Source organism: Bos mutus, chromosome 11 (genome assembly GCF_027580195.1).
Source record: "Bos mutus isolate GX-2022 chromosome 11, NWIPB_WYAK_1.1, whole genome shotgun sequence".
Taxonomy (NCBI): domain Eukaryota; kingdom Metazoa; phylum Chordata; class Mammalia; order Artiodactyla; family Bovidae; genus Bos; species Bos mutus.
Window position 1 is genome coordinate 92,463,998 of NC_091627.1, and position 259,977 is coordinate 92,723,974.

Below are 259,977 nucleotides of genomic sequence, written 5' to 3' on the forward strand. Positions count from 1 at the left end.
GTCTATATGAATACTAGACAAAATAGACTTCAGAACAAGGACTGTTATCAGTTAAGGCGAGGTGAAGTCGCTCAGTCGTGTCCGACTCTTTGTGAACCCATGGACTGTAGCCCACCAGGCTCTTCCATCCATGGAATTTTCTAGGCAAGAGTACTGGAAGGGGTTGCCAAAAGAGGGATATTACATAGCAATAAAGGAGTGAGTTCATTAAGAAGACATAACAACTCTAAGGGGGTTCTCTGGTGGCTCAGACTGTAAAGAATCCCCCTGCTATGTAGGAGATCCAGGTTTGATCCCTGGGTCGGGAAGATCCCCTGGAGAAGAAAATGGCTACCCACTCCTTTATTCTTGCCTGGAGAATCCCATGGACATAGGAGCTGGGGGGCTACAGTCCATGGGGTTACAAGGAGTCAGGTATGACTGAGCAACTAACATTTTCACACTTTCACTTTCAACAGCTCTAAGGGTTTTCCAGGTGTCACTAGTAAAGAACACACTGTAAAAGATGCAGGTTCGATCCCTGGATCAGGAAGATCCGCCAAAGGAGGGAGGGCATGGCAACCCACTCCAGTATTCTTGCCTGGAGAATCCCATGGACAGAGGAGCCTGCTGGGCTATACTCCATAGGGTTGCAAAGAGTTGCACATGACTGAAGCAATTTAGTAGCAGCAGTAACAACTCTAAATGTACACACACTTAATGAAAGAGCTTCAAAACACATAAAGCAAATGCTGATGGAATGAAAAGAAGGAACAGACAAATCCACTCTATTGATTGGAAACATCAAACAAGTCCACCCTTAGCTCACCCAACATTGGGGGTTTCTTTGAGCTATATCCCCTCTTTCTAAAAATCACCTACAGGGAAGATTCAGATACCTTAGCATTATTTCCTCATTTCTGTCCTGAATCAGTAGGCATGGTCAAGTCTTACTTAGACTTTTAGAGCAAAGTCTATTATAAATGTCCATAATGGAGAAGAGACAGGTCAGAGGCTAGAGGAAATACAGACCAATGTCTATCTGGACCTCTTCATTTTACTATTTGGAACAATGAGGGCCAGAATCCTGAAATAGAAGACCTGAGGTCACACCACTGGTTAGCTGTAGAGCCAGGACTAGAACAAGGACACCTGCCCTCAGTCCAGTGCTGTTTCTGGCAAAGGAGGGGAAAGGTGTGGGGATCAGAGTGGAGGGAAGAAGAGGAGGGAAGGAGAGAAGACGTGAATTACGTGAAGTTCCTGAACGTCAGGCCCTGCAGTATTGTGGTGGAAGGAAGTTGGGAGTGGTACATACACAGGACATAGGGACACTTTTCAATACTGTTGAAGGGCTTTTAGAGCCACCATGAAGAGCCTCAGGGACTTGGGGGGCCATCACATGGGAAAATTCAGTGATGGATCAAGACGAGCAAGCCAAGGGAAAAGATTTCCTTTTGGAAATCGAGTGAAGGAGTTGTGCTGTTATCATTTTCCTTATGTCCCCAATAATAAATAGAGTTTCTGGAACACAGGGGACCAATCCTTCCACATATATCACCCACACACTCATCCCTGCCTGGCTATATCTATTTCAGTGTAGGTATGTTTTTCTCTGAAGGAACTCTTATGGGGCTGAAGACACTGCTCAAAGCAGAGTTTCTCAGTCCAAGCAGGGTACAGATACATCCAGGGTCCTGCCTGCTGGATCTCATCACCCTTCTCTCCTCCACCACAGGAGAATGGTTAGATATCAACTAAAGATGCTGCTCATTGTGGAGTGTCTAAAAGGCCAGGAACCCGTTGGAGGACCACCAGCTGGGAAGAGAGCTCTGAACCAAGGCCTATGAACAACGACGTTAGCTTTAGCTGATGCCTTAAAAGTAAGTGCCCATTGCTTTCCCATTTGTTGTTATTCAGTCGCTGAGTCATGTCTGACTCTTTGTAACCCCATGGACTGCAGCATGCCAGGCTTCCCTGTCTTTCACCATCTCCCAGAGTTTGCTCAAACTCATGTTCATTGAGTCAGTGATGCCATCCAACCATCTCATCCTCTGTCATCCCCTTCTCCTCCTGACGTCAATCTTTCCCAGTTATAAGATCTTTTCCAATGAGTCAAGTCTTCACATCAGGTGGCCAAAGTATTGGAGCTTCAGCGTCAGTCCTTTCAATGAATATTCAGGACCAATTTTCTTTAGGATTGAGTGGTTTGATCTCCTTGCAGTCCAAGGGACTCTCGAGAGTCTTCTCCACCACCACAGCTTGAAGGCATCAATTCTTCGGTGCTCAGCCTTTTTTATTGTTCAGCTCTCACATTCATACATGACTACTGGAAAAACCATAGCTTTGACTCTATCTGATCCCTTTCAACCCAACTACTCTTTGCAGTATTTATGATTTTCATTTTATAGCTGAGGAAACATGTTCAAATGCTTGAGTCAGTTCCCCAGGGACATCGGCTGGTAAGAGAAAAGCTTGGAGTGGGACCCAGTTAAGCAGATCTCTACTTACCTTTGGAGGATAAGAGAGACATATCAAGGGAGTAATTGATCTCATACTGGCATGGTCTCCCTTAGGCAGCCTGTGTGAAAAATGAGGGAAGGCCAAGATGTGTCCAGAGTCCAGTTCTGCCTGGGAGAATCAACGTTTCAGACAGGGAAACATTGGAGATGACTCTAAAACAGCTTCCTAAATTTGGCTGCTCATCAGGAACAACTGAAGATGTTAAAAACAAAACAACACTGATTCCTGAACTCTTTCTCAGACCGATCAATTTAGTACCGCAGTGGGGAAAACTGAGAATATGCCTGTATTTGTCCCAATAACTGTCCCTGTGACCAGATGGAGATCCCTGAAGGGCTGGCAATTGGGGCCAGCCCCAGGGGCCTTCAATCTCTTGCAGTGGAGGGCAGCCCCCTCCACTCCTCTTCCCTGAGTGGAGACAGGGGCTTCTGAATGGAAGGTCAGGATCCTGTCTGCTGCTCTGGCACCGACTGGGTCCAGAGACCAGGATCTCATGGACAGGATAGGAGCCTCTCCATTATGTGATCTGGGCCACAGGCTAGTTTACCGCCATCTGCCCCGGGACTGTGCTTACAGAAATTATTTCTTTGTCAACACACACAACAGTGAGCCTGCCTTGGCCCCAGGCTTCTGTTTCATAACTTTTTATTGGAGCAGAAAGAAGGAGCACATTATTACTCTTCTGCTCCATGTTTTCTCATGGCTCAAGACAGCAACAAGCACTTTGTGCAAACAGAAAAGCCGGCTTTGTTGTCTGAGGACAGGGAGGTGAGAGAGACAAGACGAAGGCCTTTCACAGACCATAAAAGAGACGCACCACACAAAGCAGGCTTGGGGCGAATGGGCGGGAGGCCTTGGGAATGGTGGAAAGAAATCATTTGCACACATTCACCGGCTCGTCCAAGTTTTACAGGTTTCAGTAGGAAAAGTGATCTGGGCAGGTATGTGTCAAATCTCTCTGGCAGAACCCTTTCTACTAAGAGGACCATTCTCAGATGATTTTATGCAATGATGATGTTTTTATAAAACCAAGGGAGTCAATCAAGTTGTTGAGGGAATTTTGATGTTTAAGAAATCATGGTACTAATATCTGACAATGAGTAGTGGGGCTTTCCATGTGTCACCTGCTCCTCCCTGTGACCTGAGGTGGCTGTTGTCATCATCAGCTACAGAGGCGGAACCGAGGCCCAGAGACTGAGTTCCTCAGCTTACATAGCAGAGCCAAGTTAAATTCCTAATGTGTGCATACGTTTTACTTTACTCTGGTGATGCTGGAAGCCATTCAGTAATTTCCCAGTGTTATTGGTGTCATGAATCTGAATTTTTAAAAACAATTTTTTTGAAGCATAGTTGCTGTACAATGTTGTGTTGATTTCTGCTGTACAGAGGAATCTGAATTTTTCCACGTTGGATTTTCTTCCAGTAGAGCACAGAAGTCGATTCAACTGATCAGTTAGCACAGCCTAGTAAGATGTGTACATGACTTTGAGGAGCCTTTTTTATGAACATAATTACATTTCTCAACAGTACAGAAGTGAATAAACAAGTAGAAATTTCCCCCTAAGCTAGGTCTCTTCTGTCTCCACCTCTGGATAAATGCTCTTTCTAGAACAGTGACTCTCAAATTTCACTGAGCATCAGAATCACCTGGAGGGCTTGTAAACCAGATGACTGGGCCTCACCCCTGGAGACTCTGACTCAGCTGGTCTGGGAAGGGGCCTGAGAATTAGCATTTCTAATAAATTCCCTAGTGATGCTGAGGCTGCTGGTACTTGGAACTCATTTTAAAAAACCACTTTTATAGTGTTTTCTTTCTACGTGTACACAAGTATATATCTCTATAGCTCTGCATATGCACAGATGATTAAAAATGGACCCATGCTTTCCTTACAATTTTAAAATTTGTTTGTTTTCATTTAACAGGCAGCATTCCAACTCTGTAGATTAGAATCATCATTCTTTTTTAAAAAATTTATTTTGTTGAAGTATAGGTGATTTACAGTGTTAATTTCTGCTTTGCAGCAAAGTGATTCAGTTATGCATATATATATATTCTTTTACATATTCTTTTCCATTATGGTTTAATCACAAGATATAAAATATAGCTCCTTGTGCTATACAGCAGGACCTTGTTGTTCATGCATTCTATATATAGGAGTTTGCATCTGCTAGTCCCAAACTCCCAATCCATCCTGGGATCATTCTTTTAAATGGCTGCATAGGAATCCATTGTATGTCTTATCATGACTTATTTAACCAGTTTCTATTACAAAGAAAGCTGAGCACCAAAGAATTGATGCTTTTGAACTGTGGTGTTGGAGAAGACTCTTGAGAGTCCCTTTGACTGCAAGGAGATCCAACCAGTCAATCCTAAAGGAAGTCAATCCTGAATATTCATTGGAAGGACTGATGTTGAAGCTGAAACTCCAATACTTTGGCCACCTGATGGGAAGAACTGACTCATTTGAAAAGACCCTGATGCTGGGAAAGATTGAAGGTGGGAGGAGAAGGGGACGACAGAGAATGAGATGACTGGATGGCATCCCCGACTCAATGAACATGAGTTTGAGTAAACTCTGGGAGTTGGTGACGGACAGGGAGGCCTGGCGTGCTGCAGTCCATGGTGTCCCAAAGAGTCGGACGCGACTGAGTGACTGAACTGAACTGATTACTGAATGTTCAGATTGTTTCCATTTTTTTCCTACTATGAACAATACTGCTGACTTTTTGTGGATCTTTATACATTAATGCTAACATTTCTGAAGGATAAATTTACAAAAGTGGGATTCAGATGGGTGATAGTGATTACTCTTAAAATTACATACAAGGGCTTCCCTGGTGGTCCAATGGTTAGGAATTTGCCTTTTGATACAGAAAACACTAGTTTGAGCCCTGGCCCAGGAAGACACCACATGCTGCAGAGCAACTAAGCCTGTGTGCCACAACTACCGGGCTCTTGAGTCTGCAGGCTGCAACTGCTGAACCCACATGCCTGAAGCCTGTGCTCCACAAGAAGAGAAACCACGTCCGAGTGCCGCAATTAGAGGGTGGTCCCGCTCTCTGCAACTGGAGAAAGCCGTCATGCAGCAACAGAGACCCAGCACAGCCAAATATAAAATAAATAAAACATTTTAAAACTGGCAAGTTATGCCCTACCCTCATGAAGTTTGTTCCAAATTACATTCCTATCAGTAGAATTTGAAAATTTTCTCAATACTGAATATTAAGAATAATTTTTATTCACTATCTGTCTTTTCTAGCAGCACCACACAGCATGCACTGTTCTCTGACAAGGGGTGGAATCTGTGCCCTCTTGCAGTGGAAGCGGAGAGTCTTAACCACTGGATGGCCAAGGAAGTTCCAAGAATCATTTTTATCTTTGCTTATCTGATAGGTGAAATCTGTTCTATATCTGTTCTATTTTGATTTGTATGTCTTTATTAATGAAGTTGGGCCTATGTTACTAACCACTTATATTTCATCTCAGCTGTGTGCCTGCTTATATCCTTTGCCTATTTTTCAGAAAAGAAATTCAGAATGGCAGAAAAATTCATGGCAGCTTCCTCATTGTACTGTGTGTGGCTTGGGCTCCTGACTCCCCACTGAAGCGATTTGGAGGTGCTACAGAGGAGGAACAGGAAACAAGCCACAGAAATGAGCAAAAATGATTAAAGGAGTGAGTTTAGAAAAGCAAAATAAATAAAGATTGTTTGGGGAAGAGAACAGAAATGGGAAGGGACAGTTGGAAGGACTCACCATTGCCTTTTTTCAATAATAATTTAATCAATTTATTTAATTTCGGCTGCACTGGGTCTTTGTTGCTGTATGGCTTTTTCTCTAGTGTGGTGAGCAGGTCTGCTCTCTATTAATAGTTGCGTGAGCTTCTCATTGCAGTGGCTCCTCTTGCTGTGGAGCACAGCCCTAGGGCACAGTCTCAGTGGTGGCGGCACCTGGGCTCAGCAGTTGTGGGCAGTGGGCTTTGTTGCTCCACAGCATGTGGGATCTTTCTGGACCAGGGATCGAACCCATGTCCCCTGTATCAGCAGTCAAGATGCTTTACCACTGAACCACCAGGGAAGCCCGGACTCCCCATTTCTGAATGGTAGGTCTGTCTTTTGGTGGCTGATATGTACTCCTTCTGCTGGGAACCAACTTCAGGTCTCAGAGGCAGGCTTTATTCGGTGTGAGGAAGGTCTTTCTGAATATTCTATTCTTAGAGACATTTCAACTCAATTGGAGATAATTTTGGTGCAGTCCCTCCTACACTCAAATCACAGAGCATGATCTTCCAAATAGCTCTGTGTTCCTTTTTTTAAGTTAGAGAAATTTAAGATACAGTGGTTAGGTCAATCTGATCTCATTTAATTAAAAGTTTGGGGCTCTTTTCAACCCACAGACTGCCATGGTATTTGAAAGTGTCCCTCCCTCCTCCCCAGCAGTGTGTGCTTTCAGCACTAAGATGGCTCATTTACGAGTTATGTCCTCTGCCTGGATTCTGACTCTGGCACCAGAGTCAGCATGGCAGTAGCCCAGCTCGGCAGCTGAGGGGTCCCTTTTTCCCACGGGACCTGAGCCAGTGTTATGCATTCAGGGAGTTTTCAGTGATCGAATACAACCCAGAGGTCAGCCTTCCCCTGTGCTCTCTCTCTGCTGCTGCCTCACTGCAGCGAGCTTGACTCCAATCTCATTACTGGGCTCCTTTCTCTGTTCCCCAGAAGGTATCCTCTTGTACCCAAAGCGTTAGTGAGCAATGCAGTAAGAGGAAGGTACAGTCAAGGCCCTGGGAGCCCCTGACTTCTCTTTCCTACGTATAGAATTACAGAGTCCAAGCTAGAAAACTGAGGCATCACCTACTCCTCCCAAACCTTCCCCTCCCCATTCCATTAGTGACTGGCTCTTATCAAATCTGTCTAAATTTTGCTCTATTTTCTCATCCTTATCATCCCTGGTTCAGTCCTTTCTCCCTTTCCTGAATGAATGCATTGGCCTGCTGGTTTCCTCCTGTCACACCACCCTCCAGACCACTTAACCATATAACCACTGATTCATTCGTTCACTCATCTGCCATTCTGTGAGAACTGACTGGTCTTTGTGCCATGCACATTCAATAAATGCCACAAAACTGAGTTATTAATTACAAAGAAGACATGGAGGCAATCAACCCTCTTAGTTTAAAGGAGCTGGGGTGCTTTGTGGGGTGGGGTTCGAGAGGCAGATGAACTTGAGGTGGGCCTTGAGGTATGAGTAGGTAGAAAATGCCATGAGTTGTTCATCCAGCAGTCATTCCTCATTCTTTCTTGCCACAGTGTTTCATAGTTTCATGTGCTCGGGCAAGCTACTTCTGACTCCAGCCACAGCAGGGAAATCCTGACTGGTTCATACAAGTCACGGTGATTCCCCTTTCAGCCATTAGCTCAGGCCATTAGGACCTGAGGAGAAGATGTCTGGGAAGGCTTCTGGTAAAGGTTTCCTTCCCTCATGAGAACAAATGTATGGGAAGAAAAGCTCCTCTTCCTCACAGTGGTTACCATACATGTATGTGATTCCTGAAACCACAGCAGCCAGCTTGCAACTGTGAGGAGAGAGATTGTCAACATGCTGAGGTTGGTGGAAAGGTGGAAAGCATTTGGATTCTTTAAGGTCGCAAGCATGTGAATTAACTAACTCTGGAAACTACCCACCCCAAACTCCCATGTTTATTTAAGTTTCCTTTAGTTGGATCTTCAGTTACTTGCAGCCCAAAGTATTATTCAGGTAAGACACAGTCCGATGGGATTTCCTGGTTTGGGTCCTGGGGTTACTGTGGGCACTGTTCATTTTCCTGATTTCCCCAAGGTCAGGCTTGCAGACTGCAGGATGTATTATTGAATACTGACTCTGTAGCCTGGCCTGATGGAGATGTGGGGGAACAGGGGCTAGAACAGGGGTCAGAGAGACCCCCATCTTTTTTTTTTTTAACATTTAAGCATTGTTTATTTATTCAGCAAACATTCTTAAGCACCTAGTACCTGTCTGGCACTATTCTAGGTGCTGTGGTGACCAGAGAAAAAGGCACAGTCTTTGTTGCAAGGAGGTGAATCCAGTACAGGGGTGACCATGTACTGATGTAATACAGGAACATCATGATATGCTATCCACAAGCATAAAGAAATGGCTACTGAGTGAACTATACACAAATTAGAATTTATAAGGCTTTAGTTTCTTTTTATTGGTATGTGTTCCTCCATGCTTTTTAAATTGAAGTTTTAGTTGGTTTACAATGTTGTGTTAATTTATGCTGTACAGCAAACTGATTCAGTTTTATAAATAAATAAATATACATACATATTATTTTTTAAAGTATTGTTTCCCGCTATGGCTTATAGAATATTGAATATAATTCTCTGTGCTATACAGTAGGACCTTGTTGTTTATCCATTCTGTATATAAAAGCTTGGGCTTCCCAGGTGGCGCAGTGGTAAAAAATCCACCTGCCAAGCAGGAGATGCAGGTTTGATCCCTGGGTTGGGAAGATTCCCAGAAGAGGAAATGGCAACCCACTCCAGTATTCTTGCCGGGGAAATCCCATGGACAGAGGAGCCTGGCAGGCTACAGTCCATGGGGTAGCAAAGAGTCGGATATGACAGAGCACTCATGCATGCATATAAAAGCTCACATCTGCTAACCCCAACCTTCTACTCCATTCTTCTGCCAACTGCCTCCCCCTCGGCACCACCAGTCTGTTAGAGAGGCTCTCTTATACTCTTATCTTATGCCAGTGCCCAGCACACCCAGAAACCATAGTCTGGAAAGGCATCTTGGCTATCATCTGGGTCAGAGGGCAGGCAATTTAAATGAATGCACAGGCTGGTGTTTGCTTATTAAACATGTAGAAATAGCCTTATTTCATGAATAAAGATGCCCTCTTTAATTTTTCTTAGTGCAGATGGATCTTTTGGTTTATCTTTCATTGTTTTTACGGGAATGGAAAAATGAAGACTTGTTCTATTGAAAAGTAAACTCAGCCTCCAGGTTGGTGGGGAGACATAGTCTGGGGAAATACAGTGGACTGGAGAGAGTGCCCATCTAAAGGTGAAATGTGTGGGTGGTATCAAGTGATTGCTGCCACATGAAAATCCTGGAGCAATATGATAGGTCTGCTGACCTCTCAAGAGAAACCTGAAATCTGATTTAAAAATGTGTGTGTGTTGCCGGGGGATATATCCTGTTGTGTGGTGAGCACGTGCATTCTAGGCAGAAACATCTTGAAGCAGAACCTAGGGACAGAGGCATTTGGGGTTAAGAGTGAAAAGTTGGTGGGAGAGATAGAGACAGGATCTTGGGCTTTTGAGGGAGAGATGCTGAATTCTTGTCTAGGTGGTAAACATGAAAATGAGCTTAAAAAGCACACTATAGGAAAGAAAAGCCTGAAGAAGAAAACCACTCACAACTCTGCTATATAAAGAAACACTACTTTTTAATTTTTTCTTTTATGGTTTTTTTTTTTTTCTTTTTCTCTTGCAGTCTTCTTTCCTGACTTTAGATTGTGAGCATCATTAAAGCTTTTGGCACACTTACTTTTGAATGGCAATAATTTAAATCTATTAAATGTACAATTTAAATCTATAAATAATTTAAATCTATGAATGGCAATAACTTAAATCTATGAAAAGTTATGACCAACCTAGACAGCATAATAAAGAGCAGAGACATTACTTTGCCGACAAAGGTCCATCTAGTCAAAGCTATGATTTTTCCAGTAATCATGTATGAATGTGAGAGTTGGACCATAAAGAAAGCCGAATGCCAAAGAATTGATGCTTTTGAACTGTGGTGTTGGAGAACATTTTTGTGAGTCCCTTGGACTGCGAAGAATTCAAACCAGTCAATCCTAAAGGAAATCAGTCCTGAATATTCATTGGAAGGACTGATGCTGAAGCTGAAACTCCAGTACTTTGGCCACCTGATGCAAAGAACTGACTCATTGGAAAAGACCCTGATGCTGGGAAAGATTGAAGGCAGGAGGAGAAAGGGATGACGGAGGATGACATGGTTGGATGGCATCACCAACTCGATGGACATGAGTTTGAGCAAGCTCCGGGAGTTGCTGATGGACAGGGAAGCCTGGCATGCTTCAGTCCATAGGGTCACAAAGAATTGGGCTGAACTAAACTGAATTTAAATCTAATACTAAGGCCATGTCTCATGTAACCCCAAATATTCTAATTCTGTCAGAAAAACAACAAAAAAAACTTCTTGAATCTTGGCTGGTTGCTGTGTTCACTACAAGTGTCACTGGTCAGTAGGATGCCTGCATCCCACGCTTGGGAGCAAAGAAGTGGGGTGATAGGAAAGAATAAAATCTGGCCGAGAAATCTAAGGAGAGGACCAAGACTAAGCCAGTCACCGGAGATCTTTAAGTGGAATTTAAATGCCAAAGTGGGATTCCCTCTATGAAAGTTTAACTAAATAAACATCCTGGTGTAAATTGCACAGGCTTCTGGGCTCCTTAGGGGCTCTGGGAGTGGGTGGGAAGTGTGTACATATTCATTCTGCTAATGTTACTCTCAGATCACCAGGTTAAGAGTGGAAGAAAGGGTACCAGCAAATCCATTCCTGGTCAACTGAAAGTACTCACAGATGGCCAACAGGCGCATGAAGAGATGCTCAATATCGTTAATGATTAGAGAAATGCAAACCAAGACTACAATGAGATATCAACTCATACCAGTCAGAATGGCCAGCATTTAAAAAGTCTGCAAATAATGAACGCTGGACAGGGTGTGTTCACCCTACATTGTGGGTGGGAATATAAATTGGTGCAGTCATTATGGAGAAAAATATGGAGGTTTCTTAAAAAATAAAAGCAGAATTACCATATGATCCAGAAATCTCACTCCTGGGCATATATTCAGAGAAAACTCTAATTTGAAAAGATACATGTACCCTAGTACCCCATAGTGTTCACACGACTCAGCGACTTGACTTTCACTTTTCACTTTCATGCACTGGAGAAGGAAATGGCAACCCACTCCAGTGTTCTTGCCTGGAGAATCCCAGGGACGAGGGAGCCCGATGGGCTGCCATCTATGGGGTCGCACAGAGTCGGACATGACAAGTGACTTAGCAGTAGTAGCAGTAGCAAGGCATAGAAGCAACCTAAATGTTCATCAACAGATGAATGGACAAAGGAAATACGGTACATATATACAATGGGATATTAACTCAGCCATAAAAAGAATGAAATAATGCTATTTGCAGCAATACAAATGGACCTAGAGATGATCATACTTAGTGAAATAAGTCAGAGAAAGACAAATATCACTTATAAGCGGAATCTAAAAAAATACAGATAGATGTATTTACAAAACAGAAATAGACTCACAGACACAGAAAACAAACTTATGGATACTAAAGGGGATAGTGTGGGTAAGGACAGGGAGAGATAAATTAGAAGTCTGGAATTAACATATACACAGTACTATATAGAAAATAGATAAACAACAAGGACCTACTATATAGCACAAGAAACTGTGTTCAATATCTTGTAAAAACCTATAATGGAAAAGAATCTGGAAAAAAATATATATATAACTGAGTCACTTTGCTGTACACTTGAAACTAACACAACATTGAGAATTAACTATACTGCAATTTTTAAAAATGGTTTAAAAAGTCTTGCTGAGGAGCAATTTCCCACAGTTAGTCAGCGAGTGAGGTCCTCTAGCTGTCCCCTCCCGGGCAGGTGCCCTGGGGCGGGCTGGAAGGGGTGCGAGCAAGGAGGGCCTACAGGAGTCCCTGAGGAATCAGGTGGTTACATGGCCTCTGAGTCTCGTCTTTGTGTCTGTCACCTCTCACTGCCCTCTGGTTCAGGGGTGGGGGGCCCTGGCAGACACACTATACCTGTTTGTTATTATGTGAGTCTCCCCGAGGGTATGTTCCTGTGCCTTGTGCAATGACGCTGAGTGGCTGGGCACAGGTCTGCATGCATTTCCCAGGCAGCTGGCGTGATGAAACCTGGCTGGGCCAGTTCCCCAGTGAACACTTGGCTCCCCTCGTCTCTACCATGTTCCCTTGACAGACACCTGACCTGGTAGAGGAAACCAGCTTCAAAGATCCTTCACAACACACCTACACTGAGATCTTGCTTTGTGTGCATGTAACACAATTCCCAGGGATCAGTGAGGGTGAAACCAACCAAACTGATGTGCAGGGCAGATTGTTTGTACTGCTAATAGTAATGAATACAATAGTTATTTATTGAGCATTTGCTATGTGCCAGTCTTTGGGCTAAGGGCTTTTATGTATTAACTCATTTAAGCTTCGTGAAACCGCTCTGAGTTTTAATAATGAGAAAACGGAGGCCCATGAGAGCATACAACAAACAACCAAAACAAAACACCTCCAGCAGGCCAGGAGGGCTGAAGGAGAGCTTCCCAAGCAAAGGACACGAGCTAAGAGCTGAAACGTTACCAGTTTTTGTAAAGCTTATATTTGGTCAACAAACTGAATTCTTTAAATTAATTGCAATAGAGTTTTTAGTTGCTTTGCTATGGTTTGCTAACTGTACAGTTTAACCACTTGTAATATTTCTTCTTTAAAAAATATTTATATTTCTAATTAAGGACAAGAAGCAACAGTTAGAACTGAACATGAAACAATGGACTGATTCAAAATTGGGAAAGGAGTATATCAAAGCTGTATATTGTCACCCTGCTTATTTAACTTATATTTTGTACATTATGCTTAATGGGGGGCTGGATGACTCAGAAGTCATGTCCGACTCTTCTGCGATCTCATGAACTGTAGCCTTCCAGGCTTCTCTGCCCATGGGATTTCCAGGAAAGAATAGTGGAGTGGGTTGTCATTTTCTTCCCCAGGAGATTTTCCCACCCCAGTGATTGAACCTGTGTCTCCTGCATTGGCACGTGTATTCTTTACTGCTGAGTCACCATGGACTATAGTCCGCCAGGCTTCTATGTCCATGGAATTTTCCAGACAAAGAATACTGGAGTGGATTGCCATTTCCTTGTCCAGGGGATCATCTCAACCCAGGGTTCACACCCACATTTCTTATGTTTTCTGCATTGACAGGTGGGTTATACACGGGAGAGATCTGGAAAACTAAGCAACTCACTGAAATGGCTGAAGCTCTCACCGTCTTCAGCTTAAGACATACCATCATACCATCTTCAGCTGAAGACAAAGGAGGTGGTGGTTTGGGGCTTCAAAAGCAAAGGCCATTCACATGGAGATGAAAAAGCAAGTGTTTGGTAAATAAATGGTTGATGGACCATGCAGAGACAATGGGACACAGAATTTTAATTAATAGACTTTGCTAGGTTCCTCCCTGCCTACACACCTGGTTCAAACTATAGTTTTCTATGGTGATGGCTTCCTTCCTAGAAAGCTCCTCTATCTATTTCAGGCAGTTAGAGGGAAGATCAAAGTTTCTTCTTGAGTTTTTTTGGCCTTGATTGTCTTCAGCTTGAAATAATCTGCATGACAAAGAGACATTTTGGGGTGGCAAATTTTGTTGCCCTACAACCCTATTGGTTGTGGTATTTTTTCTTTAAATGGACTTCAAGTTAAAAAATCTAAAATTTCATTTAGAATTTTTCAGTGTTCATCTATAAATGAGACTGAGCTATAGTTCTCTGTTTCTCCTTCCCTAAGTTGTTTTTGAACATCTTGTTATTTTTGCTTTGAATTTGAAATGAACAGTTCTCTAAGCTCTAGAATGATTCAAATTCATTGAAGGAGAAAAGGAAGACTTTCCTAAGCAAGACAAGAAACCCAGAAGCAATTAAGGAAAAAATAGACAAAATTGACTACATACATAACATTTTTAATGCAGTATGCGTGCATGCTCATTTGCTTTGTATCTGACTCTTTGCAACCTATAGCCCACCAGGTTCCTCTGTCCATGGGATTCTCTAGGCAAAAATAATGGAGTGGGTTGACATGCCCTCCTCCAGGGGATCTTCTCGATCCCGTGATCAAACCTGCATCTCCTGTATTGCAGGTGGATTCTTTACCCACTGAACCACCTGGGAAGCTCTACCACAGCACAATACACCATGAAGTCAAGAGATAAACATGTTGGGAAAACATTTATAATACAAATGACAGAAAAATAGTTACTATCACACAAAAAGTTTCAAATTATAAGGAAAAGAAAAACAGTTGATTAAAAATAAAGAATTTGAATAATAATTCAAAGAAGAGAAAATCTAAATGGCCAATTATCATATAACAAGATGTCCAATGTCATTAATTGTCAGAAAATGTAAGTTAAAACATCACTGATACACTTTTTCACATATTATGAGGCAGGAAATAGATGGGCCCCAGGGTAAGCAGCTGGAATTCGTTCCCAGTAGACAGAAACTCCAAAATAGCAGGAGCAAGAGAGGAGGCTGGACCCTCCCCAGGTAAAAGAGAAGAGATCACATATTTCTCATTCTCAAATTCAAGGAACACTTCCCTATGATAAAGCTCCTTGGAGGTCCAAAGTGGAGTGATGTCAAGCTAGCCATAGGTCTCTTGACTGGAATTCAGCTTGGCTAAGAGATGAGAGAGCACACACATGGGAGGTTCCTGATATACCAACTGCAGACTCAGGACCAGGCAAAGCAAGATGATTGGCCAAAGGGACTCAAAACTCCATAAAAGCTATTCAAATTACCACAAGGCTGTGGCTCTCTCTCTGAGCCTGCCTGTGTCTATCCACACGTACTCTTTTCCCTCCTAATAAACACTTGTTTCACTACTGTCCATTTCTTTGTGGATATTCATTTTCTGCAAAACTGTACAGGCCAAGGCCTTGTCACTGGCCACTTCTAGTGTCCAGAACTCAGCAGTCTCTCGGCTGTGGCCTGACTTCAATCCCTGGCCAGGAACCGAAATCCTGCTTCAAGCCACTGCAGGCCAAGGCCAACTTAGATCAATTAGATCAGTTAAAATGGGAAAGGTTTTTTTTTTTAAACAATATATAGAGGTTGCCGGAGAAGGCAATGGCACCCCACTCCAGTACTCTTGCCTGGAAAATCCATGGACAGAGGAGCCTGGTAGGCTGCAGTCCATGGGGTCGCTAAGAGTCGGGAACGACTGAGCAACTTCACTTTCACTTTTCACTTTCATGCATTGGAGAAGGAAATGGCAACCCACTCCAGTGTTCTTGCCTGGAGAATCCCAGGGACGGGGAAGCCTGGTGGGCTGCCATCTCTGGGGTCGCACAGAGTCGGACACGACTGAAGCGACTTAGCAGCAGCAGCATAGAGGTTGCAAAAAATAGGCACTCAATCTAAAGATAGATATGTGAATTATTATAATTTATTTAGAACCAATCCTAGCACGTGTGCTGTACTGCTAAGTTACTTAAGTTCTGACCGACTCTGCGTGACCCTATGGACTGTGGTCCGCCAAGTTCCTTTGGCCACCCAATGTGAAGAACTGATTCATTGGAAAAGACCCTGATGCTGGGAAAGATTGAACACAGGAGGAGGAGGGAATGACAGAGGATGAGATGGTTGGATGGCATCACCGACTCGACGGACATGAGCTTGAGCAAGCTCTGGGAGTTGGTGATGGCGTGCTGCAGTCCATGGGGTCGCAAAGAGTTGGACACGACTGAGTGACTGAACTGAACTGATGGCAGACACTGTTAGTTGTGTATCCAGCATCCACAGCTTTTTTCACGGAATGCTTTATCCTGTTTCCTCAATCCGGAATTTCCCTGAAGGCTCACTCTAGGTGGGCGACTACAGTGGGTTGCAACTTAAGCCTTTGTATAACTGGATAATGAGCAACACTCTGTTCTTTTTGTTCACACTAAGGATATCAGCAGAAAAACATATAAGAGCTTGGGTTTCTCAAGCAATACCTAATGTTACTTACCTCCAGACCCTTGTTATAGGAGGAAAAACAAATCCTTATTTGTTTAAGCCTTTGTTAGTAGGATTTCTGTTACTGGTAGCTAAATATACTTCTAAGCAGACACATGCAAAATTTTGACCTAGCCATTCCCATGTGAGATTCCATCCTAAAGAAATTAACATACCAGTATATAGAAATTTATGCGTAATATTGATTTTTGGAAGCAAAGTACTAAGAACAAATGGAATGTCTATCAAAAGCCATAAGCTCAATAAAATGTATTTAGTATATTCGTACAATAAAATGTATAACTATTAGAATGATTTGAACTGATATCTATTCACCTTGAGGGGTGTTCATAATGCATATTCTGTGAAAAAGAGCAAATTGAATAGTTAATACTTATAGTATAACCTATTATTTGTGAAAAAACTGTACAAGTGTATAAATGTTTGTGTATGTCTAAACAGCACAGAAAAGATAAAATGATAAAAAGATAAAGGGATAAAAATGCCTACAGGAATGAGGGAAGTAACACAATTGAGTGAAAAAAACCCAGTAGAAAAAATAATCTGCCTTAAGTTATCAAACTTTATTTTTATTGAACTGTGAAGAAAAACATCTAATGTGATATAAATATACATGAACAAATTAACGAATTTCAGATCATCACTTTTATTACTAGAAAGCTGATTTTTGTGTAGGAAAGTGAGCCATTATTTCTTTTTTTTCAAAGCTTTCTTGTCAAATAAATTTCCCAAAGACACACTTTGTCTAGAATGAAAAAATCAAATCACACATTTGAGGAACTACAGTACTTGTGAATGCCCTTCAAAGTCGTTTTGGAGATATTATCTTGACAAAGGAAAATGCCAAGGCTTAATCCTATTTTAATTAGTGAGCAGAGGTAGGCACCTTCCTTCAGATGACGTGCGCAGTGCAATTTTTCCCCCCTCACAGTTAAAAAAATTCCATTCATATTAAGACACTAGTTAGTTACATAACTTCTGTGTAGTGCTGCAGCCCGCCATATTGTGCTGCCAATTCATTGTGTATTGAAATGTCTGGGTTAAGCCAGAGTGGGAATCTAGTATACAGAGTTAATTACTGTAGTCATCAGTCATCAAAATTACTGATGACTACAGTAATTTTTTTAGCAAACAGTAATTTTTTTAGCAACAAAGAGATTCCTGGTGAATGACACAACAAACTTAAATTCTCTTTCCATACTGAATGAGGCCTCCATCAAATTGCTTCATACGAAATGCCAGCTTAACAGCAACATCGCAACAGCACTGTCTGTAGTTATGCTGACTAATTTTGACATTTGCACATCAAACTGTTCAAGAATGTTCTCAATGCAAAATAATTTATTTCTCAACTTTGTGCTAATATGGTGATATGTCCAAACACTCTTTGCTCATGCTAACTGCCCCCGCTCCCACCTAAAGACCAAAGCAAACGATACCTTTGGATTCCATGAATAGGTTCACTTAAATGTATATTAATTATATTTATGCTCTTATCAGTTACAAGAAAAAAAAAATCACAAATTATCAAATTGTTTTCACCCACTTGTCCTGAATGTTTTAAACCCTATCTTCATCATGCTGAGCAATAGTATTTTCAGTAAATGTGTATTTATGTATAGTTGAGACAAAAACAATGGAAATAGTGCATTTCTTCAGTTTGGTGATTTTTTTCATCTGTTTTTCCTTTTCTACACAATGGGGTTTTTAGTTATCTCTTTTGTTTAGTAATAGCTTTATTGAGATGTATTTGCTATACCCTGAATTTCCCCCCATTCTAAGTGTACCATTAGCAGTTTTTAGTATACTCACAAAATGTGCCAATGTACCATGACTGTTGCTTTAGTACCTACCTATCTACCTTCCTCCACAAAGAAGCCCTGTGCCCATGAGCAGACACTTTCCCCTCCTCAGATCCTGATAACCACTAATCTACAGTTATCTATTTTACATATTAAGCATTTCATGTATATAGAATCATACCAGCGTGTGTCTACTGTGACTGGCCTCTTAGTATTGTGTTTTTAGGATTCATTTATGTTGTAGAATATATCAGTCCTCTATTTCTTTTATGGTGGCTCAGGTGGTAAAAAATCTGCCTGCAGTACAGGAGGCCCTGGGCTTGATCCCTTGGTCAGGAAATTCCCCTAGAAAAGGAAATGGCAATCCACTCCAGTATTCTTGCCTGGAGAATTCCATGCTCAGAATTCCATGAGCAGCCTGGTGGGCTACAGTCCACAGGGTTGCCAACAGTAGGACATGACTGGGCAACTGACTAATACTTTCAGTATGAATATATCACTTTAAAAAAATCTATTCATTCGTTGATTGACATTGGGTTTTTCTACTTTTTAGCTGTTATGTATAATGCTTCTATGAATATTCATGCACAAGTTTTTATGCTGACATATATTTTCAGTTCTCTGAGTTTATACTTAGGAGCCAAATTTCTGAGCCATTTAGTAATTCCATGGTTAATCATTTCAGGAATTGCTAAACTGTTTCCAGAGTGGTTGTGTCGTTGTACATTTCCACCAGCTATGTATGTAGGTTTTAATTCCTCTACACCCTCATCAACACTTGTTATTATCTGACTTCTTGATAATAAAGTTTTGATTTGCATTTCTTTTTTTAATTTTTATTTTTTTTAATTACAAAAGTACGATAACACATTTACAGGAGACTTGAAAAATACAGAGCAAGATTACATATAGTTCCACTATATATTACATTTTTTTAAAGTAGATAAATTAAGACTTTAGTTGGAATTTCAATATCAAACTCTTGAAAATTAATAGAATGAATATACAGAGAAGTAAAAGGATATAATAGACCTGAAAAGCTCTGTGAACCAATTCAACATAATTAAGGTTTATACAATTTTCACACAACAGTAGGATACAAATTCTAATGATTAATGATGCTGAGCATATTTTCGTGTGTGTTGGCCATTTGTATATCTTTGGAGTGATGTCTATGCAAATCCTTTGCCTATTTTAAAATTGGGCTATTTTTTTGTTGAGTTGTAAGTTCTTCATATGTTACAGTATATTTGAAAATTCTTTCCTTCTGTGGACTGTCCTTTCACTCTCTGGATGGTGTCCTTTTAAACACAAAGATTTTAATTATGATAAAATCCAATTTATCTAATTTTTCCTTTATTGCTTGTGCTTTTGATGTCTTGTCTAAGAACTTTGCCTAGCCCAAGGTCAAAGATTTACTCCTATGTTTTCTTCTAAGAGTTTTATAGTTTTAGTTCTTATATTAGGGCCAAGAGGCAACAGTTAGAACCAGACATGGAACAACAGATTGGTTCCAAATTGGGAAAGGAGTACATTAATGCTGTATATTGTCATCCTGCTTATTTAACTTCTATACAGAGTACATAATGTAAAATGCTGGGCTGGATGAATCACAAACTGGAATCAAGATTGCCAGGAGAAATATCAACAACATCAGATATCCAGATAATACCACTCTAATGGCAGAAAGTGAAGAGGAACTAAAGACCCTCTTTGTGAGGGTGAAAGAGGAGGGTGAAAACGTTGGCTTACAACTCAAAATTTAAAAAAAACTAAGATCAAGACACCCACTCCCATCACTTCATGTGAAATAGAAGGGGAAAAAAATGGAAAGAGTAACAAATTTTATTTTCTTGGGCCCCAAATCACTGTGGCTGGTGACTGCAGCTATAAAATTAAAAGATGCTTGCTCCTTTGAAGAAAAGCTATGACCAACCTAGACAACATATTAAAAAGCAGAGACATCATTTTTCTAACAAAGTCTGTATAGCCAAAGCTGTAGTTTTTCCAGTAGTCATGTATGGATGTGAGAGTTGGACTATAAAGAAGGCTGAGTGCTGAAGAATTGGGACTTTTGAACTGTTGTGCTGGAGAAGACTCTTGAGAGTCCCTTGGACTGTAAGGAGATCAAACCAGTCTATCCTAAAGGAAATCAATCCTGAATATTCATTGGGAGGACTGATGCTGAAGCTGAAGCTTCAATACTTTGGCCACCTTTTAAGAGTCAACTTATTGGAAAAGACCCTGATGTAGGGAAAGACCGAAGGCAAAAGAACAAGGGGGTGGCAGAGGATGAGATGGTTGGATAGCATCATCAACTCAATGGACATGGATTTGAGCAAACTCTGGGAGATACCGAAGGAGAGGGAAGCCTAGTGTGTTGCAGTCCATGGGGTCACAAAGAGTCAGACATGGCTTAGTTGCTGAACAGCAACAACAAGCCACTGTTTTGAGTTAGTTGTCATACGTGGTGTGAGATAGGGTCCAATTTCATTTTTTGCTGGTGGACATCCATTTGTCCTAGCACCATTTGTCAAAAGACTGTTCTTTCTTCATTGAATTGTCTTGGCACCCTTGTCAAAAACCAGTTAGCCATAGATGTATGGTTTTATTTATGGACTTTCAATTATATTCCTTTAATCTATTTTTAGGTCAATTTTGTTCACCCTTGTGCCTATGCCACACTGCCTTGATTACCATTGCTTTGTTGTAAGTTTTGAAATCAGGAACAATGAGTTCTTTTTGTTCTCCTTTGTTTTAGCTATTCTAGATCACTTGCAATTTCATATGAATTTTATTTTTTAAATTTTGGCTGTGCTGGGGGATACATTAAATACATTTCTCAGAATTTTCCCTAAATAGAGTGATCTGCCTATTTAAATTTTCTGCTGGTGACTTACATTTTTAGCAAGAAATTGATCAATTTATGGAGGTTTAAAAGTCATTAGCATAATGATTAGCTTTCTTTGAAAATAAAATTATTCACTATCTATTATTATAATGCTTTATTACTTTAAATTTTGGAGTTATCTACCACTTTTTTCTTGTTTGAACTTGCTTGAGGTTTGTTCTAAGAAAACAGTCTTGAATTTATTCATTGAACTGAATGCTTTTTTCACTGTTGATTTATGTATTCCTGGTTTTATCTTTATTTTCTTCAGGCATTTAATCGACTCTTTTGTAAATTAATGAGGTGAGCATTTATTTTGTTTGTTCTTTGGTTAACTTAATAGAGATTATTTTACTTCTGAATCAATTGACTACAGCTTATACATTTTGATATGTAATGTTTTTCTGTTATTTTGTAGTTGGTTTTCAATTTTGTATTTATCCATCTGTCTCCTGGCCAAAATTATTTGAGGCTTTTTTTTTTTTTTTTCTTTTTTTATCTTTTGACTGCACTGCACAGCTTTGATCTTAGTTTTGACCAGGAATCAAACCTGTGCTCCCTGCATTGGAAGTGTGGAGTCTTAACCACTGGACTGCTGGGGAAGACCTTATTTGAGTCTTTTCTTAATGAAAAGAGTAAGTTGTTATTATTCTTGTAGATGTTCAAATTATATGATCAATTTATAATTTTAGCATATTGTCTTTAGAGAATGTAAATCATACACTTTCTGGGTCAACCTTAAAGTTTTCTCTAATTCAAAGTGCATGGCTTTATGAAAAAAAGATTGTTTCCAACTTACTTTATATATGCCCTTTACCCTATGTCAGTATTTCAAATACTCAAGTAAACACCCCAGTCACAGATTGAATGCTTTTGAGAGTGTTTATGACTTCTCAAAGTTCAACTTAAAAACCATACCATTGGCACTGGGTTCTCAGTACACTTTTACTAGAGTTACATCATCTGTACTTTCTTTTCCAGAATGAAAATAACATAGTGTTCACCTCTATAGAGTACTCATTAGTATGACTTATAGTGTGAAGCTGTTGCTACTGAATTATCTCACCTTTTGTTTGACTGCAAAACTATTTTGTCCTAATTGAAGATATTTTTAGTGGATATAGGATTTAGATGCAAATGTCCTTAAGATCAGTGAATAGACCCCTGCAATATAACAAAATAATAACTCACTATCTAGTTAATTTATCCATTCAATTTATCTAGGAATTTAGCCATCATCCACCTATTCATTCATCCCTTCAATTAATTTAGATAACTGCTATATGTCATATTAATAAGTCTGATGTTAAATATTTAGTGGTGAAGAAAACAGACATAATTCCTGGAGCTATTATCTAGTGGGGAGACAGACATTAATCTAGTCAAAAAATACATATATAATTAAAAACCGTGATGAGTGCAACTATTTTCCTAGTGGACATAATTCAATGATGAAGAATAATTGTAGTGAGAGGGCTAGTCAAGATAGATTGAGTGGAAAGTAAGGGCCTCTTTGTTGGGATGACATTTAACTGAGAATAAGGGATGAGAAGGAGCTGGCTACAGAAGAGTTGGAATGAGAAAGCTTTCTAGGAAAGCAAGGATGGTTCAATTTTGAGAACTATTAATATAGCTTATTATCTTACAAATAAAAGGAGAAAAACCGAGATAACAACCTCAAGAGATGCTAAAGAGGCATTTGATCTAGTCCAGGGTCTTTTGATTTTAGGAGATAAAAGTGTATTCAAACTGGCTCAAGTGAAAAGAGAATTATTGTAAAAGTTCAGGGGCTCAATATAGCAGAAACTGCTGTATAGCCAGGTACCATCGGAGACTAAATTAGACAGTGCTTAGGAATGGGAATGACTTTATCTCCCTCCATTAGATGTGGCATGCTTTTTTTTCTCTTCTATGAATTATTTTTGCAACCTTTTCCTCAGTTTTGTTATCAGTTTGCTCAAAACCCATCATAGATGGCCCCATTTCCCCAACCCCATTTTACCCACCATGGTCTTTCTCCTTCCTGGTAATTCATGGACTAAACAGCAACTTATCAAAATTATTTGGCTTCTCAGAGTACTCAGGGCTGTCACAGTCTGGGGCAATAAGATGTGCTATCTTATAAGAAAGGATGCTCTCTGACAGGCATCTTGAAATGTGTTAGAGGCATAATAGAGTACACATTTGGCTGAATGCTAAATGGCTGTTTTTAGACTCAGTAGTGTACTAAACTGGAATATCTTCAAAAGGCAAAATGGGAACTTCTGGTTACAAGAAAAAAATCCAAATTTCATGAAAAAACTTGATTTTTATTACCTCTATTAATTAAAAATATTTAATTAATTATAGCACATGCCTTTTTTTTGGTCACATCATATGCTGTTGAACCATGTAGTTTCAGCTGTAGCTTTGGAAGATTGTTCCACTGTTAGCACTACACAGGTCGCTAAGATTTGTGTGTGTGTGTCTGTGTCCAGATGATGGAGGGTAGAAATGAATGATCCTATGGCAACTTCCAACCAGAGGATGATGGGAGTTGATAGATAAGTGCCCCAGATCTTCAGAGGCTCAATTCGGAGGTGACATTATATTGTTCCTCAGTGGTGACATTATGTGGTTCTTCAGTGGGAGCCCAGTAAGACTGAACGCCAATTTCACACTGTGGTAACTAGTTCAAGGTACCTGTCATTGGCTTTTTCTCATTCTTTTCCTCACTCTTTTTGGCCCTTCGCTCCTGCTTCCTGGGATTACCTCCAAAACAAATTATTTATCTTCAAGTTTTCATCTCAGACCTTGCTTTTGGGGGAATCCACATTTTAAAGTGGACAAATTTTAAAGTTTGGCATTATGGAAGGGAGATATAATTTTTTAGTGGTCAGTTGCTAGATTGCTCCTGTACTTGCTCTGCTGCCTATTTCCAACATATAAAAAATGTTTCAATTGAAATAAGAGTGTAATTCACATCATTGCCTGTTTTGATTTGAGGTCTCCCTAGGAATATATAGGAATCCATAGAAATTATTACTGAATGCAAGTCTACATGCCCTACGCACAGTGAAGCAAATAATACCCAAGCGTCAGAGTTTGGAGCAGAGAAAGGTTTATTGCAGGGCTCATGCCTTAAAATCCCTGAACTCCCTCAAAAACTTTCAGCAAAGCACGTTTATAGGAAAGGTTTGGGGGCGGAGCATAGTTAGTTGTTGCAAACTTCTTTGTGTCAGATCCTTTATTCTTGAGTTCAGGTCAAGCTGAGGTTACAATGGTCCTGTAAACCTCACCAAAACAAATGTTATTCTGTGTTCTGACAAAAACGGGCAAGGTCCCAAGACTCGACTTTCACCCTCTGAGGTCCATGTCTTGGCTAAGAGGAGGGGTCCCTGCACAGGCTGGTTACCTTGCCCAAGAACATTCACCCAGCACCCAGTCTGGATCTTCCTGCCAGTGCTGAGGCCTGGCTGAGGAGGCAGATCTCAAGGCCAGGTTCCCCAGATACCCTCGGGCAATCTTCACTGAGGGAGCCAGGCGCCCAGGACTGAGCTGGCCCTCAGGCTCCTTAGGCAACCCAAACAGGGGCTGGATCCTGCAAACTGCCACTCCTGGATACTATCACCACCATCAGGTCGAAGTGGTGGGGATAAGGGAGAGATTCAGCTGCTTTGAGGTCTGGGCCCAGCCAATGGACAGCCATGGCCAGGGCTCTGGAGCTCTGCTGGACACAGCCCTCAGCCTGTCCCCGGGGCCCCCAGCTCACTCACTGGCCTGAGGCCGTGCAGCCTGGAGGGCCCTGGGGAGAAGGTTGAAACCCACCTCTCACTGAACCTTCTGTCAGGACCATGGTGAGGCTGACAACCGGCTGAGTGGCTAAGTGTCTCATACCATTCATTTCATGCTGCAAGCCTGCTCCATCCCTATTACAGACAAACTCAAGAATGACTAAAGCCCTAGGATAAAACCCCTCCCATCATTCTCCTCTCATCTATACATATCTTCTCATTCCCAGTCAGAAGATGCTCACAGGGCTCCGGGCCTAGTAGTTAATTTACTGGACTAAAGGAAGTTTACTGGATACGGACTATCAGTGAGAAAATAAATGGAGCCATGGAGAGAGTGAACATTCTCCAAAGGCTCTACTCTTTTGTATGGGACTAACCTAGAGAGTAGAATGGTACAGGATTAAAAAATTCCTGTCACATTAGGTAGACACATAGACCAACGGAACAGAATTTAGAGCTCAGAACTAAAGTCTGCCTATACAGTCAACTACTATTTCACAAGGGAACCATGAATACTCAATGGAGAAAGGATAGTTTCTTCAACAAATATTTTTTAGAAAACTGGATAAAAACATGTAGAAGAAGGAAATTGGACCCCTATCTTATTACACTCAAAAATTAACTTGAAATGGATTAACAGCTTAAATGTAAGATCTGAGACTGTAAAACTTTCAGAAGAAACCATAGGGAGAAAGGTCTTTGAATTGCTTTTGGCAATAATTTTTTGGATATGACCTGAAAGCAAAGCAACAAAACCAAAAGTAAATAAGTGGGAGTATATTAAACTAAAAAGCTTCCACACAGTAAAAGAAGAATAAAATGAAAAGGCAACCCATGGAACAGGAGGAAACATCTGCAGACCATCTATCTAATAAGGGGTAGATTCCCAAAACACATAAGGAACTCATGCCACGCAATGCGATCAGATTCAAAAATGGGCAGGGGATTTGAATAGATATTTTTTCCAAAGAAGACATGCAAACAGCCAATAGGTACCCGAAAAAACACTCGACATCCCTAATCATCAGGGAAATGCAAATTTAAAAAATTTTTTTTTCTAAAAAAATTAAAAGCAGAACACCCATTTATTTTAGCAATCCCATTTCTTGGTCTATAACTAAAGAAAATGAAGTCTGGTTGTCTTTCTTCTGCATTGCAGCATTATTCACAATAGCCAAGCTATGGAGACAACCCAAGTGTCCACCAATGAATGAATGAATGAATGAATAAAGAGGTACCCTGTACACACAATGGAATATTGTTCAGCCATGAGAAAGAAGGGAGCCCTGTCATTTGTGACAAGATGGATAAGCCTCGAGAGCATTATGCTAAGTGAAATAAGTCAGAGAAAGACAAAGACTGCATGCTCTCACTTCTATGTGGAATCTAAAAAAGTTAAATTCAGAGAAACAGAGCAGAGTAGGGCTGCCCAGGGCTTGGGGTGGAGTCGGGGGAGAAGAGGGAGAAGTTTGTCAAAGGATACAAACTCACAGTTGTAAGATGAATGAGTTCTGGGGATACAAATGTACACAGCATTGTGACTATAGTTAAAAATACTGTATTGTATACTTAAAACTTGCTAAGAGATTAGATATTGAATGTCTTCACTGCACACACAAAAAAATGGTATCCATGTGAGGGAGTGGAAGTGTTCATTTCTCTACTGTGGTAATCATTTTGCAATAGATACGTGTATCAAATCATTGCATTGTGTACCTTAAACTTATGTCATATCTCATTTCTATCTCTATAAACCTGGGGGGAAATATTTCTGTCAAATTCACCTGGATTGTGACAAAGTTCATAGTAAGATACTGGTCAGAAAATGTATTTCTGCCTGGAATCAAAGCTCTTATGATAGATAGGAAACCAGGGAGAATCCCAAAGACCTGTCTGACCTGTGAGGTGTCTAATGGTAGCATAGCATCCAGGTCTGGATAACCTAGCCCCACAGGACCCAGTGAGCCCACATGACATTGGTCTCCTGCCTCCAGAGACAGACATTGGTCCAACTAAAGCCCTGTATAGCTGAGGATCTTTCTTAACAAAAAGTTATTGCATCACCTTGCTTCAGCCATCAGGCTAAATGCTCAGGCTACAAAGACGTATAGGAAAGAGGTTGTTGACCTTGAGAAGCTCATGACCTGGGACACAAGATGATCCTGGGTACAGGACAACTTGTGGAGAATTTGCTAACAAACAGTGGCAGCAAAGTGAGAGGACTGTCTTAACATGAATATTAACACGTACAAAGTATTCTGGGTGCCTAGGGAAGGCGCTGCATGGCGGCTTCAAGAAGGCTCCAGAGAGAAAGTGAGGTGTGAGTTTGTTCTTGAAGGACCACAAGTTCGCTCAGGCCAAGAAGCAGAAAAAGCCATTCCTAGCAAAGAGAGCCGCAAATGAAGAGAGGTGCGAAGGGGCCTGGCAGACAAGCGAACAGCTTGAGAATGAAGGCTGCAAACGGATGGTGACCCGCAGACAGATTTCACTGGGGCCCCAGGGTGGTTTATGAATTTGAGCCATATTTAGAAATGGAAATATTTCATGAAAAATACAGATTTTCTGCTTCTTTTGAAAAAAAAAAAAATAGAAAATCAGACCACCTTGCTGGATACTCATCATGGGCTGGAACTGCAACATGATCACCCCCTTCAGAAGAGGCCTGTGCACCCCAGTTTATCCCAATGTCCACCTCCCACGCCAAGTTCAATCTACTCATGGGCATTTGTGCTGCCACCTAGCAATTGCCCTAATTCAGATTAACAGCGTCACTCCTGGTGGCATTTGAATTTTTAGCCTCTCGTTAAGCACTCCTAGAAATTACAGAGCAAGGTGGAGGTTGAGGGGACCAAGATTGGCAGAATTAAAACTAGCAACTGTGGGGAGCCATTACCACTCAAAGCCGAAGGGACAAGGGGAGGAAGTTGTGTAAATGAAGTGTGATGAGAGCTGGGAGGAGGAAGGGCCCTGGAAGCCCAGGGCTTGGGGTGTAATTATTGGAAACACAGCCTTGGAACTGGAAGGGGGGTGGTTGAGACACTCATGTCTGACTCTTTGTGACCCTGTGGACTGTAGTCCAGAGGCTCCTCTGTCCATACGATTTCCCAGGCAAGAATACTGGAGTGGGTTGCCATTTCCTTCGCCCGGGGATCTTCCCAACCCAGGGATTAAAACCAAGTCTCCTGGATTACAGGCAAATTCTTTACCCACTGAGCCACCAGGAAAGCCCTAGAAGGGAGTGGGGATAAAATACCTGTCTCAGATAAGCAATAAGAATATATTGTACAGCACAAGGAAATACAGCCATTATTTTGTAGGAGTTTTTTATAAGTTTTTTTTAATGTGGACTTTTAAAGGCTTTATTGAATTTGTTACAATATTGTTTCTGTTTTATGTTTCGGTTTTGGGTTTTTGGTTGTTTTGTTTTTTTTTTTTTTGCTGTGAGGCCTGTGGGATCTTAGCTCCCTGAGCAGGGATTAAACCCATACCCCTCTGCGTTGGAAGGCGAAGTCTCAACCACTGGACCACTGAGGAAGTCCCTGACAGTCAGTTCAGTCGCTCAGTCGTGTCCAACTCTTTGCGACCCCATGGACCACAGAGCACACCAGGTTTCCCTGGCCATCCCCAACTCCCGGAGCTTGCTCAAACTCACGTCCATCAAGTCGGTGATGCCATCCAACCATGTCATCCTCTGTCATCCCCTTCTCCTCCTGCCGTCAATCTTTCCCAGCATCAGGGTCTTTTCCAAGAGTCAGTTGTTCACATCAGGTGGCCAAAGTATTAGAGTTTCAGCTTCAGCATCAGTCCTTCCAATGAATGTTCAGGACTGATTTCCTTCAGGATGGACTGGTTGGATCTCCTTGTAGTCCAAGGGACTTTCAAGAGTCTTCTCCAACATCACAGTTCAAAAGCATCAATTCTTGGTGCTCAGCTTTCTTCATAGTCCAACTCTCACATCCATACATGACCACTGGAAAAACCATAGCCTTGACTAGACAGACCTTTGTTGGCCAAGTAATGTCTCTGCTTTTTAATATGCTATCTAGATTAAATGGAATATGATGTATAAAAATATTAAATCACTATGCTGTACACCTAAAACTAGTATAATGTTGTAAATCAACTATAGGCAAGTTTAATAAAACAGATGAGAATTGCACCATAAAAACAAGCAAATAACCTTGATCTCTCCTTCAGAGCCTCCCACAAGCTGAACCGGAAGCCAGAGGGCAAGAGAGCCCTACAAAGGCTGTCCACAGCCAGGCACAGGGAGAGAGGGGTGGAGAGTGGCTTGGGAAGGCACCAGTATATCTAGGCATGTGGGGATGGAGAAGAGCCAGGAAAGGCCCTCTCCTGTGATCCCTGCATAGGGGCCCTCCTGAATATGGTTAAGCCCCAGACTCTGAAGCCAGCAGGCAGAAGGGAAGAGGGCTGGACAGGGCCTGAGATGCCCCTCCATCACCAAGAAGCTCCTGGAGGCTACAAGACGCACAGCAAAACAGGGGGAAGACAGAGGCTTAGGTCTGGATTCCCAAAGACTATTCTAGACGGGTGCTGTGGGTCAAACCTGTGTCTCTTTACCACTAGCGCCACTTGGGAAACCCAATATCTCGCGGTTTTCTAAATGTCTTTGTTACTGAGTTTTAATTTAACTCCATTGTAGTCAAAGAACATGTTTTGTTATAATTTGAATCTTTTTCAGTTAACTGGGATTTGTTCTGTTATCTGATCTATATCATTGCTAGGTCTTTTTCTATGATTCATTTTTCTCCTAACGATAAGTAATATTTTTCTCCCTCACATGCCTGGTAATATTGAACTGGAGGTTAGACATTGTAAGTTTTATTTTGTTGAGAGTCTAAGCCTTGTTCTGGGATAGAGTTATGAAGAAATGTTCACTCTTTCCAGATCTGCCGTTCATCTTTATCAGGTGAGACCAGCACAGGCGAAATGGTCCTTCTGAGGACCAAGGCAGTACTCTTCTGAGTGCTCAAGCCCTGTTATCCCAATGTTTCTCAGCTCTGGTTGTGGAGAAAGGAAACTGTCCCCAGCCCTCTGTGAGGCTTGGGAATTATTCCTCCTGCTCTTTCCCAGTGTTTCTTTTCCTTGCCCTCGGGAATTTTCTTCACATGCCTATTGGTAATCAACTAAGCTAACAGGGAAATTGCTGCAGCCCTCACCTCTCGGATTCTCTGCTTTGCACTTTCTTCCTACCTTGACTTCCCTAAATTCTCAACTCTCTCCTCACATCTCAAGGTGACTACTGTGCTCTGTTTAGGTTTCTCCTCCCTGAACTTCTGCCTGAAGATGCAACTGTAGATTTCCTTTATCTCCTTCTCATCTATAAGAGCATCATTCTCCTGTATTGCATTGCTGTTTAGTGTCTGAAAACCAGTCTTATTTTTTTCTATTTTTTTTTATTGGAGTATAACTGCTTTACAAAGTTGTGTTAGTTTCTGCTGTACTACGAAGGGAATCTGGAGAAGGAAATAGCAACCCACTCCAGTATTCTTGCCTGGAGAATCCCATGGACAGAGGTGCCTGGCGGGCTTACAGTCCCTGGGATTCCAAGAGTCAGACATAACTTAGTGACTAAACCACCACCACCTCCACCTGAAGTCAGCAGGTGGGAGGGAAGGGGACCGGGCAGGGCCTGAGATGCCCCTCCATCACCAAGAAGCTCCAGGACGCTACAAGACCCACAGAAAAACAAGGGGAAAACAGAGGCTTAGGTCTGGGTTCCCAAAGATTATTCTAGAAGGGTGCTGTGGTAGGTGAAGGTTTGGAGTGCTGGGATAACACAGGAACTCTTGGGCTGGAGATGGTGGTCAGGATGCTGGAGGAAGATGGCCCCCAGAGGTCTTCTGGCTCACGTTGTAGCTCACCAGGGCACCCACTATGTCCCTGCTGGTGACCCAGTCTCTGCTTGATCACTTAGGTGTTAGGGAGCACAGTAGTCCAGGGGATGGCTCTAACCATGAGAAAGACCCGCTGCTGAGCTGAAGTCAACCTCTTTGTCTCTGGCCCGGCAACTTGAGGGCACATTGAATACCTTCCTATGTCCAAGGACACTCTTTCTCACTCCTCTGGGTCCTTAACCATCTCTCAAGGTGCTGCCCTGGGACCACGACCCTCTGAATGTGGCCCCTTTCGCCATCGGCTCTCTGGAAATATTTCTCCTACGCTCCTCCCCTATGCCTGCTTTTACCTTGAATTGAATGTCACTAGAGAATGGAGGAGGCCTCCCTTGAGCTGGACAGTTTATCAATGGCATTAGTTTTATTTCAAGAATCAGGCTGAGCAAGTGGGTGTTTATAAGTTTTATCTCAACAGCTCCCTGAGCTAAACAGGCAGGGACTGGAGGCTCAGAAAGACTCAACACCACCCCAGGTGACACAGCCCAGAAGTGAGGCTGTAACCATGCCCCGGTCTGCAGCTCCAGGCCTCCTTCCACCACAGGGACCCAAAGCCCCTGGGCTCTGTCTGGGGAGCTTCTTGTACAAAGGCAGGGGGAGACCACGCTGGAGGGCTGGGGCACCACTGTTTGTTCTGTTCTGATGGGACAAGGTTTAAATGATGCCAGCTTGTCACAGCACAGTCCTTCTGGGACGTCACATTTCTAGACCTGGGGAGAGTCCTTCCCTGGAATATGCAGGGCAGTTAAGCCCCGGAGTGGAGCTCTTCTCCTGCCCAGTTCTCAACCCCACTCCCCTGACCCTGAGAGGGGCTCCAGTGGCAGGCTTGGACTTGCCCTAGAGGGCCTCATGGCAGCGGGGCTCCTCCTGTCCTGGGGCACTTCGTGCTGCTGCGCCTCAGGGCCTGAAGCTTCCATTGAGTAAATGTGCCTGGAGAGAGGTTTTGTTTTTTTTTCCTTCTCCCCAATCTCCTTTTTATTTTCAGGATAAATGTCACCACATTTTAATCTCACATCTGAAATCTGGCTCCTGAAAAGCCATTGTCCAGGCTTGCATGACCTCAAGTACCCTGCAGTACTCCTCAGGGGCCCCTGTTCCCACAGGTGTTCTCTCTGTTGCTTGCTTTAGATCATCTCCCTTGAAAGGAGGGCCCAGCCTCCATGTTTCCCCAGGGCTAACATCTGCTGGGTATTAAGGGATTCTTAAGCAGGGACTAGGGTGGCAAGCCCTGGGAGGATATCTCAGCTCTGGGCATCAACGCTCTCTTATGCTAAAGGCTCCCTGGGGCTTGGTGTATTCCAGAAGTCAGTAGGGATAGGATTAGAATCATGGGGAGAGATTTTAAAAGATGTTCAAGCTCCACCCCAACAGATTCTAGGATTCAATTGATTTGGGGAGAGAGATGCTAGCCTAGTAGAACAGGCATTGCTAGACCCAAAGTTGTGTGACCATGGGCATGTCATTTCCTATTTCTGAGGATAAAAGGCAGAGGCATAAGGCTCAAGACCTTGGAACCTAGTCCTGGGGAGAGCAAACTGGAAGACGGAATTTCAAGAGATGGGGAAAGAGAGTTGGGGTTAGAATTCCAGGCTGCTGCTGGGCAGGGAGCTCCAAGCTAGGGAGGGCAAGGCTAGGCCACACTTCAGCACCCAAAACTGGCCAGGCAGGAGGCAGGACACAGAGCAACCAGGCAAAGCAGGGGTCTGAAGTGTGGGCCGACAGCATCCACAAAGACCAGGCCCCAACTATGCACAGCATGGATGCGAGTGGGCATCCGCACATCACCTAGATAAATGAGGGAAGGTCTGGTTGATTCCAAGTTCAAGGGAGCTTTTTCCTGGGATAGGTCCTTCCCCACCACCCTAGATAGTCCAGCATACCAGACACCAGAAATGGAAGAGGGAGCCTTGGCAGGAAGGCTTGGAAATCAGGGAGAAGAAAGGGGCCAACTAGAAAATTCAGTGGTTTAGAAAGAGGGCCTGGAGATGTCCCCGAAGACTGATTAAGGTCATGAGGGGGACACCGAGTTCAGGTAGAGGTCTGTCCCTCCCTCCCCTCAGAGGTGGGTAAAGGCTCTCCTGAGGGACAGATACCAGACAGGACACTCAGAACAAGGAGTTGCCTGGGTGGCTGTCTTCCCATGAAGCCAATGCTAAGACCTTTGAGGCCTGGACAGTGGGCTCCGCAGGCACCTCCTTCACTTCAGAGAGCTGGATTTGCCTTGCGACCTAGCTCTTGCTTCTCACAGCGACGGTTTCACTTTCCCCTGCTTCACCTTGCACACCAGCGGCCCATGCATGGGTTAGAATGGCAGAGGCTTGTATGGGAATTTAAGTGCAGTGAGGCTTGTAAGAACTGGGTTGACAGTTTTAGAACAAGTGCTTACAGTCAGAAACTGAGCAGAGGGGAGTGGGGGTGGGTGTGAGCAGTGGTGTGGAAGGAGATGGACAGGCCTGTTTTTTTTTTTCAACTAGGCTGAGAAGATCCAAATAAATGCAAGCCTTACCTCAAGACTGTACTACCTGATGGCCGTTAACCTTGAACGCTACGGGGTAAATTGTGTTAAGTTTCACTTCCCCTGAACATCCTCTAGAAAACCGTTCCTAAAAACTCTAGGCCCACATGAATTTGCCCTTCCTGGAATCCTATAGCACCATGGTTCTCAAACTCGAGTATGTATCAGACTCATCTGGAAGGTAGAGAGTGCATGGCATCTTGAGAGTTTAATAGGTCTGGGGTGGGTCCTGAAAATGTGCCTTTCTTAGAAGCTCCCAGGTGATGCGATGGTGCTGGTCTGGGGACCACATGTGGAGAATTACAGCTATTAACACACACACTCCTCTACATCACAATTTCAGGCTTTATTTGTATTTTGTCTGGAATGAGTCTGGAATTATTTTCTGCACGTCAGTTGATCTCAGGCAGATTCTGATTCCTTGGGGCAGGGGTTGTCTGTTTCGTCTTCCACACTAGTTAGCGTATTGTTGGACATACAGTAAATGAAATATATATTGAGAAGAACTTCAGAGAATTTGGTTTTTACAAGCATATAGGGATCAACTAAAGTTAATTTTAGGATTCCCACATTTTGCAAAAGAGCATCTATTTTTTTTTTTCGCACCATTCACATTTGCAGAGAAAAATCTTAATGTACTTCAGCCATCTCCCAACCTCATGAAAGAAAAGCTTCAGTCTTGATTTAGGAAAAAAAAAAGAGTTCATTCCTTCATCCTTCCAAACAAGGTACAGTACAACTGACAACAATACACATTACTGAAAAACACAACGGCATTTTATATTGCTCACTACTCTTTAAATAAGTATAATCCAGATATTAAAGAAAGGAACTGCTAATCACATTAATGCATTACAGAAATCAAAATTAACTTACCACACAAAATAAATTAAAACATTAAATATTAACCTTTTCAGTGCAACATATACAGAAGTCAGAGTAACAAGTTCTAAAAAAAAAAAAAGCATCAGGTTTGTTATAATAAGATAGTGAAAAGTTGAACACTTCAGTATTATTACACTAGGAAGAGGCGTTGTGTTCAGTACTGTGTGTGTTTACCATGAGACCTTTTAGAAAGCCTGATAAAATCAGTGGCTAGAGAACAGGTCTTCTATTGGAACATTAAGAACAAACATACGTGTTCTTCTTGTTTTTGTGATGTCCTCCTTTGTCCTGGGCTTTTGAATCACCCCCCTGCCCCTTCCTCAGCTGAGCAGGTTGGGAGAAATCAAAGCCCAGATCCCACTATGGGATCAGGATCTCCCGAACAGTGTTGGAGCCTCTTTGAACTGTTCCTGTCAAAATGGCCTGGAAGACCAGCCAGCGGTCCACGTGCACTGAAGCAGCCTGGACCCGGTGGAAGAGCAGCCAGAGGTACATGTGCACTGAAGCAGCCTGGACCCGGGAAACCTGGAGATGCAGACACGTGCTCCACCTGCATAGACCAGGCTCCCCAAAGCTCTGGAGGTGCACCTCCTCCCTCACCAATGCGGGTGGGGGTAATGTCAATTCTACCATCTCCTTTCATGGGAAAATAGAGTCTGGGGACATTCTGCCCCTCTCCTCTGCTGGCACACAAGTCTTGCTTGTTTACCACGTGTTCAGATGTGTCTTCCCAATCAGGATTGGCTGCTGTATATCCTTCCATCTAGAAGAAGATGTTTCCTGCCAGCATGCTTAAAGAAGTCACAGCCTGTACAGCAGTGGGAAAATCCAGGCTCCACTGAAGATTTGGAAGCAGTCTCTCTCTTCCCCTGCCCCTTTTAAATGGGGGTTTTGCATTTCTCCTGAGACAGATATTGGAAACAGCTGTGTTCCCCATCCCCTGGTTTGCAGCTGCTCACCAGGTCAGATCTTGGGAACAAGTCCCTAATCATAATGAACTTGGCTTTGTAAAAAGCAAGGAAACACAGGGAACCTACAGAGTTGGATTAGAAGACGATTTTTAACCTGAAAAGGGGGCATTTTTATATCTAACCAAAGAAGTACCAATGCCACAAATGGCATAGGAATCCAATGCTTAGTGGCCATTCTGATTTCTGAGAGAGAAATCACTAAAGAAGCAAGGTTCTCATAACCTGGACATGGACAAAGGTCTGCCTTGATCCCAGCCTCTGCCTCCAACTCTCCCAGGGTGGCACACATTTGGGCCTGTGCACTGCATGGCTATATCAGCACTGGAAGCGGGGGGCACCGGCAGCTGTGACTGGAGCATTCACAGACACTAAGTATGAAGTCCCCACGGGAAATCAAGAAGGTTCTTGGTTCTCACCTCCTCACCCTTCTGCAAAGGCCCTTAGGTGCCTACAGACTGGACACTGATCCTTCCTCAGTAGGTGGAGAAAACCCCACAAGACATTCCCAATATCAGTTCTTGCTCTTTAAAGGCAACCAGACCTCAAACAGTCTCTAAAAGACTGAGGAAAGACTGTTCTAAAGTAAATATGTGATTTCAAGGTAAAAACCAATGATGCCACTCCACTTCTATTAGTCTCTCTATACCGGAATCAGACTTTCAGGAGAGCCCGATGAAAAAGGGGGGGGCCAAGCTGGGGTCCACAAACCAGTGTCAACTGCATCTCTGGGGGTGAAGCCCCAGCCCGCAGATCCGCTGCTGTAGGACCTGTGTAAGGAATGCGAACTTAAGCGTATGTTCTCTCATGACCAGACCCCAGAAGCTATGTCAGTTACGCTGCTGGCGAACAGATCCCATTTCTAATCTCGGTGCTTTGGGTGCAGCGTCATTCAATACAAGTGCCAGAATTGCAACACAGGTCATATAATTTTCTTAACTGTGAGAAACACAGAGAAAATGCATTGAAATAGACGTGCTGGGCAGAAGAATTCCAGCAGGACAAAATGACCTGGTAGGAATTTCAAGCTCACTTGACATATTTTAAAAGTCCCTTTCATGAAGTGAGGAGCTACAGGCACTGAAGGGTTAATAGGTAGAGATCTCCCATTTTTCAAATATTGGTGAATAAGAGTTCCCTCACATAAGGAGTTTACAAATTATTTCATTGTTTCCCTGTTTGCAAATTTTAATAACAATTCCTAGGGATGAGCTCCACCATGAAGTTGGAGTGAACTGGGGTTTCCCACAAGCAGGCCCATTGGGTTGGAGAGTACCCAGGAGAACAACTTCTCCTTCTCTGAGGGAAAAGCAAGACCCACGTGATGGAGGCAGCTTATTAAGAGTTTTTGTTTTAAAACAAAAAACAAAAACCTAGCATCCTGAATGGAAAAGAAAAATAAAATTACTGGAATATTTCTCCTAGTGCTTAAAAATAAATAGGAAAGTTCAGTTTGTCCTTTTCAAAATAAAGCAACAAATCAACCAAGTAGCAACATGGAAAATAAGTGACTGGTCCCCTTTCATGGGTGCAACTCCAAATGCCTGTTGCTCTCTGCTAAAGCTCTATGTCTAAACAGATTCTCGGACGGCCCACCAGAAGGTTAACAGGTTTAATAAGAGCAGTGTAGTCACTGTCGTGTTTCCTCCTTGTAGATACACACACAGACTCTCTTCCTCTTCCTCAATAAGGTGCCAGGCCTCCACTGTAAGCTCTGCTAACTTTTCAGCAGGAATGTATCGTAGGGCATTTACCAGTTTTGTGTATTAAATGGCATGATCTCTGAACCCCAATCTTTGCTCCCATCAGTAACTCCTCCTCTTCTTCCATCTCCACCCATCCTGGTGCTTCCCCCACCACCGCCCCAAGTTTTAGCTGTCCCAAAGAGACCAGGCATTTCGAATCAGTCTAGTTTTTTGGCAAGCAATACATGGATCATTGATGTAGATGTCTGAAAGGCTTTTACACTTTTTACACTGACTTAAGAGATTAAAATAAATCATCATCCATCTAATAAATAAGAAATTATCTCTGAGGACGGCAACAGCTCAGGAAGGTCTTCAACGTCATGTGTCCATGGAAGACACTGGGCTGCTTGAGGGTTTCATGACAGAGGACTGGCATGACTCCTCCTCCACTGGCATCTTCATGTAGCAAAAAGCAGTGATGCTTTTTTCCACCATTTTCCCCAAGAAGCAGATAAGAAAAAAAAACCTGTAACAATTATAGGAACTCCAGTGTCGGGCACGATGGAGACTATTCTGGGGAGACGGGTCTGGTATCCGTAACTGGCAGAACACACCTACACACACCTGGATGCAGATGACGAAGCACATAGGTCATTAGGTAAATAGGAGGTCCACCCCGTGCCATTCATTTCTGACCAGTCTTTAAACTGTGGTCCACCGATTTCTTCTCCAGGTCACACTGGATAACCCCAAGCAGACAGAGTTCTGGACAGAATTTTGAAGGAAGGCCCACGTAAGACAAAAAGCCTGCACAGGTGATGGCAGGCAGAGAAGGAAAGGCCTGCTGGCCCAAGCCTGGCAGCCCTTGCTGTGCCGAACTCAAGAAGCCCTTTTTCCCTCTGGCTGCTCCAGGCCACCTGGCAGAACTCCTCCTCTGGGCTCTTCAGACCACTGGAAGGAAGGAAAAACAGGTTAAGCTCTGCAGGCCACACTCCAGCCAGGCTGGGAAAACTGGCATGGGACAGAAACTTGGGGATGCACCAGCCCAAGTCACTGGGTTCTCTCGGGCAGTCAAGTCCACATTCTGCTGGTTCGACCACAGGGGCAGTAGCTCCTGAATCTGTGCTTTCAGCACCAAAGGAAAGAAGGGAACGGGGACACACACTGTTGAAGGCCTTCATTCAACTGGAGGTGATTCAGCCCATCTGCTGCCAGTTTCCTCATCAGCAGTGGCTTAGTGGGCAGCTCATGAGCTAGTCAAGGGCTCTGGCAGCAGAATGGCTTCCTCTAAGGCCATGGAAGAATAGACCCCCTTATTTCTCAATGGGTGGGCCCTGAGGGTCACCCCACTCCAGTACTTTTGCCTAGAAAATCCCATGGACGGAGGAGCCTGGTAAGCTGCAGTCCATGGGGTTGCTAAGAGTCAGACATGACTGAGCGACTTCAGTTTCACTTTTCACTTTCATGCATTGGAGAAGGAAATGGCAACCCACTCCAGTGTTCTTGCCTGGAGAATCCCAGGGACGGGAAGCCTGGTGGGCTGCCGTCTATGGGTCGCACGGAGTCGGACACGACTGAAGCGACTTAGCAGCAGCAGCAGCAGGGTCCTGAGGGTATCCTCTGTGCCTGTCATGGGGAAGCAGGGTGCACCCAGTCCCCAGCAGCTCCGGAGTCCAGTCCAGCCTGGACATCTTCCTGCACTGGTCTCTCCCGGGTTCCCTGGAGGTGGAGCGTACCCATTGTCTTAAGAAGAGGGGCTTTAGCCTTGGCCATCTCTGCAAGGTCAGACCCATTGCTGGGTTTAAAGCCAACATTCTCTCAAAATGTAGGTAGAGAAGAAGTGACATTAACAAGAAATTTACTCCACCCTAAATGACTCTGCCAAGGTGCAGACTGAGGGTACAAAAATACTATCAATTTTCTTAAAAAGCCATACACAATTTTTTTCTATTGGTGTTAAAAGACCAAACAAAAATGTTTATCTTCATTAGCTCAATGCATGGTACCGCGAGGTAGTGGAGGAAACGGGAGTGGGGACTTCAGAGGCCCTGGGTCTCATCCTAGCTCCCCCAGGGACTCAGACCTTCCACACAGGTCTTTGGCAGACTCAGTTTACCCACACCCTCTTCAAGACTACTTCGAGGATCAATGAATTAGCACATTCCTAAACCAAACGAACCGCTCATGCACAATTACTATGGCTCTTGAAATGAAGATCAAGTAACAGCGGCCCCTTGCCTTCAGTTCCCTCCAGGTCAGACCACCAGGAGGCCTAAGGAGCGCAGCAGGCACTTTCTCCCTGCCCTTTCCACACAACCTTGAGCTGACTATTTAGTAGAGAAGCCACCCTCAGGTGGATGAGGCTGGGGTGACTGTCTCTTGACGAACCACTTCCTAAAAAGGAACGCTAAGTTTATGACAGTCTTTTTGGTCAAACAAGCATTCCAGAAACTCACTCATGTGTGACTTTTCAGAGCCTGTCTGGATTAATTTGCTATTTGACTCCAGGAGCCCGGAGCTAGGGATGCTTGGAGAAGGCTCTGGAGATGTGAGTCTGGCATCCTAGCCAGATGTCCAATCTTTTTCACGGATGTTGGAGAAAATATTCATGGAACAATGGTAAGCTGAATGATGATCACAAGATTCTAAGAGTTCAGAGTCCTTCAAGACCTTTTGGAAGCCGCATCTATCATTTCACTGCTGGGAAAGGGAAGATGATTTCTCAAGAGAAAGAGAAAGAACATCTGTTGTGTGTCTCCAGTCTGTGATACACCAGGTTCTTCATCTCAGTACTTATTTAATTTGCACGACATCTTTTTAATGAGAAAACCAAGGCTCAGAGATGTTAAGTTACTTGTTAAAGGTCACACAGTCACAGGTAAGGATAACAGAGCCACCTTCTGAGGAAAAGACACATTGGAATAAACTGAATCTGACTTGGTAGGATAAATGTCCTCTTCTTTTTCTCCCTTCTTTCTGCTTCACCCTCCAAGAACTTCTGCCCTGACTTGAAACAGGCGGTCCTTTCCTCTACCCAACAGTGTCTCCCGAGGGAAAAGTCCTCCCTCGAGGCAGCCTCCTTACCTGTTTCTGAGTGGCAGCAAGCAGTCCTTCCCTTCAGGAGGGCACTGGGCTTCTCATGCCGGCAGATGAGCGCCCGGCACCACTCACAGTGTTTTCGGACCTCGCAGCAGCTGCAAAGGTGCAGAGAACATGGGCTGGGTAGGAGCCTGGCAGGAGTGCCCAGCTGGGGCAGTGGCTGCCGGAGGGGCCTGCTGGGCAGCTCCGGGCTCTACCTATCCTTCCCCTGGAGCTTCCAGAGGGACAATCACAGCACAGGGCTGAGGGCTTTGCAAGGAGGTAGCCTTTGGGGCCACTTGCGGAAGGATCTGTTGGCCACCCCCAAAAGACCAGCTCTATGTGGCCGCTCCTCTCTGGGTTGGCCAAATAGGCTCCAGTTGACAGAGGGGACCAGTCATTCCGCAGCCCCCATCCCCACCCCGGTGGCCCAGCTGTTTGCTCCATAAAGCAGCAGTTGGGTCACTTAGAACCACTGTCAGGACTGGGCCAAAACAACCACTTCAGGCTGGCAGGGCTGCGTGGGTTCAGGACGGGGTCATCCATCAGGAGCAGCCAGCAAGCAGTAAAGCAGGGACTGTAGGTACACTGTATGGACCCACGGAAGGAATGAAAGAATAAGCCAAGCAACTCCATGGCTTCAGATCTTTTTCTTAAGACTAACACTCTCTGGTCATGGCAAACTCATCCTCTCAGAGCACCTGCTACCCATATTTCCAGGGAATATTGGGCCAGTATTCTGGCCCAATACTGGAAATACAACCCTCGGGTCTGTCCCTTTGCAGAGCAATCCAATTGGGAGATATAGGCAAGCAAATGAGGCTAAGAACACCCGGAAAGGGGCTCAGGAAGGCTTCCTGGAAGATGCCAGGCAGCAACTGAGGTCTGGAGGAAGAGCAGAGGGAGTAACAGCAACAGTGGCTTTAGGATTTGCAGAGGGGAAGTGTGGCTGTTAACTGCACACAGGAGGCTTGGAGCCTTTCCAGTTCCCTCTGGAACCCCTGCACACCCCTACCACAATGGTGAAGACTCCAAGCCTTTGGCTCTGCTTCCAGTCAAGGCCCACTTGCTGGAGATCTCCCAGGCTGTGTGCCCTTCATACCGCTCAGCTTTCACCAAAATCCTTCTTCGCTTTGTTAACACCAATCAGACATCACAGTGGTAAACTGCCGAGGTGGCCCTGCTATCTGGGAGCGCTGCAGATAGCCCCGGGAAGGCAGGCAGGTGGGGGACCCGGCCTTGGGGGCAGTGAAGACTTACTGTATCAGCACACATGTGATGATGAGGACAGCCAGGGCCACGATGGAGACCACCACCAAGGCGGTGATGGCCTGCTTCTTCTGGCTGGCAGCCACCACGGCCAGGAGGTCTGCGTGTTCACAGCGTGCACCGACGTACCCAGAGTGGCAGCTGAGGAAGACAGGGACATCAGCACGCTCTCCGGGCAGAGGTCTCATTCGCCGTACTCCCCAGGAGGACTGGACTGGAGAGACCCAAGCCCTACAAAAAAGCCCAAAGGGGCCCCTCCAGCCCTGGCTATTGGAGGCAAAGGTGTCGGTAAAATCGCCCCGACTCCCCTGCATAGGCTTCTCTTGCTTGGAGAACGAGGTAACTCATCAGCTTATCTGCGGAGGCAAGGTGCTGCTGAAGCACTCTGTTATCATGGTTACTATGCCAGATCCTGGGGGAGTGAGGAAGGCAGCAAATGTGTCTAGGACGTGAAGCTCATTTTGGCAGTTCATAAAAAACCAGGTTATTTTTAAACTAAATGTGTGTATTCAGAATTCCCAGTGATGAGAGTGTCTCCATCAGGAGACAAAGACTGGCTTGATTTTTATATTCTTTGTCAGGGTTAATTAGTCCTGCAAGCATTTACCAGGTGATCCAGCGCACAGGGGCATGTACTGGAGTAGAACCAGCAGCACTGTCTCGTAATTGTAGGGCCTGAAAAGCCCCAGGGGTCTTACATTTGTGATTCCCTTAATCTGGGGGCTTCCAGACCCCAGATGCCAGGAGTCACAGGATAAATACAGGGTATTTCCTGGAGGATAGCTTTTGCTCCATGTTAACAAAATCTTAATCATTTTAATGTTAAAAGAACAAGTACTGTATGGGTTTAAAATTAAGGCAAACAGGAGATGTTGCAAAAATGGCTGCCTAAGGCCACAGCCTGGGATACTGGAGCATACAGCTTCAGTCTCTAAGACTGCTTAATGGTAAAGTTTCCCACTGGTGCTCTTTATTCCAAAGCTCAATCGTTATGTACCTCATTTAAAGGCATTTTTAGTTTGAATTCAGGTACTTGCTTTCAGTTAAAGATTAATTTACATTTGACCCATGTTTTCTCATTTAGTTTGCACAGAAAAGTCAAGTCATTTGCTTGTGACCACCATGCCAGGGAGGCTCAGGAGGTAAAGAATCTGCCTGCAATGTGGGAGATCCTGGTTCAATCCTTGGGTCAAAGAGATCTCCTGGAGAAGGGAATGGCCACTCACTCCAGTATTCTTGCCTGGAGAATTCCTTGGACAGAGGAACCTAGTGGGCTACATAGGGTTGCAAAGAGCCAGACTCTGCCAAGGAAGAGAGAGAAACATATTCCCAGATCTGTGGACCCCAGGGTCTGGGTTCCGGCTCACTCAGCAGCTGCTGCCCCTGTATACTATCCAGGATTGGGATAAAAACACTGCAGATTAAGCTCTTGATCTTAAAACAGTAAAGGAGACTTGAGGTTCTAGGGCCAACAATGCAGGGTTCTCCGCAGACCTAAGGAGGGAGCAGGCTCTGGGGAGGAGGAAGATGCGGGAGCTCTGGCAAGAAGTCTTTGCTTGAAAAAGGATCTGGACCATGGGTGTGTGAATAACAGCACAGACTCTCACAGGCTCAGGCTAGGAGGGAGATGACTGGGGGGTGGGGATTATGAAACAGGGGCAAGTTTTTTTTTTTTTTTTTTGGTTTTTAATAACAGGATCACGTGAAGGCCAAAGTCAGGAAACAGCTCACCCTGTACACAGGGGAGAAAACAAAGGCACTGGTCCCTTCCCACCAGGAGAAAGCTAAAGTGTGGACTGAACTTGAGACTGAGAGGCGATAAACAGCAGGCACAGGTAATGCACAAATGAAGCTGTGAGTGTCTACAGAGAATCTTGCAAAGGGTGCCACCTCCAGCTATTGTGAGTTTTCACTCTGCACCCTGATGGCTCTCACCCGGGTTGTGGGCTTCCTCCTCCTTTCATTTAGCATCCAACACCCCATATCTGCAGGACCCTGATCTACCCCCTCTACTTTATCTTCTGTCACTTAGATTTCAGCCAACCCATCAGTCCTCCACCCCCCAGTGTCAACTAAACTAGTGCCAGCACATAGACACTCAGGACACACACCTGTTTGTGAATGAATGAGTGAATGAATGATTACCTTCCCCTTGTCCATCTCAGCTACTGCTACCTTCTCTGCCTGCAACATTATTCCTCACTTCCTTCCTCAAACTCCATCTCAAAGACCACATTCTCCAAGAAGATATAATTTGAAGACTCATTCATTCATCCATCCATCCATTTTCCAAAGCTCTTTCCATGGATCTCTATAGCCTGTCTTTCCCTAAAGGCCCTCAGGACTATGCCCACCTCTGTGACTGCCCTTCCTGCCAGCTTCACTGGAAGCCAGCATCTAGGCTCCTACAGGCAAGACCGAGCTCTACAAAATTTCTGGTGAACCACTGAACAGAAGAGGGTTGGGGAGCCTGGGCTTTGTTAGATGTCTAACCAGGAATTGTGGCCAAGTCAATGAGACGTCTCTGTAGTTGGGTGTTGGTGTTGTTTCCTCCTAGGGAGGAGAGTGTGATGACAATTTGCACAGCCATTATAAAGATCCAGGCCATAGGAGAGGCAATTTCACCCAGCTTAAACTCCTTTAATCCACAGGCTGTGGAAAGGAGGATTCAAACATCTCCTCAATTGCCTCAACTGCTTAGTTCTGGAAACCCTGCTGCTGCTGCTGCTGCTGCTGCTGCTGCTAAGTCACTCCAGTCGTGTCTGACTCTGTGCGACCCCATAGATGGCAGCCCACCAGGCTCCCCCGTCCCTGGGATTCTCCAGGCAAGAACACTGGAGTGGGTTGCCATCTCCTTCTCCAATGCATGAAAGTGAAAAGTGAAAGTGAAGTCACTCAGTCGTGTCTGACTCCTAGTGACCCCATGGACTGCAGCCCACCAGGCTCCTCCATCCATGGGATTTTCCAGGCAAGAGTACTGGAGTGGGTTGCCACTGCCTTCTCTGCTGGAAACCCTATGAACTAACAAATCAATGCTGGGGACTCCAAGAAATCCTATTTAAATAAAAGAGTGGGAGCCTAGTGCTAATTACAACATTAGCTTATTGAAGGCTATGCTAAACTCCTACATGAATCATCTCTGTTAATCCCAACAATAACAACTGCATGGGGAAAGAGGGTGGGGAGTGGATTCTAGAGTTTAAAAACTAAGGATCTTAACTGTGAAGGAGACCTTTCTGGTGTAATGCAAATTGATTTGGAAGATACTCTGGGATATTGATTCAATGGCAAACTCACAAACCACATAGCAAAAGGGAAGATGGGCTGCTGACTGCCCTGTAAAGAGGTCTTTCTGCTGTGGGTATAGCAAATTGCAAAGATGCCCCCAAACAATGCCATCTTAACTCATCAGGAAAGACAGCCCCCAGACTGAGTCACACTTTGCTGACTTTCTTGTTCTTCCTAACATGTGAGTGCTGGGCCCTTCACAACCAGCCTTGCTTCAGAACTGCTCCAGTGGAGGTCTGAGCCTCTTTGTCCCCTTAGGGTCACAGCTGCAAACATTCAAACCCCAGTCTCATTGAAATAGGGTGCTCAGCGTGTTTATGAATGAAACCTTCCCTGGTGAGGCACAAGAATTACATGAGTTGTTGCCAAATATTGGGTTGGCAAAAAAGTTCATTTGGATTTTTCTGTAAGACCTTTTGGCCAACCCAGTACATGAGACTCTAGGTCACGGCCTAGGTGAGCTCTTAGAGTGGCGAGTCTTAGCACCAAGCAGCCCAACTGCAGTGGGAGGCAGAATAGCCTGTGGCCTAGATACTCGAGCTCTTCCCAGGACCTCAAAGATCAAAGCCTCTGAAAACAGGGCCTGGGTGTCTTAAAGAAAAGGCTGAAGGTATTCTGATGAAGCCAAAGTTGAAAGCCACCATGAAGGCTGACCAGTGAAATCAACTCTAGCTGCACATTGGAATGGCCTGGGGAGCTTGGAAAAAAAAAAAATCTTGATGTCCAGGCCACACCCCAGACCAACTAAGTCAGAGTCCCTGGGAGTAAGGACTGGCATCAGTATTTTTAAAGCTCCCAGATGATTCCATTGGGCAGCCAGGGTTAGACTTTCTAAGGCAATTTAGACTTGCTGGTTTGGGGATGGACAGAGGTCCTTTTTTTTCCCCATCACTCATTTGGAATATAGGCAGCCTTCTCAGTTGCTCTTTACTGGGGAGGGGGGGGCAAGAAAAGGTTTGGTGACAAACATTTTTTTAAAATTTCCTAAGCTTCTACTAATATTAGGCTTAATTATGCCAATTATTGTAGCATAAATCACACAGTGAGGGGAAGCATCACCTCACCTGGTCACAAATGACTCACGCTTGACTCAGCTGCTGTCTCGACCTCAGGTAGGCACCAGATCCCACCTGGCTGCACATCAGAATCACCTGGGAAGCTTTGAAAAATGCCAAGGCCATGGCCACACCCTTGGAGATGCCCCTGACCAATTGGTCTGGGCACCCAAGTGACTCTAATGTGTGGCCAGGCCTGAGAACCACTGAGGCAGAACGGTCATTTAAGCTATAGACTCGAGAGCAACACTCCAAAGTCTGCCCCTTTCCCCCTCTCCCCTCTTCCTCTCTCTCTGGGCATTTCCTCAGGGTGGGAGCTGTACAATGGGTCTTCTCATTCAGGTGCAGGAGAAACCCAAGATGCGGCACCTCTGTTTAAGAAAGGAATCTGAATAAAATAGGAATTATTCTGTCACCACGGGGAATGGCAAATGTGTAAGCCTGAACATTTTTTTATACCATTTGATTATTCAATTTCATCTGTTGAGAGTGGGTATTGTCAAACACAAGGAATGCTGAGTTTGTCTTCATAATTTTGAAAATGAGCCTCTGGAATCATATACAGGCTGTTTTCCCCAAATAAGAACCGAAAAGAAAGTAATGCCCCAAAAAAGACAGGGCAAAGTGCAGCACAGGAGGGGCAAGGATCCTGTCTGAGCTGAGAAGCCATGGTGGCTGAAGATGAGGGGCAATGTGCTCCAACCAGGGGGTCCCTGGGACCTTCTCTGCTGTGTGCTGATTCAGTCTGGAGGTGGCTTTGGTGCTTTCTTAGGAGCAAACGACAATAATTAAATGATGAACAATATGCCTCTCTTTCTCCTCTGCTCAAGGCTTTCAGATCTTCTGCTAAGTCGCTTCAGTCGTGTCTGACTCCGTGCGACCCCATAGATGGCAGCCCACCAGGCTCCCCCGTCCCTGGGATTCTCCAGGCAAGAACACTGGAGTGGGTTGCCATTTCCTTCTCCAATGCATTAAAGTGAAAAGTGAAAGTCAAGTCGCTCAGTCGTGTCCAACTCTTAGCGACCCCATGGACTGCAGCCTACCAGGCTCCTCCATCCATGGGATTTTCCAGGCAGGAGTACTGGAGTGGGGTGCCATTTCTAGCCCTGTCCAGTTGCCCAGTTTTTCCCCCTAAGTCCCCTTTGCACCTGGTTCACAATGCCTTTCAAAATTTTAAAGAAATGGTGATAATGCATGTAAGCTGTGTTCTTACAATTTTTTTTCTTCTTAAGGAAAATATCCTCTAATTAGAAAAATAATGGTTCTAAGCAAATTGGAAGGTACATAAATTATAAGAGAGTGGAGAGAAAAAGAAAGTCCATATTACTGCACATCCGACCACCTCAAAGTCTGACAAGTAAGTACTTTTTCTATATAGTTTTCTTAACATAGTTAAGATTTTTTAAAAATATTATTTTGTATCAATTTTTCATTTGACATCTCTTTACCATTTTACTATGTCATTAGAAACATGCAGGAGTTGTTTGAAATGGTTGTAAAGTAATTTATACAGAGTTTGCTTCACTGAACCCTTACCATTTAGACTGCATCCAATTTTGATTTCATAATGCCAATGGCTTATCTTTGTGTACACACTTTGCTTGCGTTTGAGATTACTTCCTCAGGATAGGATCCCATAAGTGGGCACAGCATGGTATATAGACTTGGAGCCAAATTGTCATGGGTTTGAATCCCATTCCCCACTTAATGCCTGTGTGACCTTGAGCAAGTTACTTAACCTCTCTGTGCCACTGATTCTGTGTCAGTAAAACACAGAGTAACAAAACTTACCTCATAGAGTTATGAGCATTAAACGAGTTAACATCTTGTGAAGTGCCTGACACAAAGGAAGGGCTGTATGAGTGCTAAAAATGTAAATAAAAGAAAGAGAGCATTTTAAAGGCTCTTGAGAGACACTGTCTTCATAAACAATGATGTACTCTCTGGCTGGAGGCTAGTGTTCTGAATTTCAGTCAAGGCTTTTGGCATGGACCCTAAGATAAAGTCTTTAATATGGGGGCCAAGGACAAAGTTGACCAACAGTTAGGGACTAAGGTTTTAGAAAAATATTTATACCAACTTGCCTTAACCGTGGAGAAAATCCACAGGGTTGCGGTAGGAGTGGGGACACTGAGCCGCAGGACACTTGTACTGGGTTTACCCATCCTTGGCCTTGGGGTTTCCCTGCTAGCTCAGCTGGTAAAGAATCCTCTTGCAATGCAGGAGACCCTGGTTTGATTATTGGGTTGGGAAGATCCCCTGGAGAAGGGATAGGCTACCCACTCCAGTATTCATGGGCTTCCCTGGTGTCTCAGATGGCAAAGAATCCACCTGCAATGTAGGAGACCTGGGTTCCATCCCTGGGTTGGGAAGATCCCCTGGAGGAGGGCATGGCAAACCACTCCAGTGTTCTTGCCTGGAGAATCCCCATGGACAGAGAAGCCTGGCGGGCTACAGTCCAAGGGGTCGCAAACAGTTGGACACGGCTGAGTGACTAAGCACACATTCTTGGCCTCAAGAACAAGATTTGCCATGACCTATAGCCTCTCTGCTTGGGGCACTTGGGGAGGAGTGTACTGGAGGGGTAGGGGCTTCCTCATGGCACATGGTCTACTTGACTTTCACTGTCCCTTCAGCAGGACCTGAATCCTTCAGCTGTGGTCATGGTTAACAATGTACTGATCACAATGGTGATGGTGCTGATGAAGGCTGCTCTTATACTCTGCTGGGAACTGGGCTTGAATGTTCTCCGATGCTCTAACAGCATCTTATGTAGTAATTCAACAGATGAACAGATGAAGATGTGGCACATATATACAACAGAACACTACTCAGCCATAACAAAGAAATAAATAAGTCATTTGCAGGAACATGGATGCAACTAGAGGTTATCATACTAAGTGAAGTAAGTCAGAAGGAGAAAAGGCAAATACCATATGATATCCCTTATATGTGGAATCTAAAATACGACACAAATGAATTTATCTACAAAACAGTAACAGACTCAGAGACAGAACAGACTTGTCTGTTGCCAAAGATCAGCGGGTGGGAGAGGGATGGACTGGGAGTTTGGGGTTAGTAGAGGCAAACTATTACACAAAGAATAGACAGACAAGTCCTACTGTATAGCACAGGGAGCTCTATCCAATATCCTGGGATAAACCATAATGGAAAAGAATATAAAAAGAATACAAACATGTATATAACTGCTACTCTGCTGTATAGCAGAAATTAACACAATACTATAAGTCAACTCTACTTCAATAAACAATAAATTTAAAAATAACTTTCTGTGATGATGCAAATAGTGTCTGTATGTGTGGCATCTAATATAGTAGCCACTCGCTGCCCAGAAGTACTAAGTTCCTGAAATGTGGCTAGCGAGACTGAAAGATGAAATTTTAATTAAATAAGTTAAATAGCCTCACATGGCTAGTGGCTCCTATCTTGGACAGCAAAAACTCTACATGTGTTATGGTCACTGGGGCCTCCTTACAATCCTGAGAAATACTCATCTCCCCATTTTTTTTTTTTTAATTTTAAATTTTATTTTATTTTTAAACTTTACAAAATTGTATTAGTTTTGCCAAATATCAAAATGAATCCGCCACAGGTATACACAAAGAAACCGAGGCTTAATGGTGCTAGGTCACTTGGGTCTGTCTGACCTTGAAATTTATGCCTTTAACTGCTGTGTGACCCTCAGTATCTGCTTCCGGTGAGGGCAGAGAGAAGGCGTGCACTTCCTCAAGATCTGTGGTTGGGTGATGTCCTAACTTCTCCACCAAACCCCACCGAACCCCACCACCTGCTGGTTGTTGAGGTGAAAGATCTACATGAAGTGGCTTAAGCACCAGCAGGAAAACCGCCCCCAACCCCGGTCTCTCGGGAGGCATGTTCCCGTTTGCACGGGCAGCCTGCAGGCTTACTGAAGGCGGTCACCCCTCTCTGGGTGTTCGACTGTTCAGATCCCAGTGGATGGCTCTGTGGCCAGAGCCAGGTGGAATATTTTCCTTGGCCGACAGCAATGTGCTTTCACACTTTGCTGTGGGAAAGTCAGGGAGTTCAGTCACCGAGGGGCAATTTGGGCTGTGAGACACTTCAGCAAATTGCCACGGGCTCCCAACACTGGAACCCTGAAAACCTGTCACCTGGGTGGCTTTCTTCAACTGTTTTCCTTTGTTTGAAGGTTCCTGCAAGCAGCAGACCAACACTTTGCAGAAATTGCCTCAGGGGAAAAAAATGGTGCTTGAGTCCTAACCTTGCATTTCTCTGGTTTTACTAACTGCCTTTGGAAATTCTTCGCGTATTTGTTTTCTAAAGTGGTTGGTGCCTAGCAGGGATTTATTAAAGAGAGACCAAAAAATGCAATCTAGGGTTCATGTGGAGCATAAATATTTCAGGATGATGTTCACTACCTTTGGCAATTTCTGACTAGTTATTTAACTTTTTTTCTTAATTTCATATTTTAGTGTGAGATGCCATTTTAACTCTGGAGACCCAAAGACTAGTGTTCTTATGGAAAACAAAGCTTAAGAGCCTACAGTATTTTAGAAAGAACTCCCTCTTTTCAGACTATAATCTTTGGCCCCTGTGGGTTTTCCTTGTAAATCCATGACTGACATGCCCTTAACCTCAAGGTTTGTGAGTTTTACTGATAGGATGAGTGTGTCAGTTCCCCCAGAGCTAGGGCAGTTCTTAAGAGCAGGAACAGCAGGCTTTGCTTTCTCTGCACAGACACAGAATTTCTGATCTAGTGGCAATGAATGAATTAGAACACTCTTCTAAGTACTGAAAGTACAAAAAGGTATAAGGTATGGTCCTGCCCTCACCGAGCTTAGAGGCTCATGTCGCGACAGAAATGATCAAAGCTGGCAGTTATGAGCAGAAAAGAAGGGCGACAGGATGATGGACTGGCCGCAGCTTCCGTGTCAGGGAGCAGTGGGCAGAGGTAGAAACTGGGGAACTGGAGAGGGCAGGCTGTGCTCCAGAGAAGCTGGGTATCTGCTTGGAGTTGTAAACCTGACTTCCAAAATGCAAGCAATTAATTAAAACCACCAAAGAATAATTCAGGTTCATCTACCGCTACATGAAACACGTCTGCGCGCCAAGACCCAATGGGGAAACTGAGGTAAAGACGAGGTAAAATCTTGCATGGCCATGCCTCCCCAGAGACGGTCAGCTTCCCCAAACTGCAAAAGTGGATTCTATAGACTCTGCCCTTGACCCAGAGGAAGGAATCCTTGAGAGTCTGTGCTCAGGGCAACAAGGTTGGGAATGACCCTGACGTTCCCCTGGAGGAAGGTTTGCCTGCAAAGGGGCAGTGCCAATACCTTTCCTGGAAACAAAAGCTTAGCTTTTTGAGGCGAACTCTGTGAGGCTGAGGCAGAAAGAGTGCCCTCCGGGGCAACAAAACAGAACATGGGTTTGGGGGGCTAGAACTGATGGGACTGAATCCCAGCTCCACTGTATATGGGCTCCGGGACTCTGGGCAAGTTGCCTAATTTCTCTGAGCTTTAGTCTTCTGATTTACACAATAAGGGCGAGAATCTCTACTTGAGAGGAAGGATGAGAGAACGGCATGCGTCACTGTATGCGGAGCTGGGGCTGGCACACAGCCACAGTTTTTACCCAGAGCTCACTATTATCATTTATAGTAATAGTTACAGTGTGAGTGGGGAGAGAGGCGGCCAGCTGTCCAGAAAACCAACATTGATGGCGTGTAAATGTGATGGACAATGATCTCCTTGAGCCAAAAGCAGAGCTTGGCACCCAGACTGAGGAGAACAAGAGCGCCCCCCACGCCCCACTCTCAGAAGGCTTCCACCAGCCAATGGGGCTCAGCCACAGGTCGGGTTATCGCTCTGGGTCTCTGCTGACCCAGGCTTAAGGCTGCCAGCTCTCAACCTTTAGAACAGCCCCTGATCTGCTGGAAACACTAACCTTCTGACACAATTTTGGCCAGAACTGTCCTCTCTCTCCAAAGAAGACCCTCATCGCATAGCCGGGGGTAGCCTGAGGTCTTGTCACTAGACGTGACTGGAAGGAAGAAGACCCTCCACCTGCTGCACTGGAGACTTCCTGAGATCTGGGCTAAAAAGTCGCGCTTCCTTCAGGGCCAGTGTTTTTCCACAATGATCAGGCAAGTAACAAAAACAATCCTATCAGTCCCCAAGGTTCCCATGTGTATTTTCATAAGAGTGGTAATCATGAATGACAGTGACTCTTGTCATCAGTGTGCTTTGTATTTATGGGGTGGGCAGGAGGGCTCTTGGCTCTGCAGATGTGACCTGGGGCTTTATCCAGTTCTCCTGGAGGAAGGTGGCCAGTGTGCCCCTCCAAGTGAGGCCCAGAGGCACCCCCAGGGGCCACTGCACAGTCTCACATAGCTGCACCTCAGGAAAAGGAGAGTCCTACCCACCACCCCTTACTGTGGCAGGCTCTCCGAGTCCCCTTGGCTACTCCTGATATCCTTCAGCATCGTGGATAAGAAAGCAGCTTTAGGAGTCAGACCAGCCAGGTCTGAATGTGCACTCTCCTCTGTGATCAGGGCACAACCTCTCCATGCCCTCGGGTCATCATGAGAATTATATGAGTTAACATGTGGATCGTGCTTAGAACAGTGACTGGCATGAAGCAAAGCTCAATAAACACTGGCTTTTTATTAACATTTAGTATTATTTACCAGTACCAGTGGCTTCCCAGGCGGCACTGGTGGTAAAGAACCCACCTGCCAATGCCAGAGATGTGTGTTTGATCCCCCAGGTTGGGAAGATCCCCTGGAGGAGGGCATGACAAGCTACTCCAGTATTCTTGCCTGGAGAATCCCCATGGACAGAGGAGCCTGGCAGGCCATGGTCCATAGGGTCACAAAGAGTTGGACATGACTAAAGTGACTTAGCACACACACTGGTACTATTAGGTTGGATCATATGAAATTGCTGACTTCCATTTTCCACCTATAAAAATGGCATTTTCGTAGAGATGGATGGTTCTTAAAGGGGTGAAGGACAATTTTGCCTCCTCCACAAAGCCCCCCACCCCAGGGTACATTTGGTAATGGCTGGAGACATTTTTGATTGCCACGACTGTTGGGGGAAGTTGTACTGGCACCTGGGGGGTAGAGGCCAGGGATGCTAACATCCTTCAGCCACACAGGCATGCCCACACAACAAAGGGTTACCCAGCCCCAAATGTCCACAGTGCCAAGGCTGAGTACAGGGCCAACTTACAGTATTCCCCCATGTACAGGTTAACTTTCTTGAAACATCCCTTTCCCAAACTGATGGCTCCCACTGGCTAGAGAATAAAGGCTCACTTCCAACAGGCCCTGGCCTCCAACTCACCTGCAGGTTTGTCTCCTCCCTACTGTGGCCACACTGACCCATAACAGTATAGTACAGCTAATAAAATAAGCTGGAAGTGCATGCAAAGGGTTGGGATGCATGAGTGTCCAGGCCTGGAGTAACTTCTCTGCTTTCCCCGTCAGCCTAAGTCCAACACCTGCTCTAGAAGCCTTTACTTATGTGCCTTTCTTGCCCAGTTGGGCTGACCACTGCAATCACTGCTGCTGCTGCTAAGTCACTTCAGTCATGTCTGACTCTGTGTGACCCCATAGAAGGCAGCCCACCAGGCTCCCCCGTCCCTGGGATTCTCCAGGCAAGAACACTGGAGTGGGCTGCCATTTCCTTCTCCAATGCATGAAAGTGAAAAGTGAAAGTGAAGTCGCTCATGTCCGACCCTCAGAGACCCCATGGACTGCAGCCTTCCAGGCTCCTCCATCCATGCGATTTTCCAGGCAAGAGTACTGGAGTGGGGTGCCATTGCCTTCTCTGATTGCAATCACTGGTGGCTTTTAACTAATGTGACTCCTGGGTCCCATTCCTAGAGATTCTGATTCAGTGGGTGTGGGTGGGCTCAGCTATATTTTAAGAAGCAAGCCTCCCTGCACCCCGCCCCCCACCCCTCCACCCCCGCCCCGCCTCATGCTGGGCCTGCTATGCCCATCTTTGTTCCCAAGTTGTTCTGTCCTGTTGCCAATCAGGCATACCAACCCTTTGTGTGCCCTTCTGGCTTACTTTATTAGCTGTGCGGTAAAGATGCTGGAGGACACAGACTTCATCTCAGAGATACTGGCCACTCAGAGGGATCCAACCCAGTGTCTTGCTCTCCAAAAATTCTAAGTAGTGAATTAAACTTGAATTCAAGATTAGGAGTTTGGGATTAACAGATATATACTACTATATATAAAATGGGTAAATAATAGGGACGTACTGAATAGCCCAGGGAACAATATTAAATATCTTATAATAACCTATCATGGAAAAGAATCTCAAGAAGAATACATGTATTATATATATAAGTATATAACTGAATTGCTTTGCTACACGCCTGATACTAACACAACACTGTGAATCAACTATTCAGGTGCACTCAGTCATATCTGACTCTTCTGCAACCCCACGGACTGTAGCCTACCAGGCTCCTTTGTCCCTGGGATTTTTCAGGTAAGAATACTAGAATGGGTTGCCATTCCCTCCTTCAGGGGATCTTCCCCACCCAGAAATGGAACCCTCATCTCTGGTGTCTCCTGCATTAGCAGGCAGGTTCTTTACCACTGAGCCACCTGGGAAGCCCAAGTCAACTTTACTTCAATTAAAAAAAAAAAAGGAAAAACCTCACTTGAATCCAGGAAGTTTTAGACTTTGCTGAACCCAGGAGCCACCTGAGATGCTTGTTAAAAATGCAGACCCCCAGGCTCCACGTCCTAGGAATCCAGCCTCAGTGCCTCTGGGCCGGGGCCAGCAGGGTTGAAGCAAGGTGTCCCTCAGCCCACTGTTCTGATTCTCCATTATGTTTGGGTCCAGGGTTCTCAGGCGGCTCTGGCATGGCTTGTGGAGGTAAATGCTGTTTTAAGTGGTGGCTGGGATGCCTGCAGCCCCAGCACTGCAGACCGTAGGGGACACTTACACACACGCTGGCTTCTCCTCCTGCACCAAAAACCTGCAGGTTCCATGGAAGCAGAACTGACTGTGGGAATCTGGGCAGTCATTAAAATGGGACACCACAGCTGCAGCCACGGGCGGGTCTGCTGGGGAGAGAGAAGACATTCGGCTCAGATTCAAGGCACAGCAAGACATCCCACAGGTCCCACCCCCCTGGAGAAGGAGCCCGGATGGCTGGGGTTTCTAGTCCCTACCAGCATCTCCTCCTCAGCTCTCATGAATTATCTAACGGCCAGTCCAGAACCTGCTTGTGAGCTTTCCAGGGGGCTTTACTTACTTAGCTTTGTATGAAACAAAACAGTCTCCCCCAAAGCCTCAGTGTAATTCAGATATATCACAGCAATTTTACTATTTAAAGCCTATTCCCCAAGAATGACCTAATTTTACTTTTGGAAAATGACAGAGATCGTTTTTTTAAAAGACAGCCTCCATAAAAATCTGTTTTAAAGGCAAGAAACTGAAGAAAGTTACAAAAGAGTACTATTTAACCATTCAGTTGATGCTAAGAATTATGATGCAAAAAGATGTTCATGATATATAACTGTAAGAGAAGCAGTGCATTTCCAGTGTGGTCTATATAGTATGAGTCTATGCAAACACACAGAAACACACTGAAGAAGTCTGGGAAGGATTTACAGAAACATGGTGGCCGGGTCTCTCTGGGGTGGTGGGATCAGTTGTGATCATGACATGAAGATGACTTAATGCATCCAAGTCCACCTGGGAGTAGCACAGGCAGGGCTGGGAAAGCCAGGGTGGCGGTAGGGAGAGGTAACAGAGTCAGGTCCACTCGGAGCTCTGTCACTCTCAGGAGCTTGGGCCATCATGAGACTTCTCAGGCTGCTCAGAAGCACTGTAAGGAACCACACGTCACCTACTGACCAGCCCAAAGGGATTTATTAGGCTCCAGTAGCCCTGTTTTGTCCAAATAACCCTTCAGACACAGTAGGTAGCTATTTCAAGATGGCATGACAGATGTTTTTGTTGCATCTTTCAAAAGGTTCTCTTATATTTATGTTTGGGCATTTAGGGAGTAGGTCGTTTTCATATATTTTGGGGGGGTGGAATATATGTGCATGAGCTCTTGTGTTTTTGAGTGAATTAAACTCCAATTTCATATTGTAAGATTTTCAACCATCATGAAATAGTAAACTCATGTTGCTATCTATTTATGATTTGCTTCTAGAAGTATCACAATTTTGGAAAACTCGTAATTCTAATGGAAAAAACAGAGCCTAAAAAGCACAGCTTTGATGCTTTCAAATTATGGTGCTGAAGGAGATTCTTGAGAATCTCTTGGACTACAAGGAGAATAAACCAGTCAATCCTAAAGAAAATCAACCCTGAATATTCATTGGAAGGACTGACGCTGAAGCTCCAATACTTTGGCCACCTGATGTGAAGAGCTGATTCAATGGAAAAGAGCCTGATGCTGGGAAAGATGAAAGGCAAAAGGAGAACGGGGAGGCAGAGGATGAGATGGTTAGATAGCGTCACCACCTCAATGGACATGAAATTGAACAAACTCCAGGAGATAGTGAAGGACAGGTAAGCCTGGCGTGCTGCAGTCCATGGCGTCACAAAGAGTTGGACATGACTTAGCGATTGAACAACAACAACAAAAAAAACATCAGAATCCTTGATGCAGAGCCCTTAGAGGTCATGACCTTGGGCTGAGGAGGCAGAAAGACATGGATTAGGGTCCTACCTCTGCTGCCTGGATGCCGTTCTGAGCTTCCACCTCTGTGAGACGGCGAGTCCTCTGCCTCATGGTGGCTCTGAGGTTGAGCGAGGCCAAGCGTATTAAGTACTGTGCTCACTGTTAGCTCTTCTGCTATCAGCATCCACAATCCCATGATGCTAATGAGTCCCACATGTGACCAGACCACTCTAGTATATAATCTCCTCCTCTCCCCATAAGTTCACTGCAGTGCAACTAAAAGTCCAGGGGTGCCTTTCATTCACTGAAGATAGTGATTTTCACATGTGAAGACCAGCAGAGAAGCCCAAAGCCAGGTGAAGGTGGCAACCCAGGACAGGTGGCCAGCCCTGCTCCTGCCCGCAGCACGTCCCTGCCCAGCAGTCACCTCTAGGACACGAGGGCTGATTACAGTTACCTGCAAGTCCTGGGCCCAGGTGGTTCATGAGTGGCTTGGCCACTTGCTGACAGCAGACACTGGGATGATAAGTTGAGGCTGAAAGTGTCTGCTGCAGGTCACATAACCAGCACTTCTGTGCTCACTAAACTCGTCAAGGGGCAAATATAGAGAGAAGAAGGGACTGGAGACCAGTGGATCTAATTTGATTAGATGTCGAAAAAGGCTTTTGATAAGCTCTATAAAAGGCCTTTTAGACAACCCTCTCCAAGTGGCTATTGCGAGTCCCTTGTCAGGGCTCACAGCCAGGCTCCTTCACGTGTGATCTGTGGGCCGACAGCTTCATATCCCTGCAGCTTGTCAGAAAGCCAAGTTGCTGGGCCCCACCCTAGACTACGGGATTAGGATCCTTGGGGTGGGGCCTAGGAATTTGTGTGACAAGCTGCCCAGCCCAAGTGATTTTTTTTTAAAGTCAGGTTTATTGAGACAGAATTGACATACAGTACCTTTTGCCCTCCAGGTGATTCTGATGGGCACTCATCACCAGAACCAAGCTAGTATCACAGGAAACAATGGAGAGAGACAAGAGGCCTCTCAGAAGAGTAAAACAACAGGGCTCCTGAAAGGGACACTTGTTGGAGCCGATCATCTTCCAGCTCTCCAAGCTCCTCTGTGATACTAAAGCCTAGAATCCGCTGACGGTCTTGGTGGTGAAGTGTCAGGTCAACAGAAACATATTAAAAGGAACACTTGGAATCTGTCTGTGGGAACACTACTCCCCAGAGCTGATGGGGCAGGAGGAGACTCGGTGTGGCGATCTTGTTTAACCTGTATTTATGGATATTTTGCCTCATCTCTTAAATGACTTGAGGCTTTATAAAAATAGGTACCACAGAAAGGAGATGCAAGTGGGAAAGGTGTGTGTATGTATGAGAGAGAAAGAGAGAGAGAGAGATGGAGAGGGAGGGAGGGACTATTGGGTGGGTCGGGGGGAGGAGAGAAGATACACGGAAAGGACAGAGGGAAGGAGAGACAGAGATGGAGATGGGGGGCGGAGGAGGGAGGTGGGGGAAAGAGGAAGAAACAGAAAGAGACAGAGACTGGCAGTGAGAATGGGAAGGGCAGAGCAGACAAAGGAATACAAGGGCAGGGGTCTAAAAGAACCAGGAAGTCAGGCATCAGGTTACACATGAAGACACATCAGAGTCCTGAGCAAGTGCTGATGTTCCATGCCTCCAGGCCATCTAAGCAAGGATGCATACAGTCCATTAGATAGAAATGCACCCATTTTGCTGGAGAAGGAAATGGCAACCCACTCCAGTACTCTTGCCTGGAAAATCCCATGGATGGAGGAGCCTGGTAGGCTACAGTCCATAGCGTCTCGAAGAGTAGGACACGACTGAGCTACTTCACTTTCACTTTTCACTTTCATGCACTGGAGAAGGAAATGGCAACCCACTCCAGTATTCTTGCCTGGAGAATCCCAGGGACAGAGGAGCCTGGTGAGCTGCCGTCTATGGGGCTGCACAGAGTCGGACACAACTGAAGCGACTTAGCAGCAGCAGCAGCAGCACCCATTTTGCATACGCAGGACAGGGTCAGCTTTGCCCAAGTCTATGGTCAGAGGATAATTTCTACAGCTGCTTTCGAAGGGGACTTCAGGTGTTATGGGGAACGACATCTTCCAGGAAGACAGGGCAGAGACACTTGCCAATGTCACCGTCTGCTGTTCAACAGCTAAGAGCCAAAGAGCCCAGGCGATGGGGAAACTCTCTGCCCTTGTCACAGTGATGAAGACGAACACCTGCTGGTTTGCTCCCTGCAGTCAGAGAGCAGGATGAGGTGGGGAATCTGATGCTTAGAAGGTAGCCTCCTGGTCTTCCACAACCCACTGTTCTGACTCAACCCCCAGTGCTGAGGGGATCAAGGGATGCTAGGTGATGATCATGATCACTAAAATATTGTTTATTTTAAACCCCCTTTTCCTGACTACAAAAATGATACATCACTGTGGAAACCTTTTGTAAGTGCCAATGTAAAATAAAAAACATTTTCGAGAATAAAACTCATCCTTAATCCACCACTTTGGGAGAACTGGGCTTGCCTGGTGGCGTCGTTGTTAAAGAATCTGCCTGCAATGCAGGAGACCCCGGGTTGATCCCTGGGTTGGGAAGATCCCCTGGAGAAGGAAATGACAATCCACTCCAGTATTCTTGCTTGGAGAATTCCATGGACAGAGGAGCCTGGTGGGCTACAGTCCCACATTGCCTGTGCGCCTGCACACACACACACACACACACACAGACATACTCATGAAAACTTTTTATTTCTATTCTGTCACATGAGCTTGACCTCACGTGACATCCCAAACATTTTAAGAGTGAGCATTTAGTTCAAGGTCTGCATCGGGTGCCATCCTGGTGCTTAACCCCGAGCAGCTCAATGTGTGCAGTGAGGGTGGGTCCTGTTTCCAGTCCAATGGTTCTGGGGGTGTGTGACCTGTGCTGGGGAAATGGATGGAGAGGACGAGACCAGACATGGTCCGAGGCTGGGCCACCTCCTGGCCCTCTGCACTTGCAGCAACCTCAGGGGGCAGCCTGGCTAAGCCTCCTGGGCTGAGAAACCTAAAAGCCCTATGCAGCATGCGAAGTTCCCTACAGGTCAGGGGGAGATTTTATTCCTGTTTTGGGGCTTTTATAGGTATTTGCCTCAGGTACCACTAGAATCTGCACTGAAAACCCCAACACCGCAGCATGGTATGCTCACAGACGAGACCTGTCCTACTGATGCGAACACAAGCTCCAGGGATGCTGTGGAGAAAAGGGGCTCTGGGCGCGGCTGGGAGGGGAGAAGATGGCTTTGCTTTCTGAGTGTGCCTTACATGCTGGTTGCTGGCCAGGCCAGGCAGGGTGGGCGGTCACATCAGGTGGAGGATTTGCTGGTGACTTACATAACTATGGGACTTCCCTGGTGGCTCAGATGGTAAAGCATCTGTCTACAATGTGAGAGACCTGGGTTCGATCCCTGGGTTGGGAAGATTCCCTGGAGAAGGAAATGGCAACCCACTCCAGTCCTCTTGCCTTGAAAACTCCATGGACGGAGAAGCTTGGTGCAGACTACTATCCATGGGGTCGCAGAGAGTGGGGCACGACTGAGCGACTTCACTTTCTTTCTTTCACTTACATAACTATGAGGGGCTTCCCTGATAGCTCAGTTGGTAAACAATCCACCTGCAATGCAGGAGACCCCGGTTTGATTCCTGGGTCGGGAAGATCCACTGGAGAAGGGATAGGCTGCCCACTCCAGTATTCCTGGGCTTCCCTTGTGGCTCAGCTGGTAAAGAAACCGCCTGCAATGAGGGAGACCTGGGTTTGATCCCTGGGTTGGGAAGATCCCCTGGAGAAGGGAACAGCTACCCACTCCAGTATTCTGGCCTGGAGAATTCCATGGCCCATGGGGTTGCAAAGAGTCGGACACGACTGAGCAACTTCATTTTCACACATAACTATGAGCCATACAAGGAAACTCCCCGACTCCCAGCATCTTCCCAGAGAAGGAGTCTTTCAGCCTGCCTCTGTCCCTCTGTTTCCCTTCCCCCTCTTCTCTGTCCTTGTTTTTGCTCTACCCTCCTCTACTTTCTCCCTCTTAGTTTTTCTTTCTCTTCTTTCTGGAAACTCCAGTAAATATCAAAGTGAAGGAAGGAAAGGTCTAGACACTTAAAACAGAAAACCCCACCTCACTTGGAAAAGAAAGGTGAGGCCAATAGAAACTCCAAGGAGCCCCTGGGGGGTCCAGGCAGGGAGGAGTGAGTAGGCTGCCCCTCCCTTGGGCTCCAGACCCTGCCCTCCTCTCCTCCATGCATTGGGTCTGATGCACATGTGATTGTGCTGATTGGAAAATCAAATGCTCTGGTTTGCGGAACAGACCTCATACCAAGCCCATCTGCAGTTGGAGTTTTGAAGCCCTTCAGTTCCTGTTGCTCTGAAATTTATGAGAGGCCTCTGCAGCTTGTTAACCAAACGCATATCTCACAGACACCGCTGTTCTCTCATGAAGCTATGAAAGCTTTGCCTAGAGACCACAGACCCACTAATAGGGCCTGGAACCCTTGCCCCACTCACAGGAAGAAGGTCTGGAATAGCAATCTAGGGGGTGTGGAAACCGCAGATTCAACTCAAGCAGGGGTCTCTGCAGTCAGAAGGGTCGGAGGCAGCCGTCTGAACACCGCCTTCTAACACCGCTGCTCCCCGAGGGGTGTGGGGAGGGGGCGTCCACACCGCTGAGGACAATCACCCCCTTGAAAAGCAGCCCTAATTGGACTTTCTGCGGGGCTGGTCCCTCGAAGCTGACTCCTCAACTCTCTTCTCCAGACATCAGCAGTTGCAAACACGTTTGCCTGTTGTGAAGCTTACATCATTTACAGCCATTTCATTACTTCCTCAAATATGGCTAACTTTCTGACAGTTTAAGAATGACACCTGTTTTTTTAGTAGGAACTTTCAGACAGGTTTTTCACCTGGGGCTGAGTATTTTCTCTTCAGACACTAAAGTGTCTAAAGCCAAGTAATGCTTCTGGAATGTCTAGGAGAAAAGGCAATAGATGAATTTTATGAAGATGGGAGTTGGTCAGCAGCCCCTGTAAAGTTAGGGGAGCGGATGGAGCTGAGTGCATCTGAGATCAGCTTGCTGGTGCTCCCAGGGCCAAGGCCAGCGGCACAAACTCCTCTGGGGCTCTGTTCCTGGGTGGAGAAGGGTCGCTTTAGGCTCCCAGTGAGCCCATTTTACAGGGATGGAACTCCAGGCTTACATGAGCCAACACATGAACCTGCAGAATTAGCCAGCATGTGAAGGGAAGGCTGGTACAGAGGCTTACACCTGGGCGGCAGAAGTGCTAAGCCAGGGCTTAGAGAAAGGGGTGGTGCAGATAGAGACTGGTGAGCAGGGACCCTGGTTCCCCCAGGCATTAGGGGAGTGAGAAAAAGAACTATCACAAATTTTAGAAGTGATCCTGACGAGGAAGAGCACTGTCAGCACTGAGTGTGCTAATGCTTCTGACCTTTACCACAGAGAGGAAGGCAATCAGTGAGGGCATTTCCTGTGCCAGTGTGAGGGGCAGCTGAACAGGGCGTGGTTTCAAGCCAACAGTGGGCGTCAGCAGAGTACAGGAGAGTAGTCTCAGTTACATTCACAGGAGTAAGAAGATACATCTCATTCCTAAGGGCTACTAGTCATCACTTCATGGGAAATAGATGGGGAAACAGTGGAAATAGTGACAGACTTTATTTTTTTGGGCTCCAAAATCACTGCAGATGGTGACTGCAGCCATGAAATTAAAAGACACTTACTCCTTGGAAGGAAAGTTATGACCAACCTAGATAGCATATGCAAAAGCAGAGACATTACTTTGCCAACAAAGGTCTGTCTAGTCAAGGCTATGGTTTTTCCAGTGGTCATGTATGGATGTGAGAGTTGGACTATGAAGAAAGCTGAGCACTGAAGAATTGATGCTTTTAACTGTGGTGTTGGAGAAGACTCTTGAGAGTCCCTTGGACTGCAATGAGATCCAACTAGTCCATTCTAAAGGAGATCAGCCCTGGGTGTTCTTTGGAAGGAATGATGCCAAGCTGAAACTCCAGTACTTTGGCCACCTCATGCGAAGAGTTGACTCATTGGAAAAGACTCTGATGCCGGGAGGGACTGGGGGCAGGAAAAGAAGGGGACGACAGAGGATGAGATGGCTGGATGGATCACTGACTCGATGGACGTGAGTCTGAGTGAACTCCGGGAGTTGGTGATGGACAGGGAGGCCTGGCGTGCTGCGATTCATGGGGTCGCAAAGAGTCGGACACGACTGAGCGACTGAACTGAACGGAACTAGTCAATTGAGGGGAGCTCAATTCTGCTGAGTTTGGGATGTGTGTGGTGGTGGTGTGATATACTCACTCAACTCATTCACAAACCAAGGGCAGTGAACACTTTAAAAAGGACAGATATAAAGCAATCTGAACGTAGTCTGGCTTCACAGGACCATCATTTAAGGGGCGATGATCCTTTGTCACTGTTAAGCAATGGGAGAAAAGTAACTCTAGAAGCTCTGCCACCTCCTGCCATCCCGCTGATGTCACTGATTCACCGTTTTTGTCACTACCACCCCTACACTAAGACTCGCAATTTTCTGAGAGCAAATCTTATACATCAAAGATAATATACTTTTCCTATTACATGATCCCCGAATACAGATTTACTCAGTTTTAAGCAATTTTTTTCCAACACTGGCTAATTTTGACCCTAGTTGATCTTTACTTTCCCCTGGTCTTAATCTGACTTTTACACCCTGCCCACTGCTCCACCCCCATTTAAGAGCATGGAGACCATGTTATCTCCTTAGACCTCAAACCACCTGTGGGGTCAACATCACTATTCTCTATTTTTCAGATGAGGAAACAGAACTAAAGCTTAGGTAAACTTGCCAGTGCAGCTAGAAAGTACTGGAACTAGACTTTTATCTCAGTTCTCTTTGATTTTAAGAGAGTTAAGGGCTATAGAAGATTAGAACACTATTCAGTCCAGGAGACAGATGCTGAGAAGGCACATAATCAAACTCAATCAGACTCTGCAAGTCATGTGGCTGTGAGGAAGGGGAATACTTAGTTTCTTAGGCAGTCAGGAAACTAGATGACTTTCTAGTAATCAGAAAGGGGCACTTTTACGAGAAGCAAGAGGAAGTATTTCTTTATCTGGGGGAGGAGTGGGGGATGGTACATGTGAAACTTATTATTCCCATGAGGGAGCAGTGACTGCAAAACATAGATGAAAAAGAGATTTCTGTCCACAGATGATGGTTAATTGAGGAGTAGTTGCAAAGAGGGTGGGGGCTGGCCCACAGGATACTACCAAGGATCTCACAAAGCCTGCCCTCCCCAGAGCCCAACCTCTGGGCTACATGATGCTCATGTCCAAGAAATTGGGAGCTTCTGGCTCAGAGCAGGGCTAAACTGGACTCTGAATTGCTTTTGCAGCTTTAAACAAGATGCTGGGTGGGGGTGGGAGGGGAACCTAAGGGAGCATCTGAGCTCATTTAATCCCCTCTGAGCATTTCTCTCTTTAGGATAAGACTCAAGGGGAATCAGATGTGATGGAACCAAATTTAAAGAAAGGTATCGGTGAAGAAACAGACAACATATTTCCTACAAAGATATTGGCTTTAAATAACACAACACCTGTGTGCATGTGAAAGAGACAGAGAGAGAGGGAGGGGAGAGGAAAGACAGAAAACAGATACATATTCAGAGAAAAAATCACTCATTGGTGGTATTTGACACCAATGGGGTTCATCCTGCTTGTGGTTATTTCTAAGGCAAAGGCAGAACTTGCATTACTTTCGGTACCTTTTTCTAATGCAACAGAAGAGAATCAGATAACATGAATATAAAAACAATTTGACTGCTTCATGTCCCATCTAAGGCAGGGCTCCCCAACCTCCAGCATCTAACCTCAGCTCATCTAATGAGCTGGTATAATAATAATAGAGATAAACGAAACAATAAATGTAACACCTTGAATCATCCCCAAACCACCACCCCCACTCCCCACCCCCCCAACCAATCCCGGTCCATGGAAAAGCTGTCTTCCACGAAACTGGTCCCTGGTGCCAAAAAGATTGGGGACTACTGATCTAAAGTACCTGGGTTTATGATGTAAAATGATTCTGAAAAAGGGACATGTAGATAAAAAAGATTTTTGACCATTGTCCTTAGGTAAAATATAAGGAGATGAGGTCCAGTGTATATGAGGTTGGTTGCCTTAGAATAGAAGCTCAGATAATGTATTTATAAGAGTCAAGAGGAAGGTAGCATATAATTGAATGGGTGCTGGCAAATTGGTAGATAGAGTTGTAGGAGTCTGGAGGAGTTCTCTTCTGATGGCTTAAATTTTCTGAGTGAAATAGGAAGCAAGTTCATCTAAAGTTTCCCAGTAAGTTTGGTGTTTGCAGCAATTTTTTTTTGACCAATACTCTCCTTGAAATTAAAGCACCATTCTATTCCTAAAAAACAAAGTACTTGGACTTAAATTTTTTAACCCAATATGGGTTTTCTGAAGTTGGACTGTGGTGATGCTAATAATGATGATTACTGTTATTATTAATAGTAGTTATAGTAGTAGTTGTCCCTCGGACAGCAAAGAAATCAAACTAGTCCATCCTAAAGGAAATCACCCTGAATATTCATTGGAAGGACTGATGCTGAAGCTGAAGCTCCAACACTTTGGCCACCTGATGTGACAAGCCAACTCACTGGAAAAGACCCTGATGCTGGGAAAGATTGAAGGCAGGAGAAGGAGACGACAGAGGATGAGATGGTCGGATGGCATCACCTACTCAACGGACATGAGTTTGAGCAAACTCTGGGAGATGGTGAAGGACAGGGAAGCCTGGTGTGCTGCAGTCCATGGGGTTGCAGAGTCGGACACGACTGAGTGACTGAACAACAATACCAGTAATACACTGTCTACTAAATGCAAGCACAATACCCAGCATTTTATACAGAGAATTCTGTTTAATCCCCACCAAAGTCCTGTGAGGTGCTCATTACTACCCCAGTCTACAGATGAGGAAAGTAAAGCCAAGGGAGGTTAAGGATGTTCAATGTTGCTAAGTTAGCAAATGGTAGAGCTAAAACTAGAACTCATGGGTTGGCAGAATCTAAAGCTCCTGAGGGTGTGTCACTTCAGAGAGGGTGTGTGTGTGTGAGAGAGAGAGAAAGGGAGAAAAAAGAGGGAGACAGAGAGACGGGGTTGGGGAGAGGGAGAAAGAGCCAAAGAGTGAGGTGAGGGTTAAACCCTCATGGGCACCTTCTGCAGTTAAGACAACGCTTTCATTTGACGAGTAAACTAATTAGGAATTACCATGAAATTCTCAGGGCTATTTTAGAATTAAAAGAGCTAAAAGTCCCAAGGCAAAATGGTTTTAATTAGCAAAGAGGCTTTAGGAATCTAAAATACAATTTCATTGACATCATGTGAAGTGTGGGCTACTCATCTAAAGATGCGCAGCATTATGAATTTCAACTTGGCCTCTTACATGTGTCCAGCTTCCACCAGTAATACCACCTCCTCCCCTAAAGTTCATGGGGAAGGGAGCGAGAGGCATGCGTGAGATGCCCCCAAGTAGCCCCCAAACTGCATTTTAAGTCCATGAGTTGGAAAAAGAATGGAAATACACAGGACACAGAAGATCACCCATCCCCAGTCATCTCTTCTTTCTCTTGCAGACCCCGTTCTCTAGCCCCCTGATTGCTTCTTCTCTACCTTGGCCTTCATGATTTAAAGCAAAAAACCAAACTAAGAAAATTGCCAGTCATGACTCTGCTTTGAAGACTGAAAGTCAAACCTCCCACCTCTGTTACAATTTAATAATTTGATTTCAAAGAGACAGATCATTTCTTTATTCTACATCTCCAAACCAGAAAGCCCCTTGTTCTAATTACATCCTCTTGGGTGTCAACCAGCATTTTGAAAAGATTTCATTTCAAACTTCCGTTTACAAAGTAAACAAGGATGTCTACCTTTGGCTCTCATCAGCCAGCTCTGAATCCAGATGTGAACGGCTCTGGGAACCACAGCTGAGCCCTGCTAGATGGGGAATTCTCTTTTGACTTTGTTGAAGGAGCAGCCCCGTTGGAGCCTGGGGCTACCTGGGTTTGCAGTCTCTGTGTGTTTCTGTTCTCTTTATTAATATCAAAATTGTTAGGTGAAGAGGTTGGCAGGAAACCCTCAATTCCCCCTTAGGAAAAAATGCTTCCTCTTGTTGAGTCTTTGAAGCATAATCCCTTCAAACCCTCCACATTGAGTATATGTAAGCACTATTGGGATGACTGTTTTTCTAGAACATTCTATGCCCTCAGAACTTTTGACAGATGCCTTTTTCTTTTACAGTCTGCAGATGCAGTCTGGGTAGATGAAGGACACTCCTCATTGTAAAGTGAGGAAACAGAGGTATCCAGAGATAAATTTAAGGCAAAGCTCAACAGCTTTAAAAACTCAGATGTGATTTTTGTGGCTGGGACTTTGTCCCATAACAAATACATTACTTGTCCTTTTCAACCTGGGTGTTATATTGATGGTTTTTAGCTGTCCTTAGATAAGAGTCCTTTAATCAAGATTATATTCCAGAAGGAAAACCATGAGATGTTCAGAGAGTGGTGGGATTATGGGCAATCATTTTTTTTAAATAATTTTTCAAATTTTATAAAGTGAACATTTAGAGTTTGAAAATAAACATAATTTAACATTAAAATTGCACAATATTAAAAAGGTAAAGTTTAAACAATTTTTATATAGAAGACCAACCTTTAGAAATTTAGATTTGAATCTGCACGGCATGTTCCTGCCTTGTGTTTTATCATTATAAAGGACGAGGAGGAGGGAGACACAAAATAAATGTTTAGAGAAGACAGATGATGCTCAGATGAAAGACGTTTAATAAAAGCTGACCTCAGGCTTGGCCTCTTAGGCACGTAAACCTCACATGCTTCCACCATCTACTCCACTTCCAACTCCTACACTCATGTCTTTTTTTTTTTTAACTGAAAGAGGACAGTAAGGAAACCATTCTGTGAAGGAGCCCGGGAATGAGAAGGAAAAAATCTGCAGCAGAAACTCCCACGAGTTCCTCCAAACCTGTGTTACTTTCCTTCCTAGACACACAGACTACACTTCTTGGACTCCCTTGCAGGTAAGTGTGACCACGTTATGGCCAATGGATGTGAGCAGAAGTTATATGCACCACTTTGGTCCACAGAAGCCTCTGCAGGGGGATCTCCCTTTTTCTTTTTCCAGCTGCTGGCTAGATGTCCTTCCAGGGGCACAGAGCCTGGGTCTTTGGATGACTGCAAGGGAAGAAGTTTGAAGGGCCAGGAACACCTGCACAGACTTTGAAATACGCAGGAAGTAAACAGCTTGGAGAATCCCAAGGATGGAGGAGCCTGGTAGGCTGCCGTCTATGGGGTCGCACAGAGTCGGACACGACTGAAGCAACTTAGCAGCAGCAGCAAACAGCATTCAGGGCTTGTCTGTTGCAGCAGGGAGTGTAACTCAAGTGCTAAGTCTGAAGTATGGACAGTGTTTGGGGGTTAGTGAATTTCTGATGAGGGAAAAATCCTCTTAATAAATCACTTCCTTTTCTCCTTTTTTCCCATAGTCCTTTCTGGGAACCTCATTCAAATACTAACATATCTTACACTTAGAATCTCAAGTCCACCTGACTCTTATTGGAAGCCTCCAGTTTGAACCCTTTGCTCCTCACCTTAAGGTATGTTCTGTCCCCTCTTCAACCTACAAGGGTCAGATCAATGCTCACACCCCTTTGCAGGGTTGGTGATAGTCTTTGGGGGGCCAGGAAGGACCTGTCCTTACAGAATGTTTATGAGACCAGCATTTGTAACTGAGCAAAGGCTACTCCTTCAAGTGGAAGTCTGAGAACACGACAAAATATAAAGCACTGCTGCCACAACTTTACAGCAGCCAAGGTCCAGCTGTTTTGACTGAAATGACACAAATGATATGTGTCAATACCAGGTTATCAAATCTCTCTGGACAAAAAATCACCAAGGCAGGATAGCACCGTGTCTACCATATCTTCAGTCCTCCTGATACAGAAGGTGGTGCCCTACAATTTCTCCAAATTGCTACCTCTTGTATCTCACCAGTCATAAAATCTTAAATCACCAGAAAAAAAAAAAAAACATGACCATCTACATCAAAGGATCTCGATAATATCAATATCACTGGGGGCTTTCCACGCAGCCTTTAGTTTTACTGGTAGTGTGTTACTATAAGACAACTTTTATAACAGTGCTAGAAAGAGCTTTATAATTTGTTATTTAAAAAGTAACACATGTTCATTGTAGAAATTTTAGAAAATCTAAAAGTGCTAAGAAAATTAATTGCCTTTGCTGAGAAATAACCACTACTTTCTAAAATATTTTACAAATGCTTATTTTTTCTAGTAGTTTTCTTTTTTCTGTTGTTGCTGTCCTTTTCAGAGAAGGCAATGGCACCCCACTCCAGTACTCTTGCCTGGAAAATCCAATGGATGGAAGAGCCTGGTAGGCTGCAGTCCAAGGGGTCGCTATGAGCCGGTCACCACTGAGCGACTTCACTTTCATGCATTGGAGAAGGAAATGGCAACCCACTCCAGTATTCTTGCCTGGAGAATCCCAGGGACAGGGGAGCCTGGTGGGCTGCCATCTATGGGGTCGCACAGAGTCGGACATGACTGAAGTGACTTAGCAGCGGCAGCAGCAGCAGCTATCCTTTTGCATCAAGAACTATGTTTCTTTGACTGTTCTCTTTTAATGATCTAGAATATACATATTCTCTTTTAATCTATTGATGGTCATCTTTAAATTTAAAATATTTATTTTCCCTAATTATCAAAGTTAAGAATGAAACTAGACATTCTTTTAGATAAGAAATGTAGTGTGCTTTTACTTCCCCCTTTCTCTTGTCCCCAGTTACCAGTTACTACAGTCCCTGGTGGCTCAGAGGTTAAAGCATCTGCCTGCAATGTGGGAGACCTGGGTCCGATCCCTGGGTCGGGAAGATCCCCTGGAGAAAGAAATGGCAGCCCACTCCGGTATTCTTGCCTGGTGAATCCCATGGACGGAGGAGCCTGGTGGGCTACAGTCCACGGGGTCGCAAAGAGTCGGACATGACTGAGTGACCTCACTTCACTTCACAGTCTGATTTCATGTCCCTTTTAATTATTTACATATGTAACTTTAAGAATTAATTTTGACATCTGTAGTAGGGTAACTAAATCAACAACCGTTACTTGGACACACATCATCACTGCTTTTTCTACACCACATCGTCCCCATTTGGGGGCTTTTAATCCTGATACACGTGCTATCTAGCCGTAGAGGATATTTGAACATTTTCAGGAAAAGCCTGTGAGGGTATGTCTACATTGTGAAATATTATGTGTCAGAGAACATCTTTCTGTTTACTAACCCATGTTTATGGCTTTGTATGTGAATAACACTTGGGTCACAATCTGTAGCCCCTGTAAGGCCGCCTACCACTGACTTGTGGCTTGTAGTTGATGAGGGGCCTGGAAGCTGGCTTCATTGTAGTATTCTTTCTAAGAAACCTGTTTTTTGTTTTCACCTGGATGCTTATGAGACTTTTTCCTTTGTAACGAAAACTTGTCAAGTTACATTGAAAGTTAATGCTTTCATTCTTAAAGACACATCTTTTTCAGCTTGAGTGAGTGAAAGTTGCTCAGTCGTGTCCGACTCTCTGCGACCCCATGGACTATACAGTCCATGCAATTCTCCAGGCCAGAATACTGGAGTGGATAGCCATTCCCTTCTCCAGAGGATCTTCCCAACCCAGGTCTCCTGCGTTGCAGGCGGATTCTTTACCAGCTGAGCCACAAGAGAAGCCCAAGAATACTGGAGTGGGTAAGTGGGTAGCCTATCCCTTCTCCAGTGGATCTTCCCGACCCAGGAATCAAACTGGGGTCTCCTGAGTTGCAGGCGGATTCTTTACCAACTGAGCTATCAGGGGAAAAGTTCTCTTTAATTAATTCATCCATGACTGTGTCAACCTTAGTTTGCTCTTTTCTTTCTTCATTTGGAAATATTATTATCTGTATATTGGATCACTTAGTTCTGTTTTTCACATTTTTCTCCTCAGTAATTTTATCTTTGTGTCCCTGAACGCCTAGTGCTATTTCTCAGGTTATTAAAAAAAAAAAAATCCAGTGATTTGATTTACAGTCATATCCAACCTGTTGCTCATTGGTCCATTGTGGATTCAAAATTGGTTGCCATGTTTTTTCATCTCCTTGCAGTTGTGTGTATGTGTGTGTGTGTGTGTGTGTGTGTTTACTAATAGCTCCCTGCTGTGGTTTCATAGATGCAATGTCAGCTGCAGTCTCAAAGACACAAATTAGAGGTAATTCAACATCTTCTCCATGAAAAAGAATCTCCTGCAGGTTCGATCCCTGGGTCAGGAAGATCCCCTGGAAAAGGGAATGGCAACCCACTCCAGTATTCCTGCCTGGAGAATCCCATGGACAGAGGAGCCTGGCAGGCTACAGTCCACAGGGTCACAGAGAGTCGGACACGACTGAAGTGACTTAGCATAGCCCTAGCATAGAGACACTTACTGAAATTCCTCAAGAATATTCTTCTCATATAATAAATCTTTTCATGCGGCCAGTAAAGTCTTGCATCATCATCTTTACAGACAAAGGCCTACCTTGTAGAGTGTGATGGAGAGTTAAGATAGGTTCCATTAGAGACTGTGTGGCCCTGTTCAACACTTTGGGCCCAGATAAAGATAGAAAAGGCAAAGTTTAAGTACTGGTATTAAATATCTGAGGAATCTGTTCAGTAGGAGGCAGAGCAAGTACAGCAGAGGGTTTTATCTTTGTGCCAGTTTTTTCTTCTCTTGGTTACTAGGCACCCATGCCATGGCAAGAGTAAGAGCTGACCAAGCTCATCACTCAGACTAGTGTCCTTTCTTGAGGTTTAGAGAGGATCCAGACAGACGGACCTCCCCTCAACCCACTGCACATAGCCAGCTCTCACCCACATACCCGGGTCTTCCAAGGTGTTGATTCTGCTCCTGATAATCCCCTCACCTCCTGGAGCGGGGGTTGGGGGGGGGATGCTGCTCTGGGGCAGGATGGATCCCATCTGTACATTCACTGGCAGAAATTTTTCAGAGCTTCTAGTACTGCTGAAAGTTTAGAAATAATTTCATGTTCTGTTGATCACTCATTTCAGTGAGCGTCCAAGGGCAGATGGGAGGAAGAAGGAATGAAAATGGTATGCTCAAGCCTCCCTTCCTGTAGGAAACGGCATTTCCTACATTATGTGCACACAGGGTGACCAGTGTAACACTGTCTCACCACCCCCATCAACTACTTAAGTTTTTCCAGGAAGCTATTTTTACCATGAGTGCATTCTCAGTTCTCCCTATGGAATCCCCAGTGAAGTGTCAGCGAGTACTTTCCGCAGGCTCAGAGTGGATTGGTTTCCCCCTGGTAGATGTCTGAACCAGCCAGTACCCCCAGAACTGTATCCTCACCCCTCTCTCCAAGGTCTGCTAGGATTCCCAAAGAGAAAAACTCAGTCCTGCCCCTTCCAAGATCTAAAGCCTTTGTCTCATAAAAAGTTGAGAATTCCTGGTTTAAACCCCACAGTTCAGTTCAGTCGCTCAGCTGTGTCCAACTCTTTGCAACCCCATGGACTGCAGCACGCCAGGCTTCCCTGTCCATCACCAACTCCTGGAGCTTGCTCAAACTCATGTCCATCAGGCTGGTGATGCCATCCAACCATCTCATCCTCTGCCTTCCCCTTCTCCTCCTGCCTTCAATCTTTCCCAGCATCAGGGTCTTTTCCAATGAGTCAGGTCTTCAGATCAGGTGGCCAAAGTATTGGAGCTTCAGCTTCAGCATCAGTCCTTCCAATGAATATTCAGGACTCATTTCCTTTAGGATTGACTGGCTTGATCTCCTTGCAGTCCAACAGACTCTCAAGAGTCTTCTCAACACCACAGACTAAGTGTAAACCAACCACATCAGAACTCTGTTCTTAAAAGGAGAAATGTTAGGGGATTCCAGAAATACCAAGGTAATTTTACCTGTTAGTAGTTTTTCTAAGCCACACTGGTTCAGAAACAAAGATCTTATCTTTTGATGAAAGTTCTTTTCCACCAAAAGCAAAATAATAGAAATAAGGCTGTAAAGGGTCCCATGTCCCCAGATTCTCCCCTAACCCAGAAATGAAATATTACAGAGATGGAGGTGCTCATATCTAAATTTATGGCTAGCCCAGAGCCCATCCCTCCATATGGCTTCCCTGAGGGGGGCATCCAGCTGTGCTTGACTCTTCTTATACACACTCACTACCCTCTAAGGCAACTCCTTCTACTTGGGTCAGCTTATTGCAATGAGGTTCTGCCTCAAACCAAGTTGACTTATGCCTCCCTGAAAACTCTCTGATTATCAGTTTGACTCTGTCCTCGGAAGCCACACAAAATGTCTCCCTCTTCCAGAAAACAGTCCTTTCATGTATTTGCAGTCAGCTTCCAAATGTCTGAGACTCTGAGGTGATAACTCTCAGCAAAGCTGGCCTTCAAGATGGGTCCCAGTGATCCCCAGCTCCTGGTATCCATGGCCTTGTGAATTTGCCTCCCATACTATGTCAGGGGTGACCAATAGAATACAGATGGTATGGGACTTCAAAGGCTAGGTCACAAAAGGCACCGTAACTTCTGCCTTGCTTTCTCTCTGATCATTTACCCTGGGGGAAGCTAGTTGCCAAGTCATCAGGACACTCAATGGAGAGGTCCACATGGCAAGAAACTGAAGTCTTCACCCAAGAGTTATGTAAAGGAGCCATTTCTCAGCCCCCAGTCAAGCCGCCAGATGACAGTTCAGCCCCAGTTGACATCTTGAAAGCAACCTCTGTAAGAGACCCTGAGCCAAAACCTCTCAGGTAAGCTGTTTCATAATTCCTGAGTCTCAGAATCTGTGTGGGATAAATGTTTACTGATTAAGCTGCTAAACTTTGGGGTAATTTGTTATACAGCAATACATAACTGCTGCTGCTGCTGCTGCTAAGTCGCTTCAGTCGTGTCTGACTCTGTGCGACCCACCAGGCTCCCCTGTCCCTGGGATTCTCCAGGCAAGAACACTGGAGTGGGTTGCCATTTCCTTTTCCAAAGCATGAAAGTGAAAAGTGAAAGTGAAGTCGCTCAGACGTGTCCAACTCTTAGTGACCCCATGGACTACAGCCCACCAGGCCCCTCCGTCCATGGGATTTTCCAGGCAAGAGTACTGGAAAGAAAGGGAAGTCACTCAGTCGTGTCCAACTCTTAGTGACGCCATGGACTGCAGCCCACCAGGCTCCTCCGTCCATGGGACTTTCCAGGCAAGAGTACTGGAGTGGGGTGCAATTGCATAACTAATCACTCCAATTCCTATCAATGTTCTTTAAGTGGGAAAGTCTGTAAACTTTTTACCTCAGGACAGATCCTGACTTTTTTTAGTGCCCTTCTTAAAATAGGCCTGCATGATAACAACAAAAACTACTATTACAAAAACGACTTCACCAAATACTTTGGGTTTCCATGCATCATCTGAGCTAATTCTTAAAAAGCCCTGGGACACAGTTCTAGGACTCTAACCATTTAAACTCAGCAGAGGCCACAGGCCTGGAAAAGGTCAGTTTTCATTCCAATCCCAAAGAAAGGCAATGCCAAAGAATGTTCAAACTACTGTACTATTCCACTCATTACACATGCTAGCAAGGTTATGCTCAAAATCCTTCAAGTTAGGCTTCAACAGTACATGAAATGAGAACTTCCAGAAGTACAAACTGGATTTAGAAAAGATAGAGCAACCAGAGATCAAATTTCCAACAGCCGTTGGATCGTAGAGAAACCAAGGGAATTCCAGAAAAACTTCCTCATTGACTACACTAAAGCCTCTGACTGTGTGGATCACAACAAACTGCAAAATTTTTCAAGAGATGAGAATACCCAGACCACCTTACCCTGCCTCCTGTGAAACTTGTATGCAGGCCAAGAAGCAACAATTAGAACTGGACATGGAACAAAGGACTGGTTTAAAATTGGCAAGGAGTATGTCAAGGCTGTATATTGTCACCTGCTTATTTAACTTATATGCAGAGTACATCATGTGAAATGCTGGGCTGGATGAATTATAAGCTGGAATCAAGATTTCCAGAAAAAAATATCAAAAACCTCATATATGCAGATGATACCACCCTAAAGGCAGAAAGCAAAGAGGAACTAAGAAGCCTTTTGATGAAAGTGAAAGAGAAAAGTGAAAAAGCTGGCTTAAAACTCAACATTGAAAAAACTAAGATCATGGCATCCAATCCCACCACTTTATGACAAACAGATGGGGGAAAAATGGAAACAGTGGCAGATTTTATTTTCTTGGGCTCCAAAAATCACTGTGAATGGTAACTGCAGCCATGAAATGAAAAGATGCTTGCTCCTTGGAAGAAAAGCTATGACAAACCTAGACAGCCTATTAAAAAGCAGATACATTGCTTTGCAAACAAATGCCCATATAGCGAAAGCTATGGTTTGACTATAGCCATGTATGAATGTGAGAGTTGGACCATAAAGAAGGCTGAGTGCCAAAAAATTGATGCTTTTGAACTGTGGTGCTGAAGAAGACTCTTCAGAGTCCCTTGGACAGCGAGGAGATCAAACCAGTCAGTCCTAAAGGAAATCAACCCTGAATATTCACAGGAAGGACTGATGCTAAAGCTCTAATATTTTGGCCCCCTGATGCCAAGATCAGACTCATTGGAAAAGACTCTGATGCTGGAAAAGATTGAGGGTAAGAGGAGAAGGGGGCGACAGAAAATGAGATGGTTGGATAGTATCACTAAATCAGTAGATATGAGTCTGAGCAAAATCCGGGAGATAGTAGAGGACAGGGAAGCCTGGTGTGCTGCAGTCCATGAGGTCACAAAGAGTTGGACATGACTTAGTGACTGAACAACAACAGTAACTACTTCTTAAAAGTCTACTACTTAAAAATCCCCAACAGGGATGGAATGATTTTTCTACAAGTTTCCTTAGTACACTGAGATGTAATTCACTTGTAACCCTGAACATAAAGTCATTTACGGCACTAGGTGGTCTTTTACTAGGATCCTCTCTAGACTATTTCTTATTTGTGAAGTTTGTTTTATCTTCTCTAGTTTGAAGAGCTCTCTCCTTGACAGAAAAGAGGAAAACAAAATTACAGTCAGTAGTAGTTTTTTCTTGGTTCTGCACTAACCTCATTCCAACTGCCCCAAGGAATGGATACATTCCTTCCTTTTTTACCTGTCTGCTCCAAAACAGAGCTTTAAAATCCCTTTTTTCATGTGGCCAACAGCCATGTGCTGCTGCTGCTAAGTCACTTCAGTCGTGTCCGACTCTGTGCGACCCCATAGACAGCAGCCCACCAGGCTCCCCCATCCCTGGGATTCTCCAGGCAAGAACACTGGAGTGGGTTGCCATTTCCTTCCCCAATGCATGAAAGTGAAAAGTGAACGTGAAGTCGCTCAAGTCGTGTCCGACCCTCAGCGACCCCATGGACTGCAGCCTACAAGGCTCCTCTGTCCATGGGATTTTCCAGGCAGGTGGGCAGGCCTCTATTTCTCACATCTTTCAGTTTTCCTGACATTCTTGTAGTCACCTGCCAGCACCCAGGGTAACACCTGCCACCCAGGAGGCACCAATGTGCTTGTTCACTCAACAAAGTGCCATTTAGTACTGTTCTTTGTCATATGTCTTGGGACATGTCTTTCTTTTTATCTTCTCTCCACAACTTATTACAGAGCTCACCCTCGGCAGATACACTCAGGTCTTCTTTAAATGTTTATTCCTTGTTTTTCTCATGTACCCTCTGACTATGAACTCAGAATTATCACAAGCCTTCCAACCTCCCCAGGCCACATTCCCTTCTAGAATCCTAGTCATTGGATCACTTTTGGTTTTTCTCTGAATTTTTGGAGACTCTGCCTTTCTGAAGCTGCACTATACCTAGTGTTTCCTTGTTTCCTGTTGGAAACTTTGAACTGACACAGAGACATGCTAGCCTGTTATGCTTTCTGGTCAAGGCTGCATCCAAAGAAGCAGGTGTTTCTGTCTTCTCCAGCTTCTGAGTAATCCAACAGGTATGCAAAGAATCTTCCGGGTGTTCCATTTGTGGCATACAGAGATTTCCAGAAAATGCATCAATCTGACATTTGCTGTCAAACCACATTCTATCCCTATGACTACTTTGTAATCAGGATCCATGCAATATTAATTATTTGGATAAACCATCTATCTGTAGAATTGATCCATGATGATATTACTCTTGATATTCCTTTAAAAAAAAACACACGTGAATCAAACATCCACGCCTCTGTTAAGCTTATGGTCAACAAATTTAGGGCTGACTGACAAATATTTCTCCACTTTCAAGCAGCACCCAGATTTTCTTTTCCATGATGGGCTTAAACAGGTTTATGGAAACACCCAGGCACCTACCCTCCCTTATGGAATTTGCATCTTGAGAAGACACAGAGATAATGCAGGTAGAGTTCATATAACACAACTGCAGCGTGTTGAACACAGTTCTGTCCTGAGATGCCTGGCTTCCTGGAGGCATCTATTTCCAAGTATGATTCTCTAGCTTTCTTGCTGTTTTGGGGGCTTAACAGCCTTCCAACAAGGTTGCATTTGTTTACAGTAGCCAGAACTGATCACTGCAACCATAAAAACCCTAGTTGATATACTCCAGGACAAGGCATATTCTCCAATGACTTATTCCCATGATGTTCTTTCCACCCAGTCTCTAATGCCCACAGCATCTTGGAATCACCCATTCAATTCACTGGACTCATCCATCTATTTGTGTTTCAGAAACATTTCCCTACTGAGCCCAAATGGCATAAACTGGATTAAAATGTGAAGTTTAATTTATTCATTGCCCCCAAGCAAACTCTAAGACTATAGTTACCCAAGATTTTAGGTATTGTTTATATAGTGCTGTGTTCTGCATTATTCCTGTCCTTTGTTAAGCTTTCCCTTTCTAAATTGATAAATATAACTTCACGGTCTCCTTTAATGTGTTGAGAAATTTAAAAATAAATACAATATTATAACAGAACTGAGAATCAACTCAAAGGGGCTTAGTGCAGCTTAATTTTCAAACTATACCTGCCACCCCCTCCATAGCATCTGGCTTTATATTTTTATTTGAATCTTCATCTTTCTTACCCCAAAATTTCTGTTTAAGGACATACTGACTAGCTGGGGGCCTCTTTTGCCAAACACTTGCTTATTTCCCTGTTTATACATGCTACAGTCCATCTCTTGACAAATCTTTATAGGCTATGGTCATATAGATATATAAAGTCTATACAGGCAACAATCTAATTTTGCTGGTTGTGTTGGCCCTTCTCTATCATGTCTCAGATGGATGGTCAAGAAAGACCAGATACCTACCAATTAGCTACACGAGGGTCAGCTACACTGCACTCTTCAACAGGAAGTAACACCTCACATCTGTACCGCCTTTCCTGGAACTGAGGACTCTGAGGGTCTTCTACTCTTCCAGGTGGTGTGGAGGTGACGGTTGGTATTGGAAAGACAAAAGCCCACGTAAGTCTCCATTAACCTGTCCTGAGGATATTTTTCCTCACCCTCCAAGTCAAGAAGTCATTGCTTTCTACTACCCGCTGGAGTGCAGGTGTCCTGCATGCAGCCACTTGCAAGACACTTTTTGTGAATGGGGAAGGCCTATGTTTGCCTCTGGCAACGCAGCAGAAATGCCTTCTGTAGACCTAGATGGTGAAACCACGAACATCCTGATCTATTCCACAGCGCCCTTATGGGAAGGAGGGCCTGGGAAACAAGGGCAGGACGTTTTAAGTCCCCTGATCCTGGTTTGGGCAGCTCTAGGGAGCACTCCTCCCAGTGCACTAGAGGCCACGTACATGGACTCTCAAAGACAGCTGAGCAAAGCCCACCCAGATTCTTACAACTCTACCTCCTGCCCTTCTTTTTTCCTTTGTTGTGATAACTTTTGAAATTTCCAAAAGCAACATATGTTCAAGGCAGAAAACTTGAGAGAATATAAAAAGCCCAAAGAAAGGAAAAAAACCAAGTCACCTTTAAGCCCATCACTCATAAATAACCACTACTAGCCCATCACTCAGGGATAACCCGTATCAGCACTTTGGAGGATATCCTTTGTCTTCGTTCTGTCCCCAACAGGAATCAAACAATGCTCTCATGAACATTTCTCCAACCCAGTAATATTTTATTTCAATCTTTAAATTTTTTATTTTGTATTGGGGTATAGCCAATTAACAATGTTGTGGTAGTTTCAGCTGAACAGTGAAGGGACTCAGCCATACATATATCCATTATCCACTATCCCTGAAACCCTCCTCCCATCCAGGCTGGCACATAATATTGAGTAGAGTTTCATGTGCTATTCAATTGGTTCTTGTTGGTTATCCATTTTGAACATTGCAGTCCAACCCAGTAATATTATTGTACAGGGTAATCTTTAATGGCTGAATTCTTTGACACATTTTCTTTAACCAATCTCCTCTTGTTGGACATTTTGATAGCTTCCTAGTAACTCACTCTTGTAAATAATACAGAACTGAATATCCTTCTACATAGATCTTTGTTTATGCACACTTATGATTATTTTCCTGGGAGCAAAATTAGCATGACAAAGGAGTTCTCATTTCTAAGACGTGAGACATTCTGTCAAGCTGCATTCCAGGACATTTGTAACAACTTAGGCTTCTTAAGAAGCCATTGGAGAAGGCAATGGCACCCCACTCCAGTACTCTTGTTGGAAAATCCCATGGACGAAGGAGCCTGGTAGGCTGCAGTCCATGGGGTCTCGAAGAGTCAGACACGACTGAGCAACTTCACTTTCACTTTTCACTTTCATGCACTGGAGAAGGAAATGGCAACCCACCCCAGTGTTCTTGCCTGGAGAATCCCAGGGACGGGGGAGCCTGGTGGGCTGCCGTCTATGGGGTCACACAGAGTCAGACATGACTGAATCGACTTAGCAGTAGCAGCAGCAGCAGACTTCTTAAGAAGGAGATGAATATTTCTATTCCTTCCCAACACTGAATATTATTTTCCCTTTCCCTCTTTGTCAATTTCATGGAGGCATATTGGAATCTCATAAAAATTTGCATTTTCTTGATTACTTAGGATGCTGAATGTTTTTCTCATATGATTAGTAGCATTTGTATTTCAACTTTGGTGAATAAGCTGCTTTTATCTTTCATCCATTTTTGTGCTGATATGTTCTTTCCTGTTCATTTGTAAAAGTTACTTAAAATAATAGGAATAATAACTCAGAATCCTGTTATATACACATATTGCCAATAATCTGTGTTTTGTGTCTTCATCTTGTCAATGCAGAAATAACCTCAGCATTGTGATGAGATGCCTTCCCTTTCTTAAGATTATAAAAATATTTACCTAAATTTCTTTCTACTGTTTCATTGTTTACATTTAATTCTAAACAATCTATCATTTATTTTATAGTATGTACTTTATTATTTTCTAAACAGTTTTCCCAATGCCATTTATTGAATAGTTCATAATTTTCCTATTGATCTGAAATGTTACCTTTATCATAACTATACTTATTTTTTGGTCTTTCTATTTAGTTCCACTGAGATTCCATTTCTATATCAGTACCAAATCACTTTACTTATTGTAATGGTGTAATATGGTTTAATATGTGACAGTACAAATTTACCACTCTCTCTTGCCCCCATCACTCATTTTTAAAAAACAGATATTTTCATCTGTTTATTTATTCCAGTTGAACTTCAGAATCATTGACAAGTTCCCTTCCTAAAATATCCAAATCTTTTAGAGACTGACATTAGAAATTAGAGATAACTGGCCCATTTAAATATGAAAATTTCCTAGTCACAAACATGCTGTGATTTTCCATTTATTCAAATTTTCTTCATGCATCCTGCAATCAAGTTCCAAGGAACTCTGCACTCAACAACCATCGCTGTTGTGTAATGCCCTTGGCTTGGTGTGAACCATCCCTGATACGATCTGCAAAGGCCTCCAGCCTCACTGGCCTGCAGCAGCACTGTGCACAAGAGGCTGGAAGGATGGCAACACAAAACACTGAGTTGGCAGCCTGGGTCCCACTGGTGACTAGGACACTCACTAGACTTTGGCCAAGCCACTCCCTTCCCTGGGTCTCAGTTTGTGGTTTGTGTGTGCGTGCTAAGTCACTTCAGTTGTGCCCAACTCTGTGCACCCCTATGGACTGTAGCCTGTCAGTCTCCTTTGTCCATGGGACTCTCCAGGCAAGAATACTGGAGTGGGCTGCCACGCCTCCTCCAGGGGATCTTTCTGACCCAGGATTGAAACCACATCTCTTGCATCTCCTGCATTGGCAGACAGGCTCTTTACCACTAGCACCACTTGGGAGGCCCACAGGTCTCAGTTTACTCCTCTGTAAAAGTGATTTCCAAGGTTCCTTTCATATTAAAATTCTGATTCTATCAAAAGTGAGGTGGTGGATGAGGGAGCCCTTTAAGGATCATGGACTCTCATAGAAATGTCTATTATTAATGGTAAGCTTAGGTGCTGAAGCAGAGATGGCAATGGCAACCCACTCCAGTACTCTTGCCTGGAAAATCCCATGGACAGGAGAGCCTGGTAGGCTGCAGTCCATGGGGTCACAAAGAGTCGGACACAACTGAGCAACTTCACTTTCACTTTTCACTTTCATGCATTGGAGAAGGAAATGGCAACCCACTCCAGTGTTCTTGCCTGGAGAATCCCAGGGATGGCGGAGCCTGGTGGACTGCCGTCTATGGGGTCACACAGAGTCGGACACAACTGAAGCACCTTAGCAGCAGCAGCAGCAGCAGTAGGTGCTGAAGGAGTAACAAATAAAGGATGATTATCTTAAAATGCAGCTAGTTTAATCTGAGAAAGCTTTCTGGAGAAAAGTGAGCTTGAACACGGGATCTCCATAAGGGCACAGCAAATATGTGCAGTCAGTCCCCCAGTGTGGAGCGATGTGCAAATGTGCAGAGGCAAGAGGTCGAGGAAGCGGGCAGGGGAGGCAGAGTTGACTTGATCTGATGTGACCATCACTTCATGGGAAATAGATGGAGAAACAGTGTAAACAGTGGCTGACCTTATTTTTCTGGGCTCCAAAAGCACTGCAGATGGTGACTGCAGCCATGAAATTAAAAGATACTTGCTCCTTGGAAGGAAAGTTATGACCAAAACCTAGACAGAATATTAAAAGGCAGAGACATTACTTTGCCAACAAAGGTCCATCTAGTCAAGGCTATGGTTTTTCCAGTAGTCATGTATGGATGTGAGAGTTGGACTATAAAGAAAGCTGAGCACAGAAGAATTGATGCTTTTGAACTGTGGTGTTGGAGAAGACTCTTGAGAGTCCCTTGGACTGCAAGGAGATCCAACCAGTCCATCCTAAAGGAGATCAGTCCTGGGTGTTCATTGGAAGGACTGATGCTAAAGCTGAAACTCCAATACTTTGGCCACCTCATGCAAAGACTTGACTCATTGGAAAAGACCCTGATGCTGGGAGGGATTGGGGGCAGGAGGAGAAGGGGATGACAGAGGATGAGATGGTTGGATGGCATCACTGACACAATGGACATAGGTTTGGGTGGACTCCGGGAGTTGGTGACGGACAGGGAGGCCTGGCGTGCTGCAGTTCATGGGGTCGAAAAGAGTTGGACATGACTGAGCGACTGAACTGAACTGAACTGATGTGACCAGAGAGTGGGAACCACAGTGGACTGAGTTTTCATATGTCTGTTACTTTTAGCTCAGTCTTGAGCAGCTGTTCTACAGAACTCACCCACTCTACAGAGAAGGCCTAGTCCAGAAATTCCAGTTCGTTACTAAGATTTCCTTGGTCCAAAGATGGCCAAAACATCCAGGTAAATTAGTTTAGGGGTCTTGGCCTTGAATCAGACCTTTCTAGGCACTGAGAGGGCATGGGGAACACAGAACACAATGACCTTTCATAGGAGACAGGACGGGGCCAGGGGACCGTTGATGGGGTCCCCAGCATGGGAGGCCAGGGCAGGAGCTGCCCCTCTAGCCCACAGCTGGGCCCTAGAGTGAAGCACAGACAGGCCATCCCGCAGAGCTCGGCTGGGGCCCTGCACCATGCTGCTTCACACTGCCTGCCTCCCCGGGCAGGTGAGCATCTTCTCCCACCAGCTGCTGGGGAGGTGGGCGTTGGAATGCTGCTCTGAGGCACCCCGGCCTCACTCAACCTGGCATTTCACACACCCATCCCTTAGCCTCATTCTCAGCCCATTTCATTCCTCTTCCCACGCAGTGTTTACCAAGATCTCTCCTCCCCACTGACGAAGCACGAGACCAGGGTTCCCGGGCTGCATAGGGAATGTTCCCACAGCCAGGCGAGCCGCCAGAGTGCAGACACAGGTCGCCACCCCGTCGACAGAGGCCCTCAGCCACCCACTCAGGGGAGATGGACCCCAATCTCCACCTTGGAGTGACTCACGTTCTCACGGACAAACCGTCAAGCAAGGTCTGAGAAAGAAGGGCTTTTCCTTTGGGGTTTGCAAACAATCATTAAAAAACCTCAGAGGAAAAGGAAGATGAATTCTGGTAGCTTTGCTGTTTGTTTACATGGCGGGGGACAGCAGTCAGGGGAGCAGCGAGAACCTGGGCAGCATGTCATCATGACTGTGTCTGCCATCCGGCATCTAGCTGTAGGGTCTCTTCTATAGTCTGGGACCTCACTGTTCAGTGTGGTCCATAGACCAGCAGCATTGGCACTGCCCAGGAGCTTGTTAGAATGCAGAGTGCCGGTCCCACCTGGAGCTGCTGAAACAGAACCTGCATTTTAACCAGACTCCCCGCCCACTACATCCCCCATGGAGGGAGCATTGTATACACACTGCAGTTTGCTAAGTGCTGCTCTGGACCAGCACTTCTCAATCTTGGCCACACACTGGAATCACCTTGCAAAAGTACCTATGCCTGGGTCCACCCCCAGAGAGGACCATTTAATTGTTCTTGGGTGCTGCTGGGACCATGGGATTTTTTTTAAGACTCTCCTAGTGGTTCTAATATGCAGCAAAGATTTAAAACCACTGGTCTCATATATATAAGTAATTTAAAAGAAAAAAATTAAGAAATTCCTTTTGGCATTCCTAGACTATATACAGAACCATAGAAATCTTTGCAAACAACTAAACAAAATTCACTGAAAAGAAATTGGACATATAGCCACTGATGTGATGTGCCTTGCTATATGGTGCCAATCAGTGATGTCCTTAAGCAGAGAAAAATAAAAACAAAGTTGAATCCTACTCTTTGCCTCTCTCTCATCTCCTAGTAAAATCAAACCTTCTTCATATAACAATTTTCAAACCATGGGAAGTGGGACTATTTTTGTGCTCCAGTCTTATTAAAACAATTTTACTTCTGTGTCACAAATTTTGGGTCTGATAACACGCTCTGCACTTCGGTCCCATAAGCACAGTGGAAGTTCTTGTGTTCACTTGTAGAATACAGAGTTTCCTTTTACTCACATACTCCTTTAATGTAGTTGGACATCAATCTTTCTAGCCTAGAAAGGAGGTTTTATTTCATTGCCAGGGAACAGAACTTCCAAAAAACACAAATGTCTTTCAGCATCATGTTGGGTAAATAATCAAGGAGGGATGAATTGGTCTCTCTCTGACTTCCTGCCTTATTTTGCTTTAAACTCATATGTGAGCTATGAAAAGACATCTGCCCTTGCGTTCCAGCCACCTAGGCAGGACATCAGCCTCAAAGCCAAGTCTCGGCTTACAGGGCTTCCTGCACTTCACACGTTTACCTGGCCCAGGAGCCAACATGACACGGCGTGGACATATCTGTGTACCAGTGAGCGCCTTTCCCTTCAATTCAAGCCATTCATAAAAGTGACTCAGGAAAATAAAAAGTGACTCCTGGCTCGGGTTTCTCCAACCATGGCAGGTTTGACATATGACATGACCATATTCAGTGGGAACCGACAGTGGAAAAAATGGCCAGTATTCAGTATGTCAAGCCCAGGGGCCACACAGAGTTCACCACCTACCCACCCATCTTTAATTTAACTCCTAAAGAAGGTACTGTTAGCTCCCACGCCCCGTCAGAAGCCCAGCATGTTCTCTGAGAGTTGGGCTGAGGACAAGGGCCGGAGCTGCTGGATGGTGCTTCTCTTGGGCTGTTCAGCCCCAGGTGTGCAGCGTCAGCACTGGCGCTGCAATGGGGACCCAAGGACACACCCATGTTGAGGCAGGGAACAATGAGGTGTCGGCAGGTTGGTCAGGAGCGGCGGCTTACGGTGTGTGGGGGAGCCAATAACCTTCCAGGCCAAATCAGACTTTTCAGCGTGGCACAGTCCAGAAGTCACACCACCATGCAGAGGAACACTGCTCTACTCAAGAGGGCCCACTTGCACTTCCGTGAGTCTCCCTGGCCTGCGGAATGACCTATAAGACAGCTGGTTTTTAAAGACATTCATTTCCTTCATCGTCTTGAGAATTCATAAGGAACATGTGTATACTGTGAGATGTCTCCCTTTCACCAGGCCCCAGCCAGCCAGGCCTCCTTCCTGGAGACAGTGGCCTAACAGCGTTTTATGCACAGGACTGTTCCTTCCCAGAAGGGCTCTATTCTGACAAGTGAAAGGCTTTCTTTACTCCCCTCTTGTCCCCTGAGTTGGACTATAAAGAAGGCTGAGTGCTGAAGAACTGATGCTCTTGAACTGTGGTGCTGGAGAAGACTCTTGAGAGTCCCTTGGACTGCAAGAAGATCAAACCAGTCAATCCTAAAGGAAATCAGTCCTGAATATTCATTGGAAGGACTGATGCTGAAGCTGAAGCTCTAATACTTTGGCCACCTGATGCGAAGAACTGACTTCACTGGAAAAGACCCTGATGCTGGGAAAGATTGAGGGCAGAGGAGAAGGGGACGACAGAGGATAAGATGGTTGGATGGCATCACCAACTCAATAAACATGAATCTGAGCAAACTCCGTGAGACAGTGGAGGACAGGGAAGCCTGTTGTGCTGCAGTCCATGGGATCACAAAGAGTTGGACATGACTGAGCGACTGAACAACAACAACAATGTCCCCTGCGAAAAGGCTCATATTTAGCTTCCTTGCCATGTGGAAGATACCATGACTCTGTCTGTATCTGACCCTTAGGGACTCCTGGGGCACCAATCCACATAACCTGGACTAAGAGCTTACACAGCCCAGGAAATGAGTTGCACAAAGGTATATCTCCAGTGTCCTGGAGGTGACACTGCCAATTCTACAATTTTTTTTAAAGAAACAAATATTAACTGAGCTATTTATCTGTGCAGAAAACTCACTACAGAAGAGAAAAACCTGGCCTACTTTCAAGGATCTTATGCTCAGTTGAGGTTACCACCCTCACTCCCAATTTGTGCTGATACAAAGCAAACAAAAATAAAGGTATATAGAGGGCTGAGAGGAAAGGAGGAAAGCCTACAGAAAAAACCTGGGCCTCAACTCAGTAAGGGATAGAAGAAAGGCAAGAAGAGCGCCAGAGGTTCTCATACTGAGGGAGCCTTCCACAGCCACCTTGGGCCTTGACAGGTACTCAAATGTGGCACTTCCTTCTCCACAGCTGGCCAAGGTAGGGCTAAGGGGAGAGGACTCTAGAGCAGATATTAATGAGCTCCATCTTGGACTGCAGTCAGTTGAGCATGGCTCTGGCATCTTCTTAGCTGAACTGTACATCTGCTGAGGTCAGGCACAAATAAGGTGAGTGGGTGCATGTGTAAGCCATCATCCCTATTTCTCACTCCCCACCAGACAAGCAAGTATTTTTCCCCATTTAACAGACAAGGAAACAGACCCAAGAGGTTAAGTGACTCGCCCAAGGTTGCTCTGCTGGTTGGCCCCAGAGCCATGACTGGTTAATCAAGCCCTGAATTTTTTCTTCCTTTCTCACTATGCAAGGGTGTTTTGTTCACCTCAGTGTTCGTTGATATCCCTTTTGATTATCGAACTGACTCTGTGTAAAGTAGGGGTTTTCCATATCCCCATGTTTAACTTCAAAACCTCAGCTCCATTTCACAATGTTTCCACACGTTGGGATAACAAGTTGTAACGACGACCCCCTGGCATGCCTCTCAATCACCAATTGTGCTTCCAATGTGCTCTGAAAAACAAGGGTGTCTTTCATGTCATTCCCTGAAAAACACGACTTTACTTTTGGTGTGAATGTGCCCAATGGCAATAAGATGAATTCATTCCCATTTTAAAATGTAGCACTGATTTCTTAGAGGCACAAACTTCAATTTGAAAACTGCTGCTGCTGCTGCTGCTAAGTCGCTTCAGTCATGTCCGACTCTGTGCGACCCCATAGACGGCAGCCTACCAGGCTCCTCCGTCCGTGGGATTTTCCAGGCAAGAGTACTGGAGTGGGGTGCCATTGCCTTCCAATTTGAAAACTACATGTATATATTTATCTTTAACACAGTCAAACTTAAATATAAATAGATATTGCTTGTGGTTCTTGTGCTTATATGCAGAGGAAATAATGTATGTGATAAAACCCCAAAATACCCATGTGGTGGTGGTGGTGGTGTTAGCCGCTCAGTCGTGTCCGACTCTTTGTGACCCGACCCCATGGACTGTAGCCTGTCAAGCTCCTCTGTCCTTGGAATTCTCCAGGCAAGAATAGTGAAGTAGGTAGCCTTTCCCTTCTCCAGGGGATATTCCTGACCCAGGGATCAAACCCAGGTCTCCTGCATTGCAGGCAGATTCTTTACCATCTGAGCCACCAGGGAAGCCCCAAAGGCCCATGTACCACATTATTAAACATGCATACACTCTGTGGTATCAAGTGACAACTCTCACTGCTAAGGTTTTGAACTGTTTTCTTCAGCAACATTTACTGTGCACCTTCTGGGAGCCAAAATGCAGACCCACTCTCCCTCCTTGGCAGGTCCCATGGGTCTGCTGGACAAGTAACTATGGACACTTGGGCTGCTCTATGGCAGGACTTTGATGTGACATTATAATCTCAAACTTCTCATTCTGTATGTGCAAAACTTTGCCGCAATTTGGAATAGGGGGTCTGAGCAGGAGAGATATAGAAAATCCTTCTAGAAAGATCTCAGATCACCACAGGAGAGTCCATCAGGCCTGCATGCCCCATCTTTGACATTTTGCAATCCGTTTGTTGTAGTTCTAATGGCCTCTGACCCACTTGACTCTCAGCACTTACTGTGATATCCCAAGATCTGCACATGAGGACGCACCACACACCCAGGCACACACCCCAAAAAGCACAATGCTAACAACAGTGTAACCAGCCTCCAAAACAAATCAACTGGAATCTACTCACTAGCCTCACCCAACTTACCAGTGTCAACACATTCGTTACCTAATGACGGTAAACAAATGCTGAAGGAGGACCAGGACTTTAGAGCAAGAAGTGAACCTTAAGGATGAAGAACCAGAGGCCTAGAGAGGCGACTTCCCAAGTTCATGACCAGAATCTACATCTCTGAACTCACCCATAGCATAACTAATGTATAACGTAGTAAAGCTAATGTATAACTACGGCTCAAGTAAAAGTTTGATATTTCCTCCTTTTCTAAATGTATTTTTTTCTACTGCTGCTATGCCAAATTACCACAAACCACATGGCTCTTAAAACAACACAAATTTATCATTTTATTGTTTTGTGGGTCAGAAGTCTGCAATTAGTCTTACGGAGCTACGATCCAGGTGTCACCAGGACTGGTTCCTTCTAAAGACTCTAAGGAGATCTGTTTCCTTGCCTTTCCCAGCTTCTAGAGTCAGCCAGAGGAGAAGGCAATGGCAACCCACTCCAGCACTTTTGCCTGGAAAATCCCATGGACAGAGGAGCCTGGTAGGCTGCAGTTCATGGGGTCGCGAAGAGTCGGACACGACTGAGTGACTTCCCTTTCACTTTCCACTTTCCTGCATTAGAGGAGGAAATGGCAACCCACTCCAGTGTTCTTGCCTGGAGAATCCCAGGGACGGGGGAGCCTGCTGGGCTGCCGTCTATGGGGTCGCACAGAGTCGGACATGACTGAAGCGACTTAGCAGCAACAGCAGCAGCAGCAGAGTCAGCCAGAACCAGTCTTTGACTGGAGACAGCATCACTTCAATATCTGCTTCCTTCATCTCCTCTCCTGCTCTAACTTGGGGCTCATACCTTCCTCTTGTAAGGGCTCTTTTGATGACACTGGGTTTACCCAGGTAGTCCAAGATAATCTCCCCATTTCAAGGCCCTTAATTTAGTTAATTTGCAAAGTCCCTTTTTCCATGCAAGGTCGAATATTCACAAGTTCTGGGGTTCAGGATGTGGACGTCCTCGGGGGACCATTATTCAGCCTACCACACCTAACAAAAGAATTCTATCTTCCCAGTAATCTATTGTCTGCAGAAAAATATTTGCAAGTTTGATGGGCTTCGCTGGTAGCTCAGCAGTTAAAGCATCTGCCTGCAATGCTGGAGACCCAGGTTCGATCCCTGGGTTGGGAAGATCCCCTGGAGAAGGAAATGGCAATCCACTCCAGTATTCTTGCCTGGAGAATCCCGTAGACGGAGGAGCCTGGTGGACTACAGTCCACGAGGTCACAAAGAGTCCGAAACGACTGAGTGACTTCACTTTAAAATGTAAAAATGGGTAGAGCAGGAGGAAAGGGAAACCTATACTTTTTGTTTTTACAATCATAATCTGAGAGCCAACATAGTTAGAAATTCAATCAAATGACTATGTCCACATGTACTGAACTAACGTAAGCAAGTGTTCAACAGTTCAAAACCGTAAATGAGAAATTTGGACCCTAATTCACAGTAACCTGAAAGATACAAGCCTGAAACACTTCCATCAAAACAGAAAAATAAAACTCTAAACATAGGCCATCGAATGTACCACTGCATTACCTGTCTGCTTCGTTGGCCGCTCAGATGGTGACCTAAGCACTAACTTTTCCGTATCGTCCAGCAAAACAGACACAGGCTCTCCCCATGCACTTCAAACAACCTGAAATCCTCCCCAGCACCTCCTACCATCTCGACATTTGCAGTTCTCCTGATAAATATCTTGCTGCAGTGAACCGCATCATAGCTAGGTCACACAAATCAACTCATGCTTATTTCCTTAGGATAAATTTTTAGAAGTGGTATTTCTGGATCAATGGGTAAGCAGGCCATTTAAAAATTTTATGATAAGTATTTCCAAAGTATTCTTGTGCAGGTGAGAGAACTTACACACCCAACAGTACAAGTGTCCAACCTTATCTACTTTGCACACAATACTTATTTTTATCTTAGCTAATTTGACCAATGAAAATGCTATCTTGAGTTAATCTGCATTTCTTTGATTACTAGCAAGGCTGGATATCTTTTCTATGTTTATTGGCCATAGGTACTGATTATTTTGTGACTTCTCTATTCAAATAATTTGCTTGTGTTCTTACTGGCATATCAAAATTTCTGTTAATTTTGTAAGAGTGCTTTATGTATTAAAGACATGACTTCTTTTTAGGATTCAAATATTGGTAAATATCTATGACTTTTCTTTACAATGTTCTTTCTATGATATTCAGAAAATTATAGTTTTTATATATCTATTTTACTTTATGGTTTCAGTCCTCAATGTTCTGATTAGTTTTCCTTTTATATAAATTATATATTCACCTTTATTAATATTTTTTAGATAAACTCTGTTTCCGTTTAAAAATATTCCAATCAGCTAGAACTTACTTTAGAATATCATTAAGTTTTCATATCCAGTTGTGTTTCTTTTTCAGTGTTTAGCCTAAGATCCCAGAATCATTTGTGACATCATCCTCTCTTTCCTTAGGGCTATGAAATGCCACTTTGCATCACATCAACCTGTTACATGTAATTGGCTCTCTTCTGGAGCTTTCCAGGCTGGCTCATGAATGTATCTATTCGTGTGCCAGGATCATAACGTTTTAATTAGTGCAGCTTTATATTAATTGTTAACATTTGATGGTACAAATCCCTCCACCTTTTAAATCAACATTTTCTCATGCTTTATTCTTAAAGCTAAACTTTAGAATCATTTACTCAAATTCCCCGTTCCCCATTCTGATCCCGTGTAAAGACTAACTAGGGCCTTCCCCTGGTGGCCCAGAGGACAGGAATCTGCCAGTGCAGGGGACACAGGTTCGATCCCTGCTCCAGGAAACAGCCACATGCCTTTAGGCAACTAAGCCCATGTGCCACAGCTACTGAGCCCACACACTCCAGAGCCCTTGCTCTGCAACAAGAGAAGCCACAGCAATGAGAAGCCCATGAGCCATGACTAGAGTAGCTCCCACTTGCCGCAACTAGAGAAAGCCTGTGAGCAGCAATGAAAACCCAGCACAGCCAAAAAAAAAGTGACTAACTAGGACTACTTGGGTTTATAAAGTAATAACGAGCAGAACTTACAGTTCATATCATCGTGCTTTGCTATGGAGACATGGTTCTCTTTAGTCAAATCAATTACCTCAAAATGAAAGCTTTGCAGTATTCTTCAGACTGAGCACAGCTTTTAGAGTTTATTCCTACACAGTCTATAGTTTATGTTTTGTAACTATTTTGAAAGTGGCCTTCCTCAGTACACTTTTAATTGGATATTAGGAAACCACTGATTATTTCCTTGCAGAGCTGTGTGCTGTGCTCAGTCACTTTAGTCGTGTCCGATTATTTGCTACCCTATGGACTGTAGCCCTCCAGGCTCCTCTGGAGGGATTCAGTTCATGGGATTCTCCAGACAAGAATACTGGAGTGGGTTCCCATGCCCTCCTCAGATGGATCTTCCTAATCCAGGAATCGAACCCAAGTCTCCTGCGTCTCCTGTGTCTCCTGTATTGCAACCAGATTCTTGACCACTGAGCCACCGGGAAAACCTCTGATTATTTTCTTATTTCTAAAAATTAGCCTTTAAGATGTGTGTTACATCTCAAAAAAGACTCACCCACAATCCTCAGGCTCAGGCGAATGTCTGTAACTCCCTCCAAAATATGCTTCTGCTGCAACACTTCCTGGTTGCCACCAGGTTCTTTTGCACAAAAGGATGGGAAATGATCTATTTCAAGGACCATGGACAAGAAGTTTTGAGCCACAGGAACAAACAAAATACTTCCTATTCATAAACCCATGAAAGAAGAGAATAAGGCAAAAAATTGAACCATAACATCAGCAGGCAGGCAAACTGAGATCAAATCTCAGCTCTCTGTTACTAATTTTGACCTTGAGCAAGTCCCAAAAACACTCTGGGGACTCTGGGCCTGAGGTTCCCCGAGCATCAATAATGAGTGTTGTAAAGATGCAGTGGTGATGTAAAGGGCAGATTCATTCATTTCTTCATTCGCTCACTCATATAAATATCAAGTGCCTTTTATGTGCCAAGCAGATTTCTCTGGTGGATCTGTCATAAAGAATCGACCTGCCAATGCAGGAGACGCAAGAGATGCGGGTTCCAACCCTGGGTTGGGAAGATCCCCTGGAGAAGGGATGGCTACCCACTCTACTGTTCTTGCCTGAAAAATGCCATGGACATAGGAGCCTGGCAGGCCACAGTCCATGGAGTCGCAAAAGAGTCAGACACAGCCTGGCGACTAAACAACAACGAATGTGCCAAGCATTGTGCTGGGCACAGGGAACCATTACTGAACTAGCCAGACAAGATCCCTGCCCTCAGGGAACTTAGGGAGGCTGGGGGAGGCAGGCAAAGGACAAGCAAATAAAAACATGAAATCATTACAGGCAGCGGTGAGTGCTATGAAGAAAAGGAACAGAGGTGTGATGGAGAGCTGCTGTTGGAGGTCACCGTCCAGGGAAGAGCGCATGGAGAAGGGGAAGAAGATTTGAGACCCAAAGGACAGAGACAAGAGTTATGGGAAAACTGTGGAAAGAGCACTGCAGGCAAAAGGAAGAGCAAGTGCAAAAGCCTAGCAATGAAGAAGGGTCCGACATATCTAAGAAAATGAAAGGAGGCCAGAGATTGAAGCACAGGGGTTAAGGAGGAAAGGGGTATGATCTGCAGCTGGAGAGGGAGGTGGGGGACTGCCCCCTGGATTTGTGCAGCAGGGCCTCGAAGGGTAGGAGTGATCTGGGTCTATTGCTGCTGCTACTGTGGCTGCTGTTCTTGCAGCTGATGGTGACACGGGAGATGCTGCATTGGGTTGCAGTTCAAACCAGAGCTCAAATAGTTATTCAACTATCTTCGTTTGCAAGAAAGCATACCAAGGAGATCTGATTGAAGGAGGCTTATCTTCAGTTTGCTAAGTGTTTCTGTTTAATTCAGCGAATCTCTGAGCGACTTCACTTTCACTTTTCACTTTCATGCATTGGAGAAGGAAATGGCAACCCACCCCAGTGTTCTTGCCTGGAGAATCCCAGGGACGGGGGAGCCTGGTGGGCTGCCGTCTATGGGGTCGCACAGAGTCGGACACGACTGAAGCAACTTAGCAGCAGCAGTAGCAGCAGCTGATGTCTGTAGGAGACCTAACACCATGCACATATCAAGGGAAAATACCAACTGCACCTACCACGTGGGAGATGCTGGAAATAAGGAGAAGCTGCACGCACAGACCCTGCCGACAAGGAGATGAGTCCTGGAGCTCTTTCCCTTTGGGAACGTCTCACTCCAGCCCGGCTGACCTCAGAAAGAACTAAGGTGAAGAGAACGTTCTGGCAGATAAGCAGGACAGAAGTGGGCTCCAACTTTTGGGAAGGTTGGGGTGGCCTACAATCTGATGCCTGACATAAAACCTCCATTGCCAAGTTCCTCAGCTGTATTTGCTGGACCAGTAAGAATAATTTCAAAGGATCTGTTCACAGCTGTCTAGGCTGATGGATGCTTTCAATCCTTCTACAAAGCCAACAATTCATATAAAAGCACAGGTCTATATTTTCATACGTAGTATGGCATTTATTTCCTGCAAGGTACTCCAAAGAATTGATGCTTTCAAACTGCGGTGCTGGAGAAGACTCTTGAGAGTCCCTTGGACAGCAAGGAGATCAAACCAGTCAATTATAAAAGAAATCAATCCTGAATATTCATTGGAAGGACTGATGCTGAAGCTGAAGCTCCAGTACTTTGGCCACCTGATGCAGAGTGGACTCACTGGAAAAGAGCCTGATGCTGGGAAAGATTGAGGGAAGAAGGGGAAGAGGGCAAGAGAGAATGAGATGGCTGGATGGCATCACCGATTCAATGGACATGAACTTGGGTAAACTCCAGGAGATGGTGAGGGACAAGGAAGGCTGGTGTGCTGCAGTCCATGAGGTTGCAAAGAGTCAGACACGACTTGGCGACTGAACAACAACCAAAGGTACCCTTGGCATTGTTCTGCTTTGGAAGTTGTTAGACATGAGAGGAAAAATAATTAAAAACAGCTTATTCCAGCCTAAACGCTCAACTCTGTCAGTGGAAGAAAGCCAATGTGGTACTTCTGAAACTAAAGAAAACTGACTTTGGAGACCAATCCCAGGTTACAGAACAGTAGCATTACAAGAGGTTGTTTGCAAACTCAGGATCTAACATGAAACAAAATATTAAACCACAGGAAACAAGATATTCTAAAGAGTGGGTGAGAGTGCTAGGCCCGTTGGCCTAACCAATAGCACATCTCATCTCTCAGAGTGCGGCTGAGTCAGCCAGTCCTAACAATACGGCTATGTGACAATGCCTTGAATTTGAATATCCTCAGAGTATAGATGTCTAATGCTGCTCAACTCATCAGAAAGCAGGGAAGGGGCCTCCCCAGAGCCAGGGTGCTTGCTGCATGCCCTGGCACGGGACTAGGGTGTCAGAGGGAAGAGCTTTAGGGAGAGGTTGGAGATAGGGTTGTAGGAGATTAGAGGCATAAGGTACGGAGTGACGGGTCAGTGAAGGGAGGGGCCTGGGAAAGGTGAAGGCACAACTGGCCTAGGCTAAGGGTTCTGGAACAGAGAGGGAGAGGAAAAAGAAGTGGGGAAGCATTTTTTCCCTCCTTTCTCTTCCTTTTATCATGAAGATAAGCAGAAGGGGCCTTGCCACCCCCAGGTTACTGACTGAAAAGCTGGCAGAGGCAAAGGTGTGGAGGATGCTTTCCTTCCCCTCCTGGCTTTGGGGGTGCCGGGGGCAGGGGACGAGGAGGGACAGAAACCACGTGTGCACGTAGGAATGTGCCCGACTCCAGCTTATAAAAAGTCCGCACCTGCCAGTGAATAAATATAGCTGATATTTGTTCAATACTGCAGCCGACAAATACTTTCACATTTGTTTGATCTTGACTGCTGCCGACAGGCATGCAAACCAAGGTTCAGTCTGCGCTAGAGTCAGGATCCAAAGGCCCTTGCTCTTTTCCCTGCACCTGTGGTTTTCTACTCTGGCCCCATAGGAGAATCCCCCAGGAAGACTAAATAAATGCTAACGCTTGCACCTCTCCCCCGGCCTCTGCGAATGAGGATCTCTGAGGGTAGGCCCAGGGCACTGGTGTTTTTGAAACTCCCCAGGTAATTTCAATGTGCAGCCAAAGTTGAAAAGTTCTGTCCTACCCAATGGCCCCCTAATGTCAGTGTGAATACAGACCAGCAAGGAGCTAAAAATGTGGATTACCTGGCACACACATTCTGGGCACACAGGCTTGGTTTCTCCACGCCCTTGTACAAGGTGCCATATGAATTACTTCAGGCAATGAAATGGGGCACTGAAAATTGACCCATATGTGGTGAGAGCATTCAACTGGAGGGAACAGACCTCACATTGCACTGCAGGTTTAACCTGAACCACCCAGGAGAGTCATCCAAGGGCCCACAGTGGACTTCAAATTCATGAGAGAATTTTTCTATGAAGGTAATGAAATTTTGTTACTGCAACATGACGTAACTTCTCCTGACCGAACCTGCTAGTTAAGAGTGAAGCCTAGGAATATTATATTTTTATAAGCATCTGGTTGATTCTTATGTTAGCAGCCTGTAGTCTCTACTTTTAGAAGTGAACACAATGCTATGCTAATTTTCTGTGTTTCATGTCTTTATAGGGACACTGGTGTTCTAGAGCTAGTGTTCGTTACTCATTCAACCTCTACTGCGCTCCCATTGTGTCAGGCATGGAATAAAGCGTTCCTCTTATACAGAGATGAACAAGACACAGTCCCTTAACTCTGCTCAATGTTCTGTGGCAGCCTGGATGGGAGGGGAGCTTGGGGGAGAATGGATACACGTATGACTGAGTCCCTTTTCTGTTCGCCTGAAACTACTGTAAATTCTTAATTGGCTACACTCTGATATAAAATAAGAAGTTTTAACAAAATACACAGTCCCTTGTCCCCAAGGAACTACCAGAAGAGAGGAGGCAGCAGGGGGGGAAAATATTTCCCCCCAAACCCCAAGTATTTCAAAACAAAGGAATGGGACAGAGGAAGGACAAATTAATTTTCTTCAAAGATGGTAGGGGAGCTCTAAAGGAAGAGATGTAAGACCTAGAGCTTAAAGGGCAAGTCACCATTCCCTAAGCAGATCACTGTCACACGTTCAGGTACACGAGAAAGCACTAGACATGTGGGCTGGAGCAAGATCTTGGGATGAGGTTGACGAGAGATGTTCTAAGGGGCTGGCTTTTAGGGGAAGATCCAGGATGGGAGAAGTGATGTGAGCGGGAACAAATGTGCTGTTAGGCCCTGGGGGCGTGCTGTCCAGTAGCAAGTATGGTGAGCCAATGAGGTGATTTGACATTTTCTAAAAAAACTAACCAAAAAAAAAACTTCATTGCCACTTCATGGCAAATGGATGGAGAAACAATGGAAACAGTGACAGACTTTATTTTGGGGGGCTCCAAAATCACTGCACATGGTGACTGCAGCCATGAAATTAAAAGACGCTTGCTCCTTAGAAGAAAAGCTATGAGCAACCTAGACAGCATACTAAAAAGCAGAGACATTACTTTGCCAACAAAGGTCCGCCTAGTCAAGACTGAAGTGACTTAGCAGCAGCAGCAGCAGTCAAGGCTGTTTTTTCCAGTAGTCATGTATAGATGTGAGAATTGGACTATAAAGGAAGCTGAGCACTGAATAATTGATACTTTTGAACTGTGGTGTTGGAGAAGACTCTTGAGAGTCCCTTGAACTGCAAGGAGATCCAACCACTCTCTTCTAAAGGAAATCGGTCCTGAATATTCATTGGAAGGACTGATGCTGAAGCTGAAACTGCAATATTTTGTCCACCTGATGCAAAGAACTGACTCATTGGAAAAGACCCTGATGCTGAGAAAGGGTGAAGGCAGGAGGAGAAGGGGACGACAGAGGATGAGATGGTTGGATGGGATCACTGACTCGATGGACATGAGTTTGAGTAAACTCCAGGAGTTGGTGATGGACCGGGAGGCCTGGTGTGCTGCAGTCCATGGGGTTGCAAAGAGTCGGACATGACTAAGTGACTGAACTGAAAAAAAAAAATCACCTTTTGGAAAAAAAAAGTGAAATTGATTTGAATATTTTATTTTACCCAATATAATCAAAAGAGTGTCATTTCAATAAATGACAAGTATTAACATGCAGTTATAAGATAGTACATAAAAGGAATAAGAAGTCTTCAAAATCTGGTGTTTGTATTTTAACACATCTCAACTTGGCTCCGTAGCCACTGGTGGCTGTTGCATTGGACAGTGAAGTTCTCAATAACTGCCAGAGGCTTCTAAAGACACACTCTCTTCAAGGGGGATACACTGAGCATTGATCACTCATCCACTTAAAGGCAAACCATGAACTGAGCATGCTCCATAAGCCAGAGTTTTGATTACATAAGCCTTTGAAGACCAATACAAATACACTGATATTTAAAAATACTGACATTGTCAAAGCCTCTCCCCAAACAACATCCTGGCTCAGGGGATTATATTTACTCACAAAGTTATACTACTTAAACCAATTTTAAGAAAGAAGTCAACTTTCTGTAGCATTAGTGGTAAAAATGTACCTTTGAAGAATTCCTTTGACTTAATTAGCCAATGTGAGTTTTTACCAGAGTGACGATTTGGATAGCTCTGTAGTACCAACACTCTTTGGGCTTCTCTGATGTGGGTAAAAAAAAAAGCTGCCTGCAATGCAAGAGAAACGGGTTCGATCCCTGGGTTGGGAAGATCCTCTGGAGGAAGGCATGGCAACCCATTCCAGTATTCCTGCCTGAAAAATCCCATGGTCTACAGTCCAGACAGTCTCGAAGAGTTGGACACGCCTAAGCACACAGCACATCAACACTCATTACCAAGATTGATATTTTAATTAGAAATTGACCAGAAGGAAACAAGGCCAGCTCAGCTGACCTCCTGCCTCATGTACAGTGAAGACAGGCTGTGTATGACTCCTCCACTGTGTACTAATCGAAGGTGCCCCTTTCTAAAGGAGCCAACGGCGGGCATGACCAGCACAAGGCACACCATGGTGCACACGGGGAACAGAAGGCCTAGACTGCACCTTATTTCAGAATTCCTAACAAATAATACATTGCATTTGCTGAAAAATGGTCTGGAGGCCATATCCTTTTCCATGGTTCACAGAAAAGAGATTCTGGACTCAGAAACCTTTCAGGATCCTCCAGACACACATTTTCAAGCCTCCTGTTGTAACTGAAGCTGATTCCAAGCTGAGAAGGCTGTCCATGGAATTCACTCCTTTAAGGCACCTTCTTCAGTCCCTTAGGCAGAGGACAGTCTGCACCTGGCCCTTCCTGACATGGATTTATTTATAATTCTGGTGGGCAAAGTCATTTAACTCCAAGAAGATTTGAAGCTTTACTCCTCACTTTTCCCAGTAAAAGGGCCCGGAGGGCAGGGACTATCCCTTGCCCATCTCTGATGCTCAGCACAACTGTCTGTAGTAAACCCTCACAGTCAATCCTAAGAATCTTTTTTTAGAAACAAATTAATAACAGGGGGATTCCCTCATAGCTCAGTGGTGAAGAATCCACCTGCCAATGCAGGAGACATTGGCTCGACCCCTGGTCCAGGAAAATCCCAAATGCCATGGCACAACTAAGCCTGTGGCTACAACTATTGAGCCTGTGCTCTAATGCCTGGGAAATGCAGTTATTGAAGCCTGAGTGCCTAGAGCCTGTACTCCGCAACAAGAGAAGCCACCGCAACTAGAGAGTGGCCCCCGCTCACCACAACTACAGAAAACCTCGTGCAGCAACAAAGACCCAGAACAGCCAAAAACAATAACTAATGAAATCAAGAATTTTAAAAAACTAACAAAAGAAATAAAGTCAACTCAAATTGGGCTAAAGATCCTGTCCGTATCATATCCTCTTTCTCAAGGGTACCAAAGAACTTTTTTTTAATTTTGAAATATTATTTTCTTCCATGTTGTTACCTGGATGGTTAATCCAAAAGTCATTTAATCCCAGTAGCTCTTGTTCCTTAATTAGGTATGCTCTCTGTTTAACCATCTAATTATTTCTCCATCCTCATACATTTTTAACCTGGGCTTCCGGAGAAGGCAATGGCACCCTACTCCAGTACTCTTCCCTGGAAAATCTCATGGACGGAGGAGCCTGGTAGGCTGCAGTCCATGGGGTCGATAAGAGTCGGACACAGCTAAGCGACTTCACTTTCACTTTTCACTTTCATGTGCAGGAGAAGGAAATGGCAACCCACTCCAGTGTTCTTGCCTGGAGAATCCCAGGGACGGGGGAGCCTGGTGGGCTGCCCTCTCTGGGGTTGCACAGAGCCAGACATGACTGAAGCAACTTAGCAGCAGCAGTAGCAGCAACAGCAACCTGGGCTTCCACTCAGATTCTAAAATCATTCAAATCTAAAGAGGAATTAGGAGTGAATGCTTCTCTTAAAATCACTACAAATAGCTCCCACGTGGGATCACCAGCCTCTTCCTGAGGCCTTCACAAGAAGGGAGGGCAGCCCATTCTCACTTTATTTTAAACAACAGTGTCAAAGGCTGTCCATGTGACTCCCTCAAGCATGTGACTGAGCGTTTCCAACTCTGTGCTCCTGGGGTCTGTGCCAGGCACCCCAAACAGGGAGGTGAGAATTTCACCTCACTTTTCAGCCCACTTGTGCCTCAACTTCTTGTGGTGGTTCAGTTTCTTGAGCTTTACTACTACTACTACTACTACTACTACTACTACTATGTCCCTCCTAAATCTCATGGCTCAGGATAGAGCACAACATCCCACGCCTCCCATCACTGCCACTGAAGGGTCAGGCTGTGTTTCCTCTGTGTTGGGTACCACAATTCTAAAAGGAGAATTTCACGGTGGGGCATCCTCGAGTGGCAGGTTCTATAGTACCACTTCCCAACAAGCCAAGGGGGGGCTTCCCTCTGACCTGTCCTCTGAGTTTCAAGGGCAAGCCCCTGGGTGTGGAATATGTGGCTCACCCCCAGCGTGGTCCTTTACAACTTTAAACTCAACTCACATCCTGGCTACTGCTGTTACTGCTAAGTCACTTCAGTCATGTCTGACTCTGTGCGACCCCATAGACGGAAGCCCACCAGGCTCCCCCGTCCCTGGGATTCTCCAGGCAACAACACTGGAGTGGGTTGCCATTTCCTTCTCCTGCACATGAAAGTGAAAAGTGAAAGTGAAGTCGCTCAGTCGTGTCCAACTCTTAGCAACCCCATGCACTGCAGCCTACCAGGCTCCTCCATCCATGGGATTTTCCAGGCAAGAGTACTAGAGTGGGGTGCCATTGCCTTCTCTGCACATCCTGGCTACCAACTGGCTAAGGGCATCTTGGTATTTCAGGTATCATTTCTCACATGTATATCACTGCTTTCTCAATGTTTTTGAAAAGATCTATGTGACTAATACACAGGCCTTACTATGCACTGTTTGAACATGTTACATGCCAACTCTTTAATCCTCACAATGACCTTATGAAGGACACTCTGCTGTTACCTCTACTTTACAGATGGGGAAACTGAGGCACAGAGCAATTAAGTAACTTGCCTAAGGTCAGAGTTCCCAAGGGGCGCAGTTCAGTCTTGAACCCAGGCTGACTCTAGAGACTACTGTAATTACTGTGTTATCAGCCTTATGATCTTTATTTTTAGGCACCTTTGCATCAAGCCACACTTAAACAGGTGAAAAGGCATAATTCTCTCACCTGCAAATGAGAAGCTAAAATCAAGTAAAACTGAAGCTCCAAGAATAACTGAGAATGTCTAGCCTAGAAACCTCTCCCACTGCATATACACCCAAGGCAGCGAGCAGACAGGGCCACCACTTGTGCTAAAGCTGAAGGGTGGGAGGGCTGTGTTATTATCCCCATGGACTTTGTGACCTTGGAGCCCTAAAGATTTAATCCTTTGTGTTGCAAAAGCCTACTGACAGCCATCTTAGGTAAATCCGTGAAAAGCTTCCTTTAGGAAGCACCTCTCTGTGATTAGATCCAGGCGAAACACTGACAGTACTAATAATCTATACACCTGAGAACAAAGTCCACGTGCGGTTTTGCTTAACTAGCTACCACTTTCTCCCAGCCTCACCTCCACACACCTGCAAGCACGTCCTCACCCCAAAGTCTGCCTGCCTAACTCCATCTCTTCCTTCAAAACTCAGTTCAAAAATCACTTCTTGTGAGAAGCCTTCCCTGATGCCTCCCAAAGAGCATGCTGGGGTTCCCTCTCCCCCTCCGTTCCTGGATTCAAAGCTCAGCCCTGCCACTTTCTGTGTGACCTTGGGTAAGTTACTTCTCTCTGCCTCAGTTTTGCCAACTGTAAAATGGGACTAAGAGTAGTACCTTTTCCCTAGAGTTGTAGGTATTAAATGAGGATAGGCAGAACAGTATCCAGCATATGCTGAGAATTCTGAAAGTGCTAGGTCAGGTCATGTTACTACATGAATTCTATCGTGATCAATGAAATACAAATTTAAAGAGTTCCTGAGTTCTCATAGCAACTTGTATATACGAATTTAATATTAAAGGAACAACTACTGTCTGTGGTGCATCACAGATTTTTGACGTTCAGATTGGATCTTTATTCTGAAAAAGGTTGTGAAGCACTGACCTAGGGTTAAATCCTTAGGAAACTGCCTATAACGACAATGATGAAGTGATTATCTTTTGGTTAGATGTACATCTAGATTTCCAGAGCCTCTCACTGCGCTGGGCTGTGGTTATTTAAGGGAATATTGGTGGACAGTCTGCTACATCCAGATTGTTATAGAGGCTCCTGTTGACGGTCATGTGATTCATAATTATATTTCCATTTGTCATGCCCCAGAGCACCTGAGAGACTCATTAGTGGCAGATTTCTGAATAAGATCTAACATTTTTCACTTTCAAGATTCCAAAAGTGCCTTTCTAGGTCTACTGTATAAGGCAGGGAGAGATGTTTATTATATCCCAAGCCCCCAGTGCGTGCTTAGTCACTCAGTCGTGTCCGACTCTTTGCAACCCCAGGGACTGCAACACATCAGGCTCCTCTGTCCATGGGGATTCTTCAGGCAAGGATACTGGAGTGAACTGTCTCCTCCAGGGGCTCTTCCCAACCCAGGGATCGAACCCAAGGGATTGAACCTTGGGTTCAATCCTCCCGCACGGCAGGGGGATTCTTTACCGTCTGAATGACCAGGGAAGTCCAAGAATACCGGAGTGGGTAGCCCATCCCTTCTCTAGGGGATCTTTCCGACTCAGGAATCGACCTGGGGTTTCCTGCATTGCAGGTGGATTCTTTACCAGTTGAGCTCCCAGGGAAGCCGCAAGCCCCCAGTAGTTGGGACAAAAAAGGCCTAGAAAGAGAGCTTCCCAGCCAGGCTGCTAAATGACAACTGGGAAGAAAAGCATCCCTCTTTGAACCCCAGCTCTATGGCATCGATGTGAGTGAAACTGAGCCCCCCCATTCTATTTTGTTTATCCATTTTCCCCCTTGATTTGTACTAGCACGTTTCGGTATTTAAGAAACACTTTAGTCAATGCAGCCTAACAATACAATGATCAGACATGTGAAATCACCTTCTGTTATACTTAGAGAGAAAAGAGATTCAGAACGAACAGTTACTGCACTGCTAAGGAGGACATCTGAACCTGGCTCCATCAAAACAGCTAAAAAAAAAAGTGAAGTCGCTCAGTCCTGTCCGACTCTCTGCGACCCTGTGGACTGTAGCCCGCCAGGCTCCTCTGTCCATGGGATTCTCCAGGCAAGAATACTGGAGTGGGTTGCCATTTCCTTCTCCAGGGGATCTTCCCAACCCAGGGATTGAACCCGGGTCTCCTGCATTGCAGGCAGATGCTTTATCCTCTGAGCCACCAGGGAAGGCCACCAGGGAAACCCACCAGGAAGAGAGGTTGACTCCTGCATAAATGAATCCTACATGATAGGAAAGGTGGAGAAAGGGGTGTGAAACAGCTAAAGGTCCTCCATTAGTAAATAACTAGACACTCAAGGCTGTTACCCAAACTCAGAAGCAGGCAGTTTGGGTCAGGCTCTCAGAAAACAAAGCTGAAGCCTTACCCCACAGCCACTGTGTTCATCATTTCATCACAGCAAGGATAAAGAGAAAGGGGAAGCTTAGGATAAAGAGAAAGGGGATGCTTTGAGGTGATGGCCCAAGTTCTGAGGTGTTGGATCATCTTACCAAGCTTCTGGGTGGATGCTAGAAAGTTAGTCCTGGAACACAAACATTTCACAGACTCCCATAAACCAGCTCTGTCCAGCAAAGTGGATTAAGAATTCCAGGGATGGGATGAGGTTGCTGCCTTAAGGAGAAAGCCTCTCAGCCTACAAGGGCATGTATCTACCACTCAGCTTCTTTCCCTTGGGCCTTAACCACATTTTGCTGAAAATCAGAAGTGCCGATTTCTGGGCCACAGGCTGATGAAAGTCCAGGAATCTGCATTTTAACAATCAGCAGGATGACTCTTCTGCTCATTGGAACATGAGAACCACTGCCTGACAACCAGATTGCCGGGGATAAAAGCACCATGAAGACACAGACATGCGTCGGGATCCATGCATCACCAATGATACAATAAGAGGAGCAGCACAGTACCCAAGTGTGTGTGCACACAGCTGCAGGTGTTTAACATGTCACCTTTTAATGCTCACAACAACCCTAAGAGCAGGTCCCATCATTATTCCTCTTTCATAGATAAGGAAGCTGAGGTACACAGAGGTTAGGCAATTTGCTTAAGGTCTCACAGCTAGTAAGGGGCAGGGGGAGAGTCTGAACTCTGTCCAATTCCACAGTGCTCACATTCTATCTGGAGACTTGACTCTAGGGCCGGGGGCCCAGAAAAGCCCAACCTCTCCACTGAAACCCAGAGATAAAAGTGAACGGAATTGCAAGAGCAGCACTGACATATATAAACTATCATGTGTAAAACACAGAGCTAGTGGGAAGCTGCTGTTTAGCACAGGGAGTTCAGCTCAGGGCTCTGTGATGACCTAGAGGGGAGGTATTTTGGGGGGCATGAGACTGAGGCTCAAGAGGGAGGGGATATATGTATACTTAGAGCTGATTCACATTGTTGTACAGTAGAAACCAACACAACATTGTAAAGCAATTATACTTCAATTAAAGATAAAAAAGTAAAAATAAATAAAATTAACAGCTTAAAAAAAAAAAAAAGAATGGATCAGCATTTAGGAGCCAAAGGGCCACCAAAGGAGAGTTTGGATGAGTATCCCTAGAACTTGGAGGTGAACTGGCAAGTATTCTGTTGGGGTCAACCTCCGCAGACAGCAAGGTCCCTGGAGGTGGGCGCCAAGCATGCAGGCCAGAGTGGCAGGTCCCTCTGCTCCACAAACAGCAGCACTGCCTGCGCCTCGTGACGGCCTGCAGTCAGCTCACACGGGCCAACAGACCTGCAGGGCAGGACGTCAGCCACGGCCTTTTCTGTCTTTTTAAAAAGGTAGCTCCTTTTATTTCTGACTATAGTATTAAAAATGCTCACTGTAGACAGGATAGGAAAAAACAGGAAAGTACAGAGGAAATTACAATCAGCTATATTCCCATGCAGTTCAGTTCAGCTGCTCACTCGTATCCGACTCTGCGACCCCATGGACTGCAGCATGTCAGGCTTCTCTTTATATCACCAACTCCCGGAGCTTGCTCAAACTCATGTTCATCGAGTCAGTGATGCCACCCAACCATCTCATCCTCTGTTGTCCCCTCCTCCTGCCCTCAATTTTTCCCAGCATCCAGGGTCTTTTCCAATGAGTTAGTTCTTGCCTGGAGAATCCCAGGGACGGGGGAGCCTGGTGGGCTGCCGTCTATGGGGTCACACAGAATCGGACACAACTGAAGCGACTTAGTAGTAATAGTAGTAGTTCTTCGCATCAAGTGGCCAAAGTATTGCAGTTTCAGCTTCAGCATCACTCCTTCTGATGAACACCCAGGACTGATTTCCTTTAGGATGGACTGGTTGGATCTCCTTGCAGTCCAAGGGACTCTCAAGAGTCTTCTCCAATACCACAGTTCAAAAGCAGCAATTCTTTGGCGCTCAGCTTTATTTATACTCCAACTCTCACATCCATACATGGATACTGGAAAAAACATAGCTTTGACTAGATGGACCTTTGTTGGCAAAGTAATATGTCTGCTTTTTAATATGCTGTCTAGGTTGGTCATAGCTTTTCTTCCAAGGAGCAAGAGTCTTTTAATTTCATGGCTGCAGTCACCATGTGCAGTGATTTTGGAGCCCAAGAAAATAAAGTCTGTCACTGTTTCCATTGCTTCCCCATCTATTTGCCATGAAGTGATGGGACCAGATGCCATGATCTTCATTTTCTGAATGTTGAGTTTTAAGCCAGCTTTTTCATTCTCCTCTTTCACTTTCATGAAGAGGCATCAGAGATAATTAATGTTAATACTATATGATGCTTGCCTTTTATTTTTGCATCTGTGTGTACAGTGTATAAAATTGAGATGTTCTATTCAATTTTATATACACCTTTTTCTATTTATTTACATGAGATATTATATTCAATTTTATATAGAACCTTTTCTCCCATATCATTAAATATTCTTCATCAGCATGATTTTAAAGGGCTTTTATTTAAAATCTAATCACCTGTCCCATAACTATTTCCCTCTTGCTGACATTTAAACTGGCTGTATTTTACTACAGTGGATAATAACCTAACATCCTTGGTTATTTCTGTAAAACAGATGGCTAAAAGTGTAATTGTTGGATCACATGGCATGGACAATTATAAGGTTCTTACAAATACTAAGGAATCAAGTTCCCAATTAATATTAAACTCTTTCCCAGAAAGCCAACAGGCATACCCATAAGCAATATACATAGTTGTCTCACCTCACACACACCAGCACTCAGAGTTGCCATGCTCAAAAATATGCCAATTTGGTAGATTAAAATATAATAGTATGTCTATCTTTCCCAGTAGAGTATAAGGTCTTGAGAACAGAGATTTTGTTCTCATCAAGGTCTGGCACATAGTAAGTGCTCAATAAACCTTTGCTGACTGAATGAATGACTCAAAGAATTGGTCTGGACCAGGAATGCTGGTCTTTGCCCCCTCCAGGTCCCCTGAGGGACTCTGCCCTGTACAAGGCCTACCCTGCTCTTTGGCATCTTGTTACCTGCAGCCTTCCCCCCACCCCCACCCCCAACCCTGCCACAGCTGCTGGGCGACCACTCGGACCAAAGGGGACACACCGGTGCAATTCTCTCTCTTGAGACTCTGAGTTAAGAGGTACAGAGATGGAACGAGCTGGTGTTAGGATAATCTTCACTGTAGGTACAGAGTAAATGGCCACAGACCACGGGCCCGACTACTACTGCTACTGTGGTTCTCTGCAGGCTGACTCTTTTGGCTGAGGTGTGGTTAGATTCTGCTCCTGCTATATAAGGTGCCTGCCAGAAGATGCCCTTTATGCCAGCTTCATAGAGGACAACCATAGCCCAGAAGAGTGATCAATCAGATGGAAAACCAGCTCGGCATCACAAGCCAAACTCAGCAAGAAGCAATTTATTGAAGAAAAGAAAAAGTACACAGTTTGGCACTTGGATTAAAACTGGGAAGTCTGAATATAGTAGAGGCGGGTGTTTTCTTCAAAGAAATCCATATGGTGGATCACCTGTTCTGTGTTCATGATTTTCTTTGAGATGTAAAAATCATCAACATCACTGGCCTGACTCTATGCCCTCTGATGGCAGGGCTCATATTGACTTCTCATGTATATCTCCAGGGCCCAGCACAATGCCTGGTAGAAGGTAGTACTTAATAAGTGGGTGCTAAGTAAAAGTCAAGAGCTAAAGAGTAGGAGAACAGTAAGCTCCTACAGGCCTTGATTTTTAGAAATCCAGGAGTTGTGTCACTCACTCTGGTTTTTCAAAGCTGGTAGATGTTCACTTATCTGAGCTCAGCTTAAACCATGGCCTTGATTTACCCCATCCATCCTCTCCATTCCTTTGTTAAAACATCTATACCAGTGTCCTCAGCACACAAAAGCTCAATCAGTTGGCTACACTAGTTTACCACCCTTTTCTGTTTTTAACAGTGAAGATATTTATTTACCAAGACAACACATGTGTTTGTTCCCAAACCTGCTCATGTCAATCACACTCATTACTGTATTTACATAACTACATATTACATATACTAATGAAATATCTATGCATAAGGAAAGAGCTGTTGTTTTTATTTCAAGTGCAGTGTTTTGGAAACAGTTGATAAAGGTGAAAAGTATTGCTGTCAATTTAGGGGTGAATAAGATAGCTATGAAAGACTAGGTGTGGAGGGGAATGTACAGGTCTGCAAAGTTTTAAGGTGCTTACTCTGCAAGTATCTGAATTATTACACTGAAGAAACCAAATATGGAAATTATAAAGGATGCAATATGGGTGCGGCTTACACAAGTAAACAAATGCAGAATGCCAATATATAAATCCATGACTAACTGAGAGTATTATGAGACATTATCTGACTTTCCTTCACGTAATGCACTCTGAAATTCTCTAGTCTAATTTCTTCAATCGCATTTTAAAAAAATGTTGGTTGTGACCCACTAGAGCGATTTTGTGACTCACGGTTTGAAAAGACACTGCCTTAATCCAAGTCCTTAACTTTATCCAGGGGGGAACTGGGGTTAAGAGCACTACAAATGTCACCCAGCTAGTGAGTCAGAATTATGATCCTGGATTCCACATTCTGTGGTGTGTCTACTACTCTGAGCAACCTGCCTTCTGACCCAGCACAGTTTCCTCTGCAAAAAGTAGAAGGTAAAATGAGGAATTGTGTGACAAGCAGAAATCCTAGAAAGGAAAGGAGAAACACACCCTCTTTCTCTCCTGAGGCTCCATGCTCCTCTAAGCGTCCTCCACAGTGAGCTAGTCCCCACACCGGCTGTCTGTGTTTTTAGCCCCTAATGAAATCATACCAAGTCTCTTGTGCTACAGGCACATATTTGGAACTGTGAACCTTGTACCTGGGCAGAACACGTGAGCTTGCTAATTTTAGAATGACTTCAGCCCCACGTGGGAAAACTCCAGACAATGGAACGGGGAAGCAGGTTGCAGTTCTGAAAAGCTTTTGTTAGGCGAGGTGAGCAATAACCAGATCCCTGGCTTGCTGGCTGACCTGTGTTCTACCTGTTTTCCAAACAAAGTAGTGTCTTCAAAGACTGCTCCCTATAATCTGATTTGCCCTCCCTCCACACCCCCAGCCCAAACTTGCCCTTAACAGTTAAACCCAAAGCCCCCACCAAATCCGACCACCGTCTCCCCATGCAAGCTGATAAGAGGGACCATCCCTCTGAATGACGCCACCATGAATGTTCCATGGTCTTTCATCATCACCTTTGAAAAGTCTCCCAGATGCTAAATTAAGTAAGGTTTCCAACATTGCCTGGTTCCAAGTGGGTGTCAGTAGACACAGGCTAGAGGAAGGAGCAGAAATTCAGAGGTTTAGAGAACCACCCTGAATCAACCAGGAATTAGGCAAAGAACAGTAGGAGCTTGGCTCCCAGGTGTCTGAGCAAGGCCCTCACCACACCCCTGAATCATTAGAATGAGTCTCATGAAAATATGAGAACCAGATGGGCAGCCTGGGAACGAGGCAACATGGTGCAGGGTTAAGCAAGCAGCCACCCAACAACTTAACCAGGGTGCATTCTGTCCCCAGTGAGGGGCATGAAAAGCTGCCTTTGAAGACAGGCCGTGACTCTTTCCTCACGAAGGTGTGAGGTTCTAAGCTGCAGGTGCTGGCATCCTCACCTCGCCTCCAGCTAATGTTCCTCTGCAAGCTTTACAAACTGACAACCAACCAGATACAAATTTTCTGTCCTGGCCCGCAGACCACCGACTTCTTAGAGCAATGATTTTCTAAATCACACACTAAGCAGTCAGCTGTGGTTGCCGTCTGTCACTGCGAGGCTCTCACTGTGGGGTCACCTTTGTGCTGGAGACAAGGACAGAGAAGTTGTCCAGCAACTACAACGTAGCCTGTGTGTGTGTGTATGCATGCGTGCACACACACTCAGTTACTCAGTCACATCTGACTCTTTGCAACCCCACGGACTGAGGCTCACCAGACTCCTCTGTCTGTGGAATTTTCCAGGTGACAGTACTGGAGTAGGTTGCCATTTCCTACTCCAGAGGATCTTCCCAATCCAGGGACTGAACACAAGTTTCTTGCGTCTCCTGCATTAGCAGGTGGATTTTTTTACCACCGCACCACCTGAAAAGCCCGTAATGTTAGAACCTGAAATGTAAAGTAGCATCTGGCTCCAAGAGAACGAGACACAGGGCAGTCACACCACCACCAGCGTATCTGAGGGTCATGGCAAGTTTGACCACCGCCATACATTCCGAACATTACTTTGCCAACAAAGGTCCGTCTAGTCAAGGCTATGGTTTTTCCAGTGGTCATGTATGGATGTGAGAGTTGGACTATAAAGAAAGCTGAGCGCCAAAGAATTGATGCTTTTGAACTGTGGTGTTGGAGAAGACTCTTGAGAGTCCCTTGGACTGCAAGGAGAGCCAACCAGTCAATCCTAAAGGAAATCAATCCTGAATATTCATTGGAAGGACTGATGCCAAAGCTGAAACTCCAATACTTTGGCCACCTGATGCAAAGAACTGACTCATTGGAAAAGACCCTGATGCTGGGAAAGACTGAAGGCAGGAGGAGAAGGGGACAACAGAGGATGAGATGGTTGGATAGGATCACCGACTTGATGGACATGAGTTTGAGTAAGCTCCGAGAGTTGGTGATGGACAGGGAAGCCTTGTGTGCTGCAGCCCATGAGGTCACAAAGAATCGGACACGACTGAGCAACTGAACTGAAATGATACTTTGAAGGCTGCCTTCAAAATCCTCATCAAAGCTTTCTAAGCAGTCTCCATCAGTCCATCAGAGTGGTCATGTGAAAAACTTCACAGGTCATTCCTAAGTCAAGGCCAACATCCAAACAGGAACCAGATGATAACTTGCCTGAGGACACGGCAGAACTGAGACCAGATGGGTCTAACACGCAGGGCTCCCAACCTCCAGCCTGAGGCATGTATCCCTCCAATGTCCCACCCGAAGCAAATGTCTGAGAAGCATTTCTGATGATAATAATGCCAGTTTCCATGCCTCTGGCATCATCTACCCTCCACATTTGGGGGGTTATAAAAAGGAGGATTGAAAGAAGCCAATGAAATCTCAAACAAGAAAGCCAAGAGCAACTATGAAGTCATGAGACCACGGGACTTTTTTGGGGGGAAAGCACAAGAATGCCACATGGGATCAGCCCCTGTTCCTTCAAGTTCATATTCCACTTTTGATTGGCATATGGAGTTTGCAATTTTCTGTCTATGCTGCTCCATCAAAATGTTAGAGCTTAATTCTGAGTAAGTCTGCAGTCCTTTGTTCCAGCACCATCAATCAGGAATGTACGAAAACCTTCTTGTGTTCATTACTATTTCTCATTGCAATTAACTCTCAGAGTGAAGAGATCTGCATGTGGTGAAGCTCTCGTAGCTTCTATCCTAAAATTACCCATCTTCACACCTAGATAGTTTCAGTAAATGAGCCCACCAACCTCCAGAGCATAAGGGTTAGGAGGGACTCCCTTCACTGCCTTCACTCCTAGATGTGAAAGTCAGTCACCCAGTATACAAATGAGTACATTTTATAAAAGCAGTGTTGACCTGAAAGGAAATATAACTAGAAAGCAAAATATGAAAACATCAAAGGCAATGTGAATTAAATAAAATGCCACAAATTTGAGTTCAGCATCATCTACCCTCCATATTTAAGAATCTAATAAAAAAGAATTACTATTGCTTTTGTTGGTGTAACTGAACTATGGTTCCATTTTAAAAGTTCTTATCTGTTAGACACAAGTAATAGTCACAAGAGAAATGGATTATGTTGTTTTTTTGTTGTTGTTATGCATGTAAAAGTTTATTTTAACACAAAGATTTATTTAACTTGTTAATGAAAGTATGTATTAATGCTAGCTCAAAGAAGGATCTGAGAGACTAGTATGTACTGTCACTGAAAGGAAGAATGCTGAAATAAGATCGCTAAATTGCTGAAATATAAAACAGGTGAATGTCTTACAAGAGAATAAAACTATTGAAATTATCTTTTTCATGGGACAGCAATTATTTGTATTTCTACTGACAGAAATCACTGGCAACTTCTACAAGTTAACTTGCAACTGTGCAGAATCCTCACCTTAATAAATAGTAAATCAGGCAATGGCATGTTACTCTATTTTTTTATTTTTAAAAATTTTTATTAAAGAAAAATAATCCTTCTTTTTAAAATACTCTTCTTCTCTTTATTTTTCAAACCATTGTGTCCAGGGCTGACTTTCACTAGTATGAAACGCCACCCAGAAGCAGGTCATCTATCAATGGTTTAGCACCACGTTCCCCACGAATGTGTGGTGCGTGACCCGTGAGGGGGCGGCCGCCTTTCAGGCCGTGCCCATGTCCTACGAAGAAGGGCACTCTGCACCCAGTCCCAACTCGTGGCAGGGCGCAGGTATGTTACTCTAGAGCAATGATTCTAGTGTGCTCCCCAGACCAACAGCACCAGCATCACTGGGATCCTGTTAGACATACAATTACTTAAGCCACACTCAAGACCTACTGAATCAGAAACTCTGGGATAAGATGCAGCATTATGGGTTTAAAAGCCCTCCAGGGCATTCTGATGCTTAATGAAAGTTTGAGAACCACTGACCTAAAGAATTAGTAATAAATAAGTAAATAAATTAATTTTAAAAAGAATTGACCTTCAGGCAATAAGTATATTGCCAATATCCCAGTATGACTTTGCAAAGATATGTAGTCATCCTTTTGTCTATTTCTAAATTTTGAATAAATTTTTTAGCCTGTTTTTCAGTGTCACAGTTTGCAAGGGAGTCTTCAGAACATAGATTTTAATATCCCAGCCTCTGTAGCACAGGACAGGACATGAGATCAGTGTTCTTCATACTGCAGGTCATAGCACATTAGTGGATTGTAAAATTAATTTAAGGAGTTATGACTCATATTTCTCAATGAAATGGAATGAGATGGTACAGATTAGAAAACATAACAGTTTTCTAATCTAAGAAAACATCACAGTAACCTATATTCAGGGTTACTATTGTTTCATGGAAATTTGGTTGCAGTCATATAAATAGAGAGAATGTAATATGGATGGTAGTGGGATACTGTTTTAAATGCATTTATCACTACAGGTTCCAATCCAAAAAAAATTTAAATTATAGTAGCACAGTGGTTCTCAAACTTTAGCCTGCATGAGAATCCATACACATATATGTGTGTGTGGGTGCGTGTGTGTGTGTGGAGAGAGAGAGATCTCGCTATTTAGTTAGACCAAACTACACCAACAAAGAGCAAACTCAAAAAGGTGAGAAAATAGATGAAGGAAAAATGGCAGAGAGATGCTAGTTGTTGAAGTTGGGTGATGGATACATGGGGATTGATGTTGCTATTATTTCTTCTTTTCTATGTATGAAGATTTATATTATAAACATTAACAAATAGTTTTGCTTGCTGAATTAGCCAAGAGGTAAACACACATATATTTCAATGCTAGTGTAGTGGGTGTGACTGGTGGGGTCTCCAGTTTGAGCTGTACCCACAACAAGATTTCAGCCATGTCCGGAGAGGACAGAGTTCGGGTAGGGTGGGCAAGGCCTACAAGGGCCTGGGGAGTCTTCCAGAAAATGGGAAGGTCACCCTAAAGGGAAAGAAAGTTGAGCAAACAAGCCTGATTTAGTCACAAAGCCCTAGCTCCTGGACAAGTGGCTCTGACATGGCCATCACCATTTGGACTTGTCTACTAACTAACCCAGCTCTCTCTGGATTCATATCTTGGTCCAGCAGGGCAGGGCAGAGAGCAAGCGAACATGGAAAGAACTATTCCATTAACCTCTCTGGGGCACAAGTACCACAGCTAAGTGACCCATCAGAGAGCAGTGCAAGAGGCCAGACTGGCGGGCCCCCTGCCCGCTCCCACATGTCACCAACCAATACCAAGATCTCAATGCCCCTTGCACACTAGAAGGTGTGGCTCTACCCCAGCTCTCACCCACCACATTGGGCCACAGAGCAGCACTCAGCCAGTTACAGGGTTGTGTGCAAACGGGCAGGCCCACCTACTGTTTTCTGAACCTAAGTCCTCAGGGGGAGAGTATGTCCGATATCAACCTGAGACCGTCTCACAGAAGCAAGGCCAGAAAAGAAACACGGAGCAGAGGTCGGTCATGACCGCAGCAAGCATTTTCTGGATAAATATCATTTTCTGGATAAACATCACAGGTTTCCCACGTCTGCCCAGAAGAGCCTAGGGAACCCTAAGGGGCCTCAGCAGGAGCCATGGCAGGCCCCTAAGGGGACTGGCTCAGGTACAACATCCCCTAGCTTTCCTGTGTGATGGATGGAATGGGAGTAGGGGGTAAGATAACCGTCTCCCTGGGGGCAGCATCAGCCTCTGCATCACCACAAACTGTCACCTACAAGTGACTCAGAGGAGAACCCGGCTGTTGGCCCACCAGGTCCTACAGTGAGGACCACGATGGGCTGGGGGTGCACCCGGAGGGTAAATGCATCCCAGGATGAGGGCTGGGTCAATTGTGAAACTAGCAAGGGTCACAAAGCTATCCCCTCCCCCCTGTATATGCACATCTGAGCCGTTTGTGATGGGGGAAGTAGTTAAAAAGTGAAAGAACTACTTCATGGAAACTCGAGTAGACCCTGGACTGCCAACGCACTGCTTTGGAACGGACGGGCGCTTCCACCCCCAGTCCCAACGAAGTATAACACACAGGGCAAGAGGCAGTTTCTTCTGTGGCATCAGACACCTTAAGGGTTCAAGTGCATCAAGGAGAACAGCTCCGGGCGGAGACTGTGGGGTTGCAGAAGCGCTAGTATCCAGTGGGAGCAGCAGCAGCATCTACTATGTTTGGATGGAAAGCTTTGGAGAAGAGCTAAGTACCAGGAACACTGTGTGGTGGTCTGAGGATGTATGAATACAGAGCACCACCTCCTGCCCTGGCACCTCCCTGAAATAACTAGGGAGACGCAGTGGGGGCCACTGCAGTAACAGATGGGAACATTATAGCAACGAGCGAACAGAGAAACTGGCAGACTGGTACACTGCTGACATAAAAACCAGCTCAATTCATTTGGAAAGCTACTTAGCAGTTTGTTACAAGAGACGTAAATATACACTCTTGCTCCTAGAGCTATGTCCCAAGGAAAGAATCCAAAAGAAGGAAATAGTTTCTAGGCATCAAGAAGGAGCATTATAATTTAAACTGAAGACAACAAAAATATCCCATGGGAAAAGCCTAATTGTAACACGTGTCCACTTGAATGAAACATTATGACATTTTAAAAGGATACATTTCAAGACATTCTAGCCACATGGAAAAAAGCACAACTCCAAACCCTGAATTTAAAAAGCAGGCACCCAAATCACTTCTTCACCACAACTAATTGTATAAAAAAGTGCACATGGACAAATGCTAAGAGCTGTGAGCAAACGTCGCAGGGGACGCTTTTGTCAGCCTCTGCCCACGAGTAGTTTGCCACCAACGTTTCCCAACTTTCCAATCTGTTGACCCAGGATCTCAAAATGCAAAAAAAGAAATGCAACTACAAATGTCCAAGGAGAAACTAGAAAGTATTAATAACTAAACAAAGATTCCCAGGCAGAAGGAGACAAGAGGGTTTAGGATTCTGGGTTCTTCTTTAGATGGATTATGAGGCTCAGCTTGCCAGCACCCTTGCCTACAGGGACTGTGCTGGGATCAGAGCTGGGAGAGGGCGCACCCTCGGCGAGCAGGGAACGGTCGCTGTGGACCGGCGGTTAAGACCTCCCAGGAGCACTCCCCAGGCCCTGGGACAACGTGCAGGAGGCAGATGCATGGGAGCTCAGCAGGCAGGAGGCCGGGGGGAAGCTTGTAGCAGAGGCTCCACAAAGCAGCCAGGGGCTGCTCCCATCCGTTCTCCATACACCACCCCACGTGGAGGGGATGGGATGGGACTCACCACTCAGGGCGGATGTGCTGTTCTCCAGGGCCTGGCACACGGCCAAGAAAATACCTGTGAAGAGGAAGAAAAGAAGACAGGTGAGAGTCTGGCCAGCAGCCAACTTCTCAGCCTTCAAGGATGGGTCCTTCTCAAGGGAAAGAGTTGATAGTTTTACAAAGTGGCCAACAGGCAGTCGAAGCAACATAATACAGAGTGGTGGTGGTTTAGTCACTAAATTGTGTCCAGCTCTTTGCAACCCCATGGATTGTAGACCACCAGGCTCCTCTGTCCATGAGGATTCTCCAGGCAAGTGGGTTGCCATTCCCTTCTCCGGGGGATCTTCCTAACCCAGGGATAAAACCCTAGTCTACCACATTGCAGGCAGATTCTTCACCATCTTGAGCCACCAGGGAAGCTCAGTACAAAATGAGTAAGTGGGACCCTTTGTGCAAAAAGCAGGAAAAAAGTGCCTATTAGCATTACTAAAATCTCAAGCTTTTTCTTTCCTGGTCTCTCTCTCTCCACTTGTCATGATGTTTCTTGTTTTAAAACACCTTATAGATATGTTTTATTGTGATAAAATATACACAGAAGTTACTATCTTAACTCTCTTTAAGCGCATAGTTCAGTGGCTTTAAGTATGTACATGATGTTGAGCATGTCATGATACTTGTTACGTGTTCTTTCTGGTCTTGCTCTCTCTGGGGTGTGAGGAGACTTGCAGGGTGAGCCCAGCTCCCCAGAGGCACCCTGGGCCCCAGCAACAGTACCCAGGCGTGCACGGGATCCCAGACAGCTGGGTCCGCCAAAAGAGGGATGGATGTGCGGATGTAAGAGACCCAGCTGGGGGCAGGGAAGCCAGGCAGAGGTTTCTTCTTCCCAGAAACCAGTTGCCCCAACCCACCGTGGGCAGGTGACCTTGAGGGTGTCACAACATCTACCCGGGGGTACGTGGATTAGGGGAGAGGAGAGGCTCGCCCATGTCCGTCTTCCACAGAGACGCAGCTGGGCTACCAGCCTCGATGCGGCAGCTGCCACCATGCCCTACCCAGGAGGGGCACACATCTCATTCCAGCCTTTCTGGTGTCCAGGTCCCAGGTGGCAGGGGTGAGAACCCACCCAGGGGAGGCAGGGAGGTGGCAGTAGGTGGGATCACAGGAGCCAAGGCCCCAGGGCCCTGCACACACCCCACTGTCCCATTGAACTTCATTTTCCTTTCACATTTATAATGTGAAAGGAAAACCATTAAGTATGTCCAGACTGCGACTGTGTGGGCATGAGCCCCCAAGCCCAGGGCCCACTTGAGCAGGAGGCTCTGGGACCACAGGGGTCGCATATTTCCAAAGCCACCCCCGGCCAGCAGATGACCTTCTGCGCCCGCACGTTACAGCCCCAGAGGAAGCAGAGCAGCACAATTCTGTCGAAGAAGGAACCTCTAGGAGTTATGCAATCAGCATGAACTAAGAATGATTCCCTAAAACTGAACTGCAAAAACATGCCGTGGTGGTCACGCAATGAGGCCGGGCTGCCTGCAGGCTAGCCCAGAGGCAGCACAGAAAGAGGCAAACCTCTGTGCTGTGACCCCACCCCAAGGCTCAGGAACAGTACACCCCTTGCCATGCAGGCTGTGAGAGCTCCTTTCCCCCATCTCTCAGGGTGTAGACACACCAGCCCTTGACTCTCAAGGGAGAAACATGCTTAGAACAGATAAGGCAATCTGCTCAGGACTTCCTTTTAAGCCTTTGACCTGAGAAATATCTAAAAGCTTCAGGCTGCTCTCACTGCTGGCCTGGCATGAATTTCCCAAATACTCCTACAGAGTCCCGAACCTGACACTTGGTGCTGGAGTTGGGTGGGGGGAGACCAGGAGGCAGTGGCAGACGAGGACGAGGACAGAAAGTGAAATCACATGTTGGCCTGTGTAATTCCTTCTTGCTGCCCAATAGACACTACCTTTGGAAGCAAGGTCTCAGGGCCCCCCTGGGCATTACCTAAAAGGCCGAGTGTGTAATCGACACACCAAGCACTAAACTAAGGGTTTCCTACCAAAGCAAGGAAAAGTCTCAGAGGTTTCTCCCAGTCAGCTGGGGACCTGTCACAAGCTGATTTTACTGGCATCACCACAAACCACTCGGGGCCAAAGGTGGCCAGTGACCTGTGGAACCGAAAGGAAAGACTCACAGATGCTCTGTAAACAAACCTCTTGAAAGGAAGCGCCACTGGCCTGTCACAAACAGTGTATGAACAAATGCATCTCCTTCCCCTTTCCGTCCCAGCCCCGTATCCATCCGTCCGTCCGTCAGTCAGTACAGTTCCTGGGCTGCACGCTGACCTCTGCTTAAGCAAAACCTGGACTAGACAGCAAACACTGTCCAACCTCAGCCAGGAGAGAGCGGAGGTGCTCCCCAGCATCCAGGGCGTGTGGAGAGGTGTTCCCTCAGCCTTGGGGCGAGTCCATTTGCCATCCCACCCCCTGGGTTCCTTACCTGGGAGCTCTCAGCTGCTGAACTTGCAAAGATGTTTCGGGAACTAATTAGGGGTTACAAAACCACCATGTTCCACAGAGGAAGGACACTGGGTTTTTAATCATAAGTTGAGCAGTACAAGAACAGTTCCTTTCTGTTACCCGCCACGGTCCCATGGAAAAACTCTTCGGTGCCCTGGGCTCTCTCTGCAATTTCTGTTTAGACACAACTGCAGCAGGGGCCCTGTGATGGGAGATGAGCCCTTTGCTTCTCCTTCACCATGTGGTGGGCTCCCTAGGAGGGTCCCAGATCCAAAAGACAGGGTCTGACCTCTGTCACGTCTCACGGGGGCACAGGTGCCACTTACTGGGCAGGTGGCAGTCCCAGGCCCACCACTTGGCTTTTACATGCTTTATCTTATTTAGCCCTCACCATACCCATGACACTTATTACTTATTGGAGAAGGTAATGGCAACCCACTCCAGTACTTTTGCCTGGAAAATCCCATGGACCGAGGAGCCTGATAGGCTGCACTCCATGGGGTCGCTAGGAGTCGGACACGACTGAGCGACTTCTCTTTCACTTTTCACTTTCATGCATTGGAGAAGCAAATGGCAACCCACTCCAGTGTTCTTTCCTGGAGAATCCCAGGGACAGGGGAGCCTGGTGGGCTGCCATCTCCAGGGCCGCACAGAGTCGGACACAACTGAAGTGACTTAGCAGCAGCATACCCATGACACAGGGCTCCTCCCAGCCTCCCTGCCTTCTGGTCCAGTCTATGGAAACACCCCCATTTTACAGATGAGGAAACTGAGGCTTAGACAGGTTGAGAAATCTGCCCAAGTCCCTGCAGCCCAATTCAGACTCAAGTCTATCCAACTCCTATGCCTGAGACAGTGTTTAATGACCACCCACACACCAGTCCTTCTGTCATGGGCTGTCATGACACACTGAAAGGTACCAGCTATGACCACCAAAAGAGTCCAGACAACAGATTCAGGGGGCCTAGGCACCAGGTTGATCCATCTCTTCCAGAGGCTCCATCTGTTGCCTCTTGTGATATTTCCACTGCCTCCAATCCCCCCACTATGAGCAAGGTCTACCGAGAAGGAGCAAGGGTGTGAACGTCCAGACTCCCCACAGCATAACCTCCATAAGCCCAGCTGCCCAGACTTCCAGGCCCCTGGGCTTTGCTTGGAACAGCTGGACCATGTGAAGGCCAGAAACACATGGCCTTGGCAGGCTCTGAGACTCATCAGAGGCACAGGAATCCTCCCTGGAGCACCTGCTTGGGTTCAGACATAGGCATGACCGCCGCCAGTGGCCCTGGGGAGACAACGCACAGTTCAGACGGAGACTCAGAGGCTACAGGTGCCTCTCACCTGAGGTTCAAAGCCGGGCCTTGCCTGCCCCGAGGCCATCCAGCCAGCCTCCCTCCAGGCAGGAATCCCTTCTGGGTTGCTCCTGCCATCCCATTTTGTCTAAATAGCTCCAACGAGGGAACTCTCAAGATTGTGAACTCAGTAAAGGGAGGTGGCGGCGAGGGGAAAATCTACACGTAATGGAAGAAAGACCTTGTGAAAGACGGACCCCAGCCTCGAGGTAGAGGGAACCCAGGCGGCCCTCCAGGAAGGACAAGGTCCACAGAGCTTTCGCTTCAGCTTTCGGGATGCAGATGGCTGCTTCCAACAGGAAGAATGGCCAGAGAGAGGACATCCTACTTACCTGGGAGCTCACAGGTCAGGGCCAAGGGGAAATGTTGCCGATGGATGCTGGACACCCGACCACAGAGCAGGATGCCCCGTCTGTGCAGCTCCACGTGCATGCACGGGGTTGGGACCTGGCTGTACCTTGAGCACGGGACACCCTCCATCCTCTTCTACCTGTCGGCCTGGTGACCACTTCACCTCCTCTGCAGACACTCAGCTCTAAGGCCCTGACCTGGAAGAGGCATCGTCAGGCCCCCGGCCACCCCGGCAGAGGTGACCATGCCCTGCTCTCACCTCCACTACAGCTGGTATTTGCTTCCAGGCTCCCACCTACTCTACTGTGTAGATCAGCTGCTTGCCCTAGAAAAATCAAGGCTCCACAGCTCATCCACTTTCAAATCCCCTAAGCCAGGCTTCCTGAGCAAAGGAATGAGGGTGAGGTTTTGGCATCAGGGAGATGTGGGGAGGGTGGAGAGAGGTTGCAGCAGGTCCTTTTGGATGAAAGATATCTTAGCTTTAGTGGAGCTGGTGAGGAAAGGCCCGCGGGGAATGACCTAATGCAGGCGGAGGGGCAGGAACCAGTGGAGAGACAGGCAAAAGCGAGTGTGGCCATGTGGAGGGCAGCCAGGATCTCACTTCCTCTCCTGCCATGCTTGGGACTGCGGGGCCATGAGGCTCAAAGCAGAAGCTCAGGAAGTGAGGATGGTACCTACAGCTCGAGGTCTTCAGGTGACACCCATGAACAGCCATGTACGGGACAAAAATATGTGGAAATGGGTCACAGGGAACCCAGGGTCTGCTGGTACTAAGGTAACTTTTGGTACCAGGTTCTAGGGTATTTTCTCTTATGAATTATATTCCAACACCTGAAATTTATCTACAAATATGGCAGGATTTTTAACTGCAAAACCTGCAATATTGTGTGACTTAGTATTTTTCAACGCAAGAGGTTTGATAGCCAGGTACAGATGCTAGCTTCAGGGTCAGAAGTGATTAGGATGAAAAAGGGAACACACAGCAGGCAGGGGCAAGGAGGGAAGCTGGCAGGACCAGTAAGACCAGGAGACCCGTGCCTGACCCTCCTGCGAGAACGGCCATAAATGTCACATCGAAAGCAGCCACGCGGCATCCTCAATCACCCCAGTGCAGAGTTTCTCCCCAAGGAAAAGGTGACAGTTCACAAGTGCCCCTGCTTACAGAGACACCGGTGACACAGGCTTCAGAGGACGGCAGGCAAAGCAGCAGAGGAATGTGTGGAGTAACTGGCCGGACGGGATCAGGAGAGCTCAGGGGAAGGCGAGGAGGGTTTAGAAATATGTGACACAGAATGAATCACTTTGGGCCGAACAGCTCACGGGACAGAGGGCTCTTTCTCTCTCCATCCCAGCATCTGGAACTCTGCCTTCAAAACACGGACTAAACTTTGCTACCCCAGGAGAGTCTTATCGAGAAATTACTTGAAATGGTTAGTGCTGGGTTTCAGGTGGTAACTCTGCAGGGAAGTGGGTAGCTCTTGTGACAAACCCATCCAAGTGAGGTTCTGACCCTGCACCCAAACAGCTCCACAGACATGTGAACCAGTATGTGAACCAGTACACACCTGTACGCAGCAGTGGGCGGGAAGACCACAGGCGTCTGACTAGTGGCCAAGAGCGTTATTAACAGTAATAGCAGCAACATTTCAGCACTTACGACATGCCCTGCATCGTCTCATTCAGTACGCAAAGCCAGTCCTAGGAGCAGGTACTGTTCAAGCTCCCAGTTTGGAGATGAGAAAGTCCAGATGTAGGAGATTAAGTCACTTGCCCAAGGTCACCCAGCTTGTAAGTGACAGACATGGCAGCTCATGTTACAGGGCCCAGCCAGCCACCCTCTGCTTCCCCCTATCCTGTGGAGCACAGCCAAAGGACACAGACACTCTAGAAAAGTCTTCTCCTGGATCTAAGCCAGATGTGCTGTGATACGGAGATAAGTCCAGAGGCTAGGGTCGTCCGTGAGTGGTGTCACCTTTAGCAAGTCCCTTCACGGCTCTCAATCTCAGGTTCTTTATGTTTAAATGACAGAGTTGCGTCAGCCCTGTCCCTAACTTCTGGGATGATATGGGGCTGGCATCTTTCTAAACCATCTGTCTGGGGAAGAGGGGTATGGACATACTTGGCCTCATTCTGATGCTCTGTGTGCAGGTGGATCGCTTGCCTTGAACCAGGATCAGGCAAAAGGCTGTGCGTGCTTGCCTCAGCGAGTGTGCGCAGTTTGTTATAATTTTGTCTTTCGATTTAGCATGTCCATCGAATATCAGAAGATGGGAGAGATCCGAAACTAGAACCTAAAAGGGCACTTTCCATTTCTACATTTTCAATGCAGTCTTGACGTGGGCTTGAAGATATATTCGAAGCTTACAGTCCAGGAGCTTGGGACCCTCAGCTGCCCTTCCTAATGACTCGTGGGTAGCCAGAAGCAGCAAAGTCTAACTTGATGAGTCTAAGGCAATACTTTATGACTACGACCTCCTAGAAAATAAGCCAGTGTTACTTGCATGCTCATGGTATTTTCCATGTCTGTTTGTATATCTGTGGGTGGGAAAACCCAAAGTGTTCAGGTTGAACCTTCAGGATCAGGGAGGTAGAAGAGACAGGCAGATGGGTGTCTGCACTGAAACCCTGTACCACTTTCTAATCCCAACTTAGGGTCTATTATGGCGGAGAAAAAAGGAGCCCTGCTGTCAGGACTGGGTTCGAACCCTAGCTCTGCCGCTCCTTAACTGTGAGACCTTAGCTGTGTTATCTAACCTCACTTTGCCTCTGTGTCCTCATCCATAAACAAGGACAACACTTCCTCGCATGACTTGAAAGGATTAAATAAAATGAAATAAAGTATGCAAAGTCAGAGGAAAATGGACTCTCCCATACTACATGGAAGGCAGATGAGTATGGGCTGCTAAAGCCAGCCCACAATCCCACATTCCCATTGACACTTTCCCACTTCCAGGCCCTAAGCACTGTTTCCAACCCTGACCTTCTCCAAAGGCTTGGACCTCAGACCTCATGTCTCCTGCCCTTCTCCACTCCTCCTCTCTGGTTCTAGGTGGGGCTGAAGACCAGATACCATCATTGGCCCCTCCCTCTTCTTTGCCCCATCACCAAGCCACAAAACCTCCCACAAGTCTTGCCTCCATCTCACCCATCTTATCCATCCCTCTACATCCCTACTGCCATTGCCAAAACTCAGGCCTCATCATCTCTTCTGGGTCTTCACAATAGTTGCCTGACTGGTTTTTCTGACCAAAGCATTTTCACCTCTGCTCCTCTGCCAGTGAGCTTCTAGAGCACTTGGACCACCAGACCCCTTCCCTCTAAACTCTGTTCACAGAGGCCCATCTGAAGTCCTGCCCAGAGACTTTAGGCGCATAACCTAGTCCTAAACCCCCTTTCTATTTGGCTCCGCCCACCCATTCCTGGCAGGCACCAGCCACCTTCCCTGCACACGACTTGTCCTCACTCAGCTCAGTGTCTCAGACTCACGCCACTAAGGTCCTAACTTGAGTCCTTGCAGTTATGCAACCTTGGCCTGTTGCCAGCATCTCGGTCTCCTTCACTATGAAAAAGAGAGAAAGATATCCATCTCCCACACGGGATTATTGTAAAGAATGACTGCAGGGACTCAGGATAAACAGGTAGTACATGGGGTGGCTCTTGATGAGGGTGAAAGAGGAGAGTGAAAAAGCTGGCTTAAAACTCAACATTCAAAAAACTAAGATCATGACATCCAGTCCCATCACTTCAGGGCAGATAGATGGGGAAACAGTGGAAACAGTGGCTGACTTTATTTTCTTAGGCTCCAGAATCACAGTAGACTGTCACTGCAGCCATGAAATTAAAAGACGCTTGATCCTTGGAAGAAAAGCTATGACAAACCTAGACAGTGTAATAAAAAGCAGAGACATCACTTTGCTGACAAAGGTCCATCTAGTCAAAGCTATGGTTTTTCCAGTAATTGTGTACGGATGTGAGAGCTGGACCATAAAGAAGGCTGAGCACTGAAGAACTGATGCTTTCGAACTGTGGTGCTGGAGGAGACTCTTGAGAGTCCCTTGGACTGCAAGGAGATCAAACCAGTCAATCCTAAAGGAAATCAACCCTGAATATTCATTAGAAGGACTGAAGCTGAAGCTCCCATACTTTGGCCACCTGATGCAAAGAACTGACTCATTAGAAAAGACCTTGCTGCTGGGAAAGATTGAAGGCAGGAGGAGACGGGGATGACACAGGATGAGATGGTTGGATGCCATCACCGACTCAATGGACATGAGTCTGAGCAAGCTCCAGGAGATGGTGATGGACAGGGAAGCCTGAGGTGCTGCAGTCCATGGGGTCACAAAGAGTCGGACACCACTGAGTGACTGAACTGAACTGAGATGGGTGGGATGGGCTAGGAGGTGGGAAGGACGCTCAAGATGGAGGGGACGTATGTATACCTATGGCTGATTCATGTTGATGTATAGCAGAAACCAACACAATATTATAATTATCCTTCAATTAAAGATAAATAAATTAAAAAGAAAAAGAAATGACTAAACGAGAAAGCCGTAGAGACCACGGTAGGACCAGGTGGGTGCTGCATTGTTGAGAAACCTTTGTTTCTTAAGGCCCGGTAGGTGTGATGCAATGCCTCACACTGCTACACACACATCTTCCTCTCTGCTCCCCACAACCCGCACCCAGGTCAAAGCCTTACAGCACAGGGCTACCTGCTAATATGGTGGTCTGAGAGGACCCCCACCCCCACACCCTGCAAAGCAGACAGCACACAGGAGCAAAATATCTCTGTAAAACAGTTAACCAGGATGCACCAAGCATCTCCTCTGGGTGAAACAGGCCCTGTGCCCACTCCCATCCATGCCCCGCTCTTTCTTATTAGGAGGAAGCAGAGTGGAAGGTTCATCAATGATCCTGGACCAGGGCTGGGGACTGAGGCAAACTTCCTCTTGCACAGGCCCTGTTCCAGTCCTAGCAGGCCAAGGGCCTCGACGGGGACTGCAGAGCAGCTGGGCAAGTATGACTGAGCTCTCCTGGAGTTTCCTGGCTGCTGAATCACCAACTCACTCTCCCAGCGCTGAGCTCTGAGGCTGCAGGAAGCTGTGACAAGCTGAGGTGCTCACACCCTGTTCCAGCCGACTGACCCTCATGTGAGGCATCAAGATGTCAGTGCAGAGGGCCATGCTTGACTTTCCCAGAGTCCCTGAGGAAAGAAGGGATGGGAGAGTGGACCAGACACAGGGCTGGGATCCTGTGGGAGGCGCAGTGACACTCCCTGCAGGGCCAGGGTCCCACAGCTGCCAGCAAATTCAGGAATCAAACACCAAGCCCCGCCCCCTCCACGGAGGCCCACTGGCCCTGTCCCAGCTTCCCCTGGCCTTGTGGTGGCGCCCAAATGGCCATCCTCGGGGCCCAGGGTCAGCAGAGGCTCTGCCTGTGCAGACCTCAGCCCAGCAGAGGTAGCCTGTTGGCAGCCCCAACAAAGGCGGACCCATCCCTCAGCTCTGTCAAGGCCATGAGTGCACACCACTCATCACCAGTGGCTTAGAAGTAGGCTACGAGAGGGGAGGAGGTGAAAACATAAGCAATCCTTGAACTCTGCCCTATTTCCTCCACGTGATGATGACAAACTCATCCTTCCCACCACTCGGCTCGAACACCCTCAGAACCACCCTGCAGGAGGCACGGCGAGGCTGGGGTTTGAGCCAAGATAAACACCAGTGGGACTTGGCCACATTTCAGATCAGTGTAGCGTTGGCCTTGGGGGCTGGGGGAGGGCTGGACAGAGGGGACAGCCCTGCACCAATGCTCATTGCCACCATCAGGCCTCTGTCACCTTCTGGGTTCTCGGGGCTGACTCCAGAAAACCCCTTAGGAGAACTCACCTGACTGCATAAAGACCGCTGATTGAGAAGCAAAGCTCAAATGAGGACACAAATCCCCAGAAGATGCATTTTCAAGAATTAAAGGGGAAACACCCTGAAGTTCTTGGAGCCCTGCATCATAAAGCAGGCTGGGGAGAAGTCTAAGTCCTCCTCCCCTGAAAGTGAGGGGGAGGAGGAGGAAGAGAAGAGAGGAGATGAAGAAGGGCACGGAGGAGAAGAGCAGGTGCTAGCTGTGAGAAGGGCCCAGATGAGAAGTGGGTAAGAGGCACTCAGGGAATCCTCTTTCACTAGGAGAGCCTGACCAGCCCACCCCTAGCCCAGGGCTTCTGCCCACCGGCAGTGCGTCCTGGGGGCAGTTGGTAACTGGTGGGGTAGGTTTTGACTGTCAACAATGACATGGGGGCTCTCCTGGTATTTAGTGGTTAAGAGCAGGGATGGTAAATTGCTGTGATGCACAGGAGCTTGTCCTCCTTAAGAGGCTAACAGTGCACCCTGTCGAGAAATTATGGACCCAGGCATGGAAAGTCTCTCAACTATAGGTCATTCAGCCTCCAACTGCATGTGCGCAGAAGCACCCAAAACTCAAGGGAGACAGAACAAGCCGGCGGTACATGAATGGACAGGGTGGCTCAGGAAAGCCTTGCCAGCGGCCTGGGGGAGCTCTCAGCGGACTGCAGGATCAGCCTACCTTTAGGTAACTGGGCTGCTTCCTTCCCTGACATTCAGTAATTCCCTCCATTCTGTGTTCATCTGTATGCTTCTCTATAATAACCCAGAGCATCTGGGTTGCACAATAGGAAGCCAGGCTATAAAGTAACAAGACCAACGAGCTGCCAACAAGCGTGCACCCAGTGATTTATAGTCTCAGGGCTCCAGACTGACTCCTGGGGGCCTGGAGAGGGAAGGAGGGGAGGTGTGGCGAGGAGGGCAACTGCCTCTCAGTCCACTGCCTGACTTCAGAGCCCCTGAAGTATTTCCCTCTGGCCAATGGATGTTCTTTCGGCCACACAATACAAAGCTGCTCGGTGAATGCCCCCAGTGCACTTAGTCTTATAGGAAGAGTTTCTTTTGCTGATTGGAGACACATCAGTGAGGAACAAGGCACGCCTGACCCCACAGTTTCGGGGTGAAGAGCACCATGTACCTCTCAGTGGTGTCAACTTAAATCATTTTAAAGAAAGAAAAAAAAAACACCCTGGGGAAGCATGGTAGCATTCCCCTACCAAGCCTGCTCCTGCCTGTCCCCATCTACCTTGTTAACTTTGGGGTGGGAGGATGGTAGAGATAGGAAGCAAAAGAAAAGAGGGAGGGAAGAGGAAGTTTTCTGCTCAGATGGTTTAGCTCTAGCAAGAAGAGGAAAATGACAGGAAGAAGAAGGTGGACAGCATCCCTGGAATATTCAGTGTGTTTCCAAAGCACTGCCCAGAAAAATCACTCGTCCAAGTCAAAGTAGGGCAGGAACCAGAACCAGCTGATAGAATGGTATAGCCACTCTGGAGGACAGCTTGGTGGTTTCTTGCAAAACCAGACATAGTCTTACCATTTGGTTTGACAATCAAGCTCGTTGGTATTTACCCAAATGATTGAAAATTTATGTGTACACACACACACAGAAAGCTGCACACACAAATATTTATAGCAGCTTTATTCACAATTACTCAATCATGCTGCTGCTGCTGCTAAGTCACTTCAGTCGTGTCTGACTTTGTGCGACCCCATAGACGGCAGCCCACCAGGCTCCCCCGGGGTTCTCCAGGCAAGAACACTGGAGTGGGTTGCCATTTCCTTCTCCAATGCATGAAAGTGAAAAGTGAAAGTGACGTCGCTCAGTCGTGTCCAACTCTTCGTGACCCCATGGACTGCAGCCTACCAGGCTCCTCCATCCATGGGATTTTCCAGGCAAGAGTACTGGAGTGGGGAAGTAACCAAAATATCCTTCAGCAGGCAAATGGATAAACTATGGTATATTCAGACAATGGAATATTATGCAACAATGAAAAATGAACTCTCAAACTGGAAAAAGGCATGAAGTAACCTTAAATGCATGTTCCTAAGTGAAATGAGCCAATCAGAAAGGACTATGTACTGTGACTGTGTGATTCCAACTACATGACATTCCGGAAAAGACCTAACTATGGAGACAGTGGAAAAAGATCACTCGCTGTCAGGGGTTTGGGATGAGAGAGAGAGAAGAAGGGAGGAACAAGGGAGCACAGAGCATCTGAGCGAAGTGAAACTGTCGTGTGTGATACAATGGTGGATACACAGCATCACACATTTGTCACCATTCATAGAATGCATAACACAAAGAATACACCCTATTGTAAATGAGGGACTTTAGTCTGTACTCTAGTTAAAAAAACATTAACTTTCATTAAAAATAATGTTCCAATATCAGCTCATTGATTACAACCAATGTGCCACACTCAAGCAAGATGTTAGTAACAGGGGAAGTAGATGAGAACTCTGTACTTTATGCTCAACTTTTCTGCAAGCCTGAAACTGCTCTAAAAAACACAGTCTAGGGACTTCTCTGGTGGTCCAATGGCTAAGACCCCATGCTCCCAAGGCAGGGGGCCCGGGTTCTATCCCTGGTTAGGAAACTATATCCCACTCACCACAGTGAAGGTCAGAGACCCTGTATGCTGCAACATAACTAAGACCTGGCACAGCCAATACGCCTGTTAGACAACTGTGTATTGATAGTGGCTGCCAGGGAGCAGCTTTGCTCAGCAGCTGATCTGACTAGGCTGAGCCACCTGGACCCCGCGTCTCACTCTCGTACTGGGGGGCATGTCAGGATGGGAGGAAGAGGGAGAAACCCTCTGGAAATAGGCCATGGATAAGGCAGATAGCAACCTGGAGGGGAGGAAAGGGAGGAACAATGGGTGAAGAGTCTTCAGAGAAGTCTTTCAGTAGAGAGGCTGACAGGCACTGCCAGGAATCCGAGCAGCTTTTGAAACAACCAAGGAAATCCAGTGCCCCGGCTTCCAGCAGCCGGCCTTGCTTCTGTGGTTTCTGACGTAAACCAGATGCATTCTAGATGTTCCCTCAGATGACGACAAGTGACAAATACAGCTTTCAATCTGTTGCCAGCCAGCAGTCAGCTCCAAGATGGAGGGGGCAGAATTCAAGAGTTGTTGAAGGATGGTTTAATTCTGCTTCTGGACCCTCCAGCTACATCCAAGATGGGGGTTCCCATGCGGGTACCAAGAGCAGCCTTCGTCATAACGAAACTCAGCTACCACCACAGAGAGCTGGTCCATTCTCCCCTTCCTCATACTTCCTTTCTCACACTTCAGGCAGGAAAGGAATAAGAGAAATGGAGGCATTTCCACAGCCTGAAAGCATCCTTCTGTGATGACGACCTGCAAGGTAACGGAGCTCCCCAACCATCCCCTCCGCTGCCACAGCCTGACATCTTCCTGCAGGCTTGTTTGCCTATTTTGGCACCAAGCGGGGGTGGGCGAGAGATGATTTTTTTGGTTCACTGTATTTCCAGTGCCTAGAACAGTGCCTGACATATAGACGGCTCTGAACCTCCGGAATGAACTCAGGTCTTTTTTAAGCCAAACCTGGGAGACAGTGCAACAGAGATCTCTGGCAATCGTGAATCAAAGGAGGTGAGACTTGAACTCCTATTTGAGCAGAAGCACTTTCGAAGGACTTTGTGGAATTTAGGTTCTTTCATTCCAGAATAAGAAGACACCATCAGAACTTTGCTGTGATGACAGTTCTGCAAGAAATGATGCAGACACTGGGGCATTTTCTTCACCACAGGTGTGTGCATAGAAGGATAAAGTCATCACAGATGTCCTTTCTGAACAGGTGACATCTAACAAACACCTAAATTAAGTGAGGGAAGCAGTCCTGCAAGTATGTGGAAGAAGAGCAGTCAAAGTGAAGGAAGGCAAGTGCACAGCTCCTGAGGCAGGACTGAACTTTGTATGTTCAAGAAACGGCAAGAAGGCTGGTGCGGCTAAAAGAAGACAGGGGTGGGAAACAAGGCTGGAGGGTGCTGTCTCTCAGGGGAGCGCAGGAACCTGAATTTTACTCCAAGCTGGGCAGCCTCTGCAAGGTTTTGAGAAGAGGAGCCACAGCGTCTGATTAGAGACATCACACGGGGTGCTGAGAACGGAAGAACTTATAGAGGCAAGGCCGGAAGCTAGCGGAGTGGGGACAAGGCTACCGCAGAGTCCTGATGGGAGAGGGCGTGAGGAGTGGTCAGGTGGAGAGCAGAAGCAGCCAGCAGGACTTGGGAACGCAGGAAGGCTGAGTGTGGGACCTCCTCTCCCCACCTCATCTCTGCCTCCACTATTTCCCTTCCTTCTTTACCTTCAAGGCCAGCTCAAACACCAGTGTCTTCACAAACCTTTCCTGACCACCTCAGAGGGAGTATCCCACCTCCAACCCCACCCCACCCCTGCCCCAAAATTAAAATACCAAGTCAATGAGTCAACAAGGACAGAGGTCTGAAGAAACCCATTAGCAAGCTCAGTGCTCACAAGCACCAAAGCCACACAAGTCAGTCTCATTTTGGTCGTGATGTTCTCGCATTTCTCTAAAGAGTGTTCATTAACGGTTCCTGTCTGGGGTCTGCCCACTACCCCCAAGATCCTCCAGGATGCTACAGGCTGGCATGAAGGTTCTGGCCCTGCTCATCCCCAGACAGGGCCTAGGAATCCCAGTCCATGGCTTTCCTGTGAGATTCACATTCAACATCCAGGATAAGTTAGCACACAGACAACAACAGTGTGCCCTAGGTAGGCTTTCTAGAGGCTCACACAGCATCTAATCCTGCTCACCACACTCCCCTCTGATGCCACCATGGGCTGGCCTATAGCATCCCAGACTCAGGAGTGAAGGACACACAAGGAGCAAAGTGAACAGACCAGGGCATGTCCAGCTGCAAAGTTACAGACCCAGAGACTGTTGTCTGCTCTGGGCTTCTCTGCCTACACATCCTGCCTCTGCCGCAACCTCTATGCCCATTGTGAACACAGCCCTTCTCTCTACTTTCCTTCTTATCTGTGGGGGACAACTGAACAGGGATGGCTGTCCCCACTGATGTGGGTCTAAGGATACTGATGGCTACTGGGCGGGAGTGTCACAACGTGCTACACACACACACACACACACAAATATATATATATATCTTCTAGGGAAAGGAGTCCTTTGTTCCAGGAAAGCGAGATGTCAGTGTTCCCTTCTTACTAGCAGGCAGCCAGAACATTCCTGCTAATAACCCAACAAGCCAAGATGGGCAGATGTGAACATCAACACAGAGTTTTGCTATCCAGCAATACCTATGGTTTTCTGCTGCTTATTCTGAAAGAAGGCAAATAACCCCATGTTCTGGAGGACGTACCAGCCCACATGCCCATAGGCTCTCTGCCTCGCTGGATGCTAATTCTGCCTAACAGGACTCAGTAGTACTTTTGCATGGTTATGATATGAGGTTTATGGAACACCTTTTAAAACTTGGAGTACTGTATTTTTTAAAAGGCAGGAAAGGGACTCCACTAGCGGTCTAATGGTTAAGAATCCGCCTGCCAATGCAGGAGTCATGGGTTCGATCCCTGGTCCAGGAAGATCCCACCTGTTGTGGGGCCACTTAGCCCATGTGCCGCAACTACTGAGCCTGAGTTCTAGAGCCCACAAGTTGCAACTGCTTAGTCCCAACACCTAGAGCCCATGCTCTGAAATGAGAGAAGCCACTGCAATGAGAAGCCCACGCACCACAAAGAAGCGTAGCCTCTGCTCACTACAACTAGAGAAAGAAAGCCCGCTCACAGCAACAAAGACCACAATGCAGCCAAAAATAAATAATTACTTAAAAGGCAGGAAATATAAGCAACAGAAGTGAGAACATCTTCAAGTAATTCCTTAGAGATGCATGTCTTTTTATCATTCTTAAGAAAAAATGACCCACCATCTCAAGCAGGAATGGAAATACCTGCATATGTCAGACCACCTCCAGCCTGTACCCAGAGCAGACATTACTAATTGATCACAGCATTATTTCCAACTGGACTCAGATGCAACCTCCAAATCCTTAGAAACAAACACTTTCAAATGATCGTGGTTAGCCCAGAAGATGGAACTACTTCCCACTTCAGCTCAAAAAAAAACCTGCTGCTTTGTCAATGATGTTTTGAAAGTGACAGGTGGAGAGGGGAAGGGAGGAAGAGAAGAGAGAAATGAAGAGAGAGTCTGGGCATAGATTATTCGTCATCAATAAAAACGTAAGGATCAGCCATTAAATGTTAGGATTATGTGAGGCACTGCAGAAGCTGAGGATAGGGGCAAGAGGAAATCTGAAAAAAAAGCTCAAGAAGTAGGAAATGAAACCTCTAGATGAAACACATGCACACATTCTCATACCCCTGCACACAATTATTGTCAATGGAGTAAGCTGCCATTTGTTGGTATAAGGGGCAGCACCTGAGAACATCAATAGCTATTCATACCAATGTATCCACCTTCTCAAAGGAAAACGTTTTAATATAAATCAAAGCCCGTTGTTGTTGTTCAGTCACTCAGTTGTGTCCGACTCTTTGCAACCCCATGGACTGCAGCATGCCAGGCTTCCTCGTCCTTCACTATCTCCTGGAGTTTGCTCAAACTCATGTTCAATGAGTTGATGATGTCATCCAACCAGCTCATCCTGTTGCTCACTTCTCTTCATGCTTTCAGTCTTTCCCAGCAACAGGGTCTTTTCCAAAGAGTCGGCTCTTTGCATCAGGTGACCAAAGTACTGGAACGTCAGCTTCCACATCAGTCCTCCAATAAATATTCAGGCTTGATTTTCTTTAGGATTGACTGGTTTGATCTCCTTGCTGTCCAAAGGATACTCAAGAGTCTTCTCCACCACAACAGTAAGAAAGTAACATTCTTCAGCGCTCAGCCTTCTTTATGGTCCAACTCTCACATTCATTACATGACTGCTGGAAAAACCACTGCTTTGACTATACAGACCTTTGCAGATTTTCAGAAAATTTCTGCCTGTGAAGCCTCTGAAAACATCCCAGGTGAAAACAATGACTGAACCATTCATAAAAGAGGTTAAGGTGGAGACAACCAAGAAAAGCACAGAGCTAGGTAGTTAGAACAATGCAGATCTAACTTTGTAATTCACTTCCTAGGAACCAAAACATGCTTATTCATAAAAGTTGACTACTTTATCTTGAAGGCCAAACAGTGAGACCATTTGCCCATTTTTGCTCTGCTTGTAGTAGAGTCAGATGACGTCACAGCCCCCAGGGGAGACTGAGGTTGAACCAAGACTAACCTCTGGGGTTACAACATGTTCAGGAATGAGACCTGGTTGGCGGGGGGTGGTCTCTCCTTAAGCCTGACCCTCTCCCCTATTCAGCAGGGCAGCCAATACTTGCCTCGTTTAAGGAAGTATGTGTTTTGCAAGGAAAGCTGCATATCATAGCCTCTTTTCTGGGATTAAAAACACGCCTCCCCACACAATCCAGTGGTTCACTTCTCAAGCCTGGGAGCTCAGATAAACTCCATCCACAGGGCGGGCTTGCGGGAGCTCCCAGCAGTGGAGGCTGCTTCTCCATCCTTGGCCCATGAATAGCCACCCACTGGAGCAGAACCCTCTCCCTGCTTCAGGCCACAACGTGTTGCTCCCTGATTAGTCAGCGAAGCACATGTGTAAATGGTAAAGCAGATTTATTTTCTTCCTGCTAGAAAACAGTTAGGCTTATTTCACCAAAGTCTTTGCCTTGTTATCACACACCAGCCCTGCGCAGTTTTGGTTCCTTGGATTCTGAACTGCAAGCTGAAAAGATGAAGGCATTTTGTGCCTGAAGGATTGCTCTGTTCCAAAAATGTTAAATCTTTTTTCTTTCCTATTGAATGTCACAACTAAAGAGCAGCAACCGGAGGAAGAAATGTTAGATGACGGGTCACTAAGAGATTAGATGACACAAACAAAGATCAAGAAAGTCTGTAGCTGAGTGTGGAGACCTATGGAAAATTTAAGCAGGGCTTCTGCTCTGAGAACAGCAGGAGTTTTATAAGGAGTGACTATCCGTGCAGGTAACTCTCAGGAGAGAGTTTAGTTCCCTGACTCAGTTCAAAAATCAGCTTTTTCTCCCCCGTGACCAGCTTGGATGGGCTTTTACACAATTCCCAAGTAGTCAATGTTGTTTTGAGGGGTGCCACCACAGCAGAAGCAACCTACTTTGAACACTTTGGATTTACAAACCAATTAAGAAGAAATGTTTCTAGAAAAAGAGTATCAAATAAGGTCCTTCAAACAAGATACAGATATGTATACATATTTTTCCCCAGAAGTTCACTCACTGCAAAAGTGGTGTGTCTTACTGGCTGCTTTGTGTCTTAGTAATACACTGATTGCCAATGAGTCTGACCGCATTACTTTTACCTAATGGGGAAAAAAAAATCCCCTTTAATCAACCTTTGTAGACAGTCCACACCTGAGCATCTGATACTCAACCACCTATTCAGAGGTATAAAGGCCATCGAAAATGCTGCCAGCTGAATAAAGCGAAGTGAAGTGGCTCAGTCGCGCCCGACTCTTTGCAACCCCATGGACAGTAGCCTGCACCAAGTCCCTCCATCCATGGGAATTTCTAGGCAAGAGTACTAGAGTGGGTTGCCATTTCCTTCTCCAGGGAATCTTCCCGACCCAGGGATCGAACCCAGGTCTCCCTCATTGTAGACAGACACTTTACTGTCTGAGCCACCAGGGAAGTCCAGCTGAAATGAAAGAAGTTCCTATACACAACTGAAACAGTAAATGCTCTTTGTGTTCTGATCTGAGATTCCATCAGGTCCATGGAGATGCCTGTGTTGTCTGTGGGCACATGTCATCACCGCAGTTGGGAGGAAGAGTCTGAAAGTGGAGCCAGCTATTAGCAAACCTGCTAACACAGATTCTATCTTTGGTTGGACTGAGAGGAACTAAAAATATAAAGTAAAAGTGTTAAAGACTCTTCCACCTTCTGCTCTTTCTTTGGGAGAAATGTCGACTGGGGAGGCGTGAAAGGAGGGTGAGGAGGGTGAAGCCAGCCCCCCAGCAGAGGCCTTCAGGCTGCAGTGCCCAGGCACTGCGACTTTCAGGCACACCACCCATTGGAGACAGGCTGCCTGCAGAAACAAGAGAGATCGCCCTTTAAAACAAACACCTTTTAAAAAATGTATGGCAGAGATGCAATCAGGCCTCTATTAGCGAATTTATTATTAGAGGCTCCGTGGTCGCAACACAATGTGTCACACACACCTCCTGTCTTCTGAACAACTGAACTTCTGATTAAAGAAGGGGAGAACAACTACCACACTTGTTTCTTTCTATTTCATGCTTTTGGAAGTAGAATGTTTCTTTTTGGCCTTCATGGCAATGACTGTCAACACGGTAAATATTTAGAGGAGCAGCTGTCTGAAAGCCTGATTACATCTAATGTCTGCTACAAAATGGCGCCCTCACAGGAGTGAAGCCAGGCCCCTCAGGAGTCACAGCCTTCCATGGATGACACGGAGAAGCAGAACAGGGAGATGGCCAGGATAACAGGCAAGGGTCCTGGGTTCAAATCCTTGTTCTGCCCTTTGCTGGCTATAGGAGCCTCAGCAATTCACTTAACATTTTTGTGTATCAGTTTTCTCATCTATAAAATGGAGATAATCACAATATCTCATAGGATTAGTAGATGGGTTAAAGGAATTTGTATAATAATAGGCACTTAAAGAAATTACCCATCACTGTTCTAAGTGATGGCCATTAGCTTCTTGAAGACTGCCATGCCCTGTCATACAAAGAACTTTCCTTTGGTGGGGGGTGGGGGTAGGGGTGTGGGGGGTGGGCAGGGATTGCACTGCACAGCGTGTGGGATTTTAGTTCCCTGACCAGCGATTGAATCCAGGCCCTGGGCAATGAGAGTGCAGAGACCTAACCACTGGTCAGCCAGGGAATTCCTTCAAGAGCCCAAGATGTTCACTGTGTATCTCATGTCATATTATGAAAACCTGTGTTTGCTTCTGCTGCAATCTACAAAGAATTCAGGGGCTGGGGCGAGGCCAGTCATGGCTTTCTTCTGAATTAATACCACCAAACTCAGCACAAGGTTTGATACACAGTTAAATGTTTGCTGAAGTGAACAATCCAAGTATAATATAACCTAACCAAACACACAGCATCCCTCACTTTGAGCTATCAGATCTTTTTTTGTTACTCATCCTTTGGCTTTGTAAGTGAATAAAGTAGCTTCCTTGGGTGAATTAAGAATAAACGTTATGTCAGGCCCAGTTCACAAAAATCACAACTCTTTGATCACTTGGATGTATTACATGAGATGACAGATGAGATACTCCAACTGCTCCTGTTATCACTGTTAAAAGGAAAGTGTTCTGCCTTTTATCTGAAATCCAAAAAAAAATCCAATTGAGTCAGAAGAGCTTTTATTTTCCCCTTTATTCCACAGTAAGGGAAAGGGGCATTTCACAAGAGCATAAGCTCATATTACATAGTGAGATGATGCTACTTTGCTAAGTGTAAATTTCTAACTCTCACAGGATGTCTCAAAGGGACATAAGCAATTCACTGAAACCTTCTACATCCTACATTCAAAATAAGAACTGATTTGAAAGGATGCCCTCAATCAAAGAAGGCCCCACTATCTGGATCCTAACAGAGCCTTAGTTCAGGAATTTGGAGCGATGCCTTTTATGTTTTTTTCTCCCCACAAGGAAAGTTAAAATTGAGACCAGCTTATCTAAGCCAGGAATAAAACTTTCCTCATTTCACAGGTAGTAATGCAAGTTTTGTACCATAGGCACCACGTGGGAAGAAAGAGTTTACTAGTGAAGATCTTTAGCTGCTGGGAGATCCTGAATCATGAAAAAAGCATTAATGAATGATGAAGTTATGTAACAATATAGAACCTATATGCACCTACCAATAAAATGCCAAAATACATGAGGCAAAAACGAACAGAACTGAATCCACTATTATAGCTGGAGGTTTCAACACCCTTCTTTCAGAAATGGACAAATCCAGCAGGCAGAAAATAAGTAAGGACAAAATTGCACTCAACACCACCATCAACCAGCTGGATATAATGACACCGATGAGCTACTTCATTCAACAACAGCAGAATACACACATTCTTCTCAAGTTCACATGAACATTCACCAAGACAGACGACATTCTGGGCTGTAAAACATACTTGGACACATTGAAGGGCTTCCTAGATGGCTCAGTGATAAAGAATCCACCTGCTAATGCAGGAGAGGGAGGGTTCAGTCCCTGGGTCAGGAAGATCCCCTGGAGGAGGTAATGGTAACCCACTCCAGTATTCTTGGCTGGAGAATCTAATGGACAGACAAGCCTGGAGGGCTACAGCCCATGGGGTCATAAAGAGTCAGACATGACTGAGCGCACATTGAAAAGAACAGAAATCATACCATGTCTGCTCCCAGACAATAAAGAAGGTAAACTAGGTAACAGAAATATAGCCAGAAAATCCCCACACACTGCAGATTAAACAACATTTCTAAATAAAACATGGGTCAAGAAGAAATCTTGAGAGAAGTCAAAAGTATCTTGAAGTAAAAAAACTGAAACACAACCAACTCATCAGAATTTGTGGGATGAGGTAAAAGCAGAGTCTACAGGGAAATTTTTAGCATCGAATGACTATGTTGGGAAAGAAAAAAGATCTAAAATCAATAATTAAGTTTTTACCTTAGGAAAACTTAGAAAAAGAAAGGGAAATTATATCCAACAGAAGCAGAAGAATGGTGAAGTTATTCATTTTAGTTACTATTCTGCCCTACTCTAAGTATCTGAAAATTAGTCATCCACTTGGGACAGTACTTCTCAAATTTCTCCATTAAAACCCCCAAAATGGCAAAGAGAAGGAACTCATATCTGTTCCTCTAGAGTATGGGGGCACAGCTTGAAACAATCAAAATTTTTAAAAAAATCACAATTTATTTGAAGACTTATACCTGGATAACTAATTTTGATATTTCAATCTTGCATTCTATTCACTAATATATTTGATTTGTTTTAATATAGAAAACAATGTTATGCCTGTCTAGTGAAGCTCTTTTCTGATTCTTTAATTATTTCTTTTACTATATCCTAGGAGATGTGCCAGGTTTGTCTGTGGCTCTAGGTATGCCATGGCAGGCCCCCTGGTACTCTTGTTTGAGAAGTGGACCTGAAAATATATGGTTTTTATTAACCTGAATGTCACATGGAGGACCACAGGCCTGCCTCGTGACCCCAAATTCCTGCAAAGCACAAAGTTCCAGAAAGAACAGGAGGGCAGAGGCAAGTTCACCACACCTTTCAGGATAGTGAGACCCAAGGTCCACCCAATGCCTGCCTACTTCTCACGATTTTTCTGCCCCAGCTTCCTAGGGCAATGACACGTTCCCAGCCCCAGTGAATGGTTCATTACAGGACAAGTCTCAGATTAATGGAACTGAACAGAAACTCTAAAAACAGATTCAAGTACTCCTAAGAAAGTCTCAAGTGGCAAAAATTCAAAATCTGTGAGTAGAGAATAAATTATTCAACAAATGGTGTTTGAGGAACCAGATCATTTTGACAAAAAGGCAAGTTAGATTCCTATCTCACATCTGAAACCAAAATGCACTCCCAAAGAAGTGAAATTTAAATCCCCAAAGCAACAACATGAAAGTACACAGGAAATGAGAGATCAGAGAGTTATAGAAAATCTCTTCCTACTCCAAGACAAAAGTAGAAGTCACAGAGAAATAATGAAATGATTTTAAGTCCTTAGAAATCAAAAACATAACAGAACCATATATACATGTAAATTTAATAGCAAAATGACACAAGGAAAATATTTCATATATCTTTTTTAAAAAGCTGCTTATGAATCAATGAGAAAATAACTCACCTACCCAAAACCTGAACTAAGGACAGAAATGGGTAAGTCTCAAGAAAATAAATTCAAATACTCAACATGAAAAAGCATGCAATTGTAGCAAACTTTGGTTTTAGCCAAAGAAGTACAAATTAAAATGAGATATCATAAGGCAGTTCTATTTCCAGTTTTTTAAGGAATCTCCACACTGTTCTCCATAGTGGCTGTACTAGTTTGCATTCCCACCAACAGTGTAAGAGGGTTCCCTTTTCTCCACACCCTCTCCAGCATTTATTATTTGTAGACTTTTGGATCGCAGCCATTCTGACTGGTGTGAAATGGTACCTCATAGTGGTTTTGATTTGCATTTCTCTGATAATGAGTGATGTTGAGCATCTTTTCATGTGTTTGTTAGCCATCTGTATGTCTTCTTTGGAGAAATGTCTATTTAGTTCTTTGGCCCATTTTTTGATTGGGTCGTTTATTTTTTTTTTCTGGACTTGAGCTGTAGGAGTTGCTTGTATATTTTTGAGATTAGTTGTTTGTCAGTTGCTTCATTTGCTATTATTTTCTCCCATTCTGAAGGCTGTCTTTTCACCTTGCTAATAGTTTCCTTTGATGTGCAGAAGCTTTTAAGGTTAATTAGGTCCCATTTGTTTATTTTTGATTTTATTTCCAATATTCTGGGAGGTGGGTCATAGAGGATCCTGCTGTGATGTATGTCAGAGAGTGTTTTGCCTATGTTCTCCTCTAGGAGTTTTATAGTTTCCGGTCTTACGTTTAGATCTTTAATCCATTTTGAGTTTATTTTTGTGTATGGTGTTAGAAAGTGGTCTAGTTTCAATCTTTTACAAGTGGTTGACCAGATTTCCCAGCACCACTTGTTAAAGAGATTGTTTTTAATCCATTGTATATTCTTGCCTCCTTTGTCAAAGATACGGTGTCCATATGTGCATGGATTTATCTCTGGGCTTTCTATTTTATTCCATTGATCAATATTTCTGTCTTTGTGCCAGTACCATACTTTTTTGATAACTGTGGCTTTGTAGTAGAGCCTGAAGTCAGGTAGGTTGATTCCTCCAGTTCCATTCTTCTTTCTCAAGATCACTTTGGCTATTCGAGGTTTTTTGTATTTCCATACAAACTGTGAAATTATTTGTTCTAGCTCTGTGAAGAATACTGTTGGTAGCTTGATAGGGATTGCGTTGAATCTATAAATTGCTTTGGGTAGTATACTCATTTTCACTATATTGATTCTTCCAATCCATGAACATGGTATATTTCTCCATCTATTAGTGTCCTCTTTGATTTCTTTCACCAGTGTTTTATAGTTTTCTATATATAGGTCTGCCTTATGATCCAGCAATCCCACTGCTGGGCATACACACTGAGGAAACCAGAAGGGAAAGAGACACGTGTACCGCAATGTTCATCGCAGCACTGTTTATAATAGCCAGGACATGGAAGCAACCTAGATGTCCATCAGCAGATGAATGGATAAGAAAGCTACATATACACAATGGAGTATTACTCAGCCATTAAAAAGAATACATTTGAATCAGTTCTAATGAGGTGGATGAAACTGGAGCCTATTATACAGAGTGAAGTAAGCCAGAAGGAAAAACATAAATACAGTATACTAATGCATATATATGGAATTTAGAAAGATGGTAACAATAACCTGGTGTACGAGACAGCAAAAGAGACACTGATGTATAGAACAGTCTTATGGACTCTGTGGGAGAGGGAGAGGGTGGGAAGATTTGGGAGAATGACATTGAAACATGTAAAATATCATGTAAGAAACGAGTTGCCAGTCCAGGTTCGATGCACGATGCTGGATGCTTGGGGCTGGTGCACTGGGACGGCCCAGAGGGATGGTATGGGGAGGGAGGAGGGAGGAGGGTTTAGGATGGGGAACACATGTATACCTGTGGCGGATTCATTTTGATATTTGGCAAAACTAATACAATTATGTAAAGTTTAAAAATAAAATAAAATTTAAAAAATAATAAAAAAATAAAAATAAAATAAAATATAAAAAAACCTTCACTCTTAAGAATAAAAAAATAAATTAAAAATAATGAGATATCATTTAATCAACATGATTCGCAAAGTCTTGAAAATCATAATGTTCATCAAAGGCAAGTTTGCTGATAAATAGGCACTCATACCCAGGATAGAAGTATGAATTTGTCAGCCTTTTCTCAAAGGCAGATTGTCAAAACATATTAAGAGGTGGAAAAGTGTGTACCTTTTGACCTAGCAATCCATTTCTGGGGATTTGATCATAGTAAATAATTCAAAGATGCTGGTAATAATTTAGCTATAAACATTTTAATTTCAGGTTTGAGTATTTAAAAGGTTGAAACAGCATACATCTCTATCAAAACAGGTGAACAAATAACAATGCCAGAGCTGTTTAATGGAATGTGTTACTCATTAAAAATAGATGAATAGACATATTTGTATCCTTGCCACAAAAACATTTTCCCTATATACTGTTAAGTGAAAAGCAGATTTTAAAATACCCAATGCCATTTTTTAAGGAAAAAGAGTGAATATACAAATAAATCTGTAACCACACACAGAAAGCGATATGGTAAGAGCCCTGACAGTTAAGCCTCGAAAAAGAATGTGTCTGGTGAATTGAATGTGAGGGTATTTTCCAGACTCTTGTTTGTAGATTCTGATTTTCTATTTCACTGTGGAAAAAGAATGAGTAGGATTTAGCAAGGTTGACAGAGAAGGAGGGTGTCCTGAGTGGCCCACATGGGGAGGTAGCAACCAGAGGCTGTACGTGTTCCGGTAACAGTAAGTGGTCTGCTTGGGTCAGCACAAAAGGTGTGTTTGTTTGGGGGGTTTTCTTTGTGGGGGGCAGAGGGACACAGGAGTGGTTGATGAGGTTTAGGGAGTGTCCAGATCCAGAAGGATTCCCCACCTACATGATCTCCCTAAAAGAAATGCTCAGGTCCAGGGCTTGCTTTCATTCTAGTTCAGGGACCTGTGAGTCATCACCCAAAACCTTAATTATAACACCCAAGGTCTGCTATGTGCAAAAACCCACCTGTCATTGTTCAAATGTGCTGGCAGGGAGTGTGTACAGCATGCAAACCAGCCTGTTGAGGTGCTCCTTCAACGCAGCAGTGGTAACCCAGAAACCCGCCCAAGGTGACAGGTTCCTGAGCCCAGAGCTTCACGCTGGGCTCAGTGACAAAGTGACCAGGTGACGTTCCTCCACAGCTCCCGTGCCAATTCCTCAGAGCCACGGCCTCGGTGAAAGTTACAGGTCTTATGTGGTTTCTTTCAACCAAGAAAAGTATCTGAAGTTTGTCTTTTCCCTGTTGCCAAGGCCTGGCAGAGGGAAGCAGAGTGTGTAATTGCAAACCTCTCGTTTATCAGCTTCAGCCGCTTTTGTGTCACCGCATTATGTGTGCCATTTGGCCAGTTAATCTCCCAGACCTCTTGGAAATATAATAATTACACGGAGAGGGCCTCAGCCCTGGAGAGGGATGACGAAAAAGCCGTCAAGGTACACCTAGTCTCCAAGTACCCAGGAGAATTGTTTACTAACCTCGTTCAAACTCAGATTAAAGACCTAAAATCCAAGATGAAGACATGGTCTCTTTGTAAGAACACAACATTTTTCAACTAGAAGTACTGATCTTAAAGGCAAATCAATCAATCAATCATCAATCAATCAACAAAAAGCAAATGAGCAAGCAATAGAAATCTCCTATCTTGTTCCAAACACTACAATAGCATCTAATGAACACAACAGTGTTTTTGGAGGTTTTGAAACTTTTTAAAACTTTTAAAAACATAGTCAAAGCTATGGTTTTTCCAGTAGACAGGTATGGATGTGACAGTTGGACCACAAAGAAGGCTGAACACCAAAGAATTTATGCTTTTGAACTGTGGTGTTCGAGAAGACTCTTGACAGTCCCTTGGCCTGCAAGGAGATCAAACCACTCAATCCTAAAGGAAATCAATCCTGAATATTCATTGGAAGGACTGATGTTGAAGCTGAAGCTCCAATACTTTGGCCACCTGGTGCAAAGAGTTGACTCATTAGAAAAGACCCTGATGCTGGGAAAGACTGAAGGCAGGAGGAGAAGGGAACGACAGAGGATGAGATGGTTGGATGGCATCACCGACTCAATGCACACAAGTTTGAGCAAGCTCCAGGAGATGGTGAAGGACAAGGAAGCTTGGCGTGCTACAGTCCGTGGGGTCGCAAAGAGTCAGACATAACTGAGCAACTGAACAACAACAAAAAAATTTTTAAGCTTAAGAAACCATCAGGAAGCTAGTTAGCAGCCTCTGCTAGAAATTACAGTGCCATTCATCATCCAAATCAGAAATGACATCATTATAACAACACTGGACGTGCCTTTATGCAAATAAACTATCAGATATGAAACTTTGACTTGAACTTGGTTAATGACTAAAATGAAGTTTTTATAATTATTAAGAAAAACAAATTAACAATGTATGTTGGGGGCCAAAGTGCTTATTTTTGTTTCATATTTGGTAAAGCCATATTAACTGAGGTTGCAGGTATAAAAAAAAATTTTAATTAAAAGGAGATCATTTATTAATCTATGCTAAAGCTTTAGAAATCTGAATTGAATAGATTGTGAGGAAAATAAATAATTACCAAAAATGATTCAAGAAGTAGAAAACTTGAACTGACCACTAAAAACAGACCAGACTCAGAAGTTTCATAAGCAATTTCTTTCAAACCTTCAGACCAACATTTGATTTCCATGATAATTCATCTACTCCAAGAATAAAACAGATGGAATAATTTAATATTTATTTTACAAAGCTGACATAACACTGATATCAAAACCTAAAAAAAGAAAAAAAGGGTTCAAATAGATCAAATCTAGCAGTAGATACAGAGAATAATACACATGGCCAAGAAGGGTTCGTTCCAAGAATTTAAAAGAATGGCTTTAATTTAATTGAGTCAAATATCCTCAAAACATTTCAGGAAAAAAAAAAAAAACCAACACATTATCTCCCCTGCCTTAAAAAACAAATCAAAATACTAAATCTTTTAGTAACTTATGAAGAGAAGCATATTTTATTAAAATGAAAGTTTATATGTATGTATACACATAGAAAAATATACATAATATACATGTGTATATTATATATAAATAACTGAAAAATCAGTCTATTATTTGATTGCTAAAAGCAATCATTACAAACATTACAGTACGTCAGGAAAAATACAAGGATAGCCAACTGCTTAAAAAAAAAGTGTTGTTCTTAGAAGTTTTAGCCAGCATGATAAGAAAAAGTAATGAGATGAAAGGGCTTCTCAGGTGGCTCAGTGGTAAAGAAACCGCCTGTCAATGCAGGACCCATGGATTCGATCTCTGAGTTGAGAAGATCCCTGGAGGAGGAAATGGCAACGCATTCTAGTATCCTTGCCAGGATAATCCCATGGACAGAGGAGCCTGGCAGGCTACAGTACATGGGGTTTCAAAGAGTCGGATGGACTGAGCACTCACATGTGCAGTGAGATGAAAATATAAAAGGAAAGAGGCAAAGTTATCTCTATTGAAGATAACGTGATGCAAGGAACCTCAGAGAATCAGCTGAAGGAATATTAAAATTAACAAAGCCTATTACAAATTACATTTGATCCTTGAATAACACACCTTTGAACTGTGTGGGTCCATTTACATGTGTGAATTCTTGACAGTAAATACCGAAGAACTCGGAGAAGGCAATGGCACCCCACTCCAGTACTCTTGCCTGGAAATTCCCATGGATGGAGGAGCCTGGTGGGCTACAGTCCATGGGGTCGCTAAGAGTAACTACACGGTCAGCGTTGATTGAGTCTGCCAGTGGGGAACCCTGGATATAGAGAAACCTGTGATGTGAGGGCCAATCATGAATTAAAGGTGGATTTTTGGAGTGTTGGCCCCCTAACCTTTGTGTTGTTCAGGGATCAACTGTAAATATAATTTACAGATATCTAAAAAGCTTTTAGATATCATCAATAACCAAAGCAGGGGAAAAAGTCTCACCCACTAGATCCATGAAAACAGGAATCATTCTTGGCCGATTTCCTAGTACCTAGAAGCAGTTACAGTGCAGAATAGGTACTCAATGAAAATTTGTAGACTACATGAATGAGCAAGTTCAGAATAACGACAAAAATATAAAATAAAGGAACCAAACTGAAATTCCACAAATTCAAGTACTTAGAAGGATTTAGCATATGATAAAAAATGGAATTTCAAACCACAGTAGGAAGGAATAGATTATTCCACAAATGACAACTGAGAATATTAATTGGTTAACTGTTTTAAAAAAGTAAAACATGAGTTGACCTCACACTACACATTAGAACAAATTCTAGGTAGAATAGTTCAACATAATGAGACCACAAAAGAATTAGAAGATAGGGAAGGTTTTACTAATTACATAAGCAAAGGTAAAAAGCTTAAGGGGAAAGATATATAGTTTCTGCTACATAAAAACAAAAACAATAGGCATGTCAAAAATACCACAAACAAAACAGTAAAAGACAATAAATGGGGACTACTTGCCAAGTATTAATAACCTTTTTTATATACAGTGTGTTATAAAGCTCTAAGAAAAGGATGAGCCATCAATAGGAAAAATTTTGAAAAGATGAAGATGCAAATAACAAGATGATGTACAACCTACTCTAACAAATATTAAAGATGAAACTGGGCTGAGATTTTTTTCCCCCAGTCAAGTTGGCAAATGTTAGAACTAATGTCTGCTTATAGAAGGGCCCAAAAAGTGAGCATTCACACACTGCTAGTGGGAAAGAAGGGTAATTTCTAGAAACTTACCCTTAAACAAAGATGAGCCAAACATTTATGTACAAGAATTTCTGTTGTATCATTTATGTTCCTTGACTTTAGCCTTACAAATTTAATATATAATTGTTATAAAAAATTAATCAATTCAAACTGTAGCCCTATACTATATATCTAGAACCTGCCTTTTTGAATTTAAAATTTTGAAGAAATCTTTATTTTTTGAAAATAGTTACATAGGCAGAAAGTGAAAAAGAACTAAAGAGCCTCTTGATGAAAGTGAAAGAGGAGAGTAAAAAAGTTGGCTTAAAGATCAACATTCAGAAAACTAAGATCATGGCATCTGGTTCTATCACTTCATGGCAGATAGATGGGGAAACAGTGGAAACAGTGGCTGACTTTCCTTTTGGGGGCTCCAAAATCACTGTGGATGGTGATTGCAGCCATGAAATTAAAAGACGCTTACTCCTTGGAAGGAAAGTTATGACCAACCTAGACAGCATATTAAAAAGCAGCAATATTACTTTGTCAACAAAGGTCCATCTAGTCAAGGCTATGGTTTTTCCAGTGGTCATGTATGGATGTGAGAGTTGGACTATAAAAGCTGAGTGCAGAAGAATTGGTGCTTTTGAACTGTGGTGTTGGAGAAGACTCTTAAGAGTCCCTTGGACTGCAAGGAGATCCAATCTGTCCATCCTAAAGATCAGTCCTGGGTGTTCATTGGAAGGACTGATGTTGAAGCTCCAACTCCAATACTTTGGCCACCTGATGCAAAAAGTGGACTCATTTGAAAAGACCCTGATGCTGGGAAAGATTGAGGGCGGGAGGAGAAAGGGATGACAGAGGATGAGATGGCTGGATGGCATCACTGACTCGATGGACGTGAGTCTGAGTGAACTCCAGGAGTTGGTGATGGACAGGGAGGCCTGGTGTGCTGCGGTTCATGGGGTCGCAAAGAGTCAGAGACGACTGAGAGACTGAACTGAACTGAACATAGGAAATCATTGTATTCATATATAAAAATACCTATGTAAGGAATCTCCTTAAAAAAAATAACTGGTACTGCCAACTTGTCACTGTTATAAACAAGTCAACAACCACCATCATTTACATTTTTCTCTGTACCTTCAGGTAAGTATTTATATAAGTATAATATAAATATATATATCAAAAAGTGAAATCAATGACCCAAATTATACCCACTTAAAATTGATAGCAATTGCCACGTTGACTTCCAAGAAAAGTTGTATCAATTTATATTCCCAATAACAGTGTGTGGATTATTCATAACAGTGAGAAATAAAAATCTATATGGTCAAAGGATTTCAAAATTATAGTAAACACAATCAAGGGATTATTTTTCCCAGCTACTATGGATGATGTTATGGAAGAATATTTAATAACATAAAAGCTTTATTATGAAAGATTTTTAAGTTAAAAGGCAAATAAATTAAACAGTGTGAGTCCCTCAGAATTCATACTAGCTTTTACAGAATATTTATTGATCTATACATTCATCTGAAGGCTTCTCAGGTGGCCCAGTGGTAAAAATCTCCCGGCCAATGCAAGGAGACACAGGAGATGCCAGTTCGGTCCCTGGGTAGGGAAGATCTCCTGGAGGAGGAAATGGCAACCCACTCCAGTATTCTTGCCTGGAAAATCCCATGGACAGAGGAGCCTGGTGGGCTGCAGTCCATGGGGTAGCAGAGTCAGACACGACTAAGCATGCGTGCACACACGCACACTTTCATCCATCAGACTGTGCAACAGAATGTTAATCATAGTTATCTTTGGGTGGTGGAATTACAGGCCATTAAAATACATTTTCTTTTATGCTTTCCTAGATTTTCTATGTTCTAGAGAAAAAAAATTGCCTTTGCAGTCTAAAACAAATCATCATCTGCTGCTGCTGCTAAGTCGCTTCGGTCGTGTCCAACTCTGTGCGACCCCAGAGACGGCAGCCCACCAGGCTCCCCCGTCCCTGGGATTCTCCAGGCAAGAACACTGGAGTGGGTTGCCATTTCCTCCTCCAATGCATGAAAGTGAAAAGTGAAAGGGAAGTCACTCAGTCGTGTCCGACTCAGCGACCCCATGAACTGCAGCCCACCAGGCTCCTCCGTCTATGGGATTTTCCAGGCAAGAGTACTGGAGTGGGGTACCATTGCCTTCTCAGCATCATCTACTAAAAAACAATAAAACACTATCTGAAAGCAAGTTGCATACAAGCATTTATATGCAACCCAACCTTGATGATCATAATAAAGAGCTTTTCAGGATGAATGTTACCTGCCCAGCCAAGTGTTTGCCAACTGAGTCTACACTTGGAGTATTCAGCACAGGGCATCCCAAGGAATCATCAAGTGCTCACTGGTCTCCCTGGAAGGTCAGCCTGTGCTCTGGGTGCCAAGGGCAAAGATGAAGACCAAGGGTTCTGCCTTCCAGAAGCCCTCAAACCAGCAGGGAAGAGGGGGCAAGCACCAACCCACATGAGTTCAAGACAGGACATGGAGGTGTATCAGGGTTCCCTGCCAGAAAAGTCAACAGGTCAAAAATTAAAACCAAAAGAGGAGAGGCAATAGCAGGTTTGAGTTCCACAAAGTTATACAAGCTTGTTACACAAAGGAGTTATGTGTCAAATCCCTCCTTGAGGAAGCCCTAACCAGCTACAAGTACTTCAGAAATGTAAGTGGGGAAAACGGAAAGATTTTCAAGGTAAGAGGACAGCAAACTATTAAAGGCAAAAGCACTGGGTATATAATACAGCAGGCTAGTGTGTGTTAGTTGCTCAGTCGTGTCTGACTCTTTGCGACCCCAGGGACTGTAGCCTGCCAGGCTCCTCCATCCATGAGATTTCCCAGGCAAGAATACTGGAATGGATTGCCATTTCCATCTCCTGGGGATCTTCCTGACTCAGGGACTGAACCCAGGTCTCCCATCTTGCAGGCAGACTCTTTACTGTCTGAGCCATCAGGGAATCCAGTGAAGAAAAAGTTTGTTTCCTCTGACTTAAGAGAAAGTACTAGCAAATCTATACAATTCGATTTCAATGAACTTCCAACTTTTTCTAAGCCCAGATAACTATTTAAGTCATATTTATCCCAACTAATTCATTATGCTTCAAAAGACTTTACCCACATTTTTAGAATTGGTCTGAAGGGAAACATGCATTTATGTTTGAAATGAAGAGTTCCTAAGAAATGGTTCTAGTAGTCTAGATTTCTGGCTCCTTTCCTGATTCTACAAAAGGATTTTTATATTTAACATTTCACAGATAAAAAAAAAAGCAAAACAAAAGTCACCATAAAAGTGCCCCAATCCTCTATCTAGATGCAATCTGAAACATATTAGCTTTAGCATAGAATTAAGTTTATACTTTAAATGAGATGATGAAAAACATTTGAAATGGCAGGAAAACAATGGTCAATTTTTGGTGATCAACCAAAAAAAAAGCATGGCATGATTAGCGTTGGTCTGCTGGAGTTTAATACTGAGTTGATCATTACATTTTCCATAGGTAAAGTACAAGAACATGTAGGACAGTTAAGAGTTCTCAGCATGACTTCTAACTCTGCTCTGGTCAACAGGACAGGCAGAAGTGCCTTCAATAACGCTCATAAACACACAGCAGCATTTATAACACCAAACGTACTTCAGACAAAACATAACTGGTGAAGTGAGAAGTTTCCCTAACCGTACTGATTGCACAGCTATGGCTCTCAAAGGGTCCTTTTCCTCTCTTCCCCACCAGCAGCAGTCACAAGCCACACGGGGGGAACTCTCATTAGACGGGCACACTTGCCCGCCTCCTACCCAGCCAACAGGGTACCAAGTCCTCCAAGTGGTTGTGATTTGAGGGCACTGCTGTGGAAGAGACTACAGAGGTTTTGAGGGAGAAGCAGGCACAAGACGCCCAGTTCGTTAGGCCAGTTCCATTCTGGCTGGCCCAATCTCCACTTCCCATTGCCTGTCCCTTTTAGCCAGCAGCCCAAAGAGCAGGACCCTGTTCAAAGTATACTTTCAAAAGGTCTTTAGAGATAGGTCTAATGGAAAAACCATCTATTTTTCATATGTTACCACGGAACATGAAGCATCATTTACTCCTATAAGAAAGGTCCTCTTTGCAGGGGACACTGAGTATTTGCAGAAAGATTTTCACTTTATCCTAGGAAACCAAATTTTGGAAAAGTAAATACAGGAAACTCAGCCTCTAAGTCTTCCATATACACCTTTACAGCCCTTGTTCAAAGTGAACTTTCCCTAATTATGACTGTCCAATAAGGAAAACATGTGTCCTGGGCAAAGCTCCACTGTTCACTCTGAAAGACATCATTTCTATGTAATGGAGAAGAGAACCAGCTTACTTCATGCCCCCTGCTGGTCCCTCTACCCCAAATCCACTGGGAAGCTGACTCGCTTCCTCTCTCCCCATCCTTCATGGCATTTTGTGTCCAGGAACATGCTTCTTTAGTCTACATCTAGTCTTACTTCTGGGAGCTGCCATAAAAGTAATGATGTTTATTTCTGGATTATAAGATATATTACAAAATCAATGTTATTTTGTGTGTAGCCCTTTATTTTTAAAGTTTATAAGTAGCTTCCATATTTACCATCTCATTTGATTCTCATAACAACCCACTGTGTAGAGGTGTGTAGAGCAGATAAGGAAACTAGAACTTAGTGCTAACTTCAATAAACAACCGACCACTGAACAGTAAGGAGGAAATACAAATGTTTTGCATCAAAAACTAAAGAATTCACTAGATTCAAGAGAACTCCCAAACTTTCTTGAATTTGTCATCTGCCAAAAGAGATTTGCCAAAATCTCTAAGGTTTTTAGTTTAGGTAGTATTTTCTGTCTTAGGAAGGGTGAGGAACTGGGAGATAAGTAAGACAAACTCTCAGTTATGGGATGGACATATCTGGAATGCTATGAAGTTCAAAGTGACAACAATAATGATTGATTAAACGCTTACTATGTGCCAGGCACCATTCGAGGTTCATTAATTATATTCAATGATCCTATTAATATCACTATTCTTTAGATGAGGAAAACAAGGTACAAGCTAAGTAACTTGCCCAAAATTACACATCTTGCTCCCTTAAGGATGACCTGGGATTGGAGGAGCCAAGACCCTAAGTAGTTTGCCCAGCTAATGAGGGGAGCCTGACATGAGAGGGTAGCCACCACAGGAACCCAGATCAAGTTCCCAATGTTGCACTGAATTAAGTCTCCACACTCTCACCACCAAAACACCAATCAAGTAATCAGAAGAATCAACAGGGAATCCTAATAGTTCCTTCTTAGACTGTCCCCACTGACATGGGGGAAGAAGGGGAAAGACCTCATTTTTCTAGATCTTGATTACTGACAGAACACTGGCTGATTCGCCTAGAACTGCCTTCAACTAATTTAAGAAAAATTAGAGAGGAAAGCAACTCTGGAGGAAATGTGCAGAATAAAGATGCATGTGGCATTGATGGGTATTCAGCAATCTATTGGAAAGTGAGGTGGGAGGCAGAAATTGTGGTCAATGCACAGAACTAATAGCCTATATACATATATATATATATATATATATATATATATATATATATATGAAGGAATCCTTACTGGTGTAAATTACTCTTGCCTTCTTTCTCCTCTACTTTTTTCATTTGCTCATTGCTTGGAACTGTATAGGCCAGTTGATAAATCTTTGTTAAGTTTATACACTCTTTTGTTAAGGAAAGAAACAAAGATTAAGTTGAACTGGGGCAAAGAGAAAAATTCCATGATGAATGAATGCAGTCTTCATGGGCAAGTCCTATGCTGAAGGGCAGGAGCAGCTTTACAAAGCTTCCTCGAATTTGCTTACTTTCATTGTTTCTTGTTTCATTGTTCACTGAATAACCTGAGATTGCCCTGAGATCCGGTGAATCCAAAAGAAAACCCTGTTTAAAGCAAGTTCCAGGGTATTCATCCATCTCTACTGGAGAAAAAGTCCCAAATCCAGGAGATGGGACTACAGTGACCACAGTAAGTTGACTTTTAATATCAACATTCCTTCTACACTCATAATTCTGACCCAGCTACCTACTGAGGGCCTATATGCTTCACTTCCCCCTTCCATAAACTGGGGATGGTAATACCGTCTTCATCATCAGGTTGGTGTGAAAATTAAATGAGCTGATACATATACAGTACTCTGAACAGTGCCTGGCACAGAGTAGGTGCTCAAATAGTGTTAGGTTATTATTATTACTTTCAGCATTTGCAAACAACATCATAACAGGGACCCGAATACAGGAGACTTCTACTGTATTGGTAATGTAACTGCTTTTAAAAAAATCTAAAATTAGAACTATTAACACAAAAATATAAAAAGGCTTGGGAAAAGGAAAAAAAAAAAAAGCCACTCGGAGTCATGCCACCTGTTGGTGAGTTTCAGGTGAGGGTACACCTCAGAGCTGCTATGGAATCCGGTTCCACGGCTGCCCCGTATTTCCCTTAGATGATGCCTCCACTTCTTAATCAGCGTTTCATGGGCAGGATTACGGGCGGGTCTGTGAACCCCCTGAAACTGTACACGGAACTGGGTGGGGCTGAGGCTCTGGGCATTTAGAGGGGGAGGGGAAGGGTTCCATAGCTTTTCTTGAGCTCTAATAAATCATCCTGTAGCAAGCAACTTGCTTTACAGAGGAGACAGTGACTGAACAATTCACTTCACGGAAGCTAGGCAATGACCAGGACACCTGGGCTGTTAATCTGTTCTCTCAACACCAGAGAGACCCGGCGCCGCAAGGGGCAAGAGCTGGCCGGGCAGTGACCTTCACCTTTGAAAAACTCACCGGCTCCCCAGACCCGGCCCAGGTTTGCCGGGCTTAACTTCCCCTCCCTTCCCCCATCCCTCGTTCTCTTCCAAGAACAAACTCAAAGGAAACTGGCAGCACTTCGTCTAGGGTTTCACTCCTGCCCTCGGCTGACACTTAAACCACTTCTCCCTAAATTAATCAAAAGAACAATTAATCCGCACAAAAATCCAAAACCCACCCCAAAGCTTCAGAACTCGCAAAGTTAGAAGATCGAGGCGCCGCTGCTGATGATGAATATCTGCGGGTCGCTGGGGCTCAGGGGTAGGCAGAGAGTACGAAAAGGAAGCAGCCAAGGTCTGGCCGGAGGGTCGAACCCCGGCCACCCTCTCCGAATCTACGCGCTCCGTACGCTGGTGAAGACTGGCTTGGAAGCAGCCAGGTAAGCAGGTAGGTGTTGGCAAGTCTACGAGCCGCGGCGGATTAAAGTTCAAGCGCGTTCACACACCGCTCCCCCTTCCCTGGCGGGCGTTCTCACGCACGGCCCGCCGGCCACTTCCCGGGGAACGGCTGAGCGCTCGACCGTCCCCCTCTTTGGAACAGGCTCCCCAAATCCCTAGTAGGCACAAGTGATTCCCCTTGCCTCCTCGCTTGCAAGCCTCGAAAAGCATTCGCCTCCCTTTCCTCTCCTACGCGAGCGCAGAACACCCCCAAGACAGAAATGGAGGGGACGAGGGGAAAGCAGGGTGTCCCGGAGGGCAGGTGGCGCCGGGCGCGCCACAGGCAGCGTACGTACCCAGCGCGAAGAGGGCGAGCTGTCCAGCCGAGGTGACCATTTTACGGGCGGCGGGCGGCAGGCGCTCCAGCCTCCTGCCCTACCTGCGGTGCCCGAGTGGCGAAGCGGCGCCGCGGTGCGGGGGAAAAAGGCGCCGGCGAGGCAGGGCCAGCCCCCGGCGCGGGCGGGCGGAGGGAGGACCGCGCGCCTCTGCTGGCACTAGCCGCGCCGCGCCGCCGGCCGGGCGGAAATGGGAAGGCGGTTACCGTCACCTCCGCCACTCGGCGACCGGGCGCGGCAGACCACCCTCCCGCCCCGGTGGGGGTGCCCCCCTGAGGGCACGGGGTGGGGTGGGGCTGGGGCGGGGACGCGGCGCGCACCGTGCGGGGCGCGGGCGGCGGGGCGGGGCGGCGCGGGAATCTCGGAGCCCGCCGAGCCAGCCGGGCATCCAGGCCGAAGGAAAGGCAGGAAGAGCCCGATTTCAGACACCACCCTCAGACTAGCCGCTCAGATCCGAGCCCGAGCGGCCGGGCGCAGCGGCCGTTTCCAGGATCTCCGCGCTGGAGAGGAGCCGCCCCGGCGTCTGTCATTTGCGCCGACGGCCGCTGCCGAGGGCTCTCCCTGGCAAGAACTGGGACGCGGCCCGGAAGGGGACCTGCGAGCTTCGCCTGCCCTTGCCAAGACGTGCCTCAGGGAAAGTGCGCCCCACAATCGAACAAATTCAACCAGATTCCCCACCTGCGCCCCCATCCGAGAGAACACTGGATTCTCCGGATGCCTCCCGCCTGGAGCGCGGCCACCCCAAGTTCTCAGGCCGACACGTTGTGAAGATCAGTAGACCTTCTTGCACCTGGTCTGGTGCTGATGATGAAGATGGGTCACCTGGTATTCCATCACCACCAGTACCCCAGACCACCCCACCCCATCCTGCCACAGTCAGCTGAAGCCAAGAGCAAGGTGGCATGCAGCCCCGTGTCTGAGAGAGGGGTGAATGGGCGGGAGCTACCTGGATGGTTTTTTCAAGGATTTGTGGCCTTTAGCTGGCCCCAGGTGCTGGAATTTGGAGAAGTTAGAGAGGCAGAGGGAAGACTTTCTGGGTAGAGAAAGGAAGACTCATAGGTTCCCTGAGGACCATGGATAGGCGACAGTGTGCTCCAGAGAGGCAGTGATCAGTGTATTCTCCAGATGCCCCCAGCTCAGGGATTACTTCAGTTCAGTCGCTCAGTCATGTCTGACTCTGGGATTCCATGGACTGCAGCACGCCAGGCCTCCCTGTCCATCACCAACTCCCAGAGTTTACTCAAACTCATGTCCATCGAGTCAGTGATGCCATCCAACCACCTCATCCTCTGTTGTCCCCTTCTCCTCCTGCCCTCAATCTTTCCCAGCATCAGGGTCTTTTCACATGAGTCAGCTCTTCGCATCAGGTGGCCAAAGTATTGGAGTTGTAGCTTCAACATCAGTCCTTCTGATGAACACCCAGGACTGATCTCCTTTAGGATGGACAGGTTGGATCTCCTTGCAGTCCAAGGGACTCTCAAGTATCTTCTCCAACACCACAGTTCAAAAGCATCAATTCTTTGGTGCTCAACTTTCTTTATAGTCCAACTCTCACATCTGTACATCACTACTGGAAAAAACATAACCTTGACTAGATGGACCTTTGTTGGCAAAGTAATGTCTCTGCTTTTTAATGTGCTGTCTAGGTTGGTCATAACTTTCCTTCCAAGGAGTAAGCATCTTTTAATTTCATGGCTGCAGTCACAATCTGCAGTGATTTTGGAGCCCCCAAAAATAAAGTCTGCCACTGTTTCCACTGTTTTCCCATCTATTTGCCATGAAGTGATGGGACTGGATGCCATGATCTTAGTTTTCTGAACGTTGATCTTTAAGCCAACTTTTTTACTCTCCTCTTTCACTTTCATCAAGAGGCTCTTTCTTCGCTTTCTGCCATAAGGGTGATGTTATCTGCATATCCAATCCCTCTACCCTACCTCCTCAGGGTAGACCCACTCTCCTTGAAGGGGAAGAGGGCAAAATCGCTTGCTGTTCCCTTGGCCCAAGGCTCAGAAACTCAGAGTTGATGTTTAAGTTTATTTCATAGGAGATAGGAGAAGGCAATGGCAACCCACTCTAGTACTCTTGCCTGGAAAATCCCGTGGATGGAGGGGCCTGGTAGGCTGCAGTCCGTGGGGTCGTTAAGAGTAGGACACAACTGAGTGACTTCACTTTCACTTTTCACTTTCATGCTTTGGAGAAGGAAATGGCAACCCACTCCAGTGTTCTTGCCTGGAGAATCCCAGAGACAGGGCAGCCTGGTGGGCTGCCATCTATGGGGTTGCACAGAGTTGGACACGACTGAAGCGACTTAGCAGCAGCAGCAGCATAGGAGATAAGGGGCCTAGTTTCAAATAGGAAGCATCAGGCCACTGGCCTTGACGTTTGAGCAGAAAATACCAGTGTAGAAAAGGATCTGGGGAAACAATGTAAATTTAATTTGAGAAACCATTCCTTGTAATACATTTGTCAAAGGCTGCTTTGCTGCATTTTCAACTCAGTGACGGGAGGTGAGGGTTTAAGTCCTGGGGTACATCTTTTCCTAAGTGCACATCTCTGCATGCACAGGGCACACACTCTGCCTTTGGTGAGCAGTCCCTGACTCCCTTCAGCATCTGTGTCTTCACCCTTCAGACTGTTCTTACCTGTGCCTGTGGCTCTTCTGTCTCCTTCCTAGGCTAGCCTGCCTTGGCTACAGGAGGAAAGAAATCAAGTGTTGTCCACATCCTTCTCCTGTTCCTCAGGACCCTCAGCTAGGGCTGGAGAATTGACCTGGCCCCTTGTTTCCTGCTGGGACACACACTTCAAGTTCAGAGTCAGGTTCAGCAGTTTCCCCTCCTCTGCCCCCTGCCTGCACATAAAGTCATGGCTTGAGGGAAGTAGCAGCAGAATCAAGACAATGAGCTTGTCCCCTTCATGGCAGTAAAATTTATAAGTCAAGAGATAATTTGATACCTTGCAGCCTAAAGAGTACCCAAATCAAAGGACATTCCAATGCTTGGAAATCATTGATTCTTCCCCAATATTTTCAATAGCCAGTTCATGTCTGTAGTTTTATCAACCTTTCAACTCACACAAGTCAAACAGATAATCAAGTGTTGAAGTTTTTTTCTAAATATCCACACCATTTTTTGTAAACTGAAAAATGATTTTTGAACATTTATAGGGCTAGGAGGAAACCCAACATACTAAAATATTAACACTCTGACTTGGGCATCTTATATCTCATTTAATCTTTACAACAACCCTATGAGGTAAGAGTCCATCCTCCTTTTGTATGAAAACAATTGAGCTAGTTCCAGGGCCTCTGTACTGGGCTCTGTGCTATGCTGCCTCAGTTCCAATGTTTTTAACAAGGATAATACTGAACTCATTGGGTTGATACAAGGACAAAATGGAAGACTTTACTTGCATGCTTAGCACATTATTTAATATCAACGAATATCACTATTGTTTAAAGAAAAACTCTTAGTGAACATAAATTTCCCCTCTCTCAATGTTCTACCATTACCTTTTTTAAAAAACCAAAACAAAACATTTCCATATCAGTTCCTTTGCTGGTGCACATGTATACCTTCCTAGAGAGGATAGTTTCAAAATCAGAAGCTATGACTTTGTTTCTCAACCTGTGGTGTGAGAGGAATGAGAAAAAAAATTACAGAATATGATTTAGAGGGAGGGTGTCATTTTTCCTAGAGGATGCTGTGATGTTTTTGTATTTTAGCAGTATGGAATACATGGCAGTCCAAGTTGATTGGAATTCCAGCAGTATCCCCTGGAATCTTCGTAGATAGGCCACTGCGGTCCTTTACCTACAGGTGCTATAGCTGTCTCCCATGGCCATTGAAGGTCCCATTTCTGTGTGTGTGGAGCCTGACCAGTGTGTGGCCTTCCTGCTAGGATGATGTCTGGGCTGCCTCTGAACACTTGATTCGGCTGGCCTTGGGCTCAAGGACGATCCCTCTGTAATGAGCCAGTCACAGCCTCTCCTCCCCACGCAAACAGGAGAACCACAGCGCGTTCTACTCAGAGGCTAGTACCACCCCACTGTCAGTTTCCCCTGTCCTTTCTTCTACCTGCTTATTACAGACAGTTTAAAGAGCCTCCTTCTTCACTGTAATCAGCCTCCCCCTCCTTCCGGATTCATTTGTGGAAGTGATTGTGGGGCCACAAGCACTGGAGTCTTCCCTGAATGATTCAGGCCAGCAGAGCCCACTGTTCAGATTGGCAATTACCCAGATATTAGTGAGTAAACAGCCCGGACATTCTCAGGGAGGAAGCACAGTCATGGGCCACTGCCTTGAAGGAATTACAGTTCCTGCAGACAAGCCTCAGAAAGCAGTGAGCAGAGACGGCTTCGGGTGGCTGCAGGACCTGCCTTGGTGGCAGCAGTAGACAGGGGGACTCAAAGCGGAAAAGGAAGGGGTGCCTGACTCAGTACGATGTCAAAGATCTGACGTCATCTGTGTATGAGAGAGAGAGAGGTTTTGTAAAGGACTCTGGAGAGCTGTGTTTGGGCAGAATGAGACTTTAATGTGTTAAGGGATTTAGGAAAAGAAATCTAATCCAAAGTAAGGTATTGTTCCAGTACCAGCCCCCTGTGAAACCTCAGCTATTAGTGTATTCCTTATCTCCAGCCAAAAGAAAAAGCTGGAAACCTTATGCTGAGTCCATTTTTACAGTTTTCATCACCAGTGTAATGGGGGAGGTAATAAGCCATCAGAGACGTTTGCTTTGTTCTCAACTACCTGAGTGGTTTTCATGCCGGTGTTGTCTGAAGATTGGTCTGACCTTCTGCTTAACATCTTCCACTCCCCTGCTCTCAGATCTACGTTGGGAATTCACATTCAAGTTGTATATTCAGCTTGAATCCTTCCTTCCCAAAGGATATGACAGGATGGCTCTAAAACCCAATATTGAAGTCTGGAGGTCGATGCTTCCATGGGTAGTCCAAGCAGCTCCAAGATGTCAAGGTACTAGTTAGAGTATCTAAGACTCAGAGTTACTGGATGGCTGCTACAACTAAAATAATCTCCTCATACAGTTCACAAGCTGTGTAGCTGACCAGCATTCAGGAGAGGTACCCAGAGTATCAACCCAGCTGATGTCAAACCATTCCATTAATCACAGTTGAAGGGAGAAGAGCTACACGTTTATAGCCAGAACATGCTAAAGGCTGGGAAGATTGGCCCCCAAATCCTCAGGAGTGCCAGGGGGGAAGTTCTAAATCAAATGACCAGAAATCCTTAGGCAGGTGAAACTAATGGTGATGGGAAAAGATAGTGATGACCAAGAGATGCAGAAGAGAGACAGGAAAAAGAAATGTACAGAATTGAAGAAAGAAAAGTCAAAGAGAACTGCAAAGGGGGCTTACTATTTTTAGTGATGCATCAGTCTGCCTGATAAACTCAAGAAATTCTCCCCACACTCAGAGGAAAAGGGAAAAAAATATGAGAGATAAGATATGAGGCAGAGAAACACAAAGCCAGGATATCCAAAATATTTTTAATAGAGAGCCTAAAAAGGGAGCATATTGCTGATAGAGGAGAAACTGTTCTGTGCCCCAGGACAGGAGGGGTCAGTGGTAAGAGGAGGGGGTATACATCCCATAGATCTATAAGGAGGGGCGCAGATTTTGAGATAAGAAGAGCAAGGACAGTGTTCTATGCTGTGACATACATTTGAACCATCACACTGAACTTCTTGGCCTGCCTGTCTTCCAAACCCCACTGAAACGGGCAAAGGCAAATAATAATGGGGGAGATCTGTCATTGTTCAAAACTGAAAAAGGATTCCACCCACATACCAGACATTTCAAGGAATTTCTCTAAGACAGCGCAGATGAGACCAGTTTGAGTGAAGGCTTTGACAACCTTCAATTCACCTCACAGAAAAGAAAGGCATCTCTAGGGAGGCCCCCCGCTGGAACCCAACAATGCTTCCAAGGTTGGTTGTGACAAAGGCTGTAGAAAGAAAAAAAAAAGAATCACAGGAAAGTCAGGATGGGCAAATCTCCATCCTCTTGAAGCATCCAGGAAGTGTCCTCGTACTGGGGCGCACACAGGGCAGGGACCCATCCAAATGGGGGGCTCACATTTGGTGCCTGGCACAGAGAGAGCATCGCCGAGTGGGAGCAGTGGTCAGGGCAGCCCACAGGCTCCCAGCTAGTGTTACGTGGTCACACACACTCTTCAACCTGCAGGTGAAATGCAGGGGCTCTTTCAGGAGTCCGCAGACAACTGGTTCTTTTTTTCTTTCACCCATTCATTCCACACACATGTCCATGACAAGCCTGTTATGTTCCAGGCTCTGGGTTAAGCACTAAGGATTCAACAATGGACAAATTAAGTGGTCTCTTCATTGTGAAGCCATGCAGGCAGAAGAATCAGGTAACCTCTGAAGGAAATACATCATCGTCATGTTTGCTACATAAATGCCAAAATCAACAAAGCAGTTGGCCTGGAAAATACATTGGGGGCAGGGAATGATTGTAACACAAAATTCTGTTTCTTATCCAGCTATTTCAGACAAGAAGCTATTTAAAAAAAGTAAACCATTCATGTTCCACCCTAATGGAAAAAATAAATAGACTGTACAGAAAATATTCAGTCAAGCAAATAAACTCAGTTATGTATAAGAAATAATGTAAAAGAATGATAAAGCAGTGACTGATAAAGCTGTATCAAAACTTATTGTTGAGACTTACTCCTGATTTTTAATATATTGTGGACTCACTGTTAGATCCCAATAGAATGAACATTTTTCTTTTCTTCCTACTAACAGAATCCCAATTTTGTGTGATTGACAGCAGGCTATGACCCAGAGGATGAAGCAAGACAATTCCTTGTCTGTTGATGGTTGCCTTAGGGCTGGGCATGTAACTAAGTTCTGGCCAATAAAATGTTAGGGAGAGTCTCCTATTAGGCTTCTTGGGAAGACATTTGCTGCTGCTTCTTTTTCTTTTTAATTGAAGTAGAGTTGATTTATAATATTATATTAGTTTCAGGTGTACAACTTAGTGATTCAGTAGTTTTGCAGATTATACTCCATTATAGGTTTATAATTCCCTGTGCTATGGCTTCCCAGGTGGCACTAGTGGGAACCCACCTACCCATGCAGGAGACATAAGACGTGCGGGGTGATTCCTGGCTCCGGAAGGTCCCCTGGAGAGGGCGTGGCAACTCACTTCAGTATTCTTGCCTGGAGAATCCCACGGAGAGGAGTCTGGCAGGCTAAGGTCCATAGGGTCACAAAGAGTTGGACTCGACTGAAGCAACTTAACACACATGGATGTAGCATGTTCTTGTTGCTTATCTACTTTACACATAGGAATCTGTTAATCCTATGTGTATCTGTTAATCTGTTATCTGTGTATCTGTTAATCCTATACCCCTAATTTGTCCTTCCCCTCTTCCCTTTCCTCTTTGGTAACCACAAGTTTATTTTCTGTATCTATGAATTTGTTTCTATTTTGCATATACATTCATTTGTATTTTTTTAAAGATTCTACATATAAGTGATATCACAGTATTTTCTTTCTCTGACTTATTTCACTAAGCGTAATATTCTCTAGGTCCATCCTCATTGCTACAAGTGGAAAAGTTTCATTCTTTTTATAGATGAATAATATTCAATTCTATGTGTTTATATATATCAGATCAGTCGCTCAGTCGTGTCCGACACTCTGTGACCCCATGAATCGCAGCACACCAGGCCTCCCTGTCCATCACCAACTCCCGGAGTTCACTCAGACTCACGTCCATCGAGTCAGTGATGTCATCCAGCCATCTCATCCTCTGTCATCCCCTTCTCCTCCTACCCCCAATCCCTCCCAGCATCAGAGTCTTTTCCAATGAGTCAACTCTTTGCATGAGGTGGCCAAAGTACTGGAGTTTCAGCCTTAGCATCATTCCTTCCAAAGAAATCCCAGGGTTGATCTCCTTCAGAATGGACTGGTTGGATCTCCTTGCAGTCCAAGGGACTCTCAAGAGTCTTCTCCAACACCACAGTTCAAAAGCATCAATTCTTCAGCGCTCAGCCTTCTTCACAGTCCAACTCTCACATCCATACATGACCACAGGAAAAACCATAGCCTTGACTAGACGAACCTTTGTTGGCAAAGTAATGTCTCTGCTTTTCAATATGCTATCTAGGTTGGTCATAACTTTCCTTCCAAGGAGTAAGCGTCTTTTAATTTCATGGCTGCAGTTACCATCTGTAGTGATTTTGGAGCCCAGAAAAATAAAGGCTGACACTGTTTCCACTGTTTCCCCATCTATTTCCCATGAAGTGGTGGGACTGGATGCCATGATCTTCGTTTTCTGAATGTTGAGTTTTAAGCCAACTTTTTCACTCTCCACTTTCACTTTCATCAAGAGGCTTTTGAGTTCCTCTTCACTTTCTGCCATAAGGGTGGTGTCATCTGCATATCTGAGGTTATTGATATTTCTCCTGGCAATCTTGATTCCAGTTTGTGTTTCTTCCAGTCCAGCGTTTCTCATGATGTACTCTGCATAGAAGTTAAATAAACAGGGTGACAATATACAGCCTTGACGAACTCCTTTTCCTATTTGGAACCAGTCTGTTGTTCCATGTCCAGTTCTAACTGTTGCTTCCTGACCTGCATACAAATTTCTCAAGAGGCAGGTCAGGTGGTCTGGTATTCCCATCTCTTTCAGAATTTTCCACAGTTTATTGTGATCCACACAGTCAAAGGCTTTGGCATACTCAATAAAGCAGAAATAGATGTTTTTCTGGAACTCTCTTGCTTTTTCTATGATCCAGCGGATGTTGGCAATTTGACCTGTGGTTCCTCTGCCTTTTCTAAAATCAGCTTGAACATCAGGAAGTTCACGGTTCATGTATTGCTGAAGCCTGGCTTGGAGAATTTTGAGCATTACTTGACTAGCGTGTGAGATGAGTGCAATTGTGTGGTAGTTTGAGCATTCTTTGGCATTGCCTTTCTTTGGGATTGGAATGAAAACTGACCTTTTCCAGTCCTGTTGCCACTGCTGAGTTTTCCAAACTTGCTGGCATATTGAGTGCAGCACTTTCACAGCATCATCTTTCAGGCTTTGGAATAGCTCAACTGGAATTCCATCACCTCCACTAGCTTTGTTCATAGTGATGCTTTCTAAGGCCCACTTGACTTCACTTGGCTCTAGGTGAGTGATCACACCATTGTGATTATCTGGGTCATGAAGATCTTTTTTGTACAGTTCTTCTGTGTATCCTTGCCATCTCTTCTTAATATCTTCTGCTTCTGTTAGGTCCATACCATTTCTGTCCTTTATCGAGCTCATCTTTGCACGAAATGTTCCTTTGGTATCTCTGATTTTCTTGAAGAGATCCCTAGTCTTTCCCATTCTGTTGTTTTCCTCTATTTCTTTGCATTGATCGCTGAAGAAGGCTTTCTTATCTCTTCTTGCTATTCTTTGGAACTTGCATTCAGATGTTTATATCTTTCCTTTTCTCCTTTGCTTTTCGCTTCTCCTCTTTTCAAAGCTATTTGTAAGGCCTCCCCAGATAGCCATTTTGCTTTTTTGCATTTCTTTTCTATGGGAATGGTCTTGATCCCTGTCTCCTGTACAATGTCATGAACCTCCGTCCATAGTTCATCAGGCACTCTATCTATCAGATCTAGGCCCTTAAATCTATTTCTCACTTCCATTGTATAATCATAAGAGATTTGATTTAGGTCATACCTGAATGGTCTAGTGGTTTTCCCTACTTTCTTCAATTTAAGTCTGAATTTGGCAATAAGGAGTTCATGGTCTGAGCCACAGTCAGCTCCTGGTCTTGTTTTTGCTGACTGTGTATACAAGATATGGTATGTATGTGTATGTGTGCATATATATATATACATACATACTATATATATATACACATGGAAACCATTTTACACTGTTGGTGGAAATGTAAATTGGTGCAGCCATTATGGAAAACATATATATCTACGCATGCACACACACACACACACACACACACGTATGTACACCACTTCTTAATCCAATCTGAACACTGCAGAGCAGGTATCTTTTCAAACTAGTGTTTTAGGTTTTTTTGCATATAAACACTCAGGAGTGGAATTGCTGGATCACATGGTAGTTCTATTTTTAGTTTTCTGAGAAACCTCCATGCTGTTTTCCATAGTGGCTGCACCAATTTACATTTCTACCAATAGTGTAGGAGGGTTCCCATTTTTCCACATCCTCTCCAACATTTGTTATTTGCAGTCATTTTAATGATAACCATTCAAACAGGTGTGAAGTGATATATTATTGTTGTTTTGAGTTGCATTCTCTAATAATTAGTGATATTGTGCATCTTTTCATGTGTCTATTGACCATCTATATGTCTTCTTTGGAAAAATGTCTATTCAGGTCTTCTGCATATTTTTTTTGGATTGTGTTGTTTGTTTTTTCGCATTGAATTGTATGAACGCCTCTGTATTTTGGATATTAACCCTTTGTCAGAGACATCATTTGCAAATATTTTCTCCCATTCCATAGATTTTCTTTTCGTTTTGTTTTTGGTTCCCTTTGCTGTGCAAAAACTTTTTAAGTTTGATTCGGTCCCATTTGTTTATTTTATTTCTTTTACCTTAGGAGGCCAATTCAACAAAATATTGCTATGGTTTATGTCAAAGAGTATTTTTGCCTGTATTCTCTTCTAGGAGTTTTATGGCTTCCATTTTAGGTCTTTGAACCATTTCGAGTTTATTTTTGTATATGATAAGAGGAAATGTTTTATGTGTGGTTGTCCAACTTTCCCAACACCACTTGTTGAAGAGACTTTCTTTTCTCCATTGTATATTCTTGCCTTCTTTACGGTAGACTAATTGACCGTAGACGTGTGGGTTTGTTTCTGGGCTTTCTAGCCTGTTCCATTGGTCTATGTGTCTGTTTTTGTGCCAGCACCATGCTGTTTTCATTATTGTAGCTTTTTAGTATAGTCTGAAGTCTGGAAGGTATAACCTCCAGACTTTGTTCTTTTATCTCAAGATTGTTTTGGCAGTTTGGGGCCTTTTGTGTTTCTGTATGGATTTTGAGATTATTTATTCTAGTTCTGTGAAAAATGTCATGGGTATTTTGATAGTTCAGTTCAGTTGCTCAGTCATGTCTGATTCTTTGTGATCCCATGGACTGCAGCTCACCAGTTTTTTATTTTATAATAAAATAAATCCAGGAGATTTTCCCTGTCCCTCACCAACTCCTGGAGCTTTCTCAAACTCATGTCCATCAAGTCAGTGATCCCATCTAACCATCTCATCCTCTGCCGTCCCCTTCTTCTCCTGCCTTCAATCTTTCCCAACATCAGAGTCTTTTCCAGTGAGTCAGTTCTTCAAATCAGGTAGCCAAAGTATTGGAGCTTCAGCTTCAGCATCAGTCCTTCCAATGAATATTCAGGACTGATTTCCTTTAGGATTAACTGGTTTGATCACCTTGCTGTCCAAGGGACTCTCAAGAGTTTTCTCCAACACCACAGTTCAAAACCATCAATTGTTCAGTGCTCAGCTTTCTTTATGGTCCAACTCACATCCATACTGGAAAAGCCTAGCTTTGACTATACAGACCTTTGTCGGTAAAGTAGTGTCTCTGTTTTTTAACATGCTGTCTAGGTTTGTCATTTTGATAGAGATTATAGTAAATCTATAGATTGCTTTGGGTAGTATGGCCATTTTAACATTAACTCTTCCAGTCCGAGAGGATGGGATATCTTTTGATTTCTTTGTATCATCTTCAATTTCCTTCATCAGTGTTTTGTAGTTTTCAGAGTATAGGTCTTTTGCCTTCTTGGTTAAGTTTATTAGGAATTTGCTTTTTTATTAAGACAGACAATGGCATAACCTGACCTCCTTCTTGTCTTGAAGATGGTTGTCTAAGGATGAAGTATCTGGAGTGCGATATCCATTTTGTGACCCTGAGGAGATGACCAAGAGAATCTGAGAGATACCCACATAGGACCTTGAGATTTTAGAGCTACTGCACCAACCATCAGAGAAGGCAATGGTACCCCACTCCAGTACTCTTGCCTGGAAAATCCCATAGACGGAGGAGCCTGGTGGGCTGCAGTCCATGGAGTCGTTAAGAGTCGGACATGACTGAGCAACTTCACTTTCACTTTTCACTTTCATGAATTGGAGAAGGAAATGGCAACCCACTCCAGTGTTCTTGCCTGGAGAATCCCAGGGACAGGGGAGCCTGGTGGGCTGCCATCTGTGGGGTTGCACAGAGTCAGACACGACTGAAGCAACTTAGCAGCAGCAGCAGCACCAACCATAGACCTGCCTCCATTCACTTGCCTTTCTATATGGTGTAATTAAATGTCCTTAACGTCTAAGCCACTGTCAGATAAAGCTAGTATGGTTGGAAATTTAATAAAACTACTGAAGATAATTCTTGAAAAAAACATATATACATGGATTAGGAATAGGGATCAAACTGTAATAATCTAGATCCAAAGTGAAAGTGAAGTGAAGTCGCTCAGTCGTGTCCAACTCTTTGCGACCCCATGGACTGTAGCCTACCAGGCTCCTCCCTCCATGGGATGCTCCAGGCAAGAGTACTGGAGTGGGTTGCCATTTCCTTTTCCAGGGGATCTTCCCCACCCAGGGATTGAACCCAGGTCTCCTGCATTCCAGGCAGACACTTTAACCTCTGAGCCACCAGGGAAGCCCCAGATTATTGTTATAGAAACTGGGAGGACAGGATGGCATAGAAGGGAAAGTAAATATGTGCTTATTTTGTTATTGCTCATTGAAGAGAATTAACAACTAGTATAAGATCATTTTCTTAGACATATAAATTCTTTCAAAATTTTAAAGATAACTAGTAATAGAATTAAAATATAATGTTTAACATCCAAATTTCTAGTGGAAAACCAGGAGCAGAGAGAGAGGTACTGAGTTAGAAGGAAAAGAGAACAATCAGATGACAGAAGTAATCACAAATCTCTATATTCCAGTTTAAAAGGAATAGTTTTAATTGCACTTTTAAAATATAAAATTCAACTAGAGCTGAGAAACTCACCTATCAGTGATATAAAATAAAAAACTGTTAAGTACAAACCACAAGAAAACTAGTGACATAGTAATGAGAAAACTAAAATTTGTAGCAAAACAATGAATTCATATATAAACAAGATTATTTTGGTCAAAACTATTAGAAATTGAAGGAGAACTGCAAAGACAAATTGTCATCCTTTTGTGTGGGAGATTGTCACCTGATGGTCACCAACAATGCATACTTCCCGATGCCATGCTCTTGGGTTGTCCCTGCCCGCACTAAGTCCAGGTTTGGCCATGTGTCTTTCTTAGTTCAATGGAACTTTAGTTAATAGGAGGTTACAAGCAGAGACTTGAAACACCCTTGTACATTAGAGCTGGCTGTCTTAGAATCGTTCTACCACCGAGGGCAGAAGCCCAGTCTAGTCTCCTGGAGAATGAGAGGCCACGTGGAGCAGAAACAAGCCCTAAGTCCTAACCCAGTCCCTATCTGATCCACCTGTTGAATTCAGCTTTAAGAGTGAGCCTCGCCAACTCAGAGTCCTAAGAAATAGTTACATGTCATGGTTTTGAAACATAAATTTTGGGATGGTTTGCTATGCAACAGTAGATAAGGAATATCCTTTTGAAATTGGAGCATCTCTGTCTGCGGCACCTCAAAAGTAAAAGAAACCTAGCAGGCTTACTTCACTTTCACTTTTCACTTTCCTGCATTGGAGAAGGAAATGGCAACCCACTCCAGTGTTCTTGCCTGGAGAATCCCAGGGACGGGGGAGCCTGGTGGGCTGCCGTCTATGGGGTCACACAGAGTTGGACACAACTGAAGTGACTTAGCAGCAGCAGCAGCAGCAGGCTTACAATGAATTTGGATAATCTATCTAATATATGACTAGATTAATTAATTAGCTTGATTAATATTAATTTAATGAAATTAATATCTTAATATAATTAATTTAATTTGCACAAAGCAAGATTTTTTATTCTATAAGTCTAAATACATTCCTTTAAAAAAATCCTTAGAAGAGCTTTAAGAAATTGACATAATGCTGATTTTCAAGTGAAACATTAATAAACTGCATGAAGAAAAACTTTTTAGGCTAAGTCATTAAATATAATTCAATTAAATTAGAACTTAACGACAAAGAACAACTTAAGCATACAATGAAGACATTTTTTTCCTAAATTTCTCTTGGATCTAAGAGAAAGTTAAAATTATACTTCAAAATAGTGATAAGCACAAAGTCAAAATATTTGGAATTTAGCCAAAGCTGAAATTTTTAGACACAAATTCTTTTATTATTAAGAAATAAATGAAATGAAGCAACAACTGAAATAGAAATTAAAAAATAAAAATAAATCTAAGGAAAGCAGAAATGTGGTGTCACAATTGAAGCAGAAACTAATGAATCAGAAAAGGCAAAAATCAGGGAGCTCCCTGGAGGCTCTATGGTTAGGACTTGGAACTTGCGCTGCAGTTGCCTAGATTCAATCCCTCCTTAGAGAACTAAGATCTGCTTGGCATGGCCCCCCTCCCCCACCATCCCTTCCCCCTCTACTCCATCCCCCCCACCCTCAACCCTGCTTCTTTTTGGCCTCGCCACACAGCTTGTGGGGGATTAGTTCTCCAACCAGGTATTGAACCCAGGCCCTCAGCAGCAAAAACTTGGAGCTTTAACCACTGGACAAAAATCAGAGGATAAATGAAAGAGAATCTTTTAAAAGAATAATAAAAGCATGGCAAGACTAACCAGGCAAGAATAATGGAGTGGGTTGCCTTGGCCTTCTCCAGGGGATCTCTCCAACCCAGGGATCAAACCCACATCTCTTATGTCTCCTCCACTGGCAGATGGAGTCTTTACCACTAGTGCCACCGGGGAAGCCCAAATCATGAGTGAAGAGAAAATAAAAAAATTTATTCTTTTGGGAATGAGATGTGAAATAGAACACATGTAGAAAAGATTTTTTTAATTATAAGAAAATAGTATGTATAACTCAATAAATTTGAAAAATCTCATTAAAATGAATAAATTTTCTGGGAAAAATAATTGCCAAATCAACCCAAGAAGAAGTTGAAATTGGAAAAGACTAATAATCAGAAAAAGAAATGGAAAAGTTTTAAAATAATTACTCCATAAAAGATGCCGTTTCCACAAAGTTATAAAGTATTATATTTCTTTTAGACTTCAAAGAATTGTTTATGCCTTTGCTGTTTAAGTGTTCCAGAACATGAAGGAGACTGAGAAGTGTCCCAATTCAGTTTTTCAAACTAAAGCAACCCTAATACCCCCAAACTAACAAAAGAAGCAAGCACAAACAAAAAAGAAAAAAAAAAAATCTGTAAAGACCAATCTGACTTAAGAGCAAAGATGAAAAAAGTAAATAAAATAAATAAATCCAAAATGTCATTTAAAACTATGTATTACCAAGTAGGATTTGTTCTGGTAATTCAGGTAGTATTTTTTAATAAATAATTACATTTAAGGTTGACGTATAATTGACATATAACATATTAGTTTCTGGTGTACAACATAATGATTAGATATTTATGTATATTGTGAATTATCACTACAATACATTTAGCTCACATCCATCCTATACATAAATTCTTTTCTTTATATTTTCAAATCAAAGATAAAACATAATAATTTCTATAGTTGCAGGAAAAATCTTAGATATAGGCAACCTCATTAACATAAAGAGTATCTATGTCAAATCAGCATGAGTAAAATTCTTCATATGAAAACATTAGAGGCAGGAATCAAACAAGGATCCTAAACTAACTGCTATTCTGTAACATTCTCCACATAATTTGATCTGATGAGGAATCTTAAGGTTTTTGATGCTTATTAACTTTATCCATCCTTTCCCTATTGAAATAATACATTTATCATACCACTAATTTATAATATTCCTGACTCCAGCCACCCCAGGTTTTATATTCTGCATTAATAATTTTCTATCTCTGCTCTTCAAGTTGGGCTTCCATGGTGACTCAGAAGATAAAGAATCTGCCTGCAATGCGGGAGAGCTGGGTTTAATCCCTGAGTCTGGAAAATCCCCTGGAGAAGGGAATGGCTACCCACTCCAGTATTCTAGCCTGGAGAATTCCATGGACAGAGGAGACTGGCAGGCTCTTCAATTTATACTCTTTGCATTATTTTAACTTATTATGTTTTTATGGATATTTTAAATCACAGACGCACACACACACACAAACACACATACACAGGATTACCCAAATTGCCCTACAGAAGCATTTAACCAATTCATGTTTCTACCAGCTGTGGTAGATGGTTTCCTACATGGAATTTTTCCCCAAGCTAAGTTAACATAAATTATTGATTTTTGGAGCCCATATATCTTGCAGAATCTGATGAAAACTATGAATCATCACCCCTGCTCCCCTCCATAACTATGTCTTTATCTATGTCTTTATCTGGACAAGGTCAGTTTTCATTCCAATGCCAAAGAAGGGCAATGCCAAAAAAAGTTCAAATTACCACACAATTGCACTCATTTCACATGCTAGCAAGGTCATGCTCAAAATCCTCCAAGCTAGGCTTCAACAGTACGTGAACCAAGAACTTCCAGATGTACAAGCTGGATTTTGAAAAGGCAGAAGAACTAGAGATCAAATTGCCAACATCTGTTGGGTCATAGAAAAAGCAAGAGAATTCCAGAAAAACATCTATTTCTGCTTCACTGACTACGCTAAAGCCTTTGACTGTGTAGATCACAACAAACCATGGAAAATTCTTCAAGAGATGGGAATACCAGACCACCTTACCTGCCTCCTGAGAAATCTGTATGGAGGTCAAGAAGCAACAGTTAGAACCGCACATGGAACAACAGACTGGTTTAAAATTGGGAAAGGAGTACATCAAGGCTATATATTGTCACCCTGCTTATTTAACTTCTATGCAGAGTACATCATGCGAAATGCCAGGCTGGATGAAGCAGAAGCTGGAATCAAGATTGCAGGGAGAAATATCAGTAGCCTCAGATATGCAGATGATACCATCCTTATGGCAGAAAGCAAATAGGAACTAAAAAGCCTTTTGATGAAGGTGAAAGAAGAGAGTGAAAAAACTGGCTTAAAACTCAACATTCAAAAAATGAAGATCATGGCATCCGGTCCCATTACTTCACAGCAAATAGATGGGGAAACAATAGAAACAACGAAAGACTATTTTCTTGGACTCCAAAATTACTGCAGTTGGTGACTGCAGCCATGAAATTAAAAAACACTTGCTCCTTGAAAGAAAAGCTATGACCAACCTAGACAACATATTAAAGCAGAGACATTACTTTGCCAACAGGTCTGTCTAGTCAAATCTATGTTTTTTCCAGTAGTCATGTATGGATGTGAGAGTTGGACCATAAAGAAAACTGAGCACTGAATAATTGATGCTTTTGAGCTGTGGTGTTGGAGAAGACTCTTGAGGGTCCCTTGGACTGCAAGGAGATCAAACCTAAATTTGATCCTAAAGGAAATCAGTCCTGAATATTCATTGGAAGGACCGATACTGAAGCTGAAGTTCCAATACTTTGGCTACCTGTTGCGAAGAGCTGACTCATTGGAAAAGACCCTGATACTGGGCAGGAGGAGAAGGGGATGACAGAGGACAAGACAGTTAGGTGGCATCACAGACTCAATGGATATGAGTTTGAGCAAGCTCTGGGAGATGGTGAAGGACAGGAAAGCCTGACATGCTGCAGTCCATGGGGTCGCAAAGAGTTGAACATGACTGAGCGACTGAACAACAACATGTCCTTATCTGTATCTCTATTTGTATACCAAATTGTGCATAATGAAGCTTATGCATGCAATCCAGGTTAAGAATTGAAACAAATATTCATCTATATTTACTCTACCACCTTTTACATTTAATTCTTTAATCCAGTTGACATTTTTTTGGTAAAAATTTACAATACATCTGTAAGCAATGTAAGGTGTGGTCCAAATGTTGCCCCTGCCCCATAAACATATTACTATACATGCATAGAGAAACAGATAATGGCTATAGATATACTAAATGTTTCACACTTATGTCTGGGTGTTTAAATTGAGTGATTTTTTTTTTTTGTCTATTCCTCTGTCTTCTCCTGACTTAAACATTCCACAGCGAATTTATTTCACTTTTGTAATAAGAAAACAAACTGATTTATCTTAGAAAGAAAGGCAGTGAGCACAGTTTGACGGGTTTCAGAGCGGCCTAGAGTGAGTGATAAGAGGGTGTCTCTCTTTTTTCTTGAGGGGAGATGATTACGGGGGTCGGGGAGAGATGAAGTTTGAGCATCAACTGTTTGCACTGCTGTAGCATGTGGTGGAATGGAGGGCCTATCCCGCGGGCCCAGACACAGGGCCCTCAGTGTGCACTGGGGCTTGTGATGGGCAGATACCGCACTCCTGAACAAGGGCCCTGTGTCTGCCACCGTCCAACACAAAGGACAGAGGTCCCCTGTTTACTTTGGATTAGAAACGTTCAAATGAGAGACAGCAAAAACATTTGAGTTTTCCCTCTTTTCAGTTTCTTACAAAAAAACAAATTGTAGTGAGTCGGGGATTTTTTGGCATCTTCTCTGAATAAAAATCAATCAGACTAGATTGCTGAGGGAGTCTTAAAGAGCTTCCCTTGTTTATTATTTGTTTTAGATTTATGGCTTAAAGGCTGGGAAGTAGCAGTGACCGACGAGGACCCTGAATTGTCCATTCATTTCCCAGGAAATGGGGCATTCCCAGTGCCTCAGTCAGCTGGAACAGGTGGCCTTTGACCTTTTGCAATAAGCTCATTCTAGGCTGGAAGCGCCCACATATTCATGGCCATGCCTCCTCCTCCTTTCCTTCCGCCCAACCCCTTACACAGTGAAATCCTCTTTCCTTTCAGATACTCATTCAAACCCCCACCTCTTAGAAGATTAGACCTATGGAGGGATAGAAATTTTATCAAAGGAGTCTTTAAATCATAAAAGTCAGGGTGGCTCTATATTGAAAGACTGTGGCTGGGACTGTATGGCATGGGCTCTCGAAGGCCGCAGAGGTATGGTGGGAATCGTATAGACTTTCATAGTTTCTGAGTTCAAATCCTAGCTCCAGCACTAATGTCCCAAGGACGACTTTCTGAACATTCCAATTGGCAGGTTTCTTACCTATAATATGGGGATGATCCTAACACTCAGCACATACAGTCATTAAGGAAGATTAAATGAGATGACCTGTGTTAAAGGTGTAATCAGAGCCAGTTGCATGGAAACCGCTCAGTGCGTGGTGGATGTCACTGCTATGACTGACAACTGTTATCACCTCGTATGGGATAGAAAGGTGCAGTGTCTGCCCGATTTTGGAAGATGAGGTTAAAATGCTACATGTGCAGGACTAGCAAAGTACCATTTGCAGTCACAGTGACTTTCTGTTCGATGCTGGCTTGTTCTCGAGTAACTACCAATGATATCAGTAAAGGAGGTGAATATAGAAAAAAATCCCCTTGGGGATGGGCTTTTACATTCATATCTGATCTGCTCTGAGTTGGACTTGCTCTTCTAGCAGTAAGAACAGATTGAGAATAGCCACCCATGATGAGAGATGTCCCCAGCAGGGGAGTGGTATGCAGATAAATGGTATGGAAAAGGGAAAGGTGAGTCATGCACGTGTACCATTAGATCCATGTTGTCCTCCTCTGACCTGTCAAATCTGTTACAAACATCACCAGGGGTAAACATCTGAACTGACATGTACTTGTCACATTTCAGATCCTAAGGATTCCTTAGTCAGCTCTTCTAGGGATGCTACTCTGAGCTGAATCTCTGAAGATTTGACACAAAACCATGGAATAGCTGTCCAGTAGGGCAGGACATGCCCACTTCTTTCTCTCTGATGAGTTTTTATTGGCCATCAACAGGAACATAGAAAAAAAGTAAGGCAACAGATTCGAAGTTACAGCTGTGTTGTGCTGTGCTTAGTCGCTCAGTCCTGTCTGACTCTTTGTGACCCGATGGACTGTAGCGCACCAGGCGCCTCTGTCCGTGGGATTCTCCAGGCAAGAATACTGAAGTGGGCTGCCATGCACTCTTCCAGGGGATCTTCCAACAAAGGGATCAAACCCAGGTCTCCCACATTGCAGGCAGATTCTTTACCATCTGAGCCACCTGGAAAGCCCAAGAATACTGTAGTGGATAGCCTATCCCTTCTCCAGGGGATCTTCCAACCCAGGAATCAAACTGGGCTCTCCTGCATTGCAGGAGGATTCTTTACCGGCTGAGCTACCAGGGAAGCCTGAAGCTACAACTACCATCACCCAAAGAAAATACCTAAAAGTTGAGCCATTGCTTCTCATATCACAGTTTTCAAGAGTTCCAGTGGAAACAAACATTTCTCCCTAATACAGATAGATGAGCCATTTCTAGACTCTGAAAAATAATCAGAAAACCAAAGTCAGTAATAACTTATTTGGAGGTCCATGCTTCAAGTAACAAGAGCAATTTCTATGGCTCTATTTCCGCTTACCCTCCTTGCTCCCCTTTCGTGCCCCGTACCCTGCCTCCCTTCCCAGCCAGCTTTTCCTGTTCTTTTCCTTATTCTGCCCATCTCTCACTGTCCATTTCTCCTTTTCTTTACTGGCAGTAAAAGAAACTGAGCATTCAAATTATTTTTTAAAAATGTATTTTATTGAAATATAGTTGATATATAATGTTGTGTCAATTTCTACTGTATAGAAAAGTGATTCAGTTATACATACGATATGTAGTCTTTTTCATATTCTTTTCCATTATGGTTTATCCCAGGATATTGAATATAGTTCCCTCCACTATATAGCAGAAGCTTGTTATTCTTCCATTCTATGTGTAATAGTTTGTATCTGCTGATTCTGAAGTCCCATTCCATCCCTCTTCCGCCTCGCACTTAACCACAAGTCTGTTCCCTGTGTCTGAGTCTGTATGTGTTTCGTGGATAAGCTCACTTGTGTCATATATTCAGTTCCACACGTAAGTGATATCATATGGGTGTCAAATGATTTTTTATTTAATTTTAATGAAAGAGCGTATGTTGATCTTTTATCTTTTCTAATTTGAAAAATCTAAATTTAGTTGGCCTTTATTCAGTGATTCGCATGATTCACATCTTTTGCCCTTTTAGTCTGAATGTCATTCTAAATTAACAACAGCAACAAAAATCCTTTGCCTTCTATCCTGGTCTGAAAGATCCTGTCATTCTATTTCTTACCGTCTGGATCTCTGGATCTTACTCTCTGAAACTTTTTATTATTATTTTTTTTTTCCTGTGAGGATTTGTATAAACGTTCGAGCTCATGTTTGCAAATATAGTAAGAAGTAGCTCATCATAGTCTGGTTCCTGCCCACAGCCCAGCCTTCTCTTGTGCCTGAAATGGCACCCCAGCTCTAAAAGCAGCCATGCCTGCCCACGGTGTCTCTTCCCCAGTCCTTTACTTACGTATCACTAGAGATCTGGCTTGCCAGCTATCATGGGTCTCCAGATACCAGACGGGGATCTGCCAAGTGACCTGCTTCTCCAGTTGGGCGAGACCTTGGAATTCCCCCAGACAGGACCTCCAGGTGGAGCAGGTTCTATGATGCTGTGGTTGGATCACACTGAATAAGATAACCAGCCATTCCTTCTCATTGGTACCACTTACAAGGTGCTTCTGAATCATTATCTCATTTGATCCTTCCATCAGCCTTGTGTAATGAAGCTACCAATGCATCCCCGTTTTCAGTTCAGTTCAGTCGCTCAGTCGTGTCCGACTCTTTGTGACCCCATGAATCGCAGCACACCAGGCCTCCCTGTCCATCACCAACTCCCGGAGTTCACTCAAACTCACACCCATCGAGTCGGTGATGCCATCCAGCCATTTCATCCTCTGTCGTCCCCTTCTCCTCCGGCCCCCAATACCTCCCAGCATCAGAGTCTTTTCCAAAGAGTCAACTCTTCGCATCTTTTTACAGATGTATAAACTGAGACCAGATAAATTAAGTGATTTGTATAGGGTCAGAGCAAGAATTTGAACTCTGGCCAGTCAACTTCAAATCCAGGGCCTGGCACAGAGTTGACTCAGTAAACATTCGGCCCTCTCATTATACCCGCCACAAGCTAAACAAAGGTCATTGCTTCTCTCTGGCAGGGCCATCTCTCCAAGAAAGAGTGCATGTTTGCAAATTTAGCAATAAATAGTTCACCATAATCTGGTTCCTGCCCACAGCCTAGCCTTTTCCTGTGCCTGAAATGGCTGGTTATCTTATTCAGTGTGATCCAACCACAATATCATAGAACCTTACCACCACCAGGACCCTTGGCAAAGGGGCATTGAAGACACCGTCCTGCTATAAAAATAACTATTCAGATCTCAGAGCTCTCTTGGCCTCTTTGGAGTCTCTCTTCCAGCTCAGCTGATGACACCACTGTTTTATGCACTAGCTGCATGAAAAAGAAAGGAATTCCCCCATTTCTCTCAGAAAAAAAAACAGTCAGTAGTTACTGTCATGATATAATAGAAATGTTAACAATCAGATTTATGGAAGGACTAAGAGATCCCGGTGAATCGCCTCCGCCTCTGTCTCGCCCACATTCCACTCTGTCCTTCTGTAGTTTGCTGGGTGTTGGTGTGGGTAGGCTACATAGCAGTTTCTGAAAATAACCAAGAAGGCTTTTTCTTTTTGAGTAACAGGAGAATTGGCATAATTGGAAATGAGAATAGAACTTGAACCAAGTCAAAGAAGATGGATTGTATGTCGAGAGCTGTTGAAAATATAAGAGCTGGTTGTATTATTTTTGTATATTCAAGCTTGGGAAGGTTAAATTCCATTATTTTTCCATTTGTTCTGCATTTTGATTCTGAAAAGAAATCTGACTTTGCCCCTTTTTATTTTTTAAAACTTGTGAAAAGAAGAGAGAAAGAATGATTTTTTAAAATTGTTTGAGAACACTGCAATCAAAAGAAGCTATAAAGGCGCTAGATAGAGAACCCAGTGACTAAGAGGATGAGGAATGATGAGTATGCCTCCCTTTGGGAGGGGTTCTACCTGTGTAGATTTCCACACACAGAAATCAGCACTAAGCGTGTTGTCACATGTGTGGTGGTGCTGAGTGATTTGAAAGAAATCATAGTCAGAACAAAGGAGATTCTGGAACATGTTTCATGTGTAGATCATTCTACACAACCTAAAATTTGGGAAACATATGCAAATTCCCTGGAAAGTAAAAACCAATACCTGTTGCTCTGGGGGTATCCGGGCTAGAGGAGAAGGTTGCTGATTCTGTGAGCCTGACCACATAACACCATCTTCTCTGGAGGGCTAAGACCTCCAGGAGACCATTGCTAAGGTGCTATGTAATCCAGGCACTGAGTTTGCACACCTGAACCCTTGGTGGAAGCGCTCATGGGTCAAGCTTGCGTAGAAAGAATGGATTCTCCAGAAGGACGCATCACTATTGCAGGACAATGTCAGTCAAAGTGGGAGCCACTGAGCCTGAGGAATGGGCCCTGTGCTATTTTCCTGCTCTGCTTGTTATCAGGGGTCATCAGGCTGAACTTCATCAACCTGGGCAATCTCTCCAGTAGGATTTAATTTGATTTAGGAGAAGTAAAAGATCTCTTCCTTCATCTAAATTCCTAACAATAAATATTATACCCATACCACAATTACAACATACAAGGACTTCCAAAATTGTTGGGTTTATGTCTCTTTCCCCAGTAGAAGTTTATGTACCTAGTTCAGTCTCAAACATAGTTGATTATCAATAAATATTCATTTAATGAATGAGTGAATTAATCTTTGAAAAATTCTTAAATCTTTCAATAATCCCCAAATCCCTTTTTGGAAAATTTTACCAAAATGAAATTGTAAAACTATCACCACACAATTTATTTTTGAGATCTTTATGTTAGCCCTGCAAGTTTGAAATCACAGTTTTCGAAAAACAAGTTTTTTTTAAGATAAGAATAAAAGTAAGAATGGGCTTCCCTGATGGCTCAGTGGTAAAGAACCTGCTTGCCAATGCAGGATGAGTGGGTTTGTAATCCCTGGGATGGGAAGATGCCCTGGAGAAGGAAATGGCAACCCACTCTAGTATTCTTGCCTGGAAAATCCCATGGACAGAGGTGCCTAGTGGGCTACAGTTCATGGGGTCACACAAGAGTCGGACACAACTTAACAATGAAAGAGCAACAACAAAAGTAAGAATAACTTTCACCAGGGTGGACCTCAAGCTTCTGTGGATGAGGTACAAAACCTTAATTAACTCATCACCTTCTGCTTCTGATGGGTCCTACCAGACCACCCTTCTCTCTTGCATTTCTCCAGCCTTAATTGCCTGATCAAATGTTTTGAAAGAATAAACCCAGGAAGAAGACTTGAGAAACAAGCAGCCAAGACTGGAGTTTTCACTTTGCAGAGAACTTATTGAGTGGACATTTCAACTGATGGGAAAGACGGTGGCCCAATGGTTAGGAAATGTGACTTGTTGAGAGGGAACCAGGAAAGGAGAGACAGGGAAGAGGATCTCTTTGTGCTGAAATCAATGCAGTGACATCTAATGTGTGTGCAGAAAAACAGGTCTTGTGTAAACAGCTCACTACAGGTCACAAGATAGAACTTTCTGAGGCCTGGATTCTATTTCTTTACACCATTTATGCCCAACCCAAGCCAGACAGTCCTATTTCAAGGATTGCTGACCCCTCTCCCCTCTCCCTAGTGACAGATCTAAATACATAGCTAAAAAATAAGGTAACCACAAAGAAATAACTTATGGCTTTAATGCCATTTGGCTAGAAGTGTATGAGCCAGCCTCTCCCAACTTTCCTTATGTTATTTATGAAAACAAAGAAAAAGACAAGAACTTAAAAGAACACTAGAAACTTCAACCCAGTCAATGGCTTGACCAGATTCTGGGAGGCATTTTCACTAATCATAAAGTGGGACACAGTGGAAAGAAAAGGGTGGTCTGATAGGACCCACCAGAGGCAGCAGGTGACGTCAGATGACAGACACAGACTTTATGTGTCCTACTCAGACTTTACACACACGTAACGGATCCAGGTTACGGCTCAAATAATTGAGCTCAATAGGAAGTCAGCTGCCCCTACGTTTTGTTTCAGGCCCAGAGATCCAAGGTCTGAACCAACTACAACACAAAGTAGGTACCATGTGCCATGGAAGTGCTGCTTTTTGAGGATGCTAACGCTGCTGTCTATTTGCTGCCAGCACCTCCTAGGAAATAACTGGGTAGGAAGTGTATGTGTATGTGGGGGAGGGCAGGAGGCAGGAGAACCAGCAATTTTGTACTATATCCTGGGAGGTGCAATATTTACAAGGCAAACACTAGAGGCAAGGGTGGAGACAGGAAGATCTCTAATAGCAGTACACAGTATCAATTGCAGTGTTGCAGGTGAGCAGTGGGTCAGGGGAACAGAGAAACGGGTGGAGGAATGTGCTATCTCAGTAGAATGAAACCGTGGTAGGTGATGCCTGCTAGAAACAGAAAATTGCTCTGGACATTCTGCATGTCAAATTGTACTCCAGGTCTGAAAGAAAGATGCTCATCATGCAGTAGATTGGCAGTGTGGCCTAAGGTACCACAGTTACACTCACTGATAACCAACATCTAGTCTGGAAAGACTTCATCTTAGTTGGAGGTGAGAACAAAACCAAATCCTACTGTTTATACCTCGAAACTAGGCTTGTATGAAAAATCCTACAGAACAAAGAAAAGGGAATATAATTCAGAAGACTGTTCAAAATAACCTGTTATAGAAACAGAAGAAAAACTCAGGAAGGTTACAATTTAATAATAAAATGTAAATAATAAAATAAAATCATATACATAATAAAATGAAAGAAGATATACTATTTCCTAGGGTGATCATTTAATTTGACTTATTCAGAGTGAAAGGAAGCACTATTAATAATTATCCCAGTTATGAGCCAATATTCCTCATAAAAATAAAAAATTCTAAATAAAAATTTGCAAACAGAACCCAGAGAGGGTATTTTAAAAGATAATACATCCTGAACAAATGGGATTTAATCCAAGGATGTAAGTTTGTTTTAACATAGCAAATGTCGACGTGTTTCATGTACGGTTAACAGAATAGAGAAAAAATACATTTCAATAAATGAAGAAAAATAATTTGATAAAATTGAACATAGATTCATGGTAAATCTCTCAGAAATAGAAATTTCTCTTAGAAATAGAAGGGAACTTCATTAATCGAATTAAAGTGTATTTCAGAAAACCTACAGCTTATAAAACTGATGAAATAATGAATGTTTTCCCTCTGACATTGAGAACAAGGCCATGATGGCCACTGTCACCATTTCTATTCAGCATAGCACTGAAAGTCTCAGGAGGAGGGGTGGCGTTTAAAGCTTGGAGTAAAACTTCCATTATTTGTAGATGACACGATTGTATACATATAAAATTCAATAAAGTGTACAAACAACTAGAATTAATAAGTGACTTTAGCAAGGGAAATATAAAAATCAGTTAATTTCTATGTACTGGCAATAAACAATTTTAAATGAAGCAAAAAGTGAATCAAAATCATCAAATACATAGAAATAAATATAACAAGATATTCAAGCTATTGAAAACTATAAAATATTGAACAATAATATCTGAAGACCAAATTAAATGGAGAAACATACCATATTCATGGGTCAAAACACATAACATTGTTTAGATATCAATTCTCTCCAAATTGGGTGGTGTTCCCAATCCAAATCTCACATGCTCTTCTACAATGTGACTTTGCCACTTCCCTATCAATACATGGAGTCTAATTCTCTTTTCTTTGAAATTAGATTGGCTGTATGACTTCCTCAGTTCAGTTTAGTTTAGTTGCTCAATTGTGTCCGAGTCTTTGCAACCCCATGAATTGCAGCACGCCAGGCCTCCCTGTCCATCACCAACTCCCAGAGTTCACCCAAACTCATGTCCATTGAGTCTGTGATGCCATCCAGCCATCTCATCCTCTGTCGTCCCCTTCTCCTCCTACCCCCAATCCCTACCAGCATCAGAGTCTTTTCCAATGAGTCAACTCTTTGCATGAGGTGGCCAAAGTATTGGAGTTTCAGCTTTAGCATCAGTCCTTCCAAAGAACATCCAGGACTGATCTCCTTTAGAATGGACTGGTTGGATCTCCTTGCAGTCCAAGGGACTCTCAAGAGTCTTCTCCAACACGACAGTTCAAAAGCATCAATTCTTCAGCACTCAGCTTTCTTCACAGTCCAACTTTCATATCCATACATGACCACTGGAAAAACCATAGCCTTGACTAGATGGACCTTTGTTGGCAAAGTAATGTCTCTGCTTTTGAATATGCTATCTAGCTTGGTCATAACTTTCCTTCCAAGGAGTAAGTGTCTTTTAATTTCATGGCTGCAATCACCATCTGCAGTGATTTTGGAGCCCAAAAAGATAAAGTCTGACACTGTTTCCACTGTTTCCCCATCTATTTGCCATGAAATGATGGGACCAGATGCCATCATCTTCGTTTTCTGAATGTTGAGCTTTAAGCCAACTTTTTCACTCTCCACTTTCACTTTCATCAAGAGGCTTTTGAGTTCCTCTTCACTTTCTGCCATAAGGGTGGTGTCATCTGCATATCTGAGGTTATTGATATTTCTCCCAGAAATCTTGATTCCAGCTTGTGCTTCTTCCAGCCCAGCGTTTCTCATGATGTACTCTGCATAGAAGTTAAATAAGCAGGGTGACGACATACAGCCTTGATGATGTACTCCTTTTCCTATTTGGAACCAGTCTGTTGTTCCATGTCCAGTTCTAACTGTTGCTTCCTGACCTGCATATAGGTTTCTCAAGAGGCAGGTGAGGTGGCCTGGTATTCCCATCTCTTTCAGAATTTTCCAAAGTTTATTGTGATCCACACATTCAAAAGGCTTTGGCATAGTCAATACAGCAGAAATAGATGTTTTTCTGGAACTCTCTTGCTTTTTCCATGATCCAGCGGATGTTGGCAATTTGATTTCTGGTTCCTCTGCCTTTCCTAAAACCGGCTTGAACATCTGGAAGTTCGCGGTTCACATATTGCTGAAGCCTGACTTGGAGAATTTTGAGCATTACTTTACTAGCATGTGAGATGAGTGCAATTGTGCGGTAGTTTGAGCATTCTTTGGCATTGCCTTTCTTTGGGACTGGAGTGAAAACTGACCTTTTCTAGTCCTGTTGCCACTGCTGAGTTTTCCAAATTTGCTGGCATTGAGTGCAGCCCTTTCACAGCATCATCTTTTAGGATTTGAAATAGCTCAATTGGAATTCCATCACCTCCACTAGCTTTGTTCGTGTGATGCTTTCTAAGGCCCACTTGACTTCACATTCCAGGATGTCTGGCTCTAGATGAGTGATCACACCATCGTGATTATCCAGGTCATGAAGATCTTTTTTGTACAGTTCTTCTGTGTATTCTTGCCATGTCTTCTTAATATCTTCTGCTTCTATTAGGTCCATGCCATTTCTGTCCTTTGTCAAACCCATCTTTGCATGAAATGTTCCCTTGGTATCTCTAATTTTCTTGAAGAGATCTCTAGTCTTTCCCATTCTGTTGTTGTCCTCTATTTCTTTGCATTGATCGCTGAGGAAGGCTTTCTTATCTCTCCTTGCTATTCTTTGGAACTCTGCATTCAGATGCTTATATCTTTCCTTTTCTCCTTTGCTTTTCGCTTCACTTTTCACAGCTATTTGTGAGACCTCCCCAGATAGCCGTTTTGCTTTTTTGCATTTCTTTTCCATGGGAATGGTCTTGATCCCTGTCTCCTGTACAATGTCACAAACCTCCGTCCATAGTTCATCAGGCACTCTGTCTATCAGCTCTAGTCCCTTAAATCTATTTCTCACTTCCACTGTGTAATCATATGACTTCCTAGGCAGGGGTAAATGACAATGCAACGTCAATATTTGCATTGCATTTCCAGTATTTACTGGAATAATGAGTCTTCTAGACTTTAGTTGCCACAGGAAGTCATGCTGTGAGGAAGCCCAAACTGGCCTATGTGGAGAGATCACATAGACAGACCCCAAATCTGTATGAAGATATAACTATATGGATGCCAGGCTAGCCCCAGCTACCTTAGTTCCCTGCTGTTCCAGCTCCAGCCATCATCCAATTACAATTGAATGAGACCCCAGAAACTGGGTTAAGCCCTCTCTGCTTTTCTAACCCACAGGAACCAAGGGAGATAATGAAATTATTGTTGTTATTCTAAGTCACTACATTGTTTTTAATTTTTTATTGAGGTATTACTGACTTATAGAATGCTATACATAATTTAATATACACAACTCAAGTTTGAGGATTAGTATACACCTGTGAAAGCACCCTACCATCAAGGCCATTGACATGTTCATTACCTCCTAAAGTTTCCTCCGTTTATCTCGTGTGTGTGCATGTGGTAAGAACACTTAACATAACATCTATTCTTTTAGCAAATTTTAAGTATACAATACAATATTGTTAGTAATAGGCACATGCTGTGTAGTAAATCTCTAGAACTTATTTATCTGTTGACTGAAATAAAATGCTCATTGTAAAAGTTGAGATTTTTTGTTTGTTTGATCGTGCCAATGGCTTATGTGGTTTTAGTTTCCTGATGAGGAATTGAATCCAGGCCCTCAGCAGTGAGAGTGTAGAGTCCTAACCACTGGAGTATAGGGGAATTCCCAAGCATCATTTTTTATTTGAGGCATTACTGAGGACTTTAGTTCATGATACAGCCTCTCAAGTAGCTCTGAGGGACTGTTCCAAAGAGATATGGGAGGAGCCAGTATCCTGGAGTTTTTGCAAAAAATAAATAAATAAATAATGAAGCAGGTAATCGAACATGAAAATATTGCTGCTAATTAAAGGGGGGAAAAAAAAGCCCAGACATCTAAAGTTAATGAATTTATTGCTTTTTCTTAGTGTATGGGAAGGTGCAAGATTCTGGGTTTATTGAAATTATTCCTTTGATATGTACCTTGGATATCTAGGGCCAGTTTACCTCCATCCTGAGTTTCCCTCAGGGTGCACCATTGTGAGTGGCTGCTGTGGCTGAAGGCTTGATGGCCACAACACCGTTTATTTACTGAAATACAGGTGATATTCTTTGTCCCTTGTTTTTTCTGTGATCCAACAAATGTTGGCAATTTGATCTCTGGTTCCTCTGCCTTTTCTAAATCCAGCTTGTACATCTGGAAGTCCTTAGTTAACACACTGTCGAAGCCTAGCTTGAAGGATTTTGAGCATGACCTTGCTAGCATGTGAAATGAGTGCAATTGTGTGGTAGTTTGAACATTCTTTGCCCTTCTTTGCTATTGGAATGAAAACTGACCTTTTCCAGTCCTGTGGCCACTGCTGGGTTTTCCAAATTTGCTGGTATATTGAGTACAGCACTTTAGCAGCAGCATCTTTTAGTACAACTAAAGTTTTGTCCCCCTTGACCCTCACTTCCTCATTTCCTCCACCCCTAGCCTCTGGAAACCACCATCCTACTTTCTTCTTCTATGAGATTGATCATGCCACATATAAGTGAGATCATTCAGTATCTGTCTTTCTATGTCTGGCTTATTTCACTTAGCATAATGTCCTCCAGGGCCACTCTTGTTGTCATGAATGCAAGATTTCCCTTTTTTAAAAAACAAAGCTGAATTATACTCCTCTGTATGTGTATTAGTCTGTTTGGCCCACGATAACAAAATATCAGAGAGTGGGTATCATATAAACACCAGAGATTTATTTCTCAGATTATGGAGGCTGGGAAGTCTATGATCAAGATGCTGGCAGATCCAGTGTCTCCTTAAGATCCACTTTTTGGTATAGTTGGTGCATTTTCACTGGGTCCTCACATGGAAGAAGGGGAAAGGGAGATTTCTTGGGTCTCTTTTATAAGGACACTAAACTCATCTATGAGGACTCAGCCCTCATAACCTAATTACCTCCCAAAGACTATATTTCCTAATACCATCACCTTGGGAGTTACAGTTTCCACATATGAGTGGAGGTGGGGCACAAACATTCAATCTATGGCAATATGCATATATCACTTTCCTTTACTATTCATCTTTCAATGGACCTTTAGGTTGTTTCCATATCCTGATAATTGTAAATAATGCTGCAATGAACATGAGAGTACAGATATCTCTGCAAGATTTTTATTCCAATTCCTTTGGATAAATACTCAGAACTGGGATTGCTAGATCATATGGTAGCTCTACTTTTAATTTTTTCAGGAACCTCCAAATGTTTTCCATAATGTCTATAGCAATTTGCAGTCCTACCCTCAGTGTATAAGGATTCCCTTTCTCCATATCCTGAACAACATTTAGCTTTTAAAAAAAAATAATTAAAGCCATCATAGTGGAGTGAGGTGATATCTCATGATAGCCCTAATTTGCATTTCTCTGATGATTAGGTATGTTGAGCACCTTTGTATATACTTGTTGGTCATTTGTAGATCTTCTCTAGAAATGTCTGTTGAGGTCCCTAGCCCGTTTTAAAATCTGGTGTTTTGTTAAGGAGTTGCAGAAGTTTGTTATACATTTTGAATGATACATGATTGGCAAATATTTTCTTCCATTGTGTGTGTTGCCTTTTCATTTTGTTGATGGCTTCCTTTGCTCTGCAGTAGCATTTTAGTTTCATGTAATCCCACTTGTTTACTTTTGCTTTTGTTTCTTGTGCATCTGATGTCGTATCCAAAAAAAAAAAAGTTGTTGCAAATTGTCAACTGAAAAATAATGTACAATCTAAAAGTTGAGAATTATGTTTTATTTGGGCTATTTCTGAGGACTTAAGTCTGGGATATCATCTCTCAGATAGTTCTGAAGGGCTGTTCCGAAGAGGTAAGGAAGGAGCTAGGATATATAGGACTTTTTGTAAAAAAAAAAAAAAAAAAAAAAAAGAAGAAGAAGAAAAGAAAGAAAGGAACAGGTAGTTGAACATCAAAAGATTATCGCTAATTAAAGAAAGAACAGATGTCTCGAGTTAATGAACTTAGTACTGTTCTATGTATGGGAAGATGAACGTCTGGGCTCATTGAAATCATTCTTTTCACATGTGCCTTAACTATCTGGGTCCAGTATTCTGTTTTCTCCATCTTGAATCCTCTCAGTGTGCATTACTGGAGGTGGCTGCAGTGACTGAAGACTTGTTGGTCCCAACATCATTTGTTTACTGATATGGTAGGCAATTCTTTTTTGTCCACACAAGACATATGTCAAGGAACTCTTCTTGAATGTTCCAGTCCAAGATGGTGACATAGGGAGCTCTTGAACTCATTTCCTCCCATGGACACACCAAATCTATATCTGCACGTGGATCATTTCCTTCTGGAAAAAAATCTAGAAACCAGCTGAATGATTTCTACGTGTTGAGCAAATAAGAAAATACATCAAAACAGGTAGAAAAGACTGAGTCCTCTTGCCATAAACCTTATCTTCATCACATCAGCATACAATTAGGAGGGAAACCCGGAGGAGCAAAAGGTTTTGACTCTGAATCTAGCACCACAACTTTTAAGACTTCCACCTGAAGGGTGGGCCCCCCAAACACCTATTTTAAAAGCCACTGGGGCTTGTGTCCACAAAACCCACTTGATGATAGCAAACAAGAAACAGTTCTTAATAGGCTCAAGAGAACTCACTGTGGCTCTCCCCTCTAGGGGTCATCACAGAGGTAGCAAACAGAAGTGTCCACCTCCTAGTCTTTCTCAAAAGAGGCATATTTGCAAAAGCTGATGCAGACATCCAGGATTCTAATTTAGCATACATTTGTGATTCTACCTACAGACAAGGAGGCTGGCGGGTTTGGTTCCCACATTCTCCCTCTGGCCTGCTCCAGGTCATTGGAGTCCTACTGGAAGAAGATAGTGCAAATATCTGCCGCATTTGCTTTTGTAGCTGCTGCCCAGATGACACCCTTCTTGATTACGCTGTTCCAGTGGCCAATTTGGCTTCATTTGTGGGTCCCACAGGACTGTAGCAAACAAAGAAACAGTTTTTAACCAGCTATCACCCCAAGGCTCAGCACAGAAGGACCAGATAGTAAAGCCCATCTCCCAACCTTTTCCTGGAAGAGACCTACATGCATACATTACATACTACTGCTTAAGACTCAGACTTCTAGTTTAGCACACATCTATAGGCTGATTGCAAGCCTCTCCTGAGACCAGGGAAGCCAGCAAAAATCACCTCTGCATTCTCCCTCAATCACATTCCAAACCACTAGTATCTCCCTGGAAAGAGTTTGTGCATACAACTGATGTCCCTATTTTGTGGCTGCAACCCAGGGAAAGCAACCCTTGATTGTTTGGCTCTGGTGCCATATTCGACCATGTTAGACTGGATGGACTTAACAGGTAGTTACAGAACATTCCATCCAAAGCAGCTGAACACACATTCTTCTCAAGTGCACATAGAACACTCTCCAGGATAGATCATAAGTTAGGCCACAAAATAAGTCTTAATAAAGTTAAGAAGATTAGAATCATATCTAGCATCTTTTCCAACCATAATTGTATGAAACCAGAAATCAGTTATAAGAAGGAAACTGGAAAATTCACAAATGTGAGTAGATCAAACAATGTGGTCCTGAAAAACCAATGGATCAAAGAAGAAATAAAAAACAAAATGAAAATGTATCTTGAGGCAAATAAAAATGGAAATACAACATACCAAAACTTATGGTATGCAGCAAAAGCAGTTCTAAGAGGAAAGTTCATAGTAATATATGCCCACATTAAGAAAAAAGAAAGATATTCAATAAACAACCTAACTTTATAGCAACTAAAAAAGAGAAAAGAAAACCCAAAGTTAGTAAAAGGAAGGAGATAGCAGAGATCAGAGTAGAAATTACTGAATAGAGACTATATAGGCAATAGAAAAGAACAATGAAACTGAGTTGGTTTTAAAAAACAACAACAAAATACATGAAGCTTTAGCTAGACCTAGAAAGAGAGAGAGAAGAATATTATTCAGCAATAAGAAAGAAGGGAATTCTGTCATTTGCAACAACATTAATGAATCTGGAGGGCTCATTCACTAATGCTAAGTGAAATAAGTCAGACAAAGACAAATACTGCATGGTATCACTTAAATATGGAATAAAAAATAATGTCAATCTCATAGAAACAGAGAGTAGAAAGTGGTTGTCAGGGACTGGGGAGTGAAATAGGAAGCAACTATTAGAAAGCTAAACTTTCAGTAATAAGATAAATAAGGTCTGAGGATCTCATGTAAAACACGGTGACTATAGTTGATAATATTGTATAGTAATTAAAATTTGCTAAGAAGAGTAGAACTTAAATGTCCTCACCAAAGAAGAAGATGGAGAAGAGAAATAAGTGAGATGATGGGTATGTTAATAATTCAATCAGGAGGGAATCATTTTACTCATACACACATGCACACACACAGAGAACAGGACAAGACAAGGGTTTCCCAGTGCGTTTCTCAAAGCTGGTATAACCCTGACACCAAACCCAACAGACTGTGCAAGAGCAAACGAACAAAAATAGTACCTCAAATTTGTCCCATCTCTGAATACAGATTTTTTTAAAAATCATGAATAAAATACTAACAAATTGAAACCTGCTATAAGTTGACCAAGTAGACCTTGTTAAGTATTATAAGAATGATATAATTATGAAGGATAAAAGCTTGATTTATCATGTTCTTAGGTCAGAGAGAAGAAAGCAGTGATACTAATAGATATTAAAAATAATTTGATAAAAGTCATTTATCTATTCTTGATTAATCCTTTAGTTAATTGAGAATAAGAAATTCTTTTTTAATATGATGAAATGTTTTGGGAAATAGATGGGGAAACAGTGGAAATAGTGTCAGACTTTATTTTTTGGGGGCTCCAAAATCACTGCAGATGGTGACGGCAGCCATGAAATTAAAAGATGCCTACTCCTTGGAAGAAAAGTTATGGCCAACCTAGATAGCATATTGAAAAGCAGAGACATTACTTTGCCAACAAAGGTCCGTCTAGTCAAGGCTATGGTTTTTCCAGTGGTCATGTATGGATGTGAGAGTTGGACTGTGAAGAAGGCTGAGTGCTGAAGAATTGATGCTTTTGAACTGTGGTGCTGGAGAAGACTCTTGAGAGTCCCTTGGACTGCAAGGAGATCCAACCAGTCCATTCTAAGGAGATCAGCCCTGGGATTTCTTTGGAAGGAATGATGCTAAAGCTGAAACTCCAGTACTTTGTCCACCTCATGCAAAGAGTTGACTCATTGGAAAAGACTCTGATGCTGGGAGGGACTGGGGGGAGGAAAAGGGGACGACAGAGGATGAGATGGCTGGATGGCATCACTGACTCGATGGACGTGAGTTTGGGTGAACTCCGGGAGTTGGTGATGGATAGGGAGGCCTGGCGTGCTGCGATTCATGGGGTCGCAAAGAGTCGGACACGACTGAGCGACTGAACTGAACTGAACTGAATGTTTAAGTAAAATCAACCAACTGCCAATATTATTTTTAATGATGAACACTACAGGTATTCCATTAAAACCAGTAAAAGGACAATGCTCACTCTATTACTTACTTTTACCATTTTTCTGGAAGCTGTAATGAATGAATTCAATTTTTCAAAAAATAAGAAATATGACTTAGAAAGGGAGAGAAAAGATGAGCATTTTTAATATAAATGCAAGTTTTCTACCTGGAAAAGTATTAGATTGATGGGGTGAGATCCCTCCCTGTGTACAGGCAATAAGAGGGTATATTGCCTATTTAGAATTTTAAAGGAATAATAAATTGACTTAAAGACTGTCTCTTTTTACTACCTCTTTACACTGGAAACTCTAAACAATATCAGTGATAAAATAATCTTCTGTGAAGAAAATACTTTGCTAAGTTCTAAACAGTTGTGGCAGTTATTTTTGAGTGTGTATATTTATATATAAATACATATATAATTATATGTGTATTATGTCATATATAGTAAGTATATATACACACATACATATAAATATGCTTCAAACTAGCAGATTTTCATTACTTAATCTTTAATAAACTTTGTATCCTATGTGGAAATTAATTCAGAGACCTTCCAATTAAACAGTCAGTCCTACCCACATGGATTTACTTACAGATCGTTTGGAGAGGAAGTTTATAACAATTTAGAATCATTTGATCTTGCTTTAGGAGAATTATGAGTCTTCCATTCTGTGGTACTACTTAATTGAAAGAGTAGATTCACAACAAACAGTAATGGCACAATCGCTCTAAGAATATAGAAACAGGACTTGACTTCTTCCATTTGGCCATGTAATCATTGCCAGAAGAACTCAAAAGGGAAGGTCTGACTGCCTGTATCATTTTCACCAAGACTGGAACGTGATTCTAAAGCAATGGCTCAAATCCTGGCAATGTTCGCCATCATTCACCTTTTTCTACGAATTTTTTACAGAAAAAGAAAAACGTTAGAAGTTTTTCTAAAATGTAAACAGAAATGTATGATGAATTTCCTGGTGATGATATTTTAGTTACAGTATTGCAGCTTCTGGAATTGTAATTTCTACCAAATCTACCCTTGTCATTTAGACTTTTGCTAGCTATTTGTGTATCTGGTGCTCTATGTGACAGAAACTTTTGAAATTAAAATTAATAACTTTAATCAACTATAAATCTAGCCATATTGCCCAATGAACATGAATATGCAAACATTAATTTTGATGAGGGCAGTGACAAACTTGTAGAAGTAAAAGCTCAAAACCATAAACTGTAATTATTTTATATTATTTCATCATTCATTCCTATGCCAGACTGATTGGTAGGTATATGTTTTCTTTCCAAAGAACACATTAATGTAATTAAGATGTATTTATCTATTACTTTTCTGGTACAATAATATTTTATTTTAGGGTCTCCCAGGTGGCACAGTGGTAAAGAATCTGCCTGCCAACGCAGGAGACACAGGTTCGATCTCTGGATCAGGAAGATCCCCTGGAGAAGGACATGCAACCCACTCCAGTATTCTTTTTTTTTTTTAATTTATTTATTTTAATTGGAGGCTAATTACTTTATAATATTGTAGTGGGTTTTGCCATACATTGACATGAATCTGCCATGGGTGTACATGTGTCCCCCATCCTGAACCCCCCTCTCACCTCCCTCCCCATCCCATCCCTCAGGGTCATCCCAGTACACCGGCCCTGAACTCCCTGTCTCATGCATCGAACCTGGACTGGCAATCTGTTGCACATATGGTAATATACATGTTTCAGTGCTGTTCTTTCAAATCATTGGAAAATCCCATGGACAAAGGAGCCTGGTGGGCTACAGTCCATGGGGTTGCAAAGAGTCAGACATGACTAAGCAAAAGTAATTTTTTTACTGACATGATCATTTATAAAAGGTTCAAAAAGGAAAATTTTTATTGTGCCCTCTGTCATTATTATAATTTGTTTCATTTCATGATTATTATTCAAAATAACTTCATAGTATACAAGGGAGGGAATAAAAGTCCCAGCCTGCTCCAGGTATCAAATATTCTAGATACACCATTGCCAATATTTTGAGGGTATTACACTAATAACTCTTCTCTCTCTGAGAGAGGATCAAGCCCGTTACATTGATTCTTTCACAGTCTTGATTATCTACACAGAGCTCTAATACTTTAAAGCTGGCATAGGTTTCACAGAATTCAGATCCTTGATTGTCCTTTTTGTACGTAGAAAATAGCTCTTGCTTCCAGGAAATCTTATAACCAACTTTATTGGGAGCAGTCTTCATGGGTCAAACACAGCAGATGTCTAAGCCTTAATCCTCTGTGCATCCAGCCTCTGCAAGGTGACATAATGTCCGGGTCATTTTCCCAAGTGATAAATGTCTCATATATCAGCCTCTACCATCATAATTTGACTAATGGGTAACACAAGACAAATTTTCAATATAGCATAGATGCATTTCTGAATGGATAAATACATGTTTGAAGAAAGAAATGGCAACCCACTCCAGTATTCTTGCCTGGAGAATTCCATGAACAGGGGAGCCTGGCAGGCTATGTCCATGGGGTCACAGAATCGGACACAACTGAGCAACTGACACACACACAGATACATGTTAAAGGCAGCCTACATCCTTGAACATCCCCCATATGTTTTCTTTTTAAAAACTTTTTTTAAATTTTATATTGGAATATAGTTGAGTAAAAATGTTGGGTTAGTTTCAGGTTATAGCAAAATGGTTCAGTTATACATATACATGTATCTATTCTTTTTCAAATTCTTTTCCTATTTAGGTTATTACAGAATATGGAGTAGAGTTCCCTGGGCTATACAGGAGATCCTTGCTGGTTTTCTATTTAAAATATAGCAATGTGTACGTGCCCATGCCAAACTCCCAATCTATCCCACCCGTTCTGTTACAAGACAGACTCACAGATTTGGAGAATGAATTTATGGTTACCAGAGGGGAAAGGGGGATTTTTTAAATGTACATGTTGCACAAATATAGAGTGACCAGTCGTCCAAATCTGCCTGCATCTGAGGGCACCGGGGATGCAGGATTTCAGTGCTGACACCAAGAGAGTCCAGGTACATCTGGGTGGATTGTCACACTAGGTATAGGGTTAGTTCACCTGTCCCATATATATATTTATAAAATTTAGAAATGCTTTTGGTTGCTAGCTAATAGGAAACCCTCCCAAAACCATTTAATCAAAGCAGGTGATTAAATGAATTCCACATTCTCACATAACAGGCAGATAGAGGTGGACAGACCAGTTACTGTAGCTACCCCACAATGTCATTAATGCCCTAGGTCCCTCCTGCCTTTCTAGTTCACTGTGCTTCACATTTTTTTCTATTGATTTCATGATTGCTAGAATGTCTGCCATACCTCCAGACATCCTTTTCATTCCACTGCAGAAAGTGGGGGAGGAGAGAAGGATGTACGGATGTGGCAGACTTCTTCCCCTATCTCGTTGGCTAGACTGTCCCGTGGGCACCCCTGACCACGCAAGCAGCTAGGGAACCTGGAATTCATGTTATAGCCTCTAGTGCAGGAAGTGGCAAGGGAGAAGGGCTGGAAATGGGTCCTGAGCAAGCCAATATACAGGTAAGGTTTGGGGCACTATCAAAGCCATAAACATTTGTCTATAGGATCTGATTCAGCAGCGTCCAGAAACATGAAGGATTATCATGATCTGGAAAATGTATAGAGTAGGTTTCTTAGGACAAGCCATGTCTAAGTATGACTCAGAAATGTATTTATACATTTTCTTGCTCCCAGGCTGATGTACGTTATCAGAAATAAAAAGTCCAGTCACGGAAGAAACAGCAGAAGAGCGGGTCATAGTTCTTTCAATTTGTTGGTGATCCATAGTGATGGGAAAATATACGCAGCAGTTCTGAGTTTACTCCTGAATGGAGAGACAGTAATCACATCCACTAGCACTCAGAACACCTTTTCCTGGGCGACACCTTGACTTTTGTGAGGTTAAAGCATAGGAACCTTCCAGCCATTTGTTGACTCCCAGAGCAAAATGTTCCTGTCCTCTCTGATTGTTGGAAAACATGAACTCAGAGGGAGCCAGAGCACTCGATTTGATGTAGTACTGTTGGGAAAATATCAAAGTCCATTCATTCATTCATTTGTTCATCAACTTTGAGCACTGATGGACCAGATGCTGTTCTAGTTGCTCAGCACACAGCAATGAGCAAGGCAGCAGAGAAAATTTCTTGCCCTCATGTAGCTTACATTTCTAGTGATGAAATAGATGATAAATGAAATACATATATATGTTGGTAATAAGTACTATGGAGAAAAATAAAACAGAGAAGGGGAGAGGGGATGAGGGGTGAGTAGTTATCGTTAAAAGGGTGATTTTCACTAAACGATGATATTTGAGTGGGAAATGAGGGCATAGGTCATACAAATATGTGGGCAAGAGGAGCCCCTGCTAAAAGTATGTAAATGCAAAGCTCCTGAAGCAAGAGCATGCCTTCCTCTATGGGGACAGTAGGTGAGCAAAGAGAAGCAGTGGTAGTAGTAGAGATGGGCGGTTGGGGGAGATTGTGCAAGACCCTAAGGATCATTGTTAAGTACTTTGCCTTTTATCTGAGATAATTCAAGGCACCGAAGGTTTCAAGCAGAGGAGTGACGTGGTCTGATTTGTATTTTAAAAGGACCATTGGTTGCCGTGATGAGAGCAGGGATGCAGGAGTACATTATACAAGAGCACACACAGGGAGAGCAGGCAGAAGACTCTTGCAAGAATGCAGGCGTGGGACTTTCCTGGTGGCACAGTGGATAGGAATCTGCCTGCCAATGCAGGGGACATGAGTTCGATCCCTGGTCCAGAAGATTCCACATGCCATGGAGGAACTAAGCCCACAAACCACAACTATTGAGCCTGTGCAGCTAGAGTCTGTGCTCTGCAATACGAGAAGCCACTGCAAGAGAAGCCCACACACAGCAACCAAGAGTAGCTGCCTCCCCTGCAACCAGAGAAAGCCCATATGCAGCAACAAAGACCTAGAGCAACCACATACATTTTTTAAAAAAAGAAGGCATGTGGAAGAAAGCGGGTGCTCGGACCAGGGTGATACCTGTGGAGTTGGTGTGAAATGGGGGGATCTGGGGGTAAATTTATCCTGCTGGATTAGCTACAGATGAGGGAGAGAAAGATTTTTGGCCTGAGCAAAAGGGAGACTAGAAATGCCATTTCCTGACATAGGAAGGACGATAGTTTGTACAGGCATTGTTTCATTTGCCCAGGAACTAAAACAAGTTTTCTGTGGGGAAGGTCAATTTTGAACAAGCTAAGTTTAAAAGTAGATGTCTATGCAAAGTTATCAAGTAGACAGCTAAATATACCAGTCTAGGCTGGAGGTAGGAATTCTTAGAACTTCAGGAAGAGGGTCTGCTTCATTAGCTGGGATTTTGTCCTACTTGTCCTAAAAACAAGCAGGAAAATACAAATTATCATCTCTGTAATTAAAGCTTTCAGGATTAAGTAGTTTAATTCCAATCACGCAGCTGTAAATAACAGATTGCCTCCATCTGGGGCTCCACCCGCGCTTCAGATCACAATTGTGTTAACCTTAACATTCACAGGCCTTCTCAGGTGGCACTATTGGTAAAGAATCCGCCTGGCAATGCAGGAGACATAAGAGATGAGGGTTCGACCCCTGGGTCAGGGAGATCCCCTGGAGAAGGGCATGGCAACCCACTCTAGTATTCTCGCCTGGAGAATCCCAGGGACAAAGGAGCCTGGCAGGCAACAGTCCATGCGGTCACGACTGAAGTGACTTAGCACGCATGCAACATTCACAGGAATTGTTCTACAGAACAGTGAAATGTGATCCAGAGTCACATGTCCAGTTTTTAACTAACGTGGTATCAAGTAAGTTAAGTCAAAGTGATGCAGCTGAAGCTAAAAAATATCCTCAGGATCAATGAAAAGTCACCCATAAATGTTATAGGCCTCTGTTATAGGACCTGGGTTCATCAAATAAGCAAACTGAAAAAAATTGAATATTATCCATCTATTTTAAAACTATTTCTGTGCCTTTTCCAGACTTTTTCCTTTTAAAGGAGAAAAACCCATGAAGGTCAAAGTCAAGGTCAGAAGCTTTCCAGCAATCTTCAGTGGTTCTGATGCATATGCATGCAGGTGTCTGCAGTCTCAGCCCAACCGTCTCTGCCTGCTAAAGCCTGGTTTGGGTACCACGGGCAATACTAGGGTTTCCTGAACACAATTGTAGCTTGTAATTAAGACAATGACAATTTTGGCAGTCAAGGAGGCTGTGCTGCCGCCTGAAACCTACGAATAATCATTTTTCACATTCCTAGCAGCACTCTGCAAACTACTTTTTCACTATCTTTTTTCACCTTTGCCAACTTTTAATATGCATTTCTTTGTGTACTGGTGTAGTTGATAATTTTCTCAGTATACTCATTAGCTCTTCTTTTTACCTCTTTATACTTTGGCCACCTCATGCGAAGAGTTGACTCATTGGAAAGGACTCTGATGCTGGGAGGGATTGGGGGCAAGAGGAGAAGGGGACGACAGAGGATGAGATGGCTGGATGGCATCACTGACTCGATGGACGTGAGTCTCAGTGAACTCCGGGAGTTGGTGATGGACAGGGAGGCCTGGCATGCTGCGATTCGTGGGGTCGCAAAGAGTCGGACACAACTGAGCGACTGATCTGATCTGATCTGATCTTGTCGCTTTCAACCAAGGTACCCTGAAGCCATAGTTTAGGTAGTGCCGTAAAAGAATTAATGGATACATGTAGCTTTCTCTATAAAGCTCTCTGGGATGTATTGATAGCTTGCTGATAGCATGCAAGGAAGAAATTGAACAATAGAGAAATCCAGCTTGGGTCACCACCGCAGAAAGGGTGGAGTTTTAAATCTCTGAGAAGAGTTCTTCATTAAACTGTCAATCTGAGTACCTGGTGCTAAGAGAGAAAAAGAGTTGACTAACAATCTAAATTTATGAAGCTGTTTTTCAGCTTGAGAGCTGATGCTTAGAGATGTCCTGATAGGACATTAAGGCATCCAGGCAAACTCCCCAAGCCAGTGAGTCCCATGATGAAGTCTATCCCAATATCCCCTCATTCTGTTGCTCCCATGCATGCATGCGTGCTAAGGTCACTTCAGTTGTGTCTGACTCTTTGCAACCCCGTGGACTGTAACCTGCCGGGCTCCTCTGTCCAGGGGATTTCCCAGGCTGCCATTTCCTTCTTCAGGGGATCTTCTTGACTCAGGGATTGAACCCAATGGATGGATTCATGGATGAACCCAATGGATGGAACTCAGATGGATTCTCTACCACTGAGCCACCAGGGAAACCCCAAGTGTGTGTGTGTGTGTGTGTGTGAATGTGTGTATATACACACACACATATATATATGCTTACAGAATTATGCTTGTAAATATATATAAATATATACAAATTATATGTAAATACATAATCCATAATATATAAAAATACATAAATGTGTGTATGCTCAGTTGCTTAGTCGTGTCTGACTCTGTGGCCTCATGGACTGTAGCCCACCAGGTTCGTGTGTCCATGGGATTTTCCAGGCAAGAACACTGGAGTGGGTTGCCATCTAGGGGATCTTCCCCACCCAGGGATTGAATCTGTGTCTTGTGTTTCTCCTGCATTGGCAGGTGGATTCTTTACCACTGAGCCACCTGGGGAGCCCAACATACATAAACATATAGATATAGAATGGGCTTCCCAGGTGTGCTAGTGGTAAAGAACTCATGTGCCAATGCAGATGACATAAGAGATGTGAGTTTCTGCTGGGCATACACACCAAGGAAGCCAGAATTGAAAGAGACGCGTGTACCCCAATGTTCATCGCAGCACTGTTTATAATAGCCAGGACATGGAAGCAACCTAGGTGTCCATCAGCAGACGAATGGATAAGAAAGCTGTGGTACATATACACAATGGAGTATTACTCAGCCATTAAAAAGAATACATTTGACTCAGTTCTAATGAGGTGGATGAAACTGGAGCCTATTATACAGAGTGAAGTAAGCCAGAAAGAAAAACACCAATGCAGTATACTAATGCATACATATGAAATTTAGAAAGATGGTAACGATAACCCTGTCTGTGAGACAGCAAAAGAGACACAGATGTATAGAACAGTCTTTTGGACTCTGTGGGAGAGGGCAAGGGTGGGATGATTTGGGAGAATGGCATTGAAACATGTATATTATCATTTGTGAAACGAATCGCCAGTCCAGGTTTGATGCATGATACAGGATGCTTGGGACTTGTGCACTGGGATGACCCAGAGGGATGGTATGGGGAGGGAGGTGAGCGGGGGGTTCAGGATGGGGAGCACGTGTACACCCGTGGTGGATTCATGTTGATGTATGGCAAAACCAATATAATATTGTAAAGTAATTAGCCTCCAATTAAAATAAACAAATTTTTACCAAAAAAAAAAAAAACAAGAGAGAGAGACATGTGAGTTTGATTCCTGGGTCGAGAAGATCCCTTTGGAGGAGGGCATAGCAATCCACTCCAGTATTCTTGCCTGGAGAATCCCCATGGACAGAGGAGCCTGGGGAGCTACAATCCATAGGGTCACACAGAGTTGGACATGACTGAAGCAACTTAGCATGCACACATACATAAAAATAGAATATGTTGATATATGCTAAATATTTTTTTATAAACATAAATTCCCCTTTAACCAGCTTATAGAATAATAAAAATATGTTTCCTGGTAAACTTTAAGCCATTGTTTAAAAATTGGAGGATAGTTTTATCTCCAAACATCACCTGAGCATTGTAGTCAAATGAGAAGCATCAGTTCAGTTCAGTTCAATTGCTGGGTTGTGTCCAGCTTTTTGCGACCCCATAAAACTCATAATTTCCACTTCCTGTGATCAAGGCTGACCCAGCAATGCTGGATGTAGAGCTCTTGCTAAAGAGGAGAATCTGAAAACTTCACATCAGGAGACAGAGCTAGAGCTTCTTAAAAGCTTCCTAGGTTTGTGTACATCTCTAGGTATCTTTTGTCATAAGCCTGATGTTGGAAACCCTAGGATGTCATAGGGGGATTGGTGTTTCAAAGTGGGCTGTGTAGTCACGGAGAGGATGTGGCAAGTCTATAAATTATAGTAAGGTGCCCCAATGCAGAAGGCCACCTTTCCTCTCTTCCTTCTTCCTCTTCACCACTCATATCTTCCGAACATTGAATTCTGAGGTTAACTGGTTTCCCATCAGTTGACCCCTCTCAGTAGCAGAACCTCACTGAGTGTGTCTTCTGCAAACCACAGAACACCTACTTGTATTCCTCAAAACTTTTTTTGTGTTTCACTCTTTTTACCTTCACTTACTCCTCCTCTGATGCTCTTCCTTTCTTTATGTAGATCTGAGTTTCTGACCTACAATATCTTCCTTCTCTCTAAAGAACTTCTTTTCACATTTATTACAAGGCAGGTCTTTAGGAAAGAGGGATGGCTCTGAAGGGTATACATGGGAGGAACTTGTGCAGAAGAGGGTGGGATACTGTTTACACTTGGTTTGGAAGTCAGCTTCATATTTGGTGTCCCGCATTTCCTGAGAGTTTAGGATCCTTCATTTCCTATTTTTCAAGTCTTTTAGAAGTCTCTTTATTTTTGTAAAAAAAAAAAAAAAAAAATTCCTCGAACAGCTGAGAGACAGGAAGGTAAGGTGGTTAGAGGCTGGTGAAACTTTAGATTCAGATGGAAACCCTAGAGGAATTTCAAACCTTTTCTTGAGCTTTATTTTCATTTTCTGGAAGATTTTCTCAACACTTACCTCCACTACACCCCCAGAAATAGTCATCTCAAACTAGGGGAGGGATTGAAGCACTTTCTGAGAAATAGATTGGTTAATGGTAGTTTTTGGTAAATCTTTCAACAAGTAAAGAGGGTAAGAGACCTTACATGTCTTGATTTAGTTTAAATGTAATGGCTGCAGGCTTATTTATGGAAGAAGGATTTAAAAACATAACCAAAAGACATGTGTGGAGGTGGGCTAAAGTGGGTGGCTGATTACAGGATTAGCTTGATGATATTAATATGGAAGTTGGTAGTGGAGTGGGGGAAATGATGGAATTAATTTAAAACATATGGCCAGTGTAGTGTACTACAGATGTATTTTCGCAGTTTGAGACTTCTGGTCCTGGTTAGGGTCAACATGAAAATAATTCCTCAGGATGTAGTCATTCCTTCTGATGCTCCATGTTCATTGTGCATCCAGCAAACAAGATGCAAGTATCCTCCCCTGAAAATTGTGGGGGGAACGTGAACACTGGCCATGCCACACATCTCCATTTCAGGACCCACACAAGTGGTTGCATCTTGTACAACTCTCTTGCTTCCACTGCATCCCACCACGCCCTGGACATTGATTTGGGAAGGCTTTCACTGGCCTCCAATCACTGCAGAAGGGGCTTTTGCCTAAGATACCCAGCGTCTGTTACAATTCAGTGCAATCTGGGGCTGACATTATTCTTGATCATCCTCACTTATCACAATGAGGTGAGCAAGAGGAGGGGCCTCTTTTAAAAAAAAAATTTAAAAACAATCTATCTACAATGTTCAAAGGTGGATCATAGATTCCCTCCTCTCCTAGGCATGGATGATCCCTGGTAGACTGAACTTGCGTGTGCGCACACAAAGTTGCTTCAGTCAGGTCCAACTCCTTGTGACCCTATGGACTATAGCCCGCCAAGTTCCTCTGTCCATGGGATTCTTCAGGCAAAAATACTGGAGTGGGTTTCCATGCCCTTCTTCACAGGATCTTCCCCATCCAGGGATCAAACTTGCATCTCTTATGTCTCCTGTGTTGGCAGATGGGCTCTTTACCACTAGCACCACCTAGGAAGACCCCAATAGACTGAACTGCTGCTGCTGCTAAGTCGCTTTAGTCAAGTCTGACTCTGTGCAACCCCATAGACGGCAGCCCACCAGGCTCCCCCATCCCTGGGATTCTCAAGGCAAGAACACTGGAGCAGGTTGCCATTTCTTTCTCCAATGCATGAAAGTGAAAAGTGAAAGTGAAGTCGCTCAGTCGAGTCCGACTCCTAGCGACCCCATGGACTGCAGCCTACCAGGCTCCTCCGTCCATGGGATTTTCCAGGCGAGAGTACTGGAGTGGGGTGCCATTAGTCACATCAAATGCTCATTCAAGAGCACATTGGCTAGCTTACTCAAAAGATGCTTGCAAAATATATGGAATCTAGAAAAATGGTACTGATGAACCTATCTGCAGGGCAGGAATCGAAACACAGAGGTAGAGAATGGACTTCTGCACACAGCCAGGGAAGGAGAGGGTGGGGAGAATTGAAAGCATTGACATGTACACGTGTATAAAATAGCTAACTAGGAAGCTGCTGTATAACACAGGGAACTCAGCTCTGTGCTCTGTGATGACCTAGAGGGGTGGGATGGGGGGCAGTGGGAGGGAGTCTCAAGGAGGAGGGGATATATGTGTACTTACAGCTGATTCACGTTGTGCAGCAGAAACTAACACAACATTGTAAAGCAATTATCTCCCAATTAAACGTTTAAAAAAACATTTGACGAGAGAATCGGCAGCACAGAGACTCAAGATTGGGGCACAAAAAGAGGAAAGAAAGAGAACAATGTCTAGACACAAAGACTATTTTAGTCTCTCTCTCTGTTTATATATATATATATGAATATATAAGTGGCACAATTTATGATAAAATACATGATAAAAAAATTAAAAGACGTTTGCAAGTGTGTTGGTGGAGACTGGCCAAGCACACAAGCACCCAGCCCAACGAGGGTGTGTTAATCTCTTTGACCTTCAGCCCTCTGCAGCCTCTAAACCTGGGTTAGCCTGGATTCTTTAAAACTGGGCCCAAAGGAACAGAGAATAGTGTTTTAAACATTTAAAAAAAAAAAAAGTATGGGGGCAATGGTAGCCTCAGAAATGGTCAAGAGACTCACCTTAGCTGTAGCCCCCTGTATAAAACAGGTCCTGCCTTGATATCAGGAAAGGGATTTTGACCATTACAGAGGCCCCCAAAGTAAAACGAATGCTCTATCTGCAGGCACTCTCTGGTCCTGGCTTCAAGCACAGGGCTGAACCGGGGACTCTGCTGTGTGCCTGGTGATTATTTCCAGCTCAGGGTGAAGTTCAGGGATTCCACTGTTGCGGTGGGGAGATCCCTTTTACCAGCTGAGGCTGTGATTGTTCATCCAGAAGCCAGATGGTCTTTGAGGCATTTCTAATTCACCTGGAAGGGGATGTTTGTGTGTTGCCCTGAGATTTGCTGATGAAAGCGGCCAGAGGAGCACAAAGACTCCCAGAAGACCTAAATAACAGGAACTCGGCAACCCACAGACTGCAATTGTGCCTCCACAATAATAGTAATTACTGCAAGATTGATAATTTCATTTTCAATTTCCTATCGCCACTTTTGTCTTGGGCAGCTCAGAAACCCAACAGAAAGAACTTGAGCCACTTTTGGGGTGTGACCATACAGTAGTATTTTCATATTTGTCAAATGTTTTAGCATTTATTGGTTTTTTAAGTTACAAAAATACTATGTTGCCTATAAAAAATTGAGAAAAGGCAGTAAGTAAATTAAATGAGAATCCAACAAGCCAGTGATCACCACTACTGACACATATCATTTTATCTATCATTTTACAAAAATAAAAATGTGGTATGTGTTTGCTGCTAAGTCACTTCAGTCGTGTCCGACTCTGTGTGACCCCATAGACGGCAGCTGATTTCTAATTTAACAGTATTTTTTTCAGTCTTTCCAAGTCACTAAATAAAATAAATTTAATCAATTTAAAACCATTATTTTTAATAGTTCTATAGGATTGTATTATACAAATACAATATATTAAATATTAATATATTTAAATACAAATATATATTAATATATTTAATCCATTCTGTATTGTAGATTTAGATTATTTCTAATTACTTTTTATTGACAAAAGGAATTTTTTAGGTCAAAGCCTTTTTTTTGAGGCCAAAGTGCTTATTTTTAATAAATGCTCTGGACATGGACACTACCTGTAGAATTTCTGGTTCAAAAATAAGTGAACATAATCCAGGTTTTTTATATTTATTTTCAAATTATCCTTCAAAGAATTTGTGTCTGGTTATACTTGAACCCGGATTTCCCAGATAGCTCAGTGGTATAGAATCTGCCTGCAAGGCAGGAGCCACAGATTCGATCCCTGGGGGGGAAGATCCTCTGGAGGAGGGCATGCAACCCACTTCAGTATTCTTGCCTAGAAAATCCCATTGACAGAGAAGCCTAGGGGGCTGCAGTCCACAGGGTTGCAAAGAGTCAGATGCGACTCGAGCATGCACACGTACTCAAACCAGCAGAGTATAAGAACTCATTTCCCCATATATTCTTTAATTCTAAGTATTATTATCACTAGTAAGTATTTGTCAAATAGGTAGTTATACAATGGTATCTCATCCTTTAAAATTTGCATTTTCCTGGTCATTATTGACTGTGGCCATCAACAATAGCATTTGTTTGTATTTCTTCTTTTGTGAATTGCCTGCTTATTTCCTCTGTTCATTTTTCTGCAGGACCATTCATCTTTATCTTATTGAGCTACAAAAGCATAATCTGTGCCATAGATATCAAGCCTTCACTTTCCTTACAAGTTGGAAATATTCCACCCCCCATTGTTGTTTGCCTGTTAATCTTTTTAAAGATCCTTTTTGATATACAGATTTTAAAAATATTGTCAGTTCCTTTATGATTTGTGTCTTTGGTATCATTCTTAGAAAGCACTTCTCCATCAAAAAAAAAATATATATATATATGTATGTATATACATAACTCTTTTTCCTTGAGGGTTTTATAATTTCTCTTTTTTACACTCACATCTTTATCTGGTAGTGATGTTAATTTATTGTGTGAAATAGAAACTTTATTTTTTCCCCAAATTGTTAGTCATTTGGCCAATTATTGAAGATTTTTATCTTCCATTTAACTGGTTTGAAGTGTTACCTATATCATATGTTAAAATTTTATGTATATTTTTATCTGCTCCTGGACTTTGTGATTTTTTTTTATCAATCTATCAGTCTTAGCTGTTGTTGACCCCAAGTGGGGTTATTTTTTATCTCAACTGGTGTTATTTTTTGTAGTATATATTGCTTTGTTGTATATTGTATTAAGTGAAAGTGAAAGTCACTCAGTCATGTCCAACTCTTTGCCGCCCCATGGACTATACAGTCCATGGAATTCTCCAGGCAAGAATACTGGAGAGGGTAACCTTTCCCTTCTCTAGGGGATCTTCCCAACCCAGGAATCAAACCCAGGTCTCCCGCGTTGCGGGCAAATTCTTTATCAGCTGAGCCACAAGGGAAGCCCAAGAATACTGGAGTAGGTAGCCTATCCCTTCTCCAGAGGATCTTCCCAACCCAGGAATTGAACCAGAGACTCTTGCATTGCAGGCGGATTCTTTACCAACTGAGCTATCAGGGAAGTCCTGGATTGTGTGTTGGGGAAATTGCTGCGTATTTCATTTGAAGTTTATACTTGGATATTTTACGATTTCTGTAACTACAGTCATTGGGAACCTTCTTCCATGAGATGTTTTGAAGTAGTTATTGCTGATCTATGGTAAAACCCTTGATTTTTAATAAATGTTTTAGGACATCACAGCTAACTACCCTCTTACAGTTCCAATATTCTTTCACGTTGTTGTTGGTAGTTCAGTCTCTAAGTCATGTCCAACTCTTTGCAACCCCATGAACTACAGCATGCCAGGCTTCTCTGTCCTTCACTATCTCCTGGAGTTTGCTCAAACTCATAGAAAGCAGAAAAATAATTTATTCCAAAAGATGACAGATCAATCCTGAAGACAGAGTTTGGTGTGATTCCACCACATCGGGACAGATTTCCCCTCTGGACATATTCTCTTTCTGATTGTCCCACTGGAGTCTGGAATAAACCCTTATCTGAACACTGTGTGGTATATTTAAAAATACATATGGTTTGAAAATTCACTCATATTTTATTTAGAAAATTTCCCCTTGTGTGATAAAAGAAGTCTGTAATTTTTATTGTCATTTTTGCCTACAGGGATATTTTAGTTTTTTTTATAAATTGAGTTTTATTGATAAATCAGAACTCTGTTTACTGTTTTGTATTTTCTGTGGTAATTTTTTTTAAAACTTCAAAAATTTTTTTTTCTGAAAGGCCTGAAATAACTCTCCAGTACATTGTTTGAATTGTCCATTCAGAATGTACATCTCAAGTCACTGGCAAATGTCCCTCATCAATGAAACATCTCTATCCATCCTTATATTTCACATCTAATATCTTCAGGGCTCACTCCCAAATGTGCTCCCTAGGAGTCAGATCCTGCAATTCTTCTGGGAGCAAAAAGAAAATTCCTATTTGCAGGCTGGTCTGAGACAGGGATGAGGGTTGATATTATGAGGTACCTGCCTCAAGTGAAGTCTTTGCAGGGTTTTCAGGCAAGCAGAGACTGCTCTCCCTGCTAATGGAGAGACAACCCTTCTCCTGCTATAGACAATTCAGTGGAAACTAGGGATTCAAGATTTTTAGGGTCATACATACAAATGTCCCCATCCCAGTTCTCATAGATTTACCGTTTTTGTACCAGGGTCCTGACTCTAACATGGGGCATCTATTGTGGTTATAAGTTGTCTCTTTCTCTATTTTGCTACCTTTATAATTAGATCCTGGACCTCATTTTTGACATGGTCTGCGCTATAGCTGGTTTCCCTGGTAGCTCAGCTGGTAAAGAATCTACCTGCAATGCAGGAGACCCTGGTTTGATTCCTGGGTCAGGAAGATCCTCTGGAGAAAGGATAGGCTACCCACTCCAGTATTCTTGGGCTTCCCTGTTGACTCAGTTGAAAAAGAATCTGCCTGCAATATGGGCTGGAAATGAGGTGTCTCAATAACTGCTTCTTTAGAAATGACCTGCCTTACACTGTATGCTTTGTGTATTGAGAGTTGTCTTTCCTGATTTCATCATTTTCTTTTTTAAGACTTTCAGTGTAATTAACAAAAGTTAGACAAATAATTAACAACAACAAAAAGAACCAACCTCCCCCAACAAAAACAACAACAAAAAACCCACCTCTCCTGGAACTAACAAGTGATTATATCAAGGTTATGGAACCCAAAGTATACAAAAGTCAATCACTTTCCTATATACCAGAAATAAATATGTGCAATTTGAAACAAAGAGCACAATACCACTTAACATTAGGACCCTCAAATGGAATATCTAGGTATAAATCTAAGAAAATAAGTACATAGTCTATATGAGGAAAACTATAAAGCTTTAATGAATAAAATTGAAGAATTAAATAAATAGATATTGCATGTTCATGGATAGGAAGACTCAATATTATCAAGATGTCAGTTCTTCCCAGCTTTGTCTAGAGATTCAATGCAGTCCCAATCAAAATCCCAGCAAGTCATTTTATACAAACTGATTCTAAAATTTATGTGGAGAGTCAAAAGACCCAGAATAGCCAGTACAATATTCAGTTCAGTTCAGTTCAGTCGCTCAGTCGTGTCCAACTCTCTGCAACCCCATAAATTGCAACACACCAGGACTCCCTGTCCATCACCAACTCCCAGAGTTCACTCAAACTCACGTCCATCAAGTCGTTGACGCCATCCAGCCATCTCATCCTCTGTTGTCCCCTTCTCCTCCTGCCCCCAATCCCTCCCAGCATCAGAGTCTTTTCCAATGAGTCAACTCTTCACATGAGGTGGCCAAAGTATTGGAGTTTCAGCTTTAGCATCAGTCCTTCCAAAGAACATCCAGGACTGATGTCCTTTAGAATGGACTGGTTGGATCCCCTTGCAGTCCAGTGGACTCTCAAGAGTCTTCTCCAACACCACAGTTCAAAAGCATCAATTCTTCGGCGTTCAGCTTTCTTCACAGTCCAACTCTCACATCCATACATGACCACTGGAAAAACCATAGCCTTGACTAGACAGACCTTTGTTGGCAAAGTAATGTCTCTGCTTTCCAATATGCCATCTAGGTTGGTCATAATTTTCCTTCCAAGGAGTAAGCATCTTTTAATTTCATGGCTGCAATCACCATCTGCAGTGATTTTGGAGCCCAAAAAATAAAGTCTGTCACTGTTTCCACTGTTTCCCGTCTTTTTGCCATGAAGTGATGGAACCAGATGCCATGATCTTCATTTTCTGAATGTTGAGCTTTAAGCCAACTTTTTCACTCTCCTCTTTCACTTTCATCAAGAAGCTTTTTAGTTCCTCTTCACTTTCTTCCATAAGGGTGGTATCATCTGCATATCTGAGGTTATTGGTATTTCTCCCGGCAATCTTGATTCCAGTTTGTGCTTCTTCCAGCCCAGCGTTTCTCATGATGTACTCTGCATATAAGTTAAATAAGCAGGGTGACAATATACAGCCTTAATGTACTCCTTTTCCTATTTGGAACCAGTCTGTTGTTCCATGTCCAGTTCTAACTGTGGCTTCCTGACCTGCATATAGGTTTCTCAAGAGGCAGGTCAGGTGGTCTGGTATTCCCATCTCTTTCAGAATTTCCCACAGTTTATTGTGATCCACACAGTATTAAAAAAGAACAAAGTTGAGGACAAACACCATCTGACATTAAGAATTACTATAAAGCCATAGTAAACAAGACAGGTGTTATTGGCAAAAAAAAAAAAAAAGGCAAATATATCAATCAAACAGAATAGAGAGTCCAGAAATAAGCCCACTGATCTTTGACAAAGGAGCAAAGGCAATACAAAGACAGTCTTTCAACAACAGTGCTGGGAACAACTGGACACTCATGTAAGAAAAAACAATCCTCACCCAGAACTTACATCTTTCACAAATGTTAACTCAAAATGGACCACAGACCTAAATGCAAAATGCAAAGTTTGAAACTCCTAGAAGATAACATAGGCGAAAACCTGGATGACATTGGGTTTGGTGATGAATTTTTGGATACAACACTAAAGCTATAATCCGTGAAATAAATTCTTAATAAGCTGGATTTCATTAAAATTAAGTTTCTGCTCAGCAAAATACAATGTCAAGAAACTGAGAAGATGAGCCACAGACTGAGAAAATATTTGCAAAGATCCACCTGATACGGGACTGCTATCTGAAGTATAAGAATTCTTAACACTCAACAATGAGGAAACAAAGAGCTAAAGATCTTAACAAACACCTCACCAAAGAAGATATATACAGATGGCAAATAAGCATATGAAAGATGCTCCATGTCATATGTTACCAGAGAAATGCAAATTAAAACAACAATGAGATGTCACCACACACGTTTAGAATGGCTACGGGGTGGAACACTTACACTACTGAATGCTGGCAAGGATGTGGAGCAATAGGAACTCTCATTCACTGCTGGTAGGAACGAAGAAATAAACAGCCACTTTGGAAGATGGTCTGGCAGTTTCTTACAAAAAAAAATATTCTTACCATATGATCCAGCAATTTCACTCCTTGGTGTTTACCTAAAGAAGTTGAAATTTTATGTCCACAAAATAACCTGTGTATGTCAGCTACATTCATAATTGCCAAAGCTTGGAAGCAACCAAGATGGCTTTCAGTCAGCGAATGGGTAAACTGTGATACATCTAGATGATTAAATATTATTCAACTCTAAAAATAAATGAGCTACCAAGCCTTGAAAAGACATGGAAGAAAGTTAAATGCATATTACTAAGTGAAAGAAGCCAACTGGATCCATTTGGAATCTCTATGATTCCAAATATATGACATTCTGGGAAAGGCAAAACTATGGAGACAGTAAAAAGATCAGTGGTTGTCAGGGCTGGGGGTTGAGGGGAAGGAAGAATAGGCAGAGCTCAGAAATATTTTCAGTACAAAAAATTCTCTGTATGATGAATTCATTATGATGAATTCATTATAATTAATTCACTGAATGTACAATACCAAGATGAACCTAAGGTGAACTATGGGCTTTGAATGATTATGATGGGCCAATACAGGTTAAGCAATTATAACCAATGTTCCACTCTGGTGAGTGATGTTAATAATTGGGGAGGCTATGCATGTGCTGGAGCAGGGAGTATATGGGGAATGCAGGTATATTCCTCTCCATTTTGTTGTGAACATAAAACTGCTCTATAAAAAATAAAATCTTTAAATAAATACCCACCAAATCAAGTGGTACAAATATTAAGTTGATACAAATCCAAATATAATAGTGATTCCATTGAATATAAATGAATTAAATACTCCAATGTAAAAACAGAGATATTCAGACTGAAAATTAAATCAGAAGTCACCTGGGGGTAAAAAAGCAAAGCCTGAGACTAAGGCTTAGGTATAATTGTTAGGGAATGTATTAATAGCGCTAGGGCTTGGAATGGAAATGAGGAAAGAATAGGGAAAAGAAATAGGCAAAGAGGAAGAGTCAAAACAAGGATGTGAAGAGTAGATATATGTATATGTATAACTGATTTTGCTGTACAGCAGAAACTAACACATTGCAATTCAACTATACTCCAATAAAAATTAATTTAAAAAAACAAGAATGTGTTATCAAGTTGACTAGCTGCTACAGGGTGTTCCATCACAATGGATGATCTAAGATGCTTTATGATAGGCAGCTAAGATCTTTGGGAAAAAACAGGGGAGCATTTATCCATTAACTCCCCCCACCTTTGGCTGAGGGTTGTTCCAAATGGCATTAAGTGCTTCTTACCCATGTTGAGCAGGCAGGGTCCCACTGGTACCCTACACTGAGGAAAGAGCTGGGGCCAAGAGAATCCCAAGTAATTCCCAAGAGGTGTCCAATAGACCATCCAAACATTGGGACTGGAAGTTTTCTTCTACAACTTTAAAATTTTCTTTAAGGATTAGTCATCAGATTTATACCTCCCATTTAGTCCATTTTGGTAACTTACATGTTTCTTTGAAAATCATCCCATTTCATCAAGTTCCTCAAATAGGCACCATGGTTTTTTTGTTTGTTTGTTTTTGATTCTTTTTGGCCACACGACATGTGGGATCTCATCCTCAACCAGGGATCGAACAGGTGCCCCCTGCAATAGAAGTACAGAGTCTTAACCACTGCACTGGAAGAGAAGTCCCCTAGGCTAGAATAGTTTTTTCTCTCTCTTTTTTTAAGTATACTTTTAGGAGGGTGTATAATATGTTGTTTATGGTTTTATATTACAGAAACAGGCTTGGATTGAATTATTAATTATACCTTTCTGTTTTTCAGTGAATTAATTTCTGTTTTCATTATATTAGTACCTTTTAACAGGTTTACTTTACATTTATTTTACATTAAAAAAATTTTCCTTCTTAGTCTAAAATATGTCACTTACAAAAACAAAATATAATGAGGGCTGGATGGGGGAAGAGGGAAATGGGGAGATGTGGTCAAAGAGTGAGAGTGTTAGTTATGTAAGATGATTAAGTTCTGGAGATCCAACATACAGCATGGTGACTATAGTTAATAATACTGTATTGTATACTTGATTTTTGCTAAAAAGGTAGATCATAGATGTTCTCAACACACATACAAACAAAAGGAAAAGGAAAAATGGGAACTATGTGAGGTGATAGATATGTTAACTAGCTCGATTGTGGCAATCGTTTCACAGTGTGTATCAAAATATCAAGTTGTACACCTTAAATATGTATAATTACTATTTGTTAATTATACTTCAATAAAGCTGGGGGGAAAAAAGGAATATACAGACAATGAAGGCTTGTTGGATAGAGACCAGCAAATAAAGAGATGAACACCTTAAAATACAAGGTTAAGAAAAAAAACAGCAGCAAAAACTTTTCTTCTTGAAATAAATACTTAACTCACGTAGTTTCATTATTCCTTTTAAAAATAATATGACAGCAACAGCATTTTAGAATACGGTTTCTTTTCTGAGTATAGCTTTGTCACATGCCAGAAGTTTTGAAACCTGGTATTATTATTACTGTTATTTTCAAAACTATTTAATTATATGTTTTATTTCCTTTGTTACCCAAGAGTTATTTACAAGAATATTGCTTAACTTCCTGGTGTTTGATATTTTCCTTACTAATTTTTTGTTTTGCTGGATTATGGTCAAAGAGAGTTTAAATCTAAGAATTTATGGAAATTTCTTTTATGACCTAATATATGACCTCATATCCAGTGGCTATTTTCAAGGTATATGAACCGGGTGTTTGTGGACTATAAATGCCAAAAAGCTTACTGATTATATTATTTGATTCCTTTATTTATGTGTCCACTTGATTCATCAAAGTGAATAAAGAAATGATAGTCCTAACAATTTCTTCTTGATTTCTAATTTTTAATAGTTAGACACTATTTTATGTAGAACATAAACATTCATGAGTTTTATATCATTTTGTGATTTACATCTTGTATTGGTATAATAGTCTACATAACTTTTTCTTTAACTCTTCTTTGTTATTAATATTGCCATCTATATTTTAGTTTTGGCTTTGTTTTCATCAATGTTGAGAATTAATGTTGTGAATAAAGTAATTCACAACATTAAGGTACTATGTCTTTGTCATCTTTTAAAAGAAGAACTTTATGGGTCACTTAATTTTAGACTTGCCTTTTGTCAACAACATGTATTACTCAGATTTCTGTGGAGAAAATAGAAACCACCTTATGTGTTTCAAGTGGGAAAGGACTTAATACAGGCTATTCTGTGCTTTGGAGGCCTTCGGGGTGTCTGGAGGAGTGGAGACTGGGGGCCTCCAGTGGACTACTGATTCCAAGTCACTGCAAGGAGATCAGGAAGCTATTGCTGCTGCTGTCAGGACAACTGTCTCTCGCCCCTCCGAGTTAGTGAGCAGATGCTGGAACATGGCTTCCACCAGCTGAAAGCTGTTTCCCATTACCTGACAGCAGGAACATGGCCTCCACCTCACCTCACCTACCAAAGCAGCACAACTATTTCAAGGGCATCTTATTGGCCCAACTGACTTATGACCAGTGCCCTCATTTTGATGGTCTTCAAAAAAGGTAATTTTTAGATTTACAACCTCTCCAAATGGAAAGAGAATGGAATGGAAGTTAGGAAAGCCAGTCTAAAAATCTGCCATACAGTAACAGAATGCTGGATTTATCCTTTGGAATTATGAGAGACCTTCTGTCTCAGATGAGGGGGTGTAGTAGCTCAGTCACATTTATTCTAACAGATACTACCGATCTAACTTCTTTACTCTTAGGCTGACTTGCATTTCTACTCTTCTTCTTTTCATACTTTTGAACATATGGATCAACTTTTATTTGCTTTTTTTACTAAATAGTAATTTATATTCCACTTCATTCTACTACTGATTATCTTCAGATTAAAAATATTAATACATAAAGGAACATGTTTCGTTCATCTACATATATTTAGGTTAAATATGTGTTTATATATTCATACACACACACATATATATGGGGCTTTCCTGGTATTTCAGCTGGTAAAGAATCCGTCTGCAATGCAGGAGACCCCAGTTCAATTTCTGGGTCGGGAAGATCCCTTGGAGAAGGGATAGGCTACCCACTCCAGGATTCTTGGGCTTCCCGGGTGGCTCAGATGATAAAGAATCCACCTGCAATGTGGGAGACCTGGGTTCAATCCCTGGGTGGGGAAGATCCCCTGGAGGAGAGCATGGCAACTCATTCCAGTATTCTTGCCTGGAGAATCCCCACAGACAGAGGAGCCTGGCAGGCTGCAGCCCATGGGATTGCAGAGTCAGACATGACTGAGTGACTAAGCACAGTATATATATAGATATAGATTGCAAGATTAATCATAAATTAGTATCTACTGATAAGCGTTCTAGTCAGGGACTTTGTTGGCAGATAAGAGAAACCTTCTACTAAGTTTTAAGATTTTAGTGGAAGGCTATTTGGTAGATTATAGAGTTGGTGGGAGGCCTGGACAGTAAGGCTGGACAAATGGGCAGGAGGCTAAGAACCTAGACCCAGGCCATACCCAATCTGTTTAGCATCCTGCTGCTGTCCCCACAGCCCCAGGGCACAGGCCTCCTGACTCCTCCTCTAGGTTAAATCCTGGGCAGGGCTTCCTGTGAGCCGATTTTAGGCCACCCACCTGGGCTATCGAAGAAGAGTACTTGGCTTTTTTAACATCAGTGGAGAAAGGCTGGCCTTTGAACCTAGGAAGGTGTGCGCCCCTTTGGGTGTGCGCCAGCACTCCCCAAAATGACTGCACACACCCATAATTGTGAAATATGAGAGATGTAGTCTGTTTCCCTTCTTTCTTCTCTTTTGTCTCTTCCATCTGATCAGAAGCTATTGTAGGCACAACATATGGAAATCAAGAAACCGATTTCTGTCTTCAAGGAATATATCATCTAGCATGGGAGAGTTAGATGCTTAAAGGTATGTTTTAATGTCATGAGAGACAAGTAGGAACATGTATGTTCACAGAATAGGAATGCAGTGGAAGAAAAGGATGCTTAATCCAGTCCGAGTGGGAGAGGACTAACTGATTTCAAAAGAGGAGCATTTCCAGGTTTCCCACGGGGCAGAAAGACATGGAATCCAGAAACATAGGGCCCCACGGTGCACCGAAAATAGACACACTCTGCTGTGGCCAGGTGTGAAATGCAGGGTGGGTCTAGGGTATCCAAGGCAGGAGAGGTGGACGGAGCACCTTGCGCCAGGGGAGGGGGACCCAAGGGAACACGCCACCTCCTCCACACTGGGGCCTGGTAACTCTCTGTCTCTGAGATATGATAAGTCTTTGAACTGTATGTTCAAAGTATGACATAGCAGGACAGTTCAAAACTATGACAGAGCTTCTAACCCAGCTGGAGCCTGGAGAAAGTGGTGGCCAGGGCATAGCAGAGCTGCTGGAAGGGCGCACAGGACACTGCACTTCTGCAAAATTGTGAGGGTTTCCCACAGTTCAGCAGACCCCAGGGAGGGTGGCTAGGTTTGGGCATCTTTCAGGTGAGGGGACTCCAGTAATATTTTCTGAGAGGGGGACCACCTGATTCAGGGAATTTGCATGGGGGAGGACTTATAGGCCCCAGAGAGGACAGCATTTGGATGTCTGACCCACAGAGGCTACCAGAAGCCCATCAGTTGCTACTTTTCTAGTAGCAATATCCACAGAGGGGCCACAAGAGAGACCTCTCCCCTTGAGTGGTCAGGCCACTCAAGATGGCTGTTTTCTTGCTCTCTTACATCCCCTACTCTACCAGTGCCTGCTTCACCTACACCCTACTCACAGGAATGACCTTTCTGCACACTTGCCCCAGGCCGAGCTAGTGATAGTTCTTATCAAAGAGGTGGTGAAGGGCATGCCCCTCTTTCAGTTTCCCTGATAACCCATGAGCCAACCTGACATCATATAACTGACATCCTCATATATCTGGCAATCTTCCTGTCCCTCTGGGAGCAAAGACTGCCCCCATGTCCTGCATCCTGCACACACAGGATGTCACTCTAGGACCTGACTTCAAATACACAAGCTCCCCCATCCATTAAATCATCGGTGACTCTGTTGCTCACTCTGGGCTCTTTCTTCTGTCTTAAAGCTGGACCAGCATAGGACTTGTAGGCCTGTGGAGGGCAGTTCAACACCCACCCCCACCCAAGCCTACCCTCATCTCCAAGTTGCTGTACCCACAACTGTAGTCTGTCCTGGAGTTTTTGGTACTGGAGTGAAACTGTTTCAGTCATGAAAGGTGATAAAAAAGAGTTCTGGAGTTTTGACAAGCTGTCGACAGGGGAGCTGCTAGCCAGTGGGGAAGTATGACAGAGTACACAGTTGGAGAGCAGTTGCTGAAAAAAAATAAAAACACTCTATGCCTGTACCCGGGTGAGCTGAGACTTCTCAATAAACGTGTTTGGTCTGCGGTTGCCGGTGGCTAATGAAGTGCTGAGAGAGCTAGTTACTCAGCATGGACCTTGTATGCATGCTCAGTCGCTCAGTAGTGTCTGACCCAGTGTGACCCCACGGACTGCAGCCCACCGGGCTCTTCTGTCCATGGGACTATCCGGGCAAGAAATTGGAGTGGGTTGCCATTTCCTTTTCCACAAATCTTCCTAACGCAGGGATCGAACGTTCATTTCCTGCAAATGGATTCTTTACCGTTGAACCACCTGGCACAGGCAGTGTTTCCTAAAAGTCTCCCAAGAATCTCTTTTCCCTCGCAGCGGCTGCTGAAAACTCCCCATCCTCTTTCTCCACCCTCTAAATCTTTTTCCTCCCTGTGTTTTCTCATGCAAACCAATCTACCTGTGCCATCGGCTCGTCCCCACCCACCAAACCTGTCTTGTGGGGACCTGACCTCCGCCGGCTGAGTCACACCTGCATCAGCGCTGGGCTGACGCCAGGCCCTCATCCCGCTTCCGGCCCCGCGGTGAGCTCCAGTCAGGTTCCCTGAGGGGAGCCGCTTTCTCTTCCGCCTTCTGAATTAGATTCCCCAACAACAAGTAATCCGGCTTCCTGGGGAAAACTGGAGTTTGCTGGGGAACGTGACCATTAATTGTCGCTCGGTTATCTGAGCCCGCTGTTCCTGCCTTTGCAAACAGCGCTGGGCCGTGCCCTGGAATGAACTGCTGCAGGGGCCCAGAGGTCCTGACCGCAGACCCTGCTCCCGTCCCTCTTCCCTTTGACACACAGCGGTGAACTCTGAATTCCAGCACGTCTCCGCTCTGCTGTAGAGCCTTTCTAGGGCGGCAGGCATTCGGCCAGAGCCCGTCTCTGTGGCTTTGTGCCCACAGGTAATTATTAGGACATGGCCCCACACACCCTCTTAACCTCTTTGACTTCCAGTCTCGGGGGTCCACCACCCCTGCGGCGTTTGGAGGCTTGTCTAGCCACCGCATGGTGGTGTGAGGTACAGTAGGGGGTCTGCTGGATGGCTGGTCCCTCCGTGACCTTCTGCTCTCCAGCGCCCAGACCCGGGTTCTGAACATGTCCAGTCATGTCTGCCACTGACCTCTTCATCCATGAAAGAGTCTTATATCTGTGCATTTATATACAATACTGAACAAATGCTAATTCCTAGCCAGTACTTGCTGAGAGACTTTGACTCTCAACCTTGCTGCCATAAAGTCACAGAAGTGTGGTTCTCCATTTCACAGATCTGGGTCCTAAAAGTCCATGCCCCATGCCCTAATTCTGATGGTAGAATAGCCCCCATTTCCTTCTTTTTTGAAGGAGACTTTCTAAGGATGGTGCTGCTCCTATCAGACCAATCTCTGCTCCCTGGTACCATGAGCATAACAACTGGATGATCATTGTGAAAGCTCATTCTCAGCACAGTTCTAGAGAAGTAATTTACCTAAAAGTCCAAAACCCACACAAACCATCTAATATGACTGAAATGTTCCAGGCTTCCTTGCAGATCATTGCCATGGTATCACATCCAAGTAAATACAGATCCCACCTTTAAAAAAATTGACAAGGAATGCAGGTCTTTGCTGAAGTATTCTTCTAAACCCAGAGGATAGGGTTACACAGGACAAAAGTATCTCCTAAAATCCCTAAACAATTTTTCTTATGCCCAAACTATGATTTCTCATCCTTTCTTATGGGAAGTGCTCTAAATCTAGATGTCTCCTGTTTTTCCTCCTTTCTCTGCCTCTCTATCCCTTTGGTTCTCTCTGCTTTTCTCTTTATCTCTCCCTCTGATCTGTATGATTACACCTCCTTAGCATTTCATCACATCCAGCTGGTCTGGTCAACAAAGCCAAATCATCTTCCCTGAGACTCCTCACAAGGAGCACAAGGGATACATTTTCTTCTGCAGTTATTTTTCAATTCAATTTTTTATTTTGAGATAAATGTAGATACACCTGCAGTTGTAAGAAATAATGCAGAAAGATGCCCTGTACCTTTACCCAGTTTCTTCAGTGGTTACTCTTTCTAAACCGTGCAGCACAATTCCACAATCGTGATATTGTCATTGATAGAGTCAGGATACAGAACATTTCCATCACTACAAGGAGCCCTCGTGTTCCCCTCTCATAACCACACCTACTTCCTCCCCAGTCCTCTCATTAGCTCCTGGCAGCCACTAATCTGATCATTTTTGTCACTGTGACATTTCAAGGCTGTTGTGTAAATGGAATCATATAGTTTGTAACTCTGGGGGATTGGTTTTTCTCACTTAGCAAAATTCTTCAGAGATTCATCTATGTTGCTACATGTGTCTGTATTAATAATTCCCTTTTATTGTTGAATACTTATTTTTGCCCACTTGAGCTGTTATAACAAAATACCATAGACTTAAAAAAAAAAATACCATAGACTGTAAAAAACAGAAATTTATTTCTCTGGAAATGGGAAGTCCAAGGTCAAGTTGCCAGCATGGCCATGCTCTCACAAGGGCCCACCTTCTGGTTCCTAGCCAGTACCTTCTTGCTGTGTCCTCACATGATGAAAGGGGCTAGGGGTCCCTCTGGAGCCTCCTTTACAAGGCACTAGTCTCACTCATAAGGGTTCTATCCTCATGACACACACACCTCCCAAAGGCTCCACCTTTAGTAGTACCATCGTCTTAGGGGTTAAGATTTCAACACATGAATTGTGGAACAGGACACTCAGAGAAGGGCCCAGACTCCACCTTTAGTACTACCATCATCTTTAGGGGTTACGATTTCAACACATGAAATTGTGGAGCATGGCACAGACATTTAGATCACAGTACTAGTGTTCCATGGAAAGGATTTATCACAGTTTATTTAACCATTCACCCCTTGAAAGACATCTGGGTTAATTCCAGTTTTTGCCTATTAGAATAAAACTGCTATAAATATTTGGGGCCAAGATTTTGTGTGAACTTAAATCATATTTCTCTGGGATAAATACCCAGGAGTGCAATTCCTGGAGCATACAGTTTTTGAAGGTTAATTTTTAAAGAAAAAAGCCAAACATTTTTCCAGAGTGGCTGGACCATTTTCTATTCCCATCAGCAATATATCCATTTTCTCTACATTCTCACCACATTTTATGGTGTCATTATTTTTTTGCTTTAATTTAAATTTGAATTTAATTTAATTTGAATTTCCTGAGGGCTAATGACATTGAACAACTTTTCATGTGCTTATTTATCATCTGTAAATCTCCTTCAGTGGAACATTTCTCCATGTCTTTTGTTCATTTCTAATTGGATTGCTTAATTTTTTTTACTCTTAAGTTTAAGAGTTCTTTATCTAGTCTAGATACAAGGCTTTTGTCATATAAGTGATTTTAAAATATTTCCTCCTTCCCTGTAGCTTATTTTTCATCCATTTAACTTTGCTCTACGAAAACAAATTCAATGTCAGATTTATCAATTTTTCCTTTTATCAATTGTGCTTTTGAGGCCAAGTCTAAGAACTCTTTCCTTCGGTTCTAGATCTCAAAGATTTTCTTCAGTGTTTTCCTTTCCTAAGTTTTACAGTTTTGCATTTTATGTGTAAGTCCATAATCCAGTTTTGCGTTAATTTTTGTATAACATGTGAAACTTAGGTATGGATTTTTTCTTTTTTTTCACTTTGCTTTTTATATCCAATTGTTCCAGCATTTGTTAAAATGGCTATCTTTCTTCTATTAAATTGCTTTTGCATCTTTGTCAAAAATGAACTGGGCAAATTTGTAAGGATCTATTTCTGTGTTCTCTGTTCCATTGATTTATGTGTCTATTCCTTCATCAATTCTAATTCTATCTTGAACTTTGAGTACCTCTTAAACAAAAGTGGAGGAGACATTCTTGCCCTGTTCCCAATCTTAGGAGAAAGCATTAGGCCTTTCCCCATTAAGTAATGCCGGAGAAGGCGATGGCACCCCACTCCAGTACTCTTGCCTGGAAAATCCCATGGACAGCGGAGCTGGGTAGACTGCAGTCCATGAGGTCTCTAAGAGTTGGACACGACTGAGTAACTTCCCTTTCACTTTTCACTTTCACGCATTGGAAAAGGAAATGGCAACCCGCTCCAGTATTCTTGCCTGGAGAATCCCAGGGACAGGGGAGCCTGGTGGGCTTCCGTCTATGGGGTCGCACAGAGTCGGACACGACTGAAGCGACTTAGCAGCAGCAGCAGTAGCAGCATTAAGTAATGTTTGCTGGAGGATTTTGTAGATGCTCTTTGTCACATTCCTGTTCTTCTCCATTCCTCCTCTACTCCTATTTTTCTGAGAATTTTTATCAAGAATGGGTACTGAATTTTGTCAAAAGGGTTTCCTGTACCAACTGATATAATCCTGTGATTTTTCTTCTTTAGCTTTAGTAATTTGATGGATTATATCAACTGATTTAAGATCTCAATGAGTCTTACTTGCAACCCTGGAATACATTCCACTTGGTCATAATTCTTTACAGGGATTGCTGAATTTAATTGTGTTAAGAACTTTTGCACCTACATTTTTGAGGGATACTGGTCTGTATTTTTCTTGTTTTATACTGTCTTTGGTTTTGGTATCAGAGTAATATTAGCTTCATAAGATGAATTGGGAAATGTTTCCTTCTTTTTTGTTTTCTGGAAGACATTATGTAAAATGGTATTAAATCTTAAATGGTAAAATTCTCTAGTGAAATCATCTGAACTTGGAGACCTTTTTTGGGGGAGTTTAAAAAGTAAAGATTCAATTTTCTTAATGGTTATAGGACTCTTCAAATCTATCTTTTTATTGGTAAGTTGTGATAGTTCATGTTTTTCAAGGGATGGTCCATTTTACCTAACTTGTCAGATTTGTGCATGTAGAGTTATTTGTAGTATATCCTTATTTTTTATGTCTGCAGAGTCTGTAGTGATATTTCCGTTTCACACCTGATATTGGTAGTTTGTGTCTTCTCTCTTTTGTCAGTCTTGCTAGAAGTTTGTCAATATTATTGATCTTTTCAAAGAACCAGCTCTTTGTTTCATTAATTTTATTGTTTTTCTGTTTTCAAGCTTCTTTCTTTCTTTCTTTTTGCTTGCCCCGGAGGGGAGTGTTGGCTCTGAAACAAAGTCCAGACACCTGGTCTTCTGAGTCTGGAGACATGGAGGTAAGGATGAGGGAAAAGTGAACGCAGATGGGAAACAAGAAAGGAAATACACAGTTGGCAGGCACCACCCAGATTATCTTGATAGTGTGGGTGGTAGGTCTTCTGCTGGTGTATTAGCTAGGAGGTTGGTTGAATAGGGAGCTTGGAGAGAGTGCTGAGGACTTGGAAAAAGAGGTGCTTGACCATGATGAGGTAAGGGGTCATGAGTTGGATGTCAGGACTCAGCTCATGTTGGATACATGGAACTGGTAATGGCAGCCTACTATTAAGAACCAACGTGGTTTTCCAGCTGAACTAACAGGTCAGTCTCAGCCATATGGTAATTTGTGACATGTGGGCCAAGGCAGATATAAACTCTTGGCAAAAGAAAGAAAGAAGACATTTTAGTGATGATCTTTCAACATAGAGAAAAATGTTAATGTGGAGTTTGGTCTGTAAGATATTCATTTGCAAATACCACTGGCAGCAGGCTTGTATAGCTTGTGTTGTGTAATTACTGTGAAAGAAAGAAAAGAATTCCATGAATTGCCTATTTCAGTGTTTGGGCACAGAATCAACTGAGGTCAGGTAATAATAAGCAGTCTTGCTCCTAGCCTTATTCATCTAATCATCTCTTATTCTGCTGAGACAATGTTCCTCTTTATGCCACGTGGAGGCCTGGATGCTGTGATTGTAGGAACTCCCGCCAACTCAGCACTTGGCTTGGTGAACTGAGGGTTCTCAGGTCACATCATCAGAGACGGCTAGTGCCATGGACCCATCCACTGCCTTGCTCCCCACGTGATGGCCATTGAAAATCCCATGGTGGGGACTCACTGCAGAACCCCTATTCAGTTCACGCATAGCCTCAAGGAGGGCAAGACTGACGTCAGCCTGGGAGGTGAAGGGCCCAGACTCAGAGAAGGCACGCTGTGTTCCAGGACATGACAGTTTCTATGGAGACAAGATGTATGGCTTCCCTCTGCTGTAGCATGGCTGAGCTGCAGGAGCAGTGAAGATAAGTCTTCTGAGGAGTTCATGCATTGTTCAGGAGGTTGCCGAGGAAGGATGTGATGGCAGAGGGAGAGGGGAAACAAATTATATATTTTCAAGCTGACGGCTCCATTGTGCAGCCAAATTCCCTTTAGACAGAATCTTGAGCCTGCGCACCCGAATAAATCCAAGAGTAAGGGAAGTCTGGGGTGATCCGTTTGTCCCCATCCAGTGCAAAATCCTCTATTAGTCCCAAATTACCTCGGATCATCTCTTCCTTCCACTGTAGGAAGGAACAAGAACAGACATTTATTTAACACCTGCTGTGGACATGGGCTTCCCTGGTGGCTCAGTGGTAAAGAATCGGACTACAATACAGGAGATGCAGGAGACTCGGGTTCAATCCCTGGATCGGGAGGATCTTTTGGAGGAGGGCATGGCAACCCACTCCAATATTCTTGCCTGGGTTGCCTGGAGAATCCCATGGACAGAGGAGCCATGGGGTCACCAAGAGTTGGACACAACTGAAGCAGTGGAGCACACACGCATGCATGTGGACACATTCTTGAATAGACCTTCCCTAATCTTCCCAACAACCTGTGAGGGAGATCTGAGCAACCTCTTTCACAGAAGGGAATGTGCAGTCAAGCAGCTTGAGGAGCTTCCTATGACCACTGCAGTCTCAGTGGTGGGGCTGGGATTATTAAAACCTAAGCTGTGTGACCTCGAAACCTATACATACTCTTCCCACTATATCCAAAGAAATCCATCAAGTGATGTACTTGGTGTTTCTTTCTGCTCAGAGTGCCTATTTAGACATCATAAAAATTTGCAGCTCTAGACTGAATGACCTCAGAGGGCAAGTGGGTATTTGCCCAGTGGCCTTGGGGGTGGGAAGAACAGTTTTCACTTTTATAGCTTTTGAACCAGGCACAGCTCGTTGTCTTTGAACTTACAGTGCTCACTGCCAATAACACCCATTTTTACACTTGTTCCTGCCCTGACTCTGGTGAGACCTGGCAGACTGGACCTCAGTCAGCTACATTATTTATATAAACAGAGAGTTGATGTATTGGTCTTTTTTCTGAGTCCAAAGTCAGGACACATGATCTGACCAAGACCTTTTTCTGATTTATAAATATATATGAAGAAAAGAAATAACAAGTAAACCCACTTATTTGCACATTTAATCAATGGTTTTGATGGAAAGGTTCACAATTATGAGATCCTGGTTGAATCTACAGTGATAGCATCATGCTGAGAATGAGGGAGCAGCCAAGATATCTGTGTTGAGTAGAACTGATTTGAATTGAACTGCACAACTGCCTGGCACTGGGAATGCCCTTGCCGACTCTTCCAATCGACTTCCTGCTCCTGCTGCAGGTGAAAGATGGAGGAAGGAAAATGATTTCTATGAAGAACAATAAGTGAATGACACGTTGGAATTTTTTAAACAGAAACGTTGCCCTTTCTTTCATAAAGTGACCTTCTTGGAAGCTACTAAACCTCTTTCTCCAAACCCCAGGGTTGGTGCTAGTCCCGTGGGTGCCTGGTCTCCAGCTCTCTCTCTTTGGGCACTAATCTGTCTATAACCCTGAGCAAAGAATTCATGCCGCTGACCAGGCCCACAACCTGTGTGCCTCTTTGGGCCGCTGCTACTCGGGCCCCTCACAGCTGGGATGCTCCTGCACCAGCCTTCTCCCTGCCATGGTCTGTTCAGTTCCCTCTGCCAATGAAACCTTTCACATCTGCCCCACCCACACCATGCTGTGATTTCTTCTCTGATTCTTTCCTCCACCAATGCTGCCCTTCCCAACCTTTTCCAATAATGGGATGGGAATTATCCCTTGGAATATTGATCCATTATAAACTAGTGTCCCCATCCCCATGTCTTCAGGCTCTTCACATCTTCACATGACCTTCTTTCCATGTCCTGACTCAAAAAACTTGCTCACTCTTTCTCTTTCTAGGAAAGCTGGGGTCTAGCACCACCAGGGGTAGCCAGGGAAGTTAGAAGATCTACCTCCAAAGTGGCACCTGGGATGTGCTGTATCCATGGCCGAGTGAGGCATCTTGGTGGGTGGACCTGAGGAAGCTTCCCAGAGGACTGTGTCCCCCATGTGGTGGAGCAGGACGGGCAAGAGGGTCAGCCAACCCAAAGAGGCCCTAACCTTGGGACAGGAGGAGAAAGGTAGTGTGAACCTGACAACTGGCAGCCTCACCTCAGTAGCAGGTACTGCTGGGGAGCAGGAGGTTGTCAAGACTTCATGGCTAAACTGGTCCTCAACAGAAGCTAATGAGGCTAGAAGATGGCCAGGAACCATTCCAGCACCTGTCTTTCAAGGTCACGATCATGTCACCTGCAATAGAGATAGTTTTAGTTCCTCCTTGCCAATCTGAATGTCTTTTATTTTTTTCCTCATCTAATGGCCCTTCCTAGAGTTTCTAGGACAATGTTGAATAGAAATGGAGAGAGCTGACATCCTTGTCTTATTCCTAATTTTGCAGGAGAACTTTCAGTCTTTCCCCATTTAAGTATGTTGCAAGCTGTGGAATTTTCACAGGTGCCCTTTATCAGTCTGAGGAAGTTTCTTTCTCTTCCTAGTGTACTGAACATTTTCATAAAGGGTATTCTGTTCAGTTCAGTCACTCAGTCACGTCCAACTCTTTTCGACCCCGTGAATTGCAGCACGCCAGGCCTCCCTGTCCATCACCAACTCCCAGAGTTCACTCAGACTCACGTCCATCGAGTCAGTGTTGCCATCCGGCCATCTCATCCTCTCTCGTCCCCTTCTCCTCCTGCCCCCAATCCCTCCCAGCATCAGAGTCTTTTCCAATGAGTCAACTCTTTGCATGAGGTGGCCAAAGTACTGGTGTTTCAGCTTTAGCATCATTCCTTCCAAAGAACACCCAGGGCTGATCTCCTCTAGAATGGACTGGTTGGATCTCCTTGCAGTCCAAGGGACTCTCAAGAGTCCTCTCCAACACCACAGTTCAAAAGCATCAATTCTTCGATGTTCAGCTTTCTTCACAGTCCAACTCTCACATCCATACATGACCACTGGAAAAACCATAGCCTTGACTAGATGGACCTTTGTTGGCTAAGTAATGTCTCTGCTTTTGAATATGCTATCTAGGTTGGTCATAACTTTCCTTCCAAGGAGTAAGTGTCTTTTAATTTCATGGCTGCAGTCACCATCTGCAGTGATTTGGAGCCCCCCAAAAATAAAGTCTGACACTGTTTCCACTGTTTCCCCATCTATTTCCCATGAAGTGATGGGACTGGATGCCATGATCTTAGTTTTCTGAATGTTGAGCTTTAAGCCAACTTTTTCACTCTCCTCTTTCACTTTCATCAAGAGGCTTTTAAGTTCCTCTTCACTTTCTGCCATAAGGGTGGTGTCATCTGCATATCTGAGGTTATTGATATAAAGGGTATTAGATTTTGTCAAATGCTTTGTCTGCATCTATTGAGATGATCATATGGATTTTTCCTGCTTTAGTCTGTTAACCTGGTATATTACATCGACTCATTTCCCTATATTGAATGAAATATCATTCCTGGAATAAATCCTTTTTATATGCTGCTGGATTTGGTTTGTTAGTATCTGGTTGAAGATATTTGCTTCTATATTCATAAGAGATATTGGTCTCTAGTTTTCTTTCCTTAGGATATCTTTGTCTGGTTTTGGTATCAAGGTAATACTGACCTCATAGAATGAGTTAGGAAGTATTCTCTCCTCTTTTACTTTTTGGGAAGAGATTGTGATAAATTGGTGTTAATTCATCTTTGAAAATCTGGTAGAACTCACTGGTGAAGCCATCTGGTCCTGGGATTTCCTTTGCAGGAATGTTTTGATTGCTGATTCAATCTTTTTCTTGTTAGAGGTCTATGCGGATTTTCTATTTATTGTTGAGTAATTTTTGGTAGTTTGTATCTTTGTAGGAATTTATCCAGTATAAATTTATCCATTTATACCTAGGCTTTCTACTTCATTGGCATACAATTGTTTATAATAGTCTCCTATAATTATTTTTGTTCCTACAAGGTGAGTAATAATATCCCCTCTTTCTTTCCTGATTTTAGCAATTTGAATCATCTCTCTTTTAACTTGGTTAGTCTAGCTAAAGGTCTGTCAATTTTGTTGACCTTTTCAAAGAATCAACTTTTGATTTCATTTATTTTCTGTATTGTTTTTCAATTCTCTACTTTGTTTATTTCTGTCCTGATTTTTATCTCCTTCCCTTTGCTTACTCTGGGTTCGGTTTGGTCTTTTTTCTGATATCTTAAGGTACAATATTAGGATTTGTATTTGAGATCCTTCTTTTGTAGTGCAGGCATTTTCAGCTATAAGTAGCTTTCCAAGCACAGCTTAGCTTTCACAACATCCCATAATGTATATTGTATTTAATGTATATTGTATTTTCATTTTCATTCATTTCAAGGTGTTTTCTAATTTCTCTTATGATTTTTTCTTTGACCCACTGAGTTATTACTTAATTTCCACACAGTGTGAATGTCCCAAATTTCCTTCTGCTAGTAATTTCCAATTTAGTTCCACTCTGGACAGAGGACATACCTTGTTTGATTCCAATCCTTTTATGTTATTGGGCTTTGTTTTATGGCCTGACATATGGTCCACCCTAGAGAGCGTTCCATGTGCTCTGAGAAGAATGTGAGTTCTGCTATTGTTGAGCGGTGTGTTCTACAGATGTCTGTTAGGCCTAGTTGGTTAGTAGCATTATTCAAGCCTTCTGTTTTCTTGATGATCTCCTGCCTAGTTGTTCTATCCATTTGTGGAGTGTTTTACAATACCACAAAGCAATTCTCCAGTTCTCAGTGGATGCTGACTGGGTGTCCCGCAAATTTAACTCAGTTCTGACACTATCAACCTGGAGATAGTGTCAGATTCCACAAGTTAAGGGCTCAGTCTTCACAAGACTGCTTCCACCGATCACAAGTCCAGGTTGTTACTTCTGCCTTTGATTGACCAGTTATAAGTCAGAGGTTCCCACAAACCTCTCCTTGAGTTTGTTTAATTTGCTAGACTGGCTCACAGAATTTAGAGACACATTTACTTACACTGACCAGTTTATTATAAAGGATGTAGAGGAACCGCCAGATGAAGAAGTACCTAGGGCAGAGTTTGGAAGTACTCCACGTACATTAGCTTCATTCTCATGGAACTGAGGTTGCCACTCTCCCACCTTGTGGATTTACTCACCAATCCAGAAGCTCATCAAATCTTGTTGACCCAGAGTTTTTATAGAACTTTAATCTCTAGCACCACCCCCTTCCCTGGGATCAATGAGTCGGGCTGAAAGTCCCAACCCTAATCACTTGGTCTTCCTGGCAACCAACTCCATCCTGAGGCTGCAGGATGTAGGAACTGCACCTAAGTTACCTTAATTAGCATAAACTTGGGTGTTCTCAAATGAGGCTCCTTGTAAATAACAAAAGACACTCCTATCAGGAAATTCCAAAGGTTTTACCGGCTTTGTACCAAGAACTGAGGAAAAGGAGCAAATCTATTTCTTACTGTACCACACCATTATTGAAAATGGGGTACTGAAGTCTCCAAGTACTTCACAATTGTCTACTTCTCCCTTCAAATCTGTCAATTTTTACTTCATGTGTTTTGGGGCTCTGCTGTTAGGATCACATATAAATGTTTTATGGATTGTCCCTTTTATTACTATAAAATGTTCTTCTTTGTCTTCAACAACAATTTTTGTCTTAAAGTCTATTTTTTCTGATATAGCCACTTGGGCTCTCTTTTGGTTGCTATTTGAATGATATACCTTTTTCCACCTTTGTATTTTCAACCTATTTGTCTCTTTGAATCTAGGCAGCATATAGTTGCATTCCCATCTTTTAGCTGAAGAATTTAATCCATTAGCATTTCATGTAACTACTGATAAGGTACAATTTATGGTTCTCATTTTATTATTTCTTTTCTACATATGTCATTTTTGTCCTTCTATTCCTCTATTACTGCCTTCTTTTGTGTTAAACAATTAACATCTTAATTTATAACAGTCTACTGCAGACGGTGATTGCAGCCATGAAATTAAAAGACACTTACTCCTTGGAAGGAAAGTTATGACCGACCTAGATAGCACATTAAAAAGCAGAGATATTACTTTGCCAACAAGGGTCCATCTAGTCAAGGCTATGGTTTTTCCAGTGGTCATGTATGGATATAAGAGTTGGACTGTGAAAGAAAGCTAAGCGCCAAAGAATTGATGCTTTTGAACTGTGGTGTTGGAGAAGACTCTTGAGAGTCCCTTGGACTGCAAGGAGATCCAACCAGTCCATCCTAAAGGAGACCAGTCCTGGGTGTTCATTGGAAGGACTGATGCTGTGGTTGAAACTCCAATATTTGGCCACCTCATGCGAAGAGTTGACTCATTGGAAAAGACCCTGATGCTGGGAGGGATTGGGGGCAGGAGAAGAAGGGGACAACAGGGGATGAGATGGCTGGATGGCATCACCGACTCAATGCACATGAGTTTGGGTGAACTCCAGGAGTTGGTGATGGACAGGGAGGCCTGGCGTGCTGCCATTCATGGGGTTGCAAAGAGTTGGACACGACTGAGCGACTGAACCGTACTGAACTGAGTTCAGATTAATACCAATTTAATTTCAATAGTATCTAAAATCTTTACTCTTATATAGATCCAATCCCACATCTCTTTTGTATTGTTATTGTTGCAAGTTATATCTTTATACATATTGTGTCTATCAATATAGATTTATAAGTATTGTTTTATGCAGATGTCTTTTAAATAAGGGAAAAAAGAGTTACAAAGGAAAAAATACATTTACTGTCTTTTATATTTACTTATGTAGTTACTTTTACTAATGATCTTTATTTCTTCTTGTTGATTTAAGTTACTACCTAGAGTCCTTTAGTGCCTGAAGAACTTCCTTTTGTATTTCCTTTAGGGCAAGAATGTTAGTGACAAATTCATCATTCTTGTTTATCTTGAAATGTCTTAATTTCTCCTTCTTTGTTTTTAAAATTCTAAATTAAAAGTTAAATATTAGAAACATTAAATTTTTAAAATATTAAAAATTTAAATATAAAAATTTTATTGTAGTAAGGACACTACATGAATTCTAATCTCAACAATTTTCTTTTTGTCTTTGGCTTTGACAGTTCAATTTTATGCCTACATATAGATCTCTACGAATTTCCTATACTTGTATTCACTGAGCTTCTCAAATGTGTAGATCAATGTTTTTCATTAAATTTAGGAAATTTTCACCCATTATCTCTTCAAATACTCTGCCATAGTCAGTCATCAGCCCGTCTGTCTACTTGCATAAGAACAGTATTGACAGGGAACCCACTAATATGTTCATTGCAATTATCTTTAGCCTGAAGAGACATGATCAGTTTTTCTTTATTCTTTTTTTTGAAACTGTGTCTGAATATTTATTTCATTCTTTTCAGATATTATATCAGGCTCAGACAATACATTAATACAATCACTGTTTCATCGTAAATGCTTACAGAAAGCTTTTGACATCGTTTCATAATTGGGGTTGAGCATCTTTTCATATATTTGAGAGCACTTTGTGTTTCCTTTACTGTGAAATGTCTGGACAAATATATTTTAAAAATAAACAAAATCTGAGTGCCATTACTGAAAGTGGAGTAAGGACCTTGGGAAATTCACCCCTTCACAAAGGAACAATCAAAAGTGCAAAAAGTATTAGAATAAATATTTTTGAAACTCTGGAAATTAACTAAGGGCTTTTGGGAACTCTGGGTAAATTTATGCAAGAAAAACTGACTGAATCTCAGTAAGAAGAGTAAGCTTTGTAGTATCTAAACTTACCCTGATTGTCTGTCTTTTTGTGATGTTAGCAGTCATTTATAATTAACACCCAGACCCATTTATTCAATGGGACTATGAAATGGTGATATTCTAATTCCTTCATGCCTCTTAGCTTATTAGCTGGACTATTAAGAATACTATAAAGAGAAACTTCTTTTTATCAACTATTGATTACCTTGTAAAGGAAAATCAAAGAAGAATGCTTGATTTTTCCCCTTTCATTTACTGGATTTTAGAGTGATAAGTTAATTTTCTAGTATCTTCCAAAAAGGAACAATGAAGTTTAGCTTTGTTTGGGTTAAGTATCATCAAATGAACTCATGATTTACAGCTTTACTCAGCTTTTCTCCTTGTCTTCAATGGGAGGTTTGGTCTGAATTACACAAATTTGCTCTTTCTCAAATTGGAAGTCCCGTTTGCTTTTTTAACTGAAAACATACCTGGGTTTAATAACTCTTGTTTTCCAGAAGCTCTCACCCTTTGACAATAAAGTGGGCTTAGAGATGATGTGGAATTGGAAGAAAGACCTAGAGTGATGAAACAATGGAGAGTTCTTAGGTCTTCCCTGGTGGCTTAGACAGTAAAGAATCTGCCTGCCATGCAGGAAACCTGGATTTAATCCATAGGTCAGGAAGATCCCCTGGAGAAGGGAATGGCTACCCACTCCAGTATTCTTGCCTGGAGAATCACATGGACAGGGGAGCCTGGTGGGCTTCAGTCCATGGGGTCACAAAAAGTCAGACACAACTAAGAGATGAACTTTTGAGTTCCAGCCCTGACAATTTTACTCCCCCCACTTAATCCCACCTGAGAATCAGCATAGCTACAGGCATGGCTGCAGACATGAACACCACACTGTGTTCCCAGCAGTGTCTTGACACACCACACACCAGTGGACAGAGAGGTGGGGAGCATCTGACCCTGCAGGTGGGAAGACAGGCCCAGATTAGAGAACCTGAGTGAGGCTCCTAACCTCACCAGTCCTTGGTGACGCCTGGTACCTGCCTAGTGGTAAGGAGATTATAATTCCAGTGCCTGACACATCGTAACTTTTCCATTATTTTTTCAATTATTATTAATACTAGTAATGATTCACATTTTTATAACTCTCAGTGGTTCTTTAGGCTTTACCTCAAGGCAGTCTGCTTGATCCCATGTTATTTTATCCACTTTTGCCGTGTTTACATATGCCTAACCTTTTCCAGCTTGGTGAGAGAAAGGGCATGGGCTTTGAAACCCAAATCATTGTTCCTAATTATACAAGTGACCTAGAAGATTATTTTATACTTCCATAAAAATCAAACACCTTGTACATTTGTTTTCCAGGTTAAATTAAATGAGATGAGTTGATCAAAGGTTTTATAATCTGTGCGTGAGATATATTCAGTTCAGTTCAGTCACTCAGTCATGTCCAACTCTTTGCGACCCCATGGACTGCAGTACACCAGGCTTACCTGTCCATCACAAACTCCCAGAGCCTACTCAAACTCATGTCCATTGAGTCAGTGATGCCATCCAACCATCTCATCTTCTGTTGTCTCCTTCTCTTCCCGCCTTCAATCATTCCCAGCATCAGGGTCTTTTCAAATGAGTCAGTTCTTTGCATCAGGTGGCCAAAGTATTGGAGTTTCAGCTTCAGCGTCAGTCCTTCCAATGAATATTCAGGACTGATTTCCTTTAGGATGGACTGCAGTCCAAGGGACTCTCAAGAGTCTTCTCCAACACCACAATTCAAAAGCATCAATTCTTTGGCACTCAGCTTTCTTTATGGTCCAACTCTCACATCCATACATGACTACTGGAAAAACCAAAGTTTTGACTAGACGGACTTTTGTAGGCAAAGTAATGTCTCTGCTTTTTAATATGCTGTCTAGGTTGGTCATAACTTTTCTTCCAAGGAGCAAACGTCTTTTAATTTCATGGCTGCAGTCACCATCTGCAGTGATTTTGGAGCCCAAGAAAATAAAGTCTGTCACTGTTTCCATTGCTTCCCCATCTATTTGCCATGAAATGATGTGACCAGATGCCATGATCTTAATTTTCTTAATGTTGAGTTTTAAGCCAACTTTTTCACTCTGCTGCTTCACTTTCATCAAGAGGGTCTTTAGTTCTTCTTCACTTTCTGCTGTAAGTGTGGTATCATCTGCATATCTGAGATATATTAGGTAGTCTCTAAATGCTAGTTTATTTTCTTGAACCAGATTCTTTGTTTTAAACTCCAAAATCATAAATTCTTTTCAAACAAGCAAGACTTATTGCAATGATGAATTCCATTGCCAAGTGTAACTAGAACTGTGCACACAGAAAGGGAAGAGAGTCTACTGGTCAGTGCAAGGGTAGAGTAGCATGGAGGGCTAGCAGATGGACTGACAGCTTAACTTTCAGGCAAGATGGACAGGAACCTCCTGATCAAAGCCTTGAAAGGACTGAGATTCCTGGAATCCTAGCAAACCTTAGACAATAGCACACAGAGGAAACAGATCCGAGTTACACCAGGTTGAACTTTGGAAGTCACACTAAGCCTCAAAACATAATATGTTGTACATAGAACTGTTGAACACAGTTAAAAAGAAGACCAAGAGAAGACAACAAAACTTACCCTAAAGAAATAAAACAGAATGGTGGATTATTAGGGCTCCATGGTAAGTGCCCACTTATTTTAATGCTACTCTGTAATATCTAACCCTGGTTCAAAGTCTCCAGCATTCCCAGGGGTTTCTATTGGGCAATCATAGAAGAAGGGAAGGTCCTCTTGGCAGTGGGCACTGTGTGGTGCTTAGGAACGAAAGACAGGAAAGAGTGGAGGGTGTAGTCGTCATCATTCTCAAGGCTGCAGCACACAATGATGGCACACAACCACACGCTGGGGAAAGAGGATATAATCTATCATAGAGAACAAAGGAATTTCAAAGTATTTTCTAATTAGGAAACATTAGAAGAAAAAAGGGAGATTGAAAAATATTGAAAAGTTCTTTCTTCTAGACCTTCTAGGCAATTTTGGTTTGTTTTTATTGCTATGAGCAGTTAAAATGGATCTGTGAACTCTATGTCGTAATCTGCTGAAAGGAACAACTGCCATTAATTTTAATTTCCCTTCATGGTGAATTTCAATTAGTTACTTGTCTGAGTGAGAATCTACTATCTAGACAGCTTCCAGATATGAACAGCATTATCTTTCATGTTCCTTAGGTAACAGAAATTAGTAAATTTAAAACGTGCCTTTGTAAAATCAAGGCTAATTAAGATCTAAATCTAAACGCCCCACCACCACCGCCACCAAATTTTTGCTTTCTCTATTAGGATTTCCTGTCTCTGACAAACATACCAAAAACATCAGAAATAGAACCATTTTCTCTTGGATCCTGTCATTTACATAGCAAGCAAGTAGTGTGTGAATTGCAAAATGCCTACTCTTCTCCCAAGAGACTCATTTGCAAAGCTCTGAGAGTAGGAGGGAAAAACCAGTAATGTTATGCTAGAGTAATTTCCTTTAATAGATGTGGAGAAATAAAACTTTAACTATAAATACTGTTAAAAATCAAAATACAGGTTAAAATGCTTTAAAATGTAGATACAGAAGAACACTTACTTAACATGGTAAAAATAATAGAAATGTAAAACCAACAGCTACCATATCAACAGGAAAACTTATGAGACACCTCTGTTAAAATCAGGACAAAACAAGGTGTTTTTCTGTTAAAGTCTTTTAGAGGCTTTAGCTACTTTCCAGAGCAGATCAAACTTACCCCAAATTAATTTGCATTGTGATCGAAAACCGAATTTTGGAAGTTTTACTTGCCTTGGCTTCTTCCAAGCTGCTTGCTGTTGGATGGCCATGGTACTGCCCCTTCCTGCAGGTATCAGAGCCATTACGATTCCCCAACACCTTTTTTCTATGAAAGACAAGCTTATAATGATTCATGCTGCATGAAACTGTCCAAATAGCTTGTGAAGATTTCGCCGTAAGTTTTAGTTTTTCCTCTAGCTTTGCATCCCCGTCTCCCGGTCTCCTTTGAGGTCTGGTGGGGTGAAGGAGACACTCAGGATGGACATCCATAACCACCTCTAAAGGCTGGAAGATGCTCCCAGATCACTGCCCAGAGCCCTCTATGGCCACGCCCCTAAGGGACAGCCCCGGAAGTCCAACAAGAACTCCGCTCCGGCTCCTCTCCCCAGCGTGTGCGCAGAAGGCAGCTACCATCCTCATCGACTGCAAACCATGGAACAGATAGAGGGATCGGTTTATTGATTCTTCGTCACTTAATCTGGAGCTGCCTCCTTCTCCCTCATGAAACTGAGGGAGGGAAAGTCGGCCCATTCCTGCCAGAACAGGAAAAAACAGAGGAGGGGTGGGGGTGAGGTGGGAGGCGCCGAGATCTGGCTTGCCCCTAGTGCCTGGCGCCACCCGAAGCTGTGAAGCCCACGCCTTGGCGACAGCTCAGGACTGACAGTGAGAGAAGCAGGGAGAGGATGTGGGCTGGGGGGTGAGGGGGCTGGCGCTCCAGAAGTTCCAGCCCCTTGCCACGCGTGCCCGCCAAAGAAGAGAGAATGAGGAGGGACCACAGCGTCCAGAAGCGGGTGCTCACTCTGCTCTGATCCCGCCGCATGGGAGGAAAGTGAAATCCTGCAGGCCCGAACCAAAATGAGAAGAATTAAGTGTGTGGTTCTGATGAAAATTGATAGAATTGGCCAGAAGATCCAGAGGAAGCCTGGATTTTTATTAAAAAAAAAAAAAACCCAACAAAATGCTATTTTTTTTAGCTAATTTAGTAAAAATTTTAAAACAGTAACCATGAAAGGGGCAGCCACAGGTATCATGAGCCCAAGCCCTCTGGAAAGCCTTGCGCCCACACCTTGAGTCAGCAACTTTGTTTCTGTAATAAACCCACTCCAACTCTGAAATGTACTTTAAGAAAACAACTGAAATATGGACATAGCTTTTAAGCCCATTCTCTTGTATATACTAGCCACAGATAGGAATAATAATTTTCTCTTCTCCATTCAAATATCCATGCTCCATGTCTGGTTCATGTTTACGGCATTGTTTTAGAGCATCTAGCTCCAGGTTAACTGATTATAATTGTTATCTGTAACCCCACCCACTTCTGTGCTCAGCTGTCTACCTACTCCCTTCAAATTCCTTCAGAAAGGAGAAGGTGCTAATTTGGCCAGATTCCAGGAAACTGAGAGTGCACCCATCTCTGCCTTTTAAAGATACAGGCAGCCATGCTCTGTCTCTCACTTAATGCACTAGAATCAGGCTGCACTCTGCCCTGCCCCGCATTGAGGACTGGCCTGAGCAAGCTGTTCATGACTTCCTATGCCACGGAACTCACCAGAAGGGGACAAGACCTCAAGACTGAGCCTCAGGCTGAGGGAGCATCTAAACTGCCTGCTCCAACTGGGCTGTGGTTAGAAAGGTCTGCACAGGAGGGCTTCAGACTCTGGTCCAGCTATCAAATGACACGAGTGTCCTTTTGCTCTTCTCGGCGTTTGGATGCACTCTCAGGAGGCTCACAGCGGGAGAAGGGATTGGTGAGATGGGATTCAGGCTTTCTTTGGATCTTCTGGCCAAATATTAATACCATCAATTTCCACCAGAGCTGCACACTTACTCTTCTGATTTTGGTTCAGCAGCCAGAATTTTGTTCTCTGTGAGTCTCTGTTTCATTCATTTGTGTCATATTTTAGATCCCACATATAAGTCGTATTGTGTGGTACTTGTCTTTCTCTTTCTGACTGCCTTTGCTCAGTAGGATAACCTCCAGGTCCATCCATGTTGCTGCAAACGACATTATTTCATTCTTTTGTTTTTTTAATAGCTGAGTGATTTGTACTGTGCATTGTGTTGTACAGGAGGTTCGACTGTACATCAGTACACACTGTCCATACAGCTGGTGGACCCTGGGGATGCCTCTAGGTCTGTCCTTATCTCTGCAGCCTTATGCCTGCATGAGGCTGGCAACCTAGGGTCTCCACTTTCTGCTTTAACCAAATTCTAGGAGTCTCTCTCCTCTTTATCTTCCCTCCCTCCTCCTTTTGGCTCAACACACATTATCAGAATGAATAGGACACATTCCAACCCTCTGTGTAACACTCATACAACTCTTTACTCCAGAAGTAATTATAAGGGCCAATTAAATGGCACAGTGTCACCAAAATGTGCTCCTAATTTGTGCAGAAGGAAGCTGTCTGGCCATTAAGCTGGAGTTGCATGATCTTCACAAGTGAGTCCCCTCAGTCATTTCAGTCAGCTTCAGTCCTGTCCATGGAGACACGCACAGTGTGGGCCAACCACCTCACAACTCTGGCAAGATTTGGGCATCCAGATGTTGCAGAGCCGCTGAGAATCTTTAAGCTACCTCCATATTCTGCTGGTGATTCAGGAAACCTATAGGACATATTGCCAAAGGCTCTGGAAACCCTTAACACATTTGCAGATCAGCTGCTTCAGCTAAAGGCTCTAATTCTGTATTAACCGAAGCCTCGTGACTCAGCTTGTGACGGGTTCATTAATACGGGGTTCTGCTCTGCCTCAGGAGAGTAAGGAAGGCAATGAAACAGGTGAAAGGAAGCTAACAGCTACAGGTGACATCTCTTATCCCAGTTTGGCAGCCCTTGCTGAGTATCCCGGAGAAGGCAATGGCACCCTACTCCAGTACTCTGGCCTGGAAAATCCCATGGACCGAAGAGCCTGGTGGGCTGCAGTCCATGGGGTCGCTAAGAGTCGGACATGACTGAGCGACTTCACTTTGACTTTTCACTTTCATGCATTGGAGAAGGAAATGGCAACCCACTCCAGTGTTCTTGCCTGGAGAATCCCAGGGACGGGGGAGCCTGGTGGGCTGTCGTCTATGGGGTCGCACAGAGTCGGACACAACTGAAGCGACTTAGCGACAGCAGCAGCAGCTGAGTATCCAGTGGGGGTCAGTATTCCCTGGAGAGTCCCACTTAGTTCATTAATTAAAGTTGGAGGGATCCTCACGGAGTTCTTTCTTGGGGGAGGAGCCAGGTGTGAGCTGTACCTGGCTTGCTACATCCTGAGTTCAAGCTACTCATCTGGAGTATGCATGCATGCTAAGCCGCTTCAGTCATGTCCAACTCTGTGGGACTCTATGGACTGTAGCCCATCAGGCTCCTCTGTCCATGGGATTCTCCAGGCAAGAATACTGGAGTGGGTTGCCATGCCCTCCTCCAGGGAATCTTCCCAAGCCAGGGATCAAAACTGTGTCTCTTACGTCTCCCGCTTTGGCAGGTGCTTTACCACTAGCGCTGCCTGGGAAGCCCTGCTCATCTGGTATGAAACCCCTTTGAGAATATTCTAGTAATTCAGCGGAATGGACTCATTAACCTTGCGCTCGGAAGCCAGGTCCATCTGGCCAGGTCAGCCTGACGTCACACCTGGAAGCAGACAGTAAAGCCCAGGGAGTTTTGCAGGTGCTCCAGGTTTGCAATTACAGTATGTGTCTCAGGGTAGACAGACCTGAAGTGCTGAACCTGATACTCTGCAGGGCTCTCTCCCAACAGCCAGACTGGCCTCTGGGCCTGGGAGATGGTTCACCTCCTTGTCTGTGAAACTGGCCCAGTGTGCATGTAAGCCATGGCCCCCAGGCCGGGCAGAACTTAAATAGTTTGTCTTGGGCACAGGGTCCTGGAATGTCTGGCGGCGAGGGGTGGGGTGGGGTGGGATAAGGTTGAGGGGGTGCTCCTTGCTAAGGCCACCTTGTGCTATTCCGTTTTTGAAAATAGAAGACTAGGGAAAGGAGCCCTTTACTCCTTACAGAGAGTGAGTATTTCCCATGCTTGAGCCTACCAAGTTCCATGGGCCAGAACCTGGGTCCGCCCATGATGGAAACACAAAGCCTCCCTCTTCGGAGAGGACATTAAATGATGATGGGGATTATACTTAGAGCATCATAGTTACTCTAAATGATCAGGCTAAGTCTGTGCATCAATGAACATCTTGAAGATCACATTTTCTCAAACAACTATTAGGATACAGGGAGCTGACAGTTTAAAAGGTATCAACGGGACAAGCAGGCATAAGACACAGAACCATCCTAGTACGTTTTGATATTGTAGCTGCTGGTGAAGGAAGAGGGATCCATGTCTGCTGAAAGGTCATGACTTGCTGGAGAGGTCTGGGGAAATGGATACGGAGTCTTGGAAGTGTTTGCAGAATTCTAAATCCAGTCCCAGCTTGATGCTAACCGTCAATAAGTCATAGAGTGGCTTAGGGCATCTATTTTCCACATCTTGGAGAAGGGCTTAATGATACCTCCTACTTGGGTGTGCACTGAAGTATTTAATTAATGTTTGCAAATCACCTTGAGATGCAGTTGTAGGGCCCACAGCCAAAAACAAAGCCAGCTTGTTTATTTTGGCAGTAAAAAAGTTAAGCACTCTTTACTAATTAACACCCTATTAGTATAACAGTGAAGTCCAGGAAGAGTTACTCAAGATCATGTTTATTTTTATCTCTCTGCTTAGGTTGGTTTCCAAGCTAAGGAAATCTGAACTTACCTGATGATGTGAAGCAATGATTTACTGAAACCTCCCCTTCAAGCCAAACTCAACCAACAAAGAAATATGCGAAGATGTGTGCATGCCAGGAAATGCCAGTTAAACAGGTGCCTGTTGGGGAAATATTATAACCAGAAACCCCAGGCAAATGTTTCCCGCACTGAAACTCACCTGGACTCCAGAACACACTTCCTGTGAAGAGTGTGGGCACAATGAGAGTGCCCTCTGCTGGCAGTAAGGAGTATTTTCCATGATTTGTCTGCCAACATGAAGGTGTGCTATGTACGTTGCTTTAGTCATGTCCGACTCTTTGCGACCCTATGGACTGTAGTCTGCCAGGCTCCTCTGTCCACGGGATTCTCTAGGCCAACATGTAAGAGCCTACAGAAATAGAATTTGAGAAAATTAGTAGAGTTTAAAGGAAGCTTGGGCTTCCCAGGTGGCACTAGTGGTAAAGAACCCTCCTGCCAATGCAGGAGACGCAAGAGATGTGGGTTTCATCCCTGGGTCAGGAAGATCCCCTGGAGAAGGAAACCCACTCCAGTATTCTTGCCTGAGAAATCCCATGGAGTGGGGGTGGGGGAAATACTGGAGTGATTCCCTTGAGTAGATGAGAGAGGGTGGGATCTGATGGATAATTAGGGGCATGGGTCTCTGCTGGGGTCATGAATTTTCACACTATTTTCACACTAAAGGAGGGAGGGCAGAATGCAAACAGGTAGGTGAGTAAGTATTACAGTGGAAGTTGGTGGGAGGGGTCTTTTGATTTTATCACTGAAATGGGAAGCAAATTCATCAATGGAGAGTGAGTTTGTTGGAGGAGAGGGGGAAACATTTGAAGCAGTCATCCAGGAAAGTGAGAGAATGATTCCGGCCTGCTCAGCAGTGGTGAAGAGGGTGCTGCCAGGAGTTTAAGGGGCACTCAGTAGAGAGGCCACTTCCACTTATGGTGCAGAAAATTACAAATGTCACCTACCCTAATCTGCTGCACGATCACAATTTTTTTTAAACCATCAGAAATCTGAGGTCACAAGGAAGCAAACCACAGGGACTGCAAGGGGGATAAAAGGCCTTTTGAGGAGAGATGGCTCTCACTCTCGGTGTTACGTGAGGGTAGGCCACGGGAGGAGGTGGCCAGCAGGTACCAGTGGGGAAGAAGAAGTGAGCTTAAGTTTTAACTAGCGGCTGAGCGTGGGTGACAATGTCTGTTCAAAACAGCTGGGTGCTGCAGACGTAGGGAGAGTTTGCTGTCACTCACGAACTTTCCCCATAGGCCTCCAGTGGGTGCTCCTGAGAGAGATGGAAGACAGGCAGGAGACGGCACAGAGCGCCTCTGCGTGCTGCAGGCACACAGAGCACCACCAATGGCTGTATGGGGACAGGTCCCCACACTGCTCTTCTGAACAAGAGGATAAGAGTCAGCGAATAGTGCAGAAGAAATATTTAGATAGAGAAGAAGAGATAGTGGTAAAGCATTGCATAGAGAAATGAAATACATCAAACCATAGATCCAAAACACCCAGAGAACCAAGAAGGATAAATACCAAACAAAACCAGTGTCACCTAGACACCTCTTAATCTAATTGACTATGAGGTGGAAACCAGTGTTACAGAGAGAAGCTTAAAGGCAATCTGTGGAGCTGGGGTTGGGTGAAGGGGAGGCCCAGAGGGAGAAGAAAGGCACATAATATTCAAAGAACAAAGAGAAAATTATAATAGGCTCTCATCAGGAACTATACAAGCAGAAAACAATGGAGCAGCATCTTTAAAATACTGAAAGAGCCATTGATCCAGAATTCTACACCTCGTGAAAATGTCCTTCAAAGGTGAAGGCAAATAAACACTTTCCCAGAAAGACAACAGCTGAGAGAAGTCAGTGACAACAGACCTGCAGAAATGTTAAAGGAAATTCTTCAGGCAGAAAGAAGAGGGTACCAAACAATATCAGATCCACACAAAGAAATAAAGAGCTCCAGAGATGCTCCATAGGAGGCTAAGTTAACACTTCTTAATTGCTCTAAAAATAACTCCCTAAAGCAAGGGTCAGCCAACATTTTGTTACATACAAAGCTGGATAGTGAAGGGTTTAGTGTCACAGGCCATGTGGTCTCTGTTGCAATTACTCAACTCTACAGCTGTGGCGTGAAAGTAGCTGTAAACAATGGGCGTGTCTGTGTTCCAATAAAACTTTATTTACAGAAACATGTGACTGATCTGACAGTCATAGTTTGTTACCCTCTGGTCTAAAGCAAATATAAAAAAAAATGTGGGGTTTACAAAATATGTAAGAGTAAAATATGAGACAAAAATAGCACAAGGAATCAGAGGAAGAAATTGGCAGTATACTGTTGTAAGGTCTTACACCATTCAGAAGGGACTGACTATAATTAAAGACATACATTGTAAACTCTAGGGCAACCATTAAACATTTTTAAAGGGAACGTAACCGATGAACCAATAGTGGAGATAAAATTAAGTCATTAAAAATAATCCCGAAGCAGACAGAAAAAGATTGAAACAAGAACAAAGAACAGATGGAACAAGAAAGCAACTGACAAGATGGTAGAGGGAAATGCAGCCATACTAATAATTAGATTAGATGTAAATAGTCTTAGACGTCAGATTTCATATTAAGAAAAAAAGACAACCATATACTGTCAACAAGAAACCCCTTTTTAATGTAAACATGTAGATGGGATAAAAGAAAAAGGATGGGCTTCTCTGGTGGTCCAGTGTTTAAGAATCTGCTTTGCAAAGCCAGGGACACCAGCTGGTTCGATCCCTGGTCTGGGAGAATTCCATATTCCGTGGAGCAGCTAAGCCCAGGCACCACGCCTACTGAGCCAGCACTCGAGCTCAGGAGCTGCAGCTACTGAAGCCCACGCACCTAGAACCCACGCTCCACAACAAAAGCCACCCCAGTGAGAAGCCCACACACCGCGACGAAGAGTAGCCCCGCTTGCTGCAACAGAGACAGCCCACGTGCAGCGATGAAGGCTCATCACAGCCAGAGACAAAAACAATAAAGTCTTTTTTAAAAAGAAAAAGGTGAAAAAATACATTAGTACTATGCAAATACTAATCAAAGGGGGCTGAGGTGACAATATTAAAATAAAAGACTTCAGAGCAAAGGTTATTAGTAAGGATAAGAGAGACACTGCAGAATGATAAAGGGTTGATTCACCACGAAGACATATCATCCTCAATACGTATGCACCTAATGACAGAATTTCAAAGGAAATGATACGAAAACTGCTAGAACTGGAAGGAGAGATGAACAAACGCAGGGTTACAGGCGGATACCGCAACACTCTGCTCTCAGAAATCAACAGGAAAAGGAAGCAAAAAATCACGACCAGTCTAAAAACCTGACCAACGCAACCAGCTGGGCCCACTTGTCCCTGCTAGGACACTGCACTCACAACAGCACAGTGCACACTTCTGTTTTGAATGACAGGGATCATGTCAGGATACATCATACGCATCATATTCTGGGCTACAAATCCCAACAAAGATAAAAGAATACAACTTGTAAAGAGCAACCAGTCAATATGGTTCTATGTTCATAACCAGCCTAGGTCATTTATGTGGGTTTAGGTAAAGTAATCAGAGAATTGGATTTAACTATGTTTGGGATTTTCCCAAGAATCAGATCAGATCAGATCAGATCAGTCGCTCAGTCGTGTCCGACTCTTTGCGACCCCATGAACCAAAGCACACCAGGCCTCCCTGTCCATCATCAACCCCCGGAGCAGTGGGTGATATAATCTAATGACATGTTATTAAGGGGAGGGAAGGTCAGTCTAGTAGCAGAAATGAGGAGCAAGGAGACCACCTGCTGCCCTGCAAGGCTCACTGGTGAGGAGGTGAGAAAAAACTGCCTTCCCCTAAGAAAGGGGCAGAGAAGGCAGAGTCCTTAGGAGAGCACGAACATTCATAAAGTGAATTAGGAGGCATTCGAATTCTTTCCTTACTGCAGACCCAGGGAGATTTTAAAGTTCAAATTAGCAGTCTGAACATGCAATTTGTTTCTTTTCTACCTGAAACCCCAGTGAAATGATGGTGAAGGAGTAAACTCATACATTAATAATAGAAGAAAATAGAAAAGGGATCATTGACAGGTGCAAGATTTCACAAATTTATTGTAGATAAAAAGAGGCAGACCATCAGACACTTGCTGAATAAACAGGTGAAGCAAATATCCCAGAATATGTGGGAGGAAACAACAGCAAAGGACAAAGCCAATAGCCCCAAGAAACCCCGGAGGGTTAGGAACAGGCCACAGTTGGCGTGACGGAGGGCAGGGGTGAGAAGGAAAGCCTCAAAATGAAGAGGTTAATTCAAAGCGGGCCCCTCTCACTTCCCTTTTCAGCTTGATTGCTAAGAGAGAGGTTGTAGGAAGCCCAGCATTTTACTTCAGGCACCAAACTATAGGCTCTTCTCTAAAGATATTGGACTTACTTCCTGGAGCCAAACCAGCTAGTCCCAGCACCAGCTAGTTCAGTGCCCCACCTATCATTTGGGGGGCCCCAGCTTGGGTCTGACCATCTACATGCTAATCTGAAAGAGCAGCATGCCTGCAGCTGAGCCTGGTCAACACTGCGGAGCTGCCAGCCAGCCTACCCATTCCTGGGAGAGACCTAGGGAGAAAAACAGCTACACGCCTACATCAGCAAGGACAGCCATGGCAGCTCTGGAGAAAAATCAACATCATTCCCCATTATTAAACAGGAATTGATGATAATCAGATAGAAGACAAACACCTGAGCATTCAATGATAAAGATATACAAACAGAAAAAATCACTCCAAAAGCAACAGGAAATTCAGTGAAGAGGAGAAAACAAAAAAACAAAGAACCCTCTAATTAATATCCCCAGAGATTGTGACATGTTGTATGGCTATGGATAAAAACAAGAGCAGGATGCTATTAAAAAAGGACAATCAGAAAATTAATTAGAAAAAAATTAATAGAATAATTGGAAGATAAAGTCAAAGGAATTTCCCAGAACATAAGGCTGGCAACCTGAGAAAAAAAAATTTAAAGTATCAATCTTTTTAGGTCAATTAAATTTAAAGGTCAATTACCTGACTGATACAAGTTACAGAGAAAAAAAAACAGAGACAGTGGATCAAACAAATAATATAAAAAAACTTGTTCAGGGCTCCAAAGAAACATAGTTTTCAGATTTTAAAAGTTCACATAGTATTGACAGCCACACATCTTTAACACATTTCCAAATACTGAGGAATAAAGGTATATCTTAAAGCAGAGAGAGGGAAAGAGGAAGAGAAGTGGGTGGGGAGGTGGAGGGAGAAAACACACAAGATGGAGACAAAGAGATGTTCTTTAAAAATCAAAAGTCGGGTTGACATCAGACTTCTTATCAACACCTGGATTCTAGAGGATGGTGGATCTAATTCCTTCAAAGTTCCAAGGGAATTTACAATTCTAGATTATTTGAAGTAGAATTCTATATACTGCTGAAATATCCATCAGGCCGACGTATGTTGTGGCAGCATATGAAGTGTGGCTGTAAACCCTGTAGATCTCTGATTACGGGGAGCACAGTTGATGTAGGCCCCACTTTTGTGTCTCAAATCCATGGACACTTGTCAGCGAATGAGTGAATGTAACAGAGATGCTGAGGCCGTTTCTGGGAGACAGGAGGCTCCTCAATGTCTCTGCCAAATCTTTCCTCTGACTAGATGGCAGTCTAGGACACTTCTGCCCTACCTCCCCTCCCTCTCTCCATCACTCGGGTCCAGCCTGCATTGTGATCTCAGAACTCACCCAACTGCTTCTGTAATTTCCTCATGCAAGCACATTTATTCCCATCTTGGACTCTACTTCTCAGTGGACCCAGAAAGTTTGGACCCCAAAGGAGTATACACCTCCTATGTACACTTCTTGAGGAAAAGACAGCAACAACAAGGGTAAAAAGGAAGAGAAAAAATTAGAATGAGCAGGACATTGGACATAACTGGCAGACCTAACCACAGCTAGGTCAATATGAAATTGTGCAACAGGCCTGAGAAAACAATTAGAGGGGAAGCCTGGTTTGAAGATGGTTGTCCAAAGTCACCTTCCCCACCCCACCCCCGCCCCCGACTCCCTGGAATGTATCCACAAATAATAAGGAAAATGAGAAGTAAAAATGCAAATGACATTTTAAGAGAAACTTAGAGGCAGCTAAAGCACCAGTCCATACACAGGGAAAAGGACAGTTATAAACAGTTTGTTGGGTGGAGGAGGGAGTATACAGAGAAATGATGCTTCAGGAAGAAGGTGCCATGGCCACAACTCTCAGCAAAAGCAGCAATATCACCCTTCTTAAAAATGAGAGGCATCATTGACAGGCAAAACCCAAGTCTATTTTTTCTAAACATGTTTAAGGAGTACTCTAGCTGTCAAGAGTAATTTCCTTGAATCTAGTTTTATTCCAAAATGTGAAGAAGATGGAATGAGAAATCACATTGGTAAACCACAATTACAGAAAGTGGTCTACCTCTTTGGCAATGAGGGGGAAAAAAGAGGCTTTACATGAAAACAAACAAAAAATATCGCACAGTCACCCTTCTTTATTAACTGGGAAGAAATAAAAGCTAAACAAGTATACATACACAGATTCCAGTTATTCTGGGACATGACCCTGGCCCCGCTAACGCATGATGTCATTCAGTAGCTTGTCCAGGAAAAACTTACCTCCTCCAATGATGAGTAATTTAAAATTAAGCAGCATAGACTCTTTACAAAAAATGCTAGAAGAAAAGAAGGAAATAGGAAAAGCCAATGACAGATGAAGAGTCTAAAAATGACATCACAGAACAGATGAAAATTTTGATATAAACATTTCACCAATGAATTTCAAACAAATGCAATGAGGCAATAATCTCCAGACAGTGAGAGAACAAAAATGAGATGCAAGAGAGTGGGGCAAGACGATGAAACAATAAAAGGAGATGAGAAGTGAACTGACAGAACTCAAGAAAGAAGGGAAAGAAACCGATGAAACCACTATTGAAATGAAAGAAATAAGGAAACAAATAAGAGAGACATGAAAGATGAAAATGAGAAAATCAAGTAACATTAAATAAGATATTAAAAAGTTAAAAAGAGGAGAAATTAGAGAAGAAATTGGAGATATGAGATGCAGATAAACGAGATCCAACATGCATGTAATTGGCATCCTTGAAGAAGAAAACCAAAATAATGAACAATAAATATTTAGTTAACTGTTTGTGCATGTGGGAAGGGAGTGATGGCATATACTCTGGTCTCTCATTTTTGACAGACACCTTAAAAAATTCTGAGCACATCCCAGAGCCCTCCCAGGCTTTTAAGCCATATGGACTTGAATTTGAATCTTGGCTCTTTCAGTTACGACAAGGGACTTCAGAAAGTCACTGAAGACCTGTGCCCCAGTGTTCTCATCTGTAAAAAGTCCCCATTAATAACTTGCACATTATAATGCTATAAGAATGAAATGAGAATTATGAACAGTGCCTGACACATAATAGGCAGAGTGAACCAAGATGTCATTTAACCAGAAAAGAGCTATTGAAGGGAATCCCAACCAGATCCCTCTTTGTCTTTTGGTAACCAGGGTTTGGAGTAAGAGAGAAAAATATTAACATCCCTTAGGTAAGACAGTGTTCAGATGTGGAGCCGAATTTCTGGGCTTGAGCCCCAGCTCTACCACTGTCTGATTGGGAGGCAACTTCTCTTTGCCTCAGTTTCCCCATTTGATAATGATAGTACTAATTTCTTAGGGTCGGTACAAGGATTAAATGAGTTAACATACGTATTAGATGATTGCTAGGATCACACCATCGACAGAGGAGCCCGGCAGGCTACAGTCCGTAGGGTAAGCGGGAGTCAGACACGACTGAAGCAACTTCGCATGCACACAAGCACGCACGTTGTCGTCACTGGGCTTGGGAAATTACCTCTAAGTGCTTCTGGGTTAAGCCGTGCGACTGAATATAGAATATGTCTACGTTTTCTCCCCAGTAGGGAAATTTGTAAACAAAATGTAAAAATGAACTTACAATGACAGGGGAAACAGAGGAGGCAACAGCCACAAAATTTTTGAAGCTGGTGAGTGGCAACTGAGTTAGTAGAGCTGATAAAGCCGAATCTTAAGTAATCTGTAGAGAACACTAAAAACCAACTTGATCTATTCCACAGAATCCTCAAAGTTCCCAGAAACCAGCAGCATTGGACCGCTCCAGACTAGGGGAGAAGAGGGGACCTGCATAATAACAAGGGGTGAAATCTGTTGAGAGTGATGTGATTCCTTCTTTATTCCACACTCGAGTGGCTGTCCTTTTCCCACCATGGCGCAAGGTGGGAGGCTTTTGTCCCAAAGAAAAGAGGGAAAACAAGCCTCGAGTATTGCACAGAGAACGGGATGTAAAGGGGGCACATACAGCTGCATGCTGGGAACGCCAGGCCACGCATCTCCAAAAGCACCAGCGTTCACAACCCTCCCTTTCAGTGGGGAGAGGAGACTTTTCTTGGGGAATCTGACCAACCTAAGAGAAAAAGGTCTGAGTTGGAAGCTCCAAATACACTGCCCTTCAGATTACCAAGGGGGAAGCTTAAGTTTGTTTGTTTTAATTTTAATTGGAGGCTAATTACTTTACAATATTGTATTGGTTTTTCCATACATCAACATGAATCTGCCACGGGTGTACACGTGTTCCCAATCCTGAACCCCCCTCCCACCTCCCTCCCCATACCACCCCTCTGGGTCATTCCAGTGCACCAGCCCCAAGCATCCTGTATCCTGCATCGAACCTGGACTGGCGATTCATTTCTTATATGATATTATACATGTTTCAATGCCATTCTCCCATATCATCCCTCCCTCCCTCTCCCACAGAGTCCAAAAGACTGTTCTATACATCTGTGTCTCTTTTGCTGTCTCGCATACACAGTTATCATTACCATCTTTCTAAATTCCATATATATGCATTATTATACTGTATTGGTGTTTTTCTTTCTGGCTTACTTCACTCTGTATAATAGGCTCCAGTTTCATCCACCTCATTAGAACTGATTCAAATGTATTCTTTTTAATGGCTGAGTAATACTCCATTGTGTATATGTACCACAGCTTTCTTATTCATTCATCTGCTGATGGACATCTAGGTTGGGGAAGCTTAAGCTTATCAAGACCTTCATGTACGGACCCAAATGCAAATCAAGAGCAGACAGCCAACACTTGTCTGACACTGAGGAATTCTCTAAAGAGGCCCAAACAAATAAATAGTGAAAAACAATCTAAAGAAAACAGGGTAATTGCAAATTAGAAGAAAACTATTTTTTTAAGCTATCAATGAAGTAAGAGCAGTGTGTCACTTTTTTTTTTAATTAACTTTTAACTTTGAGATAATCGTAGACTCCTATGCAATTGTAAAAAATAATACAGAAATAACTCAGGAAGATGAGGAGTGTGTCATTTTGAAATTCAAAAAGAGTAATTACAAAAAAGCTTTTGAAAATTAGTATGTTGGCAGAAATTAGGAACTCAATAGAAGAACTGGAGCTAAATGGGCATAAATCTCCTGGAAAATGGAGCAAAAAGACAAAGAAATGGAAATTAGGAGAGACAACATAAGAACATTAGAGGGTAAATACAGGAGACCCAAAATCTGACCAAATGGAATTTCAAAGGAGGACAGGGAAGGCTGAGAGGAACAGATCATCAACAATAGATTAAGAAGATGTCCCAGAACTAAAGGACAGAAGAACTTTCCAGGTTCAGAGTGCCCTGTGAAACCGAGGAAAACAACAGAATCACTGTGCATTTCAGAACTCTGAGGTCCAAGAGAAGATCCTACAAGCTTCCAGAGGGAAAAACTAGATCACATTATAGGGATGAGGAACCTGAATGGCTTGGGGTTTCTCAATAGCAACACTCAAATGAGAAGGAAGTGGAGTGATGACCCCCAAATTATTTTAAAACATAAGTTAAAATTTTTCCAATCTAGAAAAATTAATATTTCTAACCTAGAATTCTATAATCAGTCAACAATCAATGACATATGAGGACAGACACAATAAAGGCATTTGTGGCCATGAAAGTTCTACAAACTCTACCTACCATATACCGTTTCTTAGGAAGCCATTGGAAGCTACTGGAAATACACCAAGAAAGATAAGATAAAAAATGAATTTCAAGTTAGAAAGAAATGAAAAGAATCACCAGGAATATGATGAAAGAAGGTTCCAGAAGGATGTCTGGGGAATGGATATATAAGGTAATTGTCCAGACTGGAGAAGTGTTACTCAAGGGACAGACACGATGAGGATGGCCCTCACTGTGCCCTCCACTGCGGGACCAACTTGTTAACCTGGTGAGACACCTGGAGCATCTACTCCATCCAAATAAGGTATTAAACTAAAAAGAGGAAGACATCAAAGAAACAGAAGATGCAACGCCAAATGAGAGCCTAAAATAGTTCCAAGGATGACAGCAAAGAAAAGCCAGTCCCAGAAAGATAGTTATCCAGTGGAGCTAGAGAGCAAATGTCCAGATAGGAGAAAGCAGGTCTTCATGACGGATGGCTTCAACAGAAAAAAAGGGAAAAGAAAGAAAGAAAGAATTAGATTGGCTGATGTTGATGGCCTTGTAGAAAAATATTCTGAGAAGCTTTTGGAAATTGTGGGGTGAGTTAGCAATTAAGTACAAAAAAAAAGAAAACCCTAAGTAAACAAAGGGCCAAGGCAATTATTAACTACAGATAAAAACTAAGAAAGGAAACATAATCGTAGTGCACTACAGTGCTCAGCTGTGAATAATATCTGTCTAAGCATATTATGTAAACAGTCACCACTGATCTAAGAACTGTAATCTAACTACACGGGGAGGAGAGGAAACAGGAAACAGAGGAATGAGCAGGGTGGTGTAAGAGAATTAGATCCTCATCTACCATAATAGGAAGTCAGTAGATAGCACCTATAAATGGATAAAGTAAAAGATAATAGCATATACCTGTTATTGAGAAACATGGAAAAGAGCAGTTGACAGCTGTGGCCTCTGGGGAGGGGAAGATGGGGAAAACATGGAACAGAGAGTCATATCTTCTTACAAATAGTTTAGTTCAAGTTGATGTTTGAAACTATGTGCACTGTTAAAACAAAAATTAGTTTTAAAAATGGATTAATTTCTCCTAGCACCTTTGCCTGCCAATCTTGTAGCTGGCTGCCTCTGTATGCTGTGGTTCCTTTTTTGACTTCTTTGACCCAAAGGTAAGGCTTAGAAAATAACTACAATCCCACCTCCCCTACCCTCCAAAACCACCTCTTATTTTTCTATAGGTGTATGTTTCTTAAAGTGAGCTGTTATCTCAAAGAACAAACTGTCTGGGAGAATAAAAAAGTGGTCACAAGCAAGAAACATATAACTATAATTTTAAATATTTGCAGACAACACTGAAATGCAAGTTAACACCTTCCTAAACATCAGCCATGTTAACTTATCATGTAGCTGATTTCCTTTTTTTTAAAAGCTATCCCTTGGTTTTATTTTAACTTAACCATGTGAATACGTCACAAAAAATACACATACCGAAGCTAAACAAACTATACAGTCAAACTAAATATCCAGTAGATAAAACATGTAGTCAGAAGGTCAAAGATGAATAGCCATTCAGGGGCTGATGAACTTGTTTGCATAGTTTTTAAAAATCTACTTGGAAGTAATGAAGTTTATTTCCTTTTTGACCTCTCAGGAAATCTTGAATTTCCCTCTCCCTTTGCATTTCCTGCTCAGAAGTCTAACTGTAGCCTCCCAGCTCCTGGGGACCTGCTCTGGGGACTTCAAGGGGTCCAGGCTCCTGGCTTTAGCCCATGTCCAGTCCTTGCTAACAGTCTCATCCTTCCTTTGAGAGACAAGGACATACCTCCCTGAGAGCAATGACCTGCTTGCTACCCCATGCTTGGCACAGAATATACTCAAAGATAATTAGCTGAACAAATGAACCGTCTTCCTAACCTCAGAACAACCCCTAAACACTATTGAGCTGGAGGGATCCTAGTTTATCTAGTCCAACTACCTGATTTTGCAGAATCTCTTAGAGGAGCCAACATTTGTTAGGTCACTTGGTGAGTCAGATACTGAAGCAGGTGTGTGTATTAGTTTCTTAGGGCTACTGTAACTAAGTTCCAAGAACCAGGTAACATTAAACAACGTGCATTTATTCTCTCATATTTCTAGAGCCTAGAAGTACAATAATGAAAGTGTGGTCGTGACCACATTCCCTCCAAAGGTTTTAGGGAGAATCCTTCCCTACCCCTTCCAGCTTCTGCTGGTAGCCCCAGCAGTTTCTCAGCTTGACTCCAATCTCTGCCTCTGCCTTCACATGGCTATCTTCTCTCTGTGTCTGGGGGGTCTTCATGTCCTCATATGGCATTCTCCCCTTTTTATCTTCACATCTTCTTTTTAAAAGGACACCAATCCTATTTGATTAAAGGACCACCCAACTCCAATATGGAGTATAGCTTCATCTGCAATGAACCTATTTCCAAATATTCCAAGGTAGCCAGGGTTACAATTTGAACACACCTCTGCAGGGTATGTTCAATATATAACAGCACAGAAAACAGATATACTATCCCTGGCCTAGCAGACTTATCGCTAGGTCATAAGGCTGCCCCTCTATCAGGGCTGGACAGCCTTACTCCACCCAGCCCCCTTCCCCATAAAGTCAGCTCATCCAGCTCGCTGATAGGAATATTTTAATATCACCACTTACAGGTGAGTTTGCATTGTAAAAGAGGCTCTTAAAAATCAAAGATTCTTTTGGCAGATAAATAAATGGCATCAGTAAAAACAGAGACAGAACTTCAAATTCAGTGAAAGACCGTAGAGGAGATATTTGAGAACGTGTCCTTCCTGGAATCCCCCATCACACTTCCTGAATTTCCACCCTCCACTCAAAGTTTAGAGGTGAAGGTGGGCCTTCAGGGGATAGAAACCCTCATCCGCATCCGAGAGGATGGACATTCCTTCTGCTTCCCACGCCTCTGCATCCCCTGTGTCCAGGGTATGAGCTTCGGCTGAGAGGTTAGAGAAAGCAGGTGGCCACAACACTCCCAGAAGGCTGGACTTCGTCCTGCGCTGGGGGGCTGCCTGCACCCAATGCCCACCCACTCCAGTCACCACAATGACCCGACAGGGCCCACAGTGACACAGAAACAGGAGCGCAGGTTCACGGGTTTCCTTCTCGCCGAGGAAGAGCAAGAACGACGGTTTTACCCTTTCAGGATGACACAATCTTTGGGGCTGGGACATGCTGTCTTCTCTTTTTTTCATTGAGACCGCAGGCTCTGAGGACAAGAACAAGCTGTCAGGTCACGCTGGCCCTGTGGTGTTTATTTTAAAAGCCATGAGAATAAATCTGATTCATGTCTTTCATGATTCAGCCTTCCCCATAATGGTGAAGGAGGAGGTTTGTCCTGAGGCCTCCACTTCCCCCTCCTCCCTCCCCTTCTCCCGTTAGTCGCCAGGAGTTACAGGGCCTTTGTGTTGAGTGACATCACCCCTCACCTCCCCCCCACCATCCCCCGGGAGGCTTCACACTGTTCGAGAGCAAAGCAGTGAGAGTCCATGGGAGGACAAAGCCTTTTATGTGAAGAAGGCCATTTGCGGGTGCGGGGGAGGACTTCCAACCAGCCACTAACTCTGAACCACTAACTCTGCCCAGAGCTGATGTGGACAGTGGGCTTTCACGTTAGGAGCCATAACTGCCAACTGCAGATCTGGAAGGGGAGGCCCAGGGGCTGGCAAGCGTGATGGTGAGTCCAGGGCCTCAGGGGACTAGCCATAACGACCATACCCAGGGAAAACATCAGGTTCTTCCTCCAAAACAAACTTCAAAGACAGCAAGCGATAAGACAAAAACACTGGGTAATGACATGCCTGTGCTTCTTTTCATCTAGGCATCTGGAATCTCTTGAAAGCATTAATTACGCCTTCCTCCCTTTGCACGGAGGAGGACCCGTGTGGTTGTCACCATGGCAGGACATCTCAGCTCTCTGGGAAAGAGCACTGGACCAGAACCGGCAATGGGGTGCCAGCTTCAGCTCTTGCCTATACAGCGGTTCTTGGGCAAATCCCTTAACCGGAGTCTTGGTTTTCTTATGTTAAAAATGGGAGAAATAATTATAATGAAATTGTAGACCTTGTGAAGTACTTGCTGGTGTCAGATATTGAGGGCTACATCTGCTTTATCTCAGGAAGCTAGCATGATACCTCAGGGGGCAGGTACAAAAGGGGGTCCATTTTGTAGATGAGAAAACTAAGTCCTGGAGCAAATGATTGACTGCTGATAAGTAGAGATGCTACTTACAAAGCTATGGTTTTTCCAGTGGTCACGTATGGATGTGAGAGTTGGACTATAAAGAAAGCTGAGCACCGAAGAATCGATGCTTTTGAACTGTGATGTTGGAGAAGACTCTTGAGAGTCCCTTGGACAGCAAGGAGATCCAACCAGTCCATCCTAAAGGAAATCAGTCCTGAATATTCATTGGAAGGATTGATGCTGAAGCTGAAGCTCCAATACTTTGGCCACTTGATGCAAAGAACTGACTCATTGGAAAAGACCCTGATGCTGGGAAAGATTGAAGGCAGGAGGAGAAGGGGACGACAGAGGATGAGATGGTTGGATGGCATCACCAAATCAATGGACATGAGTTTGAGTAAACTCCAGGAGTTGGTGATGGACAGAGTGGCCTGGCGTGCTGCAGTCCATGGGGTCACGAAGAGTCGGACGTGACTGAGCGACTGAACTGACTGACTGAAGTAGAGATGCTGGTATGTGAATGCAAGTCTTCTGGAAAACCAAGGCTGATAGGCTGATAAGAAAATTTAGCAAGGCACGGTATGTGGATTCTTGGGAAAGTTCTGTGTTACACAGGAGTAAGAGAGAGCTTCCGAGCAGGTTCCAGCCGAGCCACCGTCTTCCTTCCACTCCAGGCTGCGGGCTCTTCTCCCTCTGGTCCAACTTCCCCGGTGCTGGTGCTTGTGCAAGATTCAGTCAGATCTCCAGTGGCTTGATTGTGTGGGAGAAACAGTATAGAATGTCCTAGATTAAAATGTTATTTTGTTCCTTTCAAAACCCCCACATGCTTCTGAATCCTTCAGTCTAGGAAAGCCAAACCAGTCTACCCTTAATCAGTTCTGAGAAAGCACTCCTCAAAGATAAGTGAAAAATAATATTCTGTGTGTTGCTTTCTGCCAGTGCCCAGGGCATGAGAAACATCTGAACGAGGGAAAGAGAAAACTGAGGGTGGGCTGAGCGGTGTCTTTTCTCCTTTTGCTGCTGAAAAGATGATCGATCTTGTAATTAATGGTGGTGCACATCAGGATTCCACAGCCTCAGTGGCTGTAAATAACCAGCCAGGAGAAAACTCTCCTGGGCCCGTCACACCCACCGCGGTGAGAAAGGCAGCCCATTCAAGCGCCCGTTGTTTGAGTCTCTGCACCTCCGCCTGGGGTTCCCGGACACCAACCTGGATGCAGGTATTACCAGAGATGGAGGGTGGGAAGACGCCTGCTGTATGGCGAGGAAAGACAAGGTGAAGGGTAGGAGGCAGGCATAGGAACGCAGCGTAGTTGGGACCCAGGATGGTGTCCCGGAGTCCAGCTGGTGGGGCTGGCTGCGCCCTGGGGGCCATGAGGCCTGGGCAGTCCTTGAAGGATCTGAAGCAAGCACGTGAACCTCGCTTCACAAGGGAGTGGATTCGTGTCGGGGAGGGCGCCCCCTGGAGGCCTCGGGGAGGTGCAGCGAGCCCAGGAAGGCCCTTTCTTGCCCAAATCTGAGTGACAGGTCACAACCAAGTCACTGGGGGACGGTGAGGCACACGTTATTTTTAACTTTCCTGCAAGAGAAACTGCTGCCCGTTGAATATTCTATGTAGTTAGTGATAATTTAAGATATGAAGCAAGATTTCCTCAAAAATAATTGTGTGATCGTTATAAGAATCGAATGCAAACTTAAATAGATAAAATCAAACATTTATCATGAGATTTTACAATCTTTTTCTTAAAAAAATTTTTTTTTGCTGACTTTTTTCTTCATTTAAGGGTTCACTTGGTGATACGGCTACAACAGTGAACACACACACCCCATGACATGTCCCGCTGTGTTCTAGGAGCTTTCAACAGATCAACTTGCTCAGTGTTTACAACAGCCATGGAGGCAGCACCATTATGCTCCTCAGTTTACAGGTGGCTGCATGAAGTAATCACACAGCTGGTAAATGGTAGAGCTGGGACTCGAATGCAAGCATTCTGGACCAGAACCCCCTCTGGGGCCCTTACCTGCATCTCGTCACTTGCCACAGCCAACACAGGCCAGCATTTAGCACCAACATGAACCTGGGCAAGCTCGTCACCTCTGTGCCTCCATTTCTTCATCTGCAGAACGAAGGAGGGGCAGTACATTGTGTGATCTCAGTGATCACTTCCTTGCTGTGATGTTCTACTGCTCTGAGTTGGTTTAATAAATATCTGAGCACCTGCATGGCCCACGCATGGGCCAGGCACTTTGCGAGGCCCTGAGCTTCAGAGAAAAGGCAGATTGGCCGTTCCTCCAAAAAGCTTGTGTTCCTCCATGGGGAAACAGCCATGAAGTCTGGTCTCCCTCACTGGCAGTTGGGGGCTGCGAGAGGAAAGTCTGATGGGAGACGATTGGGAGGCAGAGTCCCTCTTGAACAATGGTGACCATAGAGCCCGTAAGAGCTGGAGACCTCTGGCCAGGCTGCTGAGTGAAGCCCTTCTCATGAGGCCAGTAGCCCCCTATTTAAGCCCTTAGGACCTGATCCAGCCATCTCAGCAGGTGTCACCATCCAGCCAGCCCAGCCCCGTCACTGTGCCTCTTGGCTCCTTTACCCTAGGGCCTCTCTTCCTTTCTACACCCAGCAAGCTCATCCTCTCCCCCACCTCTTCTGTGAGTGTCCCTTCACCTCCCCCGAGGTCCCTGCTTCTTGGGCAGCCCTCTCTGGAGTTGATGCTTAGCCCACTCCCCCTTGATGTTCCTCAAGGCCAGGAGCCTGGGTTGACCTCCTTGGGCCCAATTTCCACCTTCAGACAATTGCCCTTCCTGCCTTGTGAATGCCTGGAAAACCGAAGTCCTCTCTTAACGGTTCCTGCTATCCTGATCCCCCTGCTGGCGTCAGCTCTGGGCCTCCGTGTCCCCATCAGTCAGGGGCACCCCCCCCCACTATGCACTGCCTCACGTCCTGCTCTCAGGACATCAATGTTAGCTGTTCCTCCAGATTGGTCATGTCAGGGTCTCCTCGTCCACCAGCCTGAGTCAGTCCCTCCCCCCAGGCTCATGCCCAGGCTTGTCACCACCCCGGGTCCAGCCTCTGTCCTTCACGTGCCCACCTCTAGCCATCCAGCTGCTTGTCCACGGGCCTCCGCCGGCCCTCCTTCACTGTCACCAGGGCCATCAGTCACTGACCCCTCTGCTTTCTTCCCTATCCACATTCCTCTCACCTTCACTTCCCCATGTTCCAACTCTGTCCACAGTCTCTCATGTCAACACTCTTCATAACAAACCACACTCCCTTGACCGTCCATCTTTTCAGTTCCCTACCAGGCAAACTTTCATCACGCTTCACCCAGCTCCGCTTGTTCTGGGCCTGCAGGCAGCAGCTGAGAGTTGGCACAACAGCGCTCTCAGCACAGATGTCAAAGCCTACAAATTAATGTCCATCGTGCTGCCACTGCCAGGCAATCCTCCAGGGTTTCTCCAGTGAGCACATTTCCCCACTCATCGCTCAGTGGTGTCAGCATTCTTTGTTCTCTCCTCATCTCTCATGTTCATTTTCTCTCTTCCCTGACTCCCAGCAGATGGCCTTGCCTCCTGATTCAGAGGGAACAGCAAGTTACCAGATGGGAACTCACTCATCTTCTGCAGCAACCCCGCTCACCCACCTCACCTTTCATTCATCCCTCCCTGACCTGGGCTCTAGCTGCAGTTGCTCTTAACTTGATGAATTAACTTTAAATATATATATATTTATATATATATATATCCGTTATATATATATATATATATTTATATATATTTTTATAATCCTTTATATATATATCCTTTATATATGCTTTGCATTACATATCCTTTATATATTTATATCCTTTATATATATCCTTTATATCCTTTAATATATATCCTTTATATATTTATATATATATAAAATATATATATATCCTTTATATATATATATAATCCTTTATATATATATATAAAATCCTTTATATATATATTTATATATATTTTTATAATCCTTTATATATATATCCTTTATATATATATATTTATATTTATATATATATAAATATATATATATCCTTTATATATTTATATATATATATAAAAATATATATATATCTTTATATATATATATAATCCTTTATATATATATCCTTTATATATATATATAAATATATATATATATAAAATATATATATATCCTTTATATATATATAAAAGTTTATATATATATTTATATATATAAATATATATAAATGATATATATAAAAGTTTATATATATATTTATATATATAAATATATATATGGGATATATATAAAGTTTGTATATATATATATATAGGATAGCATACTATAGGCTACCTCTGGGGCTTAATTTTTTCATTTAATAAACAGTGTATGATTTATCTATATTGTTGCATATGTCTGTAGTTCATTTGTTTTAACTGTCCTTAAGTGTTCCCTGTGTGAAAATACCACAAGAGAATGATAAACTGGGATTCAGGTTGCTGGTACCTCCAATGGCAGAAGCCAAGGGCAATGGAGGGAAGGAGTACATAGTAAGTTATTGTCAGTAGTCCTGTTCTTATCTTAGGTGTTTCTTATAATATTCATTTTAGGCAAGGATACTGGAGTGGGTTGCCTGCCCTCCTCCAGGGGATCTTCCCAACCCAGGTATCAAACCCAGGTCTCCCACATTGCAGGCAGATCCTTCACTACCTGAGCCACCAGGGACACTCAATAAATAAATATCTCTGACATGCATCTAAGATGAGACTGTGTCATGAACTAAGACATATGATTAATAATATTGCATAGGGACTTCCTTATCCGTTCAGTGGTTAAGACTCTGCACTCTCAGTGCAGAGGGCATGGGTTTGGCTCCTGGCTGGAACACTAAGATCCTGCTCATGCCACATAGCCAAGAAAAAAAAACTGCATAATTATTGTTACATAATCCTGTTATAAAATATATTAATTATAATCCTTATATATGTTATGTGCTATATGTGATATACATTATATATTATACATTATGTAGGTATGTGTATTATATATTATGTATATGTATGCATGCATGCTAAGTCATTTCAGTCATGTCCAACTCTTTGAGATCCCATGGACTGTAGCTTGCCAGGCTCCTCTGTCCATGGGATTCTCCAGGCAAGAATACTAGAATGGGTAGCCATTCCCTTCTCCAGGGGATCTTCCCAACCGGGGGATCAAACCTGCTTCGCTTATGTCTCCTGCATTGGTAGGAGGGTTCTCTACCGCTAGCACCACCTGGGAAGCTCATTATGTGTATACATATATATTAATAATATGTATTATATACTAGATACTAATAAGTAAAAGAGCATGTTAATATATACTATTATTATCTATTATTTAATAAATGGCTTAGTATGTTATTTTATATATAATACATAATCTTTGATAAAATATATTATTATATATCCGTTGGGGGAAGGCATGGCAACCCACTCCAGTATTCTTGCCTGGAGAATCCCATGGACAGAGAGCCACAGTCTATAGCATTGCAAAGAGTCAGATACCACTGAAGTGACTTAGCACATATATAATGATAATTAATAAAATTAAGTAAAAACACCAACACTCTTTAACCCTCACAGTGCTCCAGCTGCCACTGTTCTTTTCTCTTCACTTTCACAGTCGAAGTTCTTCCCAGTGTTGTCCATCCTCCCCATCTTCATTTCCTTATCTTGAACATTTGTCCTCCTCCCATCCCATCCTGGCTTCTGCCCCATTAAATCCCTCCAGAGGTCACCAATCACCTCCAGGTCGTTGAGTTCACCGGGCAGTCTTGGGTCTCAACTTGCTCAGCTCTGCCACTGCTGAGACGCCCTCTTTCTTGGCCTCCTCCCCTGGTCTCCATGGGCCACACCATTTTGTTCCCCAGACTTCTCAGGCTGTTTTTTCCTCAGCCTCCTTTACCAGACCATCTTCTCTGCCATGGCCTGGGGTTTCCTTGAAATCCCATCCAAGGTTCTCTTCTTGTTTTCTTCATCCATTTCTTTGGCCTCATCAGTTCCCTAAACTGGATCATCAGTTACTGGTGGCAGCTCCAGCCCAACCTCTGGATTCATCCCCCTGGCTGCTCTGCTTGGAAGTCAGCACCTCCAAGCTAAACTCCTGACATTCTCTAGGTCGATCCTCCTCCAGGGCTTCCCATCCCTGGATGGGTTAATGACCCTGCTGGGTCCGTCCTAGTTGCCCCCTCAGATCTGGTAAGTGGCCCTGGAATGGGCTTGGTTCTCAGCCAGGACCATCCGAGACTTCCCCCAAGGTTTTTCTAAATGGAACTAATGGAGAAAATTCCTGACCTCTTGGGTTGTGAAGGGATTCCCTGGTGGCTCAGACAGTAAAGCATCTGCCCGCAGTGCGGGAGACCTGGGTCTGATCCCTGGATCGGGAAGATCCCCTGGAGAAGGAAATGGCAACCCACTCCAGTACTCTTGCCTAGAAAATTCCACGGATGGAGGAGCCTGGTGGGCTACAGTCCATGGGTCACAGTGAGGTGGACACGATTGAGCGAGAAGTCTGTTAAGTCTTGGGCTGTGAAAGACACAGGGGTAAGTGATAGAGGGTCCTAGAGAAAACTTGTCTTCAACAAAGAAAATGGTGAGTCCAGTGGAGATAGAACCTTGGGGAACAAGCAGAAAGCCCAAAGTTGAGCGGCCTGGGGCTATGAGTTGATTCCAGTCCCCCAGGCCCCTAGCTGCCTTTCTGCACTGCTCTCCTTGGTTTGTTGAGCGCCTACGTATCCACCTAGTGAATCCCCCTTTTGGCTCAAGCTAGTTTGGGTTAGGTTCTGGTCACTGGCTGCAAAGGAGAGTACTGAGCACTGTGGCTCTCTCCCACCCAGCGCAGCCACTGCCCATCAGGCTCCCGCCCAGCCCTTGACCACCCTCCTCTCCACCCTGGTGCACTGTCATCTGTCACCAAGACCCCTGTACCGGCCACCTTTGGTAACCACAGTCACTCTCTCCCACTCCAGTCTGTTTATCACATAACAGCCCAACTGGGATAAGGAGGAGCATGGTGCGGCTTCGCCACCTTCTTAAGTCACAGTGAGGCCGACTTTTGTTATTTAGGGGAAACTCCCTTGCCAGCGGTCCTTACAACTGCATACATGGGTGGCAGGGTGCACCTCTTGCCCTGGGAAGAGAATACAGCACACACACAGTGATCGGCAGGTGTGGCCCACAATGTGCAGAACTCGGGGGAGAGCCAGGGGCTGTTGGCATCAAGACCCAGGGCACTGGGAGAGCAAAGAAGCCGACACAGACCAGTTCTCCCGGCCTCTCGAAGCGAGGAAAGCACCCTTGGGTGGTGGATTAAAGTGCCTTTGACCTAGGTCTGCTGGCCAAAAACGACTAGCAGGGTGTGTGGATACTAGCAGGAGGGTGTGGCTGGTATCCCAGGGACTGGTGGGGGCTGAGGCTGGATGCTCCACAGGACCCATCTCCCCAGCCTAGGGTGGTGCCTTGGGGAACAAGCAGAAAGGCTCTGTGTGGGATGGTGGGAATTGGGCCAGTGCGGGAGTATCACTGCAGGTGAGGTCAGCTGACAGAGCTCAAGGGACCCATTTTCACAGCCATGTCAAGCTTCAGCAAAAGTCACAGCTGCAGAAGTGGGTTCATGTCTCCCCAGTGGTCTTCCTCTGGTGTGAGGGCCAGACTTCAGACCCAACCCCACCTGGATGCTAGAAACTCTAGAGAGAGGTGGCTGGGGATGGCCTCAAGGGGGCAACGCTGGCCTGTCTGCCCAAACGAGTATATGTAGACAGAACCACCAATGGGAAGAAAGTGAGAGACGTGGTCACATCTGTACCCTGAGTTAGTTATGAATCTTGGGTGACACTTATAGACAATCCAGCGAGTTGCGGCCCAGAACTAGAGGCCAGGCAGCAAACGTTGTCAGTGGTGGTGCTGACAAGCCGCCTCGTGTGGAGGCTGGGATTAGAGGCCTCTGGTCTCCTCCCAGAAGGAGCCTGGGTGTTGGGGAGATGGTGAAAGGATAAGATAAAGGTCCCTCCCTAAGTGTCACCAGGAAGGAGCCATCTGAAAATGCCACCTGTGGAAAATAAGCTATAGTCCTGGGCCGGATCACCCCTGGATGATCTGACAAAGGCTGTGTCCTGACCACACGAAGGGGAGCGCCAGATGGGCAGTGAACCAACCCCCAGGCCAGTGTGGTTACCTGCCTGTATTTATCATGCCTCGGTAGCCACGAATGAAAAAGACAGAAATGAAATGCTCACTATTAAGATTTCAACGCTGAGAGGCTTCAGTGTCTTACTGTACTTCAGTATCACCCACAGAAACCCAGGCGGTGTTTAGACCCCAGGGAAGGCAAATGTCCCTTGGTCCCTATGCTGCTGCTGCTAAGTCACTTCAGTCGTGTCCGACTCTGTGAGACCCCAGAGACAGCAGCCCACCAGGCTCCCCCGTCCCTGGGATTCTCCAGGCAAGAACACTGGAGTAGGTTGCCATTTCGTTCTCCAATGCATGAAAGTGAAAAGTGAAAGTGAAGTCGCTCAGTCATGTTCGACTCTTCGCGACCCCATGGACTGTAGCCTCCTCCATCCATGGGATTTTCCAGGCAAGAGTACTGGAGTGGGGTGCCATTGCCTTCTCTGCCCTTGGTCCCTATAAAACCTGGCGAATCCAACAGCCTCCTTAGAGCAGACCTTGGCAAGTGTCTGCCTTCCCTGTTATAGCAGAACACTTCCCATCAAGCACGTGGTGAGCTTTTGTTTTGTTAATTAATGGAACCTGTTCAGCCTTCTCAGGAACTTCTCAGAGGGTAGCACTGCTTACTCTTCCCTCCTTAGGATTTCTGCCCTTAAACCCCAACAAGCGGGCCACTGCCCTGTGTCCTGCATTGACACTTTCTCTGGCCACGCCCCCCATGGGGGTGGAGTCAGCATGACCAAGGAGACACGCCCATTAGTGCTACCCCATGCTCTGGATATCCAGGACTCTGCCGAATTTCCTGCCCCAACAGCCACTGACCCACTTTTGGTGTCCGCTCAGTTTCTTCCCAGAGCTCATCTTCCCAAGGACTTAGAGCACGGCCAGAAGGCAGCTGTTTGCCCAGAGGGTGTGTACAGAGCCTGGGCGTGAGGTCTAGGTGTCCCTACGTGTGCACACAATGGCATTTGTGGCATGAGCAGGACCCCACATTGAGAAGAAAAGGCTCAGACTAGTGGTTAGAGACGGAATCAGTCCGCCCTCTCCGCCCCCCGCCAGTGTCATGTTTGTGTGTGTCCCACTGGGGACTCCAGTGAGTCTAAGAATTCTAAATTTGAACTTGGCCTTCCATCCTATTATGAACGTATATTTATAAAAGCTGGAATTTAGAATCCATTTAACTTAAAATGTTTACCTATCTAGGATGTGAGCTTCCAACATACTCTGGCCTTGTACCCTCAAAGGTCCAGAGCAGTTACGGTGGTCAGGGAGGCCCCTTGTTGGCTCTGCAGAGATTGTAGGAGGCAAAGACCACTTCTAGAGGGGAGGGGCTTCTGCTTCATTCTCTGAATTTAGGATCTTCTGAATGGATAAAACAATGGAAACTGAGAACATCAAGTTTATTTAGCATGATCCCAGGGGTATGTGAGTATGATATGTGTTTGTGTGTGTGTGTGTGTGTGTGTGTGTGGTTGCTTTATGTGTGAAGGGTTATGTGGGGTTGAGTGTATTTCTGTGTGTGTTTGTGAGTGTGTCTCCATGCATTCGTTTTAAGAATAGTAGAAACTGTCCTTTGGAAGTCTGAGGTAGTGAAAATTTTATGGTGTCCCTCACTGTATGATTCAAAATCACAAATCACCCCAAATTAGTCCCCCCAAATTTTTTCATTTTACAGATGAAGAAACTGTAGCTTAGAGATGATGAGTGACTTGCCCAAGGGCACAGAGCTCATGAGGCCAGGGCCAGGATTCAGTCCAAGCAGTGTGGATCCAGAGCTCTGGGATCCTGCTCACTATTGTGTGTGGCCTCCTGGCCAGGAGAACAGGTTCTGATGAGTTAGACCAACACACAGGCTGCCCAAAGGTGTGGACTCTGGAAACCAGGCAGTGAGTACTAGATATTAGGTAAGTGTTAAGACTATGGTTTTTCCAGTGGTCATGTATGGATGTGAGAGTTGGACTGTGAAGAAAGCTGAGTGCCGAAGAATTGATGCTTTTGAACTGTGGTGTTGGAGAAGACTCTTGAGAGTCCCTTGGACTGCAAGGAGATCCAACCAGTCCATTCTGAAGGAGATCAGCCCTGGGATTTCTTTGGAAGGAATGATGCTAAAACTGAAACTCCAGTACTTTGGCCACCTCATGCGAAAAGTTGACTCATTGGAAAAAGACTCTGATGCTGGGAGGGATTGGGGGCAGGAGGAGAAGGGGATGACAGAGGATGAGATGGCTGGATGGCATTACCGACTCGATGGACGTGAGTCTGAGTGAACTCCAGGAGTTTTTGATGGACAGGGAGGCCTGGCGTGCTGTGATTCATGAGGTCGCAGAGTTGGACACGACTGAGCAACTGAACTGAAGTGTTAAGGGCTGCTCAGAAATCAATATCTTAGGTCTTTGATGAGTAAGGAGGCTCACTGCTCATCACTGATCCCTTTGCTGTTGACTAAAGGGTACTAAAGCCCATGACAGCACTGCGGGAGGCTGCCTGGCAAAACATGAAACAGTGCTGCTTGGAGCCCTTTCTTCATGGGAAGCCAAGAAAGGAAATGTCGCCAACTAG

At 43.7% G+C, this 259,977-nt stretch overlaps 1 protein-coding gene and 1 non-coding gene across 5 annotated transcripts; both read right to left on the reverse strand.

The window, feature by feature from the left end:
• Positions 1 to 33,625: 33,625 nt before the first annotated feature.
• Positions 33,626 to 152,370, reverse strand: TGFA (transforming growth factor alpha). Of its 4 annotated transcripts, XR_011466118.1 has the most exons (7): positions 152,063 to 152,370; positions 114,715 to 114,768; positions 54,482 to 54,602; positions 41,160 to 41,309; positions 39,906 to 40,015; positions 34,676 to 37,772; positions 33,626 to 34,627 (listed from the first exon to the last, which is right to left on the reverse strand). XR_011466118.1 is itself a non-coding variant. In XM_005904301.3 (6 exons), the coding sequence occupies exons 1-6, from the start codon at positions 152,100 to 152,102 to the stop codon at positions 37,765 to 37,767; spliced, it is 483 nt and encodes a 160-aa protein (XP_005904363.2). In that variant the 5' UTR covers positions 152,103 to 152,370; the 3' UTR covers positions 33,626 to 37,764. The 4 variants fall into 4 exon arrangements, 3 of the variants coding, with proteins under 3 accessions (XP_005904363.2, XP_005904364.2, XP_070235877.1); XM_005904301.3 differs by having other exon boundaries at positions 33,626 to 37,772; XM_005904302.3 differs by having other exon boundaries at positions 33,626 to 37,772; positions 54,482 to 54,599; positions 152,063 to 152,369.
• Positions 152,371 to 164,700: 12,330 nt separating this feature from the next.
• On the reverse strand, positions 164,701 to 164,772 carry TRNAS-GGA (transfer RNA serine (anticodon GGA)). The gene has a single exon. It is a non-coding gene; the product is annotated as a tRNA-Ser (tRNA).
• Positions 164,773 to 259,977: the final 95,205 nt, after the last annotated feature.

What these genes read in the sequence shown, in the direction of transcription:
- TGFA (XM_005904301.3), bottom strand. Translation starts at nt 152,102, where the DNA reads ATGGTCACCTCGGCTGGACAGCTCGCCCTCTTCGCGCTGG. An exon ending in GAGGAGAAGCCAGCGTGTGT is followed by an intron (nt 41,310 to 54,481) that starts GTAAGTGTCCCC and finishes TGTCTTCCTCAG; the next exon opens with CTGCCACTCTGGGTACGTCG. An exon ending in ATCACATGTGTGCTGATACA is followed by an intron (nt 40,016 to 41,159) that starts GTAAGTCTTCAC and finishes GCACCTTTGCAG; the next exon opens with CTGCTGCGAGGTCCGAAAAC.